This window comes from Pristis pectinata, chromosome 5 (genome assembly GCF_009764475.1).
Source record: "Pristis pectinata isolate sPriPec2 chromosome 5, sPriPec2.1.pri, whole genome shotgun sequence".
Taxonomy (NCBI): Eukaryota; Metazoa; Chordata; class Chondrichthyes; order Rhinopristiformes; family Pristidae; genus Pristis; species Pristis pectinata.
In genome coordinates this window covers 79,157,211-79,368,199 of record NC_067409.1, presented here as the reverse complement: position 1 = coordinate 79,368,199, position 210,989 = coordinate 79,157,211, and the positions used below count along the sequence as shown (strand labels likewise).

Below are 210,989 nucleotides of genomic sequence, written 5' to 3'. Positions count from 1 at the left end.
TCTTCTTGTTCACATCCAGTTAAATCAGTCAGCATGCATTCAGAGGGATTTCGAATCCAATCAAACATGCTCGTGTCATCGTTGTCGAAATACTCATAGAAATAATGTGACAGCTGTTGAATATGGTTCAAAACGGTGCTCGCAATGGCTTCTGTCTTAGTCTCGTTCACTGTCAGAAAGTCAGCCAGCAATGGAAACATATCATAGATGCCTTGCTCGCCCCTTCCCTTCCAGATATGGAATTTTTTCTGGAAGGCATTGATTTTGTCATGCGTTTTCAGAACATTTGAGCCAGGTCCTTGCAATGATAGATTTAAGCTGTTCAAAATGTTGAAAATATCTGCAAGATAAACTAATCTGGCAACCCATGTCTCATCTGTTAAGAACTGTGCCAATGATCCATTATGCTCATTTAGAAAAATGAGCAGTTCATCTCACAATTCATATACACCCTGCACAACGCGGCCTCATGACAGCCATCTGACTTCTCTACGTAGCAACAAATGCTTATGCTCGGCTTCCATTTCACGGCATATGTTTTCAAACAAACGATGATTGAGTGGCCTGGCTTTGATAAAGTTAACGATTTTAATGCACGTGGAAAACACATCCGCAAGATTTTCATCCATATCCTTTGCAGCCAAAGCCTCACGGTGAATCATGCAGTGGATTGCTGCTACATGTGGAGCTACTTCTTTCACTCATGCGACTAGACCCGACTTCCCTCCCGTCATTGCGGCAGCACCATCCATGCATACTCCAATACACTGTGTCCACGCCGATATCGATTGTACAAAAAAAGTGTCAAGCACACGGAAAAGTTCTTCACCGGTTGTATGCCCTGGGAGCGCCTTGCAAAACAAAAAGTCTTCCAAAGCCTCTCCTTCCCAGCAATATCGAACATAAACCAACAACTGCGCAGCACTGGCAACATCAGTACCTTCATTGAGCTGAATCGCAAATCTGATTTGCTGAAGACGTGCTATCAGCTGGCTCTGTATATATTCCACCATATTGCCAATTCTTCTGCTTACTGTGTTATCAGACAGTGGAATGGCTTTCAGTTTTTGACTGAATTCTTTTCCCAGTACAACTTCGCACATATCTACTGCTGCAGGCAGTATAAGCTCTTCTCCAATTGTGTGAGGCTTACTGGAATGTGCTATTCGTAATGCTACCAAATATGATGCGCGATGAGCCTTCTCATTTACAGTGGCGCAGGCTGTCATTTTGCCTTTCTGCTTGAGGTACAGCTCCTTTTGCTGCTCAAAATATTCCTTTGGCTTACTGGCAATATCTGGATGTACTGTTGTTAAATGATGCTTCAATTTCGCTGGTTTCATTGCATCGTTGGACAGTGTTTGCAAACACACAACACAGAGAGGTTGGTCCACATTTGTCCCCAATGCGATGAAGCCATATGAAATGTATTCTGGATCGTACTTGTGTTGTTTTCTCTTGCGGTCACCCTTATCCCCTTCGTCATCAGAATCTTCCGGTTTCTGGTCAGCTTTTCTCTTCAGAAATTTCTCCTTACTCAGCAATACACACTGGACAGTTTAATTACTATTACTGATAAATAAAATTATCAAAACTAATCTTAAATTTACATGCTTGCGCACTTTTCATTTAACAGTGACGTCACTGTGGCGTAAATGCACGGTAAGTAAGCAATATTATTAAGGCACACCAACAACGTCACTCAGTCTCGCTAACACTACAGTGCATAACAGAATAGTAGTGAGTAGTGAACACTACTGACTACTCTGACTACACAAATCGAATATTAAGCGGCAGCTTACCAGAAGGGAACACAGTCTAAGTCTCTAAGATTGTCGCCTATAACAGATAGAATAGATATGGCCGATTTTCTGAATAGTGGAAAACTGGAGCAAGCAAGTAAGCTATGTCTTTGTAACAGGTCGCCTTTCCATTTTTTTCTTGGCTTGCTCGCGTACCCCCTGGAAACCCGCCGTGGACCCCTGGGGGTCCACGGACCACAAGTTGAAAACCTCTGCTCTAGACCAATGCACTACATTGACAGCCCAGAATGGATGCTAAAGGCAACCTAAAAGCAAAACACTGCATATTCTGGAAATCTAAAGATAGAAAATCCTCACCAGATCAGGCAGTATCTGTATAGAGAGAAAGAGATTTAACTTTTCAGGTTGATGACATTTTATCAGAATTGAGAAAAATTAGAAAGGTAACATTTCAAGTTGGAGAGAAAGGGAAAGGGCTTGAGGGAAAAAAAGGGAAAGCCTGTGATTTAGTGGAGAATAGGAAAAACTGAGTCACACGTAGTAGTGGAGTCAGATGAGAGAGGGTTTGGATGTGTTTATGATGTGAATAAGAAAGGACAAATCTAAAATACCAAAAAAGGAGAAGCAGTTTTAAAAAAACTGAATGCTGGGTATTTTAAATATAAGTCAGGATTGGTGGATTATCTGAAGTAGTTTAATTTGAAGCTGGGTTCTGAATGTGCCAGTTCAGAAAATGAGGTGCTGTTCCTCTAGCTTGTCTTGAGTTTCATTGGAATAACGTGGACAACCACAGACAAAGAGGTCAGGGTGAGAATCAAATGGAGAATTATAATAACACAGACCAAAACTGGGGACTGGTTCTGTTGCTTAACTTCAGGGCACTGGCAGTCAGCTGGAGCTTGGGAGTGCTGGATGTGACTCACAATGGCCAGCAGATGGTGCAGCTGTGGCTAATTTTCATAAACACCCATTCTCATTTACAACATTCCTGGAATTAAGCAGAGCAGTTAAATATTTCAGGCAATTTTTGATTGCATGCCAGGGTTAAATGGAGCAAATAATGAGTGAGAGTTATTGTTTATTTGGATATTTAGATGAATTTGTAGAGATTCAGATGCAGCATACAGGATCGTGTAAACTTGGCTTTGGCCACACCGATTTGAGGACATTCAGAGATTCCTGTAAAGAATTATAGTGAGCAACAATTGTTGCTGTGATAGTCATCTTCATCGAAAGGGAAATGTGACAAAAATGTCCATTTCCTCCTTGTTATTCATGCTTTTGTTTGAGGATCTTGGAATTTCAGGCATGTCTGCTGGATTTTCATTTGGCTGGAAACAGCCTGGTAATTAAGTGGAGTAAGCAGGATAGCATTTAAACACAAAGATTGAGGATGCAGATTCAATCTTTGATCCCTACTCTTCAGTATTCTTATTTGGAGACAGGCTAAATTACAAGCATTCACAAAAACTAGCATTGTATTCCCTGGAATTTGGATTTGGGAATGAATTTATTGAAGTTTTCAAGATATTAAGGAGAATTGATAGGGTGAACAATGAGCAACTTCTGCTGTTTGGGAAATTTGCAACTAGTGCAGAGCCAAAAATTAAAGCTGGGCTTTTCAAGAGTGAGGTAAACATGAGTCTGGAGACTTGGGTTAACCAAAGATATTAAAGAATATGGAGTTTGGTCACAGGTCATCAATGATTTCCTCAAATGGCAAAAGGGTTTTGAGGTATGGAAAGACCTACTCCTATTTGCTGTATTCGATGACTATAGGTGCACAGTGCAGAACATTATCAAGGTTGAAAAGATAAAACAGAGGTTTTTAGAACTATTGACATTCCCATCATGATCCATCAAGGTGAATTCAAGCTCATGCCTTAAAAATCTAAAGAATGCATTAACATATGATCAAGAGGTAAGTACCAGAATTTTGGGGTCTGCAGATGAAAGAGCTAGAATGTGTCATTGTGTGATAATTTTTGAATTAAACACAATAAAGGTATTGTGATAAGAAAGACCTTGATATCTTCTAATTTAGAAAGGTCAAGAGAGCGAGATTTAAAACAAATCAATTGTATCATAAAGCATGAAAATTAATAGTGTTAAAGGCAAGACAAATTTCAGATACCAAGTGTATTGTATCTTGTCAAGGAGTACAAAAATGCCTCAAGAAGTTGTCCAGGCTTTATATGAAGAGTTATGATTTGCTGAGAAGAAGTGATTGTCTCCAGAGTGAACTATGCTTCTTGCAGGCAATTTCATCAATGAAGAAATAGTGAAAATTTTGTGGAGGACATAGCCTGGCAGTGAGGAAGAATTATTTGATATCATAAAAGCAAATAAACAGATAATATAAGTAGGTTTAATGTGTGAAGAATGTGAAAAAAAGTACCTTTGACGATTTGAAACAAACTAGATTTTCATTGCAGCAAGAGAAGCATGGATATTCCTGGATATTCAATTTGAAACAAGTAGTTGAGTGTAAATGTAATTTTTGGGACAGGGCTGGGTAAGGTTTCATGATGAATATAAAAGGTGATTGTGTGATTATTGTGAAGAAGAAAGAAAATGTAAGTGAATACTGAGTTCTCAGGAACTCCAGTATAAATGGAAAATTTATCACTTCAAACAGTTTGAATAATTTGAAAGTAAACTTGATATAGCTCTGAATAACTTTGGTGAAAAGGCAACCAGCTTTGAACTACATTGTGTAAGACGTAATCTGAAAAAGCATTTGACTAATAAGCCAAAGACAAATTTTACATGGAAATGTTGGAGAACAGAATTAAAGAGACATGTAATGTAGGAGCAAAGTCACCACAGGTTGCTGGCCACATCAAATCCACACTGGAAATAACATAGACTCGAGTTTTTGGAGTAAAGGAAACATTGAGACAAAACACTAATTTCCATAGCTTTGGAAAAAATACAGATGTAGGACAGTAAGAATTGTTTAAGTATTTCACATTTTACAAATAGTGTGAATACAAGTGACTTTCCAAGAAAGAAAGCTGAGAGAAAGGGAAGTTAAACAGACTGTGTAGGATAGAGGTGGTAACTGCACATATTAAATAATGCCCATTGAACATCATGTGTTTTCTTAGATTTTAACTGTTTATGGTTGAATGATAATGTAAGATAAAATGACCTGACTTATCCCTACTGCCCTTCTTGAACAGCAAGGCCGAAGAAGATTTGAAAGTTTATGACTGAGTCCCAACAATCTCCTCACTTAGCAGCCTGGGATACATCTCGTTCAGATCCTGGGAATTTGTCTACCTTTAAGTCTTCTTGAACATCTAATACCTTTTCCTTTTCATGTAACTTGTTCTAGAATTCCACCATTCCCATCCCTGAACTTTCCAACTACAATGCTCTTTTCCATAGTATAGATGAGAAGTATTCATTTAATAACCTCCCAAGCATCCTTTATTTACAGATTGCTACTATGGTCTCTATTGGGCCCTACTCTTTCCCTGGTAACTCTCTTGCCCGTAATATACTCACAAAGTACTTGGGGATTTCCCTTAATCTTATCCACCAGTGCTATTTTTGCCCCCTCTTAGCCTTCCTAACTTTTAAGTATTGCTCTACACTTGCGATATAGCTGCATGGTCTCACCTGTTTTCAGTTCTCTATATCTTTTTTACATTTATCCAACTTGGGATACATCTCATTCAGATCCTGGGAATTTATCTACCTTTAAGTCCTCTAGAACATCTAATACCTTTTCCTTTTCATGTAATTTGTTCTAGAATTCCACCATTCCCATCCCTGAACTTTCCAACTACAATGCTCTTTTCCATAGTATAGATAAGTATTCATTTAATACCTCCCAAACATCCTTTATTTACAGATTGCTACTTTGGTCCCTATTGGGATATCCCTTGGAGTCCAGATTTGGCCTTACCTTTCACCCTTACAGGAACATTGTTGGCCCTCAACTGTCATTAGTTCATTTTTGCTTGACGCTCATTGGTCACATATAAACATATATTCTGTTCAGAGTCCACTTTTGCTAGTTCCTATGTTATCATGTTGAAATCAACCTACTCCAGTTCAGGACCTTATCCTTTGACCCATCCTTAACGTTCTCCATTCCAACCTTAAAACTGGTCACTATCTCTGAAAAGCTCTCCCTCTGACATTTCCTTCATTTGCCTGGCTACATTCTCAATGATTAGTTCCAGCCCTTCTCCTTCGCTAGAAGTACCATTTATGTACTGGCTCAAATACCTCTCCTGGATGCCCTTTAAAAATATGTCCTTTCTAAGCCTTTCACACTAAGGCAACCCCAGTTAATAATTGGTAATTGAAATCTTCTACCACTATTACTATTATTTTTACTGTTCTCTATGATTTGCCTGTGTGTCTTTTCCCACTGTTTGTTTGGAGGTCTGTAGTATACCCTCAGTGATTGCTCCTTTTTGTTGTCCACCAGGTGTATTTGGGTATGTATCTTGTTTCAAGCAGGAACTAACTCCCAAAACCTCATGGGGACCTTCAGACACTAGTTTATAGAAGTTTATCCTCTTCTTGTAGACACCATGGCCTTTGTGAAACTGCATCTCTCTGCTCTTTGCTATCCCATGGAGCAACACATCTATAAGCAGCAATCCATTGCAGTTGCTGATGGCTACTTTTGTTTGCATTGAAGATCTAACATAAAGCATCATTTGCCCTTAGGTTCTGTACTTCCTGCAATCTTCACCTTCTGATCCTATTACCCTGTAGGCGACAGCTTGGTTTTGGTCCTGTGGCTGAACTTATTTGCCCTCATTTGAGGTATAATTTATTTCTGGGGATCTGGAGGTCACTGGGAAGCCCAGCATTTATTGTCCATTCCCAATTGTCCCTTAAGTGGCTTGCTACGCCAATTAAGAGTCAACAACATGAGTGCGTCTGGAGTCATATATTGACCAGATGACGTGAGAATGGCAGATTTCCTTCTCTGAGGGACACGAGTGAACCAGCTGTGTTTTTGCAACAATTCAGTAGTTTTGTAGTCGTCATTACTAATGACCAATATTTTAAAAAATCCAGATTATTGACTGAATTTAAATCCTACAGCTGCCATATGGGAATTGAACTCTGGTTGTCAATCCAGGTCTCTACAAGTCCAGAAATTTAACCACAGAACCACCACTGTATATACAGTAAGCTAATGGAAGCTGCAGCCATGCTGATCTGACAGATCAAAGCTTCAAAATTCAGAACAATCCTCCAATAAACCATTTCACACAAGTGGAATGGAAAACAGCAGTGTGTAGTAAGCACAAAGGCATTTTTTCTTTGCCAAGGTCCAAACTCCTCGATATCTCCTTTTGTCTCCACTATAGATTTCCAGAAAACTGAGAGATCCTTAAATAGTGAATCCATGTTAACATTGCCCTAAATGGCAACGTGCTCCACCTGAAGGGTGTGTACCCACAGAATGAAATACTGCAATGAAATGTAGTCAATAAGTTGGAAATTGTTTCCCGACACACTCAGCACCCAAACACTACCAACTCCCAATCTCATGCACTCCAGAGATTAAAATTAATCCTAAAAATGTTCTTACCAGAACTTAAGGTAGACCATCAAGAAAATGACACTAAAAACTTTCAAATTGTTACAGGAGAGTGGCAGGCGCGGTAGTGTAGCGGTTAGTGTAACGCTATTACAGTGCCAGTGACCCGAGTTCAATTCCGGCTGCTGTCTGTAAGGAGTTTGTACATTCTCCCTGTGTCTGCGTGGGTTTCCTCCCACATTCCAAAGACGTGTGGGTTAGGAAATTGTGGGCTGCCCCCTAGAACACTCTACATAAAAGAGGTATTTCACTGTGTGTTTCGATGTACATGTGACTAATAAAGATATCTTATAAAGAGACCCTCCTCCTTGAAACCTGGTTCCAGGTGTTACAAGTCGGGGAGAGTAAAATAGATATTATCCTTCCATTCCTGCCATTGACCACTTTACACTGTATCACAATAAGAAGCAGGTGCCTAGTAAACCATTTATGCTGATCATGAAGTGATCTCCCTACATTCAGGAAATTAAAAGTAAAGAAACAAAGCAAATCACAAACCAATTACATTGTGCTAACGTGTCTTATTTATTTTGTTAGAGCAAATATACTTCAACCCTATTTATACAGCAAACCCTCAAAACATTGCATGACCCAGAATGCATGTGATCCTTCACTTGAGAGTTTATTATTGGGGCTCCTGAGTCTCAGCTTGTACAGTGGATTTTGGCTCCCTCTAGGGAAATGTCAGATTTGGCTTCTGTGTTGAGGCAACTCATTATGTTTCAAGCCTAACCCAATTACAAACCAGACTTAAAGTGATGCTAACATGAAAACAAACTTAAACATGGATCATCTGGTTCAAGTTTAAACACACAAAGTACTTCAGTAATCCCAATAAACTGTTCACTTTATCAACATCATTTGTGATACATGGCACTCTTCTAACCCGATCCATAGTCTTACACTTCCGCTAGAGGGCAGTCTAGGCTCATGGGTAGCATTCATTCCTCTGAGTCAGAGTATCATGTGCTTTCCCCATTGGGAAACATGGAGGTGGAAGATAAAACAAAGCACAGCAGTTAGCTGTTTGGCATTAAGTAAATTTCAGGACTGTTCCACAGTCTTGAGAATGTAGTCCTTTTACGGATTTCAGTGTTGCACTAAGGGAATGCTGTACCTGCTGACTTTTTCCTTTTGGCCAAGATGTTGAACTGGGGTCCCATCTGTTCTCCAGTGGATGTAAAAGGTATCTTAGGGTTTTTAAAGAAAGATGGAGCGAGGTTGCCACATGTCTTGGTGAACATTTATCCGTAACCAATCTTCTAGTTATTTTTCTCTTTGGTATTTGTGGGATCTTGCTGTGTGCAAGTTGGCCGTTTTTTTCCTCACATTACTTATTATGACACACAAGGACGCCATACAGCCCATCGGGTGGTTGCCAGTTTTCAGCAGAGCAATCCCACCCATTCCTTATCTCCCTGTACTTCTGGAACTTATTCTCTCACACATGCCCCTGACTCCCCTTAATTCATTTTGCCATTTAACTACCCCAAGGGGTAATTTACACTAGCCCTGTGACAAACAAGGCAACGTAGCACAAACTCTGCACAGGATTGAACGCCGTTCCCTGGAACTGAAGTAGCAGTAATTGTTGCACTACATTGATGATGTTTCAAATGACTGAAGTCCGTTGGAACATTGTAAATAAATGCTATATAAAGCCAGGCATCTCATTAATGTTTACGTGAACAATGCTTTACCTCATCTTTCAGCGGTTTATCGTCCATGAGACCTTGACTGTTGATATTAATGGACTGTTTGAGTATGTAATTTTTCTACATATTTTCACATTGTATCATAAATGTATAAGTTCCCGACATTCAAAGCACATCACAGATTAACAGTGATGAGTCAATTAAATGTTGTCCTGAAGCCTCTTGCGCAGAATTGACATTGGACATAATGTGAAGCGATCTGATCAAGACTATTGGTTCCTCATTACTCCAATTGGTCATCTGTGCCAAACTAAAGTCAATTGGGAAGTTAACATCATGGCCAGCAGCCAACTGATTTGCCTTCATAGAGGAATTACAAAGCCAACAGTCTTCAGATACTGTCAGACAGAACATGTCCATAAACAGCAGTATATCATCGATACTGACTTTGTTAATTTGTTCCATTCACTGAGTACCAAAGATTTGGATATCCAGTTCAAATGCACAGTGAAAGCCTTTATTGTTTTATGTCTCACATGTTCAGCTTTATGTGAAAGGCTTCACTATGCTTTAAGAAGTTAACACTTCGGCTGGATGGAATGTCTTCTATTTGGCTTCCAGCTTTTTTCACAATTACCACATCATATGTTTCTGTAAGGTTCAGTCAGTGCACCATTTTCTTAGATAAGGAAACTATTTTGTCAATGTTTTCTTGAAGCCTGAAATTTGAACAAACAGCATCACCACCAACATTGACCGAAGCCTTGTGAGTTACTGTATACTCACTTACAGTTATTGGCAACATTAACGGTTTCACATGATTGTAATTCATGTAAATCTTATTTTTTGTCTTGCTAAGTGTTCTGTGCTGATTTTGTCAACTCCCTTCCTCTCTTGGAAGGCTTCCAGTACCTTGCTCAAGTGGTCATTATTTACATGCATGCCTTGAAAATAAATCCCAGCAGACGATTTGACTCTGATATCTTTCCTAAATTACCATTGTTGTTCTGCCATTGTTGACAAAAACATTTCTTCTAAAAAAGATCACTGGATAGCAATTAGGAGCCAGGAACCTTCTTTCTAACTCAGAGACATTGCAACAAATTATAAAAGAGCTATGATGAAATGTTTAACTTCTATTATTAAAAGCAATTTAATTCCTGGTCTGTACAGAGTTAGATAACTAGTTTTGCCTTCAGGCCACACCTTTTGAACTTGGGAATTGAAAGGTTCCTAGGGTACCAATTCCTGAACACCATCCAACAACCCTGCCAGAAAATGCATGTGATCTAATGTCAGCCAAACATAGGATAAGGATCACCATAATGGCCAATGGTTCACCAGCCATCAGATATTCACTGTCAAGACTCACACATGACTTACACCCAATGAACAAATAGCAGCAGGCAACCCACATCTGTAGTCAACAAAGACTGCTGTCTTTAAGGGAAGATGGGAAAAAATAACTAAAATATAAATTTTAGCCCTTTTGTCTTCATTCATTCTCCAAGTGAGTTATCAGAGGGGCACCTATTCTATCCTTTCACAAATATGTAGAGAGAGAAAACTTCCCTAGTTTTCTCTCTCTGCCTCTGAATAATCACCTGGCTTCCCCATTGTATGCTCCTACTGTGTGAATAATTTGACAACTCCATATTTGATGAGGACCAACATCTTACCTGCATGTGGTGCAATGTGTTAAATTGGCAGTGTGCCACCCATTATCCTTTCAAGGCCATGGATCTTCATGCCTTATTGCACCTGTGCCAATTCACAGGTTTGAAATTCTATGGCAAATCATTTTAATATTTTCTGTCATAGGTTATGATTGTATGTTTCAGTGTAAGTTCTATCACTGCCCATGCTACATGAGATACACCAAGAAAACATAAAATCAAACTCCTTTTGGTACTCAAAAGCTCATCATTAGGAGCTGCAAACCATAACTCATGCACAATATTCTGAAATCTGGCATGAACTCCATCAGCCAGATGTCAGTAATATGAGTTTAATTTTACCTTTGCCTCCCTATATGTAATATGTGTTTGAGACACATGAAGTATGATAGCACAATGATTATGTTACTGGGTTAATAATCTGTAGGTGTTCATTTTTCATTATGGCAATTTGAGAATTTGAACTCAAACTTAAAAATGTAGAAAGAAAAAGCTGTTTTCATAAAGCACAAGTGAAGCTGTTGGAGTTGTTAACAGCCAGTTGCTTTCATAGTGTCTTTTACACAGGGAAATCATTTGTTCTTACTGGAGCTGGCCCATATGTGAATCCAGTCCCAGAATCTTAATCGTTCTCTGAATACTGAACTTTAAAATTGTTATGTTGCCTGAGTCATTAACTCCATTTTGGAGGAGCTATCCTCTAGAACGTCCTCATTGGCTCAATCAGATTTACTCTCTGATCCATCAGATGTTGAATGGAAAAAGGGAGAAATGTTCTCCCATTCCATGAGATCGTGATTCATCTGTATTCTAACTCCATTCATGTATCTTAACTCAATATCCCATAATATCCTTGGCTGGCAAAAAGTTATTAATCTGAGATTACTTGCCACATTTGGCTGCAATATCAATATTGAATGCACATCAAAATTAATGTAAGTTATAGGACATCTCAGGGATGTGAAAATCTTTAGGTAATTGCAATTTCTTTCACTAGAACCACATCAGTGCACTTAATAAATTTTACCATGGAGGAGCTAAGTCATCTTTTTAAAGTAGTTTTTTTCATATTGTGGATTTATTGTTAAATTTTTATTTTTTATGGAAGAAATAAAGGACATACATTTCAAGATCCCAGTACATTTCAAGGCACTTTCCAAATAATTAAGAGCTTTTGAAATGTAATTGCCCTTGTAATGTAGGAATATTACACACTCTATGCACAGCAAGGCCCCATAAAAAGCCAACAATAGCGAATAGATGCATTGTTTTAGTGACCTTGTTGAGGGACACTGGAAAGAACTCACTTGCTCTTCAGATTAGTGCCATGGAATTTCATCTGCCAGAGAAAGCAAACATAGTAGATGTGCAATTTCTAACAATAAATGGGTAGTGAAAAATTGGAAATGACTGGCAATTTTTGTTTGCTATATAATGTAATACAAGCGGCAGTGTCTTAGAAAACATTCTTATACCTTGTGGCTGCTGCTACATTAATAAACATCTCATTTTCTCTTTGCATGTAATGATATTATTTCTATCCTTCAATGGTTTAATATCTTGTAGTCCACTTTAAAGTCATTTTACAAAATTGACGGGACTGAGTCTTGCTCAACAGGAGTGTGGATAAGGGGATCAGGTGCAGAAGTCAGTAATTAAAAACAATTATCAAAAAACTGACAGCATCATGACAGAGCAGATTTCAATTGTGGTCTGTTAAATCTTTGCAGGCATCAGTAATTTAAAGACATGATCCATTCATAGATTGACCTTTTGAAGTTAATGGTTGTCTTACTTTGTGGGGTCACATGAATATCCCCAGTCTGTGAAATATGTATTATGACAAAAACAGAGCAACTTGAGAAGAGGGAAAGAGAGCGGAAAGGGGAGAAGGGAAGTTGATAGAACTAGATGGGGGAAGAGGGAGGCAGTCTGCAGGATTATCAAGAAGAGGGAATGAGAAAGGTTAGTACAGAGGAAGGAAAGAGATTAGGCAGAGATTGGGGGGAGGGGAGAGTGGCAAAGTGGGAAGAAGAGGAGGATGGGTTGGAGAGTGAAGAGAAAATGAATGGAAGTAAAGATAAGGCAGGGAATAACTGCAGTGAAAGTGGGAAAGACATGAAACTTTTTTGTCGACATGAAATCACACTTGCTGGATTCAGAATTCTAACTTTATCTGTTTATATTTTTTATACCTGTGGTATTATAGCCTTTTGTGTAATGGGAAATGTGACCCTGCATATGTGTGCGGTCTTGCATTTTGTGTATGGGAACGTTTGAATTTTCCATGGAGCAGAATAAGTGTTGCTGCCCAATCATCTAATCGATTCATTGGTATTGATACGGGGTTTTATTGTCACCTCTAAAAATTTCAAAGTGCCATCAGCTCTTGAGTTAAAAAAAATTCCTTACTTGAACTCTAAATGACTTACCCCTAACATTGTCATTGTGATCCCTACTTCTAGATTCCTTAGCTAGGGGAAGCCAGATCTGCAGTGTTGAGCCCTTGAAGAATTCTCTACTTCACTAGGAGTTTGAGGAGATTTGGTACATCACCAAAGACACTTGCAAATTTCTACAGATATACAGTGGAGAGCATTCTGACTGGTTGCAAGACCACCTGGTATGGATGCTCCAATGTGCAGGATCGAAAGAGGCTGCAGGGGGTTGTAGACTCAGCCATCTCCATCACGAGCACAACCCTCCCCACCATCAAGGACATCTTCAAGAGGCAGTGCCTCAAGAAGGCGGCATCCATCATTAGGGACCCTCAACATCCGAGACGTGCCCTCTTCTTAGTACTACCATTGGGGAGGAGGTACAGGAGCCTGAAGACTCACACTCAGTGTTTTAGGAACAGCTTCTTCCCCTCTGCCATCAGATTTCTGAAGAGTCCATGAACACTACCTCGCTATCCCTCTTTCACGCTATTTATTCATTTATTTTTGTGACATATAGTCATTTTTATGTCTTGCACTGTACTGCTGCCACAAAGCAACACATTTCACGACATGCGTCAGTGATAATAAACCTAATTCTGATTCTGAATTTTTTATATTTGGTTGGATGACATTTCTTTCCTCATAGTGCACCATCATCCGATTAGAAAACAAAATATACTTTATCATTACTCCTGCCCTTCACAAAACTATTCTTCACTGTCATTTCAGCAGCCCTTCTATCCTTTCTCCAATATTTTTTGTAATTAATGCATTTCCAAAGAAAATGAGAACAATCACACTATTGTTGGCAATGGCCCAAGGATTCTGCTCTTGTGTTGCCCATGACTATCACCATGCAGGTTGATCTTTACTTCCTGGAGACTCCAGGCTAATCCTGAAGAGTTGGCAATCCCATTTCAGATGTTAATACGAACCCAGGAGATGCTGTCCTTAAGCCTGGTGGTACATGTTCCCAAGCTTTTATATCTTCTGCCTGGGTGTCTACCACCCAAGTGGATCAAAATTCTCTATGGTGCAAAGTGAACAGATATTTTGCAAAGACAACACTAAGTATACCTGTTGACTTTCAGAATTTGTGATGTTGATGCCATGGGAGGATTTTGGTGTAATGTTAAGTTAATATACTCTATGGTTAAATACAACTTTTCAGGCATTCTATTTACAGAACAGCAGAAATTCCCATACAGCATCAATTCAGAGTGCTTTATATAATGAAAATTAATTTAGACATTCCAGCTATCATCCGTGCTTATTGTTGATGAGATAACGTCTCATAAAGATTGCATGCTTATGTTGTATGGTGAGATTCTTCACTTTTTAGGGAAGGCAGGAGCAGGGCTGCATCACATTTTCCCTGGACCAGGTAAAGCAAGACAATCAGCATCAGCAAAAATTGTCAGAGGTTGGACTCGGATTGAGCTAGAAATTGATTTGGACTGTAGGTAAAAGCTGACAAAGGAATGGAAAATTTATACTGCCTCGTATTTGTGAACTTTTCAAGGAATCTTTTGTATAAAACTTTTAAAAAGTCTGAAAACATAATCTATACTATAAACCAGTTTCTTGATTTTACTTTGCCATTATCTTCCCACATTGTGTATGTGTATGTTCTGCTAATTAGAAGTTTGGAGAAGCGCATGCAAAGTACAGAATGTAGTTCCTGTGACAAAGAGGTCACTCACAGCAATTATTTACCTGGATTATGTTAGAAAATAACTTGATTATTATCCTCTTGAGTTAGCTCAATGCTAGACACATGGGTTTGTTTACAGAAGTGGCCAGTGCCCCTGAATCCAAGAGGATAACTACAAAAAGCCTGATATTTGTAAGAAGATTATTTGGTCTTCTCTCTGTGTAGATTTCTGTTAATGATGTTGTTGTCTGTATTGTACATGCAATAAATTTGTGAATTGTACTCAGCAGTACATTTTGAGGGGAGGTGTAACATAATCTACCAGGCTGAATTGTAACATATATTGGGTTGAGATAACCAAGTGAGACACAAGTTATAAATTACACCACTTAGGGAAAAAAAACCTGGATTTGATTATTGACAGGACATTTAAAATTTGGCATTATGTGGAAACAATTATTTGGGAACTGTTTATTTTATGATCTGTATTAGGCTCTGAGTGCAAGGTGACAGAGACACTTCAATAAGAATAATGAGATCTATATTGAGCATTCTGATCTGATCTGGTAAACAAGCTATATTTTTGTAATAATTCAGAAGCAATTAAGATTATTCCTGGATCTTCAATTCATAAGTCCTGGGTTTGGGAACATTGAACTTCCTTCGCTTTCTTTCGTAGTTAAATCTTTTACTACTCTCAGAACAAAGTGAAGTGAAAGAAGAAAAAACAGACTGGAGTAAAAATATTCTGTGTATAAAACAGAGACATTAAATGCTGAAATTACCTGAACCTAGAATGTAATTGAAATAGTAATGTTTTCCTTCCCTTTGCTTCTGAATGGTCTGTGGCTTAATGTAAGTGAATGTTTGTGTGGTTGAAGCATTGCTAAAAATAAACATTCCTGCTTAAGCAAGGAGTAAATGGATATGGGCTTGGCACCAGGACAGAAGGAAAAATAAAATAAGTACAATAAGTGGGCAATTTGGTTAAGCTTTATAATCCTTGTATTCTGATAAACGTGATGTGTTTTCTTTTCAATGGTTAACAGCTCCTTGGATTAGTGTACATAACTCCTTAAAATCAACAACATATGGATACACACCTGTGTTTGTGTTTTCACGATTCTCTAGCTGGCTATTGCTATGTGCACTCTGGAAATTAATGGGGTTTTGCCAAGTCTGTGGATTTCCAACAGGTTTGAACCATATCTCTGTGTGGGTGTGCAACTGCATCTAGGTTCATTTGGTTATTTACACAAGGTCAAAACCAAATACATTTTAAGTGATTTTTATGACCAGTTTGTTAGCATTTATCAGCCACTTAGTATGAATGTACTTCCCAAATTAACCAATTCTTGATCAGTAAATTTAGAACAGAGAACAGTACGGCGTAAGATCCCCTTGGCCCATGATGTTGTGCCAACCTATATAAACCTGCTCCACGATCAATCTAACCCTTCCTTTCTACACAGCCCATAACCTCCATTTTTTCTTACATCCATGTGCCTATCTAAGAGTCTCTTAAATGTCCCATTGTATCAGCCCCTGGCAGTACCTCTGTGTAAAAAAATCTACCTCTGACATCTCCCCTAAACCTACCTGTGACATCTCCCCTAAATTTTCCTTTAATTTAACAATTAAAATTTAAAAATTAAATCTACTTTGATGTTTCTCACTGGGAATAATGAACATGCAGTTTTGATTTTTCTTACCCACTTCCCCTCCTGAACAGAGTAACTGATTCAAAATTGTCATCCTTGCATTTGAGTGATAAGAATTACTGGACTTGTTTCCTACAGTAAAAGCAAACATTAAGACAATGAAATTAAGAGAAAAGTTAAATATTGGGAAAAACTAAATAAAAGTGAAAATGAGAAATTTTCTAAAATTGGCAACATTCCTAAGAGGGATTGTAGCAGTTGTAGATTTATTGAAGTCTGGCAATATATAACATAGGAGACCAAATGGCTCATCATGTTCCTACCAACCAGGAAAAAAAAGCTATTTAGGTTAATCCTGATTCCCAGCTCTCAGCCTGTAACCCTTTAGGTGACCGCATTATAAATTGTTATCGAGGTACTTTTTAAATGTGATGCAAGATTCTGCCTCCAGCGTCACTTGCAGTGAATTCCAGACCCATCATACTTCTGGTGAAAAATGTTTTCATTATATCCTTGGTTACCTTAAATCTTAATTTAATCTCCTAATTATTGATCTTTCTGCCTTAGGAAATATCTGCTTTCTGTTTATCCTGTGGAGGACTCTCATAATTTTATCCACGTCAATTAAATCTCCCCTCAGTCTCCTTGGTTCCAACAGGGAAAAATTTCAACATGGCAGGATGGAGCCTCACAACTAAATCTCTTTTTAAATCTCTTTTCCACCTTCCCCATGTTAAAATCATTCTTTATGAAATATGATGACCAGAACAGCACACAGACTCTAACTGTATCCTGATCACTTTATTGAGCTCCAGGATGAACTCTGCTCTTATGTTCTATGCCTTGGCTGAGACATGCAAATCTCCTACTTGCCTTCTTAATCCCTTTCACACTACCTTCAGGAATTTATGTGGACATAAAATATAACAGGATTAGGCCATGTAACCCCTCTAGCCACTCTGCCATTCAATGGCTAATCTGATTTTGGCTTCAGCTCCACTTTTTTACCTTTTCCCCATAATCTGTTGAATCCCCTATAGATCAGATATCTTTCTCAGCTTTGAATACATTCAATAATTCAGCCCTCACAGCTCTCTCTCTCAGGTAGAAAAAGCCAAAGATTAAAAATCCTCAGAAAACAATTCATCTCCATCTTACTGGAGAGACAAGAGACTGTAGATGCTGGAAATCTGGAGCAACGCAAAAAGGAGCTGGAGGAACTCAGCAGGTCAGGCAGCATCTATGGAGGGAAATGGACAGTTGACATTTCAGGTCAAGACCCTTCATGACACCTGAATGATAGAAAAATAGAGAGCTATGTGGGAGGGAAGGGTTAGATAGATCTTAGAGCAGGATAAAATGTCAGCACAACATTGTGGGCTGAAGGGCCTGTACTGTGCTGTAGTGTTCTATGTTCTACGTTGATCTGGACCAGTTCCACTGAGTTCCTCCAGCTCCTTTTTGTGCATCTCCATCTTACCCCTTTTTCTGAAACTTTGCTTTCCAGTTATACATTCCCCTACAAGGTGAAACATCCTCTTAGCATCTAATGACTAAGATGCACTCCAGGATCCCTTGGATACTATCACTTATTATGTATTCCCTTGCTTTCCCTTTCCAAATGCAATACCTTACAATTCTACAGAATAAATTATATTTTCACTTCCACCGAACCAATCCATTGATATGTTTGTTTTATTCATTTACAGATGGAGGGTGTCACTGGAAGGCCAAACAACAAATTTCACGATATATGTCAGTGATAATAAACCTGACTCTGGTTCTGATTTCATTGTCCAATCCTTCTTACTCTCAAGAAGATAGTAAGCCACCTTCTTGAACTGTTAAGGTCCTCTGGTTGTGTTGCTTCCCACAGTTTTTGAAGCTAATTCTACAGCAGCCTACACCTTTCTTCCTTGCTGTTTATCACAATGCCATTTTTATTATCATCTGTGAGCTTCCTATTATGGCTTTTCGGACTCTTCAGCAGCGGTCCAGGTAAAGTGGAAACCTGAAAGCAATGTTGAAGCAGGACTCAACTCTTTGGTTATCACTTTATTGTTCCTATGGGCCTCATATGTCCAGCAGTTTTCTTTTTGCAAGTGACATCAAATGAGTGTTGTATACCATTTCATGTCACTCCACATGATCGATGGAACATCAAGAGCATGGAAGTGCTACCCTCTGCTCCATCTAAAACAAAAGGGTTCTTTGAGCTCAAAAGTTCAGGTAAGCCTGATTTTAGAACCATACCCATGACTTCCATCCCCATCTTCTTTATGGTTACTAAAATGTACTAACCTTTATTAACTTCTTTTCCTTAACTCATTTACAAAATATCGAAAGTGTTCAGGATATTATTTTTATTTATAATGATATTTTCAAAGTATTTTTATTTCAAAAATAAACTTTATTTATAATAAAATATATATACAAGAAGAAAAAAGTGGAAAAACTTTTTACATTCTTAATGTCATTTGGTGAATACATTCAGTAGTATTAACACTTTTTAAAAAAAAGACCATAGCACCATTCCCACTCGTGTGCCCCCCTGGGGTGATAAACCTTATCAATGTGTGAGGGGCTTCCCCACCTGACTCAGCCCCTCCATGACTGTGGTCCTTCCCCAGAGAGCCTTTACATTGGCTGCACGAAGCTTCAGTGCATCCCTCAGCAGGCACTGCTGTAGCCTGGAATGTGCCAGTCGGCAGCATTCCCTTAGACACATCTCACTGTGCTGGAAGACCAACAAATTTCAGGCAGACCAAAGCGCATCTTTCACCGAGTTGATGACCTTCCAGCAGCACTTGACATCTGTTTCTGTGTGTCCTTGGGAATAGCCCGTAAAGCAGAGAGTCCTCTAATACGAAGCTGCTTGGGGTGATCCAAGACAAGGACCCTTGCATCCTTCTCCACACCATCTCAGCAAATCCACAGTCTGCAAAGAGGTACGTGACCATGTCCTCCCTTAAGTTTCATGAGTTTTGCAGCTCCCAAAAAAGAGGCCACTTTTGGTAGTTTACTTCAGTCGGTGACATCTGAGCAACTCACATCACCTTTAGGGGGACCCAAGTGAAGCAAATACAAAATCCTTTCCTAACCAATGAGCACCATGTGGTTTGTTATGCAAAATTGAGACAAGCGATAAAGTCAGTTAATTTAGTATGTTTACTTGGTTTTGATCTGCTTTTCTAATTCTTATAATCCTATTTAAATAAATCTTTTATTCTGGTATTGATAGTCCAAAGTCCCCTTGTGGATTTTTTTTTCATATGACTGTTAAAAAAGATGGCTCAACTATTTTGGTGTTCCTTGAGTATGATGGACTATCCTCATTCTAAATGGAAGTCTGAAATAAGAGAAATTGCTGGGAATACTCAGTAGGCAGCATCTGTGGAATGAGAAACAGAGGCCGAAGCATCCTTGACACTTGCTAAGTGTTTCCAGCATTTTTAAATTTATTATCGTTCCAAATGAAAACTTGTCTTCTTTCTTGGAATGAAAGTCACTCAGAATCTATTTCTAATACTGCGCTCGTTTTTAGCTAACATACGAATCAGGATCAGAAGCAGACCCAACACCATATAATTTCAGATCATTAGAAAGGAGGAATGGCTGCAGAGTGGAGGCTATGCCTTACCTACCAGATTCCACACCTTGTATTAGGGTCACTGAAGGGAAGACCTTTGTTTCTTTTTTCTCCTCCTTCCATGGGTATAGAATTAGCACCAATACTGTAACCTTGACCAGAGATCAGCCACTTCAGCAGAAGAATCACATGTGAAATCTTGAATTCCAACATATTAATTAGCAGGATTTGGCGACTCAACCCTGTGAGCAAGCTCTACTATTTAATAACAGCATTACTGATTTGACTGTAATGCCAACTCTGCACTGCTGCCTATAGTACCCTTTCACCTCCTCACTTATCAAGTATATATCTACTTCTCCCTTAAAAATATTAAAAGATTTTGCTTACAGCACTCTTTGAGGAAGAGTTCCAAACATTCACAACCATCAAAAAATGATTTCACTTCATTTTTTTCTTACCCCTAGATCTAGGTACTCTAACAATAGGAAGCATCCTCTTCACATCTATTCTGTCAAGACCCTTCTGAATCCATCCACTTGATGTTTCCATGAAATCTCCTCTCACTCTTCGGAATTCCAGTGGATACAAACTTAGCCTGTCCAAGCTTTCCTCATAGGAGACCCTTTCTGTTCCTGTTCTTAATCCAGTAAACTTCTTCTAAATTGCTTCCAACACATAAGCATTGTTTCTTAAACAAGGAAATCAAAGCTGTATACAGTACTCCAGATGTGGTCATATCAGTGTCTTAAATAACAGAAGTATTACCTCCCTCCCCTAGCAATAAAAAAAATGTTCTGTTTGCCTTCCTGATTACTTGTTTTACCTGCATAGTAACTTCTTGCAAATCTCAACATTCAGAACCCTCTGCATTTCAGAACTCTGCGATCACTCAACATTTTATTTTTTGAAATAAGTATTTTATTCATAAAAATATATACAGGATATACAATGCAATCAGTGCATCTTTCTTTACATTCATTGTGTCATAAAGTCAATACATTTATCGTGCCATTAAGTTAATACATTCTATTTTCAAAGCACCAATGCCACTTTTGTGGCCTTTTTGCACAATACACCCATCAAGTGTTTGAGAGGCTTTGCACAGGACCCAGCCCCTCAGTGTCCAGTGCCAGCAGGTCCTTATGCTGCAGTCCTTACCCACAGGTCTTCGCTTTGGCTGTACTAAGGTTCAGTGCATCCCATAGCATGTACTCCTGCAGCTAGGAATGTGTCAGGTGGTAGCATTCACTTACAGACATCTTGTTGTACTGGAAGATCAACAAATTTCAGGCAGAACAAAGTGCATCATTCACTGAGTTGACGATCTTCCAGCATCATTTGATGTTTATCTCAGTATGTATCCCCAGGAACAGTTTGTAGATCTGTTACGCAGCTGCTTGGGAAGAACCTTGACAAGGACCCTTGCATCCTTTTCCAGACCACCTTTGCAAACGCACAGTCCACAAAGAGATGGATTATTGTCTTATCCTCACCACAGCTGTCTCAAGGGCAGCATACATTGTGAATGAGATGCTGACTGTGCAGGAAGGATCTGACAGGGAGTCACCCCCAAGTGAGGTCTTGGTGCTTGTTGGCAAGTTCTGGCAATGAGACAATCTGCCTAATGGTTTTGACAGTTTGTTTAGGAAATCATCTCACAGGATCCATCTTGTCTTTCTCTCAGAAAGCCTGCAGGACATTCCACACTGGCCACTGCCCGATGGACTTGTGGGCAAGGGCGATTTTCCCATAGAAACTATTCTACAAAGGACAGGTAATGTGGCAAGGTCCAACTGAATGGAACATTGCACAGCAAGGAGGCCAGACCCATCCTTCACAACCCTGGGGACAGGTAGAACCTCAGCATGTGACAAAGTGACACTTTGTGTTTGCGTACTTTGGTTCCATGCACAGCTTGATGCAGCCACACACAAAGGTGGCCATTGGGATTAAGGCAATATTAGGCATGTTTTCTTCCCTGTACTCTTGTACTCTGGAGACTTATGTATTGCAATCAGTTGGATACCCTCCATCTTGGATCTCCAGATGGGCAGGTAACTGCCACGGCACCAGAGTGGGGTATAGACCACACCTGTGCCAAGTACAGCAACCCTGAGAACACCTTACACCTGGAGACCAGGTTTTCACCTGCCATCAAGAGGGAGCAATATTCCCGATGTCCCAGTTTTTTCTTTGAGATAATATGCTTTTCTCTTTTTCCTGCTAAAATGGACAATTTCCTACTTTATCCACATTAAACGCCATTTGCCAGATCTTTGCCCGTCCTCCAGCGCACGAGACCACCCAAATGATTCAATAGTTACTGGGATGATGACATAATATTTTCGTGAGAAAGCCTGCCCAAGAGAAAAACATTGTCCTTACTTGGATCGGTTAGGTTCTTTCCGTGAGCTTTATGGTGGGCTCGCCAACCACGATGGGTCTTGGCCGGTGTTCTTCGGCTTGCATTGTGCTTGACCCGAGGCCATTCGGGTGTTTCCGTGGGTGACCCGTCGCCTGGTTGCAGCCGAGTGTCTAGTTCTCGGCTGTTTCCGTGCGGCCCAGCGGAGTGGAGCCGAGTCGCGTCTAGTCCCTGTTTCGGGAATCTCCGCGGGTCCTGACTTGACTGATTGAACGCTTGTAACATGGCGGCGGTGATGAAGGGAGAGGAGTCAAACATCTCTGGTTAGCAAGGCGAGAGCGCGCCAGAGAAACAAGAGCTCCCTTGCCTTTTTAATCTGTCTCAAGTAATGGACCCGTGGCTTTTTGTAAGACGCGTGCACGAAGGAGCCGAGGAGGATTTGCAACAGTCGGAGCAACCAAGGAAATAAGTGGAAGTTAATAGGACCGTTGGGAGGGAGGAAGAAAGTGTGTGAAAATGTCGGATTCCAAGGTGAAAGTTGCAGTGAGAGTCCGCCCCATGAACCGGCGAGGTGAGCAGAATTCAGATATATAAAAAAACATCTTAAATAGCGAGTGCAGTTTCCGAGTTTTTTTTTAAAGAAAAACTTTGCAATGCATTTTTAAGCATCGCTGTTAATAGTGGTGGGTGGGAAGAGAGCGAGAGATGGGTAGTGGGCAGTTTGGTAACATTTTGACTGATGTTCTGCAGAGATGGAACTCAACACCAAGTGCGTGGTGGAGATGGAAGAAAATCAGACTGTTCTTCACCCGCCGCCTTGTCCCAACACGTCTAAGGGAGACAACAGGTAACAGACACAGCTTTTAAGCGACAGCCACTATCCTCTTCCCAAAAATATGTATCGGCAGCACAAGGCAAACACTTTGTTTTCCTTCTACCGATTTATCTCATTATACCGCCATAACAACTGACTCCTGATGAAGGGTGTAAATTAGATGTGCATAACAAAATCTGTTAGTCCCATTAACAAAAAATGTACGAGGTAAGGGGGGGGGGGGTGGGGGACCGTCTACGATCGAGACGGCAATCGGCGCCAGAAATCACTGTGTCCGGGGATAAGATTAAAAAGTCCCCGGTCGGTTTCAAGGAAGCGCAATTGGATCTTCTAAAACAGCTGCTAACCCCCATCAATACCCATGCCACAGAGGACTTGGTCTCCCCCGTTCCCTTTATCTTATACAAGAAAAAAAGGAAAGATAATGTTGGCACATACCCAAAAAAAACCCCAACACAACACAGAAAAAAATGAAGGGGAGGGGGAGAGAAAGAGAGAGATGAAATGATGTTGAAGTAGGCGAGCGACAATTAACATTGTGGTGTTGGTAATTTGATATTGATGGAGTAATTGATTGCCCGGGATGAATGGTGTGTGATGGCCCCTGACTTCAGTTCACACTAACTCCCCTTTTTATGGCTTATATCTTTAAGTCGCCCACAGGGTGTGGTTCGATATGTTTAATTTTAAGGGACTCGTGTGTCGATTTTTGTTTCAAAAATATATTGGGGTGACGGAAGAGGTTGGGTTCCATGCTATGCTGCAGGATCCGATCTGTGTACGTTTCTGCATAGAAGCTCTTGTAAATGTGCCTAGTTTAAGCTCACCCCACCTGGTTTCAGTTTAACTCTAAACTACTGGTGTTAATGCTCTTTATTTTGAAAAAAAAGTTGTAAATATATCCCAGACCTGTTTAAGATGAATATTCTACTTGGTAAAAAAATGATTGCCGGCTGATAAAAGCCTTCAGACTCGGTTACCAGCTTTTCAATTGGCTTGTAGAGGACAGACGCGGAACTAGCCTCGACCAGTCGCAAATCCAACCACCCCTCGCACTAACCGAATGCCAGTCCCTGAATAGCAGGTGTGGTTTTCTTCCTCCAGCTGAATATCGGCTCACGCAGAGATTTCGTCGTATCCTGATTGTTTTTGAGGGAGCGGCTCTTTCTAGCTGGTCTGTCTAGGGCGTTATTTGGCTGTCTAAGTGAACAGTTAATTGGATAGATCTCAATTTAAGTTATTACATCGTCTTCAGTTGAAAGATTTCTCGCAGTGAAGACACGCAGAAGGCATTTAACTGTTGTAAATCTAAGCATCTGTATTCTGATATATTTACGATATACGAGATCCAGCATTGCGTGGACTAAATTAAGGGGTTGGATCAAGATCTTGTGTACCAACGCGGCTAGAAGTCTAGTGACGACGTCTAGTTCGTTTCCTTCACTTAACTATTTGTGACGCCAGCAACGTTTGCGTTATGAATTTATCATGAATACTAAATTACTACTTATCAACACCTTATTCCAGTTAGTTTTTTATTTGTTATTTCGTTGTACCTTTAATTACGGAGGTGATATCTCGTTGGAGTTGTACAACATAGTAATAGGTCCTTCGGCCCACCGCGTCTGTGCCGACCATCATGCGTATCTGTACTAATCCCTCTTGCCTGCATTAATTCCATAACCCTCTATGCCCTGCTCATTCCTGACGGGATGCCTCTTAAATGTTGTTACTGTTCCTGCCTTCACTATCTCCCCTGACAACTCATTCTAGATACCAACTACACATTGTGTGAAAAATTTACCCCTCGGATCTTCTTTAAACCTCCTCACTCTCATCTTAAACTTGTGCCCTCTAGTTTTAGACACCCCTACCAAGGGAAATAGACACTAACTATCTACCCTATTATAATCCAATTTCTTCTTATAACGCAAGCCCTCCTATCCGGCAACATCCTTGCGAATCTTTTGTGTACCCGCTCCAGCTTAATCAGGCGCTTCCTATTGGGTGGCAACTAGAACTGCACACAATACTCCAATGCAGCCTAACCAATTTAACATGACATCCCCACTCTTGTACTCAGTGCCTCAGCTGATGAAGGCAAGCATGGGCATATGCTTTCCTCACCACCCTGTCTATCTTCGTTCCAGTTTCCAGAGAACTGTGTACTTGTACCCTAAGGTCTTTCTGTTCCACAAAACTTTCAGGGCCCTGCCATTCACTGTAAGTCCTGCCTTGGTTTAGCTTCCCAAAGTACACTTTGCACTCAGCAGAGATAAATTCCATCTGCCATTTCCTTGTCCACTTAGTTGATCAATATCCAGTTGTAATCTTAGACAACCTTCTTCACTCTCCACATCATCATCAATTCTGGTGTCATCTGCAAACTTGCTGATCATGCCACTGGCATTCTCATCCAAATCATTAATATATATGAAAAACAACAGTGGATCCAGCATTGATCCTGGCAGCACACCACTGATCACAGGTCCCCAATCCGGAAAAACAGCCCCTCACCACCAGCCTCTGCCTCCTATTACAAAACTAATTTTGTATCCAGTTGGCTAGGTCACCCTGGATCCCAAGTGCTTTAAACTTCTGGATCAGCCTACAATGCAGGACTTTGTCAAAGGCCTTGCTAAAGTCCATGTAGACAGTGTCTACCACCTTGCCCTCTTCACTCCTCTGAGTTTTTGTTTGAAGAGGTGACTAAATCGGGTTTGGTGAGACATGATTTCCCATGCACCAAGCTATGCTGACAATCTCTAATCAGTCCTTGTCTTTCCAAAAGCAGATAAGTCTTATCCCTCTGAATCCTTTCCAATAACTTTCCCACCACGGCTATAAGGCTCGCTGGCCTGTAGATCCATGGCTTATCCCTACTGCCCTTCTTAAATAAAGGCATAACATTAGCTATCCTCCAGTCTTCCGGTACCTTGCCTAGAACATAGAACAGCATAGGAACAGGCCCTTTGGCTCACAGTGTTGTGCTGAACTAATTAAATTAACGACACCTTATCCCTTCTGTTTGCACATGGTCCATATTCCCCCCATTCTCTGTATATTCATGTGCCTATCTAAAAGCCTCTTAAATGCCGCTATCATCTGTCTCCACCATGCACTCCTGACAGTGCATTCCAGGCTCCCACCACTCTCTGTTGCCCTGCACATCTCCTTTGAACTTTTTCCTCTCTCACCTTAAATGTATGCCCTCCAGTACTGGGGACAATTCAACCCTGGGAAAATGATATCAGCTATTTATCCATGCTTCTCATAATTTTATGAACTTCTATTAGGTCTATCTTCAGCCTCCACTGCTCCAGAGAAACCAACCCTAGTTTGCTCAACTTGCTTGGACTAGAGTGCACATGCCCTCTAATCCAAGCAGCATCTGAGTAAATCTCTTCTGAACCCTCTTCAAAGCCTCCACATCCATCCTATAATGGGGCAACCAGAATCGAATGCAATACTCCATGTATGGCCTATCCAGAGTTTTATAAAGCTGTAACATAACTTCCTGACTCGGGTATTCAATATCTCGATTAATAAAGGCAAGCATGCCATATGCCTTGTTTACTGCCCTATCAACTTGTGTGGCCACCTTTGGGGAGCTATGGACTAGAACTTGGACCCCAAGTACATTAACACCGTTAAGGGTCCTGCCATTAACTGTGTACTTTCCCTTTACATTTGATCTCCCAAAGTGCAACATCTCATACTTGCCCAGACTAAACACTATCTGCCATTTCTTTGCCCATATTTGCAACTGATCTATATCCCACTGTATCCTTTGGCAACCTTCTATACTATCCACAATGCCACCAATCTTTGTGTAATCAACAAGCTTACCAATCCACATTTTCATCCAAATCATATGTATAGGTCCCAGTATGGATCCCTATGGAACACCACCAGTCATGGACCTCTAGCCAGAATAAGACCCATTGACCACTGATCTGTTGATCTGTTGTTGATCATTTTGCTTTTACTTGATCACTCACTATACCATTCAAGACAAAAATTATAAATAGATTCCCCCACATTGTTCATAATGTTTATTTTTGTGTAGATTAGTAGACTGATCTATATTTGAAAATTATTTCTTATGCTACTCTTTTTTTACATTTTAGTGAATCTTATAACTTTTTTAAGTGGTCATAACTCACTTTTATGAAGATCTACTTCACAATTGAAGGTACAGATCACTTCTCTGAGTAGATGACCATCCACAGTCTTTTAAATTACATGACCATCCCATGTGCCTGTTTCAGCATATTGTATTGATGATTCTTCAACATCTGTGCACATAATGAAATCGACATTGGGAAGCAGCCATTTGGCTCTTCTAGAATCTTAACTCTCAACATGGGAGCCATTTACTTTCTGATCTGATGCTTAATGAGTTACTTGATTGTTAAATCATTATTTTAAACAAAGCTCCCTAATGCTAATTCTTGTCTTATTTTTAAAATGATCAGTTTGTGCTTTCTTATTTGTTGTCTTTTTGCCCCCCCAAAAGCTGTTCAACAATAAAAACTGATTTTCTCTTAATACTTCTATAATTTTATTTTTGGTTGCAGTTGAATGTATCCTGATCAGAATAAATTGAAGAGTTTATATCACAGAAGTTTATATGTTCATATGGGTCACTCATTTTTTTATTTTTGTGTAGACTGCGTAGGTTGTCATAATTTATCCCATGATGTTTGGAAGTAACTTTGTTGCTTATTGCAATCTTTCTAAATAGATATATATTCTGAATTGGCAGTCAAAAAAATCACTAATGTCATAGTCATGCAGCACAGAAATAGGCCCTTTACTCCATGTCTATGGTAACAATGAAGTACCTATCTAAGATGTTCTTATAGTCCAGGAAGGTTTTACCATAGAAGTTTTGCTCTGATGTTAAAGTTTTATAATCTACTCTTACTATTGTTTTCTTATATTGGCTTATTACATTTGAGTAACTGTGTATTCCTTTAATCCAATTTATATTTGTTGTTTGATTTCTAAATTTGATCAGTTAAGTGTCCCCCCCCATTGCGCATTGTTTTATGTTCTTCTGCAAATCTTGTATTGGACATCTGTTTCCATGTGTGCCACCTGAAAATTCATTGTACTCATTGGTTTGGTTGAGAATCTAGTCATTTTTATTGACTAGAACTGGTAAAATCCAAGCACTGATGCTCGTGGTACGTAATCTTTATAATCAACTTTTTGTACGTTTACTTGTCTTTTGTTTTATTCAGGACTTGGATTAATTTAAGTCACTGAGATATTTCCTTGTATATTGGCTGTTGCTAATCACTCATTATACCATTCAAGACAAAAAATTATAAATAGATTCCTCCACATTGTTCATAATGTTTATTTTTGTGCAGATTAGTAGACTGATCTGTATTTGAAAATTATTTTTTATGCTACGTCTTGCATTCTTGTGAATCCTATAACTTTAGTGCTCATAACTTGCCTTTATGAAGATCTACTTCATAATTGAAGCTACAGATCACTTCTCTGGCACACATTTAAAAGCAAAAACCTGAAGATGCTGGAAGTCTGAAATAAAAACAGAAAATGCTAGAAGTATACAGAAGGTCAGGCAGCATCTGTGGAAAATTGAAACATTGATAACATTTTGAGTCACTGACCTTTTATCAGAATCCAAAGCCAAAACAGCAGGCTACTTGCCTGATCATACCTGTGGCATCTTTCTTTGGAAAAAGCTAAGTGATTAGTTCTGCCATCCTGTCCTTCCCTTGTTGCCCTATTATCCTATTCCCTTTTGAAAGTTACTCTGGAATCTGTCTCCATCACCTTCTCAGGCACAGCATTTCAGACCATACTGAGTGATTTCTTTAAAAAAAACTCATTTTCTTATTGAGATCTTATCTTTAAATCTGTTTTGGTGGAAGCAATTTTTCTAAAGTTATTCCACCAAAACTCTCTTGTGGAACTTTTATCAGCTCCCTACATGTAATACAACCACATTTATGCTCCATCTTGAAGTTTTCCAGCTGTGTTTGGAGAAGGTAAAATACCCTATCTATCAGACAGGGAAATGAATAACAGTGTGTGTCACAGATGAACTGACACATTTTAACATTGATTTTGTTTCTGAATGAACACAACACTCATTTTGGAAGCAGCCCTCAATCTATTGGAATTCTTGACCTTTTGCCTTTCCATATCCATTCAAATACTGCTGGGGAGTTGTAATTACTGTGATAGCATTAATTTTATTCAAATCAAATATCTGCTTCCATTTATGACTGTGATTTTTTTGAAACCAGTTTTAAACCTGTTTATTTTTCTGATAATTCTTTGAGCCCTAATCTTTATAAACTTAAGGCTGATGATATCTGCTCAACTCTGAATGTCATCATTTTAACACTTTTTATTTGTCCAAATTGCATTTGTAAAGTACATTTGTTGCTTCCAAGTATTTGTTGACACTTAGTTTGGAACTCTTTGAGGTGAACATTGTTCTGGATTCTGTTAAATGCCTTTGCATTTCTCGATGAAAGGTTAATTAGCAAATTTGTGTTCATCTTGCACTCACTTTTTTGTTTGAATTTCAGAATGCTTTCTAAAGCTTGTATATAATTCCTGCATATGTAACACAAGGATGAAAGTCTGTTAATTGATATCTTTATGAAGGAGAGTTTGAAGTTGAGTGCAACGGAATCTATTTTTTAAGTGACCATTGTCTGTGCTCAAGTAAATATAATACTCAAATGTAATCTGAGAAAGGTTGTGATCTTTGGTTCTAATCAGTAAAGTGTTGGTTATTCTGATTAGTTTTGTTTAATCCTGGCCATTATTGTAAATTAATAACTATTGCTACTTTGTGCTACAAACACTAAGCTAAACACACTAGTCAACTGCTCAGCTTCTTCCATCTGATACGCTAGCTGGTATTTTTAAGTTTAAGTATTAACTGAAAAGCCCCCACTTTACAATCCTGTTGGTTTTAGTATAAATGATTTGATCAAAATTGAGAGTGCTAATATTTTGGGCCTTTCAATGGAAGAAGGGGAGGTGAGCAGGTGATCAATTTGGTGCCTACTGATCAATTTTTGAACCACTGAAAAATGTTACTCAGCATTTTAAAGTGCTTAGGGAATCACTAGTCTTAATCAATTGATTTTAGTAATTTATGACCAAATCAATCATGAATCGTACTTTAAAGTGTTCTTCAGAAAAGTATCCTGTCAAAGGATGGACAAGCATTCTGAGTTTTGGCTTCAATTTTTTTTTAACGGGCTTGGACTATAAAGAATCAGGTGTAAACAGCTAGGAGCAAGTACATGTCTTAATGTTCATCATCAGAAAAAAACTGTTTAATCAACATTGGGAGGGACTTAAAAACTTTCAAATATAATAAACACATCTTATCTTTACAGCATATTGTAAGGAGTTAAGTCATTCCAGTAGCAGCATCCTTTCCATTGTTTCTGCTCTCAATTAATGATGTTTCCAGCTTTAGATTTGCTGTACTTTGAATGTTATTGCACAGAGATTAGAAAAAAACGTACTTAGATGTCAAGAAGGGAGAGCAGCAGCCTGATGTGCACTATTTTCACATGTGTTCTATTGGATTTTACTCTCCTTTTTGGAATTCATTTTTGGGCTTGCACTAAAATCAGGAAGATTAAAAGCTGACTGTTTCCTATGCTGTTGCACTCTCACTGTCAGTTGAGGCACTGTTAGGGCTTTGTAAATACTGTGATATTATTTGTTTGTTGAGGGTCATTGGCACTTTCCCATTGGTGTTTGTTTAATTTGTCATGGGGTTGGGGGAGGGGTCCATCTAACCAGCCTTCGCATTTATGTTGTTGAAACGAACTTTCTTATCCTGGTAGAAGAGTTGCAGATCACAAAAGTATTTTATCAATAGGATAAAGGAGCCAGTTTTAGCAGTATAAATCTGGATTGCCAGTGAAAGAATGCCAAGCTACCAGATTTTAAAAATGTCTGTGAAAGCAAAGTTCAGGCAAAATTCAAACACTTTTGATATGTAAACTTGTTCTTTCTGGTAAACAATGGGGTTATATAAGAATAGAGAAAATAGAACCAAGGGTTAGGGATACAGCTTTATTGCCTTACTTTAGGACCATAGCTGTCGCTTCATGTCTTCTCCGTTTCTTTGTTGCCCCATCCCCATAGTTACAGTTGGATATTATAATGGATGGGTAAAATAGCATTTGGTGCTAATTTCTGGGCCGAATGATTTGCAGAATGGGGTTTAAATTAATGGAGTATTGGCATTCTGTGGTATTTTAAAAATAGTTTCTTTACAGAAATATTATTTTTAGTGATGAAGCCTATTTCCAAATAAGGACTGTTCTTATTGATCTGGAAAAGCATTTTTGTTTTAGTTATTTTACAAGGTTAATTATCTCTATCGATTAATGTTTACAATTTTTGTTTTATAGGATATTTTCTATATTTGTGATTATATTTAATGTAATTACACCCTTTCTTTCCCACCCCTCCCAAATGTGAAGTAAGTTTAGAAAATTATGAATTTCACCCTCTCCAAGTACTACTTTCTCGGTGAATTGACAACCTTAGAATGGCTTAGAAATTACTGGTTGTCAACAAGCTCTCAAGTTGTATTGAGGGTTGAATTGAAGTTGATCAAAGTGAGAAATCTTGGGTGCTATTAAGCAAGCATTTCATGACCTTTTCCTTATCAATGATGCTCACAAACCTACTGCAATATTTTTGACCATGTCACTGTTTCCATAACCTCATTTCTTTATCTGGTCTCTGTGGCAACATGTAATTCTGAAACTTTGCAGTAGTTAATGCTCACGTAGGAACCTGCAAAAGAGAAATACTCGTTCATCTTTGCTTTTCTGGATTCACACTGTATGAAGGAAAAAATTTCATATTAGTTTTAATTTGATTATTCAGTTCTGGTGTTATGAGAGGGATAAACATTTAACTAATTTTAACATTCACCTTGTATTAACTTTGGAAGCTTGCCTTTGTTGACTTTTGGTCATTGACCTTTTTGTGCTCTTTCTTTATTGGAACAGATGTACTATTGCCTAATTTCCATGTACGTGGTCTTTGGAAGCAATGCTGGCAACACAGGAGGAATTTTCTTTATTTCAGGATTTGGAAAACGCTACCTTGTTCTGCCTTTTATGTTGTTATTTCTTGTTTTCTCTTTAGTCTGCCACTAACCATGATGCTGCCAGTACCCCTTCCCAAACCCCAATCTATACTAATCATTTCCTTGTCTGCCAAGGTCCACGTCACTTTTAGTAGAAAGCTAGCACTGAGTCCACTATTGCAACACTTGCAGTCCAGTTACTTCCAATCTGGGTTTCAGTCAGTTGATGGCATTACAAGTAAAGGTCAATGGTGATGTTGTGTAGTTTGTTGCCCTTTTGCACCACACTGTCTGATCTTGAGTTGCAAATAAGTCGGAGTAGTTTTTCCAGAGTTGAAAATTCTCCTTTCAAGGATAGCAGCAGATGGGACTGAGCAGAATTAAGAGAGTAACATTGGCTGATATCACAAAGAGGGTGGTGGATATATGGGACAAGTTGCTAGAGGAAGCTGTAGAGACGGATACAATTACAATTTTTAAGAGACATTTGGGTATGTACATAGATAGGAAAGGTTAAGAGGGATGTGCGGCAAATGGGAGTAGCTCAAGCAGACAACTGGGTCAGCATGGATGAGTTGGGCCAAAGGGCGTGGTTCTGTGCTGTGTAACTCTGATTCTATCTCAGTCGTAGCCTTCAAAGCAAAGACAGAACTACCATTTGCCATTCTTCTTTGTATCTAATGTTAATACTGTTACTTTCTCTGAATTCTTCAGTGTTTCTCTCAATTTTGGTCATGCTTATGGGTAAAAGTGTCCACCCACCTGGCGGAGAAAGAAAGAATAGATTTTGGGTTCTGCTTTTTTTTTAATATGGGTAATGTTTAGTGTTGTGGGGAAATCAGAGACAATACACATTTCCTGATTACCTGTCACCCGGATTTCTGGATATTTAATGAATCTCCGGATATAGGATTAGTGCAGGAAAGCAGTGTCGAGGTACAAGATCAGCCATGATGGGATTGAATGGTGGAGCAGGCTTCTATTCCTGCTTCTGTTTTGCATGTTTAATGAGATCATGTAAACTTGTCTCTCCATATGTGTTTGGTCTGCTCCAGCTTTCCATGCTGCTCTGTGTTCTTGCTTTTGATAGACAAAAATCTGTTTTGGTGGGGGTGGTGGCTGGTGGGGGGGGGGGGGGTGGTGTGTTTGGTGGGGGTCTGATCTCACAAGATAGTTCCAGTGTTTGGCATTAATGAACCCAACAGTTCATTTTCTCTCTTGGGATCACTGCATGGTGATTTTCGCAATCTGGAAACTCTTTTTGCAGTGAAAACGCTGCAAATTGCAAGACTGTATCAAATCCTGTTAGATTTTCTAATACAAGTTATTTACATAAACCAGTTGACTCAAGAATAAGGTGGTGAACTAAACTTCTTAGTTGGCTCCCAAATTCAGCACTGATATTTGGGGTCTTCCTCAATTTTTTAAGTAGCACATGATCATTTAGAGAAACTTTGGCATTGCTGGTAGGAAATTAAATTTCCCAAACATGAATTGCTGTAATAGCATGGAAAAGAGCCAGATGTTGAATACAAAATAACCAGGAAATGTGGCTGAGCACTTGGATACCCTCAGGGACCAACTAAATTATATTTAACGCTTCTGCTTTATTTAGGGAAATTTGCAGGTTGGCTCTGATAAGAGGCAGTTATGACACAATCCTTTCCACTAAATGTTGTAAAGCTTTGTAGATCATTTTGGACAGCTGCATTGATTTTCTTGGCATATTTAACAAATAACACATTTACCTCTTCTCACTTGGAGTATGGACCTGTGATAATTAGGAAATGATTCAATAGAGGTGTTTAAATTCTGAAGCAATGTCTGAGTTTTAGGTAAGGACTCTTGCTCATTGGGAGTTTGAGATAAGGGGAACATTGTTGTGATTAAGTGGAAGGAAATTGGGAAAGCGATCAGAAAGACCTGCACATTCTACAATCTCAGTCTTCTGTCTTGAAGACCGCCACTAATTGAAGCAGAGACTGTGTCAAGAGTGAAGAAGAGAGTAGATGAGGGATATTGAAGTATTGGGACAAAGAGGGAAAAGAGAAATACAACCATTTCTATGTGAAATGTTAAAATCATCACTGGCTGTAATTAATTTACAGTTTTTCTGCTTGTCTTTGAAGGTAGAATTGCAGTATGTCCTGTGAACAGAAAAGAAATCTTTCATTTCATGAGCACGCCGACAGGTTTCCAATAGCATTGCTTAACTTGGATTGGAGGCAATTATCCAGTGCATCTTTAGTGTGATGGGAAATATATGCACATGAAGCATGTGCCATCATGTATATTAATATTGAAATAGCAGATATGCTTACAATTAGAGAAAGCTGTAGATTACAGATTATATTTATTCCTGCATATAACAATGTTGATGTTTTTGTTTCTTCACTTGATAGTTAAGTTGCAGATCTCAACTTACTGATTCCTGCACTGCTACAGCCATTATATTAGAAATCACCCTCAGCATAAGCTTGTGTTTGGTTGTTTTTAAAGACATGTTTAAATTGTGCTTGTGTCATTGCTTCCTGATGTATGGGGTTTGAGCAATACTCAATCTGTTTATAAAAAGTCTAAACTGGGTTGAGACCGATATTCTAGGTTTCCCCTGGTAATAATTTTTATTGTACCTGTAGTAAGCATTCTCCAGCAATCTTGTGGTTTGACTTGCCCTTGGCATTTGGGAACTGACATCAGCTTACTGCTTCACAATGGTAATTAAACATTATTTGATTTTTTTTTTGTTTTTAAGTAACAATGTTATGATACCTATTTATATATTTTTGTAACTTGTAGTAATTTTTATGTCTTTATGTCTTGCACTGTACTGCTGCCACAAAACAACAAATTTCATGACATACGTCAGTGATAATAAACCTGGCTTAGTGGCTTTGAGTAGTTTTTCTAGAAAAATGACAGAACTATGCATAATGCGTAGTAATTTAAGATCGTTATAATTTGCCAACAATGCAGCTTCTCTCATTAAATGAAGCTTTTCACATATGCGGAAGGAATTTTCCACATTACTTGCCCAGTAGGTGAACAAAATGTGCAAATAGTTGGAAGTAATTTGCCCAGAGTGATTACAAAATGTGAAAAGACAGTTTATCCAATTACACCCATGTGTGATTTCCATTTGATTGATTCATAATGAATTCGTAGATTTTCTAACTGATTGAAATGGCACTCCTGCCTCTTAGGCAATGTTTTTTCCTGCAACCTGCTTTTAAAAAAAATGAAAACATTGAATTGAGATTCTGATCACTGTTTTACATGCAGCAGATGTTCATTGATGTCCTGATGATCTTGTTTCCCTCAGTCACTAGTGGTTTGCTGCAGATGCAAAATAGGAGGCATGTTAGAGTATTCTGTGTGATTTGTTCTTCATTCCCCAATCCCTCCTTCTCCATTTTGGAATTTTGTGATTGGTTTATTGTTGAAGTGCATCGTAATCATAAGACCATTCTCCTTCAAAATGAATTCACGGCTTTAATCCAATGACTGTTTGAATAATTGATCCATCACCTCTTAAATAATTAAACTCAAAACTAACTCATTATTTTAGCCACCATCTTTGACTAATGTAAACAGGAGCCAGTAGAATAAGACTGCAACTTGTAAAAAGGAATATTGCTAACAGTCACAGCTTCAATGAGATGAGTGCATGCTTTCCAAAACAAGACAAGTGGATGACGTGACTTTCTTTTCCACAGTTCTCTTTAGTTCTCTTGAACTCCTAGCAATTGTTTTAAATGTTGTTGTTTCCTCCCTCCCTGTTACTCAGATTGTTGTGCTTCTGATTGTGTAAAGAAAAATAATGGGAGAATGCCAGATAGGTCTGGGTCCACTGTAGGGATACATAATACATTTAGGCAAGTTATTTGTAGAGTTTGCTGGGGTAATACTAAATGATGTGACTACCTAATTAACCAAAATGCTGGTTCGTTCATCAGAAGGACTGGTGTTGCTTTACACTAGGTTTCCATGGTTCTACTTGACAGAAGACAGGGACTGAATGAGCAGTAGTGCACTTTGGCCAGTCTTAACATGAGGTCACCATTCACACTTAAAACTGTAGTTTATCTACCTGTCAGGTTTTGTGGGGTGCTCTTTAGTCTCTGCAATTATTGGAGAGTTGATTGCAGAGCTGTGGTGTCTGTTGTAAGGCAACCTGTAGTGGACCGAACCTGATACATTTCAATATAAGAACACTATCATTAGTTTTTTCCGTACAACTTCTAACTATCCCAAAGCACTTTGCGCATAGTGATGCGCATATGAAATGTAGTCATTGTTGCAATAAATGAAGCATCCAATTTGTACACAGCCCAGTCCCACAATCAACAAAGTGACAAAGATAAGATAATTTTATTTAGTAATGATGATCGAAGGATTGGCCTGGACACTGAAAGCTCCCCTTGAATTGTGCCGTAGAACATTTCATTTCTAACTGGGAGGACAGACTCGCGTTTACTGTCACAGCTGAAAGATGACACCTTTGACAGTACAGGACACTTTGGCACTGTTGTAGAGTGATGACCTAGAAAATGTGCTCAGCTTCTAGTTCTGGAACTTGAATCCTCAACCTTCTGAACATGAGCAGAGGGTGCTGCTGCAGGAAGCCAAGGTTAATGCCTCAGCTGCACCACTTTGCATTTTAGTGATAATGTTGATTTGTTATTGTGTAGCTACATTCTGGAGGACCACCTCACTTCACTGGTTGATGCAGTGACACAGCTAGTAGAGCTGCTACCCTGCAGCTCCAGCAATCCAGGTTCACTCCTGACCTCTGGTGCTGTGTGTGTGGAGTTTGCACATTCTCCCTATGACTGCAGGTTTGTTCTGGGTATTCCCATTTCCTCCATGTCCTAAAGACATGTCAGTAAGTTAATAGGCTGCTGTAAATTGCCCTTAGTGTGTAAGTGTATAGTGGAATCTGGGGGAGTTGACGGGAAGGTTGGAGAATAAAATGGATTTTGTGTAAGATTGGTGTAAATGGATGCTTAATGGTCAGTATGGTCTTGGTGTGCTGAAGCGCCTGTTTCCATGCTGTATGACTCAAAGACTGCAGCCATTAAATGAGATTTACATGATGGACTGTTACGTCGTTTGTTTGCAGGTTTTCCCTTTTACTTCTCTTTTCTTGTATGTCATCTAGTCTCTATCTCTTCAGTCTTGCAAAAACTGCCCTTATTTGATATGCTTCCTTAACTTTTCAAAAGATTTCAGATTTCAACTCTTTTTGACATCTTTTAACTATTGTTATCCATTAAATTTGACGTGCTTAATTTTACATTCCTACCATGAGTCCTGTACTTCATGCAAATCTGTACCTGAACCTACACTGAGGAACTGACTTTGGGGGAAAAATAAGCTAAGATTATGCTAGCTTTATCAGAGAGTTCACTCGTAGTCATAGATACAATTTGGACCTTTACTACCCATCTTACATGGAGTAACCTTGGTGGCTCACAGCTGCTTTAATCTCATTAGAATCTGATAATGATAGGAAATCTTCCAAAATATTTACAAGGAAATCATTGAGATGAAGGAAACACAATTCTTGACTTGTTTATAGACTGTGACAGCAAGTCACAGAAAAGTGTTTGGCTTCCAGGTGCAAAAACACAAAATTTCTCAACAACTACATTAAACAAGGCTTTCACTGAATATGAAGTAAGCCTGCAGTGTGGTTGACCATTAGGACTGAAGAGGCTGCACTTAAAAAAAAACAAGTAGATACAGACCTATTCAAAAATTAATCACTGCCGTCTCTCAAGAACTTTTCAAGCAACACACATAACACTGGAGGAACTCTGCAGGTCAGGCAGCATCTATGAAGGGAAATGCACAGTCAGTATTTCAGGTCAAAACCCTTCATCTAGACTCAAAATTACAAGAACTTTTGTTTGCCTCATGAAAGTGATGCAGAATCTTTGTAACCTTTACAAGTGGCAGATTTTGTTTGAGATCCTGTTTCCTTGGGAAAATATTGGGGGGGGGGGGTGTGGTTAAAAGGCATATTGAGTACAGATGCTGTCCACTTCTTTGATCCTTTGCCCAAAGTGTTTAAACAAAAGACTTGTGAACGAAGAGACAAGTCTGTGGAGGTGTTATGAGTGGGAGGTTCACATAAAAAGCAAACTACTGTTGATTTGTTTCTTGGACATAAGTTCTGCATTTTTTTAACATTGGCAATTTCCCTCCAGTTTTTGTCTGCCCTGATGTCACGTCTAGGAGCTATTAGTGGTTATTGATTTTCCTACAATTATAGTACCTTTTACTTTTGGCGAGACTTTTATTTAAGTGCTGTGCTTCAATGCCTAGTTGTTGGGTGAGCTTTGTGATCAAGGCAATACTACCTCACAATTGTGCTTGGGAACCAAATGAAACTTTGACCTTCATAAGCAGAACTTTTTTTCATTAAGTGACACTATGTCAAGTAGGACAGGTCTGGTACCCAAATGAAATGAGCAGACTTTGTAGCTTCTTCTGTGTGGCACACAACAAAAACATCTCTTCTAATGGTGATCAGTGACAATTTTCGTTTTAGTTGAATTTCTTTTGGCCATAATAGTCTCCATATGTACTGAACTAGATTGCATTACAGAAGGTGGCAGATTTGAAGGTACAATCCTAAATGAATATCTGGCCACAAGCCTACTAAAATGTTACTTTTGCAATGTTTATTTACAAATAATGATTTGGGGCTAAACTATAGGATGAAATATAATGCATTCCAGTGGATAAGAGGAGAGAAATCTTCATTTGTATCGTGTTTGTCCTGTTGACAATCATGAAGTATTAATGAAGTTTTTGACAAATTTGGTTATTTCCCAAGTGGTTTACATAAAACAACTTGCCTAATAAAAAGCAAATGAGAAGAATAATTTTTGTCAAGTTAGCTGAGGAAGTAATGGTCACCAGGATGATGTGCACATTTAAGTGGCAATCTCAAATAAAAACAGAGAATGCTGGAAATATTCACCTGTTCAGGCTGCATCTGTGGGAAGAGAAACATAGTTGATGTTTTAGGATGAAGACAAAGGGTTCTAATGAAGAGATGTACCACAACATCACTCCCAAACACTTCTTTCATTTGGCAAAACGTCTCAGACATTCCTCCGGTCTCCTCATTGCAATAATAGCTGCTATCTGAGCTTTGCATAAAGGTTAACCATTGACCCAGATATTTGAACATGATTTTGACCACCCCTCCTTGTACTTGCTTGTGGTTGACATTCCATTTGCACTACTGAAAAACAAAATCCAAGCATTTTTTTCTATTAAACGTATCTCCAAAAAGCAGGTTGTTCTGGAACTGAACAAAATTACCACATATGTTTAGTATTTTGTATAATGAATGTGAGTCATTTGAGCAATATTTTTGAGATCATTGGAATTGTTAATGCATCCTTGCATTAATATTGCTTATTTAGTCTAGATTGTCATTGTCGTGGCTTCATATTTAATGGTTGGAGTTTACATTTATGTAGTTCATTTTCTCAAGGTATTCTAAAATACTTCACGATTTAAGGATGTCCTTTTGAATTTCTGGAGTTGTAGCTAATATGTACAGCAAAACACCACAATTGTGAATGAATGATTGACCATTCTTTTTTAGTGGTCACCAGGTAGACTCCCCTAGCATTCAAGTAATTCTTAGGACAAACTAATATATGGTTTAATATCTTGTCCAAAATATATCTGGTAAAATAATACTCAGCACTGCACTGAAATGGTGACCTAGAATTTGTACCCACACCTCCATATTGTGCATTGAATAGATTATGTGACTCAAAGCAAAGATGCTGCTAAAAGTTATTAAAAGTTATCCACTGGGACATGAATGATATTTCATTTATAACAGTTTGATGTAGCATGTTGTTTGAATATTAAAAATTTCTTGTTAACTACAGCAGTATTGGAATTTCTTAATGATTAGAATGTAAAATGCATTGGGACCTGTGGTTATAAATCACCAATAGTTCACTAAATGTGGCCTATAATAAATGCTGTAAACTGGTTTCATTAAGTGTAGTTTGTGATCAGCTCAACATTGTTTCATTATGGTACATAGAATAACAAGCTTAATTTGAAACCACTTGCCTCCTTTGGGGTGGGATTGATTTTTTTTGCTGGGAAATGATTCTGGCTTTTAACCTTGTGAATGGAATCTTGCTCTTAATCTTAGTCCTGCTGAAAGAATTAACACCCATGTAGTCTATGTGCATTCCTTGTGTTTTCTGTTCTTTGCCCAGAATGGTGTATTCTGATATCCCTTGCTGTAATGGCACCCTTCCTGCAGGCCACATCAGAGGCAAGTTATAGGGTGATGATTCACTTATGCTGTTTACTAATTTGGGAGAGCCTGGAATTGATGTTGATCATCTTGCACATCTGCATGTCTGATCTTCTCCTAAATACATGCTGATATACAGAACAATATCTGAGCATTCACTGGTCTGGACGGTGGTGCTTAAACTGATGATAGATTGCAACATTCACAAAGATGCAGGTTCCCAGTGCTGCCAGAGCTACAGAAATAGCCTCCTTTATTGGCTTCTGCTTCTAAATGTGAAATTGTCTCAAGCCTCGTTGGCTTGTAAATTTGTAATGTGTAAGGTGTTTGACCTTGGTCCTTGTTTTTTTAAAGACAATGGTTACAGCCTATTAAAGGCAAGTAGAAAATTGTAAATCATTTTGATGAAAGGCTTTAGCTGCAGTATTACTTAATCTGTGACCCACCCTACTGAAAGTGCCGTCTGTCTTTTAATGGAGTGGGTGGAGACAAACAGTAACGATTATGGATTGAGTCTGCTCTGCCTTTTGACGGTGTAGTGTTCATTGAGGTCTGAGCAGCTGTTTCAGTTGGCAAGGTTTACTCTCTTTGATAATGTACATGCCAGGTTTACTCTCTTTTTAGGGGGAGAAAGGTGTCTTAAATTCAATTTGGAGGAGCGTAAGAACAGATTCTTTTCAAAATAAAAGCTCATGCAAATGAATTGTCAGATTTGCTTCAAAATGATCTAGGTGGCATTAGTGAATTCAGTAACTGAAATATGAGGCAAAGGTGGAATATACTTTCTAAATTATCTTTTTGGCTTTCACTTTTATCCAGCTGCTACCACCTTATGAAATATTACTGTTTATCCTTTGTTTTCAAGTAATCAATTATTGAGCATCTCTCAAGCATGGAGTTACAATCACTACGAATGTCGTGCATCAGTGGTATACAGAGATCTTGCCATCAATGCCACGCTTTGTACTAGCTGCACTACATAAAACAGCGACACATCACTCCACTGTAACATGATCTTGGGAGTCCATTGACAATTAAAAACTGGTTAAAATATGTTTTTAGATTTATGAACTTAGCTGAATTCTTCTGGGATTATGCATTGTCAGCAATAACAAGTATACATTTTGTCTGCCTCAGCAATGTGGTAGAATAATGCACCCTCCTTCGCCTGAAGGTTTTTAATTTGGATCTCAACACAGGCATGCCACTGGGTCTGGCAGGATGACGTGCTTTCAGCTGCCTGTTTGGTTAGTTTGTGTACAGTCTACAGATTGACAGGCTGCTTGTGGATGCGAGTCTGCAGGAGGACTTACTGCTTTTCTAAATTCAAATGAAATTTCACCGGTCCACTTGCTGTGAAGTAGATCCACAAAAAACCTTCAACCTTCTGGTATATTTCTGAATGGGTATTTTTGATGTGTGGGCATGGCTGATGAATTCTGAACTATTTTAGTTTGATTGCCAATCCCAAGTCCATGTTAAAGTCAATTTACTGCACAGACTATTGGATAGCATTCCCGATTTCTTTTTTGATGTTCCAGTTGTAAAGGGGACATTGTTGCGTCTCAGCTGTTTCACTAGAAGAGATTAATTTAGCAGGGACTGAACATTGAAGTTGGAATCTTTTTTGTTATCTTTGCTTAAGCAAAAAAAATAATTTATTGTCAGTACTCAGGATGCAATGGTCACTGTCAAGGACAACGTTTTTATACCCATCTTTACTCAGTGTTGAAAAGTTGACGGTGAGCTGCTGTAGTCGTTGTGATTAGGCCATTCGCACATTTTTATTAGATAAGGAAAACCAGAATTTTGGATCGGCAAAGACGAAGGCACAAAGGTTATGTTTCCATGATGTATGAGCTGGGGGGGAGAATCTCCAAGTGGGTGGTGGTATTATTATTATTTTCCCTGTGGGCCTTGTGTTCCTAGAGCACAGAGTATGCAGGATTGGGAGCTGTTAATGAAAAAGCCTCAAGATTCAAATTAGAAATGTCCAGACAGAGTACAATACTCCATCTGGAGATGATGGAAGTCCATACTTCATGTAGTGGTAGGGTTGCCACTCGGGTGTTCTGGATGGTGTTAAGCTTCTTAGACTTTTTGGAGATGCACTGTTTTGGCAGAGTATTCTGTCACACTCCTCCTGATGTACTTGATAGATAATGGAAAGTCTTTGAGGACTTGGGAGGTAATGTGAGTCACTTTGTCACAAGATACCCAACCTTTGACCTGCTGTTGTAGCCATTGTGTGTGTGTGTGTGTGTGTGTCTGGTATTGTTGTTTCTGGTCATTAGTGGTCCTTGGAAGATTGTTGAAAGTGGCATTGAAAGTCTTGGGGGGGGGGGTGGTGGGGAAGGTTGTTGCAGTTTTTGCTGGAAATGGCCATTCCCTGGCAATTGTGTGGTACAAATTCCACTGTCACTTATTGCCCATATCTGAACATTATCTTGTTTTTGTTGCATACGGACATGGGCTGTATCAGTTCATGGGGCGTTATGAATCAAATTCATGTGTAGTTATTAGTAGACATCTCAATTTCTGATCTTGTCTGTGATGAATGGAATACCATTGATGAAGCAACTCGAGGGGTTGAGACAGGACAGTGTGCTGTGAAAGTCTGGTACTGTAATGATTGACCTCCCAACAAATGCAACCATTTTTCTTTGTCTGAGGTACAATCAGTGGAAGTTTGTTGCTGGTTTCCTGTTTGACTTTAACTTGAATAAAGTTTCTCCATGTCAGTCCTTGTCAAATGTTACCTTGATATTTGGGGCAATTGTGCAGCTTCATCTCCATTGTTCATATTTGGATTTGTGGTTGTCTTGGCAGAATGTAAATCAGGCACTATTTCGCAGATTATAGATAGAAGTGTCACTTGTTAACACTGTGAATGTCTTCTAATAGTGTTGATGATTGAGTAGACTGATGGGAACTTAACTGGCTGGCTACAATTTGTCATGCTATTATGAACAGGACATACCTTATCAATTTGCCACACTGTCGGATACATCTCAGTGTTGTAGTTGAATTGGTATAGTATGTCCAGATCTGCAAGTAGTTCTGCAGCACACCTTTAGCACAATGTTTGCATGATATTAGATTCCATTGTTGTTGCTTTCTATGTTATACTCAGCTCCTCCTTGATATCATGGAGGAAATTGAATTTTATGAAGACTGCTTCATAAATGGTGATGAGATAGGCCCTCATTTGTTTGAAGATGATTGCAAATGCTTCAATCTTCTTGTCTGCATTGGTATTGTCTGTTGTTTAAAATGTTCATGAACCTGCCCGCTGCCATTAGCAGTTTGTCCACTGCTGTTCAAGGCGATGTGACAAGATGATATGTAGAGATTTGATAAGATCTGTCCAGTTGTGGTTCATTTGCTTCTAGCATGATGCTTCTGTTTAATTATGCATGTGATCCTATGTTTAGCTTAATCTGGTTTGGTGGGCGCTGGTCTCAGCATGGTTAACTCGTTAAGAGAGTCTCGGGCAACAGGATGTAGTTTCGATATAAGGGGCCGTTCAGTTAAGACTGATGTACATAGAAATTTCCCTCACAGAGGGTAATAAATCTCTGGAATTCTCTACCTGAAAGTTGTGGAGGCTAGGTCATTAGAAGTATTTAGAGTGGAGGTAGAACATAGAACAGTACAACACAGTATGGGCCCTTTGGCCCTCAATGTTTAGCCGACCTATGTAACCACCTACTCCTTAATCAATCTAACCCTTCTCTCCTACACAGCCCATAACCCTCCATTCTTCTTACATCCATGATGTAGATAGATTTTTGAAAGATCAGGGGATTAAGGGTGATGGAGATCTGCCACAGAAGTGCAGATGAGGTCTGGGATAGATATGAGCCATGATCATATTGAGTGGCAGGGCAGGCTTGAGGGGCCTGGTGGTCTTGCCCTGCTCGTATTGTCTTGTGTGCTTGTGAACCAGGGTTGGCACATTATTTATGTGTAATGGTCGATGAAGTGATAATGGCATTTATCGTTGGAATATAATTCTATTGTTGCAGATGGCCTTCAGTTCTTTCTGAATGCCCAGGTTTTAGTGCCAGAAACTATCTATTAACTGTGGGTCACAAGCACCACAGATTCTTTTCTTAGCATGAAGACAGACTTCATTTACACAAGGTGATTGTGATGATCACTCCTTACAGTACTTAGGTTGAAGTTTTCTCATGTTGTCCAGCATTTAAACCAGACCTCGTCTGGCAGCTTTGTTCTTCTGGAGTTGGTCTTGATGATAGATATTGAAGATCCCCACCTAGATTTCATTCTTGGCCATGATAACCTTGATGGCACTTCTGTTTGTTGTCAAACATGTAAGTACTGATTCATCAGATGAGGGAGGGTCATAGATGGTAATTGGCACGAGGTTTCTGTGTCAATAATGTTATCGGATCACCAAATCGTGAATCATTGTTAATGACTGGAGGACTCCAATGTCGAGAACATCCCCACCTGATTGCATTGTATATCTCCTTCAGCTTGGTGCATTTGTCTTGCTGATGGGACAGGACATAACCAGGAATGATGAGGAAGTCCGGGTTGTTAGCTGAAAACTGTGGGACAGCTCTCCCTGTTTCAATACCAGTACCCAGACGTTAGTGAAGAGTGATCAACTGCACTGGTTTTGCCTTTGGCTAACATGGGTATGATATCTCAGCCAATGTCATATAGACTGCGCAATTTTATGTTTTGCTGTAGCATTTTGGCATGACTGAATGGCTAACTGAATTGTTTTATCGGGCAATGTAGAATCAATCTTTTCACTATGTTTCTGGAGTCACATAGATAAAATCAGATAAACATGGTAGCTTTTTTACCTGAGGGAGATAAGTGAATCTTTAGGTCTTTGTGGTGATGGTTTTATGGTTGCCATTACTTGTAAATCCTAAATTGAAATTATTTAATTAACAGTTTAAATTCCCTAGTTGCCAGAAATGGGTTTGAGATTGTATCTGATCAACAGTCTATGCCTCTGTATTCCTTGGAATTTAACCACCATGTTACTATTCCTTTTAAATATTTTGTTTTGCTACCTCTTGAGAGTGTGTTAGGCACAGCATAAATGCAAGTTCTTTTAAGGTATTTCACACCTGATGTTAATTTTGAGTTGTAACTAGCCTTTTATAGGCAAATACCACCAAAGGGCATTTTGCATTCACTTTTGAACAGACAGGTGTGAGTTGATTTTAAATGATTCATCTCAATTTGCACCTCCAGGTGTAAAGCTCTCCCTTTAGCATTGCACAGATCTATTAGACTAGATGTTTTTATTGAAATCCTGAGCAGGGCTTTAACTTTTTATCTTCTGAAAAAAGGCAGCTATTCTGCTGTAGCACTGAACTGGCAAAGGCACTGTTCTGTCCACACATGTGCACGAGGCCCAACTGTCTTACCCATGACTTTGTATAACTCTATTGAATCTTAATTTCAGCTATTTTTACAAACATAATTCTAGTGAATTTGAATAATTGAACCTGGTGATAGTACATTGACAGATTATTGTTGAATGGTGGGATGCTTTGGTACCTGTTTTTAACTGCACATACTAACGAACCGAAAGTCATTCTGGCTTCTGCCCTCTTTCTTTCCAGTCCTGATGAAGGGTCTTAGCCCAAAATGCTGACTGTTTATTTCCCTCTGTGGATGCTGCCTGACCTGCTGAGTTCCTCCAGCACTTTTTGTGTATTGCTAACGAATTGTTGTAGTTTCTAGAGATACTAAGCACAAATGGTTGAGGTTAATTACTCGTGCTAACCTTGGTCAGAGTTTTGATATAGCTCTCTTTACAGCTCATTAATGAACAAGTGAACCAGAAAGTGCAAATCATTGTTATTAATAATGTCTCACTTTTTGACAGTTGCATAGTCTCTATCCTGATGGCAGTTTACTCCTTATTTTCTAATGGAACCCATAGGGGCTAGATTTGCAAAGTTATTGATTGTACTGTGTGGAATGTTGTGAAGAGATGAAAATTGCTGTGTAAATGCAAGCAGTTGTTCCGTTTTGTTTCCTTGCTTACATGCTAGTTTCTGGTATGCCTACTTCCTAGGTTGGAAGACACTTTATTTCACAGCAGATTGTGCATTTATCATTTATATTTGCACCAGAATATTGTCCTTTTTGTCTTTCAGTATTTAAGGGCAAATGTAAATTTGCCGAAGTTAGGCAGCAAGCAGGTCTATTACATTTAACTTCTCTTCAATAACTCAAATGTATGGTCCAACAGCTCCTTGTTTAAAAATAAAATTCTTTCTTTCAAACACTTTCGGGCCCTGACCTCATCTTGAAATGGTCCTATTGAGCAGATGTACACTAAATCATGAGAATAGTACAGAGTTAGAGTTAGAAAGTGCTTGTACTCAAGGACACTATAAAATTACTTTGTATGGAGAAGTTTAAGGTGTTACTTTCCTATCTGTCCTTGAATACCTTTAATGGATTAAGAATGGTTAATGCAGACTGAAAAGCATTAACCCATACCAACAATGAAGGCTCAGTCTTTTAATTTTGTGTACAATGAATTTGTGGTAGCACCTGGATCTTTGTTAGTACAAGTGCTTTGTGTTGATGGTATGACTTTGATCGTTTACACTATAAGTATAATTTTTCCATCAATGGCATACTTGATTCTGGAGGTTGTTGGCACTTATTTTGCAGAAAGTAGAAGCTGGACATTTGAGCAATTGTTCCTTGAAATTCTTGACGTGAATGCATCAAATAGCCTCGTTGAAATAAACTGCACTGTTTAATTGTTGTCAAAGAAATTATTCTTTTACTCATAGCAGATGTCTGGCTGGCATAATTGGTAAAAGTAGTCAATAACTGGATCTTTCTCTAGTTAGTGTGATATATTGAGTGGTGTGCCATAGGAATTGCTGCTGGTGACCCAAACTCATAGCCTTTGTATATGACTTGAGTGAAGGCACCAAAGGTATAGTGGTTCCATTTTCCAATGATTCACTGATGGGTTGGAAAGTGAGTTGTGAAGAAAACATAAGGAGGCTGCAAAGTGATAGATGTTGGGTAAGTGAGTGGACATTGGTTTGGCAAAAGAAGCAAAATGTGAAATTGTTATTTCGACATGAAAAAATTAAAAAAAGACATATAAATGTTAAGAGATTACAGAGCACTGAAATGCAGAGGGTTCTGGGTGTCCTTGTGCATGATTTGCCATAGATTAGTATGCAGATACAACAAGCAATTAGGAAAGCTAACAAAATGTTATGGATTATTGCTCAGAGAAATGAGTACAGAAGTAGTTATGCTTCAGTTATTTACAATATTCATTTCCTTATTGAAAGAAGGATGTTGATACATTGGAAACAGTTCAAAGAATGTTTATTAAATGAATACTTGACATGAGCAGGTTGTAAAGGTGAGAAAAGGTTGGACAGGCTAGGTTTATATCCACTGGAGTTCATTAGAGAGCAAGGGTACTTGATTGAAACACACAAAATCCTGAAGGGGCTTGTCAAATGTAAACATGAAGATGTTTTCTCTGGTGGGACAATCTAGAAATTGGGGTCACTGTTTAAAAAGAAGGGGTCACTCATTTAAGACGGTGTATTTTTAGTACAATAAGAATACTTGCACTACTTGACTGCCTGTAAAATATCTTTAACGTGGGATGGCGTCATGAGAAATTCTATGTAAATACAAGTCGTAATCTCTTTTATCCCACATGCAGATGCATTTTAATTTGGAGTTGATGGCAGTTTGTGACTTTTTAAACATTGATATAAATTGCCATAACTCAATGCATAGGCACAGCCACAAATAATGGTTTATTTCAAAAATCTATGGATATTAAAAGCATCCTCCAGATGGAAAATAAGATGAAACTGTGTTTCAGGTCATGGCTGTGGATCTCCTTTGAGGGAGGCCACTTGGGTCAGAACTTGTGACTTTCTTGCCAGAGGTCAGGAAATGTAAATGATATTTTCAAACACATGGGAACAGAGCTTCATTCTTTAACTTCCTGGCAATTTATTGATATATCCTCAAACACAGAAGTGGTTTTATTTTTCCAATGAGTTACTACATCAGAAAGCAAAGTGATGCTCTTGTATCCTTTCAGATTTTTTTCCACCTTTCAAAGCATTTGGATTCCCCTTTGGTTTTTGGATGACTTTACATATATCAGAATAGAAGATGACTATTGTTAGATTTAGTCCAGTTAAGAAAGGATTTCTCAGCAGTCCTGTTCCTATAAAGATTGAGTCATAGTGCTATAGAGCATAGAAACAGGTCCTTCAGCCCAACTGGTCCATGCCGACCAAGATGTTCCATCCAAGCTAGTCCCATTTGCCAGCATTTGGCTCATAACCTTTTAAACCTTTCCAAACCATGTACCTGTCCAACTGTCATTTAAATGTTGTTATTGTACCTGCCTCAACCACTTCCTCTGGTTTAAAAAAAGTTGCCCCTCAAGTTTCTCTTAAATCTTTTCCCTCTCCTTAAACCTATGCCCTCTAGTTCTTGATTCCCCAGCACTGGGAAAAAGACAGTACGTTCATCCTATCTATGCCCCTCATGATTTTGTACACCTCTGTGAGATCATCTCTCAGTCTCCTATGCTCCAAGGAATAATGTCCTAGCCAGTCCAACCTCTCCCTATAACTCAGTCACTCAAATCCTGTCAAGATGCTTGTAAATCTTTTCTGCACTTTTTCCAGCTTAGTGGCATCTTTCCTACAGCAAGTCAGCCAAAACTGAACACAATACTCCAAGTGTGGCCTCACCAACGTCCTGTACAACTGCACCATGACCTCCCAGCTTCTATATTTCAATGCCCTGACTTTCGAAGGCCACCATGTCAAAAGCCTTCTTCACCACTTGGTTGTAATCCTCTGCAAGTGTTATTGGTGACAACAAGGATAAACATCATGACAGTTTCCAGCCTATGGATGAACATAGGATGATTTTTGTGGTTTTGCTGCTGCTATGGTGGGGCCTATTGCCTTTCTCTAAGAAAAATCTTGATGAATAGATTAGCTTATTGTCATATGCACCAGGATGCGATGAAATTCCTTGTTTGTATGAAGCTCACAGAATAAACTGTATACATGGTAATAAACACAAAACAGCAGAATGATGCAAAGAATGTGGTGCAATCTGAAGTAGTGCATAAAAAAATGCTAAAGTGACAATAACAGAATAACTGAGAGAGGTCAAGTTAAGAGTATGAGAACATAGCAGCACCACTGGGAAGGGGCTGTGAAAGAGACAATTAGTTCAAAAGTCTGATAGTGGGAAAGAAACTATTCTTAAGTATGCCATAATGGTAAAGTCATAGTACTCTCCGTGCCAAAGTGGAGAAAACTTGTTGCTTTTTTTTAAGATTTAACTGCAGATTATGCATCATGCACTGAGTTGTTCCCAGGTTTGATTTTTCAAAAATTTTGCTGATTAACTACTTTCTACTTTTGTTTTTTAAGTGGAGTATTGCCCCAATTTAAGTTTGTGACAATATTTCAATTAAAAGTATTTTGCTCCTCTTTTGACCTTTTCATATTGAAGATGAAAGAGCCAACAACATAATTTCCTACTTTATCTGCCATTCTTTACCTTACTGAAGTTTGACTAATTGTGGAAATAAGTTGTGCTTTACTCCTTTACCTGAGGGTGCCAAGCTGCAGTTTATAGGTTAAATATCTTGATATTTTAGACCACCAACATGTTTACATTCTGAAAATAATTATGAAGGGCATATGCTGTTCCAAACAACTGATTAAATTGTGCATTTATCAAGTTGGTGATAATTGGATAAAAGTGTTCAGTATTAAAGTGACAGTGTGCTGATGAGAATTTTTGATGAGGTGTTAAACCTTAACTCGGGGTTCTGTTGTTGAAACGCTGAATTGTATTTGAATGATGAGCTAGCATTTACATGGTAAACAGTTATTTGTCATCAGCCAGATGTGAGGAACCCAGTAATTAACCAAGGTGTCACTTCATTCTGTTGGTGTTTGCAGCATTGTATCTTGAGCAGTTCTTGAACTTTGCAATGATCAAACTTCTAATCTGATGCAAATTCTAATAATTTTATTTCTCCCAAAATCTAGAAGTCAATTACTTCACCAACTTCCAACTTTACTGACCATCTGATCAACAGAATGTCATACTTATCCATTGCCTAATTTATCTCCCAAAAAGTAGTATACACATTCAGGTGTCATTTTGTATTTGAATGATGTTGCCACAATTTCTGCTGTTAGATGTAATGAGTAAATAGCTTATTACGTTCTCTGCAAAATGGTGGCATTCTAATCTTGAGCCTTTCTCCTTCTCTCACCTAGGCTGTGCTTTGCCACACTCTTCTATCATTCCATCATATCCTTTCTCCTTCTCTCCCACCATTTATATTCCAAACACGAGTCCATCAGCAACATCTCACTATGCTGAAAACAAGATTTATTAGACAGAATACTGCTAAAATTTCTGAGGACCTCCAAACTGTTATAGGCCATTCTTTTTAAACTACTTCTAATAGACAATTTTGTTTTTAAATTTTGTGTAACTTTGACGTATTCTTCAATCTTGGTTTTCAGAGTTTATGGTCCTGGTCTTTCATCATGTATTTCACTGGTGGCGAGCAGTTAGAATGTGAATGGCAAAGATTTCCCATACTCTCATGTATTCAGTCAAATATCATCGATAATCATTCTCTGATGAATGAGCTTGCCTTGGACAACTGAGATTCAACATACTTATGTTTTAAGCTGTTAATGAATCTTATTTAAGATTAGTTGACCCTTTGAGTAACCAACAATAGATTGGCGGTGTCATTAACTTAATCTCTTGAGGTAAACTGTTCTTTGTCTATGAGATTGATTTTCAGTTAAGGGAGCATGAAGATTGAAGCAGGACCTCTGCAGTAACGGTCTGGTATAGATAATAATGCGCTGCTTCTGGTGACTTAGTGCTTCGTTCACTGAGCCATGCAGAGTTGATGGTCCCAGCTTCAATTTCTCTAACTTGCTGACTTAAGCAATATTGGTCAGGGACAGCAGCTGGAAACAGACTATTGACTGCATTGCCTCTGGCCTAGCAGGAGAGGGAAAACAAAGAAAAATACATATCTGATTGATGTGCTTAATTGCATGCATGAAGAAGTGTAATTGTGATTCTCAAATCTGCCTGTACTTTTTGTGGGTGAGTGCATGATGGGGTGAATGTTATAAATTAGTGGATCACTACTGACCATGTACCACTGGTGGATCACTATAGACCATTGGTGCTATCAGGTGCATTAAGTTTCCCAGGTGGTTGTCCTACACTTTGAAAATTGAAGTTGGTGGGGATTTAAGAGAAACATTTGTTATAAAACATTTTCTTCATGATGGTATTGCATCCATATTACATTCTAGCTGAAACTCTTAATACTTGGCCACTGAAAAGAGGTAGGAAGACCAAGCAATGAAGACTGAAACTGTTTCTAAAGGAATCCCAATTTGAACAAAAGTGTAATGGCCATTGTCATTGCCATCCAAGAGGCCAAAATAGAGAGGCAAATGAAGTCTCTGAGAGCATAGGTGGAAGATGAAGGCGGGGTCAGGAGAGGAAAATTAGTGGAAATATTAGTGCATTTTATTTATGAAAAAAAGTTACAAATTACACAAAGCTTCTAATATATTTGATCCTCAGTAGAAGTAGAAACTGATACATGCTGCATTTGAATTTTGGATATAAAAGAAACTTAACAAACTTTGCTGGCTAGTGGATTTTGAGCCCACCATTCCTCAGCAGATTGTAACTTCAAAAGTTCATTTCTTTTGCTTCTGTGCTGCTGATTTCACTTGTGTGCAGCCAATGACAGCTAGAGGTAAAAGAAATCAAATGTGGCGTCCTTAAAGACCTTTTTTTTGTGTGAGTTGTTTGATAGTATTCCACAAGATTATCAGTAATTCATGTGATTTGGTTGGAAGATGGAGAACATTACCTGTTTAGTAGAAAGTGAAAAGTGGGCTCAGCTTTTCACCAGAAACATTAATAAAACAATTGAAGAAATAGTGAAGTTACACCCAAGGTTGGAGAATATAGATGGTGTTAGCAGGTAGGGCAAGTTTCCCAAATGGGATCAACAAATTACAATGGAAGATGTAATTGATTCGACAAATCAATGCAAATGGGCACTGTGGAAAATTGTAAGGTTGTCTGCTTTAAATTTGGGAAAGGGCAAATAAAAATGATTCCTTAAAGTGAGAGACTTGGAAAAGTGCAGAGATCAAAAGGTGAATGAAATGTTGGCCTTTAACCAGAGGTTTTTGAATATATAGTAGAGGAAGTTGTGCAGAATCTTGGTTAGACTTGTTCTGTTGCAAACTATTCCAAAATGCATAATAATTTATTTTAAAAGGTTTTTAGACATTGAATGATACTTGTTTTTGAAATCTTAAGAGTATGTGGGTTTAGGGAGAAAAGACTCTTATAAATTTCGATAGATGTTCGGTGGAGAGCCTTCAGACTGGTTGCATCACAGCCTAGTATGGAGGCTCCAATGCACAGGATCACAAGAGGTTCAGAGAGTTGTAGACTCTGCTAACTCCATTATGGGCACAACCCTCCCCACCATCAAGGGCATCTTCAAGAGGCAGTGCCTCAAGAAGGCAACATCTATCACTAAGGACCCTTGCCATCCTGGACATGTCCTCTTCTCATTACAACTGTCGGGAAAGAGGTACAGGAGCCCGAAAACTCGTACTCAATAATCCAGAAACAGCTTCTTGCCCTCTGCCATCAGATTTCTGAACTTTCCATGAACACTACTTTCCTACTTTCTGCACTATTTATTTAGTTTTGTAATTTATAGTAATTTTATATCTTTGCACTGTATTGCTGCCGCAAAACAACAGATGTCATGTCATTTAAGTCTGTGATAATAAATCTGATTCTTTGTTCGTACTGAAGCTGTTCTGGCTACTGCATTGATCCTCCACACTAGCTTTCATTGCATGAAGGGAACTACTTTAGGTCATGTCCAAAAAGCTGTTATGTTAAAAGTGATTCAGTGAGTGAAGGTCTAAATTGCTGATATGTGGCAAGTGAAATATGATATTGTGTATAAAATTTTGAAACATTTAGAAATTTGCATCCAAATTTCAAGTTAGATCCATGTTGTTGCTTAAGGCAAATTGAAATATGAAAATTGTTAGGATAGGTTAGAAGATGTTCTGACATCCACATTTTGGCAATATCATTGGGATTTACTTCATGAGAGCATGCCTAGATACAGTGAATTGAATCTCAGCCCACATTCAAAGGACCTGCATTCTTCTCATTGTGTCAAAAAGTCTTCAGTGGATTTGTGAATTTGTACATTTTTTGGATGTTGCAAATAGTTGAGATCAGAGGATCACCAGCGTTGTTTGTTTTGCTGAGCCCACACCCCCGTCACCCCCTCCCCCCACAGTGAACCTTATGCATTCTTCCAATAAAAAGTAATCATGCTGATGTCTCCATTAACCATGACACAGTTATCTTGTCATATCTTGGAGCTGCTTCAGTTCTTCAGGAGCTGTTGTTGGTTTGCATGTATGTGCATGAAGGTGCTTTGATCTTGCTCTTGGATTTAACCATCAATATACCAAAATTTGTGAAATTCTCACAGGGCTTGATGGGGTAGATGTTGAACGTATCATCCCCCAAATGAAGAGTTTTGGCCACACAAACCTATTTTTCCAGTTCACAGTTTCCTAGATTATTAATCAATATTCTAGAACCCCTGTTTGAATCCAAATGTTCTATGTTAGATCTTGCAATTTGTACCGGTCTTACTTACTTGGTCAATGACTGATCTGGCAAAAATTTCTTTTTCTGAATTCTCATGATTCACTTGGATTCAAAAGTCTGCAATGCATCATGCTTGCTTTCAAAACCAGTGCCTAGAAACAGTAACTTATTAGTTTCTAAATACTGTTGCGATGGCCTGTGGAAGTGTTTTCTCCTTGGTCTTGGGAAGAGGAGAGGGAGCTTCAGGAAGGATTAGGAATCAATTTGGGATGTACTCTTAATAATGGTTTTCTTTAAATTGCACTGCTGATTTCCAGGTTTTTTTTCTTTGTGGTAGCTAATGCTGCTTATACTGTTCGATACTTGCCTAGAATTCTGAAATCTACATCACTGACAATACTAATTTTTCCAGCAGTTTGGCCTTGCGCGCTCCCAATCCCAAAAAGTGAGTGGTTTGGTACCATGGAAAATTCTGGATAGATACCTCATTGAATTGATGAAACCCATAGATGATACTGACTGCACTGAGCACAGCTCGTGATTTACATTTTTTTTTAGAGTGAACTTGGGAATCAGGATTTTTTTTACCCCATCCACATGACAATTTGACATGATTTTGCCCTTGGGCAAATTTCATTTTCTTATTTGGATTTTATAACAGGCAGCCTGGCATTAGTATTTCTTTTTTTGGATCATAATCTCTTGTGTCCTATTGTTTATTTCCAGAACATACTGCCCTTGTTTGGTTTTGAATTCAATACTTAGGTAGTCAGGTTATAAATAGTGTTGAAGACATGTGGATTGTGCTTAGTGTTGCTGCTTATAACTGCTGATTGCTTTGCTTCTGATGAATATACAAACTATGATCAGTGATTTATCAATGGACTTAAGTTTCACTGTGAACATTTGCATTCTAAATGACTGAAAAATTAAATTAGTGCTGTTTGAAGTCTGAACAATAATTTTATTCTGTTGCTTCAAAATTTAAAACTGATAACTCTTTTAAACTTTTGACCTTCAAAAACTTGTTAATGGTTGGATGCATAAACCAGTTATATGTGTGTCATTGAGCGGGTAGTTAACCAGGTTGGGAAAACCTATAATGTAGAGGGGAAGTGGAGTAGGTTGGAGCAAGGCAATTTCAAGGGAATTCTGAGACTGGGAACTAACTCAGCAGTTGACCAATTCTGAATTAGAATGTCTGTTGACAACGCTGCCAGATAATGAACTGGATATCAATGGAACTAGTTTCTGGGCTCGTAGCAAATAAAAAAAATTAACCAGCCTGAAAGCAGTCTATTTAAGAGTGGTGGAACAGAACCTGCACCAACTTCTCCCAACGATAACAGAAAAATGCTATCAAGGAGGGTAATTACCTCTTTAGTGGGCTCGATTGATGATGGAATTATTCATTCCTGCTCTGGGCAAAATGTTATCACTTAAATGCAACCATTTTCAAATTATTGAGCTCTGTCAATTCCTGTCAATTCTTGCTGGAAATTGTTCCATGCATCACTGGCTTTCATGTGCTCTATTTTTATTGTTCTGTGAGCTTTAATCTGTTCATTTTTTTAATGTCCCAGTTGTATGTATCTGTATAAAAGAGGATTGCTTTGTATTACATTCAGTTGTGCCACAGAACCTTTGAAACTTGATGCAGTTTTGACTGCTTCACTGGATACCTGAAGACCTCTATAGGCTTGGTTTGACATTGAAAACCCAGACAGAGATGTAAATTGATGACCTGACTCAGCTGAAACAGTATATGGAAAGGCAAAAGTAGATACCGGTTTGGAAGATAGACCTGCAAAGCTGCATCTAGTGAGCAGTGGTTTTAAAGTCTATCTGTCCAATAAATTTTAGTTGTACAATTGGATGGATATTTTTAAAATCATGAGAATTCATGGTTGGAAGTTGATGAAGCCTTGATGGGTTTCTGCAGTGCGTCTTGTTCACACAATGCAGCTGTATGCCAGTAGTAGAGGATTTTTATTTCCCTCTGGATGTGTTATCAGTCACATGGGCTATTTTGTCCTGGACTGTAGTATTGCAGCTACAGTCATCCAGTGGATGGAAGAGTATTTCTTTACATGAATTGACAATAGTGACAGGATTTTAAAAAAGTCAGGAGATGAGTTCCTCTCCTCGGTGAACCTAGTTTATACCCTGCTCTTAGATTGTTGAATTTAAACTTTACTTAATGCTAACCACTGGGATTTTGATGGTGGTAATCAGCAATTTTAATATTTTGAATATGGAGGGGAGGTTTTTGGTCTGTTTCTTCTTGGCAGTGATCATTGTCTATGGTGGTAATGTTGCTTGTCACTAATCAGCTCAAGCCTGAATGTTGTATATGGGCAGACTGTTGGTATCTGAGGAGTTGCGTATGGAACCATCCAGTGATCATCCCACTTCTGACTATGTGATATAGGGAAACTTTTATAGTGAAAGTTATCATAATGCCTTTCATCAAGTAAACTATTGATATCCAGTGGGATCTTTTTTGAATGTGTCCAAGCAGATTATTGTTTAAATGATGCAGATGGAAGATTACTTCAATAAGTGAAGCCATTTTGTCTAAGTTTTATGTGGTGTTTTTTCTCTTTACCACACACTAGTCCTGTTCTTGTAAAAGAAAGGCTGGTATTTCAATTTGTCAAAAGGCAATGAATAGTTATACCTTAGAGATGTAACCAAAAGCAGGATGTGAGCTTTTCTAAACCATTGTATATTGATCAGAATCAGGTTCATTATCACTGACTTGTATGTCATGAAATTTGCTTTTGTGGCAGCAGTGCAGTGCAAAGACACAAAATTACTATAAGTTACAAAATAAATAAATAGTGCAAAGAAAAAGGAATAATGAGGTTGGGTTCATGGATCGTTCAGAAATCTGATGGCCGAGGGGAAGAAGCTATTCTTAAATCATTGAGTGTGGGTCTTCAGGCTCCTGTATCTGCTGACCTGATGGTAGTAATGAGAAGAGGGCATGTTCCAGATGGTGAGGGTCCTTAGTGATGGATGCCACCCTCTTGAGGCACCACCTCTTGAAGATGGCCTCAATGGTGGGGAGGGTTGTGCCTGTGATGGAGCTGGCTGAGTCTACAATCCTCTGCAACCTCTTGTGATCCTGTGCGTCGGAGCCTTCATACCAGGCTGTGATGCAACCAGTCAGAATGCTCTCCATCGTATATCTATTGAAATTTGCAAGAGCCTTTGGTGACATACCAAATCTCCTCAAACTCCAAACGAAGTAGCGCCACTGGCATGCCTTCTTCGTGATTGCATTGATGTGTTGAGACTAGAACAGATCCTCCAAGATGTTGACACCCAGGAACTTGAAGCTGCTCACCCTTTCCACCACTGACCCCACAATGAGGACTGGTGTGTGTTCTCCTGACTTTACAGTTTCAATACTGTAATTGTAGTTGTGTTGACAGTCTGATGCTTGCTGGAGTAAATGTTTCAAAAGCTATTTTAAATAGAGCAAAAAAAAACAAACTGCTGGAGGAACTCAGTGGGTCAGACAGCACTTGTGGAGGTAGAGAGATGGTCAACTTCACAGGATCTTGACCCATTACATCAACCATCCTTCTGCCTCCACAGATGCTACTTGATCCAGTGAGTTTTTCCAGCAGTTCATTCTTATTTGCTCCAGATTTCAGCATCTGTAATCCCTCGTGTCCATTAAATAACATGGAGTTTTATTAATCTTTTTGCATGACCTATAATTGACCCAAGCCTAGTGAGATTTAGTCTTTATCCCATTACAAGCTGTTTCAAATGGCATTTTAATTCAATGAACAACAAAAGCAAAAAACAATTGGTATTGTGCTAATGTGACTGAAGATTTCACATGAACCAAAGGTTTGAAAAGTATGACATGGAAAATGAATGATAATGTAGAATGTGTGAAGTGATTGCCTCACTTTAATGGGTATTGAGCATCAGCAACACTTAGACCAAGTGTCAAAGCAATGCAACTTGATTGTAAATAGTTGGACCCTTATCTGGCATATTTGCTACCAATAGTCAGTGCAGCAACCACCATAAAAGGCAAGAGCTTTTGCAAGAAGCTGTATTGTATTAATATTGGCTATTAATTGCCCTTCTCTAAAGTTATAAATTCTTAGCTACTTGGTGTCACATTCATTGTCCTTAACAACTAATTAAATGAATTAAATTTACTTCCAACTTACCTTTTAATCTTGCTTGAGAAAAAATGTGACATTCTATTTCTGTCGTTTAAAATTGAGCAGTGTTCTTATAGGAATGATTGGGCCCTGATATTATGATGTCCGGTAAGTGCTGGTTCTTTTGTAGAGCTGTGAAGAAACAATGAACACTCCTTCAGTATGACCATTTAATCCCCAGGACCTTTCTGCAACTTCACTTGTGATGAGAAATAATATAATAAAATCACCAGCTGTATAATAGCCAGCATTAGGAAAATAGATCTGAAGCTATTATTGTTTTAAAACAAAAATGCATTTTACAGTGCCTTTCAAAACCTTGGTCTGTCCCAAAGTGTTTTACAGGCTTTGAATACTTAAATTCTCATTTATAACTTTTCTAGGGAACATGGTGGTCAATTTGTGTGTAATTTGGCCCCATAAGCAGCAGTGGGATAAATGATTTGTATCTTTCTTTTGAAGTGATGTTGATTGAGAGAGATAATTTCCAGAACCAGGTAAATCTTCTTTTCATAAGTGTTTTTGGACCTTTTGCATTCATCTGAAAGTGCAGATGAGGTCTTGTTTCCGTAATTCTTCCAAAAGCCCATGCTTTTGACAGTACATCATCCTGACAGTGTGCCATTCCCTCAGTACTACACTTGAGCCTTGAGATAAAATACTTGACCTGGAGACACTAGGCAGATCACACAGCCTGGGTGGAGAAGGAAGAAGTGAGTTAATGTTGCAGGTGGATGACCTTGATCAGATCTGGCCACAAACTGGAAAAGCTGATTTTCTGAAATTGTTGAATGGAGTCTTGTATCCCAAGGGATTCAGCCTGCCAAGATAGAAGGTGAAGTGCTGTTACTTGAGCTTGTGTAGGAGGCAAAGACGAAAGATAAGTGTGGAACGGAGAATTGGTGATAAGAGACTGGAAGCTCAGAGTCGTTAATGCAGATTCAATGGAGGTATTCTGCAAATTGATCACGAGTCTGCATTTAGTTTCTCTAACATAGTGGAGACTACATGATCATTGAATATAGAATGGAAACTTGAGCACTGGCCTTGTGAATCAAAAGCTGATGATCGGGTATCAGCAATCGAGATAGTGGTTGCATTGTCATCATCTTTCAGACTTCTATAGATCTTGGAATGACCCCTGCAGATCGGAGGGTGGCAGGGTTGCAAAAATAACTCCAATATTTAAGAAGAAGGAGAAAAACAGGGAGCAAACCAATTGTTAACCTAACATCAATAGTAATGAAAAGTGCTGAAATCCATAATGAAAGATAGAGTAGCAGAGTAGCTGGAAACTAATTGAGCAGAGTCAGCATTGATTTGTGGAAAGGAAGTCACGTTTAAGTAATCTGTTGGAGTTTCTTGAGGGAATTCCAGTGGATGTGGTCTACTTAGATTTTGGAAGACCTTTGATAAGTTTCCAGGAAGCTAGTTGTCAAGGTTAGAGTACATAGAATTGGGCATAATATAATGGCATGGATTGAAAATTGGTTAACAGACCGAAAAAGTGGGAATAAACAAAACTTCCTCAGGTTGGCAGGCTATGACTAGCGAGGTGCTACAGGGATCAATGTGTGCGCCATAACTGGTCATGATCTACATCAACGATTTGGCTGAGAGAGCCAGATGTCATATTTCCAAGTTTGCTAATGACACGAGACTAGGTGGGATTGTGTGAGAGGAGGATGTAAGTAGGCTTCAAGAGGAAATGGACATGCTAAGTGAGAGGGTAAGAAAATGCCAGGTGGAGTAAAATGTGGAAAATTTTGAGATCATCCATTAACGTACACAAAACACAAATGTATGCAGGTGCAGCAAGTACTGAGGCTGGCAGATGGTTTGTTGGCTTTTATTGCAGAAACATTTGAGTAAAGGAGTGAAGAGGTTCTACTGCAATTCTACAGAGCCTTAGTGTGACTGCATCTGGTGTACTCTGGCCAGTTTTGGTCTCCTTACCTAAAGGCAGATATACTTGCCAAAGAGTTGAGTGCAGCAAAGATTCCCTATACTCGTTCAAAGGATGCTGGTTTAGCCACATGGAAGGATAGTGAATAGACTGCATCTACATTCTTGTGGTTTAGAAGAATGTGAAGAACTTTCATTGAAACTTAGAAAATGCACTTTAAATTCACTGTTGTATGAATTCGGGGAGATCGTTACCCCTGTCAGAGGAGTCCAGAAGCAAGTGTCATGGTCTCAAAATAAAGGGTAGGTCATTTAGGATTGAGATGAGGGTAAATTTCTTGAGTCAAAGGGTAGCAGATCTGTGAAATTCTCTACCCTGGAAGGTTGTGGAGGCTCAGTTAATGAGTTCTTCCAAGAATTCAATAGGTTTCTGGATATTAAAGAAAATGGTGCTGAGGTAGATCATCAGCCATGATCTTGATGAATGATGGAGCAGGCTCCAAGGGCCAGATGGCCTACTCCTGCTTCTGTTTATGTCGTAGACAACAGATGAGAAAAATTAGCATTTTATCAGTTGTGTTGTTCAAGAGAGAAATTTTTGTCAATAACCTCATTGGATTTTCTTAAAACCAAACCCCTGGCACTCTTCAACATTTAATAGACAAGTTTAACATATCGTTCATAGATACGTCATCAACAAAAAAATCCAGGCTGGCATGTAATTCCCAGCACTATTATATTGTCAGTCTGAATTATTTGTTGAAATTCTGGAGTGGGATTTGAACCTACAGCTTTCTGAATTTAAAATGAAAATGCTGTCAAATCAAGTGTGCACCCCTTCTTTCACTGAGAAAATAATTTCTGTATTTGAAAAATAAACGAAATAGCGACTTGAAGGATTTAGAAAAATGGTTTGCTTTTCATTTTGAGCTCTATGCTACAAAGACTGGCCTTGGCTTTGGGAAGAACTGCTTTAAAAAAAGTGTTCTTTATAAACTGGTTTGTGATTACAAAGTCAAAGTCGAGTTTATTGTCATATGCACAAGTACATATATGCACAGGTTCAATGAAAAACTTACTTGCAGCAGGATCACCGGCACATAACATCTGATAGGCAACATACACAAGAAAAACATCAATTTAAACAAAAATTTACAAAATTATACAAGAAAGAATAGTTGAAGGCATCTGAATATCTTGTACTTTGCACATTTTCACAGTCCTGATAGATGGAGTATAATTGTTTTCAGATTTGAATTATAAATACGTTATTACTAGACACACTTTCTGAATATAGCACATTTCTATCAAGGTTGCTAAAGTATATCTGCAGAGATTAAAGGTAAATTGAGTTATGCTTAAATGATCAGAGATTTGAAAGTTTTAGAGGTATGATCAAATTATCATCTTTTAAGCAAGAACATTGTAAACAGAGCTGGGTGTTTCAGCAGCCACAGTTATGGATGGAAAATTTTATTTTTGCATGTCCCAGAGGGAGCCTATAGGACTCGCCCACAAATACTAATTTCACAAAGGAAAAGCAAACTAGCTAGTTTGGTAATTTAGTCAGAAACTTTTGAAGAGGGAGATGCAAGAAACAATGATGATCCTGAAATGTGCTTTATAAGGTTCTAGAATTTTGGACATATAATTTGCATTGCCGAAAATGCCAAAGATCTTGTAACCACAATACAAGTTAGAAGATTAAATCGCAGATTGTATGGTTCTATTTTACAGAGAATCATCTAAGTGGCCACCATAGCAACTGGAGAATTTAAATTAAAATAAACTGAATCTGGAATAAAAAAAAGCCAGTATTAGTAATAATAATCATGAAACTATTGACTATCAGATAAGTTATATTAACATCTGTCCTTATCTGGTCTATTGGTGACTCCGGTTTGATCCCTGTGGTTGATTTTAAATGCTGTCGGAACTCCTAACAAGTGAATCAATTTGGGAACATTGGAGTGCCACAGGAATTGACATCCTCTCAAACAATTTCACTGCTTTGGCTTATTCCTAAATTCTGAGTCTTTGATTCCCATCACAGATGACAATCCTCTCCCAGGCAATTGAAGCTAAACCAGACTGTTGCCAACCCTGCTCACCATATTTGTTCTGGAGTTGAACTTTGAACCTTCAATCCATTGCTGAAACCACTTATTTCCTCCATAACATTACCCCTCCCTCAGCTCACCTGCTGTTGAAACCTTCATTCATGCTTAGCTTTCCCTTGTTCTAAATACGCTAATGTCCACTTCCTTAGTCGCACCGTCCAGTTTGCCCACAACTCCTGAAGAAGGATCCTGACCTAAAACGTTGAACGCCTGCTTTTCTTCACGGATGCTGTCTGGCCTGCTGAGTTCCTCCAGCATCATCGTGTTTTTCATCCTGCACACTCTGCTGCCCTACATTGGCTCTATTGCCTTACGTTGGTGAAACAATGCCACAATTTCAAAGTAATTATCTTTTATTTTAAATGCCTTCATAGTCTCACCCTTTTCTATCTCTGCAAACTCCTACAGGATTATAAGCCTTGAGATTTGCATTCCCCTATTCCCAGCTTCTTGAGCATCTAAAAATTTAATGGCTTCACCATTGCTTGTATCTTCAGCTGTCAGGACCCCAAGCTCTGATTCCTCCCTAAACTCCTCTACCTCTCTATATTTCTTCATTCTTTAGACCATAGATTTGGCCATTTGTCATGTTATCTGCTGAAGTGGAATGGTGTCAGCTTTTTGTATTGCCTTGGGCTGTTTTTGTGATGTTAAAGGTGGTGTATTAATAGAAACTGTTACTGAGAATTGTCTGATCTGTATTGCAACTTCACTTACTGAATTTGTTCTATACATCTCAATACCTTTTTGGCTAACAAAAATCTATCTTTGTTTTAAAAATTGCAAAAAAGTCCCTGGGATCCACAGCCTTTTGTAGCAGCAGGTTCAGTGTTCCCATTATCTTTCATGTGAGGAAAAACACTGCTTTATTCCTGAGCAGCCAACCTGTAATTCTGTCTTGTTCTGCATTCCTTTGTCAGAAAAGAGTTTTTCCTCAAATCCCTTTATCAATTAAAGAACCTTTTAATTAAAGCAGTCCGTTTTGGATAGCCAAGACCTTGCCCATGTGGAAACAATTCCACATGATTGCACTGTGGTGCAGCTTGTAGACCTGCTGCCTCACGGCTCCAGTGACCCTGGTTCAATCCTGACCACCAATGTTGTCTGTGTGAAGCATGCATGCTCTCTTTATGACGATGTGGATTACCCCCACGGTGCTTCAGTTTCGTCAAATTATCCCACAAATGTTTGGCTTGGTAGGTTAATTGGCCACTGTAAATTGCCCACGGTATGCAGATGAGTGGTAGAATTTAAGTTGACAATAATGTTGGGAGAATAAAACGGGTAAGGATAGGATTACAGTAAAATGGGTGCTTGATGATCGGCACGGACTTGATGGGCCAAAGACTGGTTTTTATGCTGTATCTCTCTTTTGAATCTGTCGAATTGGCCAAGCTAAATGGTCTGAAAGAAACCGCAGGAAAATTCACAGATAGAATTTCTTACTGATAAGAATTTGCACTTTGCTTTGTTGGAATATGCCCACTTAATGACTGATTGTTCATTAACATGAAACAAATGAGCATTTAACATTCACAAGCATGTTCAAAGGTTCTATGGCTGTGCCAGCCCTTCAATCTACCAGTACTGAAGACTGGGCAGATTGCTGCTTGTTCAGGACAACCTTCACTGTGGGCCTTTGGCTTGCACAAATTTCTAGAGTTTAGCAGTACAGCCAGTCTCAGGTTTGTGACTCAGCACCCATTAATGAATGGCTGGGATGGCATTTCATCTAATAGTGCTCTGAAGTACCGTGGACCCGTGTGTTTCAAATATCCGAAAGATGTGTTTTGGGGAGGGTTAGCATATCAGTGCTTTATCAGTCCAACTATGAAACTGGAGTTGATTTGGCCTCCAGTAGTTTGAATTCAAATCTCATCATCATGTTGAACAACACTCTAGTGGAGCCATAACTGCACTGCACACCTAAGTAGTTATTCTTGGCTTGCAGATGCTGCAAATAAGTTCATCTCTGATGTTTTGGGGAATGAACTGTGACCAGCATTAAGCTAAGCTGGAGTTTTATGAACATTACAAAAACATTACTGATTTCATCTTCCATTTAGAGCTTATAAAATTAATAATGGTCGATACTTCCAGGTACCATAGAGCAGTGAGACAAGGAGCACTGGTTCAGTGTTTTAAAGACCTGGCTTACACATCAGGGAGTGTTTCATTACGCAATAAAATCTGTAATAGCTTGAAGCATTGATGGTTTAGGAGAAAGTTCTGAACACATTCCAATATTCTTGTTTGGTTCCAAAAAAATGTACATTGGTGAGTTGTCTTTAGGTGCTAAGTACAATTCCTTTATTTTCTTTATTCCTCAGGCAATGCTGTAAAGTGATGAGTTGCTGAGTCTGTGATTCCACTTCTCGGATAGCAGGCTTGACTATGCAGTGGCATGCTGGACAATTCTCGGCTGTGGGGTGGACCCAGCTGAGTGGATTGTTCGTCTTCCATTTTGTGATCTAGAAATGGTGTTGGTGGCAAAGTGTAATGTAAGTCTCAGTGCTGCAGGGGAGAAAAGACTAAGGTTAAAAAGGTAAATTAATTGAATGATACAATTCCTTGATCAAAACTAATTCTGCAATATTTGTAGCAGTGTAATTTACGTAACTGCGATTCAGTTTATGGTGCAGGAAAATGGGAGATTTAGTGATGGGTTGTTAAATTCTGGCACACAAGTTTAGATAAAATTATTGCCATCAATAGATAGTAAGAAAAAGTTCTGTGAATGCAGTCTTTTGCTGATGCTTGTTTTGGCAGTCACTTGAAATTTTTTTTTGTCCCATGTCTACTCGAATTGCAGAAAATCACCCATGAGCTACAATTCGATTTTATTTATAAGCAGGGTTGTTTGGTTGTAGAAAACTTACTGCTGTGCTTTTGATGGTTATTGATATTATAATCAAGAATATCTTTTTTTTCTTCCCTATCCAACCCCTTTTCCTGAAGTAGCCATCCCGGAAATTTGCATTGCAATGATTTTTTTTTCACTGACAAGGTCATCCCTCAAAACCTATATTTCTCTGTTCTCCATAACTCCCTGTTCTTTCATTCCACATTGAGATGGGTGGGCAAACAAAACTTGCTTTTTTTTTTCATTTTTTTGACTTCACCCCTACTGCAGGGTTCTCTCAGCATCACCAACCTCTGTCCTCTTGCTTTGACTAACATTGCTTTCAATGTGCTTAAGAACATCTGCCTTCAATTCCCCATGCTCCGCAAATTTTCCTCCTTGTGTTCTTTCAGGCCCCTGGGTATTGGCACATCTTACCTGAAGTGATGATGCTTTTCCCTCTTCCCACTTACGTTATCTTGGAGTCCAAACTCTTTTCCATCTGATTCCCCCTCCTCACATTTTTTTTGCATCTCCATTAATCGTACAAAAGGTGTCCATTTAGTTCCCCCCATGCCCCTAGCCCACTGCCTTTTATAGATGGCACTGGTCACTTTTCCTGAGCATTAGTTACCATCCAAGCCATGACCTTTGCAGTTGATTTCTAATATGATTTCTCTTGTTGATAGTATCCATAATATTTTGTCATCTTATTTATATAATTGTAATCAGTACCCTAACCTTTATCTTCAAAATAATCCCCATTGTTTTCAATACAGCTAACAGTTCCATTCTCTTCTGTAGCCCTTCCTTTGCTCACTTTTGCTTTTTTCCGTCTCAGGTGCTGGCTCAGCTCTTGCAATAATTTCCTGCTGGCTTGGTTGCATCTATTTTGCTGCCTCCCAGTTTTTTGTCTTCATGGCACCATCCTCCTTCAACCTCCACCACCCCCCCCACCCACCCCCCCCCCCCCCCAAACTGTCATGTAACTTTATGACATGTAAAGATGAGTCAATTTCTGTTCGGTTGCTGCCAAGTAGCTTTCCACCTTGCCTCTACCTACCTCTTCCACCCCAACTCCGGTCTCTGGTTTGGAATAAGGTTGAACTTTATATGGACCTAATATTGGGTGGCTATAATAAAACAGTTTCGATATTGCCCCAGGACTTCATCTCGCTTTCTTCACAACACTCCATAGCCGTCCACTTGGATTGAACCTAATGGAGTGGAGCCTTTTATTTGATTTTGAGCTGAACCCTGAAATCTCCATGTCCCATATAACAGCAAACAGCTTTCCCAACTTTTGTGGTTTAGTATTTCTCTTTCCACTATCAATGGTCTCTCCCACTACTGCCTATTGAGCATTTTTCTTTTCCATTTTAAGCATCACGGGACGTTTGCAACTTCAGAGGTGATATATAATTGAATGTTACTGCTGTAATAATTTCATGCTCCTGAATAATTTACGAATTATTAGTCTAAGTGAAATAGGAGGAAGCTGTCTTGAGCATTTGGAAGTATACTTCTTCACCTTAGTCTCCATTCTGGTAATATCTTTATCATCTAAGGTTCATACAATAAAATGATTTACAGAAGGCTGAGGCAAATGATGGAGCAAGAGATGGGCCACATTCTCCTTCTGTTGAATTCTGGGCTATAACTTAAGTTATGTGCTTCTTCCTAGCAAGCGATTTGTGTATTTCTATAATCTTGCCACTGAAGATCATATGACTATCAATTGTTTACTGTAGCCCCGCTTCTGCACTGCAATAACTGCAATGGGATTTACACAAGGTCCTCGTTATCCTCTGATTTGCTAACTGCATACCCGCAAAGCCCCATTCTAACAAATATATCTATGATCGTGTTAAGGAACTGATCATTGTCTGTAGAAATATGGTTTCAAGTGGCTTCCTGCTGTGGACTTACAGAAACAGGTTTTTGCTAACATGTCTGTACACATGACTTCAAAACCCATCACCGTCAGTTTTCAATGGAAGTTTGTTAGCTAATGTCATTTTCTTTTAGGTATTATAACATTTTAATGTGTTTATTAATGTGTATCAGTGCTTTTAGACCATCATAGACTGTATTTATGTTTGTTTGGGGTTGTATTTGGTATAAATGAGAGGGCCTTGGTGGTATCCATATATTTTTAACCTGGAAGTCCAGGCTCTTATCCCCCATGGATACTGAGGACTTGGTTGTATTGGCAATGCATCTAATGGTCCGTAGTCACACTTGACATAATTTCACTAGCAATTAATTACAATCCTGAACTCATTTTGGGCCCTCTGGAAGAAGATTCTTTGTTTTCCTCTGCTGCAGCTTGGCCTTTGACAGCCAACTTCCTCCAGTGTTACTGTGCTGGTGAAGCTAATATCACATAACAGTAATGGTAAACGTGATGTAAATTCACCATGGCAGCCTTTGTTTTTTTTAAGGGCAATGCACTTTTCCGTTACTACTTGTATGCTATATAAATTGGTAGGTTTGCCTTGCAGAGTCCAAACTTAAGTGGTGTTGTATGTGGCTCGTGTCTAACCTGTAAGTTTTTTATGGAGTTTAATGTGGATGAAATCATTCTCTGGTTAGATGTGAATATTTTATGATCTTCATCATCTCCAATTACTGCAAGATTTTTTTCTGAGGCTGAAGGTTTTCAAACTTCATGCAAATTGCATGAAAACAGATTGGCCAGTTTGCAGGAACAAATGAGTGTCTATCTGGTGTGGCCCTTGCAGAATGAGGCTCGGTGATGAGTTATTAGCACAGGTTCCTCAAGGAAACTAATTGTCTGACAAAAATATTAAGGATTATATCATGGTGTGAATAGAGTGCAGCTTTATAAATGGCATATTCCAGTACTGTAACAGTAGCTCTGCAAGATTTATTAGGTAATGTAATTTTAAATGATTTTTGATTTTTCACAAAATTGTACCTCATTTACTTATTTGATCTTAAAGCCTAAAGTGGAGATCGTCTCTAACTGAACAGGCAAATTATTTTATGTTTTTCAAAAGAGCTGAATAAAGTTCCAGGTGTAAAGTCTGACAGCGTAAGTACAGCATTTGACATGTCCCCCTGGTGTTTATGGGTCACTGTACTCTACCATTTCATTGTACAAAAAGCTTTCAATTCCCATTGAGAATTGACCATGCAAATTTTCATGTAGTCAGTTAAAGGTAGCATGGACATCATCAAAGGTGAGGAGACAAATGAGAACAAATTGATTTGTTACATGCTTGGCCTAATCATGGTGATATGAAAATGAAATGAATAGAATGCTGGATTACATTTCTAAACAGCTGATTTGAATTCCCAGAAGCTGTTGCTGTTGAATGATTTGGTTAAAGTAGAACTGTACACTCCAGTCTGCCTGATGTAAATGGTCCGTCTAAACTTGAAGATGTTGTAGAGGAAAGCAAAAGAGTAGGAAACCAGTATCAAAAGGGCAGTATTTGAGGAGTGGAATCTATATGCAGGATAGATAGGATTCACTGCCTACACTCCAGAACTTAAAAAATTGCATTTACTTCAGTCATCATGTTACAGTACACTGTCTGTATATATACACAGTCTGTATCTGCATATGTGCATATTCAAGGGCCAAGCCCCAAACTATTGCTGATTTCTTCACTGAGGCATATAGAAGATTGGTTTTTCACTATATATCTGCAAGATCCTTGACCAACCAAAAATCAAGATTTATGGTAAGACCCTGGTCAATATGGATCCCTTCCCATATGCCAAGTGCTTGTGAGGGCAGACATTAGTAATGAAATCTACAACCATTTTCAATGCACCAACCTAGCCTTTGGTTTGCTTGTGGGGAAAAAGGTGTGTTGAAATATCAAGATCTGAAACCTGGCATCAAGCTCACTGTCCACTAAGTAGCATTTTGATAGCATGTTATTTACCTGTTTGAGGCAAAAACAGAATAGTAAATTAAGGGCAAGAAGGCATGTTATTGGAGTCTCAAGGTAATTTTGGAATAATGTATGAGGGTAGTTTTTCCACATTTAGGATGACTAAGAATTGGAAATTTAAGGCCAGGTAATTGGATTAATTTGAAGCAACTAGATGTAATAATGGGAATATGGGGGGAGGGGGTGGTGTTGGGGGTAGATTTTTGGAATAATATTATGTAATTTTGAAATTTAACTGATGGAATGGAAATAAGATCAATAGTAAATTTTAACTTTTACAATATTTAAATAATCTGCATAAACAATTCGAACACCAGAATGATGGTCTATTATTTTCAGCTTTTTTTCTGTATTTTTAGTGCATTAGGATGTTTGTATGCTGCCAATCACAGCAGCTGGGAATTCATCTAACTGTCTGACCTTAATTATTTTCCTTCGGTATATTTTCCCAGCCATTTTGTTGCTCGCTCCTTATCCTTCTAAGTAAATTATGTTTGAAATCCTGCGGAGTTAGTTCACAGGGTTTTATTGTGGGAAGTTTATTTAATCAACAGGTTGACCTCTGGTTCTCGGTGTTCTGGACTGAAGCTTGAAAACCTGTATACAAAGTTACATGATCTCTAATTGCTATCAGCTCAGTGCTCCTCCTCCCTCAGACACAGTTGGCTCTTCGTGTTCAGTAGTAATGCATTGGTATGTAGAAAAGAACCAAGTGTTGTGTCACAAGGGGAAGCCTGAATTTAACACTTAAGTGTTTTGCCTTAAGGGCAATAGTTCTTGCACTCTTTATATTCTAGGGCCCATCTGTAAGTGCCTAATAACTAGCAGTGACGCAGTAGTTGATTTAAGGTAAAACAGAGGAGTAAGTTGGCGGAATAGTGTCATGTGTACTACTTAAGATTCCTTTAATTTTTCTGGAATCATGGGTTGCAGTCTTTTAGGCTTGTTTTATTTGGAGGCTGTTAAGGATTTTTTTGTTAAAGTTGATCTCATGTAAATTTAGTTCCATCTGACCCATGCTTTGGCCAGAGCCAATGTATTGAATAACAAAATGGTTTCAAACTTTTATAAGGCCTTGCACAAGCCAGAATTCAGCTGGTTGAGGTACTTCTATTCAAAACTGATTGTGTTGCGTGGTTGAATACTAGCAAGTGATTCAAAATAGTTGATTAGATTAAAGTTCTAATCAGGGAGTTGATAACATTATTTCTGACCCGCAAGAAGGATTAACAGCCCTTGGAAATAAATCATTTGACTCAGCTTCCCAAATTGCCCATTCACTGCAACGTGTAAAGAGGATGAAGCTTTGCATTGCTGGAAATGTGCACTCTTGGCATGTGGGAAGTCATTTGAGGCTGAGCCATCTATAGTAAAAGTCTGATGGTTTCTCCTAGTGTGCAATGTGCACAGTGGCAATTTGTGTACACCAGACATTGGATACCAGAAGCTTTTTCTTAAAAAAAACTAATGAAATTTAAGTATTCCTTATTGGTGGAGGCTGAGAATGTCATTTTGGGCAAGCTTTGTAGCCAGTGAAGCAAATAATTATGACTGCAGGAACTTTGCTGCTTCAGAATGTAATGGTCAAGTTTTATTCAGCACATCACAGAACTATTTTAAGTAATGACTGCTGGATTGTGACTAGAGTACACTCTAATAGCATATAAGCCTTTGAACAGAGAAAAAGTCCCAGGGAGCTTCACAGCAGCACAAACCAAGAAAAGTCGGCAGCTGACAAATGATTGATATGAAGCCAATGAAGAAATTGGGGCAGAGACTTAATGTGTGGTCATAAAGGAAGGCTTTAAAGAGGAAGGAGAGAGGAACAGGGTTTTGGAGGGATGTCTAAATTTAGAGCTTGGATAATGAAGGCACATCCACAAATAGTAGGTAAAGAAAATGGAGAAGTGGGCAGCCAGAAAATCAGAGGAATGCAAAGGCCTGGAGGATGTAATACTAACAGGAAACATTGACACTGTGGAGAAATTTTAAAAGTCAATGGCAATTTTAGATTTGTGGTTTTGGTTATCAAGCAAAAGGTTGATAGATGAATAAATATTGGTTGCAGGTTGGAATGCGGTCAGAGTTTTGAATAAACTGAAACGTGCAAGATGGGAGTTCTTTCAAGCTGAGACTGGAGGTAAATCATGGGTGAGTGTTTTGATACCAGTTGGACTGAGGCAACAATTATTTGCATTAATGTGGCACTGAAATTTAGCAAAAGTGAAAAGCCGCCCAATAGGTATGTTTTAAAAAGCATCTTAAAAGATGAAAATGAGGCAGAGCAACTTAAATGCCTGTCTCTTCAACTATTTAGGCTCCGAGCAGAAAAATTCACTTGTTTAAGTGTATAAAACAAGGGAAAGTGGACATCTCCAAGAGCTTGCAAGGCCAGGGAAGGTTGGGAGGGGGCAAGGCCACGGAGGGGTTGAATATGGAGATAATTTTAAGGCCAAAGCATTACTGGATCAGGACCCAGTCATTAAGGACAAAGTGCATAGAGTCAATGAATGAATTGGATTGTGCAAATTATGAGCAACAGAATTTGGGATGTTCAGGTTTATGGAGGAAAAAGGATGAGAGTTGATGGCTTGTGGATGGAATTTGTGGCAGAAACCAAAGACAATAATTTTGGCCTTCCCAGTAAACAGTAGAAGGAAATTTCTGAGCATACAGTTGTTAAACAAACAGCAATACAAATCATATGGCATGGAGTGATTGAGCAAATGTTAGTTTGCATGTGGAATCTGATTTGGGATTTTGGATTATACTGTCCCTAAGCAAAATGCTATGAGAAGTTTGAGGGACCCAAGGGTAAATCCAGAGATAGTGGCACATGACCAGAAAGAGAAGTCGTTGTAGATTTCTCTCAAATAGGCTTCAAGTACAGTCATAGTGATTCATAATGCAAATATAAGATAGTGAGGGTCAAGTATAGACCCTTATGGGAACTTGAGGTATGATGTGAAGGTGGGAGTGATGTTTCCTCACTCTTTGGGTTTTTCAGTTACTTCAATAAGCAAGTATTTTGCTCATTGAATTATATTTGCTGCTGAAGAAAGGATACTAATTATTTTGAAGTACACGCAAATGTAATGATTTGATCTTTTTCATTAATATTGAATTATTGGGAATGCTATTCATGCAACAGGAGTATTCTTAATGACCATGTAAAATAGACATGTACTGTATACAGAAGCAATGGACACTAACTGAAAGCGATTTCAAGTATGAGTTATAGTTTGTAATAACTACTTGTAATTTCAGTGATTGTATTTGATAAATGCCAAGTTCCTTTGGATGAAAGAACTCCAGAAAAGGACATTTAAAAAAAATTGAAAAGTTATGAGTAAGAAATAACAAAAAAAGACTATGGATTGTGCAAGTGTAATTGAAGATCACTGTTGTTTGCTTGCAATAGTTTTAAATCATTTTACAAAATTGGTTGAAGTAATAATAATTAAAGTGATTGTTAACTTCATGCTATATTTGCTCACGAGCTTTATTTCTGGTCTTTAGAGCTGTTTACCATATCTCTTTGTTTTATTGTTTCTAAAAGAAACTTCAAGTCAGTCTATGTTAATTCTCCATGTTAAGTGGATGATTCTTGTTAGGTTATTCTGTATTTGTAGATTTGGCCTGTATTATGATCTGAATTTACTTCATTAATACCAGAGTAGTGTTTTTAATTTTTTGAATAAACCATGAAGTTCTTACAAAGTATTAAGTTTTTGAATGTCTATTTCATTCAATCATTCAATCTAAGGCAGGAGACCAAGATGTGCCTTGAATGGTTGTCAGTTGTTTATTTGCAAATTTTTTTTGCAATCCACCTTTCCACCACTGCCTCATCTAAATGGTGTTTGACTCCAGCATTCCTCTAGCTCATTCCAGTCATTGTGTACTGATAATTGCTGATGAGGACAGGTTTAAGAGAAAGTTCAAAGAATTTGTAAACCAGTACTAGCTGTATCCTGCTTGCCAGATAATATGGGATACAAGTTGTCTTCCAGCATTTCCCATGATTGAATAGTTGATAGCTATAGCTGCTGTAGGGGAAAAAATGCATCTAATAAAGTGAGCAGTCTGGTCAGAGCACTTACTCCTTGCAAAGAATAAACTTTTGAGATGGTGAATTATTAGGAATCTCCAATTACCTTTAGCAATGTCTACTGACTAGCTGTTTGTTTCTGCCATCAGAAATCGCTGGTTTTGGAGAACTAGATAAATTAAGAGCTCTGTCAAGACTTTGAAATGTGCATTTGCTAATGAAGTCTCATTACTTGCCTTTTTCTAACTAAGTATGCTTATTGTTTAGAACATGGGTAAAAGTTGCCTTTCTGTCAGCTCGCTTACAATAATAGACGCTCCCATTTTAATAAAAAGAATTTTGTATAATCTTAGTTAATATGTGTTCACATGTCCAAATCACACGTTGAACATGATAAATTAGTGTTAATTTGTTGGGACACTGGAATAAGTTCCCAAAAACAGGAATAGATCCATGTATTGTTAAATATCATTGGATTCTGGATAAATTGGATTTTCATGGCTTTAAATGGAGTTCACACAACACTGGTAGCTCTTGAACCGTCGGTCAACTGACAGAAATCTCCTCCACATGAGAAATCATGATACTCCTTATAGCAGCCCATCATTGTGTGCCAGAACGTTGTCCAGACCTTACATGTGGACACTGTCATTGTTGAAGAAGTTCTGAATGGATGCAAAATATTTGATGTAGTTTCTGGTATCACTTCAAAAATTAATGTGACATTTGTGGAAGAAGTATGTCAAATTTGGTGATGTGGTTGTGCTAATGACCATTACAAAATGAACAAGGTTGGGTATCAAAGAATGAACATACAAAAAAGGAGCAGAAAAAAGTCACTCAGTCTCTTCAATGTGCTCTGCCATTTAATGGCTGAACTGACTGTAACCTCAGTTCTGCCACTGGTCACCAGCGATAACCTCTCTCCCTTGCCTATCAAGTATCTGTTTTACCTGTTCCTTAAAAATCTTCAAAGATCTTTCCTCACATGGCATTGGAAGCAATGTCCTAAAGCCTCGGGTTCCTTTGAGAGAAAATATGTTGCCTCATCTCTGTCCTAAATGGGTGACCCCTTATTTTCAAAGAGTGACCCTGAGTTCTAGATTTTCCCCACAGTTAAATATTCTCTATGTCCACTCTGTCAAGACCCCTCAGGATCTTGTGTTTCAATCAAGTCCTTCAGCGGACATAAACCTCGCTCATTCAACTTTCCTCATAAGGTAACCTCCCCGTTCTAGACATTAGACTAGAAAACCACTTCTGTTCTGCTAGCAATCCAATCACATCCTTTCTTAAAGGGTTCCTGCAGATTGGAACGTAGAACATGGAATTCCTTTATTTAACTGCAAAATATTTTTGTACAATTTAAGCAGTGGCTTGTGCAAGTTTTTTGCACCTTAGTTATAGACATTGAAACATGTGATTCCATGGTTTAAAGCAATGCAGTGAACTTTTAATGGTGAGTTCTCTTGTTCGAGCAATTTTAGAATTCCTAAGAAAACTTCTGTTACAATTTTTGTCAGTGCATTGTGGAGCAAGTCTGTGTTGATACCTTTTTATTTGACTTCTTTCGTATTTTTTAAGGAGGTAATTAAATAGGAGTGAGAGAGGGAAAATAATCCTACTCTGTGATTGAGACTACTGGAACACTTCTACTTAATTTCCTAATTGTTTTCTAATTGGTGGCAATTATGGAAAGAATCAAAATAATGAACAATCCAAAAATACAGCTCCAAGATGAGTTAGCCTTTACCATTCTCTGTATCAGGAGTATTTTTGTTATTGACTTTCTTTCTACTCTCTGATTTGGTTTTTTTTTGAAGTTCTTGCTGCAGATTCTCTTTTCTCTACGTACTTGGGCCATAGCTGATATGCAGTAAGCTTCAGATAATGTTTGGTTGAGCTTAAGCAGCATTTTGAGTTCCAATGATGTAAGCAAAGGCAGCAAGAATGAGTAATCAATCCTGTTTAGTTTTACAGTAAAACCGATTTTGTTCAGAAATCTCTGGTTCTGCATCTGGCTCATGGGCTGCTGATTCTTGTGCTCTCTCCAGAGCCCCACACTCCCTTTGACCCACTGGGACCCAAGGGAAATGTTTTGTACTATTTTACCATGTAATCTTTTAAGAAAAGTGAATTAAAAGTGTGCTGAAGTATTGATTGTAATAACATTCAATAATCCAGAAAATCTGCCAGTTTGCCATTACCGAAGTCCCAAGTGTGCTAGATTAATAGAGTTTTTTTGTGGGGAAAATGCAAGTTGCTTCAAAATCACCATGTAGTTCAAAATAGATTTGATGTGAATGATACACATAGCTGTAGCTAGAAGCTTCATTTTGCACCTCCTTTGTTAGAATACTTTATGTAATTTCAATAAATTTCTTCTGGAGAAGCAGGATTGGTTCAGAATTTTAACTGGCATGGGCTTTCCCTCAGTGATAGAACTATCTGCACTTGAAGGGTTTTGTGTTCAAGACTCACTCCAGATAATTCAGCACAATCTGTGGGTGGACAATCCAGTCCTATACTGAGAGTGCTGCATTGTTAACGATGCCAGCCTTCAGATGACCACCTAAGCCAAACATAACTCAAATAGTGTCGTGTCATATGACATTGATATTTGTGTTTCATTTATAATGGGTCTGCTTTAAAAGTACTTTGTGGCTCTGAATCACTTTAGGCCCCTTTCTACATAATACCTGTCTACATTTCTAATTTCCCTTTTTACAAGAATATGAAAGAAACTAGAATACAGAGTTTTTGGCTTTTGTTCTTCATATACTATAGGACTATTCAAATTTAAAGAGAAGGAACTCTGCTTCAAGGATTCTATGGCTCGTTTAAATTTAGCTGGGTATCTCAATCAAGCAATATGTAAAGGATACACTGTACATTAATCCTGTTATTAGCAGGAACTCTCAATAAAATGTCCTTTTGCTAGATTTGATTGTATTTATAATGGCTGGATCAGTATTTCCTCGAGCATTGAGCTAAAAGGCATTTACAGTAATTATTCATAAACTGTGGAATTGTGCCCAAGTCCAACTTGGCTTCCAGTAAAACTAAACCAAGTAATGTTGGGCATTTAACTCGGATGCTTAAATGATGATAAGAGAGTAGGTGGAAAGAAGAATCTGAGTAGCGAGGCATCATCTCTGGTCCCTGATTCAGGCTATTTCAGTACTACTGTCTGGAGCTGACCAGACAACCTACCTACCTTCTGTCGCCAAAATACTCAACAGAGACTTGACTATTTCATTGGTGTTGTGCCATGTCTCTAGTTATTGAATCCCATTTAAGATTCCGCCCATCAAAAACTCTACTGTCCAGATCCTGTCCTACACTATATTCCCTTCACTGTATACCCTGACCTTTGTTATCCTAAAACAGTAAACCTCAACTCAATATTTTAAATTATTCCAGGGCCACCTGCCAACCTAATTCTATACCTTCTTCCAATTGTATCCAAATCCATTATCTCCCTCTGTCTTTGATCTCCCTGCATCCTTGTCCTTATCCTTTGACTCACAATTGATAGTCTTCCCTTCAGCTTTCTAGTCCCTTTGCCCTGGAATTTTCTTCACCAAATCTCTACACCTCCATTTCTTCTTTCCAGATTTGTATTAAAATCCCAAAAGCAGGCACGGTAGCATAGTGGTTAGCATAAATGCTTTACAGCTCCAGCGATCTGTGTTCAAATCCGGCCACTGTCTGTAAGGAGTTTGTACATTCTCCCCGTGTCTGTGTGGGTTTCCTCCGGGTGCTCCGGTTTCCTCCCACATTCCAAAGTCGTATGGGTTAGGAAGTTGTGGGCATGCTATGTTGGCGCTGGAAGCGTGGCGACACTTGTGGGCTGCCCCCCAAATCACTACTCAAAAAGATGTATTTCACTGTGTGTTTCGATGTACATGTGACTAATAAAGATATCTTAATCAATAAGTAAAATGCGGAGGCTGCAAATTTGAAATAAAAAGAGAAAATGTTGGAAACACTCAGGTCATGGAGCAGGTGATGAGTATTTCCAGCACTTTTTGCTTTTATTTATGTAAAGACCCTGTTTGAGTAAGGTTTTGGTTAGCCCACCCAGTATCACTTCATATGTCTCAGTGTCTGCATTTTTGTTTTTGCAAGGCAAGGGGATTTTATTTTGGTGAAAGTTACGATACAAATTCATGCAGCTATCTTGTCATGTCTAGCAACAGCCCAAACTACTTTCATGTATGACAAATTGCTTTGAAAAGCAACCAGTGGCACATTAGTGACTGCAGCAGATACCTAGAGCATAGTAAATTGCTTCATCTACTGACTTGAATGGCAAATTCTGGAGTGTTTTTCTGCGGAGGGTTAGGGTGAAGAATGTTGGTTGGTCCATTTGTCTGCTAACTCTCCATGCATTGTTACCAAACTCATTCCTTCCCCCTTCCCTCGCCAACCTCCATCTTATCATGCTCCCTATTGCAATATTGCAACCAGCTTTGCGATGAGAGAGTTTGACAGTCTTTGAGACAACAAAGCCAGCACTTCCCATTTGATCACTCTTTCTCAGTTTTAATGAAGGGTCCCAAACTTGAAATGCTAACTTTTCTTCTTTCCAGAGATCTTCCCTGACCTGCTGAGTTTTTAGAGCATTTTCTGTTTTTATTCCACTAGATCAGTTGTACATATGAGCTGAAGAGTTCTGTTCTGCTCCCAACTTCTAACACTTTTAATGCCTTTTGCCAGTTTCCATTTTCCTGACTCCAAACTCCCCATTTTTGCCCAATTCTTTTCCTCTATCTTTGAACAAGAGGTCTAATGAGGCTCCCTCCATCACTCACTCTCCTCAGCCTGCCTGAAATTGTTCTCTATTTGAGCAGTGTTTCCTTTTACTCCACTCACTTCTTCCAAACAAAGGGACAAGATGGGGCAGGACTGGTTGATTTGCCCAGAATTATCACCCACCTGTCTATATTTGTCTGGCCAGATGCTTTTGGCCTAAATTAAACAAGTAATAAAGGGGGAGTAAGTAGATGTTGCAAGAATTATCAGAACAGACCGAGCTTTACGAAAAGATAAAAATGGAAGTGGGTGCCTAATGTAAGTATTGGTCCCTCAGGGAATGTGAGGAATTGCATTTTGGGAGACCAAACCAGGGTAGGACTTATACAGTGAATGGTAGGGCCCTGGGGAGTGTTATGGAACAGAGGGACCTTGGAGTGCAAATGCATAGTTGACTGAAAGCAGCGTCATAGGTAGATAAGGTGATGAAGAAGACATTTGGCACATTGGCCTTCATCAGTCAGGGCGATGAGTGTAGGAGTTGGGAAGTTATGTTGTAGTTACATAAGATATTGGTGAGGCTACGCTTGGAGTGTCGTGTACAGTTTTGGCTGCCTGTTATAGGAAAGATATTATTAAACTAGAAAGAGTGCAGAAAAGATTTACTAGGATGTTGGCTGGACTTGGGGGCTTGACTTACAAAGAGAGGTTGCATAGGCTAGGACTTTATTCCCTGGAATGTAGGAGATTGAGGGTGACCTGATAGAGGTATATAAGATGATCTTATGAGGGGCATTGACAGGGTGACAAGCACATAGTCTTCTTCCCAGGGAGACCGTGATAAAAACAAGAGGGCATAGGTTCAAGATAGAGGCGAGAGATTTAAAAGGAACATCAGGGGCAGCTTCTTCATGCAAAGGGTGATGCATATTTGGAATGAGCTACCAGAAATAGTGGTTGAGGTGGGCACATTAGCAACATTTAAAAGCCATCTAGATAAGTACATGGATAGGAGAGGTTCAGCAGGTTATGGGCCAAAAGCCAGCAGATGGGACTAGCTTGTTGGGCAACACAGTTGGCATGGATGAGTTGGGCCAAAGGGCCTGTTTCCATGCTGTATGACTCTATGTATACCTGGAGAACTCTCTACTGTTTCAATACTGGAGAGAAGATTGCAATTCGACAATTCTAATCATCCTTTAACTTCAGCTTGATTATAAATGTAGAACAACACGGGAGAGAAATGTACTCTATTGATCATCTCTCATTGACTCCTCATTAATAAGGTTATCCAGTTAATCCCATTCCTCTACTCTTTACATAATATAAAGTTAATGTCTTTCCCATGCAAGTATTTTAATAATTATATTTGAAGCTGCTTTCACTGGCCTTGTAGGTAGCGCATTCAAGTTCAGAATAATTTACTCCATTAACAAAATTGCCTTCCTCTCATCTCTAGATCTTTTGACAATGTGGTTAAATCTATTTGCTGTGGTTACTGAACTTCTGCCAACAAAGATTGTTCCACCTTGCCTACTCTATCAAAACCATTCACCTTTTTTATTTTGAACCCCACTGTCAAATCTCTCCTCTGCCATCACTGCTCAGAATACCCCCCCCCCCCTTTTGTTATCCTTGTAGCAGAACTCTTGTACTCCTGCTCCAATGTACCAAATCTTCACTGAGCCCTGCCTAAGGCTTTGGAACTTCAGGCTTGTCAAAATGAATCTGATATGTGTCCAAGTGCTTCACTTTTTCCATACCTGACTTGACCATTGCTGTAAATATAACAACCTCAGCCGTGCTATCCTCATCCCACAATTATTTAGCAAAGCATCCCACATTGGATGAAGTTCTCAACAGTGTCAAGCAGCCTGGTTTAAGCAACCCAAACCTGAATGTTTCATCAGAATTTCATGTTACATCTGGTATTCAGGCTCCCTTTAGTAACATCCTAAGGTCTAGTGCTCAGAATTGGACAGTATTCAGACAGGGTCAAGCTAAAGATTTGTAAAAGTTTGGCATGACTGCTTTCCTTATGCCTCTGTTTATACTGCTGCTCATGTGATCTCAGCTTGTCATCTATAAAGATTTGTGTGTTTAAAAACAAAAAATGCAATTTACTTGCTTCCCCTTTAAAGTTGTCCCATCTAGAGCATTCTGGTTTTGGTTAGGATAATCACTGACCACTGTGTTTGTAAGGAAAATGTTGAACTGAACCAAAGGAGAAATTTTAAAAATGGCTGGAAACGTTTCTACAAGATTTTTTTGGCAGCGTCTTGAAGGTGGTGAGGAATTCCAGCAATAAAACAGAATGCTGGGAACAGTCAGCAGGTCAGATAGCATCGGTGGAAAGAGGAAGAGTTAAAGACGCTTTGTTCGAACTGGTCCTTTCAAAGGATCTTTGACCTGAAACATTAACTCTGTTTCTTTTTCCAAAGATGCTCCCTGACCTGCTGAGGGTTTCTGGCATTTTCTGTTTTTGAATTTGGATTTCCAGCATCTGGCATATTTTTTTCTTCTTGATCTTTATGAGTTCCAGAAAGGTGGCCAAAGGCAAGTCTGCCAAAGCATAGCAGGATCTACAAGAAGTTGAAGAATAGAAAGGTCACTGAAGGTATAAGCTTATGTGGCAGCTGTTCTATGGAGGAACGAACATAGGTAGAGAATTTTAAGTTTGCAGCATTTGGCGACTGAGGAACAATGATGGTCAGAGGATGACTGAAACTCAAGGCAGAGATTTGAATGAGGTGGTCATTATGCTAGGTGGAGAATGGAAAGCTATAGGGAAACAGTTGAATTGAGATGTGACAAAGAAGTCTGAGGTAGACCATGTAACAAATTCTGAAAGAAATGATTATAGGGCTGGAATTTATGCTTGGGCTCAATGGGATATTGAGGCTGAAGCATTTAACTTCAAACAGTGGCTTGGTGGTGAAAGAGTCAGCAGCAAGGTGTGTCTTTTGGAAGTGACATTAAACTGTGGCTTTCTCTGCAGCCTTTGGTGAACTCAACAAAAAAACACGTGGAACTGTTCTGGGGAAAAAACACAGGGAATTTTCCCAGATATCTTTAAAAAATCCTACAATCTACATTAGTGAAAAAAAACACAAATATCTGATGATTTTCACAATTACTCTTTGTACACAAATTGGCTTCTGTGCTTCCACACTATAGCAGGGAAAGGTGCTATGTAAATATAAGACTGATTTCATGGTGCAGATCAAATGTTAGCAATGGAAAAGTTGTCATCTGGCCAGAGTGAAGAGGAACAAGGGAGTGAGTAACCTTGGAAGAGCAGTAGTTGAGTAGAAGGATGTGAGGGGACTTCAGTAGAAGGATATCAAGGAAGATCTGAGAAAATGCCAAATGTGTAAAATTTATTTGTTTGAATTATTGCTTTGCAAGGGCTTGAGGGAAATACCACCCATTGACTTTCAAAGGAGCCACAGCCATGAAAAGTTGATTTATCTTGGGTTAGATGAGGAACTGAAGTCTTTCAGCTTTATATAGATCTTTCAGTTTTTCTGCTTCTGCTTATATTTTAGCCTTGTGTAGCTGGTGGCAATGGTGTTGACTTGCTAGACTAATAGTTTTGCTGCCAGATAGAGGGGTATTAATTCATTACTAAATTTAACATAATGTTTAATACTCGTCCTAGCCATCTCCAACATGATCCCACCACCAGTCACAGCTTCAGCTCTGCTCCTCTTTCTGCATTTTACGGGAACTGCTCACTTCATGACCTGGGGTCCACTCTTCCATCCCCACCCACCACTCCCCGTTCCACGGCACTTTTCTGTACTAATGGAGGCTGTGCCACATCTGTCCATTCACCTCTTCCCTTCCCACCATCCAAGGGCCCAAACGATCACTTGCACTCCTTCCTATCTGGTATACTGCATTCACTGTTCAGTGATGCAGGGTCCTGACCCAAAACGTCGACCATCCCTCTCCCTCCATGGATGCTGCCTGACCTGCTGAGTTCTTCCAGCAGTTTGTTTATTGCCCCTTTCTGTCTGTCTGTCTGCGCCACCTCCACTGCTACGGTGAAGCCCAATATAAACTAGAAGAACCCTTTCTTCTGTCTGGGCATTTTACAACCAATTGGAATAAACGTTAAACTCTTCAACTTCAGGTAAACTGCTCACTCATCGTTTTCCATTATCGTGCTTGTTCCTTTTCTCACCCCATTTTTGTTTCAGACACCTTCCCTAATGGTCAGTATTCATGCTCCTTATCATCTAATCTGTTCTAATTTATCTCCAAGTTCTGTCTTTTGTCTCGACTTCCCCCCACCCCCCTCAAACCCTCCCCGCTATGCTTTGGGAACTGTAAACTGTCCACTGTTCCCCCAGTTCTGAAGAAGGGTTGCTGACCGGAAGCATTGACTGGCTTCTCATTCCACAGGTGCTGCTTGATAGCATTGTATTTTTGCTTCAAATTCTAGCATCTACAGTTTTACTTGTTTAGTCTTGCAACAAGGTGTTATTTGTGGTGTCAATACCACAGATCTTGAGCTGGAAGGCTTTTTCAGTCTAACATCCTGAAATTTGTTTCTTAATATAAATCGCTTGTCATATTTTAATTTTAAAAAAACAAATTTAGACTTGTCTTCCAGGAATGGTTTTATTTGTAGAACTCTTTTGCACAGTCCTACAAATCTGGTGACTCACAATTTTGAGTGAGAAAATACTAGCTTTGAAGAGAATGGATTTAAGAAAGGTGGCCTTTGCTTAGTATCTCTTAGACAGGATCCATGCATGTTTTTATAACTGATTTTTTGCATTACCAATGTGAAAAAGCATCTTTGATACTTCAATTTTTGCCTATTCATACAGTAATAGTTTAACATTTTATAAACAATATATATACAGAATGGTGCATATTACCTGAGTGTGTACAGACCGTTGAGGATGAATTACATGAAATCTATTCATTGGGATCAGGAATACTTGAGATTGGGTGTGCAATAAGAGTGCTGGGATTATTCGGGCTGTCTAAGTGCAATTGCTGTTTACTGAGCTGTTGTTATGTTTGCAACTACCTGAAACTTCTTAATCACTAATTCATCAGTCTCTCTTGATATAATTATAGCCTGAAATTCCCTGATGTAGATCAGTTGCCATTTGCAAGTCTATTACTTCTGGCTGCAGATGTCTTTCTTTTAAAAAGATGTATCTTGCCTATTATTCATCTTTGTTGATTGCAAATAATATCAAATTCAGTAGTGAAACTAAACTTCAGTTCACTGCAAAGGCGTTTGTTTTGCACTTGTGGAGAAAGAGGTCTGAAGTGAAAATGCTTGTGTATCAGGTGGTCTTCAGTGATAAATATACTGGAAATTAACTTTGTTCTCTTTTCTTTTCCCCCAAAAAAATCCTTGTGGGTGATCTGGTGGATCTCTGCATTTCTCAACACTACTTATTCTACTCTGATGGACTGACCCTGCTGTAAAAGGAAAGTGCCTAAGGTATGTCAGTTAATTCTATTTGGTAGAATGCATTCCACATGCTAGTTTTTAAAAATAAAGTATTGCACACAAATTAGGCAGTATTTGTATGGCTAATTTTGAAATAAAAAATTTGGTTGCATATTTTACGGATATTTTGCAGATTTGGAATTAGTACTTCATTGGAGAAACCCCATAGCTGTCAAGAGACAGAACAATCATTATTTTAAAAAAATATTAAAGGTAAATCATTGCCTAAAGTATGTTTGGTAAATTTCTTTCCTTGTAATTTTGCATTCCTACTACATGAGATTCTGTCGATGACTCGTTATTGAAAATCTTTAAATGAGACATTATACTAAGGTGTCATCTGCTGCATTAAATTGACAGTTAAGAATAACACTGCCCAATTTAAGGAAGAGATGGAATTTAACCAAAATAGTGGTCAACTTGCTCCCTCTATCCCAATCATACCAAAATTGACTCATTTAGTCTGTTAGAGGCTGTAATATTCAATGACATATTTCTTAAGTAATACATGTGTAAAAGTTGAATTTGATATTTGTTTTAATTAGGTCTTTGCTTTTGACCATTGCTTCTGGTCCATGGATGAAAACAACAAAGCAAAATATGCAGGTGAGCCTGCCTCTCTGGAGAAAACAACCTGATACTCTTTGTGTATATGGGTTTGAACATGATGCCTAAGTAGTTTCTTGGCCAATTTTTGAAGGGGTTACCTATCTTATATTTGATATTTTGAAGCAGTCATGGGGAATGATATCACTGTGGGTGACAGTGGCACAGCTGGTAGAGCTGCTGCCTCACCGCTCCAGTGATTCGGGTGCAATCCTGATATCCAATACAATCTGTGTGGAGTCTGCATATTCTCCCTGTGACTGAATGTGTTTCCCCCACTTGCTCCATCTCCTTCCATATCCCAAGGACGTGCAAGTTAATTGGCTAGTATAAATTGCTCCTTGTGTGTAGATATCTGGTAGAATCTGGGGAAGTCAAGGGGAATTTACCTTTAGCATTGTCATGAACAACGATAGGAGCAAAGAGGACAGGAAGATATTTAATTGGGGAAGGGCAAATTATGAGGCTATAAGGCTAGAACTTGCGAGTGTAAATTGGGATGACATTTTTGAAGGGAAATGTACTATGGAGATGTGGTCGTTGTTCAGGGATCTCTTACAGGATGTTAGGGATAAATTTGTCCTGGTGAGGCAGAGAAGGAATGGCGGGGTGAAGGAACCATGGGTGACGAGAGGTGGAACAACTAGTTAGGAGGAAGAAGGCAGCGTACATAAGGTTTAGGAAGCAAGGATCAGATAGGTCTCTTGAGGAATATAGGGTAGCAAGGAAGGAACTTAAGAAGGGGCTAAGGAGAGCAAGAAGGGGACATGAAGAGGCCTTGGCGAGTAGGGTTAAGGAAAATCCCAAGGCATTTTTCACTTACGTGAAGAGCAGAAGGATGACGAGAGTAAAGGTAGGACCGATTAGAGACAAAGGTGGGAAGATGTGCCTGGAAGCTGTGGAAGTGGGTGAGGTTCTCAATGAATACTTCTCTTCAGTATTCACCAAGGAGAGGGGCCTAGATGAAACTGAGGACAGTGTTGGTGAGGTTAATGTTCTGGAACATGTAGATATCAAGAGGGAGGATGTGTTGGAGCTGTTAGAAAATATTAGGACAGATAAATCCCCGGGGCCTGACAGAATATTCCCCAGGCTGCTGCGCGAGGCGAGGGAGGAGCTTGCTGAACCGTTGGCTAGGATCTTTGAGTCCTCGTTGTCCACAGGAATGGTACTGGAGGATTAGAAGGTGGCGAATGTTGTCCCCTTATTCAAAAGAGGTAGTAGGGATAGTCCAGGGAATTACAGACCTGTGAGCCTTATGTCTGTGGTGGGCAAGCTGTTGGAAAGGATTCTTAGAGATAGGATCTGTGGGCATTTAGAGAATCATGGTCTGATCAGGGACAGCCAGCATGGCTTTGTGAAGGGAAGATCGTGTCTCACAAGCCTGATAGGGTTCTTTGAGGAGGTGACCAGGCAGATTGATGAGGGTAGTGCAGTAGATGTGGTCTGCATGGATTTTAGTAAGGCGTTTGACAAGGTTCCACATGGTAGGTTTCTTCAGAAGGTCAGAGGGTATGGGATCCAGGGATGCTTGGCCGTGTGGATTCAGAATTGGCTTGCCTGTAGAAAGCAGAGAGTTGTGGTGGAGGGAGTGCATTCAGATTGGAGGGCTGTGACTAGCAGTGTCCTACAAGGATCAGTTCTGGGACCTCTACTTTTTGTGATTTTTATTAATGACTTGGATGAGGGGGTGGAAGGGTGGGTTGGCAAGTTTGCAGACGACACAAAGGTTTGTGGTGTTGTGGATAGTGTGGAGGACTGTTGAAGATTGCAGTGGGACATTGATAGGATGCAGAGCTGGGCTGAGAAGTGGCAGATGGAGTTCAATCCGGAGAAGTGTGAGGTGGTACACTTTGGAAGGACAAACTCCAAGGTGGAGTACAAAGTTAATGGCAGGATTCTGGGTAGTGCAGAAGAGCAGAGGGATCTGGGGGTTCATAAACACAGATCCCTGAAAGTTGCCTCACAGGTGTATAGGGTAGTTAAGAAAGCTTATGGGATGTTTCATAAGTCATGGGATCGAGTTTAAGAGCCATGAGGTAATGATGCAGCTCTACAAAACTCTGGTTGGACCATGCTTAGAGTACTGTGTCCAGTTCTGGTTGCTTCATTATAGGAAGGATGTGGAGGTGTTGGAAAGGGTGCAGAGGAGATTTACCAGGATGCTGCCTGGTTTAGAGAGTATGTATTATGAGGAGAGACCTAGGGAGCTAGGGCTTTACTCTTTGGAGAGAAGGAGGATGAGAAGAGACATGATAGAGGTATACAAAATATTCAGAGAAATAGATAGAGTAGACCGCCAGCGCTTCTTTCCCAGGGCACCAATGCTCAATACAAGAAGGCATGGCTTTAAAGTAATGGGTGGGAAGTTCAAGGGAGATATCAGAGGGAGGTTTTTTTACCCAGAGAGTGGTTGGTGCATGGAATGCGCTGCTTGGGGCGGTGGTGGAGGCAGGTACATTGGCCAAATTCAAGAGATTGCTAGATAAGCATATGGAGGAACTTAAAATAGAGGGATATGTGGGAGGAAGGGGTTAGATAGTCTTAGGCGAGGTTTAAAGGTCGGCACGACATTGTGGGCTGAAGGGCCGGTATTGTGCTGTACTGTTCTATGATTCTATGGATGTGGGGAGAATAAAATGGGATTATCACAGGATTAGTGTGCTGATTTGTTGGGCTGGAGGGCCTGTTTCTGTGCTGTATAACACTCAAGATTGCTGCTTGGCTTTGTACATTAATTGTCTTTTTAAGTGGACTTTTTTTTAAAAAGTAAAGCTTTAAATGCCTGAGATCTGTTTCTCATTATTTACATGACAGTGGAACCAATGATTATTCAAGTGTGGGACTTATCCCAGCTCGACAAGGTGTTGTCCTCTTGCAACACCCACATCTGTATTTTCTAGAAGGATTCATCTGGATGATCGAAAGAAAGTAAACAATATGTTGGAAGTTCTTTAAAATATCAGGCAGCATTTGTGTAGTGAGAGTTAATGTTTTAGGTCAATAGCTTCTAATTAGATCTGTAAGAATGTTGGGCATGCCTGACAAACTTGTTAATTTCTTTGAAAAGGTAATGAAATTAGTGGACAGCTGAATGTTTTTAAAGCAAAAAGCTGTGGTTGCTGGAAATCTGAGTTTAGAGCAGAGAATTCTCAAAATATTCAGCAGGTCAGGCAGTATCTGTGAGGAGGGAAACACTTGATGTTTCAGGCTCATGATGTCACATTTCTGGAAGTCTTTTTAACTCATTGATAATTTATTTAATGCAGTGTCTTGAAGGGCACTCTTAATTGGGGAAACTGCAGTGGCAGTAGACACTGTTGAATTAATGAGCATGTACTCGAATTGGCAGGTTTCCACTTGCAGTGTTGCAGCCGCAGATATTCTCTGTACGTAAATGATGAGATAGAAAGCCAAGCCAAGTATCCACATTTGCTAATGACACAATGATAGTCAGCACTGTAAACAGTGAGGACAGCAACCACAGAGTTAGAAAGAAGTACCGATAGATTGAGTGAATGGGTAAAAATGGCAGAAGAATTTTATTGTAAAATAAGGCCCTTTAAATCCTTATAGTTATCAGCTCAAGTAGTAGAGGTCCAAAGAGACTTGCATGTCCATGAACATGGATCACGAAAACATCAGGATGTACAGACGCAAATCAAAAAGGTTACTGGAATTCTTGACTAATTCTCGAGGCTCAGAGGTTATTCCATAGCTGTAGGAAATCTTGATTAAACCAAACAAGGATTATTATGAATGGATTTGAGCATCGTACCCTGGGAAGGATGCAATGATGTTGAGATGCAGTGCAGATTTACCAGTGTGGAATTGTGACCTCAAGAATTATGAAGCAAGATAACAGAATCCAGGGTTGTATTCCCTGCAATTTAGATGGGAGTCATATGATTGGAGTTATCCAAATATCACTGGAATCTAAATGGATAGATAGAAATTATTTCTGCTTGGTGGGGATATAGAACTTGTGCTTGTAGAGCCAGGCCTTTCAGAGATGAAGTGGGGAAATAGATGCAGAAGATGGAACCCTCTTGCAAATAGCACTTGATGCTGAGTTAATTGGTAGTTTTAAATCTGAGATTAATAGATCTTTGTTCACTAGAATTAAGGGATATGAAGAATAGAGTTATTACAGATCTAACTTGATCTTAATGAATGTCGAGGAGGCTAAATGGTCTATTCCAGTTCCCATATTCATCAGCCTTAAATATGAATCTGTTTCTTTCTGCAGGTGCTGCTTGAGCTGCTGAGTTTTTTCTGTTACTAAAATTTTCAAGCATGTACAGAATCTAGCTTTGTTAATTAGATGACATTTGGTATCTGGAACTCTTGTTGTTATTTTTCTCCTCCCCTAGTTTGGGGGTGTTGAGGTTATTTGTAACAGCTTGTATTACTTGGGATCAACTAACTTGGCACACAAAGAATCTAATCCTCAAATGTCTAGTTCTGAAGGGTTGTCTTTTTTTTAACCTTCTCAACATGCAAGCTGTAGAAAGCCATCATTCTGTTGCAAACCAAAGAAAAATGAAGCTGAGGTATAGAAAGATAAGAAACCAGTGCCGTAGGGAAAAGAATAATACAGAATCAAGCAGACCAGTTGAGGATTATGCAAACATGAAAATGGCAGTCAGTCAGGCAAAGACCAATTTGATGGATTATGTCAGCTGCAGATTCATGTGGAAAGTTGAGGCCTGTCTTCATGCACTAATGCAATCTCCCTCAATGCAATCTCTTGGGAGAGCCAATTAACCAAGAAGAAGAACAAGGCCAGTAAGGAGAGAGAGAAAATCTTGGAAATTCTTTTCCAACCTCTTTGTAACTAGTCCAGGACCATTATGTGGGACAACTGTGCAGATAGTCATGTGTATCATGCACAGAATTTGCAGAGGTGATTAAGCAAAATAGGTAAAGGTAGTTTTGTTCCATGGGATTTGTCAGCACCAATCCCTTACAGTGCTATCTCAAGTGGTTGTACACATGTGATCTACAGGACATTGAAATGAGAACACAAGGCACGGTGAAATATTACATATGTTTACTGTCTTTGTAATCTTTTCAACCTACATTTGCTGCTACTGTGATGCAAACCTTAATAAAAAGGTGAGTGTTTGGAAATGACATTTCCAAAGCCATTATCTAAATTGTGTATAAAATAAATCAGTCCACTTGATGCAAAAAGATAAATTGGCTGTTAATGGGGAGAGGCTATTTATTTTAGATCAAGAGTTGTGTGGTGTTGATTCACATTTTCAATCACTTATCTTGTGTATTAAGGTAGACATGAATGGGCTTTTGAGTTGTGTGTATTTGAATGATTATGTAGAAATGAATGGGCTTTTGAGTTGTGTGTATTTGAATGATTATGTAAGTATAGAGGAATATTTTTTAAATGTGCAAAGAATGTATCTTCCATTTTTTTAAAAGCAAACCAAAAAGGTATAATGCAATTCTCACTTCCAGCCTCTGGGATGATGACTCAATCATGTGTGTCAGTCTCAGTTTGGTTGTGAAACCAAATCACACCAAAAATGGGCAGGAATGTGCAGTTGGACTGTGACCAGCCTTCCTATATTTAAAATCCTGATCCCAGTTGTAGTATAACCCTGCTTCTGGAATGTCAGTGGTTCAGATTTGCTGAATTTTCCTGGCATTTATTCTTGAAGCTGCTGGCACTTATCCTTGCACGTTCTCATTGGCATATGGCAGGCTTATACTTGGAAATGCCCGGAATTGCCATACTAATTGGTTGCTCCAAATGATAACCAAGTTCTGTTGGCAATTCTGAGTTGTGGTCTGCCACTAAGCACCATGTGGAGTATAATGGCGAAGCAGGAGCTTGTTGAGCTTCTAAGCATTTGCACTGCAGAAAGGAAGTTGCATTTCAAGCACATTCTGGCACATTCAGGCCCTTGAAGGGCCTGATGGGGCATGGCTTCGCTATCAGTTAAGTATTGCATGGGTATAGTTTGTTCTAAGCAAGTCATGTGATTATTTACAATACACAGTCCTGTTGCCATTCAACCCTTGTTGCTCAAAGCCAGGTTTGCTTCAGATAGCAAGATTATCTTTCTGGAAGCGTAGAAAGTAAACACTTGATATTAACGCATTCCATTCACAATTGTGGGAGGTGGGCCCCTCTCAGCAAAGTCAGAGGCCATTAGTCATCTGTCTTTGGTCCATTTTATTTTCACCAGTCAATAGCTGCTACAATTTAGATAATTGATGCCATCCTTAATTGGTCATTTTCTTACCCCATTATTTTCTTGGATTGTACCAGCATTTCACAACTTGCTATGATAATCATGCTGGCAGAAACTTGTCCTACTTAATGGATGACTGGGCATGACTAAATTTACAGTATTTGAAGTTCAGGTAACTTTTCAAATTGAGAATTTCAGTGCTCATTGTGTTGAGGAACTGAATATTTTTTTAAAAATCGCTTGTCTTCAAGTGTGAGAATTAAACATTTCCAAGTTAATATATTACAGCTGAAATATCTCCACTTGTCAGACATATGACATGTATGACTGATCTCACCAAATTGTTACAAAATAAATAGTTTTATACTGTGGGCCTCTGCTTGGAAATAATTATTTATAATTTTATTCCAGTTCCTACATAGGCAAAAAAATTGTTGCTTGTGGTATTGGTTCAGACTGAAGTGGTGTTAAACCACAATTTCAGAGATGGGATATGTGTGTTTCCTTTTAATTCCAAATAAATCACAAGTTAAGAGCAATGCAGAGAGAAGTGGTTTATCAAAATTATTTTTATAGCTACATATCTGAATTTGCTCCCTTCCAAAACAGGTTTTAACAGTGCACTGCTATATTCCAAAAATAGTTTTTAATTTGAAAAGCGATGGATTTGGAATCCATTGTTAAGAACAGTTATGATTTATTTTCATCTCCCTCTCCCATAAACTTCTCCAAAAATAGTTGGGAGAAAGGAACGTGCAATGTGCTGTCATGCAACTTTTTGCCTTGTGTGGCACCTATTCAAGAAATCTAAACACAGCAATCATTAAAGTTAGCTCGTCAACAAATACCCAAAGCATAATATTACATCTGATAGTTGTGAAAGGAAGTACTGGATTTAGATATGAATGTGCTGCGTTATCTTAAAATTATAATGGTTGAAGAAGACCTTTTTGCCTATTTCTTAGATTTTTAGAATATTGGCTCTGGTGTGTTCTCAGGTTTTCAATGCTTGAATTTTCACATTGAGCAACCCATCATAGTTGATCAAACATGAAAATCAAAAAAAAACTGCAGATAATGGAAATACGAAACAACGAGAAAATCTGGAAACAATTAGCAGCTCAGGCAGCAAAGAGCAATAGAATTGATGCGTCAGGGTGAAGACCCTTTATCAGAACTGGAAAAGAGAGTTAAAAATAGTTTTAAGTTGCAGAAAAGGTTTAGGGAGGGTTAGATAATATGAAGGGCATGTCTGTGACAAGGCTAGGCTAGGGTTGTTATGGGGATAAGTTGTGGAGGACCCCTAGTCTTTGGTAAATGGGGCATTTAGAGGGTGTTAGATGTTGCAAAATGCAGGGTTCTGGGACCTTCTCAGTGAGAGAGAGAGAGAGAAAATAGGCAATATTGCAAATAGATGACTTACAGCAAAAGTGACCAGATAATTGTTGATCACCTGTGTAAAGCAGTGCTTTACTGTATCTGACTTAAACTGCAAGCTCACATTTCTGAAAGCCCTGCTATCTTTTCTACTTGACATTTCTGTCAGATTTTACTAACCTTGCAGAGATTCTTTAAGCGTACACTATTTTGTGCTGTGTTAGGGCCATAATGGAGTGGAGTCTGCCCCAGTTGTGTAGTGTATGTATTTTACAACAACAGTTACATAGGGTGGCTTATTGCTCCATATTCCAGCATCTGCAGTCTCTTGTATCTCCAGAGTTGCATATCACTAATTTGTCACTTCTTTGTTGCAAAGCAAAATGTGCTCACTCCAGTCTGTGATTGAGAAATTACCTCTGATTACGCTAAGTGGCTGTTACTGCACAGAGCATACTAATGTTCACTTCTGATAGACATAGAGTCATACAACGTGGAAACGGGCAGTTTACCCCATAGAGTCCACACCAACTATCAAGCATCCATTTACACTAATCTATTTTGATTCTCCTCACATTTCCATCAACTCTTTATCCTCCCCCCCCCCCCCCCCCCAAATCTACCACTTAACTACACATTAGGGGCAATTTATAGTGGCCTTGGAATGTGGAAGGACTCTGGAGCACCAGGAGGAAGCCCATGCAGTTATGAAGAGAATGTGTAGGCTTCATGTATTGGGCAAGATTGAACACAGGTTGATGGAGATGCGAGACAGCAGCTCTATTAGCTGTGCCACTGTGCTGCCCCTTCTGTTCCCAGGTGTTCCATTTCCCATGAATGCATTGAGGTTGATCTGAATGCCTCATTTGTTTATGCAATCGATGCAAGCTATTTGTAAAGGCAATGTTCTGTTTTGATTTCTATGCCTAATACAACCTCCCAGCAAACAAGTATAGTATCAAGACCAAACAGTTAATTTTGCATGTCATGTGCAATTGCAGATTTTAGTCATTGAGTTTTGCTGGCTGCTGTTAATGTAGCTGATGTCTTTACATTAAGATTTATTGATTAATGTTCATTATTTCAAATGCTATCCGCTATTATTGGGTAGTGATAAATGCCTTGTACTTTTGCAGATTTTGTGTAAGCAGACTGCTTCTTAAGGTACCTCTATGGTACTTAGAAGGGCTCAGCTCTGTGATGTATTTGTTCCATAAGGTAGCCTAACCAAATAATGTACGAGAAAGAAGACTTTATGTTTGTAAGCTCAGGTTCATCGTTTGCTTAAGTGTTGTATCCATTGGCTTTTAGTTAGACTGTAAATTAAACATGTGGTTTTTTTTAAGTGTAAAGTCTTACCAGCTGTTGATAAAGCATTACTGTAACTTCCAACTTCCTTGGCGATGAGATGGTACAAGAACAAACACACTTTAAATCATTCCAGTAGTCCCAAAGTTTATTTTTTAAAAGGGTTCTCTATCTTGTGAGCTAACTAGTACATCGTCTACTTGTTGAATCCATTTTGCAGTTTCCAGTGTGATACTGAATTGATTTGTTAGAGATCAAAAGATGGAAAATCTGTAATAAAAACAGACAATTTTGTTGGTTAGTGAGCACCTGCAGGTAACAAAGAATGTTGTAAGTGGGTACTGTGTGGCAGAGCCCCTAAATAAACTTAGGAAGAAATTAGTCACGGTTCATTTGCAAATTTGATTTACTTTTATATTGTAGCACAGTTCCTTTATGATACTCTTACATTACCTTTTGCATTCAATTTTTTTTCCTTCAATTTTCCTTCTTCTCTTTTTCTACTTGCCCTTCTTGCTGGCAACTACTTGGCTGCATTTTCATGTGAGCCAGTTGATCTTCAATAGTTTGAGTGAACCATTGAAGATCAACTGGCTCTCATGAAAATGCAGCCAAGTAGTTGCCAGCAAGGAAGAGCAAGTAGAAAAAGAGTGGTTATTTATTGCAGGTGTAAGTTGATGATTGGCTATTTAACTATGGTTGCCTCGTAACTAACCCCATGCCTTGTATTACTGGGCATTTGTGTGAAATGCTTTCTGGCAAATGTCTTCCAACAGCATTCAGGGATTAAGATTTATGTTTTTATCCTCTCTTCTGGTCACGCAGTCACATCTATTCTTCCACTTCTGGGGGTCTTGACCATCGATAATTTCCAGTGCTGGATTTTAGAAATTGGTACTAGTCTAGGTGGTCATGCATCAACCATGGGCATAGACATTGAGTCCTGGACAGTAGTAAATCCAATTTTTTTTTCACCTTGTGAAATATGCCTGCATGTTTTCAGTGACTAGATTGCAATCATAATGAGAACCCTAGTCTCTGATGGGTTTCACACCTCCTCTTGTATGTAGTTGGTGGATCTCTTGTATGGGTGTTGAATTCTGTTTCAGTGATATACCACAAGGTGGATCTGGCCTGTCATCACAAGTGCAACAGCTCTTACAAATGATATTTCAGATGTTTCTTCTTGGGTTGTGTTTGATGCTGGTAGGATAGTGTTTCACTGTCCATCCCCAAATTGGGGCTCATTTCTAGTTATTTCCTCGATGACCCTTTAATTTTGGAGAGCAACTAATGAATATAGTGGTTAAAAAATGCAAAGAATTAGGGTAGATTTTACTTTTACCAAAATAACTGACTCTGAACCTCTAATGTTTATGATAATCATTGTAGAGAGAGGTTCCTATAAGAAATGCTCTGATTCCTTTGTTGTAAACTTTTTCTTCAATGTTAGGATGATGTCACAAAATATTTCTGCCTTGTGCCAGTTGTTTATGGAAAAGTTGACTTTCCATTGCAAGTACTATACTTATTTCCATTTGACTCATTTTAAGTATAACTGAACACTTAATTTTTTAAAAATTTAAATCCTCTTTGTTGCGATCCTTTAAGGAATTTGTTCTGTCCTGTGTTGCCCTTTGAGAATGCCAAATTTTGCTGACTTGGCTCTAGTTCAGGAATTATAGATGAAGCAATGCTTTCAGTACATTTTTTCCCCTGGATAATTTACTGAAGTGATGTGAAATGCTTGGAGGAAGAAGTTGAAATACGTGATGGCTCTTGTACAGAAGGAAGTATAGTTTAGAATGTGCTTTGAGGCTGGCTCTTTTCAACTTATTTTTTTGTTGGCGCTGCTTGGTTTCCACTTAAAAAGAAGAAACATGCTGTGATTGTTAATTAGGGATCTGCTGAGATGATGCGTTTCGTCCTGAGCGGAAAAGAAGATCATTTAGAAAATGTGACCATTCAGATGATAAAGGTTGACTTGTATTTGGTGAAATTAAATTATTCAGCAGTGGAAATGGGAGCAGCAGAGCATTAATTAGATGTTTATGCCATTCGAATAAAGCAGTGACTGGTCTGCAGGGGAATGTGATAGATTGGGGCAAGAGGGGGTGGGGTGGTAAGGAGAGAACAGAGTGCTAAACAACTTTGTTACTGGGAGATTTCCATGACAACAAAGAACTCTGGTATTTAGCAAAATCTCATCTTTATGTTTAGGATAATAAATTAATCTGTATGTTTAAAGTTGTTGGTCATTGCTAACTTGATTTTGTCTTTACTGCTGCTGTCATGCCATGAATTGTTCTGTGGAGAAATATGAGATGAGAAGTTTTAAGGGAATATATGAAATTATGTTAACAGTCAGTTCTCTTCACTCTGCCATTTATTTTTAAGAGTGTGACATATTGTATACAGAAATTCAGCAATATTTTCAAGGTTTTTCTTTTTTATAAAGATACATAGTTGCAAAAATATTGAGTTTTTTTCAAACATGTTTATGATTTGAAATGAGGAAAGATAGGGCAGGCTAGGCTTGTATCCACTGTAATTCAGAAGAGTGAAAGGGGATTTAATTAAAACATATAAAATCCTGAGAGGTCTTCCCGAATAGGTTGAATGTTGCTCCTTATGGGGAAAATTAAAACTCAGATTAACTGTTTAAGAGTGAGGGATTGCAAATTTAGGGTTTTCCTCTCAAGGTAATGTGTCTTTCAAACTCTTCCTCAAAGGGTGGTGGAAGCAGGACCTTTGAATACTTTTAAGGCACAGGTGGGCAGACTTGATGACCCAGGAGTGAAAGATTATAGGGGTGGGGATGTTGGTGGGAATGCAGAGTTGAGGTTACAGCCATGATCTTTTTAAATGGTGGAGCAGGCCTGAGGGGTCAAATGGCCATATTGGTATATTTATATGTAACTTAAAGTGACATTTGATTTGAAAACATGGGAGCTGAATTAATTTGGATACACTGACTTAATGCTTCTGTTGCTGCATTTGGTGCTGTACCACTCTCATCCGAGTGGTTAATATTGAAGCAAAAGTCAACGTTCACCTCTATCTACTTCAGTCCTGCATACACTGAAAGTAATGATTCCGATTTGGCTACATTTCTGCAGACATGATGCTCCAGTGACCATCCTTGCCTCACACCTTAAACCCAAAGTATTAGCAGACTATTTAACCGTCACTGTATTCTTGGCTGAGCCAATTTGTGTACAGACAAATTTTCCAGTAAAGGTCCCTGGATTGTGCACATGAAGCAAACTCTGTCCTTTGTCAAGATATCCTGACTTGTATCCTTGTCCTCATTTATGTTAGCTACTGTCACAATGCAGTTCTTGAGTCACCAGTTATTAATGTCATAAACTCCATGTGTCTGCATTGTAAGCAGAATACAGTGGAATACCAATAAATGTTCTTCCTGCTGGCTGAGTGATGGAGGGAAGGTCATTGAATAAATGTCATCGTGGTCAGCATAGACACTGTGGACTGAAGAGCCTGTTCCTGTGCGGTACTGTTCTATGTTCTATAACTTGACACTAAATTTTGAGGCTACCTTTAAGGACCTTGCTATATATATATATATTGTTCTGTTGGGGCAATTATGTTTGGAAGGAATCCTTGCATAGGGATGTCCAGGTACAGTATACTCTCAGCCATCTGGCATCCATGGGGAATGGGATGTGCCAGTAGCAGGAATATGCCAATTGCAGGAGAAATACTCAACAAAAACATTACTGTACATGACACACAAGTATGCTATGTATAAACGATTAAATAAATTGCCAAACTATGTCATCTCCTTACCCTTTTAAAATGTTGTTTTACACTGCAATTCTATATTTTAAAGCTAAACAGTATTGATGTAAAATACAACAAAAATAAATCAAATGAATGAATGACTGTACTCACCATCAAATGAAGTGCCAAATCTTTAAAGAGGATGTTGCTGTTAATCAGCCTACAATTGCACTGCCGTTGTGCTTAGGGTAAATAAACTAAAAATATCTTTTCACACTTATTTTGCATAATGCTTGAAATAAAATTCACTCTCTGAGCTTGTTTTCATTAAATACAAACTTATGTAGGCTATACATAGACTTTTACAGACAGCCCAGCGTGGGCTAGCTGCCACTTGAACACTTAATTCTAAATGTCCAAAGGCCAGTGCAATTAGTCCCCATGTTCTAGATACTCTAATAGCATTTCCTCAAGTTCAACACAGCTTTCCTCAAGTTGAAGACCAAAGAGGTTCAGGCTTACTCGTCTTCTTGAATAGTCCGTTAGCTTGCATGCCTTCCTTCTCTCGTGCATAAAATCTGAATGAAGAAGGTGTAACTGTGTTACAGTTTGAGTTTTAAAACATTTTCACATCCAAACAATTTTCCAAGAGACATTTTCCTCTGGCTTCCCTTCTGTTATCACTATCTTCATGAACAATAGGCTTATTACGATTCATAGCATTTTTTATGATTTCATCAGAATTTAATGTCACTTGTAACAGGAGCATCCCACTCGTCTAGTTCATCTTTCGGAAGTTTTTTCACTGGATTTTCAATTCCCAGGCTGTCCACTAATTCCTTGATTTCTTCACACTCAGTCGCCATCTTTACACACACACAATCTTTCAAAAAAATTCATCATTAAATAACCCTTCTTCAAATACGACAAGAGGCCATAGCTTTCACCAACATTTTTGCAGTGTTTCACTCTTAACTTGTTTCCATGTGCAAGCCATATTAAACAATTACATCTTTGATGGAATATTTTTGACTGGAAATCTTGCATTTTCCTTTTGTAGTTTGTGGACCATCTCATAAAGTTACAATGGTACAATATTTTTGCATATTGTATTTCGCTTTGATCCATAAGTTGAATTAAACTTCTCCCATTGACATGGAGAAAAATAGCAAAAAATATTTCCATTCACAAGTTCTCCTGCAGGAAGATGGGCAGAGTAGTTACCTAAGAAAAGCATGACTTTACTATCTTCAGGCAATCCTTTTTTAGCAATGTTCTTTATGCTTAGTACAAAAACATGATGACACCACCAAATAAATGTTTCTGCATCCATCCAGGCATTCAATATTTAATTTATGTTATTGAAAATGTGTAATGAAATAGTTTCATATGCGTAATTTTTTGCTGGTTGCTTGAGAATTCTGGATGCATAAATATTGGATAAATGAGAATTTATTCTAAGTTCCTGCCCATTTTGATGCACATCTATAGATTAAGTTAATGTGACTATTGGCGATGCTTAGAACTTATAAAATTTAGGTCAGAATGTATTCTTTCTGAAAGCTGTTGTAATATTGCATTTCTTGCTGCTTTTACTATGAAAATGTGGGTGATATTGTGTGACTAATTAATCCAATCTTTTTGAGATTGCAACACAATTAATTATTAGTAGACTCTCATATATTATTGGTTTTTGCGGGCAAACAGTTGTCTAGTAACTTCTGCTAATCAACATCACTAAACATTAAATGAGTTACACAATTTAAGAATAGATTACAAAACAATCCTCTCATATTGTCACTAAGGAACATTACTAGGAATCTGAGTATAATTAGCTAGTGAATTCATTATTGCTCTTAAATGAGAGTGATTCATCACATTTTGTGTAGTGTCATTGACTTTGATTGTTATCTAATGATTATAAAGGTTTGATACTGGCATTAACACTTGTGTTTTTGGCACTAATGACTATCCTTAAGGCGGAGGTTTTGCCTTGATGTGAAAACACTTTCATAGTGCATGCAGTGGCTTATTCTAAATTGAGCAATGTGTTGATTTGTTCCACTTCATCTTTTGCTTAGTGGTGTGGGATACATATCTTTGCAAGTTGCATGTTGGCTGTAACAGTACAAATTTTAGCATTTGAGTAAAAGTTTGTTATATAGTGCATTTTCATATGTTCAGATTACAGTTAATTAACTGACTTGTATAGTTAAAGCTTCCCACTTTACCTTACAATCTCTTGAATCCCACTTTGTCTGATTTGCCATACCGGTTTTAAGTACCCAGTAATGGATGCATTGAAATCTCACCCATCAAGATTTTGGGAAGAGGAGCCATAATCTTTGCCATCTGCCATAACCGCATTCTCAAGCCATCAGTTTCAATCACTTCCCTAGGAACTACCCAACTGAACCAGATCATTTGTAACTCAGATATCCTGTGATCCTCAGATGAAGTTTTGGCTCCATGTAGATAACTTGCATTCACTTCTACATCATTTCTTTTCAACCCACCTCCCCTCTCCTACTGAAACCTCTGATCACGTTTTTGTTAACTCAGTTTCTTTGATCTCTTAAGATCCTTTGTAAACTTGTCATCCAAAACTCTAATACCTGTCTCTACCTCCCATTTTACTCACCCATCACCTTGTGATTTGCAAGGTCTTGAATTAAAAAATCTTTTCCTTCTGTTCAGATCCCCCAAGCCTTCTTTCACCAAATCTGTAATTTTCTCCCAGCCTGCTGTGGTCTAATTTTGATTTCTGTTTGTGTTTTTTTCCACTTTTCACTGATGATCATATCATTTGTTGTCCAGAACGTAAAATCTGGAAATCCATCTCGAGACCACCTTTCTTTTCTATTAAGATGCTCCTCAAAATCTACCTCTTTAATGAGGTATTTAGGCACCTGTCAAATTTTATTTTATAATTGTCGAATGTTCAACTTTGTTAAAGGTGCTGGACATGTGCAAGTTGTTTCTTGATGTTGAACAGTCTTAATGTCTTTCTGATAAAGCAACTTTTAGCAGTGTTCTTGCAATTTGTTATTTTTATCGATAATTGAATTTAGAGATGTGAAGAATAAAATGAGGAGAAATAACAGAAGAAAAGTTGGAATAAAAATTTATGCTATGATGGAATTTGAAAGTCTCTCCATAGTAAGCAAAATCTAGACTGAAATAAAAACTCAAAAAACTCAAAAATGAAGGGATCTGTAATAATCATCAGTAACATTTGTGAGTGATGTTAAAATTTTGAAGTACTCTTCAGTTTGCAACAATTTTGAGAAGGAATTAGCATGTAGTTGTTCATGTTGTGGGCAGTTGCGGCTTGGACTCCATTGCCTAGAAAGAAGGCTGAGGAGTGTCCTTACAGAGGTCTATAAGATTCAGAGACTTCGATAGTGTAGACCTAGAAGTGTTTTCCACTTGTGTAGGAAATAAAAACACATGCTATTAATACAAGTCTTTGTCATGGAGAGGTAGAACTGAGTATTGTTACAATACGTCTGGAAGCTGATTCTGCTTTGAGATGCTCTTGCCAAGGGGCAGCATACTGATGAGACACAGGGAAGATGAGACTGTAGGGATATCAGAGGTAACAGTACAGCTATGTGAAATGAAGCCATGGCAAGTAACTTCAGCCTATGATTAGAACCAAAACATTGAAACCAGGAAACTACTATCTCACCCAGCTGGACAATGATGGATAGATTTTGGAAGTAGGATGCACGGTCAGCCTTGTTTGAGGCTGGAGATGAGGAGTCTTGAGGATAGATCAGCTTTGGCGCAATCATAAGCTGTCAGATATGGGTGGAAACCTGTTTGGAGAGATTCAGACAAAGTGCATTTTAATAAGTTGCACCTTAATTTGAATAATAGGCATTTGTGGCCAAATACCACACACCATGTGCCCTTCCTTTATCGATAATTTCCATAACTTCCTCAAATTTTTGTGGTATGTGACTTGCCTCAGTGAGGAGGTTTCTGAGTATACATCAGTTCAAGTTCTGGAAGATTACCCATTCCACACAGTTGACCACCTGATCTATTCCTATTCTGAAACAGAAATGGTGCAAATTCCACTGGTACATAGTTTACATATGAGAGCGTTTGCAAGATGGTAACCAGGGCCTTTATTTCTCTGTTTAGCCCTCTTGGCTTTTTCCATTTTTCCGCTCTTTGACTCTTCCCCTGCTTCAACTTATTCTGCTTACTTCTGCCTGTGTTATCCTTAAAGTGGAGTATTCCAATACACTCCTGGCTAGATTCCCTTGTCTTGTTCCTCAAAAACTTGATCTCATTCAAATATCTGTTTCATTCCTTGACTTGCACCAAGTTTCAACCATTAGCCCCATGCTTCATGACCCCCCCATGGCTCCCAGTTAAGTAACATGATTTTTAAAATATTCTCCAACCTATTTTCAGATCCCTCCATGACTTCAGTTCTATAAATAATACACATATGTACAAACAAGCCTCTCTGTGGTTGGTGGTGTGTACTCATCCACTATTCTTGCCAGTGTGTTTCCATTTTAATATTCTCTTAAACTTGTTTCATGAGCTGTTAAACTTCAAGCCTTAACCAGGATGAGTGCCATCCTAATGACATGTAATTTAGTTGGAAAAGGTCACTGATTACCCATACCTGATGTGACATCCTATACTTTCATTCCATTTTAAGCTGCTAGGCTTTGTGCCTGTCTGATTGGCAAAATTGTAAGTTTCCTTCCAATTGTAATTCAGGCAGATTTCAGATTTTTTACAGTGCTCTTCAGACACAACTATTACTTTGCCTAAATTGTCCAAAATAATTTTAGGTTTGTGACACTCACTGCTGTTCAGTGAATCATAAATGCCAAATCAATGATCAGATTTAACAAATGGCATCTTTGGAACAGATGTGTGTGGTAGTAACCTGAGTGAGACAGAAACCATTATCCACTGGCACATCTATCTTTACTTAAGTGAATAATTGTACTGAACCCATCTTTGAGTATCTTTCTTTGTACCAAAATAAAAGTTGAGCATAAGGTACCAGAAAATTTGATGCCTTTTTCTTTCATTTTTGGAAATTGGTAACATCAAGTGAAAGCAAAAAAAGAACTGGAGGAACTGCTTATATAAAGGATGGCAAAGAAACTGTTGACTAGGAGAAAGCAAAAAATCGCTTTCAGTTACATTAAGGTAATTCAATAGAATTACAATCCAAGTAGTTTCATGCTGCTTAGACATGTGAAAAACATTTGAGAGGCATGCACATTTCATTTAGTGATCTATAGACGGGGATTTGTTTTGACAAAATATTTTGTAGTTACTAGTTGCCGGTCAAGAAGAAGAAAAAATGGTAAATTTGCTGAGTTTAGGGAGGGTGATCAGTGGTGGTAGAACGGCAACATGATAAAATGGTAGTGCATGTATGTTAATGGTGAGATATTGACACTTATCAGTTAGAATTATTGATGACCTGACTTGTAAGTAATACAGGGTTTACTACCAGCATTGTATGTGTTTCTTTAGACAAAATAACACTTCAATTAGCTAAGGATTGACAGTAAACTGAAATAAACTGGTAAACGTTTGGAGACATGAGACTGCAGATGTTGGAATCTGGAGCAACAAACAAGATGCTGGAGGAGCAGGCAGCATCTGTGGAGGGAAATGTTGACTGTCCATTTTGTCCTTGTTTGTTACTGGTAAACCTTTGGGCTAATTACAATGTATTTTGAGTTTTTGTATGTTATCTTGACTTGTACTGCCCTTCTCTTCTCGCACCCCTCAGAGGACTTCGCTTTGAATTGGTATTGATGTTGCATAAATAAAATCTGGTACAAGGAGTTTAATTTATCTTTCCTCTGCTTTCTGTTCCCTCTGCTTCTCTCTACCTGCCTCAAGATGAACACTAGCTGGTGGTGCTGGAGGTGGATTCTTTCTTGCATCATTAAATGAATATTTTTATTAAATTTTATGAATTTCCACTGATCCATTTCATAGGTTTTAAATTGCATCTGCAACTGTTTATGCTTTTCATTTTTGAGCCTCCATGTGATAGACTTGTGCAGTTCTGGATAGGGTGGAAATGAGTTATGTAGGGCAGGTGATCTTAACTGTTAAAAGGTGATTATTGTGACAAGTGTAGATTCCAGTCAAAATTTATTTAGGTCTGCATTGAACTGATAAGAAAGTTAGCAGCTTTGATGTATCATCCATCCATAGGATGACGCTGAGCACAATAGAGAGTATGTGGATTCCCAAAGATAAGTGATCACATGTTTAGATTAATGTGATTGGGCTACAACTGTATTTTATAATGAAGAATGGTGAATAATCTGGTATTTCACGTTTTCTACTCGAACGTTGAATTTTCTGTATATGACCCCTCTCTGTCAGCACTTACAATTCCTGTGAGTGCGGTGATTTATTTCTTTTTTAAATTTCAAATTCACTGACAGATTTAATCAGTTTGACTTCCAGGCTGATTAATACATTTAGAAAAAAATTTTGTTAAATAGGTTAAACTTTGTTATTTTTTTTCTAACAGAGGTCTACAATTTTTCTAAGAAAAAATTGTTGTGGCATTCTCTAGCCACACCCCTCCTTCACCACTACTCCTCACCCCAGAGGAAAAAATTCAAGGAAGTTTCACTTGGTTGGATTTCTGTGATGCAGATTGCCTAATGAGGAATCATATACTCTTTGGTGTTTAGAAGAATGAGAAGTTATCTTTCTGAAACACAAGATTCCATGGGAAATAACATTGATTGCTAAATCAATACCAAGAGTGCTGTATTTTTTTTTGAGATTTGTTTTTGACAATTGTGGAAATTTGCTCTGCACAAATGGAATGCCATATTCACACCCAAAGAAGTAACTTTGAAATTCATTTTACTTATGGGGGACTTTGGTGTGTCCTGAGGATGTAAAATGTTGTATATAAATAAATTCATTTATTCTTATCAACACTGCTACCATGAACTCCCCATTAAATGTGGAAAATTGGTGTAACTGGAATATGGGTAAATTACAGCAAAAATTGTTGACATAAGTAAGTTAGTCTGTTGGACTTCGCACACATATATGAAATATTCAGCTGAAATGGTATTGATTGAAGTTGGTCAGCATTAACTACTTTAAGCATAAGACTGCTGAGTCAGGCAATTCATTATTTTACACAGGACAGAACCCATGTAACTTGATATGACAGAGTTAAAACACAGTCTTTCAAAGCTTGTAACTTGTGCTTAAATCCAACTCGAACTAATTGGACAATAGTTTCTGATTGGTGAGGAACTAAACCTTGGTTCTAAGCAGGTATATCTTTGCTGCTCAGAGCTTGCTGTTAATTGAAAGAAAAAATGTGTATGTTTGGAACAGGAATTTAGTAATAACTGATTTTAAGGAACTGGAGAAATATTTCTGCTGTGAAGTCGAGGTCTGCTTAGCTTGGAAGTGAAATATATTGGAGTTTTGCCACCTCTTATCATTTTCTGATGATGACAATTGAAATACTTTCTGTAATACATTGGAGGTTTATTCATATTTTTGGTAGCCAAAACAGTGCCATAATATGTGACTTTTATTGGTGACGGTTGACAGTTTTTCATGTTGATGGGGATGATGGCTTGTAGCTGATCCTGAACATGCCTCCACTTTCCTGTAAGCATGTTCTGACAACAATGACATTTGAGAAGGGATATAGTAGTTAGTTTTCCATTGACTAGCCTTGGGATACAAAAAGGCACCAGCTTTATTGCTGCCTTAAGTGACATTGGAAAATTAACTCTGAATCTTGCTCCAAAGTCAGTATAAGAATATTATAAGTGTAGGGGTGACATGCTTGGCTTAATTCCACAGCTAGCAGTTAATTTACTCACTGAGGTGTAAATGAGGAATTTGAGTCAAGTTTACATAGTTTGTAACCAACCTAGGTGGAACTGAGTACCAAAGCTAAGCAAACAAAGTGGCAGAATATAGTCTTGGGATTAAATTTTAAATTTAGCAGCAGCATGCAAAAGAGGAAAAAAAGCACTATTTGGACCTGCGCACTAGCCCTACTTCATTACATTTAAGTATACATTTACAGATGGTGATGCAAAGACGTGCTCTTTTAAAATGCCTTAAAATCACTGAAAGTCAAATCCTAAAGTGCTCTCACTGTGCATGCACCATTTTGAAGGCAGTTGACTTGGTATGTTTTGTGTATCAGTTGTGGTTGCAGGAATACGCTGATGTGAACCAAAAATGTGTTCTGGTATTTTCTTCGGAAAGTCTGCATATATTCAAGTGTGCCTATTACAATTACGTTTGTTTAACAGAATGGCCTGAGCACGGTTTTATAATGGCATCTGTTTCTAGCAAGTCTTGGAAATGATCATCAAAAAAACCGCAGATGAAATAAAACAGAAAATGCTGGAAGAACACAACAGGTCAGGCAGCTTTGGTGGAAGGCAAAATAGTTGATGTTTCAGGTTGAAGCCATTTCCTCGGAGTTGACTAAGTGTCTTCCAGCTCAAAAATTAGCTTCATTTCTCTTTCCACAGACTGACCTGACCTGCTGAGTGTTTCCAGCATTTTACTGTAATTTATGTGTAAATACAGTTCAGAGGTGGGATGGTATGTGTGAAACAAACCTTTTTCAGAGTTGAGGGAGTACATGCTGATTATTTAGTATTTGGCATTCCCATTTATTGTGACAACCTAGTAAAATTAGCAACATGACAAAATTAATATCTCTTGACCAGTTGTCCAACCATCTTAACAGGAATTCAACATCTGCACATTGCGATATAGCATTGTGATCTGGGAAAACACTGGAGCAACACTGTTGCCAATTCTGCAACATCCTTTACTCCTTCCCTCCTCTGCTCCCTCTCTGTTGAGCTTCTCTGGGCCATGGAGCTTCACCCAAGAACCAGTCAGGTCTGACAGGGATCTAATATTACAGATTCTTAGGAAACATGGTCCACATCTGTGTTTTCTGTTACATTTTAGTTATCCTAATGACCTGCCATTTCAGTACTAACCTATGCAAAACTATCAACCATTTTGTACTCTGGACCAGGCTCATTTTCAACCGAATTTGAGGCAAACTTGATCAGTTTTTGCAGAAGAGGGTGTTCATTCCTTGATTTGGGGCAAGAACAAAATCTTGCTGCCTGAAATAAAAAGAATAAAAGATGAGTTTGTACCAGTGGATACAATTTTAAAACCTCCAGAAACTATCTGAACACTTCAGTACAGTAATGTTAATTTGTTGCATGACCTTGGTTTCTGAGTAACACTGATATGCCATCCCTTAACCACAACATGCTGTTCAAATGGAACTGTTATGAATCTGGTGTCATTAATTATTATTATTATATGCTCTCCAGGGAGACATCAGTGTATAAAATGAATTGAAGTTTTATTGTATGGTTGTCGTTATTGAATGTTGTCATTCTGTAGCATGGTTGCTTAAATAGCTGTGATAAATATTATCCATTCTCCTGATGGCTTTACAATAAAACCGCCATCTTTCTAATAATAAGCCATTGATGCCAACAGCAACCAATAAATCATAAATAATTTAGGCGATAGAGTAGTAATGTCCTTGAACTGGCTGCCATACTCACCGCCAAGGGAAGGCAACAATTAATTATCCTAAGTGGCTTCTGATGAGTAGTACATCTGCAGATCCTGGTTTAGTGGAATTTTCTTTCGCTGTGATGTTCTTTATGAAAAGAGTCTGCAGATGTGCTTTAAGTACAGAACTTGAGTGAGATAGTTGAGATCCGATCTGATTGATCGAACAGTTTCGGAGGAAGAGGGGGAGATCATTCAAAGCATTGCTTTCCTGTCTTAACAACTTTTCTTGCACTCTTTCTGCTGTAGGTCAAGAGGTGGTTTTCAAGTGCCTTGGTGAAGGGATACTTGACAATGCATTTCAAGGATATAATGCTTGTATTTTTGCCTATGGACAGACAGGTAAGATGTACTACAGGTGACTGATTAATTTGCAAGAGAACAATTGGTTTGAAGTTAAGTTACATTATTCATTATTGCTGGAATTGAAGGACCATTGATAAGAAACTCGTGATCCACCTTAATGGTCCGTTATTAACTATGTGATTTTAAAAAGTACAAACTTCTCAATTTGTCAGCACAGCAGGAGATCTTAAATCTATTTTATCTGTGCCAGCTTTTAGCTAGAGCAATCCAGAATTCATCCCACTGCTCCAGTATTTGTTAATGCCAAAGTGTCTTTGTCTCTTTCAAATACGTATCCAAATTTATTTCTGTCCTGGGCATAGGATTAGAAAAGATGAGATAAGATTTCTTTCTTGGTCAAATGTACATCAAAACACACAGTGAAATGCATCTTTGCGTAGAATGTTCTGGGGGTAGCCTGCAAGTGTCGCCACTCTTCCAGCGCCAACATAGCATGCCCACGACTTCATAACCCATACGTCATTGGAATGTGGGAGGAAACCAGAGCACCCGGAGGAAACCAACGCAGTCATGTGGAGAACGTGCAAACTCCTTAAAGATAGCAGCCGGAATTGAACCTGGGTCACTGGTGCTGTAATAGTGTTACGCTAACCGCTACACTACCGTGCTGCCTCAGTATCAACCAAATATTACCAACCCGTAGCCAAATATTACATGCTCCAGAATCCTCTTACATGAATAGATTTCTTATGACATCACTTGGTGAATATTTTACCTTAATTGCAACTTAACATAAAATGAAGAAATAGTCTTATCCTGTTCATGCCATCAAGACAGTTTTTTGAAAATAACAGGTCTCTTTTAATATTTCTCTGGCCTTCTTCATTTCATTAGAAGCAGTTCCAGCATCACAGATGTAGGCTCAAAGAAAATGCAGTTGAGCCAATGTTCTGGAAACAGTATTGCACTTGCCTGAACTAATTAACTAATTTTAAAAAGGACACATAGCAGATGCTTCCCATATCTGTAATCATCCTGGTAAATCTATATCATATACTGCTGTTGTTTTAATGCTCTTGCTGCAATGGCCATCTGAAACGGCATGCAGCATTTTGTGCTCTAAACAATAATATGTTCATATTTGTCCATACATGTGAAATTTATGCACCTATTTTTAAACATTTTATTTGTGACATTCATAGAAATTGTAGTATTTTGTCAAAATTCAAGAGGATGAAAGGTCTTCGACCTGAAAGTTAAGTCTGTTTCTCTTTCCATAGATGGTGCCTGATCTACTGTGTGTTTCCAAGATTTTTATTAATGTGCACTTGAACTTGGAAAGAACTATTATTTGAACCTCAGGCTGTTTCTGGTGTTACTCTTCAGCATTGTGTTGAAGTGTTGGTTACTCTTCCATTCCTTGGGCTTCCTCCCAAACTCGGTTGCCTTATATTTATTTGCATTAAGCTCCACCTGCCAGCCAGTTGCTTATTCTGCTTTTGTCTTCCTGAGGTCTTACTATATTTCTTGCTTCTGTTTGCCAAACAGCCACCTTGTGTACTGTTGATAAATTGAAGATTATTTTGTTATTAAAGTCAGATATATATAATGAGAATAAAAGTAAGTCGAAAATTCTAATATGTAGCATGTCACCTGTTTTTTGGTTTAGTTCCTACAAGTTCAGAATGTGGTGGTTCACTTGGATATGATTAAAAGGAAAGAAATGGAGTACCAGTGGGTTGGTGGGTGGGAATGATGGGGCAGGTGAATGGAGAAAGAAGGTTAAAAGTAAATTTTGAGGTTTCAAGCAACAGTTTTTTTTTGGTGTAAATTTATAAATTCCCTCTATATAATGTTTCTTTTTTGGATCCATGTCTGAGAGGAAATGTGTACCTCAATTGCAATTGTGAAAAATTGCTATATAAATAAATACTTCTCAGCACCAAGCATAACTCTTCCCTTTTACAATATTTGTATTCAGGCTCAGGAAAGTCTTTCTCAATGATGGGCAGTGTTGATGTACCAGGCCTCATACCTCGTCTCTGTGGTGCATTGTTTGGAAGAGTCTCGAAAGAAGAAAATGAATCCCATACATTTAAAGTGGAAGTGTCATATATGGAGATCTATAATGAAAAGGTTCGCGATCTTCTTGATCCAAAAGGGTGAGTACAAACTGAGACATTGTCTTGCTTTTGTCATTCATTTTCATTGAGGAATTATGTAACCTACCTCACATTTAAGACTGAAAAGTTATTTACTATTGAAGTATCTATTGCACATTCATATTGCTGTCTGGTAGTTGAACTGGCCACTTGTTGTTTGGTTGGGTGTCCTGGTAGCGATAATTTACGCATGCTCCTGCATTTGATTCCAAAACCCATATGCTTCAGTGAATGTTCTGAAATGTTTACTTGGAGTCATAGAATCATACAGCATGGAAACGGGCCATTCAGCCCAACCTATCCATGCCGACCAGTAGATACCCATCTCCCAGCATTTTGTCCATAGCCTCCTATGCCTCGGTGATTCAAGTGCTCATCTAGACACTCCTTAAATGCTGTCAGCGACCCAGCTTCGACGCTCTCAACTTACCTGGCTTGTTATTCGCATTATTTTTTCTGTGATACACTTCTCATGTGATGGTGATATTTTGTTAATGTGTTGCCGGACTCTTCCATTATTTGGGGTATCATGTTTCCATCTGATCCTATTGTTCTCCTGCCCAACCCCCTCATGTCCACAGATTGTCAGGCTTCAGAAGATTGGGTTCATGCTCCCTTCTAAACCTCCAGGCTAATTTTATCACCTTACTCAAACACGAGTTCTTATCAGTTTCCACAGCCTTATTATTGAAATTATTGACCTATTTGGTGAAGCTCTCTAATTTTTCTTCTTGGGAAGTTGACCTTTCTTTTATCTTCACCAATCCACTCTAGCATTTTTGAGGTGAAACGACATGTTTTAAATCAATTTATGAAAGCTCCCTTCTCTGGGAATGAGAACTTTGACTTGGTCATCTCATTAGAATAATGGATTGAATTGCATTTTTAATAGTTGTTCATACACAAAGCATGCTCATGAAATGAATCAAGGATATTACTGTACTACCAATTATTCAACCAATCAGCTTGTTTTTGGGATGTGGGAAGTAACTGGAGCACCGGGGGAAATCCGAGTGGTCACAGGGAGAGTATACAAACCACAGAGACAGCACAGGTCAGGATTCAACCTAGACACTCAGTTGTGAGGCAGCAGCACTATCTACTGCACCATTGTGCTACTAACTTGCAGGTGAGACTCTTTCAGGTGAGATAATCAACCGGGGATGCAGCTATTCACTTGCATGGATTTAGCATCTCTTGAAAGTATTAGAAACAGTTATACAACACAGAACAGTCCCTTTGAACCGTCGTGCCCATGTTGATTGAGAGGATGGAGTTATTTGTTCTAGTCAAAATTCCTTCTCATAGGACTTAACAATGTACAAAAATCTTGCTGCATTTACCTCCAAGAAAGTGCCTCACCACCATCATCTGAGGGGCAATTGATGACAGGCAGTAAATGCCTGTCTTGTCAGAGGTGCCAATACTTCTCCCTTTAAAACAAAAATTGCCTCAAGATTTGTTGCAGCATGAATTAAAAATGGTCAAGAATGTTTAAGGAAGATACCAGGAGAATCTTACTTGGATAAAAAGTCAAGAATATTTTGAGGATTTTGCAGGTTAGCTATCGGGACTATACTTTTGTTTAGGAGTCGTTCATTGCCTGTAGAGCACTCGGGATTGCTTGTGGATTTTATGCATCGGTTATGGCTCAGTTGGTAGCATTCTAGTCTGAGTTAGTAAATTGTGAGTTCAAGTCCCACTCCGCAGACTTGACCATAACAATCTATGCTGATGCTTCAGTCGAGAACAAGGAAGTGCTGAGTAATACAGTCTATCAGAAGAGATGTTAAATCAACGTCTTGTCTGAGCTCTGAGATGGGTGTACAAGATTTGATGGCAATATTTCAAAAGAAGAACTGTGGAGTAATCCCAGGTGTCCTGTCAGATGTTTAGCCAATCAGGTCACCATGTTATTATCATGTAAATATAGGAGCTGTGAACTTTCCTACCTGAATTCAAGTGTCTCATTGGCTGTAATATGCTTTGGAATGTTGAAATGTTATGAAATGGGCTCGACAGTGACAAACTTTTCTTATTTCTGGTGTCCGATGAAGCAGTACATCCACGGTCTTTATTTCTTCCTGAAAGAAGAAAGTCTTGTCAGCTGTTTGTGCATTACAACTTCTGAAATTTCACACTGCCACAAACTAGATTATAACCACTAAAGTAGCTCCAGGATTGTGAGTGGCTTGGAGGTGACCCTGTCCTTTTAAGTGGTACGTTAATTGTTTTCAAACTCTTGCATAATTGTGAAAATGGCAAGGAAATTCCTAAGCCACAGGCCACGAGGCTTATCCATTTTTGTATTTGTGGTTAAGTCATCAGGAAATGTTTTAAAATTCACAAGGTGCGAACAATGTAGTTTTTATGAGCTGTTAAAGCTTGAAAAATGCAGTTTGTCCTTCAACATGCCCAGTTTTAATCTTCATGTAATGTTGCATTAGGTCAGATCAAAAGTAAAGAGAAAAATTGTTCTGAATGATGTATATAATGAATCTTTTAGTTCAGCATTGTGAAACCTTCTGCAGTTTCCAGTATATTGGAACCCCTTATCACTAACAGTGCAATTCAACTTAGCTGTGCTGCTTGATAAATTGTAACAATTGAAAGCCATGGACTGTCTTGGAAAAACGATGTCCTTCATTGACGCAAAAGAATGCGACTGATGTTTGTATTTTTATCTTTTTTTAAAGAAAGTCATCAGGAGAGCCAGCTATAGTCTGCAGAACTTCTTCCCTCACCATCCACTCTCACATTCTCCCACAATTTTTCTGTACCACTAAATCTGTTGATTGCCTTTGGAGGTTCACTTGATACTGCCTTGTCACGTGTTTGGCCTCCTGTTACAAGAAAGGCTTGAAAATGCATTCCAGATTCATTGGGAAGCGTGGAATTTGGTTTCTTTGTAATTTGTGTGTGCACTTGGCAGGCACACGATGTCGAAGTGTCCTGAGCTAGCTGAAGACTTTCCTCTGTGTTCAGTGATCTCATTCCATCATTGGCTTTCATGATATTCTGTGCTTGGTTGTTTAGCTAGAGTCCACATGTATTCAGTGATATTTGGTGGTTGCTCACCAGCCTCCAGAGAAAGTGGGTCCTCATCAGTAGCGGGCAACAATGAATCAAACTTGGGTGTGGCTCTGTTCTAATCAAATCTTATTTTAATTCATCCTTGTAAATCTTTTACGTTTAGGGTGCCAAGTTTCTTTATGTGGTGTATGCATGCTTTTAATCAGTTGTAGGATGTGGCAGCAGGAGCAGCAACAAATGTTTTCACAAAGCATCTTGTGCTTAAACTGATGTGAAGGGAATTTTAGTGCTCGCTTTAATTTTACTCAGCTCTTTCTCACGCAGTTTAGAAAACTTGCTCGAGTTTATTTGCGTTGAGGTACTTTTTCCAGCTGTGTTCAGCAATTTCTGAAGAATACATGAGAATTGAAGCCTTGAAACAAAATGTTTTTTTCCCCCTAGCGTGAGCTATTCCTTTTGCGTCCCTCTTGGTTCAAAAGGTTAGATTCATGATCTATTCAGCCAGTCTGCTGCTGTGCAGAGGTGGCCTCAACCAACTGCTTAATACTCAGCAGTGTTTGTAGAGTTGGCCCAGTTCCTGGAGCCATTATTGATGTGACCACCACCTAGATTGCCACCTCCATCTCTGCCATTAAGTGAAAACAGCCAGAATAGCTGGAAAAAAATAACCTTGTTGAAAATCCCAGTGAGCACGATAAGTTGGGAAAATTCCTTCTTCCTGTTGCCTCCCTCCTACATCCCAGCAATAACAAATTTACAGCTAAAAATTGTTTCCAAACAGTTCAGCCCACCTAGAAATACATAGCCATGCCATGGCATTTAATCGACTGGTGCATGTCTCAAAGCTGTGAAGTTGTAATATGAATGCAGTCTGAGCTGACTTGGTCCATGGAGATATGGACCCCCTAGTGTATACATGTGACTTGCAAATGTCACTTATGACTCTCAAAGGAAAAATTTGACTTTTCAGAATCTGAAATGCAAACAAGAAGAACAGAGCAGGATATCAGCCAAAGTGTGTTTTTATTAAATGATTGATGGAACAATAAAGTAGTTAAAATTGCTGTTATTTTTAAGCATTTGAAATTGCCAAGTAAAATCATGTTATTTTTATTTAAAGTGAATAGTGTTGCTGCTACACCAAGTCTAGTGTATAAAATATGGGTAGCCATAGCAGACTGCAAATGTTCCACACCTATTCACATCCTGACATCCCCTGGTATCAAAGAATGTTGTAATGACTCGTGCCAGATTCATTGCTGAGTCTGGTACTTGTTTTTAATGGAGGGAGGATTGCGTCATAGTTCTAAAATGTATGTAAGAATTTTAAGTGGCAAACCATCTTCTGTTGCAATCTTTAATGTGGTTATTTGCTAACATCTTGCCAGTGTGAACTGTGATTCCAAGCAAAATCAACTGCATAACACCTCATTTAAAAAATGTTGACTGAAGTAGAAAGTAGTTTAGCTAAACTTTGTACAGATCTTTTCATGGCATGCTTCTCTGACTGCTACCTCATCTAATTTTTGTAGTTTTGTTGGTTGAGATTGTGTGTGTGTGTGTGTGTGTGTGTGTATGTGTGTGTGTGTGTGTATGTGTGTGTGTAGGATTTCTACCTGAAGTTCAGCTGCAAAATATATAGGCTTCATTTGAAGTAAGCAAGTGATCATTAAAACATGAGGGGCAATGAAGGGAGGTGAGTGTAGACAAAAGTGGAGATTGGATTGAGCTGGGGGGAGAAGAGCTACCAAGCTCTGGGTTAATGATTGAAGGAATTAGGAAGCTTAGTATTCTTCCACAAAATGTTTCAATACTTTATAACCACCTAAACACAGTCCTACAATATTTTGCCCAAATATTCTGACAAATCTGTCACCCTCCCCTCATTTGAATCTCCCAAGATCTGTTCCCATTTCAGTTCCCCATCTCTGTGACTCTGTAACATGTGGAATAAAAAGTGCAGGTCTGGTCTCCCTACCAAAGGAAGGATATACTTGTAGCAGAGCACTCTATTTTCCAAATTGATTCTTGGGATTGAGGGCTTATACTATGAGGAAAGATTATACAGACTGTGCATAGACACTTTCTAATGTAGAAGAATGAGAGGAGATCTTAATGAAACAGAGAAAATTCTAATGGTGCTTGACAAGGTCAATGCAAGACTGATATTTCTACAAGCTTGGTCATCTAGAACAACGGAGCAGGCTCAAAATTAGGGACCCAGCCATTCATGATGGAGACGAGAAAAAAATTCTTAATTTCGCAGGCAATAATTCTTTGACAGTCTCTACACGAGGGTTGTGGAAGCTCAGTAGCTGAATATTTTGGCGTCAAAAGTTGAACAATTTTAAGGAAATTGAGGGATGTGGGGTGAGTGCAGGAAAATGGTGCTGAGGTCAGATATCAGTAATTATTGAGCAGGAGAGAGGGGTTGAATGTAATAATTTAGCAGAATGGTGAGATACAACAACTACTTGGTAATATCATCCAAAAGCAAAATCAGTATATTCAGTATTATATCACTTCACTTTACTCATCCAATATCCCAAATGTCAGACTGCTTTTCCAATCTACAGGATAAGCAGACATTTCCCCTTATCTGAACATTGGGAAGGTGGAAGCAACTATATTCAGTTCCACCACAAGCTCCATTAACTAGCCAGTGACTTCATCCCACTCCACCGGTAACTGTCTGAAACTGACTGTTCAAGTTGGAGTCATAGTTGACTCAAAGGTGAACTTCGGACCACATCTTTGACATTGCTAAGACTGCATGCTCCTACCTGTATAACACCATCTGACTTTGCCCCTGTCTCAGCTAGTGTGAAACCACATCTATGCCTTTGTTATCTCTAGGACTAGCCTGTATAACACCATCTGACTTTGCCCCTGTCTCAGCTAGTGTGAAACCACTTCTATGCCTTTGTTATCTCTAGGACTAATGATTCAAATATCCTCCAGGCCAGTTTCATTCTCCTTGAGCTTCAGGTCCAAAACCCAGCTCCCATGACCTGACTTGTACCAAGTTCCATTCACCTTTATCCCTGTGCTTGCTGACTCACTTTGGCTTCTGCTTAAGCAATCCATCAATATTAAAGAATTTTCTTACAAATTCCTCTATGTTCTTACCTCCTCCCCTCTCTGTAATCACTTCCAGCCTGAAACTGTCTGGGATATTTGAATGTACAACCTCATTGCCTTGGGCCAGTTATCCTTGATGACTGTGTGCTTTCTGCTGCAGTCTTTAACTTTGGAATTTCCTTCCTAAACGTGTCCTCCCCCTGCCCCGCGCCCCACCCAGCATACTCCCTGAATCCTATTGGTCAAGCTTTTGGTCATTGACTCTGCTGTTTCCCATGTGATTGACGTCAACTTTTGTTTGTTAACATTTTTGTGAAGCACCTAAAGATGTTTTGGCATGTTAAAGATGCTGCAGAAATTGACATTGCTTGTCTGCTACCATTTCTCTCCAAAATATGTGTGAAAGGGGCAGGGGATTCTCAGATAACTCCAAGGCTTGGTGAACTATTAGATGTGCCCTCAAATAGTTCAGCAAGCTGAGCAGTTTTATCAACTCTTTACAATTTTCGCCACGTGCTTCAAGAAGGAATGGCACCATCTGCTTCAGGGATATTAATGCAACTTGTGACAACTGGTACACACGTCATCTGAGTAAATATAACATACATGTAGCTGTTGACAGGGGCATTGGGAGAGACTTTGAATACCCATTGCACCTCACCAAAAGACAGGACTTTTGTCAGTGTAACACTTTATCAGGACTGTACTGAAGTGTCAAGTCCTCAAGTTCTTGGAATGAGGGTCTTGGAATAATCATTAGACAGCTGAAACAGACCCACAGCTGACTGCTGAGAGACTTGCAGGAACAGTGTTGCAAACAGAAATGGTCCTAATTTTCAATATGTCAGTGGATAACCATTTAAAATAAATTATGGAAGCACTTGACAGAAGAAGTACATAAAAATGGGTCCAAGGTTTCAGGGAGCACCTTGGGTGTAATGAACCACCATTTGCGATGAAGTGGTTATCCATTATGTAACTGAAATCAAAAGGCTTTGCTGACAAGGAAGTGCTTTTCAAGCAGAGAAAAATGCAAGATATTTTGAATTGGATGGAAACTTTCTAAAGACTGCATGATGCATCTGAGAAAAGTTTTGATGGAGCCAAAATGGCTACTTCTAGGCCTAAGGCAGGAGATGAACTCTGTACCACTTACAGATCAAGGTTATTCTTTGTGTATAGTTTGTTTCTGGAAATGATTTGCAAAGTGCATTGTAGATACTTGATTGATATCTTTTGAAGTATCTTGTGTTGCTGTGGAAGGAATTTGTAGATGAGGGAAGGAACGGATAAGGATGAGCAGAGTATGGGAGCAATTGGCAATAATAACTGCGATTTCAGTGCTCTATAGTCGTTGGAACATCTGATGAGATCCATTTACATGTGATGCAGATTTATTCATGCAAGGTGCTTCTTCATTAAGTCTTGTCAGCTTTGCATTTTGTTCTGTTAAACAAATTATACAGGCCGCTATCTAAACGTTAATAGAAACTTAGTCCCTGATTCTCACAAACATCCTGGAAGAATTAATGTGTTAGGATACACTAGATTCATGTCTCGTCCAATTCAAAAATACATCCATGATGCTGGAGGAACTTAGCAGGCCAGGCAGCATCTGTGGAGAAAAGCAGGCAGTCAATGCTTCAGGTCAGGACCCTTCTTCAGGACTGAAGATAGGGAAAAAGGGGAAGTCCAATATATTGGAGGGAAAAGCAGAGCAGTGATAGATGGACAAAAGAGGGGAGGTGGGGGGGGTGCGCAAGGTGGTGATAGGTAGATGCAGTTAAGAGATGGTGATAGGCAGGTGTGGGGGAGGTGGAGAGAGCAGTTCCACTGGGGGATGGGTCAAAGATAAGGAGAGAAAAAAGGGGGGGGGGTAGAAAAAAGAGAGGGAGGCTAGGAAAGGGAAGAAAAGAAGCATGGTTGGGGGGGGTAGGTGTGGGGAAGGGGTGTGGGGATTACTTAAAGTGGAAGAATTCAATGTTCATGCCCTTAGGCTGCAAGGTCCCCAGATGGAAAATGAAGTGCTGTTCCTCCAGTTTGCACTTGGAATTCTCCTGGTAGTGGAGGAGGCCGAGGACTGACATAGCTGTGATATTATGGGAGGGGGTGTTGAGGTGACTGGCAATGGAGAGATGCAGATCGCGGTTACGGACTGAGCACAGGTATTCTATGAAACGGTCACCTGGTCTGCGTTTGGTCTTGCCAATGTAGAGGAGGCCACACTTGGAGCACCGAATGCAGTAGATGATATTAAGGGAGGTGCAGGTGAATCTCTGTCTCACCTGAAAGTACTGTTTGGGTCCCTGGATGGAGGTGATCGAGGTGGTGTAGGGGCAGGTGTTGCACCTATGGCAGGTGCAGTGGAAAGTTCCTGGGGTGGGAGCGGGATGGGTGGGAGAGGGTGTTAAGGAGTGAACTAGGGAGTCGTGGAGAGAGTGGACCCTGCAAAAGCCAGAAAGGGGTGGGGAGGGGAAGATATGCCTGGTAGTGGGGTCCCATTGGAGATTGCAGAAGTGGTGGAGAATGATGTGTTGGATACGTAGGCTGGTGGGATGAAATGTGAGGACAAGGGGGACCCTATCCCTGTTGGGTCTGGGAAGGGTGGGGGTGAGAGCAGAGGTGCGGAAAATGGCAGAGATACGGGTGCGAGCCCGCTCGACCACAGCTGGGGGGAAGCCCCAATTGGAAAAGAAGTCGGACATCTCGATATCCTGGAGTGGAAAGCTTCATCATGGGGACAGAGGCAGAGAAATTGAGAAAAAGGGATCACGTCCTTGCAAGAGGCAGGGTGGGAGGAGCTGTGGGCGTCAGTGGGTTTATAGAAGATGTTGGTGGATAAGGAATCTCCTGAGATGGAGATGGAAAGATCAAGGAAGGCGAGAGAGGTGTCAGAGAGAGTCCAAGTGAATTAGACAGCAGGGTGAAAATTTGTGGCGAAATTTACGAAACCTGCACGGGTACAAGAGGTGGCACCAATGCAGTCATTGATTTAGCGGATGAAGAGTTAAGGAATGGGGCCGGAGTAAGCTTGGAACAGAGACTGTTCAACATAGCTAACGAAGAGGCAGGCACAGCTGGGGCCAATGCGAGTGCCCATAGCTATGCCCTTGATCTGTAGAAAGTGAGAGGAACCAAAAGTGAAGTTGTTTAGGTTGTGGACAAGTTTAGCCAGGTGGAGGAGAGTGTTCATGGAAGGAGACTGGTTCTGTCTCTGGTCAAGAAAGAAGCAGAGGGCAGTGAAGCCATCATGATGGGGAATGGAGGTATATAGGGACTGGACGTCCATAGTCAAGATGAGGTTGTGTGTGCCAGGGAACTTAAAGCTATGGAAGAGTTGGAGAGCATGTGATGTGTCATGGACGTAGATGGGAAGGGATTGGACCGGGGGGATAGGATAGTGACCAGGTATGAGGATACGAGCTCCGTGGGGCAAGAGCATGCGGAGGCAATAGGTCTGCCAGGAAGTCCTCCTTGTGGATTTTAGGCAGGAGTTAGAAGTGGGTGGTCCTAGGTTGCGGGATTATCATGTTGGTAGCTGTGGAGGGAATCTTTCATCTAGATTCCAGCATCTGCAGTCCTTTGTTTCTCACAAAAATACATCTGACACCATGTAAAGAATTACATATTTTTAAAAGCCATTTACATTAATCAAGGTGTAAATTATTGTCGCTACTTCAAGAACACTCACTGAGATTGAGCATAGCTGCATGCAAAGTGAGTCTTTCTCTCCCTGCCAAGCAGCATTCTTCAACTTAAGCCACGTTATTTTGGTTTTAAACTTTCAAGCTATCCAAGTTGTGTTTTTAAGGAGCTATAGAAGTGAGACATTTAGCATTATTTCCATTTAAAAGAAGTAAACTCATCTATATTTTAAAACTACCAGTAGTCTTGATATTTGAAAGTAGTTTGCAAAGTAATGTCAGGAGACAGAATATTTTAAAATCCATTCAGCCACTTTGTCTTCAGTAGGGCCTATGCTAGTTTTTGATGGTTAGTATATTTACAATATTTGTATAACTTGTACTACATGCTTAAATTCATTTTCATTTTAATCTATTAGTTACGAAGTTTGTAAATCTGATGGTTGGTATTTAATATTCATTACTAGTGAATATTATAACATTACAAGAAGTAAACTCAAAGCAGTGTCAAATTGTTCCAGTACTGACTATGACATTTGGTGAAGGCCATTCAGCCCACTAGGTCTATGCTGGCTCCCTAGAGGACAGTCCCATCAGTCCCATTGCCCCTCTCCTTATTTCCATGTTGCCCTGCAGCTTCTGCCTGCTCACATACCCATCAACTTCCTCTTTTTGAGTTCTTGTGTCACTTATCGACGCTGGGAAATTTAGACTAGCTTATTAACCAACCAGCACATCCTCAAGTTGTGTAGGAAACCAGAGCACCCAGGTGAACCCCATGCAGTCATGGGGAGAATGTGTAAAGTCCACACAGACAATCCATGATCAGGATCAAACCCTGGTCCCTAGAGCTGTAAGGCATTTATTAATCTTCAAGTGGATTGCTTCCAGATCTGGATTACTGAAGTAGTACAGCTTACAGATCAGGAGTAAAGGTACGTTTATGGCAAGTGCTATAGAAAAGTTAATTAAAATTAAGACTTAATCTTTCAAGAGCCTAAATTATAACAACTGCCTTCCTTCATTTGCCTAACTATATATTTTTTCATTTGTATTCCTGAAATATGAGCATTGTTGGCCAATTGAGAAGGTTGTGCTGAGCCTTTCACTTCATCCATAGAGTCATATAGCACCAAAACAGGCCCTTAGGCCCAGTTGGTCCATGCCGACCAAGATGCCCCATCCATGCTAACCTTATTTGCCAGCATTTGGCTTGTAACGTTCTAAATCTTTCCAATCCATGTGCCTGTCCAATTGTCTTTTAAAAGTTGTTATTGTGCTTGCTTCTTCTGTCAGCTCATTCCACAGAGATACCACTCCTTGTGTGTGTTTAAAAAAAAGTTGCCCCTTAAGTTCCTGTTAAATCTTTCCCCTCTCCTTAAACCTATGCCCTCTAGTTCTTGATTTCCCAACCCTGGGAAAAAGACTGAGTACATTCATTCTGTTTCTGCCCCTCATGATTTTATACACCTCTATAAGATCGCCTCTCAGTCTGCTGTGCTATAAGGAATAAAGTCCTAGCCTGTCCAACCTCTCCCTATAACTCAGTCCCACAAGTCCTGGCAGCATCCTTGTAAATCTTTTCTGCATTCTTTCCAGTTTAATATCATCTTTCCTATAGCAGGGCAACAAAACTGAACACAATACACCAAGTGTGGCCTCACCAGCATCCTGTACAACTGCACTATGACCTCCCAAATTTCATACTCAATGCCCTGACTTACGAAGGCCACTGTGCTAAAAGTCTTCTTCACCACCCTGTCTACCTGTGTTTCCAGTTTCAGTGTACCATGTACTTGTACTCCTCCTGTTCTACAGCACTCCCCAGAGCCCTGCCTTTCACTGTGAAAGTCCTACTTGGACTTGACTCCAAAAATGCAACATCTGCCACTTATCCATTCATTCAGTTAATAGCACTCCCATTAAGCTGGTGGGCCAGGGGATTGAGTATTTTGACACAGTGACAGTCAAAGAACAGTTGGTGCTAGTACTACACAACACAGTGGAGACAATCCCCATATGAAGGTTGGGCAGTGCAGTGTACTATGACCAGTACAGTCATAGGCAGATATGAGACACAGAATGATAATCATGAGGACAGGTTCAGTTGTTTCTTCTCTCAGTTCTGCATACTATTCAGGTAACTACATGTCCTTCAGAAGTCAACCAGCTTGGCCACTGATTGTGAAACTGATGGACATTGGAGTTTGCTCATTCTGTGTATACTTTTAATTCTTTGGGCTGCTCCAAGTGGTGTTCAAAGGGCTGATGAGAAAGCCTTTGCTTACATTGATGTTTTATTTAACTTTTTCAACAATGTCAAAATAAGCAGCACTCCATCCACTCCTTTTTGTTTACTTTGATTCACTCTGATTTGTGTGTTATGGCATCACTCTGTTACTAAATCATGCAGTCATGTCATTCAGTGATTTGAACTTGTGCTAATGTGCTTTAAGTGCCGGGGCCATTTTTTAGTCCTAGTCTGTCATTGGTCAACCCTGTTAGATCCCAGCAAAACACCCTGTGATTATATTTATATTGGTAAACTACTAAAGCCTCGGTCCTCATTGATTACAGTGATCCATTTTGACCCTGACTTAAAATATGCAGTTTCCAAAATGCAGACTGCTCCCATTGGTTGGCCATTGTATTCTGGTGCTTTTGGGATCCCTGGAATAAACATCAATGTCAACTTGCTTCAGAAGGTTAAATGCTAAATTATTTCAGTTGTCCCTAAGTATTGTCCTGTCCAAGATTTTCTGAGATGTGCTGATTTATTATAATGGCTTTCATGTTGTGTGTAGACTCATTTGTTGCATACTGTGTGTTGTTACAAATTGAATACTGTACTGAATTAAGCCATTAGGATGGAGCAGAAATGTCAAAACAGGTCTTCAGAAATTAGCTCACATCCAACCCTCTGATTTGGGGAGTGGGTCACAACTCCTGAATAATGTTAGCACTTGGTAATCTAATCTGGAATCTGAGATGAGGAAAATGTTCTTTGTTGTGTGAATCTGCATTCTTGATGCTGGGAAGTTTGGTTTTGGTTTTGTCTTCTCCTCTCTCACTTACAGAAGAAGAGCACTTTATTTTTGGCAAATTACTTGAGTTTAGCCTTGATAATCACTATGTGCAATGGGTAGGATGAAGGCATAACGCTGGTGAAAATTGCTGTTTTCAAACAACGGGATGGTATAACTGTTCATTTTGAAGCTATCAATAGGTGCTGAGGAAAGCTCATATGAAAGTCCAGAAACAAGATGCTGGATATCTGAAATAAAGAAGATTCTGTAGGTCAGGCAGCATCATTGGAGAGCAAAACAGAGTTGACGTTTCATCAAAAAGAAGTTCAATGTCCTGAAAGGTTAAACTCCATTTCTTTCTCCACAGATGCTGCCTGACCCAGCGAGTATTTCCATTGTTTTCCGTCTTCGTGTCTAATGAGGTTCTGTGTACAGGGTGTTTATATTGACTTTTTCTTTTCATCTGCTGTGGTAATTTCACAGATCTTTGAATGTATTTGCAAATAAGGAGAAATAGTTACCTATAATCAAATACTTGTTGCAGTGTAATGCAATCACTCCTTCACAAGAAAGAGAAATTTTGCTCTGCCCCACTGGCCCTTCTAGTTGAGCTGCAGCAGTTTTTAGTGTGTGGGTGATTTTTAAATATTTTGAGCACAAAGAAATGTTCCTGATGAAGCAATGCCAGTGTTAGTTCAGATGGTTATAAATCCTGCTATCACTTTGTATTAGTGTGGCCAAACCAGGTGGAATGAACTGAAATGAATCTCAGTGAGTAACCTTTGTTCAGCATACACCTGGATCCAAAACTTTCTGTTTAGAATAAATGTAAGGAAAAATATTTGTCCTTATGCAGCTGATTAACAATCCAGTGATTCACTTTGTTTTTTCACACCACATTTGCACTATATTTTCCTGATGTTCAAGCTTTGACCTTTGCTTCACAATCCCAATCCTATATTTAGCCTTGCAAAATCTTTCAAGTATAATTTTTTTCCTTGAAGTGCAGGCGATTCCTTTAGGATTGATATTTCAGTATTTAAATTATTAAAAATAATTTCTTTTCTTAGGAGTCGGCACACCCTGAAAGTTCGAGAGCATAAAGTGTTGGGCCCATATGTGGATGGCTTGTCACAGCTGGCTGTAACTTGCTTTGAGGTAAGTATTTGGATCAATCTTTACACTTCTAGCCTGAATATTAAAGAGTCTGTGGGGAAAGAATGACAGCACTTCCCAAAAAAAACAGCTTCCAGTGATGGTTCATGCTCCCTCTTTGGTTTATAAGTTTTCTATGAAAACATTTTATTTGATTTTTATTATAAAACTTGGTTCTGCACAACTAGCTAGATATTCTCTGTTGATTAACAACAAAATTCAAAATTATGTGGACTGCATCATTTCAGGCTTTTACAAAGAACATTTCTTAACCTTTTGATTGTATCACTTATGAAGTGTGTTCTATGATTGTTTCAGTTGTTTTGAAAAGATGAGTATCTGAGGTTCCTTAGATTTGTGCTTAGTAGAGTTGCAGCCTACTCTTGAACTTGTGATACAGCTAATTGTGAAACAAATTGTGCCAAGATATTGGACTTGGTTTAGAAATGCTTATATGTGCATGTAATTTGTTTCAAAGTGTGTTTCTACAGGCTTCTTGCTAGACATGGATTAATGCCTTATTGGAAAGCAAACTCATTGTTGTTTTCATTAAATTTTCTAAATCCATCGTTTGAACTTTTGACGTGTTTAAAAATTGTTAGTTCATTTAATGCTTGTTATTTGAGGAAAATATAAACTCATAACTACAGATTTTTTTTAACGATTAGCGAGACAAAAAGTCTAATATACAGCTGAGGAAATGAACAGGTGATGTGGTCTTGGACCTCTATATCATGCTGTGTAACCGACCTTGAGTGCATCAGCAAATGATATAATTAGTTTCTATCCTCCACCTTTTGTGGAAGTTCCAGTCCTTTGGTCCGTGTCCCCAAGTGCAACCTCTAGTGGTTGTGTAATACCTGTTTAGTGTTTTGTATGCTATTACTTAAACAGTAGTTACCATTTGAGATTTTAGGAGTCACATATGCCTTGTCTGAAGAACAAAATGGAAATCTTCTTTCCATTTTCTACTGTATTCAAGATTCTACTGTATTTTGTGCACTTGTATGTAGGTATCAGAAACACATTATTACAATGTGTTTTGACCTTGCCTATTGAATGAAGGAATGCTTTATGGAGGCGTTTTGAAAGTTATTGTGTGATTTAAAAAAAATTATTGTATGTACCATTCCCCCATGCATTTTCCTGTATACTGTATGAGGCTAGGTGTGGTCTCTGCTACCTCCCCTTCTCCAGGCTTGGAGTTGCAGAAAGCTCAACTCATCCCTCACTATCCCGTGCATTGCCACTGAATGGAATTCATCTATTGATCAGAAGGATATGTAATTCTGAAGTGTTTTCAGCAGCCCACTCAAATCCAACAGACGAGTCTTGTAGGAGCACTGCTATTTGTTTATTGACTTAAGGTTGACCATCAGATAATACAAAGGTCTTGGTTATTTTCTTTCATATTTCTGGTGATATAATTCTTTGCAAGCTGTTTATTTGTCTTCAACCTATATAAAAATGTTACTTGCAATCTTTCAGTCATCATTTTCAATTTCTTTTGGACATGCCCTAATATCCTTTTACCTAGCTTAATGTCAGATTCTTGTTTAATGCTCCGAAATATTTTGAGACTTTTTTTTGACATGAATGCAAAGTACTGATGCTGATGGAAATTCAGTCCCAGAAGATGAAACAGTTGGCTGATGTGATGAGGAAAACAAAAAGCCCATACAGTCAATTAGAAGACTTGGAGTGCAGATGTCCAATCAAACGTGTTTCCAAACATGAAGCAAGATGTAGTATCTTTCATTCTTTGCGATTTGATGTTAGAATTACCATCAGTTTGGTGACTTATGATTAGCACAAGTCTAATATCCACTTTCTCTTTGAAATGCAAGGAACAGTGGAGCAGGTTGGACTGATTGTGATTGGGGTTTAGAAGAACAGATTCAGAAGGGGCTTGAGGGGTTCAATACTGAGAAAATGCTCCCTCTGTGGGGAGATCTGGAACTCTGAGAGTGGGGCAGTTTCAGAATAAAGAGTCACCCATTCAAGTGGAGATGAGCAGGAAGTTCCTTTCGACACAAGTTGTAAATCTTTGGAGCACTCTGCCATAGAGTTATAGAGGCTGAGTCCTTGAATTTATCCAAGGCAGATATTGACAGCTTTTTAGACAATAGAAAAGTTGAGGGTTATGGTGAACAGGTTGGAAAGTGGAATAGCAGCAGAGCAGATCAGATCAGCCACAATTCTACTAAATGTCAGAACTGGCCCAAGAGACTAAGTGGCCTACTCCTGCTCCTAATTCTACAATACTTGCTCGATGCAGATACGAGACTTGTTTGTTTCAACTGCATTGTATTGATCTGAAGAAGGTTTTGGTTTGACATAGATTAGTGTAGCATAGTAATCCTGTACTTTTTTAAGTCTCCCCTTATCAAGGGGAGGAAAATGTTTTGTCAAAGTGTCAAAATAACTTTGCCTACAATGCGTCTATTCTGCAAATTTTAATGTACTGTTCTGTATAATCAGTGCATTTTATTTATGATATTTTGCAGGATATTGAATCCTTGATGTCAGAAGGAAACAAATCACGAACAGTTGCAGCCACCAACATGAATGAAGAAAGCAGTCGCTCCCATGCTGTATTCAACATTATTTTAACTCAGACCCTATATGACCTACAAAGTGGTGTAAGTTTGTGTCCATTTCCTTTTAGATGAGAAATCAGATAGATTAGTATGCCTGCTTGGATATTTATTACTTCCTGTTAGCATTTGTTGCAAGTTTACTGTAACCATTTGTACTTCCTTTTTAGACTGCTGGAGAGAAAGTGAGTAAGCTGAGCCTTGTGGATCTGGCTGGGAGTGAGAGAGTATCAAAGACTGGAGCTGCAGGGGAACGGTTGAAGGAGGGCAGTAATATTAACAAGTGAGAGACATAAATCAGCAGTGTCATTTGAATATAAATAAACAAGTGTAACTTTCTATTGAAAATTGTGTGACTTCAAACGAGTGTCCTCAAAACCATTCATTGTGTAAATTTTCAAACTAATGTCTGTTCGTTTGGACTTCTTTTCATCTGAATTGATAGCACATTTGCTGTCTCATAGAGCAGTGGATTTCAGCTCACTCGAGAATGTGACCATATAATCTTGGTTGACATTTGAATACAGACCTGATTGAGTGCTATTTTCAGTGCTGTTGCCTTTGGGGTCAAACATTATACCAAGCCATGTCTGTTTTTACAAGTGGATATAGCTAATCCCTTTGATACTTTGTGAAGAAAAGCAGGAAGTTCTCCTATTATTTTCCTGATTATTTCCCCCTCAGCCATTGTTACAAAACAGATTAGTCGGGCATTCATTCATTTCTGTTTTATGGGGCTTTTCCTTGCATAAACTGGCTGTCATGTTTTCCCAAAAGTTATTTGCACATGGATCTCCATCCTCCTAGGAAATTAAATAAGTACTGAGCTTTGCAACTATGGTTTGGTGTTTGGATTCAAGCTTAATTAGTGATTTCATTGAATAAAGAAAGAAAAAACATTTAATTACAGAAACACCAATGAAGGGTGGTAAATTCAAAATTGGCCACTAAGAATCAGAGGGGAATGAATAGTTGTTAAACAGTTCATTGCCTTATAATGCGCACAAGATTTTTAACTAATTTTTATAATTTCCCAAGTGAAAACTTCACATAACTTGTTAAATTTCTTATATGTTTAACATAATTACGTGCCTCATGGATATGAGTTTTGTTGTGCTTTCTTCTCAGATCCCTTACAACTCTAGGGTTGGTTATTTCTGCTTTAGCTGACCAAGTGGGAGGAAAGGGCAAAAACAAGTTTGTGCCTTACAGAGATTCTGTACTCACCTGGCTTCTCAAGGTATTGATGTGAATAGAGAGTATGCATTAAAGGAACTGTATATGGTGAAAAATACAATTGCATATTTGCACACCAATATCAAACGCCAACTAATATATATAAAGAAAACTACTTGGGAAGTGGACTTGCACGCAACTTGAGCAACAAACAATCTGCTGGCGGAACTCAATGTGTTGAGCAGCATCTCTGGGGGAGGGGGAGAAGGAGAAGGAATTGATTGTTGCTCCAGATTCCAACATGTGCAGTCTGTTGTGTTCTCATTGCATGCATCTTGGTCTTATTGGCTAACAATGATCTTGTTCTTTGCCCAGCCCTGGTGAGGTTAAACTATAGGCCTCCCAATATCCAGCAGGAGCTAGGAAAACAGATATGTAGGCAGATTGTGGAAAGGTGTAAAAACAGCAGTGTTATTATAGTGGGTGATTTTAACACCCAATATTGACTGGGACTCCTATAGTGCTAGGGGTTGAAATGGGGCCGAATTTGTTAGCTACATCCAGAAGGGTTTCTTGAAACAATGTGTAGTCAACGAGGGATGGACCCATATTCGATCTTATACAGGGGAAGGAGTCTGGCCAGTTGATCAAAATTTCACTGGGAGAGCATTTTGGGAACAGTGACCATAATTCTATAATTTTTAAGATGGTAATGGATGATAAAGATAAGATTGGTCCTCAGGTGACATTGCTAAATTCGATGCAGGCTCATTACAAGAGTGTTAGGCAGGAACTAGAGAAGTTAGATAGGGAGCGTCAATTTGAGGGTAAATCCACATCAGACGTGGGAGTCATTTAAATGCTAGTTGATTAGAGTTCAGGACCAGTATGTTCCTGTGAGGATGAAGGATAAAGATGGCAAGGTTTGGGAATCTTGGATGACAAGAGATATCGCAAGTTTAGTCAAGAAGAAAAATGAAGCATTTGTAATATCTAGAAAGCAGAAATCAGACAAGGCTCATGAGGAATACAAAAGAAGCAGGAAAGAATTTAAACAAGGCATTAGGAGGGCAAAGAGGAGCCATGAAATGTCCTTGGCAAGTAGGATTAAAGAGAAGCCTTCAGCATTGCCTACCTACATTAGGAGCAAGAGGGTAGCAAGGGAAAGGGTAAGTCCACTCAAGGAGAAAGGGTGTTTATGCATGGAGCCAGAGGAAGTGGGTAAGGTCCCTAATGAGTACTCTGTATTGATATTTACCAAGATGAAGGGCATGGATGATGGTGAGATCAGGGTGGGCCATTAGAGGAAATGGAAAGTGTTTTCTTGGTGTATTTTGGGGGTATCCTGAAGTTAATGTACATGGTACATTGGGTTAAAAGGAATTTGTGTCTACATACTGCATTAGATTCTTCCAGTTTTTGGCAAAACAATAATTATTTTTGCTTTGTATGCCTAAAAGTTGTTAAAATGTGTAAATTTAAAGAAGTATTTAATTTCAACTAGAGGGAATGGTGTAACAAATTATGAGTCCAGTGAATCATCATTAAACTGCACTTTTTGACTCTGGGCATTTGTTTGCTTTTCATAAATCGGCTTGGTTGCTTTGCCATCTCTGAGTCAGAGGGTGTTGGCTGAAGTTGGATTCCAAGACTTCAATATCTAATCCTGCCTTAGTTTCCACTGCAATACTGAAGCTCAGTCATTACCTCTTAAGCCTCATGTTAGGCCAGGAGGTGCTTGCACATTAAAAATTTCCTGGTAAAGTTTGGAAAATTGCTGAGAGTGCTGCTATGAATTAACATCAGAATTGTAATGCTGTACCTGGAGGATCTTGTGTAACGTGTCTGATTGAATAACAAGTTACATTTCAGATTGGCTCATCATTTGTCAACTAAATCGGATGTTGGAAGTGCAAGGCCTTTTTATTCATGAATTTAGCTCAGTGAAACAACAAAGATGTTGGGAAGTTACATCACACTCCCTTGACTTATCCCTTTTTGACAAATTTTAAGTAAACTTCGGACTGATTTACCTTCTTGCCAAAGACTTCACTCTCAAAATCGAAGGCACTGAGCACTTTAATTGCATAAAATAATTAAATGTGACAACTGTTAATTGGATTGTACCATGAACATTTAAGATTTGGTTGACTATGTTTCCAGTGGGTGCTTTTGTTTTTACACTTTGTTAAAGAAGCATATCCATTTTAAAGCTGCTTCCGTATCCAAATGTTTTCTTGTTAAATACCCTTTAGCCTATTTTTTAATATAACTTACATATACGTTCCCCTTATTTTATATATATGTGAAGGTTAAAAAGGAGCCCTATAGCCCTGAGCAAACTGACAGGGGAGCTCTACCTCATTTATTAGCATTGCTGAGTATGAGCATGCCAGATGGCCTGAAGGTTCGATTCGAGCAAAATTATTTCCATGGACTTTTTTGGAATCTGTATTAGTTTAGTGGCTGTTTTCTTTCAGCCAGTAATAAGAGGAAGATCATAGCAGCTTCCAGTTCAGATTACTAGCTGACATGAATTTATTTATTTTGTTTGTAAATGCATCAGCTTAAATAAGGAAAAGATTTTTAACCCATAGGATGTTAGGCAATGTAGAGACCTGGTCCCTATGATTCTATACATATTATGTGTATTGACCAATCTCCAGTGCATTTTTGGAGAAAGAACTGCAAACTTTGCTGGTGTCTTGGACAAAGTCTTTGATCAATCCAATCCTCCTGAAATAGGTTATTGGGTCATTAGCTTGCTGGTTGAAGACCTTGATGGGTATGGGCTGGCTGTGCAACTTCTCTACGTTGCAAAAGTGGTTGCAGTTCAGCACAAGTCCATAAAATGAGATAAAGTATTATATAAATAAGTTTTTTAAATGAGTAAATCATATGAAGAGGTAAAGGATCTGTGTTTTTAATTATAATTAGCACAAAAATGTGATGGTATAAAAGCAGATTTTTGGGTGTTCTGACATTAAAATGCTATATTAAAAATGATGTTCATGAATACAGTGAAACATATTTGAAAAGTGAACAAATTATTTTGGTAATATTTTGTGTTTCTATATTAATAGACTTACTGTATTCATCAGTAACAGACTTTAGATATATGCTGTTGCCACATCCCCAGAACTGATTATATTATTGATGGTAAATATTTATATTTGTGAATTAGGACAACTTGGGAGGAAACAGTAAAACTGCCATGATAGCAACAATAAGCCCAGCCGGCGACAATTATGAAGAGACTCTGTCTACGCTGAGATACGCAGACCGGGCAAAGCGCATAGTAAACCATGCTGTAGTGAATGAGGATCCTAATGCCAAGATCATTCGAGAACTCCGTGAGGAAGTGGAAAAACTTAAGGAACAATTAAGTCAGGCTGAGGTAAGAAGGTGAATGAATGACATTGGAGAGAAAAACAGAGTATATTTATGACATGATTTCTTACCTTAACATAAGCCAGAAGTTTGGTTCATTTAGAATACTAAGTCAGTTATTAAATGTTTATTGTTTAAGCTTTTATCTTTATTAAGTTTTCACTTCTTTCTTTGCTTTGAAATATTGAGCTGAATTGTACTGGATCCAGCCCACTCTCTGAATTGGTTGCGAGGGGGTGCCTGCCAGTGCATCGTAACCTTATCTGGATGTGGAGCAGCAACTGAGCTGACCCACTGTACCCAAGAGACCTCTCTCAAAACCAAGCAGTCCTGAAACAGAGACTAGACCTTGGGCAGCTGGTGGCCTTTGAACTGTTTTTAAATGGCTCTGATGTTCAGAGACAAGTAGTCTTGCATTTTTTTAAAATATTATTTTAAAGTAATACATGTAATTGAAAACTTTAAGAAGGGAAGAAGCAAGCTATTAACCGGAGTTTACCTTTTCACTTGGGATCAAATGAATAAGGTTGTTCTTCTTCGACCAACCACACAAAGTTCGTCTAAGTCCCCTCTGCTCAAGGCATTGATGCTTCATTGCTGAACTCTAGTGATTTCAGCAGCAGAGTGGGAGGTCAATGTGACAGCCTGTCTCTGACTTTCATGACTGCACAGCCACAAAAAGTTGGAGATGAACTAGGCAGAGAAGAGCAGCTGGCCAGTGATTTCCACTGGACCCTCTGGTAAGAGGTGAGAAAAATCCAGCTCAAACAAATTCTGTCTGTATGACAATTTTCCAGAATTCATCATTCATTCACTCATTTTATTTCTGATGAATGAACTGAAAACGAACACAGGTCTGTACTGGTTTGTTGTGTTATTACTTTCGAGAGTCAGCCTAGTTGGAGCAATTTGAACTGCCACCGTATATGAATTTTGCAGGGACTGTGTCCTGATCTAGTGCCTGATTTACTAATAACTTTTTTTAAAAGCTTGCATTTTATAACATTTCAAAGAGGATAGTCAAGCGTAGAACCTGTCTCATGTGAATGTCAGAATAATGTTATCAGGAGGGAATAACTAATGTTGGCCTCTGCCACCAGAACTTTGAAGGACAAAAAGTTACAAAACAATATCCTTCTCATATCTAAAGAGGATTGGTATCTGGGTCATCCAGTTTTGGAACCAAGTACCTGAACCATATTGGTTTGGACAAGTCCCAAGTTCACTTTCTGATTTCTACTAATTGAGCTAATCTGAAGCAGAATCAGGTTATGAATCATGAATTCAATCAGACTATGAAGAATGTTTGTGTGCAGAAGACAAAGTACATCTTCAACTAACTATGCCTTTCAATGAACATACATGAGATGTTTAAACCTAGAATCAGCTGAAGATTCACTTTATTGCCTCTGCCCTGATGAAGTTTCAGCTATAACTTGAAGATCATGGAATTCATTTCTCTGTATAAATTGTTGTTAACGCATATTAAGAATGACTTAATCTTTTTGTGTCTGTCATTTAGGCAATGAAAGCGCCAGAGCTTAAGGAGAAATTGGAAGAATCTGAAAAACTCATAAAAGACTTGACTGTCACTTGGGAGGAGAAACTGAGGAAAACAGAAGAAATTGCTCAGGTTTGTTTGTGGAGGAAAATGATATCATGGGTTAAATATATTTTGTATTAGGTAACAACCTTAAGTTCAAATGAGCCACTTGCGCCCATTGCCAATGTAGCTATTATTTGTGGTGATTATTTGTACTTAAACATATTTTCTTTTGATGGAATGACATTAAATTTCTCCAGTTTTTTTTTTGATATGATTGTAGTGTAGGTGATGATTATCCCACTGCCACCCCTCTGTGGTTTTACTCTAAAAAGGTGCATAAATATGACAAGAGGCTGGTCAATATTATAGGACTTCATCTGGTTTTGATTCAAGTTTTATGACTCAAATTCAACTTTTATGAATTCTACCATGCCTGAGTTCTCTAATGTCATTTTTTTAATTAGATTAACGACTCAGGTTTTAAAGATTCCATAACAGTAACACTGGGAAAACCAGAGCAGGAATTTGCTTTAAGAAATCAGTAACTTTACATACACCTATTTGTGCTGACATCTCAATCTGATCGTTATGGGTAGACTTGATTTTTTTTTGAAGAAAATGGTAACACAATATCTCTGGGTACTTCAGCGTTCTGTTCCAAAAATCAAAAACAATGTTTGAAATCTTTGCTGTGTAGAAGTTAATTTCATCAATAAATAGTCTGATGGAGATTTGCCATTAATTTTATCTGATCACAGACCTGTGAAGTACAGTTCCCAATGCAACATTTTCTGATGATGAAAACTTTGTGTATTAATGGTAAAAATTGAAAGGATTAGCTTTCTAATGTTTTCTTTCTGCTGCAAGTCACAGAGTTGGGGTCTCAGCACTTTTTTTTTAATCTTAATATTTAAGAGTTTTTGAGATTGGGCTTCTGTAATTAAATATTCAATGAAACCTGACTTCAGATTTCATTTTGATAAGTCAAAATTTGTTTGTGCTTTTTTTTTTGAAAGCAGACTTTGCTATTCAATTTCTATCAAGCTAATCTGAGGTGGATTAATTTAACTAGTTACCCAGGAATTTACGTTTGGCAACAACTGAATGTGGTTAGACTTCTTGACTAACTGCTGTGGTTGCACATAGTGAGCATTTACTTTGAACTAAAAATGAACCAATTTTACAGTCTCCTCCAGAAAGTAAAATTGACTTTGGCAAGTGTTTTCTATGCAGCCTGTCCTTTGTATTTTCCAGAGAAAGGCATCTTTTGTTGTGTATATAGCTGTGTTAATTAGAATCTGTGATCACATTTACAAGAGAGATTTAATAGCAGTCTTCATGTTGAAGTCACTTGAAATTATTACTGCCAAAGGGTCTAAAAGAGCTTGATGTTTGTGTCTTTAATTAATATGGGCCAGGCTAGATTCATCAAATTTGTCCATTGTTCTTTTCTGTAACCAAATCTATTCTCATATTTTTAAAGAATCTATGGACTCAAGTACGGGGGTTAACTTTGAAATACTAGCCTGATTGTATCTCTTCCCAAGCTAAAAATGAGTTGATCTGATTTGTAATTTTGATACAGGAAAGACAGAAACAGCTTGAGAGCATGGGTATTTCTCTGGAGTCTTCTGGCATTAAAGTTGGTGATGACAAATGCTTTCTGGTCAACCTGAATGCTGACCCTGCACTCAATGAGCTTCTTGTTTATTACTTGAAGGTGAGCATTCGTGTGAAGCACAAGCTGTTAACAATGCTTTATGTGTAACAAGTGTTTAAGCTGTAGGAGTATAGCATAAGTGGAGGTTTCAAACCAGATCCCAGTTAGGTGGAAGCCCATGCCACATGTGGTACTGTCTGCTTTCTCCATCGTGGACTCCATGGTGCACAATGGGCCAGCTCCATGGTGCACAATGGGCCAGCTCCATGCTTGACTATCCTGTCACACCCTTTGCACAAACCCTTTGCAGCTGTGAGGCTCCTAGCCATTTCAACAACAAAAAAAAAAGCCTTCAAGTTCTTTTTTCAATTAAACATTAAAAACAAATGTTCTTAAACTGCTGATAATTAACAATAAAAATACATAATCAAAATAAAGAAAATGAGCTTAGCTAATCTTAACCTTTTTAATGAAAATTGGCATCCTCTTATAAATGAATGGGGTCATAGAGTACTACAGCACAGAAACAAGGCCTTTGGCCACTTCCATGCCAATCTGATCTTCTGCCTAGTCCCAGCTACCTGCACCCGGACCATATCCCTCCAGACCCCTCCCATCCACGTACCTATCCAAACTTCTCTTAAATGTTACAATTGAACCTGCATCTACCACTTCCACTGGCAGCTCATTCCACACTCACTCCACCCTCTGAGTGAAGTAATTCCCTCAGATTCCCCTTAAATATTTCACCTTTCACCCTAAACCTATGTCCTCTAGTTCTAGTCTCACAACCTTAGGGGAAAAGGCCTGCATGCATTCACCCACCTAATTTTGTATACCTCTATAAGATTTTCCCTCATTCTCCTGTGCTCCAGGGAATAAAGTCCTAACCTATTCAACCTTTCCCTATAACTCAGGTCCTCAAGTCCCAGCAACATCCTTGTAAATTTTCTCTGTGCTCTTTCAAGCTTATTGATACCTTTCATGTAGGTAGGTGACTAGAACTGCACACAATACTCTAAATTCAGCCTCACCAATGTCTTGTACAACTTCAGCATGTCATCCCAATTCCTGTACTCAGTTCCCTGATTTATCAAGGCCAAAGTGCCAAAAGCCCTCTTTACGACCCGATCTACCCGTGACGCCACTTTCAAGGAACTATGGATCTGTTTTCCCAGGTCCCTTTGTTCTACCATACACCTCAGTGCCCTACCATTCACTGTGTTAGTCATACCCTGGTTTATCCTCCCAAAGTGCAACACCTCAACCTTGTCTGCATTAAATTTCATCTACCATTTTTCAGCCCATTTACCCAGCTGAAGATTACTCTGCAAGCTTTGATAGCCTTCCTTGCTGTTCACTACACCCCCGATCTTGGTGTCATCTGCAAATTTGCTGATCCAGTTTACCACATTATCATCTAAGTAATTAATATAGATGATAAACAACAATGAACCCAGCACTGATCCCTGCGGCACACCACTAGACATAGGCCTCCAGTCAGAGAGACGACCATCTACTACCACTCTCTGGCTTCTCCTGCTAAGCGAATGTTGAATCCAATTGGCTACTTCATCCTGAATGCCAAGCAACTTAACCTTCTGGACCAGCCTCCCATGCAAGACTTTTTCAAAGGCCTTGCTAAAGTCCATGTAGGCAATGTCCACAGCCTTTCCCTCATCGACCTTTTTGGTAACCACCTTGAAAAACTCTAAAATTGGTTAGACATGACTTAGCATGCACAAAGCCATGTTGACTATCCCGAAATAGGTCCTGTCTATCCAAATACTTATATATCCTGTCCCTTAAAATACCTTCCAGTAATTTACCCATGACTGACATCAGGCTCACCGGCATACAACTTCCCGGCTCATTCTTGGAGCCTTTCTTGAACAATGGAACAACATTAGCTATCCTTCATGCTGGGTGAGGGTAATGCCGGATAAACCAGCTCTAGCTGGTGCGAAGCCAAAACACTCGTCACAAGATATATCCACGTGTGTACATCAGCTCTGTATGTTAGCTCCCTCAACGCCTCAGTCTCTTTGCCCCTGCCTCTTCTTTCCTTTTGTTATGCTTTTTCAAAGCTGTCTCTTGTCACAATTGTATACTTCTTTTCCTGGCATGGCAGCAGATTTTTGTAAAAAGCAATCCCATGAAGCATCTTGAAATACTTTACGATGTTAAGGATGCCATGTGAGTGTTGGTAAAGGATTGTATGAATAGAATTACATGGAAATGGGCTGTTAACCTACTTCTGTCCTCATCCTTCAGAGAGTGGAATATAGTGCAGTTACCTTGTATACATACAGATTTACGACTCTATTAACATTTCTTCAAAGCTTTCACATTATGGACGTGCTGTTCTCCTTCATCACTCTGATAATGTTCTAAATAGGGAGATTATTTCTGAATTGTTTATTGGCTGTTTTAACAACTGCTTTTGGATTTCCCTACAAGTTGAAACATCTTTGCAAAATGCAACTTGCATTAAAGCTTTAGATTGGGCACATTAGAAACACAAGAGTAGCATTCTAGTTACACAAGGACGTCGGAAATAGAAGCAGAGGAGGGCATTCGGTACCACTTTCCTGCACTCATGCCATATTCCTTGATTCACTTCCTATCTAAAAATTTATTGATCTCAGTTGTGAGTAGACTCATTGACTGACCCTTCACAGTGCTGTTGAGTGCAGAATGTCAAGGATTCACTACCTTCTGGGTGAAGACACTTCATCTGAAATTTGTTCTGAATGGCTGACCTTTTACTTTGAGTCTGTAACCCCCAGTCCTGGAAGCCTGAGCCAGTGGAGACGTGAACAATGTATCTATCCTGTCAAGCCCCTTAAGAAGTTTATATATTTCCATGAGATCAGCTCCCATTCTTCTGAGCTCCAGAGAGTAAAAGCAGTGTCTACTTAATTGGTCCTCGTACAACAACCCCACCATCTCCAGAATCCCTTGTCTCCTCTCTGCACTTCCTCAAACGTTGTACATTGTTCCTTGGGTAGGAAGACCAGATCAAGGCACAGTGTTCCAGGTGCAGTCTCATCAGGGCTCTCTGTAATTGGAGCAAGATGCCTCTGATCTTGTACTCAAATCTTCTTGCAATAAAACCAATGTAGCATTTGCCTAATTGGTTGCATGTTAACTTTCAGCCATGTGTGTACAAGCATATCCACGTCTCCTAAACACCAAAACTTATCAATCTCTCACCAATTTAAAAAAAAATATTTTTACTTTCTTCTTTCTACCAAAAAGGAAGATTTCACATTTTTCCATTTTATATGCCATCTGCCATGTCCTTTCCCATTTACTTGGTCCATCCATATCCCCTGAGGCTTCTCTGCATCCTCCTAACAGCCCACGTTGACAATTTGTTTTGTATTATCAGCAAATGTTGAGAGGCTCATATTTGATCTCCACATGTGAATCATCGATCTGGATTATGAACTGGTGTGACCCAGCACCAGTCTCTGTGGCATTCCATTGGTCACATCCTCCCAACCCAAGAATGACTCATTTCATATACCTCTTCTCTTTTTTCAGTTAATTGGTCCTCATTTCAAGCCAGTATATTATGGTCAATATCATATGCTACAAGTTTGTTTAACAATCTTTTGTGTGTTGCCTTTTCAAAGACCTTTTGAAAGTCCAAATACATCATGCCATTTGGTTCACCCTTGTCTATTGTGCAGTTTTCATCCTCAAAACAAAAATATCAACGAATTTGTCAAATATTATTTGACTTCCATATATCCATGTTAACTCTGCCCAATCCTATTATTGTTTTTCAAATGCCCTATTAGCATATACCTAATAATAGATTCTGACTTTCTCTGTAATACTGATATCAGGATAACAGGTCTATAGTTTCCTATATTCACTCTCCTTCCTTTCTAATTAGTTGTGTTAAATTTTGCACTTTCCAATCTGTGAGAAACATTCTTAATCTGTAGGATTTTGGTAGATGATACCGATTGAATCCAGTATCTCTCTGCTGCCTCCTTCAGAATCCTATAATGGAGGTTATCAGATCCTTGGAATTGATCACTTTTCAATCCCATTAACTGCTTGAATACCAGTGATTTTTTTTTACTAATTGTGATTCCTGTGAGCTCATTTACTCCAGACCTATTGTCCTCCACTATTTCTGGGAGGTTCACTGTGTTCTTTTTCATACACATCAGCATTACACCAGAGTTGCTGCAGATAAATCTCAGGGCATTCAGCTATGTGGATTGCTATACAACCAGAGCACTGTTATCTTCCTTCTGCCATTGTCTTATTTCCTGATATAATTTCTACTGTCTCCACATGTAAGGCACCTACATTAACTTCAGCTAACCTTGCACCTCTTACAATGCAATTAGCACTCTTAACACTTAGGCAGTTGCACAGTAATGTTTCTATCGTTGATCTACCTTCCCAAATAGTTTATAGCTCCTCCTCCGGTTCAAATGCCCAATTTATAGAACAGTACAGCACAGGAGTAGGCCCATCGGCCCATGATATTTGTCCAAACTAATTAAACTCTTAATTAAATGCCTAACTAAACTAATTCCTTCTGCCTGTACAATGTCCATATCCCTCTATTCCCTGCACATTCATGTGCCTAACTAAGAGCCTCTTAAACTTCTCTATCATATTTGCCCCCATCACCACCCCTGGCAGCGCATTCCAGGCACTCACCACTCTTTGTGTGTAAAAAAAACAAAAACTTGCCCCACATCTCCTTTGAACTTGCCCCCTCTCACCTTAAATGCATGCCCTCTGGTATTAGACATTTCAGCCCTGGGAAAAAGATACTGGCTGTCTATACCTCTCATAATCTTATAAACCTCCACCAGGTCTCCCTCTCAGCCTTCGCTGCCTCAGAGAAAACAACCCAAGTTTGTCCAACCTCTCTGTATAGCATGTGCCTTCTAGTCCAGGCAGCATCCTGGTAAACCTCTTCTGCACCCTCTCCAAAGTCTCCACATCCTATAATGGGGCGACCAGAATTGAAGGCAATACTCCAGGTCTAACTGGAATTTTATCAAGTTGCAACATAACTTCCTGACTCTTGAACTCAGTGCCTCAATTAATAAAAGCAAGCATGCCATACGTCGTCTTTACCATCCTATCGACCTGTATGGCCACTTGTAGAGAGCTATGGACTTGGACCTGAAGATCCATCTGTACATCAATACTGTTAAGGGCCGTGCCACTAACAGTGTAATGTCCCTTTACACTTGATCTCCCAAAGTGCAAGACCTCACATTTGACCAGAATAAACTCCATCTGCCATTTCTGTGCCCATATCTGCAATTGATCTATGTCCTGCTGTATCCTTTGGCAATCTTCTATGTTCTCCAGAACACCACCAATCTTTGTATCATCTGCAAGCTTACTAACCCACCCATCTCCATTTGTGCAGCCCATTCATATGAACAAGGTTTGAGAGACTGGTGGGATGGATTTGCTGGCTGCTACGGGGCTGCAGGCATCTTCAGCTGGGTGGGAACTCAGTTCACGGCAATATCATTTCATCTTGCAGGGAAATCTGAGTTAAGCTCCTTGGTTTAACTACACTTCGCCCTTGGTTGGCCTATGTTTTTATTTAAATATATTGCCAGGTGGCCACATTTCCGACTTGTCAACTGTTCAGGTTGCGTACGTTTCCCTGTCGTAATCTGGGGAGGACCTGTAAATACTCCTCCGTCAGCTTTTCCCTGTCTTCCACAATATTGACAACCAAATATTTTGGGTTAAAGTTAGTGGCATCATCTTCCTAATTAGATGAAACTGTTAGGACTGTTCATCATAGCACAACCCTTTCCTCTATTGATAATTGTCATTTAATATTTAATTTAATTTTTTTAAAATTTTAATTTTACTTACAGTGTGGTAACAGGCCCTTCCAGCCCAACAAGTCCGCGCTGCCCATTTTAAACCCAAATTAACCTACCCGTACACCTTTGCAATGTGGGAGGACACCGGAGCACCCGGAGGAAACCTACGCAGACATGGGAGAATGTACAAACTCCTTACAGACAGCGACGGGAATCGAACCCTGATCGCTGGCGCTGAAATAGCGTTGCGCTAACCGCTACGCTACCATCTTCTTTATCATCCACCATTGATTCAGTATATCTGTGTACACTAACTTCAAGTGAATGATGAATTGACACGGAAGTCCTACTGTGGGTCTTTGACTTCAGTATCCATTAAGATAAATGTAATTTTGTATGAGAATTGCATATTTGGTCTCTGGCTTGATGAATTTGTTTTCAATTGGGTGTGTGTAGACAGTCACAAAGCACATAATGTTCCCTAGATATACCGTAAGAAAGTTGTAGTGCAAACCTAAGCTTGTAACTATCCCCACTCCACCCACAATTCTATGCCAAGTGTAAGGAATATAAAAACTAGGAAAAAAAACGAAACAGTCACTGTGCTTGTGTGCAATTAACTCTCCCACACGATTAAATGAGATTTGAGTTGTAGCCTCCCACATTGTTGCATGGTTGACTTGGTTGGTTGTGTATTTGTGGTGTGATTACAAGTGATTTTAATGACTTTTCTCAACTTCCAAGTCAGAGCAGTTAATGCAGGATAGTTTTCCCTGCCAGTCATCACCTTCCTTCTGCAGGAAGCATGGGTCAGAATTTTTTCCATAGTGTTTATGTTGCAAAATCACCATGTCCTGGTTTCTGCAATTTTATGAGAACAAATTATGCCTGCTTGAAAGTACTCAGCCAGTGCAAAAAGTAGTCTGTTTAAATATACCAATTTGGTTCAGTAACTTTTTTTCTTTTTGCTATATTTGTTATTGCTACTACTTCGGCTTTAAGTTATGCTTTGACTCTATATTCAGTTAGGTAAAGGTTATGATTAAATATTTGCCAAGCCAGTGTGCATGGAAACACTGATTCATGTCGGCTGGCTGAAGTGTACTGTGCTGTACATGGTATGAATGTTTGTAGCCAAGTGCTGACCTTTTTACACTTCTGTTATTCCCATCAGAATCACACCAGAGTTGGTGCAGATGAATCTCAGGACATTCAGCTTTGTGGAATTGGTATTCAGCCTGAGCACTGTGTCATTGACTTCACTGCAGATGGGGATGTCATTCTCAGCCCAAATGAAAATGCCAGGTAATCAGTCAAAATTGAAACTATCAGTCCAAGCCTGCCTCCTGAACAGTAACTGAGCTTGCTGTTTCAGCAATGCAGTTGTCATTAAATCCCAGCGCAGTGAAACCACGTGGAATCTGAGAAAGGGAGATATTGTGCCATGTAAAAAAAAAGGGAGATTGTTCAAAACAAACAGTGTGTCACTGGCACCAAATTGGAGACTGCATTATACTTTGGATTGTAGGCCATTTAGAGGATCACACAATCAGTAACCTATCTTTTTTCAGGTGCCGATTGGCTTGGTTGAATTCCCAACCTCCTGTGTTCCATGTGATTGCCAGTATTGTTTATCTGTTGAGGTTTGGATTCTCAAATGCAGTTTTCTTATAAATTTGGTTTGTACATCTGACCTTTGACTAAAAGTTCTGATTTACTTATCATAGTATCTATCATGGCGTTATACTGTACTTCCTTCAACTGTTTGCTTTCTTCACAGCCTAATAAAAATGGATTCCCTGAAAATAATTGTCATTTTTATTCCCATTCATTGGTCAAAATTTGAAAATCCAATTTTAACACTGAGCTAGCTTTTCACTGATAGGCACTACAGTTTAAAAAAAATTGGAGTTCCTCATTAAATTGATTACTTTTAGCTTAAGTTTTTAGCACCGATTGGTTTTTTTTGTAATAAATTATGAATAAAGTATGCATTTTTATGAACAGAGAGGAGTACAAAGCTATGACTGCTCCACTGGTACTTGTAAGGTCTTGGGACGTAGAACAGTACATCACAGGAACAGGCCTTTCAGCCTACAATGTCAGTGCCAACCATTATGCCAAATTAAACTAATCCTATCTGCCTGCACATGGTCTATATCCCTTTATCCCTGGCCTGCTCATGTGCCTGTCTAAATGCCTATTAAATGTTGCTATTGTATCTGCATCCACTTCAAGTTTGAGGCTGGTATGTGAGAATTACTTTGTACTACATAGTCATATGTGCATAGCATACTTGGGTATGCCTGATATTATTACATGGTGCCGCCTCATAAAATGCTCAAGTTTTATTCCATGACTTGCATTTCTACTCGTACCACATAGATAACATCTGGATCTTGCCATGTTGTCCAGATTTTGGGTATTTCTACAAAAGAAATGTTTGGAAGTTTAGTATTGGGTGTAATCTATCTTTGTATTTTTCTCCCTCTAAGAAGGTAATTTTTATACAAATAATCAATATCATGCATTTTATTAACAAAAATGCTGTTGTGAAACACTTGACTGGTTAAGTACATTGGAGGTAAAGGAAGAGTAACTTTTGTACAACTTCTGTGTATAGTGCCTATGCTATTGAATTAGTGGCAGTTGAAAACAAAGTTTAGTCTGCTACATTTTGCATTTTTTGTGATGATAATGGAGAAGTGGTGGAAGAAATATCCCCAAAGAAGATGCTTAAAATGTAGATAAGCAATGTGACATATAGGTTCCTTTTAGGATTTTAGGAGAGATGTATCAAGGTAGGGACATCGACAGGAGGGAGTTCCATGTATGAATTGCTCATAAGCACTTTTTAATGTCAAACTGGAGTGTAATGGTTCTCTGAAATGTGGTGTGTCTTGACCAAACTCATTTCTGTGTGTCTAGAATATGTTCTAAACAGCTTAGTACTGATTGGCTTTCTATTTTGCTTCAAATATCCTCAGTTGTTGTGCAAATCTCAAAGCAGTGCCTGACTTTGAATTTACAGGTGAAATGTCACAACAGTGACCTGAATGGTTTATTTACATCATTCTACTTAGCAGGTCTAGATTAAGATACTGAGACTGAATCCTGAATTTCTGATAATTTAACATTTATTTTTCAGAACTTGCTTGAATGGTGCTGTGTTACAAGCTCCAAACTCTCTCTGGCATGGGGATAGAATCCTATGGGGAAATAACCACTTCTTTAGGTATGTTGTATTCTAATTGAGATAATGCATTTATGAAATGTTCATTTGATCCACTGCTGCTCACAAACATTTTGAGAAAATATGCATTATTGCTTCTTATTATCATCTCCACTGTTACCTTTTCTCTCATCTCCCTTCTTTTGTCTATCTCCCTTCTTCGTGCCTATCTCATTTCCATTGTCCCTCTACTTTTGTATCAGCCTTTCCTTGCCTGTTTCTGCTGTCTGCTCCCTTCCCCATTTTTCTGTTGAAGTGATGGATTTTTTTGAAGATTTTTATTCATTTTATAAATCAAGTAGCAATGGTTTGTGACAGTGTCATGGACTTGCATCCTACAATACTTTTAATGGAATATTTCAGAAACAAAATGGAAATTGTGCTTCCTCAGGAGATACAAAAGATTCTGTCTCTAAAATAATTAAGAGGCAAGAAAGATTTCTGTTGACACAGATATGAGAGGAACTTGTGGGGCTTCCTGACCCTGATCATTTTACCTGAAAACCCACTTCACCTTTGCAATAGTTGTTGAAAAAGAATTTGTGCACAATGAACAGAACAGTATCAAACAATCTGCTGGAGGAACTTAGCAAATCGAGCAGCATCTGTGAGAGGAAAGGAATTTCGATGTTTCAGGTTGAAACCCTGCATCAGGACGGTTATAACTGCAGGATGGAAGCTGTCCTTGAGCCTGGTAGGCTCTTCACTCTCAGATCATTAGGAGGAGAGTTATGTCCATTTTGACTGTCTTGACAATGTCCATTAACTATTTATACACTGATAATAAATAACTCCACTCACACAATCTCTATGGTTTGAATGAGATCGCTGATTCCTAATGAGTCCTGATGCAGGGTTTTGACCTGAAACATCATCAATTCCTTTCCTCCCACAGATGCTGCTCGACCTGCTGAGTTCCTCCAGCAGATTGTTTGTTGCTCCAGTTTTCAGCATCTGCAGTCTCTTGTGTTTCCTCTCAAACAGAACAGTATGTTTGTTTTAGAACACAGGATAAATGAAAGGCTACATAGTTAAAGCGTATTGCAACACGCTGTGTGCCACCTTTTCAAATTCTCCCTCATCTCCCCATCTGCACACTTCATTGAAGTGGTCAGGCTGGTATGATTTGAATAGATTTTACTTCTCAGATCTCTGACCAGGCTGGTAGAAGTCTCATCCCTTTTAGTTGCAATGATTGATGAAGGTTGTGAAAAATAAGTACAAGCAGCCGTGCAGCAAGAGGGCCAGTGGGTGACTGTACCATCTAGTGTTCAGGACCTGCTGTCTGAGGCAGTTGGTTGTGGGGCACATTTGAGGGTATGGCCAGTGAGCCAGTGGTGTGAGTATAAATGCTAATGCAGCACAACACTTTCTAAGTTATTGGTGCCATTGGCATTCGCTGGTGTTACCCAAATTGCACAGATGCCATTTGTGGTTTCTAGACCCCTTCCAACTCAAATGATCAACTCCTGCTCAGCGAAAGTCTTGTTGGCCAGAAAGAAATTAAAATCTGCAAAACAGCTAACTGGATGATCCAAGGACAGTGGAAGCAGATAAACCAAATGTCTTTGTTCTTGCCATGTGGTTGAAGCAATGGAGGCTGCCATCTTGTGAGATTGTTCTTGCAGCCACCATTTTCTGAATTGTTTTGTGAACTGGTTCTTGCTCAGGGATGGCTTAATCAGAACAATTGAAAGTGGACACAGTGAGGTCCCAACCAGTAATCTGCTAAACCAGAGATCATTTCCAAATAAGAAGCTGTTCATTTGGTTGGGTAGAAATGGCAGGCTTATGGAAAGAACAGCCTGTGACCTGAAGTAACCTGAGCCTAGTTTGGCTCACCTGGCTAAACTGGTCTGATTCAGGGAGAACAAAGAAAGTTACATGAGCCACAGGTCTGGTGGAAGAGCAATAAAGTAACATTGCTTGTAGCCTTGGGCCAGATCCAATGAGAAGCTAGCCAGATAAGTCTGAGCCAACAAAATCAAAACACAACAGTTCAGTCTGACAAGAAAGAGGATAAGAATAGAAGATTTCAGGAGTAGAAGCAGCAAAAACTCTGACCAACCACCACAAGTGGATGACCCCATGTCGGAGATTACGTCGGGATCAAGATGGCCAGCATAAACTCCTATTCCTGGGTATTACCTTTTCTATTCTTTGACTGTTTAGGGAGAGTCAGGAAAACCTAGTGCATGTGTGCACAGATATTTAGTCTTGTATGAATTGCATGCTTGTTGTTAACTGAACCAATAAAGTTATTTGTCAGTTAATAAGATTCTCTCTGTGCCTAACCAATCGTTATTGTTGAGGGTAGTTATAGGCAACAGTCTGCTCCCTGGTGATAGTGCAGAGCGTCCATTGTCATTGTTCTGCTCTTGAACAGCAAACTGTTCCCCAGGTGTCAACAACCAGACCTCTGATTGCAGTAACTCGTATATCACTGAGGCACCAAAAACTTTGGTACCTCAGTGCAGGATGACACCTTCTCCATCAACCGCAGGAGGGTTGGGACCACCTGGCACTGAGGATTTGACTTGTCTCTGAGTTGTGTAGGTCCAGTGTGAAATAAATTCAGACATTTCAACACCTTTCATATTGGGCAAGAGCTCACATTATAAAACTGATCATAATTTAACAATCTTATTCAAACCATAGAGTTATCTGTTGTGTGAGTGGAGGTATTTATAGTCAGTGCATAAATGGTTAATGAACATTGTCAAGATGGTCGAAATGGACATAGCTCTCCTCCTAATGATCTGAGAGTGGAAGAGCCTATGAGGCTCAAGGATAGCTTCTATCCCGCTGATAAAATACTGTTGAACAGACCTGTTGTATGACAAAGATGAACTCTTGACTCACAATCTACCTCGTTATGGCCCTTGCACCTTATTGTCTACCTGCGTAACTAAGTGTTTCTCTGTAACTAAGTGTAACACTGTATTCTGCATTCTTTTATTGCTTTTCCTTTTGTACTACCTCTATGTACTTTGAAATTATCTGTATGAATGGCATGGAAATCTTGGTACATGTGACAATAATAAACAATTACCATTGAGTGCAACTTAATGGGACACAAGTTCAGGATGTTCAAGTGAAAGCAAAGCTGGATTCTGCTTGTTGGCCAAATAGTGGAAGTGTCACTATATAAATATAAATATGCTGTAGGAATGAAATCATTTTTTTACATAAATAGAATTAACCTACCTATGAGGAAGAGGAGAGACAAGTTAAAAGAATATGAGATTGAGACGTATCGAGAAGGTGCTACAGAACAGGATGTGGAGACAGCAAGTGAAGCTTCATCAGAACCAGACTATAATTACGAGTTTGCACAGATGGAAGTCATGATGAAAGCCCTCAGCTCTAACGGTGAGTGGCAGATTTTGTGGCTAAATTCTCAGACACCAGAATTGTTAAATTAAAAGGATCACAACTTCCTATTCCCCTTAATCCTTTTCAGGTTTGCAGTACTCTTTGTTGGTGGGTGGTCCTCATGCTAAGGCCCTATCTACAAAATGGGTTGATTTCAATGTTGATAATAATTCCTTCCAAACATCATGTCCTAGTGGTTATCCTCAATTCAATGATAAGTGATTGAATCCACTAATTTGAGCAGCTGCACCATCACATGATCTGCCACCCACCACTTGGTGGGGTCTGGTTCTTGTGTGTACTTACTATGTTTGGAACTTGGACAACGTTTTTAGACAAGGCGGACCCAAGAAATACATTTGGGGTCAGTGAACTGCTTGGGTGTGATTTGTACTTTGCCTTGATTTAATGTCTGTTGAGCAGGGTGACATCTCTAGCACAGAATTCCCCTCTCTATATCACTGGAATGTCAACCTGGACTTTCTGCTGAACTCTGGAATGGAACTTGAACTGATGACCTCTTGACTCAAGAGACCAGAGCATGATTACTGAAACATGGATGTGGCAACCTGAATTAAATATGTTTAAATAAATGGTTATGTTTCTTGAATTTCAAGAAGAGTTGCTGTGATATTGCAAACTGGTCAATAGGTCTGGGTCCTATATATTTTAAAACATGTTACATTGAAGTGCTCTTGTATTGTATCTGTGTATTGAAATGCATGACCCAAAAGCAACTTGATTTGTTGTAAACTGTCATTAACTGCCTCCTGTTATGCTTTTGCAGATCCTGTGCAGAATGTTGTGCAGATTCTTGAGAAGCAGTACCTAGAGGAGAAACAAAATGCACTTGAGGAGCAGCGGTTAATGTACGAGCGTGAGCTGGAACTCCTTCGTCAACAGTTGTCACCAGACAGGCTGCACCGCCATAGCATCGAGAGATTATCGTACACCCCTCAAACTGCACAGCAAAATGTGAAGCTTTGGTCTGAGGAGAGGTATGAGTGTCCAAACAAAATGTGGCAATTTGTCTTGCTGAACTATGTACAGTAGATTACTTCAATATCCATCACTCCCTGCCCTCCCCCAGCCCCCACACACATACTTGTTAAACCCACCTGGGTCAATTTCAGGGCCTTTGTGGTAACAAATGAAACTGAAAGTGCAAGAAATTCCAAAAGTACTAAGTAATGCTGTGAAGGTACTTGTCGTGTACATATATTTAAAGCCATGGAATATTTAAAGCCATGTCACCTGCCCTCCTTGATTTCTGGAAGAGTGCAGACCTGGTTAATTTCTATATTTAAACATTTAATTATTTATCTTGGCCTGCCCATTCCATTTTATGTTTTCTCTCCTGACAGTTGTATGATTTCCATGCAAGGAAGACTGTTCATAAAGACAAATTGCTGAAAATACCCAGCTGGTCAGTCAGCATATGTGGAGAGGGAAGTGAAGTTGAGTTTCACTCTTGATCTGAAGAAAGACCTGAAATGTTAAGTCTTTTCTCCCTCTCTCCACAGCTGCTGCCCAGCTACTGAGTTTTGCAAATGTTTATTAATTTATTTAAAATTTCAACTTCTGACACCCCAGTCCTTCTTCCTTCAACAAGACAGGAGAGTGATGGAACGTTCTCCACTTACTGGACAAATCCAGCTCCAACAACACTCAAGAAGTCCCCAAAATACATGACCATTACTCATCTAGGTACCTTAGACAGCATCTCTTGGACCCACAACTTGTACCAGTCTGAAGGACAAAGGCTTCAGACATACTGTATGGACGCTATCACCATTTGGTTTCCCCTCCAAGTCACAGACTCAGACTGGTCCTTTTGATGGGTCTAAATCCTGGAACTCCTTACCCAATGACACTATGGGAGTACCTTCCCTATAAGGTATGCAGGGGCTTAAGGCAGTGCTCATCACCTTCTCCTCGAGGACAATTAGGAGTAGTTTAACACTGGCCTTGCCAGCAATACCCAGATCCTGAAAAATGAACAACTTAAAATAAATTGCATAAAGTGATCCATCGCAAAATAAAGTCACCAGCTGGAGGCATTTTTCATTTGCCAGAGTCGCTAAACTTAGTGGGAAAGGAGAGGAATATTGATTCATTTTTTCCTGTTATAGGGATCAACTGTTCCGTCACAGTCTGGCGAAGTTGAGAGAGCAGATAGTGAGAGCCAACGCTCTGGTGAGAGAAGCAAACTTCCTGGCAGAAGAGATGAATAAGCAGACGGATTACCAAGTCACATTGCAAATCCCAGCAGCAAATCTCAGTGCAAACAGGAAGGTAGGCAAATTCTATGATATTGCTTGAAAACTGATTATTTTAAGACAGCCAGCATTTGTTTTTCTTCGTCAGTTATAATGGGCTATTAGTTTGTTAAGGTCACCTCTTTTGAAAGTTAACAATCAATACCCGTTGGAGGGTCAGGTTTTGTTTGGGATTGTTGCAAAATCCCAACTATGTGGTCAACTCTTCCTGCCCCACATGTGGCTTCATTTGCCACTCAGTTATAAAACAATTGCTGCAATAAAGTTTGAGCAAATTCACTACAATTGTCTTGTGGGAACTGAAGATGGACGATTATGGGAGTTTTGCCATGATCACCCTTTAACCAAGGAAAAATAAAAACAAAAGCACTAGAAATGACATTTATTATAACAGCTTGTGTTCTGCATGCTGTACTTCGTGGAAAACTCATCAGAGGATGCTTTTGTAATTTTGCTCTTTGGTCACAAATTATAGAAACAGTAGCATTCTCCTGCGTTTCGTAAAAATTTTGTGTCTTTTAATGGATCCTGCACTTTAAACTAGAGCAAATCTGGTTATAATATATTGTGTTTATAAAATTTCTAGACTCAATGTTGATCCTTCACGTGGAAGCTTAGGAATGCGGTACATGAGACTCTCACTTAACCACTTGAACTTGGATCATTTTTTGATTGATCTATTCTAAGTTACTTTGGACACTTGGGATAACCTATGCAATGTTCCAATAATATTTCATTGGGTCATGAAGAGGTGGGAAGCAGGCAGAAGGTGGAAAGCAGGAATGTCTTTGCCATTTTGTTATGGTATTCTTCAACTTCTGTTTATTCTGTTAAACCACCAATCAAACAATCTTTTTACTATTTTTATCTCATCCTTTTCACACCTTCATTGTTGTTTTCTCTCTCTCTCTCTCTCTCTCTCTCTCTCTCTCTCTCTCTCTCTCTCTCTCTCTCTCTCTCTCTCTCTCTCTCTCTCTCTCTCTCTCTCTCTCTCTCTCTCTCTCTCTCTCTCTATATATATATATATATATATATATATATAAAATTTCTGTATTCATATATAACTTTAATATTCTTCCTATCACGGTTGTTTTTAGAAGTGCTATCAAAATGATAATTCTGTGGCTTAACCAAAGCCTTGAATAAAATCACATTTTTGTGTTCAATTTCTTTGCACGTTAAAGATTGACATCTCCATTTCTAGCTTTGTGGTTTTTTACATAAATGGAAATGCTCAAATTTAAAGGATAATTGTGGTTGTTGGGTGAATTGATTTGCAAATCAGTCAGTTCCCCAGCAGCCCTTCACTTTCCCAAAATCCTGATTGCCAAACCATTGATCAACTGAATTCACAGCAGCTTGGCTACAACTTTAAATTATTGCTGATCGTGGATTTATAATATGCTGCTGTTGGCTAGTACAGTTCCCCATGTTGTGAGTCATAGAGCAATACAGCACGGATACAGGCCCTTCAGCCCAACTAGTCCATGCCAACCACGGTGCCCACTCAGCAAGTCCCAATTTCCTGCAGCTAGCAAGTGGCTACATTTTAGAAGTAATTCAATGCATGTGAATGCTCAGTATAAAACAAAATACATTATATAGTTGAAGGTGTTTTATTTTGCATGTGACATCCTTCCATAATGTATGCACCCTGGACAGTTCAGTATGGGCAACCCCCATTTTATAGAGAGTTGCATTACTAGAAGACAGCTTGTGTCGTGATTTTTCGTAATGCAAAGCCATGTCATCTGCACATTTGCCAAGAATGCAGATTGAAAAAAGAAATAAATTTTGTGTTTATTTATTTACTTTCTTTTCCCCCCACACAAATTCCCTGAGAGCGAATTTTATTCCATATCTTAAACTTTTTGGCAGTGATTTGTGAATCCTGTAAGGCCAAATTTCTATAACCTGAACAGCTGTAACATGGGTGTTCCCTGTATTTAATTCACAGAAGGTATTATGTTGCTGTTTTTTCAAGGGAATGCTTGATCTAAATCTACAGATGGTTACTTCAAGAGAGGCCACTTCAGTTATCTGTAACTTACACCCTGCAGTGTTCAATCATAATCTTACAGTACAAAAATGGGCCTTTTGGTCCACTGAGTCTATGCCAACCATTTACACTAATAGAACATAGAACAGTACAGCACAGTACAGGCCCTTTGGCCCATGATGTTGTGCCGACCTTTTAAGCTACTCTAAGATCAATCTAACCATTCCCTCCCACATACCCCTCCATTTTTCTATCATCCATGTGACTAAGAGTCTCTTAAATGTCACTAATGTACCTGCCTCTACCAGCACCCCCGGCAGCACGTTCGACGCACCCACCACTCTCTGTATTTAAAAAAAAACTTACCCCTGATATACCCCCTGTACTTTCCTACAATCACCTTAAAATTATGCCCCCTCATGTTCGCCATTTCTGCCTTGGGAAAAAGTCTCTGGCTGTCCACTCAATCTATGCCTCTTATCATCTTGTACACCTCTATCAAGTCACCTCTGATCCTCCTTCTCTCCAAAGAGAAAAGCCCTAGCTCGCTCAACCTATCCTCATCAGACATGCTCTCCAATCCAAGTAGTATCCTGGTAAATCTCCTCTGCACGCTATCTAAAGCTTCCACATCCTTCCTATAGCGAGGCGATCAGAACTGAACACAATATTCTAAGTGTGGTTGAACCAGGGTTTTATGGAGCTGCAACATTACCTCGTGGCTCTTGAAATCAATACTCTGACCAATGAAGGCCAACATGCCATACGCCCCCTTAATGACCCTATCAACTTACAAGGCAACTTTGAGGGATCTATGGACTTGGACCCCAAGCTCCTTCTGTTCCTCCACACTGCTAAGAATCATGCCATTAACCCTGTATTCTGCCTTCAAATTCGACCTTCCAAAGTGAATCACTTCACACTTTTCCGGGTTGAACTCCATCTGCCACTCCTCAGCCCAGCTTTACAGTGTCCCACTGTAACCCTCAACAACCTTCTACACTATCCACAAAACCACCAACCTTCGTGTCATCTGCAAACTTGCTTACCCACCCTTCCACATCCTCATCCAAGTCGATTATAAAAATCACAGAGCAGGAGTCCCAAACATGATCCCTGCCAAACACCACTGGTCACCGACCTCCAGGAAGAATACGCTCCATCTACCACCATGCTCTGCCTTCTATGGGCAAGCCAATTCCAAATCCACACAGCCAAGTTTCCTGGATCCCATGTTTCCCAACCTTCTGAATGAGCCTATCATGGGGAACCTTATCAAACGCCTTCCTAAAGTCCATATACACCACATCAACTGCTCTACGCTCATCAATGTGTTTTGTAATATCCTCAAAGAATTCAATCAGGCTCGTGAGGCATGACCTGCCCCTCACAAAGCCATGCTGACTATCCCTAATCAGACTATGCTTCTCCAAATGCTCATAAATCCTGTCCCTAGGAATCTTTTCCAATAATTTGCCCAGCACTGAAGTAAGACTCGCTGGTCTATAATTCCCAGGGTTATCCCTACTCCCTTTCTTGAACAGAGGAATAACACTTGCCACCCTCCAATCATCTCGTACTATTCCTGTGGCCAGTGAGGACGCAAAGATCATCGCCAAGGGCTCAGAAATCTCTTCCCTCACTTCCTATAGTACCCTGGGATAATTCCCATCTGACCCTGGGGATTTATCTATCTTAATGTTTTAACTTTAAGTTCGAACACATCCTCCTTCTGAACCAACATGTTCTAGCTTATCAGCTTGTTTTACGCTATCCTCACAAATGTCAAGGTCTCTCTCACTGGTGAATACTGAAGCAAAGTTTTCATTAAGGACCTCCCTACCTCCTCCGACTCCAGCCACGTGTTTCCTCCTCTATCCTTAATCAGTCCTACCTTCACTCTAGTCATCCTCCTGTTCTTCACATACGAGTGGAACGCCTTCGGGTTTTCCTTAATCCTACTCGCCAAGGCCTTCTCATGTCCCCTCCTTGCTCTCCTAAGTCCATTCTTAAGCTCCTTCCTGGCCACCTTGTAACTCTCTAGAGCCCTGTCTGATCCTTGCTTCCTAAACCTTAAGTAAGCTTCTTTCTTCCTCTTCACTAGCTATTCCACAACTCTTGTCAACCATGGTTCCTTCACTGTACCATCCTTTTCCTGCCTCAATGTGACAAACCTATCCAGATCGCCAGACAACCTCCACATTTCCATTATGCATTTCCCTGAGTACATCTGCTCCCAATTTACTGTCCCAAGTTCCCTGCCTAATAGCATCATAATTCTCCCTCCCCCAATTAAATACTTTCCCATACCGTCTGCTCCTATCCCTCCCCAAGGCGAGGGTAAAGGTCAGGGAGTTGTGGTCACTGTCTCCAAGATGCTCACCACCGAGAGATCTGACACCTGACTAGGTTTATTGCCTAGTACCAGATCCAGAATGGCTTCCCTTCTAGTGGGCCTGTCTACATATTGTGTCAGGAATCCTCGGACTCGCCTAACAAATTCTGCCCCATCCAAACCTTTTGCACTCAGGAGGTGCTAATCAATATTAGGGAAGTTGAAATCACCCATGACAACAAACCTGTTATTTTTGCACCTTTTGAAAATCTGTCTCCCGATCTGCTCCTCAGCATCTCTGCTGCTATTGGGGGTGCCTTTAGAATACTCCCAATAGAGTGATTGCTCCCTTCCTGCTTCTGACCTCCACCCACACTGACTCAGTAGACAATGCCTCCAGGACGTCTTCCCTTTCTGCAGCTTTGATACTGTCCTTGATTAGCAATGCCACTCCCCCACCTCTTTTACCTCTGTCCCAGTCCCTTTTGAAACATCTGTCACTGGAGTTGTGAGCAGCAGCTCGACCAGCTGTGCTGCTCTGCCACTCAGTGTTCCCTCCTTCAGTCGTTTCTGTTTTCCCTCCATGTTTTGGCTCTAGTTCATAATTTAAGTTTGGATTTTCCAACTAGTCTGTATTCTCTCAGTACAAATGCTGATGAATCTGCTCTTTCCAAAAGTGTTTCTTTTGTTTCAGAAGCTGCGTTCAATGCATATTATATTTTATCTTTGGTTTTAATGTAGATGAGCAAAGCGGTGTATCAGTTCTTCAAGACAACTTGCATTGATATTCAGTTTGTTCCATGCTTTAAATTTGTTGTTCATTCAAAATAGAGAGGAGCAATTGTAAGCGAATCCGCCATTCAAGTTCGACGCAAGGGTAAAGGTACCCAAGTGTGGGCAATTGAGAAGCTGGAGAACAAACTGATTGATATGAGAGATCTCTATCAAGATTGGAAGGAGAAAGACATGGTTGAATATGTGAGTGCAAGGAGTACATAAGTACATAACTGTTTGAGAGGGAGACTTTGTAATGTACATCATTGCTTAATATAGTATGTTGACATTTACCAATTAGAGTTGCCATATAAGAGTGGATATGTTGGGCATAATGGTGCACAAACATGCTACAGTATACCGTGCTGGAGTATGAATTTGTGTTTACAAATTCCATGCACTGATGAATTTCCACTCTTGGCCAAGCTGCTTGAATAAGGGACTGTGCTGCTTTGCTTGCTGATTAACTTCCATGCTGGGTGACTTCTGTTAACAACTGCAGGCTTATCCACATCTGATTCTAATTTGTTTGGTGTTCAAATATGAAGACTTTGACTGGGCATCACTATCAATCAGAAATTTTCTGAATCAGATTTTTATGGGTTTTAGCCTGTCCCAGAAAGGGAAACAGATTATCGAGGTTGACATCCCAGGCAGGGCTGAGAACATGCTGCACTGCCACAAGCACTGTTTTTCTGATTGCAGATTTAACCAAGACACTGTTGCCCTCTCAGATACATCTAAAGGTTGCCATGGCCTTTGTTTTTGAGGAACATGGCAAGTTTGTTCTACTTTTGTGTGCTTACAGGTTGTAAATTTGGCTTATGGTTTTTTTTCCCCCATATGTTACACCTCTAGAGTATTTATTGGTTGTTGAGCCCTTTGGAATATCCTGAAAGGCCCTTTATTTAAGTTATTGAGGCCAACTCAAGAACCTGTTCTAGTACAGTGAACAAGCACAGCCCAGGCACTAAAATGGGACACTTCCCATTCAAAGTAGCCAGGTTACTCACTGGATAAATTCATTGAGGGTGAAGGGATGGATTGGGATTTACTTCCAGGAAAAAGGTACAGAATGAAAACTGCCGCTATTAACTGTCATTCAAATCTACAGTATTGTCTAAAGTTCCAGTTTCACTCTTCCCTCTCCAAAATGGAGGGAACTTGCTTTCTTACTATAACCTATTCTATGTTTTTTTTCCTTAAATCCTACTTCAGTACAATAAAATTCTCAGTAAACATGGAGACCCATTCTACGAGGCCCAAGAAAACCATAACCTGATTGGTGTAGCCAATGTCTTCTTGGAATGTCTTTACCATGATGCAAAACTTGAATATGCTGTTCCCATCATCAGCCAGCAGGGGGAGGTGAGTGTTACCATAAATTGGTATAAACCTGAGCATTTCTTAAACCCTGCATCAATTTATTAAAGTTATGCCTTTCTGTACTTTAGCTAAAAGATAAACAGAACTGGATGTCGCTGTTTAGTTTCTGTACCAGCTTGATTGCAAAATATAAAACTCGGGGGAAGTATCAACATGATTTGCTCAGTGATTGGGGAGAAAGTCTGAGGGAAATGCGTAACATGGTAAAGTTTGCCCTATTGAATCAAGGTTGCTGGCCGGCTCCACGTTGAAGTAATGCGGGTTAATGGTGCGATTCCAGAACGTCAGGATGGCGGAGATGATTCCTCAGAGAACTCAAGTGAGAGTGGGAGCTGTGAAGTAATGGACAATAATGGTGAGATTGTGCACATGGCAAAGAAATTGACCTGCAGGGTAAGTGAGAATAAACCTCATTATCATTGCAAATCCCGGGAATACTGGTTGACCCGTGAGGAAAGTTAGTTTTGTTACATGCATTAGATGATTTTTTTAACATCAAACAAAGTTGGAGGGGGGAGGAGAGGGGAAAAAAAACATTCAGACTCACTATTTCACACATCTTGAAAATTTGGTTGAAAAGAACATTCAGTTGTATATAATTTTCCTAAATCTGATGATTTTTTTTGATGGTAGAGGTTTCTACTTTCTAAATTTCAGACTGATATGATGCTTGGTCTTTAAGTCCACCACCCCTCCTCTACGACCACTGCTAGTACATGGTTAGATTTGGTTAAAATTAGAATGACCTGAATTGAATGTGAGATGAGAGATTAGGCTGGCCGTTCCCCAGCTGCAGAAGATGAGCAGTGTACATATTAACAGTCTTAAATTTCCAGCTTGAATGAGTGTCCAATTCTCCTTTGCCAAATATATGACATGAGGAGAATTAGAAAATAATCATTGTGAAGGAGAACGAAATAAAGGGGGTTTTAATGGTGACACAAGAGACTGCAGATGCTGGAATATGGAGCAACGAACAATCTGCTGGAGGAACTCAGTGGGTTGAGCAGCATCTGTACGGGGGAAGGAATTGTTGATGTTTTGAGACGAAACCTTGCATCAGGACCCAAAGCATCGACAATTCCTTTCCTCCCACAGATGCTGCTCGACCTGCTGAGTTCCTCCAGCAGATTGTTTGTTGCACCAGAGAGGGTTTTAAATGCTTGTTCAAATCGTGGAACTCAGCTGCCCTAACCCTAACCCAATCTCCAGTAACAAGGTCAATGAACACGAGGGATAATTTTCCCACTGCCCGCTAACTAACAACCTAACCGTAAAGGTGTGGGCCATGTCAAAGTCGCAGTTGTTTGTGACTCTGAATCTCCAGTAAGAGAGCAACAAGCACAATGGGGATCATTATTCCTCGACACCTAACCCTAATGCATGTTAATTTGCAGAGTGTGTAGTTTTCTTTCTTGCAGTGTTTTCATTCTCGTTGCATTGTCTCTTCCATTATTGTCACTTCTGCATTTCTTTTTGTACTACTTCAGTTTGCACTACTATGTACCATCCTGTTGTTTTGAGCTCATCACTGTTGTATGTGTTATTAGCATGTATGCTGTTTACTCTGTGAGCTTTACACGAGCCAGGAAATTTCATTGCACCCTGGTGTATATGAAAAACTAATCTGAATCCTCTTCAAAGGGATATTTGAAAGCACTTTACAGAGCAACTAGGCTATGTGTATTTCCTAACCAAGGGTAAGAAAGAAAAATGGGGGAAAAGCCCAGCTGAAACTTTAGTCAAAGAGAGGAGTTTCAAGGCAGTAAGCTGAAAACAAGGTGGAGATGCTGAGGGGGAAAGCAGTGGGTAGAATATAATGATTGTCTAGTCTGTGCAGGAAATGGGGAATAAAATGAGGAAGAAAACAACAACTGCAGATGTTGTAAAGCTGAAATAAAAGCAGAAAAAGCTGGTACTGCTCAACAGGTCAGGCAGCATCTGTGAGAGAAACGGGGTCAAGAATTCAGATCAATGACACTTCACCAGAACAGGTTAGTGACTCTTCATCAGAACTATAAAAGGTGTCTGGTGTTGTAGTGATAGGTGATGTTCAGAGGGGCATGGAGTGGTAATAGTGGAGGTATAGGAAGTCAGTGGAAGCATGGTAAGGTTTAAGGGTCAGATCTGTGGGTGAAGGAACAAATCTGGAGTTCTGTAAGAGAGAAAATGAGGAAGTTGAGGCATAGTGGAGAGGTTGAGCCTCCAGGTAATCTAAGCCCTGCTATTAGCTTCATTATAGAGGTGGATAATATTCCAAAGGTGACAGAAAATCGTTCTGATAAGAGATTGGAAATGTGGAAGGATAAGTTGAGGTAGAAGTAATAGAGGTGCCCAGGTGTTGGACATGGTCACAGTTTACAATATTAACTTGTGAGATTTAGGCTCTCATTTCTGCTGCGAATATATTGATATCAGTGATATTTTAGAATAAAACTGCAGTACAGAGTATATAGTTATACCATCCATTTTACAAAACAGCCTTGCACCTTATTTGTTAAGCAGCTGCACTAATGACTCTCTAATGTCAGCTGTTTTGTTTTCAAGCCTGCTCAATAACATATTGGCAATTATCACAGGGCCAATGCATGTTCAGCTTTCTGAACAGTTGTATATAATTGACAGAACTGTAGACCAGTGATTTGGAGGATGAGAAGAAGACGGTGCCAAAAACCAAGTTGCAGCCAGTATTAAAATTTAAGATTCACCTCTGAAATAAAATTAGTGCTGAAAGTGCACGATAATGTTTCTGCTACCTCTGAGGCCCAACACGAAGCTTGATACCAGAGTTCTAAACAGTCCATGAAAAATTCACAGCAACTCAGAAGTGAAATTCCAAATTTGGGAATAAAAACTTTGTATGCAGTGCCACCAGTAATTTTATTTTAATAAAGTTTGGGTTGGTGAGAAGTTCTCAAATTGCCACATTATCTCAACAGGTAAAAATAAAAGAAGCAACAGGACTGCCTATCAATCTGTCAAACTTTGTATTCTGCCAATATGTCTTCTGGGAGCACTCTGAACAAACAGTTGCACCCCCAATGGTCAATCCAGATATGCCTTCAATCAAAAACAAGGCCATTCAGTACACGGTGAAATTTGACCACAGTAAGGTGAGCAGGACATCATAAGGTCATGGATTTGTACAGCACAGAAACAGGCCCTTGGCCCACCACAGCCATTCCAACCTTTTGCCCATCTACACAAATCCCATTTGCCTGCATTAAGTCTGTATCCTTCTATGCCTTGCCCATTTAAGTGGATGTTTGTATGTGGTAATTGTATCTGATTCCATCACTTTGTCTGGCAGTGTCAGAGATATCAACCACTCTCTGTATATATAAAAGAAAATACCCCACAGGTCCCCTTCAAAACTCCTCTTACCTTAAAGCTATGCCCTCCCACTTTTGATACTCCTATCATGTGAACATATATTTTGACTTTCTATCTTATCTATGTCTCTCGTAATCTTATATACTTCTGTCAGGTCATCCCTCAATCTCCTTTGCTCCAGGGAAAACAAACCCAGCCTATCCAATCTCTCCCCATTGAACCTCCTCTACTCTCCAGCACAATCACCTCCTGTAGCCACATCCATCTGGTGTGGTGACCAGAACTGCATGTCGGATATGTATTTTGTTCTGCAATGGACGAAGCCAAAAGGCATTGTAATCACTGTTTTGTCACATGGATTATTAAAAGAATAACCTGGAAGACTGGATTGAAAACTGTAGTCTATTTCATTGCCTTGTTCTTAGTCATGAAGTAAGTGCTGTGTTTACATGCACCATTCCAGGATTTTGTGGTGCATGTTACGGAGGAATTTCTGGAGTTTATCTCTGAAGGAGCACTCGCTATTGAAGTCTGGGGCCATCGGTGTGCAGGTAATGGCAGGACTATGTGGGAAGTCGATGCACTGCAAGCAAAAACACGCACACTACGTGACAGGTACAGAGCAGCTTCCTGTGCATGATGCCCTAGATAATGGTCTTGGTTTTAATTTCTTTATTCTAAAATCTTAAGTTGTTCAATTATTCATTTATGTTTTATTATAGAAGGTGATATTGTCTTCCAATTTCGTATGTATACAAAATGCAGTTTCAAGCTGTACTCTTGGTGCTGGTTGATTCACTTAATATCTGAAATACTTGTTTTCTCTGTACTAAGTAAATGATGAGTTTTCAGTGCAGTAAATGGGGGAAACAATGCAAGTTTTGCATGGCTGTTTATTATGTCTCCTCACTGCACCAACCTATCATCCAATTAATGAATTCCTTGCGTAGTTTGCCTGTGGTTTCTTTCATTGTTTGTCATCATCCACGTTACAACTATGCTAAACTAGTTTCAAACATAGAAATTCAAGACCTTTCCAGTGCTGCCATTGTTTTTTTTTCTGTCAGAAGCAATCCTGTTGAGTTTCACTAATTTAGAGATATGAACAGTTTGGTTGAAAACAGTAGACTGTCAGTGCATCTCATTTTTAATATTTTGCTAATGTTCACAGCTTTGGGTAAAGACACATGAGGGGATATGGCATCCCACTGTTATTCAAGCCAGAGATGTTGATATAGGCTATGTGCAAAAGCTATGTTTTATCAGATTCTGTTGGTCAAGTAGCAATGCTTGGAACTCTTATCATATGTGGTTGGCTTTCTGTTGAAATAGGTGGAGTGAAGTCACACGTAGAATTGAGATGTGGATCTCAGTGCAGGAACTGAATGAAATGGGAGAATACACAGCAGTGGAGCTGACTCAGGCCAAGGATGTCAACACTGGGGGTGTCTTCCAGATTAGACAGGTACTTAGACTTTATAAGATATTGCTAATTGAGGAAAGGATTTATGTACTTCGTATGAGATCACATTGTAAGCTCCAATAAGTGAAAAGGTTAAATGCAAATGGCTTAAAACATTGACAGAAATTTGAGCAATTTATCCTTTATTTCCTAAGTATGATAATGATCTATGGATCTATAATAATTATCTATGATAATTGGTGCCATTTTTGTTTATTGCATCTTGTGAAGTAGTAATCCTGCAATGTATTACCACGTTAAAGACAGTATATAAATGTGAGTTGTTTGTGACATTCAATTATTTGAGAACTATTTTCATGCCTTTGTTTAGAGTTCTGTGGAGCTTTGCTTATGGTAGTCGGAATTCATCTTGTACTTTCATTACATGTCATATTCAGTTAAATTGAATTCCACTTTTTGTCTGTGCATTTTTGGTCAGGGCCAATCTCGTAGAATTGAGGTCATCGTTAAACCTGTCCAGCACTCAGGGACGTTGCCACTTATGGTGGAGGCTATATTGTCTGTTTCCATAGGATGCATTTCTGCCAGATCCACTAAACTGCAGAGACCCTTGGATAGTTATCAGGTAAGGGACTTGCTTAAAGTTAAGGGATCTTACACAGCTGGCTTACTGAGACCATGTTATGAACCTGAATTTTGATAATTTTTGTCGACAAATTGAAATATCTGGTGGTAAAACCTGAATAGCAAAAGAAATATGAATAATGCTCTGGGGGGGGAGAAAAACAAAAATAAGTTCATGTGTTATATTGCTTGCAGAGGGGATTAAAAGTCATTTTTCAAAAAAAAAAGGTGATTCTTGATGTGCAACAACATCCACAAGGATTCCTTTCATGGAGTTTGTGTTTATTGGCATGACTTGTAGTGCTATGTCTGTGCTAATCGATGCTGAAACTACTTTGTAAAATATGTGAAAGTTGTGGTGTAATATCCCTGTTTCCTGGAAGATACTTCAATTGCCAAACCTCTAAAGCATCCTCAAACAGTGCACCTCAGTCTCCAGAACTAGTCCAATTTTAATGAAATCTGCAGAAGTGCCAGCTGACCCAAAATAAAACAACGCTGGAACTTCAGCTGCATGCAAAATCACTGAGATAGTGAGAGAAGATGATTCACTCTCCTTTCTAATGGTTTTTCTCCCTCTTGGTATAAGGTTATATGTGATTCAGGATATATTGTTTTAGTGAGTCAATTAGATTGGATACTTGAATGTCATTGTTAATGGTTTGCTTTCAGATTTCCACCAAATGATTTTTTTTTTAAAATGAAGAGTTGATTGTTTAAAATTATCCTTGTATATTAATTTTTTGGAAGGGTGCTCACTTTGCATTGAAAGTAGCTTATGTTTCTTTAATTAGATGGCAATATTTTTGTGGGCTTTTTTTCTAAATCCTTTTGAAGTCAGAAAAATTTTCATGGTTAATTGCACTGAGTTCCATTGGTTTTGATGAATTCATTCATTGTCAAAGTTTAGTTGAAAACTGTTTTCTAAATTTCAGGAATTTCCTTAAGGGAACTATTAGTGCATGTAATGGGTTAGAGGAAATCCTGGTCATGATTCCCAGGGTTATCTTATTTAAACTAGACCATAAAACTGACTTTCACAGTTTTATTTTACAGCTCAGGAATAACTAATGCTCTTTGCATTATAACAAAATGTAATGTGAATTAATACCCTGTGAAAAGAGTTTCCATTAATTTGTTTACAATCCATCCAAATCTTGTCTCAGGTTACTACCGTTCAATTAATTTTTTGCTGTGTCAAGTGTGAATTTTTTCCTTTGAGTTTATTCCTTTCGATGTTTGCATAATTTTGATTAATCCAAAATAATCTGTACTTATTACAAATCATGTAAAACTTAAGTGATAAAGTAGTGTTTTGAAATGTTTCCATGAAGGTGTCTTTACTAAGTTTATTTTCTCCTGCCAGAAAGAGGAGGAGGAGGATATGGATAGTTACCAGGTATTGTTGCTACTATAAGCTATATGGCATGAAGCACAACATTGGCCAGCATCAGCAACTGACTCGCAACTTATGCAATGGAGATGGAAAAATTAGGTTTTAACATGTATTGTGTGCACTTTCTAAACATTCATGTTTTAATACCCAGCTATAATTGTCTAAGATGCAATAAATGTTGCATAGCACTGGAAATTAATGTTTCTTCTAATCATGCTTGACTTAACATTATGATAATTGTTTGAAGCTATTTAAAATGAGATTGTTATTTGTTACTAGAATCAGAACCTTTAAGTGGCACGGTTGATACGTGCGAGACAAAAGTTAATCCTTGCGTAGGGTGACTAATGGCAAACAATATTGATTTGTAGAAAGCTGAAGTAAATGCATGGGAATGAAGTTGGTGTGGGTCCATGCAGAATCATGTGTTATTAGGTTCAAATTCCATTTTCCACCTTCATGGTGATCACAGATACAAGAAATTTATGCTGTGTTTTCTTGCAGCCAGTGCGTCTATGACAGTTCGCCAACTTGTCACTTCAGTAATTTAGAATGCTGCTTCAAGTTTTGACAACATTTTGTTGTTTTCTTCCCAGACTGTTTTACAACCCAGTCAGGTATTGAAGTCCCATTTCATTGTCCTGTATGACATCTTTTGGAAATTGGCATGGTAGAAGTCATCTATCCATCAGATCATTAAGCAAAGCATCTTATAATTCAACATTTATAATATTTCAGTAATTAAGGAAATGGACAAGTGACTTCTTTTTCCCCACGTCCTTCTAGTTCAGTACAGTCTGAGGTTATGTGGAAGTTATGCCTGTGTGAAAAACAAAACAAACATTAATCTGCAACTCAGTTTGAAGAATTGATCAGGATTTTAACTAAACTTGTTAATTCATGTATGCAAAAAGTGGTTTGATTTTAGAAAGCATATATATATAATATTTCGCTGTTCCGTTGAATGCTAATAATATATAGGAAAAATGTTGAATCCTCCTTTCCAAATTCTGATCATGGCAAATTTTTTTTTGATCAAGAAATTAATTGACTTATTTCAGCTCCCATGTTATTTGTTGAAAGTCAGAGTTGCTGGAATCCAAAGAACAATCATTGCTACAGACCAACAATTGCTGAGAACTTTTAGTCATTTTATTTCTACAGATCAATCATAGCAATGACCATGGCGGCTGTAAGGATCGTCAGGGATCAGTGATGCATTAATGCCTCGCCTGCCTATACTCGGTTTTATAATATAAAAAGACATTAAATCCTACAATCCTATTTTTTTCATGACTCTGGTATCACATTTTTGGAAGAATTTTTCTCTAGACCTAAATGAAACTGATCCTTGAAAGCAACTTGGTCATTGTGAAGTTGTTCTTTGTTGTAATCATTTGATTGAGGCCAATGAGCACCAACCATCCCAAAATAAAAAGGGGTGGTGTTAACAATTCTTATTAATGTTAACAATTCCCACAAACAAACCACCCCAGTCCATAAAACAGTGAGCACCTGACACTAGGGACAATGGATAATGATCTTTAAAGGACCTCTGGCAGATTATCTTCCCTCTTGTTAGACTACAAACGTGGAGCAAATTAAAATGCCTCTGCTATTATCTTGTTGAGAGAGTTCATTCTACATGGACAAGCAATGGCTACGAGGCCTTGAACAAAGTCTCAATTCTATACACGAACAGACATTTCATCCCATTGGAGACATAATCATTGCCACAACTGTGCAATGTCATACTTGGTCGCATAAGTAAAGTGTAATGTATATGGTAGTGGTTAAATTCAGAAGGGAGCCAATTATTTAAACTAATTCTCACATAAAGTGAAATTGTCCTGAAGTAACAATGCCCATATTGGGACATACAGGAGGAAGACTTTATCCAAATTATTTTGCAAATGTTTTAACATTGCCAGCCCAATTCTTAATGATACTGGGGCCGGTATCTAACAGCACTAGAGTCATAGAATTATACACCATGGAAACAGGCCCTTTAGCCCAACTGGTTCGTGCCGACCAAGATGCCCCATCCAAGCTAGTCCCATTTGTTAGCGTTTGGCCCATAACCTTCTAAACCTTTCCAATCCATGTACTTGTCCAACTATCCTTCAAAAGTTGTTGTTATTGCCTGCTTCAACCACTTCCTCTGGCAGCTCATTTGACATAGATACTACCCTTCGTGTTTAAAACAAAATTGCCCCTCAGGTTCCTATTAAATCTTACCCCCTCACCTTAAACCTATGCCCTCTAGTTCTTGATTCCCCAACCCTAGGAAAAAGACTGACTGCATTCACCCAATCTATGCCCCTCATGATTTTATGCACCTCTATAAGATCACCTCTCAATCTGCTATGCTCTAAGGAATAAAGTCCTAGCCTGTCCAACCCCTCCCTGTACCTCTGTCCCTCAAGTCCTGGCAACATGCTTGTAAATCTTTTCTGCACTCTTTCTAGCTTAATAGCATCTTTTCCATGGCAGGGTGACCAAAACTGAACACAGTACTCTAAGTACAGCCTCACCAGCATCCTGTACAACTGCACCATGACCTCCCAACGTTTATACTCAATGCCCTAACTTATGAAGGCCAGCGTGCCAAAAGCCGCCTTCACCACCCTTTATTCCTGTGACTCCACTTTCAGTGAACCATGTACTAGTACTCCAAGGTCCCTCTGTTCTGTAACATTCCCCAGGGCCCTGCCATTCACTGTGAAAATCCTACCTGGATTTGACTTTCCAAAATGCAACACCTCACACTTATCCAAATTAAACTCCATTTGTCATTCCTCGGCCCACTTTCTCAGCTGATCAAGATCCCCCTGTAATTTTTGATAACCTTCTTCCTTGTCAACTATACCACCTATTTTAGGGTCATCTGCAAACTTACTAACTATGCCTGTACATTCTTATCCAAATTGTTGATATAAATGACAAACAACAAAGGGCCCAACAAGGACCCCCGAGGCACACCACTGGTCACGGGCCCCCAGCCCGAGAAACAACCTTCCACCATCACCCTCTGCTTTCTATCATCAAGCCAATTGTGTATCCAATTAGCCAGCTGTCCCTAGATTCCATGCAATCTAACATTACAGAGCAGTCTACCACGTGGAACCTTATCCAAGGGCTTACTGAAGTCCATATAAACCATATCTATCGCCCTGCCCTCATCAGCTTGGTCACGTCATCAAAAACTCAACCAAGTTCATAAGACATGATCCCCAATGCACAAAGCCATGCTGACTATCCCTGTCTTTCCAGATGTACGTATCTCTTATCCCTCAGAATCCTCTCTAGTGACTTCACTACCACAGATGTTAGACTTGTTGGTCTATAGTTCCCAGGTTTTCCTTTGCCATCCTTCTTAAATAAAGGCAAACGTTTGCTACCTGCCAGTCTAATGGCATCTCATCTGTGGCTAAAGATGATGCAAACATCTCAGCCAGGGTTCCTGCAATTTCTTTTCTACCCTTTCACATTGTTCTTGGATATACATGGACAGGCCCTGGAGATTTGATTGCCTTCAAAACCTTTTAAGACACCCAGCATCTCCTCTACTGTAATACGGACTATCCCCAAGACCTCCCCATTTACTTTTCCTGGTTCTGAAGCACTAACAAGAGTTTATCAACAAGCAAACTTCATTCAGAGTTTACTGTGAAGACAGGTTTGCATTAATGATACATTGACATAATTCCTTATCCCTTATTTGCCACCTTGGACATAACATTGAAGTAAATCTGTACACAGTAACTTAAAGTTAGATTTACTTAAGAAAATTATAAAAATTGTAAATTAGGAGAAATGAAGATTGAAAACAAGAAGGGGTTTCTTCTATGGAAATGGGGCTATTTTCCTCCAACATCTTATAAATAAGTCTTGGTAAATACAGTTCTCAGCTATAAATCTAAGAATTAGATTTATTAGATTTAGATCTATTAAATCTAAGAATGTGATTCCAGTAGTTTGACCAGTATTTGAGTTATGAGAAGCTACAAACAAAAAGAGAATTTGGCTTAATAATTTTAGCCATTAAATCTCTGATATTCTTCCAAATTAAAAGGAAATGTTCTGAAAGGTAGATTAAGTTGTACAGGAGTGGTTGCAGCTTGATTTAAGTTTAGCCTGGAATAATGGCTACCTTCCATTTTCTGTTTGTTTGAGGTAACGCTAAAAAGATTTTTCTTTTTTCTTTAAGAAAAATGCAGGTAGAAAAAGATTTGCTCCATCTCCATTTTACCTATATGTATTGAAGCAGGGTTCGAAATACTACATTAGGGGTAAAAAAGCTATTGGAATGAAAAAATGAACTTTTTAAACTGTACCAAAGTATGAAAATTAATCCAATTGGTGATGCATACTCACTTAATTGACAAAAGAGTGCCCCCTCTCCTAATAATGGCCCAGCACAAGTATGTTTCCATATTGAATTTTGAAGTATTTGTAAAGGAAGGTTTCATATTATTGTTTTTGAAAAAAACAAAATTATTTAGTACCTTACCATTTACAGGATGCAAATGTAAATTTTATTTTTGTTGATCATGTTTATAAAACAAAAATGATCTCTTTGATTTCCTTGAGAATATTGCATGAATCTAATTGCACTTGAAAATAGCAAATCAAGTTACTACAAATGGTGATCATTGAGTATTTCGATTCCTGCATTTACTAACATTTTGAAGGGCTTCCTCTATGCTACTTGCAACAATAATGAGCATTAAACTGCTGATACTATAAGTTCCATGCCAAAGCATGAATGCATGAAACCACTGCATGGGGTATTTGAAAGCAAATGAACGTTCATGTAAAGAGCCGTATCCATTTCTTAACCATTACAAAATCAAACCTCAGTTGAACTTCTGTTATCAAATATATTGGTGAACTAAAGGCTCAACAGCAAATATCTTCAACACTACAGTGCCACTGTACAGTTCTACAATTGTTACAAATTTGTTTATTTTCCAAGTTACTTTCATAAAGTTATATTTGATCATATATAGTACATTGTTCCACTGATACCTTTGTTGTCAAATGTATGAAACTATTTGGAACTGAAGCATACAGACCTGCAAGTTAGCTTCAGTACCCAACTGCAGTGAATTTGCAGATTTCACAGAGAAGATTGTAATTGGTCTTGGGGCTACTGATTTGGGGAGATAACAAAAATTGGTCATGATTCCCAGGGTTGATGCTTATCAACTGACCTCGACTGGGATGTGCATATGTGACTGCCTATGTTGTGGATAAGGTTGGGTTTCTCAGTTATCTCCATAGTCACATAACAAGCAGGTATTCACCAATTTTGTAATGAATTCATGCCTTCTGAACTTGGGTGCAGAACTCTGAATAAGGTAGTGTTTCATGATTGATATGAGGGAATCTGTTTTATTGAATCTATTATAATAATGAAATTACAGGCATGAATGAAAAGTGACACTGGATGTAAATTGGGAATGTTTTAGGTGGAAAGTTCATCCAGCATTCTGGGAAAGCAAAGCAAAGCTTCCTTTAACTTGTAAAACTGTTCAGTGGCACCACACTTGATGTATTTTATAATGTTCTCTTCGGAAATATGAACACTCATAGCGGTTTATATCTTAATCCTTGTAATTGTTCAGGAGGAAGATTTGAATGAAGTGCGAGAGAGATGGTCTGATGCATTGATGAAGCGTCGAGAATATTTAGATGAACAAATTCAGAAAATAATCAACAAGCAAGGTATGTGGACTTCAATCAATAATGGTACGAACAGACAAACATCAGATAAAGGAGCAAGAGTAAACCAGGCCCTGCTTTGATTAATAGCTGATGTGCTCCCTCAACTCCACTTGCCTTCTCAATCTTAATTCCTTTCCAATCAAAAAGAAACGTCCATCCCAACCTGAATATCCTGGACACTGATACATCCAAAGCCCTCTGCAATAAATAATTTCAGAGAATTCTCTGTATAGAATCTTTTCAGTCCTAAACAGCTATCCACTTATCCAAAGATGATCTGCTTAGATTTAGGGTCTTCAGCCAGCAAAAGTGCCTTCTCCATATGAAATTTGTCAAGCCTTTTCAAAATTTTGTATACCTCAATGAAATCTCATTCTTCGAAACGCCAAAATGACAACCACCTATTGGGAATCAATCTTATGATTCAGTGCTTCCCTGCCTTTTAAGGCATATATATTCTTCCTTTGATAAGGAAACCAGAATAACAGTTGTGAGCTCATCAATCTCCTGTACAATTGCAGAACAACCTTGTAACTCTTTACTTAAACCTCTTTGCAATTGAGACCAACGTAACATTTCTTTGCCTCCTGTATTTGCATGTTATCTTCATAGTGTATAAGAAAACACATTTACTGTACCTCTAAATACCAGCATTTATTCGTTGCTTATCACTCAAAAAAGATAGTTCGTGTTTCTGCTCTTTCTGGCAAAATAAAGTAACCTTGTACATCTCAACTGCACTTTTATCTGCTGTCACCTTGTCCACATATTACTCCTGTTAGTACATCTTTACAGATGCTCAACATCCACCTTGCTGTATATTCCCACCCAGCCTGATGTGGCCAGCACATATGGATAAAATGCACATGATCCCTAACTCATTAATATACATTGTACATCGCTGAGGTCCCTTGCCAGTCTGAAATTGGTCCAATTATTGCTATTGTTATTTTTTTCTTAGAGATTCTCTTTCTGTGTTAATTATTTGCATCTCTTCAAAAGACGTCAATGCAACAAATGTCACATACCTTTTTGCAAAACTATGCTTACATTGTAAAATCAGGTTCTGATTTTCTAAATACTTCATTGAGGTTTCCTTAGTGGATTTTGGCATTTTCCTGGCAACTGGTGTCAAACTAACTAGTCCTTTGTCCTTAATTTCTTTCATAGTGGTATTGCATTTACTTCCTTCCATCCTGCTACGATCCTTTCAGAACTGAGCAATTTTAGAAGATTGCCATTAATGCCTTGACTATTTCTGCAGCCATCCCTTCTAAAATTGAAGAACATAAAATATCACATCCATGTGATGATAAATCAGCTTTTAGTCCCACTAACTTCCCTATTTTGTTACTACTTTAAGTCTTTCATGCTGATCAGAACATTGTTTCCCCCATTAGTTCTGGTATCCTTCTGTAGAGGCAGAAATTTAAAAAAAAATTGAAGCTACTTTCCTATTTTCTATTATAATTTTCCTATTTCTGCATCTAGGGGATCCTTGTTTACTTGCTGCCTTTTCTATTTCTTAGTTTTTACAATCAGTTTAGGATATTCAATTTTTTTGCCTTTTTTTTCATTTTTCATTTGTGATTTCCAAAACATTTCCAATCCTCTAATTTACTCTTCAGCAACTTTATAAGCCTGCTGTTAACCTAATATCATCCTTATTTTAGGATTCATTCTTGGATGATTGAATACTTTGTTTAGAATTTTTATTTCTCAATATCCATTCATCAAGTATTATGAAATAGTTTAATTGTTGGCCATCCAGCATTGGACCTTTTTTCATCTTTATAAAACCAACTCGGCCAATTCAACACTCTTTTAAATGATTCTAATTGGCTTTATGCAAGTCCATTTTAGACGAAAGTAACTCAATTTCCAGTACACAACACCGATTTTGTTAAAGATGTAACAGATGTTGTCTACCACAGCATTAGCACTTCAAAGGTTTGGGTATGCTGAATTTTGTGGAACTATTCTATTTTTGAAAAAAAAATTACTGACTTTGACTTGTGCTCCTCCATGCAGAAAAAACAGAAGATGATGTAGAGAGAGAAGCGAGGCTGGTGGAGCAGTGGGTGGGGCTCACTGAGGAGAGGAATGCTGTGCTTGTTCCTGCCCCAGGCAGTGGAATTCCAGGAGCCCCAGCAGACTGGTCAGTACAACTCCTGCTTCAAATCATTGACTTGTTTTGAAGCTACTTGTAAGTCTTTATAGAGAGAATACCTTTCTTTTTATGAATGGTCCATCATAATCAACTGTGTTCACATATTTGCTTGAAAACCTACAATAAGCTGCTTCCAAATGAAGTTATCCTAACACGATGTTGTAGTCTCAAACATCATTACAATTGTCAGTCTCTGTATACCAAAATCTAGATTACATAAATATTTTAAATTATTCTGAACATGACAGGTTCCAGTGTTTTTCCCCCAACTAATTTCTTGCAAAATCTAGATTTTAAACATCATTAAATGCTGTCAAATGTTTTCAGAGATTTTGCTCCCCTTGCCTCAACAAATTTTACCTTTGCATTCAAATCTCTTCATTCCATATAGTATTTGTTCCAAGTGAGCAATATGACAGTTCATTATGACCTGCTCCTCAAGTGTTCTTAAACACTGCTGATTAACAAGTACATCTCCAGAAGATGCAACATGCAACACATAATTGACTACATACTTTAACTATAATTTCTGGAGAACTTTGCTGATTCTGAGTCTCTTCTGTTGGTCTTGGCAAGACTTAAAATTTATCATCATGGTGCACTAATTGAAAGTACAAGCGCATGTTCTCACATTCCCATAATGATATACCCCATTCTCCTGACCTCTTACTTGCCAATAGTGTCAGAATGAACATATGTTTGGAATTCTCCATCTGCTGGAAGTGAAACAAGAGAATGTTTCTAGTGGACTTCAGGTATGGATTAATTAGAACATCACTCATTTCCTGATCTTTACCAGTGAATTGAAGAACAATTTTCTGATGCAGCTTGTGAGTAGGTTATCAGCTTTGGGATACTGGATGATTTGGAAATTTCTGAGACAATAGAGTAGTGATCAAGAAGTTTTCAAAATTTTACATTTTTCATTTCAAGATAAACCACTAAAACCTGTCAAGATCAGAACAGTTTAAAATGTTTGTATTCTAAATGTTGGTATTCAAGCTAACCATTGTAATGGAGATGTTTGAGACCATATCATGTTAAGATAACTTAATTTGAAAGTGGCTTATTGTAGCTTCTCAAGCAAATATATGAACACAGTTGATCGTGATTGACCATTCATTTTGGGGAGAATAAACTTTCCCCTTTCGCTGCATATGTAGAAGTTAAATCTTGACCTGTACTTTTCTTTTTACTCTGAGTAAGTGTATTTTTCAGGATATCGCCTCCAGGAATGGAAGCTCATATCCCAGTACTCTTCCTTGATTTAAATGGTGAGTAATTACTATTATTTTTGTCAAAGGTTCAGTATAAAAAAAGCAATTTCAATATTTAAAAAAAAAAGCAATTCCAGATGGATTTAACTTAGTTGGGAAGTACCAGTTTTATTTAGTTGCAAACGGATCTGTAGAGGCTAAATTAGAATACATGATTGACAGGTAAATCTGTAATTGAACAATTGGCAGCATTTGGAAAGAAAATGGATGTGCATATATCATGGCACATTCTAACCTGGGCGAATGGTAAGGCAACCAAAAATACAATGCCTTGGATGGATGGCAAAAAAGATATAGAGTGACATGAAGCCTGTCATGTCTGTCAGGTTGCTAAAGTGGGAATCAAGCCAAATGTAAATTAAAGATCAGAAAGGAAGTTAAGTAAATAAAAATGTGGAGTCGAATGATAATATGAAAATAGACTGCCAGAAAATATAAAAGAAAATCAGAAAAGGATTCTGTAGGCCTATAAATAATAAAAACAGGTACTACGATTATAAACTAAAAAGATCTTTGCATGGAGGCGTAACTGAGTACTTTGTATCTGTCTTTCCCAAGGAAGTCTTGCCAAAGTCACAGTAAAATAGGGATATAGTTGAGAACAGGATAGGCTAAAATTTGATAAAGGGGAGCTACTAGAAAGTTGGATATACTTGGGTATGTGAGTCAGGCTATCATTGAGGGAATTAAGGATCCAAATTGTGAAGAATCTTCCATCCCACTTTACGACTGAAGGATTTCAAACATTGGGCCCTTCTTCAAAGAAAAGTTGTGAAGATAAACCCAAGCAATGAAGGGTTTAATTGGATCTCAATGTCCAGGAAATTGCCAGAAACAAAATGAGTAATTATTTGGACAGGTATGCATTGCATTGCGAATTGAAGAAAAATCAGCATGAATTTGTTAAAGATAAATTGCACATGTCAAATGTAATTATTTTTTCTGAGCTATCAGGGTTGATGATGTGTATATGATCTTTCAAAATGCATTTGATGAAGTGCCACATAATACAATTGACCATGGAACTGTAGTTGATTTGAATAAAAGGGGCATTGACAGCATGAATATGAAGCAGAGAGCCATGGTGATGCTTTATTTAAATCTTGACTTATAAAAAGGGAGCTGGGCAGATACTTTAGGGAGACACACGAGAGGCTCATGTGGATTGAACCATGGAATTGGACTGACTGAATTGCTATTGTAGAGAGCTGGAGCAGGATGGATGGATCAATGAGTGCCTGCCTCCCTTGCTGGGACAATAATGATTTTTATTCTGAGACCCAGCTGAGGAAAGTGCTGAGCAAAACCAGGCAAATTCTCCATGAACGGTGAAGTAGATCTTCTCCCGCCACCTGCTCCAGATTGCTTTGAATAATGCAGGTGGAAGTTGAAGACCAATATCATTCTCGCTGTGGCAACAAATTTAGTGAAAATGAGGTGCTGATGTATATAATTTATCCTCTACGAGATTTCAATGAAAAGTTATGTCCTCATATTTTTGTTCATAAATGTCGGCAGCAATACTTGGTCATTGTTCTTAATAATAGGTTGTTTCTCCTTTTATCTAAGGTCAATTTCATCCAAAATTAAGCTTAGATCTTTTAGGTATTTGGAGCCTTAATGTGACAGGATGTCCCAACACACTTCATGATTGTTCTCAGTAAAAGAAGTGTGATAGCATGTAACGGAAGGAAATATCAGGACAACCTGACCAAAAGCTTGGTTAAGGAGCTAAATTTTAAGGAGCAACTGAAAAGAAGGTGGAATGCTTGGAGAGGATATTCCAGAGTTTAGAGTTAGGACAGTTGAAAACACAACCGCCAGGGTTGGAGCAGTTAAGATCAGGGATTCCAGAAATGGAGCAACATGGAGAGTCTCATTGTCTTGTTAAGGGCTTGAAGAACTTCAGCAAGTGCAGGAGTGATCGCTGAATGAGGCAGAAGTTGAGATCCAGGCAGCGGGACATGTAGAGATACAAAATATTGGACTGTTTTGTAAAAGCTGGTTGTTAATCTCGATGGCCAGGCAGAAGTAGATTATGGTTGCTTTGGAGGTTTCTTTGGTCTTTCATTCGTTCCTATTTGTTTTTTTGAAGCTGATGACCTCCGTGCAAATGAACAGCTGACAGGTCCCCATGCACCAGGAGTGAATTCCATCTTACCAAAGGAACATGGCAGCCAATTCTTTTATTTGCCTATTATCAAGCACAGTGAAGATGAGGTACAGAACCCCGTCAATTTACATTTCTAGCTCATCTAGAATTCTGGTGCTTATGTACCCCTGTATCTTCCATATCTAACATTTAATACAATTCATTAACTTTATTTAAGCATCATTGATTTATCCATAGAAATTGTGAAAAGTATCAAAGCCAATACTGTTCAGCCATTTAATATCATATTTATATATTTAATTCATTATAAATTTATTATATTAAATATTTTGTATCTATTAAAATATATTTATACGTGTGTTATAACTGTTTCAGCCATAATTTTAATGCTTCATGTGGTATTCTATTTCCTGATCTGCCTAGTACTGGAACTGGATAAGTACTCAAAAGGAAAATAAAATGCAGGTGTGAGCAGTGGGGTGGGATAGTTCTTGCATATAACCAGTATGTAGTCAAAGAGCAGAAGGCTGCAGCCTTTCTGTGAAAATGAGAACTGACCTCTTTTGCTAATTGAAATCACCCTGGAAATTTTCTGCAGATCAAAACAATGCAATTTGCTTTGAATCTTACACCGGATGTGTAAATCATATTAGTATAAAAGCAGTACCGTTAGTCAAGTTCCTTATTTATAAGCCACATTGAGTGCTCTATAATTTAGTAATGTGGCTTCCTGTGTATTAGGGAAATCAAATGCAGATTGGGTGATCGTTTTGTGGATCACCTGGGCTGAGTCCACAGGAGTGACCCTGAGCTTCCTGTTGCCGGCCACTTCAACTCCCCTTCCCACTCCATTCTTTCTTCTCTTGTCTCTGGCCTCCTAAATTGTTACAATGAAGCCCAACATGCTTTGGAGGGACAACATCTCATCTTTTGTCTGGGCACATTGCAGCCTGCAGGACTGATATTGAATTCTCCAACCTTAGATAATTTACGCTTTTTTTCTGTTCGTATCAGGACTGCCCATTTTTTGCTTACTTTTTCTTTAATTTGTATGTTCTGGACAGCTGGACATTAGACAGACAAAGGTGCTTAACTGCCCCTCAATGGTTATATTATTTCACCGATTACAGAAATTCCTGTTCCACCCATTGCCCTCCCCTGCCTTCTCTCCTCCCTAGACTAACTAGTTTTCCTGCCTTCTCAGTTCTGCTGAAGGGTTTTTGACCTGAAGCATTAGCTGTTTCTATTTGCATAAATGCTCCCTGACCGGAGTTTTTACAGCATTTTCTGTTTTTATTTCAGATTTCCAGCAACTGTATTTTTTATTGATTTTCATTTACAGTGATGTAGTAACATGGTTAGAACCAGTTTCTTAAGTGTTTAACCATTTATGAACATAACATAAAGCTTTTTGTTTTAACTAAAATGACTGAAGAAATGGTTTAATCCAGTGCCAGTGTTCAGTAAGTAGTTCTTGCGAATGTAACAATGTAGCATGTAGTTACCTAAATATAGTGCAACAAGCAATGTGCTGGGGGTACTCAGCAGGAACTCATGCTGGGTTTCCTGCATGGAAACTGATGCAGGGTTTCGACCCTAAACATCAACAATTCCTCTCCTCCCACATATGTTGCTCGACTCAGAGTTCTTCCAGCAGATTGTTTGTTGCTGCGGATTCCAGCATCTGCCCTCTCTTGTGTCTCTACCTGAATATAGTGTCAGATGGATTGGTGCAGCTGTTGACATCTGGAATCACTTTCTGGGGGAACAATTTTTCCTAATTGAGATGGAACAAGATGTCGAGAATATCTCTGTGGTCACACTCTTGTCTCTGAGTCAGAGTATAGATTTAAATCCCCTTTCAGGAACTTGACTAAATCCAGTCTTGCTCCAATGTAGACCTGTGAGTGTGGTGTGGTTTCAGTCTGACTCCGGTGTAGACCTGTGAGTATGGTGTGGTTTCAGAGCAACCTGTTCTGCCATGTAGTACCTCTCAGACCATGTGCAATTGAGACAAAATTACCACCACATTGTACCATTGACAACATTCGGCACTTTCGTTGGCGTGTAATGCCAGAAGGGTGTTAGAGAAAAGCAGGTTCCTTTCGGTTTACCCCACCATAGGCTGCCTTGTGAGAAAATTTGTGCAGCATCACACACTGCTTATAAGTGCTTTTATTAAGGTTAAATTATTTTAAAACCCTGGATTCAATCTCTCCCTTTCTGAATTGCAGTTACTTTGCCTTCCAGCTTTGAGTAAATTTGAATACTAATTCCAGCCTGCTATCCACCCAGCTCCACACCTACGAGTTCTTGCTCATTTCCTTTCTTTCCATGTATCCAGTCCTTTTCCTCTCTCCCATTTCATTATGTTACTCTATCAGCCTGCAGCTGGCATTTTTCTGCCCCATCTCCACAGTTTACTCTGATGCTCCTTTTGTCTTCCCAGTTCTATCTGATGCTCTTCACTCCCTAATGTTACCCCCCTCCTCTCGATTCACACTGGTTTGCACCCATCTACAATTCACATTGGAACTCAATATTCTTTCTTGTTCAAGGAGTCTGTCTTTTTCACTTCTTAGCCCTGAGGTACCTGCCCTAGTTGCTGCTCCAAGCTTTGATTTTTTTCCATGTACTGTGGGAGAAAGTTTGTGATGTTATACGAATTATTATTTTTAGGAAGTTCTAACTGCATCCACGTAATGCTCCAGAGAAAGAGAATAGCATCGGATAGGAGTCACTAAGTGGTGAGGAACAGATTTGGGCTATTGATAATGCAGTGGCTATATTTCATTTACTTTTAATAAGGTCATCTCTAATTTTCCTAATCTTCAGTGAGTAAAGACCCAACCTGCTCAAGCTCTTCAACATTTCAAATAAGACAACATTTTCACACCAGGAATCAACCCAGTGAACTTTCTCCAAAGTATCTCCCTCTTTTTAAAAAAAAGACCCAAGCTCTGAGCAGTACTGCAGATGTGAACTCACCAACTGTTGCAACAACACTTTGCTATTTTTATGTGCTGCAATGTTCTGGCTGCCTGAAGCATATCCACTGACTATGTTAGGCTAGAATATCTAGTTAACTCGTCTATTCACTTTTCGTGTATGAAAAAAGGTACTGTAATACAAGTTGCATATCTAAATGTGCTGTGATATTCAGCAACACAGAACTTCAGAACTCAGTACCATTCCTAATTTTGACTTCCATCCAGATCTAAATGTCCTGCTGCTTTCTGCACCTGTTCACTCTATTACCGTACTTGAGCCCCAACTAATGCAGAGCAGTTTGTGAATTAAGTCTTACTGTCAGATGCCTGCAGGTCAATGCCAAACTGCTGGCATTAACCCCCATATGAAGAAGCCCTGAAGTTGCAGACAAATTTTGCGTGATGAATCTGTTGCTGGACTGTGCATGGTGTCCAGCAGTGGAACAAAAACTTGCTGCGACTTCCCAGGAGAACCTACTCACAATGACCATGCATCAGGTTAGACCAGTTGCAGCATCCCACATTCATCTCAGATGTGAGAAGTGAGGTCTTAAGGCAAATTGCATTTTAAAAAAAAGTTTACAGTATATTTTTAGTTGTTCCTTAAGATGATTTTTATTGTAATTGTTCAATTTTCAAACTTATTAATTTCATAAAGTTTTTGAGTACTTCTGAATGTCGGGGATAATTCATAAAACAATGGAAATGCTTGACAACATTAGCAGACAGCAAGGCTAGGGGTGGAGTTTTGCTCTCTGTCACTGCCGTTCTCAGCAGATGTGCTGCCCCAACCTTGTGACCTGATTATGTTGCACGAGACTCTGGCACCACATGGGGCCTCAGCAATGGATCCCAGGTTGCTCTTTAGCCAGTAAGTTAGGCCTTTGAAAGCTGAACCAGGTAAATTCAGGGAGAAAGGGGATTCAAGTGACAGTTGCTGGTTAAAGAACAGACTTGGTAAAAATCCAGGCCATGCATCTGGCATTCTTGCGTCTTACATAATATCTTTTTCCATGCCCAATCATACCAGTTCTTCCTATAACTTGTTTAGGAACCTATTGAATTATTTTACTATTTCCTTCCTCTCCCCTCTCAGCCTTTATTTTTTTTTGCTTCTCCATTTAACTACTTTTGTATCATTAGCCCTGGATCTAGCATCTGCTTCTATTTTCAAGGACCCTTATAATAGAATGAGGCCTTGCTTAACCTAGAGCTAATCTCCAGTGAATACCTCAATCTTCAGAAGGGATTGCCATTATATAATTTGATATTTTCACTAATCATTTACTTCATAGGTTAATTTCTGTCTTTGCCTTCTCAACTGCTTATTTCTCTATTCAATCAAAGGCTTTCAGGTTTTGCTGCATCACATTCATTACTTTGTGGAAATCTGTCTCATGACAACTCTGCTTCCTGTTTATTTTCTCTTTCTCATCACACATCTCTGCTATGTATTTTTCTGTTTCATAATTCAAATAATTACACAGCATGGCAAAATCATTGCTCTACTTACTCGTATTTTCATGTTCCTTCCTGATTTAGGATTTCATTCAGACCTTCAAGCTATGTGTTGCTGCAACTGTTGGCGAGACCACATCTGGATTCACAAGAGACTGCAGATGCTGGACTCTGGAGCAAAAAACAAACTGCTTTAGGAACTCAGCAGATGAGGCAGCATCTGTGGAGGGAAATGGACAGTGGACATTTCGGGTCCAGATGAAGTGTCTTGATCTGAAATGTTGACTGTCCATTTCCTTCCACAGATGCTGCCCGACCCACTGAGTTCCTCCAGCAGTTCGTTTATTTGCTCCTCATTTGGAGTATTGCTTATAGCTTGTGTGTGTTTTTTTTTTTGAAGGATTTACTTGCACTAGAGGCACTTCAGAGAAAGTTCTTTAGTAATCTCATTTAGCCATCTACTTCCTTGTAGTGTTCCCTCCCACATGCCCATTAACCCAACCATAATTCCTATCTATACTCAAGGTAATTTACAGAAACCACTTAACCTGTCAACCCACACATCTTTTAGGTGTGGAAGGAAACCGGAGCACCTGGGGAAAACCATGCAGTGACAGGGAGAATGTCCAAAATCCACATACAAAAGCTGCCGAGGTTAGGGTTAAACCCAGGTCGCTAGAGATGTGAAGCAGCAGTTTTAACTGCTGAGCCATTGTGCCACCTTCATTCATCGGTAATTGGTTTATTATTGTCACATGTAACGAGATACAATGAAAAGCTTTTGCTTGCATGCCATCCAGACAGATTATTCCATACGTAAGAACATCTCAGTAGTAGAAAAGGAAAAAAAAACAGAATGCAGGATATCATGTTACAGTTACAGAAAAAGTGCAGTGCGGGTAGACAACTAAAGTGCAAGGGCCATGACAAGGTAGACTGAGAGATCAACAGTTCATCTTTATCATATAAGAGGTCTGTTTAAGAGTCTTATAACAGCAGAGTAGAAGCTGTCCTTGAGTCTGTGGTACGTATTCTCAAGCTATTGTTTCTTCTGCCTGATGGAAAGGGGGAGAAGACAGAATGACCAGGGTGGGAGAGGTCCTTGATTATGCTGGCTGTTTTCCTGAGGCAGTGGAAGTGTGGACAGAATCAATGGAGGGGAGTTTTTTTTTGTAATTCATCCAATGAAACTTCCTTCCTAAACCAGTTTAACACTAAAATGTTCAAAGGTGCTTGATAAGACTGCTACCAGAAAAAAATTGGCGCAGCTGCCAAAAATGGAGTGATGAAAATTTGGAATGTGCAAGAATTGGAGGAATCTGGTTGTAGGATCAGAGAAGGTGATTGGAATGAAGCCTTGGAGGGATTTTAAAACTCATCTTTTAGAACCAACCAAGAGTTAATCTCCAGTAAATATCTCAATTTTCAGAAGGTATTACTCTTCCATAATCTGATATTTTCAATAATTATTTACTTCATAGTTCATTCCTGTCTCCGCCTCCTCAAACTGCTTATTAACCACAATAATATAGATAAGCATATTGTCAAGAGAGGAAAAGTAGTTCCATTGCATGAATTGATTAGTATCTTCATTGAGCATGTTAGTTTATGAGCACCTTACTTCAAGGAAAATGATATTGCAGTACTACACTAATTCTTGTTTAATGAGCTGAGTCCAGCAGGCTAGAGCTGGCTGCCCTCTGACATTTATTCCACAGAGAAACAGGAGAACTCGTTTAAAAAAGCCACACATACCAGTGGGTCATTTGATGGGTACTTGCTCTACAGATTATGTGCTTGAAATTGCTGCACAGTGCCAAGGTGGAAAATGCTCTATTTCACAGCACAAGCATCCCTTGCCCTGGTAGATACCTATTCCATTTTTATCAAAAGAGAAGGAACTGGTTTGAAAGAAATTTCTTGATGGAGTATAGAGGAGGGGTATCAGTAATTAAGTATTTGAGTAGTGGGCACATAGATGAGAGAATTTTAGGCTCCATACACCAAACCTTTTCTACAATCTCTATAAATGTCACTACCTGGTGAGAGTGCCAGACTGAAGAATCACCCTTCAAGCTGTAGAGACAGACATTTATAATTTAAGAACCATTTGCTGAATGCAAAACACAGATGAAGCCATTGGTATTGAGTATCAGATTATCCTGCTGTTCAATACCTTGCTGGTTCAATTATCAAAAAGAGTCTGAAATATTTACTGTGCTACTGTGTAGCAAAGAGTGACATTATTGACAAAACTCCATCTGACAGTACATTTAAAATGAAAAGTAAAGTAAAAGTGAGTGGGGGAAGAAAACTTTTGGTGTAAGGAATTTTAAAATTAAAAAAGTGATCTCATTTTATACCCCATGACATGTTCAGTATCTAATGGTTTATGAAGTATTTTTTCCCCATTTCCACAAACTGCTATAAAGTGTTAGGATGGTATCAGTGATAAGGTCTGTGAGCATGCACTGTTGAAGCTGAATGTCTAGTTTAATTCTGAAAGCTGATCAGAAAGTGATGGAACTAAAAAAAAAATCAATAGCAGTATAGTGTTGCTATGTGCTTGGCTGATGCAAATTATTTTTGACATCCTTGTCAGTGTGTCCAGGACTTTCATTGGAGCTCACAGAGTGGATCTCAGTGCTTACATAATTGGCAGCTGATGTATGTCACATCAACAACTTCCCAAGGGGAAGAGGAAAGGGAAAATAAATGAATACATTTTACTGAGCTCATTTTCTCTGAGTAAAGAATCCAAGAGCACAGTAAAACTTTTTTTTTCCTTACTTCACAATAATTATTGCAATAAAATGCATGTCCTATATGTGATGATATTTAACTGCAAAAGTACTGGTAGCTTTAATGTAGAAACTTAAGAATATGTTATAAACTAGGAAATTTTCTCTTCTGGCCTCTAGGTCTCCGCTGTTGCTTCCTGGGACTCGTCGGTCCATGATTCAATATATTTGAACAAAGTTACCAGCCAGAATGAACGCATCTATTTGATTGTAAAGGTTACAGTGCAGCTCAGCCATCCAGCTGCTGTGGAGTTGGTGTTACGTAAACGTATAGCCGTCAATGTTTACAATAAGCAGGTATGAAGTTATTGATGTAAATGAACAAAAAAATCTGATATTTTCCAGGGAAGCAAAGGAAAACTGCAACATCACCTCCAATAATTCCCCTTCCTCCCAATGAACTTTAGCAGGGAATCTAGCTCGTACCCCACCACTTTGACCCGCAGGGAGGAAAAAGCATCCATGTGAAATATTAAGCTTTCCTTTATTAATGACGTACATATTTATGAGAGACACAGTTATGACGATTTGCCTTGTTAAATAGCAGCAAACAATAATGTGCTGTGGAAAGTCATGGATCAACATCTGTCTATCTTGTTTGAACAAACAGTTGCCACATTTTAGATTGCATCCATACTAAAACTGGTTTGATTTGAAAAGGGTGCTGCAGGTCTGCTGTTAGTGCATTCAGAATCCAAAACCAGTGCGTGTTTGGTAGTAGAGTGGAAAGAAATAGTAGATTTATTCTAGCCTGGTTCATTCTTCACAAGTTTGCTGCCAGTCCTATGCCTTAGCTATTTTGTACTGAACCTCAGGTGTATTTTTGTAAATATTTGAACTTGGGATTTGTGCATTCCTGGTTAGTCCATATTTATTACCATCCTTTGCATAGTGAGGGTAGGATAGTGGCAGATCTTTTCCTTGCACACTGCTCTCTTGTTGCACAGATGTTAGGTAGGAAATTCAGGGGGTGCTGAGGGAAGGGGTAGAAGTCCAAATCACTTATTGGTGATGCTCTCATGATAATGTTCCTTTTGTCTTCCTCTCAATTAGAATTTTCAGGGAAGGAAGGTCCTGTTGAAATAGTTTTAAGATGCTGCAATGCAGGTTTAGTTAAAATTGGTACACAATGTGAACTAATGGTGGATATTATATCCAGTGGCATGGCCAGTAAAATCACTGTATCTGGATGACATGTACAGGTGAACATTGCATCGTACTTCTGGTTTGTGATTGTAGTTGATGGGACTTTAAGGTATCAGTAATCACAGATTATTTAGCCTACTCTGCTTTTCTTGTTGCTCTGGTGTCTTGGCTGACCCATTTTTCATTTTTAAACCCAGTCTTTTAATTTTTCTAAGGTAATTTTAACTGAAGTTTAGAGTTCAAAATGATGGTTGACAGTTTCAAAAAAAAAGCCATTGGTGTGCAGCTGATCCACTAAAAAAAGCCAACATTTAAAGAGAAGAGAGTTGATAAAAGTATCCCTTTGTATGATTTTTATATTGCCTGTTAGGTTGCTGTTAGCGGGAAAAATTAATTTAATTATATTCTTAATTCAAAAATACTCTTCTAATGACTTTTACAGAGTTTTACACAGAGTCTGAAGCGAAGAATGTCCTACAAATACATTCTTCATTCATGTGGAGTTACCTACGAAATAGTTTCCAACATACCCAAGGTAAATCAATGTCTGACAATCAGAGAATGAAGAAAACTGGTTAGTTCAATAGGATAATCATAATTAATAAGCTGTAGAGGAAGAAGTACTGGGTTTGTGAAAATTAAGACATATGATGGGTTAAAATGTTAAGCTTTTGCTTGCTGAAATTTTGAATCCCAAATTAAAAGGGTGCACTTCATCCTCTACTTCGTTTGAAAGAAGTTTAGGTAGACTTAGCCATAGTTAGCTACGGCATGTAAATCCTTAAGAAAAAAAATGTGTTATTTAGCAAGGTTGGCCTTAAATTCACCCCATCAGCGAGAAAGGACAGATCTCTTTGTTAAATGGGAGAAGTATTAGATGAGTCGCAAGCCTATGGGTTCTTTTTGAGTTGTTCAGACATTTACTGTAATCAAAATTCTTCAGGAGGATTTGTACTACACTGAAATTCTATGGGTCAGCACCTGAAAGTCCCTGTAACATAGAAATTTGGGGCAGGAATGAGTAGGCCATTCAGCCCTTTCGATTTGCTCGATCATTCATAATGATCATAGCTGATCAGCCCCTTCAGTACCATGATCCTGCTTTCTCTCAATATCCCTGATCACCTTTGCATTCAGAAATATATCCACCTCCTCCTTGTATACATTTGATGACTTGGTCTCTACAGTCCTCTATGGCAGAGAATTCCACAAGTTCATCATCCTCTGGGTGAAGAAATGTCTCTGATCGCCATTCAAAATGGCAGACCATGTATTGTGACATGATGAACTCTGGTTCTAGACTCCCCCACCATTGGGAACATCCTCCCTGAATCTAGTCTGTCAAGTCCAGTCAGGGTTTTAGAGGTATTCACGAGATCCCATTTTATCCTTTTAAATTCCAATGGATTAAGTTCCAATGGACCTAATCTTTCTTCATGCATCATTCCTGCCATGCCAAGAATCAGTCTGGTATACCTTCGTTTTACTCCCTTCATGGCAAGAATGTCTTTCCAAAGATAAAGAAACCAGAACTGCACACAACACTCCGGGAACTCCAGCAAGATATCCTTGCTCCTGTACTCAAATCCTTCTGCAGTGAGGACCACCATATCATTTGCCTTCCAAATTGCCTGCTGCACCTGAACGCTGGCTTTCAGAGACTGGTATACAAGGACACCCAGTCAGCACATAAATAACAATATCACATTTAGCCTGAGTGAAAGGGAAGAAAAGGCCAAATTTCCTACTGGTGGTCTGGTTGAAGAGTGACTAAGTGTCAACATCTGACTGAACCTGGATCAGTCTTCCCTGTGGCATCACCTGCTGCTGACACTGTTGTCCATAAACACTGGTGGCTAAGATAAGGTCCTGGAAGGTACATAACACTTGATGCAGAATCTCAATATGGAAGAGGAGCATCTGGAAGAAAAATATTTTTTAAACAGTGGTGTGATCATTGCAAAATAAAAATCATTTGAGTGCCTATTAATATTGGAAACCCCAGATTTGATTTTAATACTGAGAATCTTCAGCTCTTCTGGCTGCCCTCTTGTGGCAAAAAAGAGGAAAGTAGATGTGAATTCAACCATAATTAATGCTCTAAAATTTTAAAAAGTGAAATGGTTTCAGTACATGTGTCTTCCTGCTGTTTCTCCTGTTATTAGTAATTTCCCATGTGAGAGTTGATCACACCACGATTTAGCCAGGACTTGATTCGTCAAGCATTCGGGGAGAGTTAGTATTTTTACTTGTTTTTTCAGTTACACTTGATACTTAACCTACAACTTTTCTATTCGTAGAAGTAATTAAACTTCATTTTTTCACTTCTGGAAATACAATAGTGAAATGTTAAAACGTTAGACAACTTGACTGCTATTTGGATTTTTCACAAGGCTGATGAATTGCCCTTATTCCCTGCAGGCCTCAGAAGAGACGGAAGATCGAGAGACTCTGGCACTAATGGCAGCTAAGAGTGAAAATAATGGTTCAGGTGATGGTGAAACCTACATTGAGAAGTATACAAGAGGAGTGTTAGAGGTGGAAAACATCCTGAGCTTGGAACGACTCCGGCAGGTCAGAGTCTGTACTTAAAGTGCTAACAAGTGTCTGCTCTGAGCGTCTGAAGAAAACTGCCCAGGCACTCCCCAAATGTTTGTGGTTTTAAGAATGTGTACACCATTCAGATTTCATCTATTCTGTCACAAAGGGATAACTACAGTGGCATGCAAAAGTTTGGGCGCCCCAGTCAAAATTTCTGTTACTGTGAATAGTTAAGTGAGCAGAAGATGACCTGATCTCCAAAAGTCGTAAAGTTAAAGATGAAACATTCTTTTCAACATTTTAAGCAAGATTAGTGTATTATTTTTGTTTTGTACAATTTTAGAGTGAAAAAAAAGGAAAGGAGCACCATGCAAAAGTTTGGGCACCCCAAGAGATTTGAGCTCTCAGATAACTTTTACCTTGGCCTTAGACCTTCATTAGCTTGTTAGGGCTATGGCTTGTTCACAGTCATCATTAGGAAAGGCCAGGTGATGCAAATTTCAAAGCTTTATAAATACCCTGACTCCTCAAACCTTGTCCCAACAATCAGCAGCCATGGGCTCCTCTAAGCAGCTGCCTAGTACTCTGAACATTAAAATAAATGATGCCCACAAAGCAGGAGAAGGCTATAAGAAGATAGCAAAGCGTTTTCAGGTAGCCGTTTCCTCAGTTCGTAATGTAATTAAGAAATGGCGGTTAACAGGAACGGTGGAGGTCAAGTTGAGGTCTGGAAGACCGAGAAAACTTTCCAAGAGAACTGCTCGTAGGATTGCTAGAAAGGCAAATCAAAACCCCCGTTTGACTGCAAAAGACCTTCAGGAAGATTTAGCAGACTCTGGAGTTCTACTGTGCACTGTTCTACTGTGCAACAACACCTACACAAATATGACCTTCATGTAAGAGTCATCAGAAGAAAACCTTTCCTGCGTCCTCATCACAAAATTCAGCATCAGAAGTTTGCAAAGGAACATCTAAACAAGCCTGATGCATTTTGGAAACAACAACTGTGGACTGATGAAGTTAAAATAGAACTTCTTGGCCACAATGAGCAAAGGTATGTTTGGAGAAAAAAGGGTGCAGAATTTCATGAAAAGAACACCTCTCCAACTGTTAAGCACGGGGGTGGATCGATCATGCTTTGGGCTTGTGTTGCAGCCAGTGGCATGGGGAACATTTCACTGGTAGAGGGAAGAATGAATTCAATTAAATACCAGCAAATTCTGGAAGAAAACATCACACTGTTTGTAAAAAAAAAGCTGAAGATGAGAAGAGGATGGCTTCTACAACAGGATAACGATCCTAAACACACCTCAAAATCCACAATGCACTACCTCAAAAAGTGCAAGCTGAAGGTTTTGCCATGGCCGTCACAGTCCCCCGACCTAAACATCATTGAAAATCTGTGGATAAACCTCAAAAGAGCAGTGCATGCAAGACGGCTCAAGAATCTCTCAGAACTAGAAGCCTTTTGCAAGGAAGAATGGGCGAAAATCCCCCAAACAAGAATTGAAAGACTCTTAGCTGGCTACAGAAAGCGTTTACAAGCTGTGATACTTGCCAAAGGGGGTGTTACTAAGTACTTGACCATGCAGGGTGCCCAAACTTTTGCTTCGGGCCCTTTTCCTTTTTTTGTTATTTTGAAATTGTAAAAGATGGAAATAAAAAAGTAATCTTAAAATATTAAAGAAATGTGTCATCTTTAACTTTATGCCTTTTGGAAATCAGGTCATCTTTTACTTGCTTAGCTATTCACAGAGGCAGAAATTTTGACCAGGGGTGCCCAAACTTCTGCATGCCACTGTATAAGTTAGCTAAAATGTCACAACATCTATTGAGTAGTTCATCTAGTAACATGTCTATGAAAAATGATAGAGTCATCATCAAAAGGATGGTATGATTTGTTACACAAGAGAGACTGCAGATGCTGGATATCTGGAGCAAAGAACACAAAAAGCTGGAGGAACTCAGCAGGTCAGGAAGCATCTATGGAGGGACATAAACAGTTGACATTTCAGGCTGAGACCCTTCATCAGTCCTGATTTGTTACTGTGGCTCTTGAGTGATATCTGTGGTCCCTGTTGCTATATTAGCTTGCAAAATATGAGGTACGACTTTGTTGAGGCATCAATAGTGATTTTTTTTGTTACCTGGAGACTGAAGGTAATGAATGCAGAGGGAAATTGTGAATGGGGGATGGGGAAGCAGTGAAAACACACTCTTGCATCTAGTCTCTCATAATTGTGAAAAGTGGCTTTAAACAGTCACAGTCCCAATAATTTAGCACCCCAGAATTCTGTGTAGCTAGCCCTATATTGCACAGTTCAAGCACATGTTTTGACAGCATTCTTGAATGTAACAAGATTCTGCATTTCTCAAAATTTGGACCATCAGAAGAATTGTCCAAAAAAAAATCATACACTCGAAGCTGATTTTTTTTTTGTGTGTTGTTTCCAGGAGTTTCAGCTATTTGTAGGCAACTGCTTTATCATTTATTAATGTTTACATTTAAAACAGTCTATTCATGAATGGCTCCTTCATTATGCACATGTTAACTTGTTTTTTTTTATCCTTGTATTAGGCAGTTACAGTGAAAGAAGCACTTTCATCAAAAGGGAAGTACATGAAGAGGAGTGTCAGCACACCCAACGTTCAACATGTATGTACCACCACAAGTAAAGTGGGTCAACAGCAGACAGATTTAATGCCATGTGCTCGAGAATGGGCACCGGGATGACTTTTGGTATGGTTAGTAAAGCAGTGTGTTAGAATCCAACTATGCTTAAAGAGTAATTACCTTGGGCACTAACAATTTATAATCTAGTTAAAGTAGCTTTAAGATGTTACTTTTCATAAGACTCCATAACAAAAGAACCATATGGATCTGGAATTTTCTTCAAGTTTGGCCTCAGTCCAGTCTACTTGAACTAAGTGTTATATGCAACATCTTAAAAGTCTGGAGTATTGTAGGGAAGAGGTCAAGGGAGGGAAGGTGTTAAAAGTATTTGTCTTCAAGAGGATAACCAAGGACAAGGTATAGTACCAAGTTTATTTTTGCAATAAATTGCACCAGAGGATTGTTTTAAAAGTTTGCCTGCATTTTATGAGTTTTGTCTTGAGTAGTAACAGTGGGCATTCATCTGTGGTCCAGAGTGCTTTGATAATGTATATATTATGTGTATTTTTGTGTGTGTGTGTGTGTGTGTGTACACACGTGTTAACTGTTGCCTTGATGAGAATCTAATTGATCAGAAAGCCTTCATATCTGACGCAAGTTGTAACCAGATTTTGCACAATAGCTCATTTTGATAGTCTTAAAAAGCACTATGTGGATCACTAGCTTGTTTTTTCTGGTGTAAGGGGTAGTTATGCCAACATGACAGCTGACTATTTTAAATTTCTTTTTGGTGAGATCTTGAATAATAGAAAGCCCATTTGATCTTTGTGAGCAGTGGTAGGAGGCTGCATGGGTGATCTGTGAATTTGGCAACATAATTGATGTGAATCATTGTAAAACTGTTCAGTCACTTGGCCAATACATCCTTGTCCACGGGAGACTTGGTGTGTGGGGTTATTAAGGTCACATTTCTGCAAGGAAGTAACACTTTTGACCACAGATGCATGCTGTGCACCCCAAAGATGCATCACGTGTTCCAGAAAGGAACTTGTCCTAATGTAGCTGTGAATAAAGCACTGGTAGCAACACAGGCATGAAAGGGTGTAGCTTCAATGAAATAAAACAGGAAATGCTGCAAAATACGGGGGTGGCCAGTCAGTCGAGAAACAAGTCAATTGCCTTTATCGGAACTAAGAAAAGAAACCGGTACTGAGCGCTGATGTCATCAGCCTGAGTCACCAATTGATCTTCTCTCTACAGATGCTGCCCAAGCTGCTCAGCATTTTCTGTTTTTATTTCAAACTTCTAGCATCTGAATTATTTTGCTTGCAAGGCTTCTGATAATACTGAGTTCCTGTAAACCTATTTGTCAGCAACAATGATCAAAAGTGAAGAGAAGTGAACACAGCAGTAAATATGGAAATGCTAAGACGGGTTGCAATCCTTTTACTTGGCCCCACACCCTCCCCAGATCCCCAACCCCTGTGTTATTTATGCAGTAGCAATTTTCATAGCTTCACTGATTGGAAACAGTCACCAGGCCTCTGGCAGTGAATCCCGAGGCTCTGTCCCTTGGCTGCCTGATGTTCTTTTCTATGACACGAGAGACTGCAGATGCTGGAAATCTGGAGCAACGCACACAAAATGCTGGAGAAACTCAGCGGGTCACGAGGCATCTATGGAGGGAAATGAACAGTCGAAGTTTTGGCCAAGACCCTTCATTAGGACTGGAAAGGAAGAGGGCAGAAGCCAGAGTAAAAGGGTGATAGGTGAGTCCAGGTGAGAGGGGAGAGGTAGGTATGTGGGAAAGGGGTGGTAAAAGGGAATAATGTGAGAAGCTGGGAGGTGATAGGTGGAAGAGGCCAAGGGCTGAAGAAGGAATTTGACAGTTGACCATGGAATAAAGGAAAGGAGGTGGGCAGGTCGTGAGGGTGGGGGAGGGGAAAGAGAAGGAGTGAAGGGGGCCACAGGAATGAGGGAAAACAAAGGCTGGGGGAGTGAGGAAAATAGGGGAGTGGTGACTGGAAGTTAGAGAAATCGATGTTGATGCCATCAGGTTGGAGACTACAAAGACGGAATATAAGGTGTTGCTCCACCAACCTGCATCTGGCAGTGTGGGCCTTTTCTATAAATTGTTCTTCACAATTTGCCTGCATTTTATTTGATTTTTGTCTTAAATAATGTCATTGGGTATTCACCTGTAATCCAGAGTGCATTTTCAAACCAGATCAGCAATCCCACTCGTGCATCTGTCCCTTCAGCTCTGCACATCTGACCTGTGTCGCTGGACACAGTCAGATATGCCATCATCTGACATTAAAGCTTGTTCTTGCAGTGCAAAGGAATGGAAGTCAGGAACACACTGACCCACACACAGCGGCAAGCTGCCCGTTTTTGGGAAGTTCCCACAAGCATACTTCGCTCCATACTTTCACTACAACTGACAGTGAAGTACAAATTGCAACAAATCTTCTTAAGTGTTATATTAAAAATAAAATATTTTAGTATTTATCCTCCAAATGGTGTAAGAATGAAGCAAAGTATCTTCATGTAGGCAAGCTGGTGTTTCATAGTAGAGATTGGAAACGTGTATAGTCTTCAAATAAAGTGGAATGAGAGGGGATGGGATAGTGCGGTAAGAAAGCAAGGGGTAATAGAATTACCTTGCACAGATGGAGTTTGTTTCTTATTTCAAAATTGTATATTTTCTCCTTTTATAGATATTTTCATGCAAGGCATGGTTTGTTTGCAAATTACCTAGCTGCTGCATGCTGGTAAATGTGGCTGTTTTGCATGAATATTTTCAAGTGATATATATTTAAGTGCCCAGAATGGTTTTGCGATCAAGTAAGCCTTTTTGTAAGATTTGTGGAATGAGATCTTAAAAAGTCAGGCTGCAAGTTGTCTATTGTTTCATCCTGTTTGTTGAGCTGTAATAAGAAGTAACCATCAAGCTTTTATAAAGTGAAATATCCATGCTGGAAAGTGAAATATAGATCATAATGGTTGCATCTTAATCATTGGAAGCTTGAGAAAAATAAATTAAATCCCATAGGCAATGGATGCCTCAGTTTGGGCAGCCAATTTGATTTTTTTGAGATTCTAATTCATGTTTCTGTATTAGAAATGGGCTTGATAAGTTAGTCTGCCTTTTTGCTTGGGTCCGGAAAAGAAAAGAAATTGAGGCTTATTCAGTGGAACAACTGTGTATCAGAAGGGTAAAACTTGTAAAATAGAAAACATTTGTAAAATAGGAGCAAAAGTCATGTGAAATATGCAATAAATGAAAACAAAAGTTGGAAATACTCAGCAAGTAGGTAGCATCTATGGAAGGAGAAAGTCAATTGTTTCTATTTTCGTAGATGCTGTGTGTTTTCAGCATTTTTTATTTTTTATTTCAGATTCCCAGCATCTGCATTTGTTTTTGATACTCAATGCAATATTACATGTATTTTCATAACTGCATGTGCAATTATGATTAAAACCACTAAAGCTGAGAGCTTTAGAATTGATTGCTTTAATTCCATCCTGCTGAAGATTGCACATACTTTGGATGGGAGACATTTTAGCATAGTGTAAACATTGAGATTTCTTTATTTATACCTTTGTATTACACTTGGTAATGAAAAGTTTAAGACCTTCAAGTGTGTGATTACGTCTATATGTATATTGTTATCCACTACCCTCTCTAAACACAAGCATTCAAGGTGGATAATAAAATCATGACCCACATTGTGACTGCTCTTAACCACTAATGTAAAATTAAGAGCACACTATTTTTCAACTAATTTTTATCCATAAACTGAGAAATATACATTTTTGTTCACATTTATATTGTATCTATTCAAACCAAAAGTAGGTAACACTTTGGTGTAGAGACAAGTTATAAACAGGTATGGAGCTTTTGTGTCCTTTCTAGATCAATGTGGGCAGAGGGTAGGGGTAAACTAATTGATTTTAGTGAAGCAAGCTGAAGTGTTTTGTTAAATGTTTACAATTGCCTAATACAGCAGAGACTAGCTAACATAGCTTGGAAGCCAAAGCAAAATGTTGGATGCCCATGGTCAATCAGTTGAAATCTGTTGCTCCTATCTGTTCCTTAGAAAAAGAAACTTGCTGAATCGAGGGAGGCAAGCAGTCACTTAGCTGAAGTACATTGGAAGCTGCCAGAAATGGATAGTCAGTCCTTTCCTCCTGCCCATTCCTATCCTGCCAGATGTCAGTCCGAATCATTACCACTGGTTCTGCATCATTCCATGATTGCACCCAACCAATTAGTGAGTGCACCTAAGTTCGGTGGAAATCCATGCAGTAGGATTGATATAGAAGATTGGATAAGGGATATGCAGCAGATGCTGGATGTTCATGAGGTGCCTGCTACACTTCAGTTTGCGACTGTGGTACACCACCTTGAGGGAAGAGCAAAAATGCTTGTCCTTGAGTTGCCATTGAAGGACCAATGCCCTGCTGGTGCTTTTGAAAAACTTAGAGCAGAATATGGAAACTCTCAACCCTCGTTGGACTCCACAATTGGTTTCTTTCAAAACTTTGAGCAGTCAAATGAACTCAAAGCCACCTATTCTATGTCGGCAGTATTAAGATCTTTCAAAGCTAAAGCTAATAAACGGAGCTCCTCTGCACATAAGGATTTCAAAATTAAGCCACAGCCTACAAGTACTCCACTTGAGAAAAATATTCATCAGAGGCCTCCAGTTGTTCATAAAAAGTCAGAAATATTCAAGGAGCAACAAACTAAACAGAAACAACTACCGTGTGAAAATAAGGTGTTCTCCAGACAATCCAGAAAGCCACCTGAAGTGTATCACCCAGCTCCTCCTGAGCAGGTTAGTGAAAAAAGCTTAGGAGACGCTTCTGAATTTGCTGGAGCACAGTCAAGATTTGAGCAAGACCCTGCACTGCTAGAGCTTACCACATTAGTGAAGCAACTTGCGCTGCACCAAATGGATCAAATGGAGAGACTTCAGAGAATGGAGAAGCTGCACTGTAGGGCAATTCCAGGAGCCAACCCAACACCAGATGATACAATGAGGTCTAACAAATGTGATATAAAGCTCAAAGCAAACTTGGATAGCAAAAATACAAGGTCACTGAACTGTGAAAGGTCCTGTACATGTTACCTCTGTGGACAGAAAGGCCATAAAGTTAAAGGTTCAAAGTCACAGAAACAACCTTATAGAGCAAGCAAGCCAGCAGCATTGTTTTCTAGCTTTAAACACTCTGACAAATAAAGCACATGAATAAAATAAAAATATAAATTGCAACATTTTAAAAGAAGAGCAGTATCCTATGGAAATATGAAAATACAAAATGTTAACCAGCTTTGTTGCTTTCAATATTGGTGGGTCCCAGCTGTAAACTGATTGAAACTGTTGAGATAGTGTACAAATATGAAATGCCTCTGGATGTTGAATAATACAGTTGAAATGAAACTTCCAGGTCCCTGCTTTAAGCTACTGAACAAATGGATTCATTATTACCCTGGATAACCAAGTTGTCTCTTATCGCTTTGTCCTGATCAATTTGTGCTTCAGTTACATTGTTGCCTTGGTTTATCTCAGTGAACTAAAAGTATTTGATGACAAAAGTGCCTGCTTAAAGAAAGCTGATGCTTTAAAATACCAGTAAAAAGTTTTAAATATTTTATGACAGTGAGTCATAACAATAGAATCAAATGGAGATCAATAGTAAACATCAACATTAAAAAAAGAGGAATTAACAGCCAAACCACAAATGGAAAGCCCAAGATAATGAGTAATTTAATCAAGAACTGGAGTTAATCTATAGATCCTACTGTAGCTTCAGTACTGGTCAAGTGTGGATAACTTTATGATTCAATTGGCTTTCTATTTACAATTGTTCTGCCATATATTCAGAATTAACAAGTGCTAAATTCATTGACATCTGAAATTTAGTAGGTTAAGGATAGAATGGTGGAGTTGCCTGATATTTTTCAACCTAGTGCAATTCTGTATGGCTTCACTCTTGTAGAACTGAACTGTGTGGGAGCAAAGATTGTTCAATAAGCTTAGCGTTGTCCGTCATTGATCTGAAGTCCCATCCATTAAGGTTCTACGACGGTAAAGAAGTTTTGCATGATTGCTGTGATGTGCACAAAGGACTTGCGTATAACTGGAAGCTGAGTAACAGTTGGCTGACGTTCAGAAATTTGTTCAGAAACTTGATCTTATACAGAAACTTGATCTTATACAGAAACTTGTGCTGTTTATCAGCTGTGCAAAACGATTTGCATCTGCTCAAGACAGAAATACACTGTGTGCATCCCAGTTAAAGCAAACAACTTGAGATCAAATTATGGCTGTAATTAAGAGACTTGTGATCATATTAGGAAAAATAGAAAACCGAATTCCGTGTGAGTTTTCCATTCAATCACAATAGCTCATTGGAATCTCAATTTTGTTCAATATTGAGTACCCATTCTGGTTTGATAATGAACTATCATGAGGCTGTATAAAAAGTGAATAGGTGCATATTGCACGAGTTAATGCCTTTTCAACTTGGCAGGATGCAACTGTTTGGTGAGATGGTAGAAATGCAAAGTGAATGGAGCTTTGTAATTTTTTTTATTGATTTAGACTACACTGTGAATCAAAATTATATTTTAAAATCTGTAGCTCCCCGCTGAATACTTTTATGGAGGTTTTCTGTGGCTGATATAATTTTAGTGTTTTCTTTTGAATGAGTAAACTCTAAGAAATTTCTCAGCTCTTGATGATGCTCTATTTTTATAGCTGACAGACTTCTATATACACAGCTGGCTAATTTATTATTACTATATCACTAAAGAAGATAAATGCATATGTAATCACAGTTTCAAAGTGAGAATATTATCCATCATTCCCACAGTATCCTGTTGATAACACAACAATGGTGATTAACCATAAATGTGCTAAGAAGAATAGAACTGAAAATAACCAACTAAACCTTGCATCCAAGAGCTCCTCCCAAGAAGAAAAGCTGAAGTCATTTTTTTTTTGAGACTGATGATATGAATGTAATGTCCACACATTTTACCATTCTCAGGAGAGACTGTCCACTTACAATGAGTTTCTAATGAAATCTCCCTATTCCTTTAGTAACAACTTCACTTAACAACAGAATGTCTCAAAGTTACCCATCACTTGATAGGAAAATGCATCCTCTCATCTCCAGCCTAATTCCCCCTCCCACATACAATGACTTCAGTGATCCAGTTGCAGCTGAAAATTTTCACAACAGTGAAGAAAAAGAAAATCGAGGTCAATTGGAAGTAAATGGAGACTGGCTTTGCAGACCTTCTGCGAACCTTGGTCTGGAGGTGTTATTTTGAAAGGTATGAAATATAGTACTGGACATCAGCATGCATGCATGTATATCACATTAGGTAGATGTGATCAGCAACCAAGAGATGGCAGGAGGCCAGCAGAAGATTTGAATTTTTATGATGGATAGAGTTTAATGCTTTCTAATTTTGTAGACTAGTGTGGCTTGCATAGTGACCTGATGACTGATGTCATTTGGAGTGGACATATTTCTATTTTAATTACTGCTTTGAATACTGACATGGCATCATTTAACAAGTGAAGGCAATGTAAAAGTGATCATTTTAGAAAATGTATAAATAGATGCAAAGCAATAATGGAAATGGATATTCTGGTCCAAAGGATAGTTCCCCTGTTGACTGCCATTGCATAAGGTGCATGTCTCCATTTTCTATTTCACAATCCCTTTCCCTTCAGAGTTGTTTCTCTGAAGAGAAACAGCTAGTATTCCACCCATAGTGTATTAATTTCCCTGATAAATTATAAACTTTCAGCTCTGGTATTTGAGAGTGTTTAATTAGAATTTTGTGTGACTGAAGATTGAAGATACATATGGTGAGGTGATATCTACAGTATTAGAAAATGTAAATTGTACATAGTTTTTTTGAATTCCTTACTGGAAGATAACCTCTGTGCTCAGTTGAAGGCTTTCTTGCATAAACTGCATTGTTTCTACTGTGCTTATATTCATCTTGCGTCCACGCCTGCTAAGTTTATTAAAGAATTTAGTTTTAACCTGCTTGCCATAATGAGTGACCGTGTTGAAAGTGTGATGAAAAATAATGTCTAAAATTCGCAGCCATGCTTTAAGAGTGCTGTTTGAGCTTCACAATCTGGAATCAAAGCAGTTATTTGAAAATCTCTGATTCACCTGTTGTGTTTTATCTCTGGTTTCTCCAGGTATCCAATAGTCGAACAGATATCTCTGGATATGAAGAGGATGAATCCAAGGTGTGTAACCAATAAGCTGTTAAACTTTATAGAAGAATAATAAGTACATATAGAACTTATTATGGGGGGAAATCACAAATAATAGAAGCCTTGAAGTGGCCGATGTCACAGGTGGATGGAGGTGCTTTCTCCACAGAATCATCCTTTAAAATATCTTGTAAGCACAGTGGATGTTAATCTTCTTTTCCATTCTCATTGAATTGAATATCAGGTACTGTTGATCTGCAATTTCCCAACCCATGCTCCTTACAGATATTAGTCCTCACCAGAGATTATTCCCTGAGATCATTGGTCGGGTATAACCATTGAACAAGGGGATAGTATATCCAGGGCTTGCCTGGCTGACAAATCAAAAATCAATACTGTAGCCACTTAATTTATCAGTTGATAAAATTCCAGGACTGTAATAACTAGTACCAGCAATAGAATTTCCTGTTCCTTGAACCTTTTCTACTCATTTCGATGAGGATTTTATGTTAGAAAGGACTTGCTGACATAATGCATTCATTATCTGGAATAGCCTCTTTGATAAGGGCAATGAAGATAAAAAATACTGAAGGCCTTTAAGATGCAGTGATGATTGAAGCATTATAAGCTATTATGGTAGCCCCTCTTAGTGAGCTGTGTGGATCACACATGCTGATAATACAAAATTAACACCAAGGGCCATATGTAGTGTGTACATCCATACATGTTATGGTGCTGGCCATGTTTGAATCTTTTAATTTAATTTGTTCAGAACCTCCTGAGCTCTATTCATAGTTGTTTGTGGTTGTCACTGCAATAAACTCAAATGTAGCTCAAAATAAAATTAACATGATGCCATTCCTACAGTGTCCTTCCCTAAATCTTCACCCCCAACCCATGACCTTTCAATAATTTATTCCAGTGCAGACTAGTGGCTAAATTAACTGGATTTGTATTTTGATTATAATTTCTTACTTTCTTGTCCAATATTATTCTTAATTTAGTTGATTAAATACGAAGTTTGTCCCAATAATGTGTAAACTATCTAATCTGAGTCAGATTGTCAGCTAGGTAGCATTCATTGTTAAAAGTGCTTCAAAAAGTCTCAACAAACTGCCTGCCATCTTGACAAAGCTGTGGTGTATTGAGTTCTATATCCCAAAGGAGCATTAATTTCTTTTCTCACTCCAGGCTAAGCTTTAACCTATGTTTTTTTGTGATGGCCCAAAATGACACTTTGTATGATTAGTATATTTGAAAAATCACCTGTTTTTCTTGTCCTCCAAACAAGCAGATCAGCACATGATATTAATTTGCGAGCTATTCTGACACACAAACTTAATGTAATTAATGAATTAATGTTGTAAACACTGTATTTCCTCCAAATGATTCTAGGGTCGTTCAGAAAGTCATCAAGATATTTCTGACTGCTCATTGAATTCGCAGGACTGTTCCTGGTATAGTACCTTGCTTAAAGATTCACCACGTAGGATGAAAGACACTGGAGGTAATTATAGATGTCAACAAAAAATCGAACTCATAGTTTCATTAAAGGACAAACAGGTGGTCTTGTTGATGTACAAAAATTGAATGATAACTGACTTCAGCTTCAAATCACACATTGCCATCACTCATTTCCACCTTGGTGATGTTGCTGCAACTCTGACCCATCTCGCTTCATTTGCTGCCGCAATCCCCATTCTTGTCTTTTGTTTAACCTTGACCTGTTTATTCCAAACCACTCCTCCTGGCCTCACTCCATCAAATTGTCCATTACTTTGAGCTCATCCAAAAGTTGAATACCCATGCTGTATTCACATCGTGCCATTGGTTGATGACTCCAGTGCTTTCTGCCCTCATGGTTTCCATTTAAGCTGTGTCTCAACATCTGTTTGCAAATTACTCCACAGCCTCAAACCTGAACCAGCCCCACAAAACATCTACACTCGAGAGAGGGAAAGTAGATAGCTTTCTTCCCCCTCTCCATTGTTTGTTTCTTACCCATCTTTCCCTACCACCCCCCCCCCCCCCCCAAAAACCTTGGCGATGTCACCATCTTAACTCAGCAACCATTGCACGTGAGAGGTAATGTTCGTGGTATTTGAAGGGAAGCTTATCTCTCATATCACAAATGGGCTCTTTAAACTTTAAAGGAAATCACTTTTTACTGAACTGGATATTAATGTTTGTTGCATTTGGTATTGCTGCATTTGGTATTTAATCAGTATTGCATCTGTGTCATTCTGATCAAGAATTATTATTCTATATTATTCTGTAAAAGTTATTTCCTTTCATTTATTTCACTTTTAGGTACTGCAACGGAGAGTCACCATTCACTGGGTAGTCCACTAAAAGCATTTTCTGCTCAGCCACCAAAATTTCTGAAATCACTTCTGCCTGTACGAGAAGAACGAAAAGACAAACAACCTTTAGAAACTAAACCTCTTCTCGCACACGAGGTAAATCATACTATTTAAACTAAATAATGAAAGCCAAGGCAACCATGCAGAGTCTTTATACTTTTAGCTTCCTTTTAATGTGGTGAGACTTGAATATTACACACTTAAATGAAGAGCTATACTATGTTAGAAGGTAATGTCTTAGAAGGGTTTAAACATTGAATAGATGAACCCATGAAAATCATTTTGGTACTGACAATTTCTTTATAACTTTCCTACAATGAACAATTTATTTTAGGTCAAGAACTAATATAATTTATTTCCATGAATACTTAAGCAAGGGAATTGGTAAAGACACATTTATTTTGGACAGATTTTTGTCCTCTGCCATGTGATGTTCTCTGTATATTTTATTTGCTGGTAACTATAAAAATTAAGGCTTAACAACCTGAATTTCAAAAGATAGATGGGAGAGTTTTCACTTAATAATAATCTTGGGGCAGCATGGTTGCACAGCAGTTAGTGCCGCAGCCTCCTGGCTCTCATGGCCCAGATTTGATCCTGATCTTGGGTGCCATTTGCGTGACTTTGCATATTCTTCCCCTGATCATGTGGGTTTCTGCTGGGTGCTCTGCTCGCACATCATAAAGACTTGCTAGTAGCATAAATAGCTACTGTAAATTGCCCCTAGTAGTAGGTGGGTGGGGGAGGGGGGATGAAAGGGAGTGATGTAAGAAGCTGAGAGGTGATAGAAGAGGCAAAGGGCTGAAGAAGAAGGAATCTGGTAGGAGAGGACAGTAGACCATGGATCAAAGGGAAGGAGGTGGGGAATAGATGTTCAGGTGAGAGGTGGAATCACTCCCTTTCATTCCCCCTCCCCCACCCACTTACCTTCCCCCTCTCACCTGGACTCGCCTATCACCTGCCAGCTTGTGCTCCTCCCCCTTCCCCTTTTTATTCCGGCTTCTGCCCTCTTCCTTTCCGGTCTCGACCCGAAACATCGACTGTTTATTTCCCTCCATAGATGCTGTCTGACCTGCTAAGTTCATCCAGCATTTTGTGTGTGTTGCTCCAGATTCCAGCATCTGCAGAGTTCCTCCTGCATTTTGTGTGTTCAATAAAAGATTCATGTTGTGGCTGCTCAATAGCATACACTTATTTGGGTTCAGTGCAAAATTCCTTTTATATGAGTAGGGCTCAAGTAACTGAATTGAATAACCTGCATGAGAGCTAAGCAGGGAAGGTTTAAAACTCATTTTAACCTAAAGCTGTGCATGCACCAGTTCTATATAAAAGAAAAGCTCCAAGAGCATGTAAAAATAATTATCATTTTTCAATAGCATGGAGAATGAGCTTCCCTGTGGTGCACAAAGTACCTATGCCAATTTTGCATGAATAATGACAAATTGCAACACTGTTTTATGTACAGCAGGTTTCAGTTTAAAAACAATGAAGATGTACAAGTTATTTTCGTACATGAAGTGCAATCCACCATTGCTTGTGTAGAATATTGATGTTTGTTGATAAACTAACTGCATGTTTGTGGTCTGATTAATGAACTGTCATTTGTGGTGTGACAATGTGCCATTGTATGTCTCGACCATTGCAGAGCATGTCTCCCCCTCAGGATAAAAACATGCTGTTACATAGCAGTGGCAGTGTTGTGCCCGCAGGAAGCAGTGCCAACAGCATGTCAGTAGAAAACAATAACGAAAATGAGGACACGTTTGTAAGTTTTGGTTTTTTTTAATGTCATAATACTTGGTGGTGGGATTAAGGTCCTTTCACAAGGATTATGGTTGAAGCATTTACGAATGCAGCCATGCCTTTCTTTCTGCTCTACAGATGAGTTCAGGATTGTTATTTGCTTACTTCCAAATGTTGGCAAAATAGGTAATTAACATTCTTGAATTATGGACTAACTGAGACACAAGCATAACGTGTCTTGTACTATTTGAAAATCATGCTTTATTCTTCTGTGGTTTAGATCTAGAATCCGATCTCATTTTCCATTTGAATGTGATTTAAAGCTAAATACATTTGTTTGAATAACTTTGTTACTTAATTTAGATGCCGTGACATAAAAACAGAACATGAAATATTATGTCTACATTTGTCAAACTAATTAGAGTGAAACTAAATAATGGAAAATTGCCATTTAAAAGTTTTAATACAAAATCATTTTCTTAACAAAAAAAAAAGAAGTAAATATGCAGTACCTTAATGAACAATGGTTTTGCAACCATATTACATTTTAACTTCACTTAAAGCTTCACTGGACATTCTTCTCCCTTCAGCAGCTCACAAATGTATGCCTTTATTTTTGACTGAGAAAGTAAAACAGCTTTGTTCATTTTTTTTGTTTCAGGTTCTTTTGAACTGTTCTAATTATAAAAGGATGTATTTTTCTCCATCCCAATACTTTAATTATTTAAAATTTTCAGAAACAATTGTTCTATTCAGACCAAGTTTAATTTGTGTTCAAGAACAGATTATCATTTCTACATCCTCCTTGGTTTCAGTCGAATTAATAATTGACTTATTTTGCCTGCTGTATCATTCATTAGGTAAAATTGTGTCTTGTACAAATTTGTAAACGTCACTAATTATGGGTGAGAAAGACAATTTGATGGCCTTAATGTCTTCTGCAAAATCCAGTTCTGTTTCTAATAATTATACATCTATCACCAACAACATTATGTCTATTTCAGAAAGTGATCATTCTGTATGAAGATGCATTTCCTGATGTCTCTTAAATTTGCCTTTAGTTGATTTGAACCTTTTTCTTCTGTCCTATCTCTACAAATCAATTGATGGTTCCAATTGGACCTACATTTTCCTTTCCCTCAAGTATATTACTAAAAATATTAAATATGACAGCTAAATTTTCCAGAATTGAAAGATATTTATCCATTACTTCCTTGTAGCTTAGTCTTCAGATACTGAGGAGTATTCTGTCTGCACTACGTCCAGCATGTAAATTTGTTAAAGCAACAGGAACTCGTTACAGTATTCAAGCTACAGTCCAATCAAAGTGCAATAAAATTTGTGCACACCCTCTTCTAACTTGTGGTCTCTTGTTTGGCCCAATTGGGTCAACGTTATGCTGGATTTTTAATTTATGTTCTGCATTCTTTGTTAATATTTTGTACCATATTTACTGCACAAGTAATCAGTAATGATAAGTAACAGTACAGGTCATCTTGCTATTTAAATTGGCAACCACTTTCTTTGAATCGTAATGGCATAACTATTTTGATAAGTTTTAATCTGTTATGGTCATATTAAACCCCAAACACATTGGAATATTATGAATTCTCATTTAGACGTATAGCTTCAAGAAGTTTTAGCATGCATGTCCCAAGAACCTACTCTTGGATGATTGTGAAATTTGCAGTGAATATTTGATGTGAATTTTATAAATATGATTTATTTCATCTGTTTATAGGAACTAGTTGTTGGCACCAATGAAAATTGATTAGTTGCCTCCCCACTAGTGTTTTTTCCTGGAGGTATACTGTGCTAATACTTTCGTTCTTACTCAGTACATTTTCTCTTCCCAGAATAGTCTTTTGAATAATGGAACTCTTTCTGGATTTTAAAACTATTTGTTAATCTACAAATGCTAAATTGAAAATTGACTTTAATTACAAAAATATAATCAAATGACTAAAAATCTCCCAGCATGATTTGTTGATTTTAAAGTGCTACAGCTGAGACAAAGTCAAACTATTTCCTGGTTCAGACGTAAAGACCTAGGTGGAAGCTAAAGGCTTAAATCTTTCAATAACCCTATCGTAGACTTTAAGGACGAGCATTTGGGGCATGCAGTTTTTGCACTGAAGATCACAGAATCTGAGTTTTGGTTGACTAACAGTTACAGTGCACAAATCAAAATAGTTTTAGAACATAGATAGTACAGCACAGGAAAAGGCCCTTTGGCCCACAATGTCTGTGCTGATAAAGATGCTAAATTAATCCACTCTGCCTGCATATGGTCTATATCCTTCCATTCCCTGCCTGTTCATATGCATGTCTAAATGCCTCTTAAATGTTATATCAAATCTGCCTCCTCAATTTCCCCTAGCATGTTCCAACCACCTACCACTCTCTGTGTTTAAAAAAGAGCTGCCTTATAAATCTCCATCAATCTTTCCCCCTTTCCCCCTCTCACCTTAAAGCTATACTCTCTGAACATAGAACAGTACAGCACCGGACAGGCCATTCGGCCAACGATGTTGTGCCAATCTTGATGCCAATTTATACTAAAATGTCTTCCTCCTGTGTATCATCCATATCCCTCCATTCCCTTCATATTCATGTCTGTCTAAAAGCCTCTTAAACTCCACCGAACTGTCTGCTTCAACTACTGCCCTTGGTAATGCATTCCAGGCACCTACCACACTCTGCATAAAAAAACTTGCCCCTCACGTCACCTTTAAACTCACCCCCCCCCCCCCACCTTAAAAGTGTGCCCTCTGGTGTTTGACATATCTACTCTCTGGTATTTGTTATTTCTTCCCTGGGGGAAAAAGGTCTTGACTATTACCCCATCTATGCCTCTCATAATTTTATAAGCTTCTATCAGGTCGCCCTTCAGCCTCCAAAGCTCCAGAGAAAATAATCCAAATTTGTCTGACCTCCCCTTTATAGCTAATGCTCTCCAATTCAGGCAACATCCTTCTACACCCTCTCCAAAGCTTCCACATACTTCCTGTAGTGTGGTGACCAGAACTGCAACAATACTTGAAATGTGGCCTGACTAAAGTATTATCCAGCTGCAACATGATGAGCTGACTTTTATGCTCAGCACCCCAACCAATGCCATATGCTGCCTTTATCACCTTATCCATTTATGTTGCCAATTTCTGGGTGCTATGAACTTGCACTCCAAGATTCCTCTGTACATTAATGTTCCTAAGGGTCCTGTCATTTACTGTATACTTTCCTCTTACATTTGACCTCCCAAAAGTGCAACATCTCACACTTGTCCAGATTAAACTCCATCTGCCATTTCTCTGCCCATATTTCCAACTGATCCATATTCTGCTGTATCCTTTGACAACCTTCCTCACTACCCACAACTCTGCCAATTTTTGTGTCATCTGCAAACTTGCTAATCAACCCACCTACATTTTTGTCCAAGTCATTTGTATATATCACAAACAACATGCCCAAGCAGTGATCCTTGCAGAACACCACTGGCCACAGATCTCCCGTCAGAATAACACCCCTCTACCACTCTGTCTTCTGTGGCTAAGTCGATTTTGAATCCAGTCTACCAAGTTACTGTGGATGCCGCAGGCCTTAATCACATGAATGGAATACTTTCACTGATCAGTTTGATGATGAAATTATCAAAACATTCTCAATGCATCTATTTATAATTTCACCAAGTAGCTAACAGTGGAAACCTTCCCTCGTGATTTTAGTATAGTTGAAAATAAACTCTTGAAAACAGTTTGATCAAGACTGAGGACTTTGCAGAGAGAGACTATTTTTTTCTAGTCTGCATAGGCATATTTAGGTCATGTCAAAATGTACACGCTTTATCTCTTCCTCACAAACACTTCTGCTCATGAATCTACTGCCTTGCCAATACTGATAACTTTCTTTTCAAAAGAAAAACCTGTGGCCATGGTTTGAATTTTTGGAGTTTTCTAATCATCCCTAATTGATGTCCAGAATTCATGTGAAAACTTTTTTTTAAATCTAGCTGCTCTTACTTTGGGACATTGTGTGGATAGGTTTTCAATTTTTATACTATGTAAAGAATAAATATTTACATGTGGAGAGTTATTAATAATAGGAAAGTTAATTATTTTAGGCTTTTTCTCAGCTTGCTTAGCTCTGTAATTCTAGCAACATTCAGAGTATGATTTGCATTTTACATCATTAAATAAAGTCTCATCTATGGATTTAATCTAATCACATCACTACACGATTCTGAAATTGTATTGGGAGTAATTCATCAAGATTTAAAATGGATATGACACGGCACTTGTTAAATAAGATCTGTTTGAGAAAATATGGAGAAATTTGATGAAATTGATATGCCACGCTTTTTGATAGAATTTGGTTATTATTTTAAGATTATCTATTCAATTATTTAATAGGGAAGTCTCCAGAGCAATTTTTTGTTTTCTGCTCATCTTTCACATTTGGACTGCTAAAGCATTGATATGCAATGGCCAAAAGCCACAACTTCCACCCTTTTCCTCAACATCTAGTCCCAAGTATGTGATTTTGACAAAATTTTGAAAACATTGCATGGGGTGCTTTTTAGATCTTCATTTTACAATGTCCTTTTATTTTGAGTACATTGCATGGAAGAGCACAACTATCATTGTCTCTTTTATTATTGTTCCTTTATTTTTCTTCACTTTTTAAAATAAAAGAACTTGGAGGAAGTGGAGAGGGATCTTCAGGTATCTTTCTGTAATGTTCCATCAATCAATTTGGGTAGATACCAGCACAACAGAAATAAAATGACAAAGTTCTTTTTATTCCTGATCAATATTTCTCTGAAAGTATGTGTCATTAGGAGAAGCTCAACAAATAACTTGTCTTATTTCTCATTTCCAAGACTTTGCCTTCTATATTTCCCTCAACAATGATCTCCACTGTTTTTTGTAGTGCTCTGGATGTCCTAAAGACATGTTAAGTCACCTACAAACAAAGCTCTTTCTTTTCCCCATCCCATCTCATCCTTGCCTTGGTGAAAAATGTCATTACTAAATTCCCACAACAGTTGCTGAGATCTTGCCATTCACAGCTGCAGGTATCCTTCAATTGACTTTGGAGAAAATAGTGCCAACCATCATGTGATATTAAACTTGATGAATTATTTACCTTTCACACTTTAAGGTGGAGAAGCATATGTCAGAAAAACACTTGAGATCCATTCTAGTCATTGGCAACCTTCCACTGCATGCTACTAAATCCTTATGAGTGAGGTTTCATGATATTAGGAAGCTCCAAGGCATCTTGTGATCACAATACTGAACTCAAGGACACACAAAATATAAATAAAAGATCATTCTCAGTCTTTACTATGTTCTAAGATTGAGCTGTATTAAATACCAAATATTATCTAGTTTTTTTAAATTGCATAATTTGCACTTTGACCTTGTGCATCCATTTTTCAACTCAAAATTAAATTTGTGTATTGTAAGTTGACCACTCAGGTCTATACATTTGACATTGCAAAGCAGAACTTCAGCAATCAGGATACTTCAACAAACTTTAAATTAATGAAAGTAGATGAATTATCTACTGAAATATAAACAAGATTATAATTTGGTTATAGCTTTTAATTGGAGAAATTCTGTAATTCAAATAATCCAGCCAGAGATCATGTGTCCCTTCTGATCTCCTATGCTTCCTTACCTAAATATGACACTAACTTTCTGACTTTGTGATGAAGTGCAGAAATATGATCATTTTACAAATGTTCTTGCTATAGGATTCTGAAGAGGAGGATTATGAAGTGGAGAACCTCAGCAAGAAAACAGGTGTTTCTCAACACTGTCATGGTTTCCAGCCATACATTCCTGAAGATTTTGCGGACTTTGATGTATATAATGCAAGCCTTGAAAACAGGGATTTGTTTTCTTCTAAGCCAGAATTCCTGAGTTCTCGCTGCCTTGAAAATGAAGTTTCTCGTAGTCCAACTACCAGCAGTATGACTAGTGGTTACTTCTCCCATAGTGCTTCTAATGCAACACTCTCTGATGTGGCATTCACTGGTACGGAGAACACAGACCAGATGAATAATCAGTCACGAGACTCTGAGCTACAGAATACTATTTCGCAGACGAGTAAATCTGATTTAAAATTTTCTTCTGAGAAGGAAAATGGAAATCAGGAACAAAGTAGAGATTTTAATGATATGCAAGAGAGCACATTCCTCCCAAAAAATAGTGCCTTATTGAAAGAAACCTCAGTATTGCAGCAGTTTATTGAGTCTAAATCTATACTTGTTTATAGAACCCTCCCAGATATGTATGCACCAGATTCATCATCCTGCACATATGCATTAAATCCACATGAAAGCATATTAGAAGACAGACGAGCTGACGATTTCAATTCAATAGTGAATGTAGAAATTTTCAGCAGCCAGGACTTTACAGATTTTCAGGGTGCAGAGGAGGCGAGGAACGACCTTGAGCTACCAGATGAGCCCATGGTTTACAGTACAGGTTCCTCTGATGACTCGAATAGACTTTCTGTTGATAGTCTAGAATTAGATGAAAAGTGGCAAAATCCTGCAGTAAAATGTGCAAATGATATTTCTGAGCTTCCTGAAGATTCATGCAGCAATGCCCATAACCAATCACAGACAACTGTTCTCGATAATAGGTTAGCAAACACCGTGGAGAACCCACTATTTTGTGGAGAAGCTGACCATGAAGAAGCCTCTGATCACTCCACCAGCCCAGATAACTCTGGTATGAGGAACCTTTCAGATTTATCAGATATTGAAGATAGTAATGCTGCAGAGCAGTGTGAGCCTCTACCAAGCTGGATCATACTGGGAGGACGTACATCTGTTGGAAGCAACAAGAATGGAACCATTCGATATGTTGGTGCAGTGGATTTCTCCACCGGTGTCTGGGTTGGAGTTGAGCTTGATACTCCAGCTGGTGAGTAATAACATACTGTCACTGTAATTGGTTGATTTCACAAACTGTGATACATGATCATATTGCTCAATTGTGATTGGATTGAATTACAGAACCAACAAGGGTCTGAATGGCCCACTATTCCTGTGATGTCAACTGATGCAAGACTGCCATTTTGCCAGTTCCTCTGTCCTGTCCTCCTTGCTGTGTTAATTATATTTCCAAGTTTTATGATATCTGAAAAATTTGAAATTGTACAGAAATCCAGATCCATCATGGTAAAACAAAAATTAAATGGTCGCAACACCAACCCTTGGGGGCAACTTCCTTCCAGTTTGCAAAGAAAACATTCACTGCTCCTTTCTACTTTCTAACTCTTAAGCAAATATACATCTCAAAAACACTGACCATTTAAATCATTTTTTTGGACAATCCAATCGATCCTTACAGTTAGGTATTGAACAATTAGGAATTGTAACTTAATACATTACAAGGATGTACAATCATTTGTTCATTTTCTTAAAGTTTGAGTCTGAAACTAGTGTCCTAACTTAAAATCTCATACAGTGGCATGAAAACAGAGTTGCCAGTGTGAACTGGGAAAATAGATTTAAGGATAAGACTGTGGATCAGCAGTGGCTGACATTTAAGGAAATATTTTATACTATTTGTTTTCTGCAAGAAGGATGCACTGTCCATGACTGACTAAGGAAGTTAAAGATGGAATTAAATTTACAGAAAAGGCAAACAATGTTGGAAGATTGGAGGTAGGCCAGAGGATTGGGAAATTTTAAGAAGCCAATAAAGGATGATTTAAAAATATTTTTAAAAAAGATACAATATGAAAGTAAACTGGCAAATAAATAAAAACACACATTAACAGCTGCCACCAGTATACAAAAGCAAAGAGATTGGGTACATTAGATAATCTGTCTTTTGATTCCTCTAGTCGAAGTACATGACCTCACTTTCCCACATTCAACTCCATTTGCCAAGTTTCATCCACTCATTCAATTTCTCTATAATCTGTTGCAGATTCATAAAACCATTTTAGCAAAGTGCCCTTCCATCTATTTTCATGCCATCAGCAAATATGAATACCTTACATTCTACAGATTCCTCCAGGTCATTAATATAAACAGTAAATAATTGAGGGTCAAGAACTGATCACTGGTTACATCTTTCCACCCTGAAAAACACACCATCTACTGATTCCCCTTTATGTACTCGTTACAGCCTCAAAGAACTCTAGCAGATTTGTCAAACAGGATTCACCTTTCTTGAAGCCATGATGACTTGGTTTGATTAGATTACATTTTCCTAAGCAATTAGCTATTTCTTCTTCTATTATTGACTCAACGTCTATTGTTGGCAAGGTGCTAAAACTAACTGGCTTGTAGTTTCCTGTCTTTTGCCTTACCCCACACCCCATTGAACATCCACACATATCCTCTTGGAAATCTTTTGAAAAACTTAATCCATTTCACTATCTTGCAGCCACTTCCTTTAAGGCCCTTGGTTGCAAACCATTGGACTCCGACAACTTGTCTGCTTTTAATGTCATGAGTTTTTCTAATACCTCATCACTTGTGATTGTGATTTTTTTTACAAGATCTTCCATCCTATTTGAAAATAGCCCATCTGTTATTATTGGGATATTTTTAAATTACCTCCATTGTGAAAGCTGATGCAAAAGCATTGGTTTAGTATATCTGCCTTTTCCTGATATTAATTCAACATCTTCATTCTCTGGAGGTCCTACTCTTGCTTTACACTCTTTTCCTTTTTAAATATCCATAAAACTTTTACTGTTTGTTTTGACTTTACATACAAGTTTGACCTCAAAATCAATTTTCTCCGTATGAGTTTTTCAGTCTTTAGCTGCTATTCCTGAAAAATTCCCAGTCCTCTCCTCCACTACCAGCCCTTGCTACTTTGCCTTACTTTTTGATTTAACATTATCTTGACCCCTTTTGTTAACCAAGCATGGCTTCTTCTTCTCATGGAATTGCTCTTTCAAGTTGGGAGAAGTTTCTGCTGAGCATTATGAACTGTTTAAATATCTACCACAGCTCATCTACTGATCCATCTCTTCGCTTATTTATCTAGTCAAATTGGCAGTTAGTAACAGGTGGAATGTCAGAGGGATCCGTGCTGAGAGTTCAGTTATTTATAATCTACAATTGTAACTTCGAAGAGGGGACTGAGTGTACGGTACCCAAACTTGCAGATGGTGCAGTGATGGGATGGGTTAGCAAGGTCTGAGAAGGACACAAAGAGCTTGCAAAGAGTTGTAGGTGGGATAAGTGAGTGGGCAAAAAGTTGGCACATAGAATATAATCTGGAAAAATGTGAGGCCTCTTCACTTTGAAAGGAAGAATGAAAAAATAATTTAATATTTAAAAAGAATGAGATTTCAGAATGTAATAAAGGGATTTGGGGAACCTTGCACATGGAACACCAAATATTAGCATGTAGGTACAATATTAAGACAGCAAATGAGATATTGGCCTTTATTTTAAGAGGCATGAAGTATAAAAGTAGGGACATTTGGATACAGCTTGGCAAGGCACTGGTGAGACTGCACCTGGAATTCAGCATAGTTTTGCTCTCAATATTTAAGTAAGGATATATTTGTATGGGAGGCTGTGCAGTATATTAAAGAATATTAAAGAATATTAAAGAAAGTTTGCAAAGGTTGGGCTTTTGGGATTATAGAAGAATGAAAGGTCATTTTATCGAAACATGTATCAAGAATTATGGGCATTCTTTCAGAATAAGGGTTTCCATCCAAGCCAGAGGAGGAATTTCTTCTCTAAGGGTCATGAATCTTCTGAATTCTCTACCCAAGAGGGTTGTGGAGGTGGATTAATATACAAGGTGGAAATTGACATTTGAACTATGAGGGAGTCGAGAGATATTGGGAGAGAGCACTGAAATGGTGCCGAGGCTAATTGGATATTGAATGTTGGAGCCCACTCAAGCTGCTGATTGGCTTGCTCCTGTTTCTTATGTTCTTATTTGTAATTACTTTTGAGGAAATGAACTAGTCTTTTATATATGGCTTCTATGGCCATCTGTACAGCCTTTGTAGTTTTTTTTTGAAGCAATCCATTCCTCAAGGTAGATATTGTCAAGTCCAAATCACATAGTTCCTCATGGCTTTAAGTTTGATATGTCATATTTTGCCCTCTATCTTTCAGAAGAGGGCATAGTTTCAGTGCTGTTTTTTTGCATTTATAACTCATGTAGGGAAACATCAAGGCACCATTCAAGGAAAGGAATACTTTCGCTGCAATCCAAATTGTGGTGTTTTTGTTCGTCCAAACCGGCTTATTCAGGTCTCCAATACAGTGAAGCGGCACAGCACCCTACCTGAAGGGCAGGCATCCACAGGTCATGAGAAGCGGAAAAGTGTCAATCTCCAGAGGTCACAGGTGACCCCATCCACCAAACCTGAAGGAACAGCACTTCACAAATCAGGAGTTACTGTATCCTCCAAGAAGCAGAACAGGAAATCCTGGACTAACTGAACTGCAACATTTGCACTTATTACATGTTACTGTATAGGCCTCTTAATGGAGCATTTTATACTGTGTACAGCTTTTTGTTTATATTACTCTGTGATATAGGGGATAGAATAAAACTTTAATATTTTGCCTTTTGTAAAAAGATAAAGTATATTTGCTGGTAACACATCAAAAGTACACTAAAATATGGCTAGCCTATGTAAAATACCCTTAACCAGCTATGAGAACATCACCTCCTGCATTACAAAGTAATTTGAGATTTTAATCAGTAAATAGGTATTTTATTAAACTGATTTGGATGCAAGTCGCAAAGATCTCTAAATTGGTCCTTAATTACCAAAGATCTTGATTAGAGTCAGGAACATCTTAATTTTAATTTTGACCTTCATAAAATTGAGTTCTAGGCTGTAGGCACCTTTTTGATTTTATTAATGTGCCGTGTTTTTGTTACTCTGTATTATGCTTCCTTATTACTATTGTCTAATAAGCACATTTAAACAAAACTGATTATTCTATGCGGTTGTTGTCTTCCAAAGTTTACCACTGCTGATTAAGCTTCACATGGGTCTCGGTTCCACTACTAGCTTGGACCTGTGGCTTGAGGCTTTGCATGTTACAAGTCGAAACACCTGTAGTCTGATTTGCCTTTTGGCAGTTTAGTGCTTAAACAGTATTACTGCAAGAATGTAGGGAGCAGACAGAAAATCTGTTGTAATGGATTATGAGAGTATGTGTGCATGCATTTGCTGAAGAATGCAAAGTAAAGGTACATTTTGCAACAATGTTGTGTATATAATGAAAGATCTCATTGGATGATTTGGTTAAAATAATTTATACACAGGATTATATATAGTTGAAAGGTTTACTGCATCCATGCAGTGAAGGTATGATCTGATGGACTAAAGACTGTTTCAAAAGCCATCCAGTGTACATAGAGTTGTGCAAAATTGTAGGTACTTAAGAGTCAGCCTGTTTGGAAAAATGTGATGATGAAAGGCCAATTGTTAATTTTAATAATGAAAAACTTGAGACTTGCTCAAGAGCTGCTGAATTAGTTTTTTGTATATATTTTCCCTTTGTAGTGTTTTTGTATGACTATGTACAGAGTTGTAATATATATTATTTCAGCAAAACTGTATTTAATTGGTACAGCATTTCAGTGTTTTAGAATACATTCTACAGCCTGGAACCATGTAACCGTCATGTGTATTTTCTTTGCATATTTGAGTTTTGACATGTAAATATTTTACCAAGTTTTTGTCTTTATGGAATCTCTTCCAATCCAGTATGATGATACTATGCAGGTAGTAACGTCAGGCTTGGAATTAAATATTAAAGCAGTTGGGGGAATCTATTTAGAGGCCAGTAATGCTGAGCATCTTGTGTAGCTGTTAATTAGTTTGTGAATTAAAATACCATTGGATACCAAAGGCTCCTAAACTTTTTGATGTACCCTATTTCAAAGAGATTTTTGAGCCTCTTTGCTAACTAGTTGTGAACATTAAATAAAAACTATTTATTATTGCCTCATTTTTTAAACTTTGTGCTTAAGGACCCTCCCCATCATTAGTTTGAAGGCCTAGACTATATAATATAGCTCCAATAGAGGGCCAATTTTATTTGCATTGGAGGATAAGCACACTGTGCAGAAGTGAGACACTGCTTTTTAAATATGGTACATTTTTGTGCAAACTTGAGTGTCAAAATGGCAAGATTCAATAACTTGTGAAATTAAAATTGTACATGCTTAGTAAATTACATCCCTAAGTAAATATCAAAACCAAATTCTTGTGTGGACTATCACGTTATGAGACCATTTTCCTGCCATAAACTATTATTGTACACGTAAACTCCAAAGTAAACCTATACAGAGAAGCTTAATGGGATATGAAAATAACACAGACTGCAGTGTTCTCCAAGCCTGGATAGCAATTACTGTAAATTAACTAACCTATTTATTAATTATAATTGTAACCTTAGAGAGCTTTAGTGTAACAGTATTATATGGTATAATTTC

General features: G+C 38.8%; 1 protein-coding gene across 8 annotated transcripts; it reads left to right on the top strand.

Moving 5' to 3' along the window:
• The first annotated feature begins 22,649 nt into the window (after positions 1 to 22,649).
• On the top strand, positions 22,650 to 210,730 carry kif13a (kinesin family member 13A). Of its 8 annotated transcripts, none has more exons than XM_052017036.1 (40): positions 22,650 to 22,953; positions 23,133 to 23,229; positions 83,660 to 83,672; positions 84,227 to 84,287; positions 106,805 to 106,897; positions 108,843 to 109,023; positions 122,878 to 122,965; positions 125,470 to 125,604; positions 125,730 to 125,842; positions 126,688 to 126,799; positions 129,920 to 130,132; positions 131,648 to 131,758; positions 133,257 to 133,391; positions 140,340 to 140,470; positions 142,314 to 142,400; positions 145,594 to 145,769; positions 146,560 to 146,770; positions 147,905 to 148,067; positions 153,217 to 153,363; positions 154,378 to 154,527; positions 154,774 to 154,938; positions 157,485 to 157,658; positions 158,342 to 158,493; positions 159,211 to 159,343; positions 159,780 to 159,926; positions 161,292 to 161,324; positions 166,952 to 167,051; positions 169,083 to 169,209; positions 170,440 to 170,495; positions 172,594 to 172,718; positions 179,981 to 180,157; positions 181,449 to 181,541; positions 183,428 to 183,580; positions 186,126 to 186,203; positions 194,402 to 194,452; positions 195,815 to 195,926; positions 196,730 to 196,878; positions 198,428 to 198,547; positions 204,284 to 205,463; positions 208,695 to 210,730. In XM_052017036.1, exons 1-40 carry the CDS (start codon positions 22,899 to 22,901, stop codon positions 208,973 to 208,975), a joined length of 6,078 nt encoding a protein of 2,025 aa, XP_051872996.1. In that variant the 5' UTR covers positions 22,650 to 22,898; the 3' UTR covers positions 208,976 to 210,730. The 8 variants fall into 8 exon arrangements, with proteins under 8 accessions (XP_051872996.1, XP_051873001.1, XP_051873002.1 ...); XM_052017041.1 differs by having other exon boundaries at positions 208,784 to 208,964; XM_052017042.1 differs by lacking the exon at positions 208,695 to 210,730 and adding an exon at positions 200,267 to 200,330 and having other exon boundaries at positions 204,284 to 204,423.
• Positions 210,731 to 210,989: the final 259 nt, after the last annotated feature.

Excerpts from the sequence above, each read along its gene's own strand:
- kif13a (XM_052017036.1), top strand. The coding sequence starts at position 22,899 with ATGTCGGATTCCAAGGTGAAAGTTGCAGTGAGAGTCCGCCCCATGAAC. Across the intron at positions 133,392-140,339 it reads TTCTTGTTTATTACTTGAAG|AATCACACCAGAGTTGGTGC; the intron begins GTGAGCATTCGT and ends TATTCCCATCAG. Across the intron at positions 158,494-159,210 it reads ACACGCACACTACGTGACAG|GTGGAGTGAAGTCACACGTA; the intron begins GTACAGAGCAGC and ends CTGTTGAAATAG.